The sequence below is a fragment of the Pseudorca crassidens genome, chromosome 14 (assembly GCF_039906515.1).
Source record: "Pseudorca crassidens isolate mPseCra1 chromosome 14, mPseCra1.hap1, whole genome shotgun sequence".
In the NCBI taxonomy this organism is placed as follows: domain Eukaryota; kingdom Metazoa; phylum Chordata; class Mammalia; order Artiodactyla; family Delphinidae; genus Pseudorca; species Pseudorca crassidens.
This window is the reverse complement of record NC_090309.1, coordinates 83,510,934-83,746,473: the sequence shown is the minus strand read 5'-3', so window position 1 is coordinate 83,746,473 and position 235,540 is coordinate 83,510,934. Positions and strand designations below refer to the sequence as shown.

At 48.4% G+C, this 235,540-nt stretch overlaps 2 protein-coding genes, 2 long non-coding RNA genes, 1 other non-coding gene and 1 pseudogene across 9 annotated transcripts; 1 reads left to right on the top strand and 5 right to left on the bottom strand.

Moving 5' to 3' along the window:
- Positions 1-8,284: 8,284 nt before the first annotated feature.
- Positions 8,285-17,021, bottom strand: NTSR2 (neurotensin receptor 2). The gene is given in 5 exon segments (XM_067703679.1): positions 8,285-8,639; positions 8,641-8,815; positions 9,797-9,887; positions 11,473-11,722; positions 16,369-17,021. Coding segments are annotated over 5 exon segments (1,284 nt in total). The 5' UTR covers positions 16,993-17,021; the 3' UTR covers positions 8,285-8,495.
- LOC137205773 (cyclin-dependent kinase 8 pseudogene) lies at positions 14,946-16,195 on the bottom strand (annotated as a pseudogene).
- A 5,685-nt stretch (positions 17,022-22,706) lies between the features above and the next one.
- LOC137205455 (uncharacterized) lies at positions 22,707-27,771 on the bottom strand. The gene is made up of 3 exons (XR_010934150.1): positions 26,592-27,771; positions 24,670-26,368; positions 22,707-23,088 (listed from the first exon to the last, which is right to left on the bottom strand). It is a non-coding gene; the product is annotated as an uncharacterized lncRNA (long non-coding RNA).
- On the top strand, positions 25,390-148,602 carry LPIN1 (lipin 1). 5 transcript variants are annotated; one of them, XM_067703675.1, is made up of 22 exons: positions 25,390-25,511; positions 56,597-56,653; positions 95,317-95,517; positions 96,246-96,341; positions 99,617-99,915; positions 102,518-102,643; positions 104,812-104,916; positions 108,337-108,466; positions 109,810-110,125; positions 111,212-111,305; positions 111,967-112,157; positions 113,214-113,307; positions 114,066-114,135; positions 117,221-117,313; positions 120,366-120,445; positions 126,292-126,418; positions 127,674-127,822; positions 128,183-128,269; positions 135,808-135,960; positions 141,253-141,367; positions 142,822-142,925; positions 146,023-148,602. In XM_067703675.1, exons 1-22 carry the CDS (start codon positions 25,431-25,433, stop codon positions 146,180-146,182), a joined length of 2,928 nt encoding a protein of 975 aa, XP_067559776.1. In that variant the 5' UTR covers positions 25,390-25,430; the 3' UTR covers positions 146,183-148,602. The 5 variants fall into 5 exon arrangements, with proteins under 5 accessions (XP_067559776.1, XP_067559775.1, XP_067559777.1 ...); XM_067703674.1 differs by having other exon boundaries at positions 104,809-104,916; XM_067703676.1 differs by lacking the exon at positions 104,812-104,916.
- Positions 70,654-79,780, bottom strand: LOC137205454 (uncharacterized). The gene is made up of 3 exons (XR_010934149.1): positions 78,566-79,780; positions 77,146-77,196; positions 70,654-74,411 (listed from the first exon to the last, which is right to left on the bottom strand). It is a non-coding gene; the product is annotated as an uncharacterized lncRNA (long non-coding RNA).
- Positions 148,603-209,033: 60,431 nt separating the features above from the next.
- On the bottom strand, positions 209,034-209,140 carry LOC137206269 (U6 spliceosomal RNA). Its single transcript, XR_010934584.1, has one exon. It is a non-coding gene; the product is annotated as a U6 spliceosomal RNA (small nuclear RNA).
- Positions 209,141-235,540: the final 26,400 nt, after the last annotated feature.

The following is a 235,540-nucleotide window of genomic DNA, read 5'->3' as shown; positions in this document are numbered from 1 at the left end:
AGGATGGTTTCCTCCTGTGCCCTGAGCTTCTGAGTGACTAAAGAAGCAGGCGGGGGCCTGGGCGTTTGGCAGGGTCGTTCCCAGGGGAAGTCGCTCGGAGCAGCCATGCTCTTTGGCGCCTCGCAGCCCTCCCTGCCGCGCTCTGCACCCCGCAACCAACCTGAGCGGAACAGCTGATTGGGTTGAGGCTCAGGCCCGGAGTGTGGAGCCCCAAGCAGGGGGGCGGGTCCCCAGGCCTTTGCGAAGACAAGCTGTCGGCACCCCGTCGCCACCGCAGTGTCCTCTGCCCACAGTCACTTGCGGCAGTAGATAGCAAACAGGAGCGCCCTAGTAGGGAAATAAACGCACAGCTAAAACTCATAACAAAATACAGGAAATGTTATAGAGGGAGAGGTGATAAGCTCCCTGAAGAGTCAATACAGCAGACGGAATCCCATCAACAAAGTATAGTTAAGTTCAGGGAAAAAGAATATACCGCATCCAGAACAAAAAAAGATCAGGTACAGATCTCGGAAATTCAAACCTCTGTAGGCGGATGAAATAGACCAGCTCAAGAGTGAAAGAGACATGGGCTTCCCTGGTGGCGCAGTGGTTGAGAGTCCGACTGCCGATGCAGGGCACACGGGTTCGTGCCCCGGTCCGGGAGGATCCCGCATGCCGCGGAGTGGCTGGGCCCGTGAGCCATGGCCACCGGGTCTGTGCGTCCGGAGCCTGTGCTCCACAACGGGAGAGGCCCGCGTACAGCAAAAAAAAAAGAGTGAAAGAGACAGCTGGAAGGTGCAGTTGAGAAAGTCTCTAAGAAGGCAGTACAAAGGGATGTTCCTGATCTCTGCTGACCCTTAACTTCTCCCTTTGCTTACTGCGTGTCAGCTGCCTGGCCCTCCTGGACCACCTTGGCCACTGCCAGGCCAGCACCCGCCTCTGCCCGGAGTGCTTCTCCCTCCCCTCACATCCGCTTGGGTCCCTCCCTCGTTTGCACTAAGTCCTTACTACTCAAAGGCCACCTCCTCAATGAGGTCATCCCTGATTGAGAGTACCTACTAACAGAACACAGTTTGTTTAGCCGTCTTTTGTGTTTTGGGTCTTTCCCCACAAGAGCAGGAATTTTATGAGACAGTTCCACTGCTCTGTTCCCAGAGCCTTGATTATGCCCAGCGAATTGTAGGGACCGCGAGATGCCCATTGAATGAACGAATGAATCTCTTCTATCTTAGCTGGTCCCAACATGGGAGCTGGGGGTGGGAGTGGTCGGTGATGGGGGAACTGATAAAATGAGTGAAATTGAGCAAAAATTCTTGGTTTAATGGGGCAGAAGTGATTAACATGTTAATGGAAAAGGAATATTTAAATATAAGTGTTAAAAACTTTTAGAGAAGCTGCTAGAAGGAAAAAACAGGGTGTCCAATATCTAAAACATTAAAGGGAAAGGTAGCACTGACAAAATCAGTGTATGAGGTAAGAGCAGGCTGGGGAGGGGATAAACAGCAAGAAAACTTGGTAAATAGAATACACATCCAAACCTATCAGTAAGCAAAATAACTATAAATGAATTAAAGTCACCTAACAACAGATTGAGGTTCTCAGATTGGGTCAAGACGAGATATTTTAAGTTAAAATTCAGAGTTCTACCCAGAGGGATGAGACTGTCCCGACACGTTGTAGATACGCCAACATTGCTATGAAATATAAAGAATTGTGAGAAATACGAGAAGATGGGTAAATGGTGTAATCATAAATGGAGTCTAGTATGTCTCCTGCAGAAGCAGACAAAGAAGACCCACAGAAATGAGAGTTGGTTGACACAGTTATATGTTTGGTCTAAAGTAATTAACCTTCAAAGAGGAGAGAATTCGTGTGTAATAAGAATTCCAGAAGATGTCCTGGAACTAGATAGCGGTGAGGGTCGCATAACATAGTGAATGTGCTAAACGTCACTAATGGCCAATTTTATGTATATTTTGCCGCCATAAAATAAAAACTCACCCAGAACATTGGGAAATACGGAATCCTGTACTTCTGAAACGCCAGATATAACAGTCACCCCAAAACCAGATAAGAATAATAAGTACACACCAAAAAACTGATTCTTTGTTTCCTGAAAACTTTCAGCAATTTACGACTCTTGCAATAAAGGAGGAGAAACCATGCTACAAGAGCAACATTTATATGGATGTCAGAGTTCTTGACGCAGGATGTGGCGGTGCAGAGGGCACGGAATCTGACATCGGGAGACTCGGGTTCATGCCTTGGCTCCTTTGCCAAGTCACCCAGCTCCCTGGAGACTGTGTTAGCTATGAAATCAGCAACAGTGAGTAGCAAACTTTCTTGAGCATCTACTATGGTTAGTCATTTTACTAGATGGCTAATTGTCCATTATTTCATTTAGTCATCACAATCACACTTGAAGTAGATATCATTGGTATCATTTTACGGAGTAAGAAACTAGGGCTCAGAGAGGCTGAGTGACGTGTCTGAGATCACACACCTCTCAAGTGCCAGAACAAATGTAGATTCATGCCTGCAGGTGTGAGGATAGTTTCACTAACATCACAGCTGCGTGCTATCTTGAGTTATTTACTTCCCCCAAATGCTGTATATTGGAAGGCACTATGGCTCCTAAGACTCTGTGTGCAATAGAAATACTGATCCAGAATTTTCTCACTGGGTTGCCTGTTGCACGTGGTGCTGGATTCAAGCATGTGCCAAATGCAGCACATTATGTGCCGTCTAGAGTCTAGGCAATCCCAGCATTAAGGTTTAGAAACCACTTTCAATAAAGAAGTTTGCATGAAACCTCCCGCATCTGGCTTCAGCTTCTGCAGACAGCTCTTGAAGGGAAAACCATGCACCAAGGGCAAGTCCGGTGTCCACGGCTGCTGTTTCTTTTTCAGTCTACTTGCTTAGGCAGACTTCCTGCTCAGAAGGAATTAGCATTTTAATTAGCAAAACAGTTGGGAAGGCCAGTGCAGAGTTTTCAAGCCCTTCAGGTCTAGAGAAGAAACAGAAATTCTAAGACTGCATTTGTCATTCACTGAATAGACTGTCCCAGTTTCCTTTTGCCTTTCTTCTAAAACTCGGGCGAGCACCAATTTTTCTCTCTTAGGATCTTTTGCTCTATGAAAGGGTGTTTCCTAGGGGTGGCAGTCCGCCCTACCAAGAAGGGTGGGCTTTGGGTGGTGGTGTGAGTTGAATTGTGTCCCCCAATGAGATATATTGAAGTTGTAACCCCCAGTCGTTCAGAATGTGAGTTTAATTGGAAATAGGATTGTTGTGATGTAATTAGTTGAGATGAGGTCATATTGGAGTAAAGTGGGGCCCTAATCCAGTGTGACTGGTGTCTTTATAAGAAGACAAAGAGAAACAGAGGGAGAACACCATGGGCTGTGGAGACAGAGACTGGAGTGATCAATCTACAAACTAAAGAATTCCAGGGATTGCTGGGAACCAACAGAAGCTGGGAGACAAGGAAGGATTCTTCACTAGAGCCTTAGGAGGGCATAGCCGGCTGACACCTTGATTTTGAGCTTGTAGCTTCCAGAACTGTGAGAGGATAAATTTCTGTTGTTTTAAGCCCACTACCTTGTGGCACTTTGTTACATGCAAGCCCTAGGGAATCAACACAGGTGGGCGATGCATACTTCATCTGGCAAAGTTTGGCAAAGTTTGGCAAAGTTTGGCAAAGGCTTCCTAGGATCCTGGTATGAGGTAGTTGTGTCTACAAGACTAAGACTTAGGAAAGGAACACTTTTGGGGTCTCTTGATCTTGGCCAAGCAGGCAAACGAGTAAACCAAACAACCACACAAATAGATATAGCTTATTTTTTTAAAACACAGAATTTAGGACTTCCCTGGTTGGGGGCGCAGTGGTTAAGAACCCGCCTGCCAAGGCAGGGGACACAGGTTCAATCCCTCATCCGGGGAGATCCCACATGCCGCGGAGCAACTAAGCCCATGCGCCACAACTACTGAGCCTGCGCTCTAGAGCCTGCGAGCCACAACTACTGAGCCTGCGTGCTGCAACTACTGAAGCCCACGCGCCTAGAGCCCACGCTCCACAACAAGAGAAGCCCGCGCACCGCAACGAAGAGTAGCCTCCCTCACCACAACTAGAGAAAGCCCGCGTGCAGCAACGAAGACCCAACGCAGCCAAAAATAAATAAGTAAAATAAATAAATTAAAAAATACAGAATTGTAAAGATCGGCTGCATTCAGGAGCCAAGAGCTTCCCTTTATATTAATAACGGCTACTACCCATTGAGCTCCTTGAGTGCTACATACACACTTTTCCAAGCATTTTTTCATATGTATGATGTCATTTACTACTTAACATCCAGAGGGTGGTGGTTATCATATCTGTTTCACAGGTGTGGACAGGAGGCCCGAGCAGGTGAAGGAATTTGCTGGTAAGTGGCAGAGGCAGGATCCATCTTCAGGCCCGTCTGAGCCTGGTCTGCAGGGGCTTGAGCCAACGCCCAGTGCTTCTACCTGGGGCCCCAGCAAGGGGAATTTGATTTCTATTTGAAATTTGTTATTTAGATATTATACAAACAACATTATGCCAGCCAATTAGGGAAAAAAAAAAGGTTTCACAGTCCTTTTTCTACCAGACGTTTACTAAACTCAGATCCTGGGATGAAGGTGGCAGAAACCGCCCTTATTCTTAGGTCACTCGTGCCTCCATGGAAAACCCACCATCTTCTAAGTGCCTCATTCTAGACCTTTTCTCTGAACCGGAATGACTTGTGCATACTATAATTTTGCATTCTGTTTCCCTGTTTAGTTAATAGTAAGACCACAGTATGTTTATACTGCTAAGTAAGTCTTATTATTTGTTTATGGTGGCCTAACACATAGGATTTGTTTGAATAAATGATCATGAATCGTTCGGTTCCTTAAGGCGGAGCCTTTAGTTTCTTATCATCTTTTGTCATCAGACTCTTGGGAAGCGGTGTGATGCAAGTAATGGGACAAGACTTGTCTTCACCTCTCTTTGCTTCCATTTCCCCACATGTTAAATGACAAAAGTAATAACAGTGTTTCCAGGCAGGATGTAAGGGGCAGGCATCATGAGTGATTAACCTGCTTGGTCCAGAGCCTGCTGGTAAATGTCCCATGAAGAGCCTGGCAACACACCTGTGTGCCCACAGAGAGGCTTTTCTTCCTTGGCAAACTGCCTTAAAGGAAAGTTCCAGCGGGTGAGACATAGGCTCTAAGTTTTTGAACATTTCTCTAGCTTCCAAATTTCTTGTCTATTTCCTTTCTAGGAGGGCACTCTGATTTTCCCTCCCTCCACTGTCTGAGCACATCGGTCACACCTGGCTTCTGGTGGCAATATGGGCTCTTGTCACTGACGTTTTGAAATGAATGTATTCGCCGCAAAATGCTGCATCACTATTGTTTCGATCGTTGTTTCTTTAGGAACTTTTGAGGCTGAACGTATTTCCTCTGGTGTGTTTCTTGGCCTTTGAGGTCCTGGTGTTTTCCTTAATGATTTGCGTGACATCTTTGGATAACATGTAAAGTAACTCCTTACGTATCGTTCGTGTTTTCTTAAATTGTCTTCTCAATATGTTTTTCTTTAAATTTTGGTCCTGCTGTTCTTTGCTATTCACAGGGCCTCCTGTAAGGGTTTACCCAGTTACCAGGTTTTACCCGGTTTGAGGTCTAGAGTGATGACAATGGCAATAGTGACGACTACTATTTATTGGGCATTTACTGTATGCCAGGCACTGTGATAGGAACTTTTCATTCTTTCTCATTTCATCATTACAAATTGATTATTAGGTACTATACATGCATAATCTCTTACCTGAAACCCTTGGGATCAGGTGTATCGATATTTTGCAATTCAGAGTATTTGACTTTCTGAAAAGTAGCGTGGTTCATATCCCACTTACCACAGCAACCCTAACAGGGTGTTACGGACTCAATGTTGGCATCCCTCAAAATTCATACGTTGAAGGCATAACCCCCACTGTGGCTGTATCTGGACATGGGGCTCTAAGGAAGTAATTCAGGTTAATTACTGATGAAGTAAGTTCATCATAATGAGGTCATAAGGATGGGGCCCTGATCCAGCAGGATTAATGTCCTTGTAAGAAGAGACGCCCGAGGGCTCTCTCCCTCCCCCGACACAGGCACAAAGGTCATGTGGACACACAGCGAGATGGCCGCTGCCCACTAGCCAGGAGAAGCCTCAGAATGAAATATAAACTCGTCGGCACCTTGCTCTTTGCAGCCTCCAAAGCTGGAGACAATAAACGTCTGTTGTTTAAGCCCCCCAGTCTGTGTTGTTTGGTGATGGCAGCCCGAGCTGACACGCAGGAACTTGGAGCATTCACGTTTCTGCAGCAAAATGTACATATACTTCTATGAAGAAGGATAGCTAAGGGCTGTACATGGCTTCAAATCCAAGTCAGTTTTTGCTGATCTACATTATTTTTAAAAACTGGATTTAAGGACTTTTGCTCCATCCGTTTTCTAGATGAAAAAACAGGCTCAAGGAAATTCCTTCGCCCAGGGTGGGCTCGTCCAAGTGATGAGGCCAGGCCCCAAACTGGGTCTGCCCGAGACCAGGGCCTGAGTCCTGGGCCGGCTGGACCCCGCTGGTTCAATTGCGTCTGTGCCCCTAACGGAGCTGCACCAGAGTTTGTATTTTGAGCTGCTTCTTGCTCTTTCCTACTTCACGGTGCTCTGTGAGCTTTCGCTAGAATGAAGGGGGGTGCCCTCCCCCGCCTTCACTAAGGAGCTCCAGAGATGGACCTTTAAGATCAGCCCACAGGGATCCTCAGCCAGTGCGGCGGAGCCCAGGCACACGGGGCAGAGAGGGGGCGCCCACCCTCCACGTGTTGGTCTGGAGTCCGTCCTGTTCCATCCCCCGGGCGATCTCGTGCCCGACCCTCGGAGCCACCTGACAAGAGGTTCCCAAGACCAGCCCCGTGTGGCTCCTTCTTTCCAGGTGGCCCTTCCCCTCCCTGACAAGGAGGGTGGTGGGCTCTGTGTAGGCTCTCTCTGAAGTGTGTTGTCATCGCCTCTGGCCTTTTCTCAAGGGCTTAGGGGCTGGGGGCCGGAACGGTCACCTCCCACTCATGCAGTGGCCACTGCACAGCACCCCAGGCCGTGTGCCCTTCCTCCTGGCCACCTTTCCTGTCTTCCTTTGCCTGTTCTAGCTTCTCACCTCCAACAGGGTACGCGTCCAGGCGCGTGTGCGTGTCGTGTGTGGCGTGATACGTGTGCATGAATGTGTGTACATGTGATGTGTGTGATGTGTCTGTGTGACTGTTTGCCCATGATGTGTGGGCACAGGTGCTGGTTCCAGGACTGGGGACCAGGGTGAGTGATGGATGGAGTTCAGGGAAACATCAACACAGTTAATCAGAGAGAACCTTTTTTCTTTTTAAATTTTATTTATTTATTTATTTTTGGCTGCGTTGGGTCTTTGTTGCTGCGCGCGGGCTTTCTCTAGTTGTGGCGAGTGGGGGCTACTCTTGGTCGCTGTGCGCGGGCCTCTCATCGCGGTGGCTTCTGTTGTTGCGGAGCACGGGCTCTAGGCGCGTGGGCTTCAGTAGGTGTGGCGCAAGGGCTTAGCTCCTCCGCGGCATGTGGGATCTTCCTGGACCAGGGCTCAACCCGTGTCCCCTGCATTGGCAGGCAGATTCTTAACCACTGCGCCACCGGGGAAGCCCCAGAAACCTTTTCTTGGTCCGTCTGCTCTGCGCTTCACTTTTCTCTTCCTACCCCTTTGCAGATCTGTGGCTTCAATGGCGACAGACAGGAAAGCCACCCTTTCTCTCTGGGCTCAGGCCTCACAAGCCTTCAGGAGCAAGGCTGGCCGCGTCAAGCAGGACTTGGCCCTGTGCAGGCAGGAGAGGGGCTGAGGCCTGCGGGGAAATGGAGGGAGCCTGCTCTGACAAAAAGAATGGAAATGCAGCCTTTCTGAACACTGCTGGCCAGAGCACGTCTGTGGGGCTGTTCTCCAGAGGAGGCAGCCCTGCCGTCATCCCACGGCTGCACCGGCCGCCTCACGTCAGGCAGACACGCAGGTCCGAGGCCAGAGAGGGCAGCTGGTGACTCCAGGCTCTCTAGAGCCCACAGAACGCTCCTGCTGGGGTGGACGGCTGCTCCCTTACTTGGAGTGACTGGACGATTTTACTACAGCTCATGTGATCTAACAAGCAGTCAGCTCTGGGCACTGTTGGTTTGTCATTTGCAGAAATTCAGGATAGCAGAGAAACAGCAATAACAATAATAATAATAATAGTAATAACAATAGCAACAAAAATAATGCCAGCGAAAATACATTCTTTATTATGCACCAGGCACTGTGCTAAGCGTTTAATCTTCAGACAACAGGAAAGATGGGTATTATTCATCTCCATCGTACAGACGAGGGGACTGAGGCTAAGAGGGGTAAGTGACTCGCCTGCAGGTACACAGCTGGTGAGTGGCAGAGCTGGGGGTCCCTGTAGGTCCGCCTGACTGCATGGCTTGAGTTATTAGTGATGCAATTGCTCATCTGACTGCTGGATGGCTGTGCAGTCAGTGTTACTCTTCTCATTCTTCGATTTCATCCAGGCCAGGATTCCTGGGGGAGCCCCAGGGCCGGATGCTGTATCCACTAGGACGGGGCTCCGGGGCCCCTGGGGGGAATGGCTCCGTGGGGTGGTGCTCTCGACACAGGGAGCTGAGGGCTTCTAGGAAGAGTTTTCTGAAGGAGGAGGACACAGCATTGTACAGCACAGGGGTCACCGCCGAGCTGACGTAGAAAAGCGTGTTTGTCACCATGTAGAAGTAGTGATAGAAATCGTAGAGCTTGCTGGAGAAGAAACCGGAAGGCAGGTTAGAGGGCCTGCCACCTGCCCGTGGCATCCTCCCCTTGCTGCTGGGAGTGTCTCCCCTTCCACACGGCTGCGTGAGGAAGGCCTGCTTATTGCTATCGGGAAGCTCAGTGTGAATTCAAGAGACGTTCCGTCACACCAGCTGCCCTTGGCTCACCTGCACCACCCAGCCTTTGAGTCCCTGTGCCTGGTTGCCCGGCTCGGTCACCTGCACAGTGAAGGGCGCACCTGCTGGTGGACGGGGGCCACTGGCCAGCCCGCTGAGACATGGGGAGCCTCGTGGTGCTGGGCGTGGTCAAGGAGATGTGGCTTCGCTAAGAGGAGAAAGTCCTTCTGAGAAGCTGCGCCCCTTGTCGCTGTGGGAAGGGCTGTGTGTGTGCATGTGTGTGCACGTGGGGGTCGGAGGGGGGGGGCGCTAGCAGCTCTCCAGAAGGAGCCATCTGTTGACACAGCTATTTCCTTGGAGGCCACGTGGGATCTCTCTCCTCTCAGATGTTTGACTTTCCCCTATGATCGAGGAATAGTGATTTCCAAAAGGAAGATAAGGGATTCTCTGCTTTGCTTTTCTCCAATTGTGTCACAAAAAGGGTGTGCATGGTCTGGTCTCTAAGGGGCCTCTGTTAACTCATGGAATCACAGCTCTGAGGCTTCTTCCCTCTCTCCTTGTAAGAACATGGCCTTTTCCCCGCTCCCTGCCTGTAGGCCGCTCTCCGTCCTGAAGCCAGGATGCCCTGACTACCACTCACATGGCCTGATCAGTTCAGAGAGGTTTCTGGATAATGCTCTGTTCCCCACCCTGAGCTGGGAGCTTCTGGGATAACAGACTGGGCAGGACCATATAGAATGGAGGCCAGAGTTCTGAGGAACCCAGCAACTGGGGGTCCCTCTGGAGAGCAGAGGCAGCCCTGGCCCCGCCCGGCGGCCCCTCCCTGTGTGCTGGGGCTCCTCCCCTCACTCACTCGGTCCACCTGTTGTCAGGGACGTAGCAGTACATGAGCCTGCGGGCGTGGTACGGCATCCAGCAGACGACATACACAGCCACGATGGCTCCTGCAGGACCGGGGAGAGACAGACAGACAGGAAACACGTAACAGTTACACCATCTCTGGGGAAGAAGCTGCCCAAGGTGACAAGAGCATTTCCCTTGAAATTGCTCCTGGAGTCTAGGGGTTGGAAGGGGACTTTGAGGTTATCTGACACACCCTTACCTGGATCTGTTCCCAAACCTGGTGTTACCCTGTCCTCTGAGTGAACGTCCACTTTAATCCTGACCTGTCCACTGACATGCTTCTAGAAACTGCTACAATATCTATAAGCTCCTGGTCACTAGAAAATACTCCCAACTCAGGGCTAGATATTCCCACTTTGTCTGACTGCAGAGACAACAGAACTCAAATGTCCTTCTGCCTTGTAAGGCCTCTCCCTCTTCTGTCCCTTTTTCTGATTGATTGGTGGTACCACCATCCATGTGGTACTCACATCATAAGCCACAGAGTCTTCTTTTTCCATTACCCCCGAGATCCAATCTATTACAAAGCATCCCCCTCTCCATTCCTTCCTCACTTCCACTGTGCCCACCCTAGGGGCCCATATCTTCCCTCCACCGGATTATGACGGCAGTCTCGTAGGTGGCTCCATTGTCCCTAACCTTCTACCTCTTCCCTTCCTTTCTTCTACTCCTGCCCTGGGTGGCAAACCCATTCTCCAATCCACTGTGGCCCCTGCACCAGCAGCGTCCACCTCAGCTGGGAGCTTGTGAGAAATATAAAATCTCAGGCACATCCCAGGCCGGCTGAATCGGAATCTCTGGGTTGGGGGCCAGTGGTCTGCGTCTTACAACTGTCCACATCATTCTTGTGCACAAAGCACAAACTTCTCAAACTTGGAGAGCCTGTCCTCTAAGACTGCTGAGCACATATATCTCAAGAGCAGCTCTGGACACCAGCTCTTGCCATGACAGCCTGTTGTCTATGGAAGGAAATCCAGGCCTTTCATGTGCTGCCTTTGTTACTTGTCACATCACATTGCACTTGGCTCCTATATTTTGGTCCTGCCCACAAGACCGTGGCACTGATGATGGAGGAGACCCTCTCCCTTACTCCATCCTCCCAGACCGTCGTGAGTTCCTGGATCACAGCAGGTGCTTGGAAAGACCTCTGTTTTCCTGTACCTTTAAAGTTGCCCTTACAAAGCCAAGTTTGCCCAGATACGTAGAAAAGCAAACACACTGATCGATGTCACATTAGGAACGGTAGAGAGTTAGTGGAGAGCTGGATTTGGGGACCCAGCTGGTCTGAGTCCACTGTTCCTGGTCTGGGGATCCTTAACTACCTCTGCTCCTTGCGTCCGTCTGTACGGCCAGACTCCCTGAGAAGCAGCCAGACACCTGCTTGTCTTTGGGCACCACTCCCTGGATCAGACTGGGGGGTTCACGTGCACAGTTCCCATTCTTTCCTTTAATTCTACTGCTGCACCTTACAGAAGCCTATTGGTGATTATATAACTCCCCGGGGCAAAGAGAAAAATGAGGGCTGGAGGGAGGCAGCAACTTGCTCAAGGTCACGTGGCCAGGTATTGGCGGAGGCAGGCCTGGATCCGGCCCTTCACCTCTGGGCGGTGTTACCGGGCACTTAACTGAGAACTTGGATACTGCGCTGGAGGCCACGGATCCGGCGGGAGTCCTTGTGTCTCACCAGGGTGGCCTGGCCTCCCAGGGCCAGTGTCCTCCTCTCCTCGCTCATTAGCTTCAGGTGGCTGGGGGCGGAGCTGCCTGTGGCAGAAGGGGATGGCCCCTGGGAGCAGAGGGCCTCCAGGTGGCTCACGGTGACCCCGCTGAGGAAAGCAGTTAGTGCCAAGGGGAGCACAAAGGACGCCAGCACATTCACCTGGAAAAGGTAATTCCAGAGGTTACGGAGGTATCACCAGGGCTCAGTGATACTCTGGTCATCAGGCCGGGCCCAAGGGCCCAGGAATCTGTAGCAGCAGGAGTGGGGGCTGGCAGGCGCGTGGTGACAGCAGGCTTACAAGAGTAAGTCGAGAAAATCCTCAGAAAGTAAGGAGAGAGCGATGAAAATGGAAGAGAAAAGATAAGAAAATTTGGGACGTTTAGGATGCTCACCATCTAAATAACAGCTGTTCCAGAAAGAAAAAGAATAGAGAAAACAGAGGGGAGGAAATTATAACAACATCGAAACACACAACCAAAACCACGTTTAAGGAAGATTTCCCCAAATGGAGGAATATGAGCTTCTAGACTGAAAAGCCTTTGACTACTCAGAACAATGAATGAAAATAAATCCATGTCAGGGCGTGTTCTTAGGAATTTTAGCGCCTGGAGATAAAGTCTTGAAAGCTTCCGAAGGGATAAAATGGCACATACAAAGGATGGGGTACCAGAATGGCATTATACTCACTCAGAGCAACAGTGGAAGAAGCTAGAAAATAAGAGTGATGCGTCACAATCTGTGAGGAAAACGATTTCCATCTTATAACTTTCTGCCCAGCCATATTATGAGAAACGCAAGGATAAAATGAAACATTTTCAGACATGGAAATTCTTAAAAATTTGTTTACCTTCTACGAACTTTCTCTCAGGTCGCAGGAGGTTACAAGAGCATATGTTCCATCAAAATAAGGTTCTGAACAAATACAGAGGGAGACCTGGGATCCCCAAATCAGTGTCCCACAGAGGAGCAGAGAGATGGGGTGGCATTGGCAAGGTGCCAGCTGTGCGCCCAGTGAGGCTGGAGCAGAGGAAAGGGCACCAGGGATGATTGAAGAAGACAAGGTGAAGCTGGTAGATCACCTCATGGGTCTGAACATATTGAAATGGTATTTATACTTCTGGTAGAGAAGGAAAAATGAGTTAGAAATAGATGGGAAACTAAACAAATGAGAGGGAAAAAAAGGCTGTTCATTATTAACTGCAAGGAAAACAAATACTGGAGATAATATTGTAATATTGGAAAGGACAAAAACCAAAAATATACAACCTGGCTCATCAGTGAAGAATTTTACATAGTCACAATAAAATAAATATTGACCATGAATCTAACCAAATACCATGACATAATTATACTGAAAGGATGGTGAGAGGAAGTGTGTGTGAACGTGGGGTGTGGAGGGCAGGGATGGGAGTGTAAAAGAATGACATATTCATCTTCTACAGGTAGAAGTCAGTGGATAAATTTAAGGCTGATGGATAAAGCAGGCGTATTCTTTGGAAAATGTAGGCAAAATGTAGCGGGAGTTACGTAAGAGTGGATGGTGGTTGCCTTCAGATCAGAGACTAGAAATCAGAGCATGGAGGAGCAGAAAGGGGGCAGCTGTTTTCCATTATAAGTCTTGTGTTATTATTTGATGTTTTTTGATTTATGAAAAACAAGTTTATATACCTTGTGTTTTAAATGTTTAATTTTTCAAATTCAAAATACATGTGTTATAGGGTTTTCTCCTCCTCAGTTCTTTCCCTCTGCAAACATTGGGGAAAAAAATGAAAGATTTTAATAGCACTTTAAAATCAGTGCAGAAAAAATGGGGACTCCCCTGGCAGTCCAGTGGTTAGGACTCTGCACTTCCACCGCAGGGGGCATGGGTTCCGTCCCGATCAGGGAACGAAGATCCCGCAAGCGTGCGGCCAGAACAACAACAAAAAGCATCACAGAACGTCTCAATTGGGTGCTGGACCTTTTTAAGGAGTTATCATTCAGGCTTTTTTCACCTTAATGCATGCTTACAAGTCAGCAACACCTAGAGAAAAATAAAACACTGTACATGACAATCATTTTAAGTTTGTTGTGGAACCAAACAGGTTTTTATTGACAATATACTTACTATCAAACTGTAACTTTAGTACCAGTCAAGACAGAAATTGAAGGTAAAACATATATTCATAAGTTAGTGATTAATCTTTGGCACCTTTGAGATCTTTCTAGAAGAACTATCAAGGCATACCTGGAGATATTGTGGGTTTGGTTCCAGACCACTGCAATAAAGTGAATATTGCAATAAATTCAAGTCACACGAATTTTTTTGTTTCCCAGTGCATATAAAAGTTATGTTTACCCTACACTGTAGTCTATTAAGTATGGAATAGCATTATGTCTAAAAAAAACAATGTACATACATTAATGTAAAAACACTCTATTGCTAAAATTTGCTAACCATCACCTGAGCCTTCAGTGTGTCATAAACTTTATTGCTGTCATAATCTTTATTTGAAATATTGCGAGAATTACCAAAATATGACACAGACATGAAATGAGCAAACGCTACTGGAAAAATGGTGCTGATAGACTTGCTCAACTCAGGGTTGCCACAAACCTTCAATTTGTAAAAAACACAGTAAAGCCAAGAGCAATAAAACAAGGTATGCCCTTGCAGCTTTTTCTACTTTCAAAAACTCTGAGCAGTTTCCTTGGTCAAAAAGCATTGACTCATGTGGGTAATGAATCAACTCACTGATAAGACACTAAAAAGAAAGATGGGCCAAAATAATTTGAGTCTGGTGGTTTTGTTGTGTTAACACAGGCTGTACATCTCAAGTGAAACATTTTTGACATACACCATTTGTCAGACAACACTGGTTCACTGAAAGAATTCACTACATATAATGTCAAAAGCTTGGCCCGCGAACACTTCATGGCTTTCATTGCATTGGTTGGTCCGTACCAGTAAAGCAAACGTTGAGAGTAGCATATCTGCAGCACAAACATTGCTTGACACTTTTTTTTTTTTTTTTTTTTTTTTGCGGTACGCGGGCCTCTCACTGTGTGGCCTCTCCCATTGCGGAGCACAGGCTCCGGACGCGCAGGCTCAGCGGCCATGGCTCACAGGCCCAGCCGCTCCACGTTATGCGGGATCTTCCCGGACTGGGGCACGAACCCGTGTCCCCTGCATCGGCAGGCGGACTCTCAACCACTGCGCCACCAGGGAAGCCCCTGCTTGACACTTTTTTCTCTCTCAGGCCTATCTCCTGTATAAGTACAGCCTGGAAGCCACTACCCCAGTCTGTGAAGCGTGGTAGAGCTTGACAACCAGGTCTTTTGAGCCTGGGGTTGTTAGTCCATTGCCGGGGGACCACACGAGTGTGCAGCGGGAACCAGGCAGTCAGGCCTTGGGCAGAAGCAGCAGTGCATTGACTGTTCTGCTGACTGATTCCCTGCAGCTCACAGTCTGGAGGCAGCTGGGACGCTGGGAGGTAGATGAGGCTCCCGTGCTGCCCTGTGGCCGGGATGTGCTTGGGCCAGGGCTGGGGCAGGCAGCAAGCCTGTGGGCAGACCGCTGAGGTCTGAGGTCACAATTAGTCCACCTGATGCAGTGCTAGGAGGAGCCACTCCCACTGTTGTCAGTGGCCTCCCTTATTCTGACTGCTGTCTTGATTCCCTGCAGGACCAGTTCCATTAGTACGGTTACTGTTGGTGGGTTTTGGTGTTTGTTGTTTTGGTCTCCTTTATCATCAGGTCCAGACTGGGGTAAGGAATTTGACAACTTGCAAAAATGTCTGATATAGGAAGTGGATTTTTTAAAAATTAGGGATCCTGCCTAGCCGGCTTTGAGTAATTCTCCTTATAGGAACCATAGTAAGCCACTTTGAAAGCAAGTGGAATGTTTTCTTATCGGGTTTAACTTCACATTTTTCCATATTCTCAGTAAGGCTGCAGTGGATATGTGTATTTCTTTTGAAACGCTTCATTAATGTTGAATGTTCAGGCCTCTTTTTATATCTGCACAACGTCCCAGTAAACTAGTTGTTCTTTCATGTTCTTGTCTTGGGGCTAAAGATGACTAGTTTTGGTGATAATCCAAAAGCAGAAGCCTAGGGGGGGTCATGAAATCTATATTTTTACCTGCTCTCAGGGTAATTCTTATACCCCGTCACATTTGCTCACCACTCCTGCAAGAGTGGGAAGACTCAGAGTTAATTTGGAATTCAAATCTGGACTTCTCTTTCTTTATTATTTTTTTTTATTGAGGTATAGTTGATTTACAATACTGTGTTAGTTTGAGGTATACAGCAAAGTGATTCAGTTATACATACATACATATTTTGTTTTATTTTCCATATAGGTTATTACAAGATGTTGATTATTGTTCCCTGTGCTATACAGCAAATCCTTGTTGCTTACCTATTTTATATAGAGTAGTTTTTATCTGTTAATTGCATACTCCTAATTTATCCCTCTCCCCTCCCTTTCCCCTTTGGTAACCATAAATTTGTTTTCTATGTCTGAGAGTCTGTTTCTGTTTTGCATATATATTCATTTGTATTATGTTTTAGATTCCACATATACGCGATATCATATAATATGTGTCTTTCTCTGACTTACTTCATTTAGTATGATAATCTCTAGGTCCATCCTTGTTGCTGCAAATGGCAATATTTCATTCTTGTTTGGACTTCTCTTAGTGTTTCACTTTAGCCAAGTCTCTCCACATGTCCTTTGTAAAATGGGGCAATGAGACCCAAGTTTCCGACTGGTCTCCAGTATGAGAGATGAAAACAGGCTGTAGGGTCGCCCCTCCCGCTTACCTGGATGAAGACCTGCAGCGTGGTACGGCTCACCAGCACGGTGCACACGCGCGAGGCGGGCTCCGGCTGCCCGCCGGCCGTCTCCAGCTCGTGCTTCTGCCCCATGACGATTGCCATGGGCAGAGCCAGGCCGAGCGAGGCGGCCCAGACGAGGGACAGCAGGCGGCGGGTCCTGCGCGGTGTCAACAGGCTTCGGGCGCGCAGGGGCTGGCAGACGGCCAGGCAGCGCTCGGCGCTCAGGCTGGCCACGCTGAGCACCGTGGCGTAGGCGCACAGCTCGCGCACGAAATAGTAGGCGCGGCAGCCCAGGTCGCCGAAGACCCAGGGGTAGTGGAACCACACAAAGTTGTAGAGCTCCATGGGCACGCCGACCAGCAGCAGCAGCAGGGCGGAGAGCGCCAGGCTGAGCACGTGGCAGCGCAGGCGCCCGGGGGGCCCGGCCCGCGCCTTCAGCACCACGTGCGCGGACAGCGCATTGCCCGCAGTGCCCAGCGCGAAGATGAGCGAGTAGAGCGCGGTGAAGAGCACCTTGGCCCAGAGGCGCGTGTCCACGCCCAGCCGGGCGTCCAGGCCCAGCGCGGGGCCGGGGCTGGGTCCCGGGGGCCGCGGGCTGCTGGTCTCCATCCCGCTCCCGCGGCTGCACTCCCTCCCTCTCCCTGCCCGGAGACTGGGCGAGCTGCCCCGTCAGCCGGCGCCTCCTCCTCTCTGGGAACCTCCAGAACAGGAGGACACGCCCCGCAAATGGTGCCCCCGAGCCAGCGCAGGACCGCGAGAGGAGGCCCGCTAGCCGCGCTCACATTTTTCAGTTCGGCTCCACGCAGGAAACACGTGCTTGGTGGACGGTGGGCTCCTTTTGGGACCTGAGAGACATGCTTTGGGCCAGACGCCTGCACGTACTAGCTGTGTGACCTTGGGCAAGTTATTTTTTAACCCTCTCTCAACGCATTTAAAAAATATTATTGCAGAATCTCTGTGAAGATGAAGTGGGTGAATCTGTGTGAAACTCTGCACTGCAGCATAAGTAGGCATCCCACACGCACTGCGTGCCCCTGTGCTGTGCTACTGTCTGTGTGTATAGTCCCAAGGACAACTGATCAAGAATTTGCCCGCAGTTCAGCATTTTGCAGCTGTCATCCTTCTTGCTAAAGCACTCTTTCATCTTCTGTTAAAGGTTGTTTCAGTGCCGCACTAATAACCTCAAGGACTCCTTTGTCACTGTCAGATGCCTCCTCATGATATCACGTTGCCCCAGTCCTTCAAGAACGTCATTCTCACGGAGCAGTGTCAGCAAGGGAAAAGAAGTATGTTTCGCATGTTTCAAAACCTTCCATTGGTGTCTTTCCTAAGCCCTTCTAGAACACCAGAATTTTACAACTGGAAGGCCCTTGTGGAGGGTTTCTTATCCCCCCCTTAGCTCCCCGGGCATTTAGGGCCAGAACCAGGTCTCCTGATTTTTTGTCTTCAGCAAAGTTGTTATGGCCCAGTGACATTTAATTCTTCCATTTGGATATATAACCTTACAGTCACTGTGGGGGCTAGGGCTTCAATATATATATATAGATAGATAGATAGTTTGAATTTTTTTAATATTTATTTATTTGGTTGCATGGGGTCTTAGTTGTGGCAGGCGGGCTCCTTAGTTGCAGCTCACCAGCTCCTTAATTGCAGCATGCGGCTCCTTAGTTGCGGTATGAGAACTCTTAGTTGCGACATGCATGTGCGATCTAGTTTCCTGAAGAGGGATCGAACCCAGGCCCCCTGCATTGGGAGCATGAGTCTTATCCACTGTGCCACCAGGGCAGTCCCAACATATATGTTTTGAGTGGACACAGTTCAGTCCATCACAAGGATTCCATACATATGAGTTTTAGACAAACTTTCTTTAAAGCAAATAACCAATATTAATAAATTTTTAACTTTTTATGGGTTTCACATAGCTCAATCAGGCCTGTAGGACCTGGAGAAGGGCAAGTTCCTGCTTCCCTTTGGACGAATTCTCCAAGGACTTATAGTCTCCCAAGGTCTAGACTGGAAGAGTGGAAAGACCCCCGGGGTGGAGTCGGAAGAGGTGGGTCCACGTCTCATCTCTGCTGTTCACTGGTTGTGTGTCTTGGACAAGCCTCCTGTCTCTCTTAGCCTAGTTTACTCTCTGAAAAGGAGGAATGAAAAATACTATGATCTGTTTTTCTTACCTCTTTGGGTTAGAGCACAGAGCAGATAGGAATCTTCCGGGCTGGAGTTCCCAGGCTGTCACTTCAAGGAGTTAAATTCTTAACTCTTTTGAGGTAAAGAAGCTCCAGGAAAAAGGGGGCAGTCTCTGGCTTTTCATTTGTGGTGCTATTGGGGGTGAGTCCGTTTTCCAGGACACACCCATCAAAGACATGAAGAGGTATTGTTACCTTTTAAGGACAGTTCTAGGCAAGCATCCTGTGTCACGGAGAAAGAGGAGAATTTCCTTCGTATCTTCTGTGGTTGGGCCTCTCCAGCCAGGTCAGAGGAGGACGGTGAAGTGCAGTTAACGAGTGAGTAGGAAGATTCAGCACCAGTGACGCACCCAGTGGGTTCCCCTTACAGATGTGTGCAGAGGGATTGCAGTTTCTCTCTTCACCCAGGGGGACAGAGGAGAATGACTGATGTGCCTTCTGGTTGTAGATCTCATGCATGGTCCCGCTAACCTGAAACTCTTCCTAGAGAGTGTATCTGTGTATAGATGCTTGGAGACTAGCGCTTGCTTCTTCAATACCCACGAGAACTTACTTTTGCCTCTGAATACAAACATCACTTGTGTCAAGATTGGTTTCAGCCTGTATTGGAAGACTCTGATCCTTGATATCCCCCACTGTCTATGTTAGAATCAAAATCTTGGGGCTTCCCTGGTGGCACAGTGGTTAAGAATCTGCCTGCCAGGGTGGGTGACACAGGTTCGAGCCCTGGTCCGGGAAGATCCCACATGCTGCGGAGCAACTAAGCCCGTGTGCCACAACTACTGAGCCTGTGCTCTAGAGTCTGTGAGCCACAACTACTGAGCCCACGAGCCACAACTTCTGAGCCCGTGAGCTACAACTACTGAAGCCCATGCGTCTAGAGCCCATGCTCTGCAACAAGAGAAGCCACTGCAATGAGAAGCCCGCGCACCGCAACAAAGAGCAGCCCCCGCTCGCCACAACTAGAGAAAGCCCGCGCGCAGCAATGAAGACCCAACGCAGCCAAAAATAAATAAATAAAAAATAAAAATAAATAAAAGAAAGCTGCCTGCTGACTTAAAAAGAAAAAAGAATCAAAATCTTGGCTTTCCTGTTTAGCCACAGACCAGGCTAAACTCCTCCCTCTCTAATTGTGCAGCAAATAATTCAGAACCACTCAGTGCTGGAGGGTGCTGCCAGGGGTGGGCAGTTATGGAAGGGCAGCAGTTCTGAGTCCAGGGATGCCAGAGGTGGAGTGTTGCTCTGCTTTGGGCTGTCCAGGCAGTAGTGTCAAGTATTGACAAGGCTTCCTGGCCAGGCAAGGGGGTCTCTGAGGCCAGGAGTCGGGGTTTCCTGCTTGCTTTGTGTGCTCAGGTTCCTGCCTTTCTTGCCTGTTGCTTGTAGGATCCCATCCCGGCGGCTTCTGCTGTGGATTGAACTGTGTCCCCCGCTCCCCAACTGTTGAAACCTTAGTGACTGTATGTGGAGTGAGGAAGTAATTAGGGTTAAACGAGGTCATAAGGGTGATTAGTGTCCGTATAAGAGGAGACATCAGAGAGCTGCCTCCCTCCCTCTCTCTCTGTCTCTTTCTGTCTTTCTGCCATATGAGGACACAGTGAGGAGGAGATGTTCTGCAAGCCAGGAAGAGAGCTCCCACCAGGAGCCAAATCTGTTTGGCACCTGAGTCTTGGACTTGCAGCCTCCAGTGCTGTGAGAAAATACATTTCTGCTGTTTAAGCCACCCAGCCTATGGTATGCTGTTCTGTAGCTGGAGCAGACTAAGACAATTTCCGATCCCTAATCAGCTTTTGGTCCTGATGCCGACAAATGACCCGGGGAGATTATTTGCTACTTGAACCTTGAAAAAACGACAGTTAGTTCCCTGTTTCCCTCACTCCAGGAGTGAGTTATGGTGGGGTTTTCTGACTCAGAGGAACAGAGTTTACTTTCATGAGAACAAGAGAGTCATTGTGTGTGTGTGTTTGTGTGTGTGATGAGAGAGAGCGACACAGAGAGACAGAGAGATACAGAGAGACAGAGAGAGGGAGGCAGAAGATGTAACATATCCTGTGTAGTGTGACATATCCGCAGATTCGGACCTGGACACTTTGGAGGCCGATATCCTGCCTCATACACCTCAGGTCACTGATTCCCCTCCTGAGGGGCCTGGCCTCAGCCCCTCCCCTGGCTGGCCTACGTCCTGCCACCACCCCCTGCCAGTCTTCTTCACCCCTCCCCATATCCTTGTAAACAGCTCCCTTGTCAGGCCGTGACCCAGCTCCAGTCTCCCATCTGTTCTCAGCTACGACCTTGACCAATCTAGTGTATGTGCACGATAGAAGACTGTTATCCAAAACATACACAGAATTCTTAACGTTCAGTTAGATGAAAAATGCGCCAAAGACCTCAACAGACACCTCACCAAAGAAGATATACAGACGGCAAATAAACGTAAGAAGTTGCTCCACATCATGTGTCATCAGGGAAACGCAAGTGAAAACAAACATGAACCACCATCAGACACCTACTAGAAAGGCCAAAATCTGGGACGCTGACAGCACCAAATGCTGGAGAGGACGTGGAGCAACAGGAACGCTCGTTCGTTGCTGGTGGGAAATGCACAATGGTGCAGCCACTTTGGAAGACAGTTTGGTGGCTTCTTACAAAACTAAACGTACTCCTACCGTACAAGCCAGCAACTGTGCTCCCTGGCATTTATCCAAAGGAGCTGAAAATTTGTGTCCACACAAAAGCCCTCACAGAGAGGTTTGTAGAAGTTTTATTTATAGTTGCAAAACTTAGAAGCAACCAAGATGACCTTCAGTAGGTGAGTGGATAAACGATGGTACATCCAGACACTGGAATATTATTCAGCACTAAAAAATGAGCTCTCAAGTCATGAAAAGACATGGAGGGAGGGAGAGGTGACAGGCTGAGGACAGAGGACATTCATGGCAGTGAAACTCCTCTGTATGATTCCAGTGGTGGTTACATGTCATTAGACATTTGTCAAAAGCATAGAATGTGAAATACCAGGAGTGAACCTTGATGTAACTTATGGACTTTGAGTGATAATGATCTGTCAGTACAGGTTCACTGATTGTAAAAAATATACCCCCCTGGTGTGGGATTTTGATAGTGGGGAAGGTTGTACGTGTGTGGGAACAGGGACTCTATGGAAACTGTATTTTCAGCTCAATTTTGCTGTGAACCTAAACCGCTCTAAAAAATTGTTTATTAATTTTAAAAAAGCGGATGTGACCTTTTCACATGCTGTGTCACCCTCTACTGTGTGAGGTACTGTTGGAGCTAAAGATGAGTAAGGCCTGGACCCTGTGCCTACAGTGGTTGACATAATGAGACATAAACTCACAGGTAACTCTCCTGCCCCACCACACGCTAAGTGTTGGATAAGGGGAGTGGATGGTGAGGATTCTGAGCTCCACCTCTTCCTGGCCAGGGGAGCCCCTCCTGCCCCACCACACGCTAAGTGTTGGATAAGGGGAGTGGATGGTGAGGATTCTGAGCTCCACCTCTTCCTGGCCAGGGGAGCCCCTCTGAGTCTGTTTCATCCGGGAAATGACAACACCTAACCTTGGGACTTCGAGATGATATGTGTGAGAAAAGCACTTGGCTCATGGAAGATGATCAGAAATGTCAATCCCAACCTCGCATCCTTTTCCTCGAAGGTCAAAGCACGGAAACATCCTTATGGAGTGGAGAGATCAGGGAAGGCTCCATGGAGGAAGAATTCAGTTTGACCTGGGCCTAGAAAGTGGACACTTTTGGAAAGGCATTCCAGGAAGGGGTCATAGCATGAGCTAAGGTTCAGAAATGGGAACATCCAAGGTGCTCTTGTGGGGCCTCGCAGGAGACTCCCAGACCCTGGGCCTGGCCGTCTGGGAGAAAGGAGTGCCCTGTGCGTTCTTGCAGCCAAGAGCATGCAGGGGCAGTGTTTCAGGGGAAATGCCGCATGGTCCTGGCCGTGCTCCCTTGGGGCAGCGAGGGGGTCCTCAGAAGCTCCAGTGGAGGACAAGTTGGAGGGTGTGGCCAACAGAAGTACAAAATGAAACAGAGCCTCCACTGCTTTGCCTGTAAAATGGAGCTGTGAATACCCACCTCAAAGTTACCGTGAGGATTAAGAGTTGTTACGTCTTTTTTTTTTTTTTTTTAATTTATTTACTTTTGGCTGTGTTGGGTCTTCGTTTCTGTGCGAGGGCTTTCTCTAGTTGTGGCAAGCGGGGGCCACTCTTCATCGCGGTGCGCAGGCCTCTCACTGTCGTGGCCTCTCTTGTTGCGGAGCACAGGCTCCAGACGCGCAGGCTCAGTAGTTGTGGCTCACGGGCCCAGCCGCTCCGCAGCATGTGGGATTCTCCCGGACCAGGGCTCGAACCCGCGCCCCCTGCATTGGCAGGCGGACTCCCAACCACTGCGCCACCAGGGAAGCCCAGTTGTTACATCTTTTTGAGGGTTTGATGCACTCCAGGCATTGTGTCAAGGGCTCTCCGAGCCTGGCCTCAGTATCCCCACAACAGCCCTATGATGGAGAGACTATTTTTATCCCTGTGTTTCCCAGATAAGGAAACAAAGGTTATTAAAGGCCTGAGTCAGAACAGCTTCCAGGGGCCGAGTCAGCCCCAGGGCCCAGGTCTGCGTGACTCAGGTGACGAGGCTCAGTCATCACATGGAGCTTCCGGGAGCCAAGTCAACACTCACGTCCCCATCTCTAGGCACGCCAGTCAAGCCAGTGCTGGCTGTCAGCGGCCTGACGAGGCAGCAGGACACGCATCAGCCTGACCTCCCTGCCAGCCGGGTTGAGAAACCCGCCTGGGCCCAGAGCCCCGAGGACCACGCCTCCCCCGCTTGTTCCTCCTGAGGCTCCACGTGATAGCGCCTCAGGATGGATGCAGGGACACCGGTGTGCTGTGTGCAGGGTGACTGCTCCTGTGTGGCTCTGTGCATCTAGGCTAAATGGTCACCGTGACCAGGTATAATTACAGTCTTATCCCTCATCGGTCATGAGGTTCTCAAAATATCCCGACAGGATGAATTAAAACTAGTAAGAGGGGTGGGGACCCAGCTCAGTACAGATGTCTTAAAGTGTTATCGTCTCCCTTCCACTGAGGACATGTGGGAGCCATTCCAGGGGTGGGCTGGTGGGGGTCTCCCTACTTTTTCTGCTCTTCCCCAGTGGGAGGAAGGCCAGCAGAACAGTGTGACCGGGACCGCGGTGACCTGGGAATGCGGAAGCCGGGGGCTGAGGACCTCCCTGCTCCTTACTAGGTGCAGCGCCAGGGCAGCCACCGGCCCCAGCCTACAAAGGGAGGTCATTATACCCATCGTGTTAGATAGGACACGCCAGGCACCTTTCATGCGTTCGCCCACGCCGCTCTCAGCACAGCTCCGGATGGATTCCTTGTCAGGATCCCCTCCGGAGGGAAGGAGGAAGAAGAGTGAAGCGAGTGGAATGGGAGAAGGCCTGGCTGGGGTGGAGGGGAAGGACCAGAAAAGGTGCTTCTCGGCCCACGGAGCAGAGTTGGGAGACTGCAGGAGGTGGTTGGTCTTAGTGTCACAGGCTGTAGGGACAGCAGCTCTGGGGGACACGCGGGGCGAGGGGACCCTCTGTGCTAAGAGTCAGGGAAGTTGTCTCCCTCAGTCCCTGTCAAACTGGATCGGAGCCTCTGCATGCATGCATGCTTGCAGCGTGCCCTGGACCCCCTCCCCTCCCCTCCCCTCCCCCTCCCCTCCCCTCCCCTCCCCCTCCCCTCCCCCTCCCCTCCCCTCCCCTCCCCTCCCCTCCCACTCCCCTCCCCTCCCCTCCCACTCCCCTCCCCTCCCCTCCCACTCCCCTCCCCTCTCTCCCTCCCCTCCCCTCCCCTCTCTCCCTCCCCTCCCCTCCCCTCCCCCCACCCAGAAACACCTTCCCTCCTGCCCTGCGCTCCTCTGAGCCCAGCCCCATCAGCACAAACCCATGACTCCCGGCAGGATGAGAACCACATTTCAAGCACCACGTGTGGGATCAGGCTGACCCTGCTTTGTCACTTCCCGCTTTGTGACACAAGACCAGCTCTTCACGCTCCTTATTTTGCTTGCATAACCTTAGATGCAAAATACATACCAGAAAGCAGCTTCCTGGTGTGTGCAGGGCATTCAAATCCAGCGAATGGTCGCGATGCTGCCGCTGAGCATGATGGAGGTGACTGGGGCCCACTGGGGAAGGGAGGCCACCGACCCCAGCCTTCCTGACTCCCCGAGGGGTGCCCGGGCACGGAGAGAACGGATTCCCCGTAGCTTTTGTGGGACGCACAGGGAAGAAAGTGAATAGAAAGTGAAGAAATGATCTGCACAGCTTTTTTTGCAAGGTTCCCAGCATGTGAGGTGGTCCCTCCCTTAAATCCCCTCCTCCCCTCAAATTCCCTCTGGAGGCAGCACTCGTGGGTTTGAATCCCAGTTCTGTCCTCTGTTGCTGTGACCTTGGGGAAGTTAGTCAATCTCTGAGTCTCACTCCTGATTCCTCAGAGCTGGTGAGGAGAGAATGGCCAGTCGCCGGCCAGCAGGGGTCACGCCCCCTCACCGGGTGTCCTTCTCAAAAAGTCTAGAGAAACTGGCATCTGTGGGAAACGTCTGCATCCTTCAGGGAGCGGGAGGTGTCCCGGTGTTGTTTTCTTAGCCAGTCCCAGGTGGGAGAGGATTTGCAATTCAGCACCCTGCTCTTTTCCTGAACCTTGTGACTTGGCGAGGCTCCTGGGTGTAAAGAGAAGCCGCCTGCTCTGGGCTCAGTGTCGCCAGCCCAGCCTCCCAGCTCCTGAAATTAGCCGCTGCAGACACTGCTCTCCGGGCACTGGGTGAGGAGGCGGCTGGCATCCCTCGGGCCCGGCCATGGAGGAACAGGACCGCGCCTGCGGCTCCACCTGGGAGCCCTCACAGGGCAAGAGCCCCCCGGACTCACCTTGGTCATGGGTAAGGGCCAGGGCGTGGCCACTTGCAAACCACACCCCCTCCTCCCCCAGCTGAGGAGCGCTGATGGGACCTGCGGGTCTCACTGGGGATTTGTGCATTCCTACTTCTTCAAATGAGTGACAGGACCAGCTGCTGCCCACGGGCCCCTGCTATGGAGGCTGCATTTATAGACGAGGGTTTAGAACTTATTCAAGAAGTGAAGGCTTTTTTCTTTGCCTTGGATGGAGAGAAATAGTGATTGCTTTGAGCCTCAAGATGGGGCGTAATTTGAGGGCTCCCGCTCGCCAGGCACAGTGCTGGGACCTCTTGTTGTCGTCTGTGTCTGCATGCGGGAGAGGAGGGAGGCCCTGAGTGTTGAAGTTACTGGACCGACACAGTCATTTAAGCATAGTTGTCTCAGAGAGTGTGATGTGTGTGCTGTGAGTGCCCCTGGACTCCAAGGCTGGTGGCTGCACCGTCCTGCCTTTTCTGGATCTCATCCTAGATGCCAAGGCTTTGTTCAAAGGTAGTTATTTTCATTTAAAGCCCCAAAGCAAGAGCAGAGGGTGCTCAGATAACCCCAAGTGGAAGTGGGGACCGAGGACGGAGCCTGGGCTAGAGTCAGGCCTTGTCCTTTCTTCCGGGTGTTCAGATAACCCCAAGTGGAAGTGGGGACTGAGGACAGAGCCTGGGCTAGAGTCAGGCCTTGTCCTTTCTTCTGAAGGCTGGAGGTTTGGCTGCAGTGAAGACAGGGTGTTAATCTCCCACCCCGAACGGCATCTAGGACACCTGTGATGTTCCTCAGCTGCAGAGGCTGGGCCGGCACTGGAGGGTTCCACACGTCCTGCAGGCAGAGAGAGCCTGGGGCCTTCTGCTCCCTACGGAGAAGAGGGTGAGGGTGTGGCGTGCGCGGGGCCGACAGAGCCTCCCGGCTGCCGGTTCCCCAAAGCGCCTGTCGCTTGCACTTCAGGCACGTTCCCCCCGCAGCGCGGCTCCTTTCCCTGCGGGGGCGAGGGGCCTTGCTGTTGGTGCTCGGGTCAAAATGCCGGGGGCCGGGGGCGGGGGCCCGAGAGAGAAAGAGTGTCTGGATTCTGCTCTCACCATTTGCCGCTTGGCCCTTTGGGCCGGTGTTTCCTGGGTGGACAGATGCCTGCAGAGGAGACTGGTCAACAAGCCTCCCTCTGCAGGCTGAGGACAGGAATGGGGCCTCCCCCAGCAGCGCTGTGCAGATCAGTGGCGCCCACGCTCGGGCTAAAGGGACGGTTTTGTGGTTAGCTGGGGATTAAGATGGCTGTGTCTCATTTCCATTCCTGGAATATCTCTCTTGGACAGAGCAGCCCCGTGCTGCCTGAGAAGCGCCCCTACTTCTCCCGCGTGGGGAGCGCTCTCAGAAACCTCTCCCAGGCCCACTCTGGGACCGAGTCTCCCCGGCCCTGGGATGCAAGTTTTATTATCGTGGGTATCTCTCTTGTGCAGCCCAGGCCGACACTGTCATTCCCATTTGACAGCCGAGCACACTGAGGCTTTGAAGTTGGGACTTGCCCGCCGCAGCTTGGGGGCCAGCGGAGGCCGGAGACAGGACAGCAGCCCCGCCTGTCTGTCATCCCTGGTACCCAAGGCCGCTGTGATCCGAGGAAGCTCAGACGATATCTGCTTTCTGCTTGTGTCTTTGGATTATCAGTTATTTTTCCCGGTTATAAAAGTATGTTTATTACAGAAGATTTAGAATCTACAGCAAAGTGTAAATAAGCTAGTAAAATTCCAGTCATCTCACCCCTCGGGAGGTAGTCTGGGAACTTTGTAAACAGAGGTCGTGCTTCATTTCCCCGAAGGCTCATTATAGTTGAGTCGCAGAAAGGATTTCAAAGCCTCTGGTCCCTTTTTATTTCAACCTTTACACCGCCCTGTGTGCTTGATTCTAAAATCCTCAAAGGCCCCTTGGCTGTCGCACTGTGGCCTGGACCCCCGCTGCGTGGCGCCTGTGACTGTCCTCCCTGGGAGAGGCAGGCATCCGTGGCAGGAGCGGGGGAAGGGCGGGTGGGTTGCTGGACCCCGCTGGCTCCTGCGGGGTGTCCACCCCTGGGCGCGGGGTCTCAATGTGCCCGGGAACTTGGGCTTGGCTCGGGCCGATGCCCACGTCTGGGAGGTTCTGACCTGCTGTGCTGAAGGGTGTCTGCAGGGTGGGGATCCTGGGAGCCTAACTGGGCTCCAGTGAGAAAGCTGGCCTCCTTCCACTGCTGGGGGCTGGGTCCAGCCCTGGGAGGACAAAGGAGGGCCAGGTCCAGAGTCGGGCTTCAGCAAAGCAGAACTGGAACACAAAGGAAGAAATGAAGGCAGATGCCCAGATGGACAGACTGCCATGCAGGAACGCTTAGGAGGAGGCTGCAAGAGAGCTGGCCAAGCAGGGTGGGAGAGGCGGGAGCCACAGCTGCTGTGGCCAGGAGCCCGGGCTGGGCTGGCTGCTTGCGGGAAGGGGAAAAGTGGCTCGGCCACCCTGGGGCACCTTCATTCCTGGGGCTGGGAAAGGGCAGCTGGCAGCTGAGCCCTCGGAGGCACCTGTGAAGTTGGCACCAGCTACCTGAACATTGGCCACGACCCTTCCCAGACACTGTGGGCGTGATCTCCAGGCCCTGAGCGTGTGCAGAGCCCCAGGGGGCACAGAGATGGGTGAGACCTAGTCTCTACCCGCAAGAGGTCCGGGCGGAATTTGAGTGGGTGGGTCTGCACCGAGCCAGCTGCCAAGTTCATGGGGACACAGATCAGGAGGAATTCCTACTGGCAGGGCTGGAGAAGGCGTCTCTGAGAAGCTGACATTGGAACCAGGCCTTGGCGAAGAGTAGGATTTCAATAAACAGAGCACGCGGTGGGTGGAGTCTTCTGAGCCAAGGGTTCAGCCTGAGTGAAGGCTGGGCTTTGCGAGCACAGGGCGTTCCCCTAAAGCTAAGTCTGAAGGTTTTGTTCCTCAGGCCATTTGGGATTTTATTTCTCCTTAGCTGGGGCGTGCATGGTGACATTCGTCTTGGTCAGGCACCCAGCCTGTGAAAGAAAGCGCACAGTCACGGGCCAAATATGCGGGACCCAGCGTGAATCCGGGGGTGGGGGAGGCGGGAGCCATGGGGCTCGGGCGCTAGTTTTGCCACTTCCAAGTTTTGATTAACTGGAGCCTTAGTCTTCTCATCTGTAAAATGGGGCTTACGATACCTAATAATATAATAATCACAGGTATTGGGTAAATGGTAGCTATTATTCATAATAGCACCTAAACCCGAAAAAACGATAGCTTGTTACAGGTTGGACTGTGAATATCACAGTGAAGAGAAATCACATCCTTCACATTTGGCCCGTGGGTCTTAGCACTGTCAGGAGGAAATGCACAAATCCAGACCCCCGTGTCCACTGATGCAGAGAATTCTGAGGGAGTCTTTGTCCAGACATTTTGGCTCAGCATTCAAGGCCTCTCAAAAGCTGGCCTCACCTTCCTGCTCTTGGCTCTGTTTCTCCTACCGTGACCTTGTGCTGCACAGCGAGTGCCTTTCGTCAGAGGCGCTGAGCCAGTCGTGTTAGCTGGGTCTCCAGGGAGGTGGCCGTCAGGACCCCAGACCCATTCTGCCACCTCCAGCCCCTGAGACTTGGGCAGGGGCTGGAATTTGGGCCTCAACTGCTCAGAGCAAATGTTTGCTACCTAAATTCCTTTGGGAAAGCTGAGCGGAAGCCTAGACAGAAGCCAGATGATACCCTCCTGGACTCCTTTCTTCAGGGACCTCGGGGGCCTGCACCCCTGACTGTGGTGAGGGCATGGAAAGACAGACTCAGGGAAAGGGTCCACCTCTCCCTAGACCCGCAGCTGACTTGAAACACCTGTTTGCCCACCTGGTCCAGGGAGGCTCCCAAGAGGCTACTGTCTGGGATCAGCCTGGAACCGCCAGCCCCCTGGGTGTGTGTGCATGGGGAGGCGGAGACAGAAAAACTAGGAAGCCGTCCCCACGCGCCCTCGCTCTCCGGGAAGTAGAGCTTTGGCTTCTTTGCTCCTTCTCTCGGTGTCCTGGGCCCACCCGATCCCCCTTCAAGTGAAGTCACAGGGGAGGACTGGAGCGCCTCCTGGAGGCAGTACTCTGCCACTACACACAGGAGAACCACCACGGCCTCCTAACGCAACCATGAGGCAGATGGAACTTTAAGTAGGGTCAGAAACTTAGGATGAACATGGAAACTCAATGCAGCAAAATCAGTGATTACTGGGTCCAATTTGAATTCCTCGCCATTGCGTTTGTTTGTGATTTAACTCCTTGCGTCAAACTGCTTTATTTATTTGGCCGTGCCGTGGGGTTTGCGGGGTTTTGCTCCCCTGCCAAGGATTGAACCCAGCCCCTGGGGCAGTGAGAGTGCGGAGTCCTAACCACTGGACCTCCAGGGAGTTCCCAGCAGCAGACTGTTGTTGGAATACATTCTGCATCTTGCCCAGAGAGAGATGCGGTTCCTTCCTTCTCAACTGATCCCAGAGCTACTCATCCTTTAAGGCCCGGCTCCCATGCCACCATCTCTGTAACATTTCAGTTAGTGTTTAAGGTTGAGGGCCCCCTCCCTCGTGTCAAGTAACGCGTCAATTTTCTCGGCTTCATGTTCTGGATGTTTCTGATGGAAAGAGATTTTGTTTCCCTTTATGGAATTGGAGCGCAGGGGACCCTGCCTTTAAACTCGGACTCCAGCTGGCACCCCTCCCCCACCGCCTGTTCTGTTCTCATAGTATTTACAGCCTCTTCTCTCCCGTTGAGCGGTGAGCTCCAAGCGAAGTGAGGGTGTCTCCATCTTGGCATCGCCACCCCTCCTAACACGGCTGCCTCTGCCTGGGTCAGTCGAATTTACACCTATTGTCCTGATGTAATTACTTGTAGCCTTTGGCTCTGGAATGGGCTCATCTCTCTACCTGGCCCACACCTGTCAGTCCACACCTGTGCCTGGCTTTGGGGCCATCCGCTCACCCGCAGCTTGTTCCCAAAGGTCTTTTCTCACTGCCACTTAGGGGTCCTAGTCATCTCCCCCACCCCTCCGGTCAGGGCTAGAGCGGGTGGAGGGCTTTGTGCGGTAGCGCTGTGTTTCATGCAAAGATTAGGATGTAGCGTTAGTGCAAGGGACAGATATTGTGTGGGGTCCAGTTCCCTGCCGATGCTGACCCCTGCAGACACCATGCCTTGCCATGTTAGCAGAAAAAGTAAGGGAATAGATTAAATAGCTTCTCTGCTGGGGCTCAACGCCCAGCTCTCCGCCTTGCTAGCTGGTGACTGACCTTTCGTAGACGCCTTTCCTTGTGTGCAAAAAGGATTTTGTGAGAACTCAATGAGTTAAAAGCCATAAAGCACTTAGTATGCACGTAACGAGTGCTGGTTCTTATTAAATCCAGCACAGGCCCTGTTTCCCGCAGCCTTAAAGCAGATTTCCATTCCCTCTCTTAAGCCTTGCATGATTGGCCTTTTTGTCACCAGGTGACCTCTCTCCTGGAACGCTATACTCACGTGATGTGCGATGTTCGCCCCCTAAGATCCTCCTGGGAAGTGAGACAGTGAGGAAAGAGCAGATCTGCATCTTCTATCCCATTCCTCTCTGGAAAACAGCAAGAGAAATGGTCATGCACGGTTGAACATATTATTTTTTGTTCTCCCCCTCTCTATTTTGCCAAAGTATAATTAATTGAATGCATTTACATTAAAAGTATGAACATGATGAGGGCTCCTCTCTTTGCCAACACTAAGTTTTGTTGTACATGTATACGTGCTATTGAGAAGCAAAATGCCGAGGTGCCCTAGAGCTGTGGACCCAGCTTTCCAAATGACTAGTTATCTGACCTTGGACAAGGTCATGTCTCTGAGAGGCTCAGTTTCTCTGCCTGGTGCTGGGAGGCTCAGATGAGTTATGTGAGTTGAAGCACTTCGCAAACTGTAGTAGGGCTCCCTAGAGATGCAGTTGAACTCGTGGGTATCCGCTCTGCCTGCCCTAGACCCTGCGGGGCTGCAGAAGAAGGGCACGTGCTCTCGAACTGAAACGATAGCCAGCCAGATTATGTGGCAGAAAGCTGGCGAGTTATGCTTTGAACCGTGAGGTCTGGAGCCTGAGGACGCTCAGGTTCAGAGATGGAAACCCTTGGAGTGAGGCCACTCGGGAAGTCGGCTTTTTGTGGCAGGTGGACCTGGAGCTGAACCTGAGGGCTGGGAAGCGGGGCTGAGAAGGGAGAAAGAGAGAAAAGAGGCCTGGGGCAGCTTTTGATTTGGAGAGCTGCAGGTGCGCACTTCCTGGCCCCTGACCCTCACCCCCCCACCCCCCCCCACCCCCCCCCACCCCGCCCCCGGACTCCGCAGAGGAGAGAAGGCGGAGGCAGGGCCGCCCCTGCACCTGCAGTGCCTCCCCTTTTCCCGCCTCCGCCAACTTGCTCTTAGCCTCTCTGATGCTCCGGCTCTTCATCTTTACAACGGGGCTAATACACCGCCTTGGCTAGCTTACTGTGAAGGTAAATGGGGTGAGGTTTGTAGAGCCTTATTTTATTTTTCTCTTAGCAGCTGCATGAAAAATGCAGTAGAAGGAGCTGTGGGAAAAGTATAACTTCACTGAAAATTCAACGTGAACTGTAAAGTTCGTGAACCACAGGCTGGTGTCATGCTGGTTCTCTCTGATCCAGGGGGTGGCCCTGGATCTGGGCTGGCTTCTGGAGCTGGAAACCCACCCTTTTTCAGTGTCAGGAATGATCCCCACGTGAGCAGGCACGTCTGGGGAGCATGGGCCAGCCAGGGGCATGTGAACCTCTTGTCTTTTTTTCAAGGAAGAAGCACTGTGACCCAGAGCTGGAGGGTTGGGAGGTGTTGGAGATGAACGGCTGATGGTGCCAAAGGCTTCAGTGATTCACAGTGGAAATACAGACTAGGGCAATGTTGTGTGACGTATGCGTTGACGTGACCTTTTCTTGGGAAAGACTACTGTTTATCCTGAGAGAATGCACTTCCCACTTTGGGGAGGTTAAAGTATCTTTCCTTTATGAAATGATTATTATAGTAGATTCCTTCCTTCCTTCCTTCCTTCCTTCCTTCCTTCCTTCCTTCTTAAGATAAAGAGTTGACAGTTCTATGTCACTAATCACCCGTGCTCCTCCAAACAAAAGTAATAAAAGATTACTGTCTCTTTATTCATTTATTCATTCTAGTAATAAATACTCATTAAGTTTCTATTATGTGGCAGACATCTTTCTAGGCACTGGAGATGAAGCAGCAGATAAAAGGGCCGAATATCCCTGCCCCGCTAGAGCTTACATTCTAGGTGGAGGAGAAAAGAATGAGCAAATAAAAAGGAAACTATATGCCAGATGGAGAGCGGGGGTATAAAGTAAAGTAGGGAGCATAAGATGGGAGGATGACGAGCTCTCAGATGGAGAGGTCAGGGCAGATCTCCCTGAGAAGGTGAGAGTTGAGCACTCCCCTAGTAGAGAACCTGGGGGAGGGGTTGCCCCCGTCAGTCGTCCACTGATCCTTCAAGGCCTTGTCCAAGTGCAGCCTTTGCCTGGAAACCCCAGCTGCAAGTGATGTCTCCATCCTCAAGCCCCATCCTCTTTTTGGAACTTGGCACACACGGTCTTTCATTGTAGTTGTTCCAAGACTGGTCCCTGGCACACAGCAAGTGCTTGGCATTTGTTGAAGGAACAGGTGAATGAATGAAATGACAAAGTGAGAACCCCCAGGTCTTTATCACTTGATGGCGAGCTTTTGCCTGGTCTGGTCTTCATTTATGCACTGCTAGCACTTACTGTGTGATCACCCACAGCCCTGCCCTGGGTGGATGGGATGCACTTGGAGAGGAAGGAACCAGGGAGTAGGTGGGCCCTAGAAGCAATTGAGAGATGGCTCTGTAGGGACTTCCCTGGTGGTCCAGCGGTTCAGACTCTGTGCTTCCACTGCAGGGGGCGCGGGTTCGATCCCTGGTCAGGGAACAACGATCCCTGCGAGCCACGCGACACAGCCCCCCAAAAAAAGAAAAAACAAGGAATCTCCGAGGTTGCTCTGTAGTTAGGCCCAAGGGTGAAATGGGGGCAAAGACCAGAATGTCAGGAAGGAAAGACTCTGGGAAAGGAGACGGCTCATAGGAAAGGGTGGTACCCGAGGGTCTCGCCCAGGTGAGGTATTCTGGAATGTCTGAAGTTAGTGGATATTGGCTGCTGGACAGAGGCTGTGTGGTGTGTTTTGGGGGGTGAGCTGGCCTGGTTTAAAGGCACAGGACTGGGGTGGATGGCCACCAGCTGGGTGCCGTGAGCAGAGCGTATGCTCACCAGAAAGATCATACCCATCCCACGCGAGTGATCTAGAAGATGCCTGCTCTTGAGGCTCTGGTGGTCGGACGCTAGCTTCTGTTGTTATCTGTCCTGTGTGAGATGCCATAAATCCATTCCTTGCAGGGTGTATGGTTGGGTTGCAGTCTAACGGTGATGAATCGACATGAGTCCTTCTGTCAGACAAGAGCCCTGTTTCTCATCTTCCCCCTCCGCCCTGGATGCCCTGGGGGCTGAGCCTTTCTAAGTGCCCAGTTGCGGGATTGCTCTGAGACTAGATTCCAGGAATAATCTCTCCACTTCCTCCCCTAATTCTAAATCCTGCTCTATTGCGTGGCTTTTGACGGTAGTTTTCAACAGTTTGATTACTTGAGTTTTTTTCCCAAGCCGCTTAGATCCTTTTTGGATTTGTTAAAGGATATAAGCAAACAATAAGCAAAAGTTTGGAATAAAAATACCTAATGTCTTCTTAATTTATCAGGATTGACAGGAAGGCAGGACGTTCTGGGAATGTGACACTCCTAGTTGGTTGGTCTGTAGTCTGGGGGGAGGGGCTGAAGAATGTGACATCTCCTTCAGCGGGGACAGCACGGGGGCGGGGGGGGGCAAGAGGGGCGCCTCTGAACTTTTGAAGAGTTTATTGTCACCAGGATGAAGAGAATGAGAGTCTCTCTCAGTAGGAGGGGAACACAAAGAGTTTGAATGTCTGGAGGTCTAGGTTCTAAGCCACAGTGTGGCTTTGAGCAGGCCTGCTGTCACTTTGGAGCCTTGCCTCCGCCCCCATAGAGCCGTCTGCAGACCACAGGAGACCCTGTCTGTGTAGCTACAGGCACAGGAGTGCCCACTCTGCAGAGCTAAGCTCACTATTCCTCAAGCCTTATCAGCTGCCTTGTAGAATGAGGGTGCGGCAGGGCTGCCATGTAGGGTCCTGCAGTTGCGGTCCGCACAGAGTGCTGGCTCAAGGGCAACTGGGGGTGAAAAGCCAACCTGCACTCCGCTCACCAAGCCTGCTGGACTCTGGGACTGAGGGTGGCTGTGACAGTCGGGAGGAAGGGGCACCTTTTTGTAATCTGTTCAAACAAAGGGGTGCTCTTTCTGCACTCTGCGCTCCAGAGGGGCCCTGTGTGCCAGCTGTGGCCCGGGGAGTTGGGCCTGACCACGCTTTTCAGCACTTGCATTCCCCGATACGAAACCCTTGCTATCAATGAAAATATCTGCAGATCCCTCCCTGTAAATGAAGTAAAAACGGGGCAACTTGTGAAATGCCAAGATGGCAAGTTTGGTGCCCTCCCTTCTCAAGCGCCCACATCAGCCACCACCTTGTCCCCACCCTCGCTCTCTTCACCGTCACCCAGGGCTCCATGCAGCATACTCTGAAGCCCCTGGAGAGGGAGGTAACCTCCTGTGGTCCGTCCAAGTGGACCATCTTGGAATCACAGCCTAGAATTCTTCAGGGAGCAAAATGGAGTGACAGTCTCTGGACTTCAGATGGGTGCGCTGAGCCCTTCTGTGGAGCCATAGCTGGGGGACCCTGTTTCCATGTCCTGTTACATCCAGCGGGCCCTGCACGTTCCTCCTTTACTCCGTAAACGTGCAGCCCTTCGTAGGGAGCATCTAACTGCTGTCCTTCGGTGTCCTGGCCCAGAAATGCCCTCTAGAGGGCGCTGTGACACTGGGACCCAGGACAGGGCATACCTGGGGAGGGACCATGTCCCCTCTGCTCCATGCAAGTGCGGGACAAATGAAAACTGAATCAATATACAAAACATTTTGGCCAACAATTAGAGAGTTGTGTTGAAATTCTTGAGTGAATTATTTTTATCTAAGGTGATGTGAACTTCAAAGGAGTTCAAGATAAAGGAAATGGGGACTTGGGCTAGCTAGTGACTTCCCCTGATTTGACCCAGGCAGAAACTTAGTTTATTAATAGACATTTGGCGGACACTTCACGTTTAAAGGTGAAGCAAGATGGGCTCAAGTTTCTAGGTGTTGTCCAATTAGAAATGCCAAACAGGTAAGAGGTCACCAGATGGAAAGAGAAAGAACAGTAAGTCTTACAGGCTGAACACTGAGCGGCCACCTGGTAGAGTAGTGTTTTTGCAAACATATGAGTTATTCGCAATTTATGGATAATTTAAAGTGCTTTCAGATTGATACATGTCCAGGTTTATTATTGTTGTTGCTGTTTACTGAGTGCTTTCTGTATGCTAGGCACCCGATGAAGCATTTTTCTTTTTGTCTTATCAGTCTTCATAAGTACCATGTGAGTGGATTTTAGCCTCCTTTACACACAGAGGCGCTTAGAGAGATTACGTAAGTGGCCTGAGGTCTCACAACTAGCGGTGAAACCATTATTCCTGCTTCTAAAGACCTGCCCTCTCCACCGGAAATGCTGCCTTGCTGTTTTTCTCTGGAAGCTTTCGCAGGAGTGAGCTCTTTCACGGGAGCCAGTCTCCCAGCTTCACGTCTCTGCTCAGCCCTGTTGCTCAGGGTTAGAGATTTGACTCTCCAGCAGGGACCGTCTCACTTGAATGACGGTCATTTTTCAACTGGCCCCGTTGCTCCTTGCCTCTTCCTGGGGTGACCTGGCGGCGGAGCAGTGGAGGTGGGGTTAGCAGGAGAGACACTGTCCTCCGTGGCTCCCCCCCCGGGAGATTTTTTTGGTTGAGAGAGAACACTTCTTGGTATATGGGCTTCTCGAATGTTAGATGGGAAGGGAGGGGCCTTGCTGGCTGCCACCTAATCTAGTCTTACACTCACAGCTGACCTCATGGGACTCCTGTGGTCACTACCAGTCCTGGACATCAGACTCACGGGGTTTCCAAATAATACAGAATCAGAATCTGTGGGGTTTAGCTCCCCGTGTCTCTGTTTTCTTAGAAGTTCCCCGGTGATCCAGGCATAGAAACACAATTGTGGTCACGCTGAGCTCTCAAGTTTTCCCCAAATCCACCCCCTCCACGCTTCTGCCCCCTGTTCACGAAGTTCCCTCCCTCCCTCTTTGTTCAGCGAGCTCTTACTTGCCCTTCAAAACCCAATTCCTGGGTCACTTTCTTAGTGAATCTTCTTGTCTACTCTTGGAGAGCAAATGAATTCCACCTTCCTCTGGTGCTGGTTGTACTTCGTATCCATCAGTCTAGAGCTGACTTCATTGTATCAGTTAGTTCTGCAGCCTTGTTTCCCTACCGGATGGTGAGCTTCTTGAGGACAGAAACTCTGCTGTGTTTCTCTGGTTTCCCAGCACCTGACAGGATCTGGGGGAGAGAAGCAATTCCGAGAATGGAAGTGGGAGGTGGGGCAGCTTAACTGCAGGCCAGCATTTAGGAAACAACATTCACCTTTTTTTTTTTTTTTTTTTTTGTGGTACACGGGCCTCTCACTGTTGTGGCCTGTCCCGTTGCGGAGCACAGGCTCCGGACGAGCAGGCTCAGCAGCAATGACTCACGGGACCAGCCCCTCCGCGGCATGTGGGATCCTCCCGGACCGGGGCACGAACCCGTGTCCCCTGCATCGGCAGGCGGACTCTCAACCACTGTGCCACCAGGGAAGCCCAACATTCACCTTTTTGTAAGGTTAACCCTTGCCTCCAGCTGGACCTCCTGTGCTACCCAGAATCAGTCTTGTATGTATATTTAATAAATTGAATCTTATTATTAAAACATATATAGTTAACCCTTGAACAAGACAGGTTTGAACTCTGCGGGTCCACTTATGTGAGGGTTTTTTCAATAAATACATACTACGATGTGATCCTTGGTTGGCTGAATCTGCCCATGCAGAACCGCAGATGCAGAACCGCAGACGCAGAACCGCAGATGCAAAAGGCCAGCTGCAAAGTTCTATGCGAGTTTTCGGCAGCACGGGGGTCAGTGCCCCTAAGCCCTGCATTCTTCAAGGGCCAGCTGTATTGATAAAATCAATATAGTTAGCAAAGATAAATAAAAATATATTTAACAAAATATTAAATATATCTATATTTATTTAATTATAAATATATTTAAGATGTATTTGTGCATTAAATATATAGGTTTAAGTATAGTAAATATATGATATATATATAAAATATAAATATATGATGTATAATATTTTTATATATTATTTGTATTATATATAAATATATATTATTTATATATAATAATATATTAATAAATATAATTTTATGATAAATAAAATCTATAAATACATAATAAAAATATAATAAATTTTATGATAAATATGTGATAATATTTTTATATTATTTATATTATATATATATATATATTTTTTAGTGACTATGTCTTTTTTCCAAGGTATGTAGACAGCGTTCACAACGCTGCTTCATCTTTTCTTCTCCAGACTAGATATGCTCAGTTCCTTCCACTGGCTCTTTGTTGTGAGACATGATTTCTGATTCTGTCGACACCCACTTGGACTCTTTGGGAAGACCCTAGTTTGCTAGTGTCCTTCTTAAAGTTTTATCTGACCAGTGCAATGTACAGTGGCCCCCGCCTCCTTGTTCTAGATCTTATATATCTCTTACTGTTTTCTAAGATCAAAGCATTCAGAGCTAACTGCTGATGGCTAAGCCTTCCCTATCTTCTAGTTGCACAACTGACTTTTTGAGCCTTAGTTTATCTGTCTTAAACGTCATTTCATTGACTTTAGACCTGTCAGAGTCCTTTGGTGCTTTAATTGTTATCCAATGTACTGATTTTGTTACATCTGGAAATCTGACTTACTTGCTTTCCTTTTCACGTTCCTCAGGAATGTTAGTTTAACTAGCTGTACTTATTACTATATTACCTAACCCAAATTATCCAACCTATCTTTTAGGGGCATCATGAAAGATTTTATCAAATGCCTTGGTCAGACCTTTAATACCCTTGTGTGTGTGTGTGTGTGTGTGTGTGTGCGCGCGCGCGTGTATGATATTCTCCTGATCTGCCAACCTAAGTATTCTATGAAAAAGAAAGCATTTTCTTTGCCAGGCTTATTTTTTGTGGATTCTGGTGGCTGCCAGGCTGTCCACGCCCCTGGCTTTTTAACACTAAGAATGACTCACTTGGGGGCATGCAGGGTAAAGTCTGCATGGTGAACATGCCTTTGCTGGGAACATTGACTCACTATGTATCTTAAGGAAACACCGGCATATTCAAAGTAAAAAGTCATAGCCTATTACTCCTGCCAGGATTTTGAATGTTTCCGCTTCCTGTGAAAGTGCCGCCAGAAAGGTTGGTCCCACTTCCTTCTTGCTTTGCTCTGACGTTTACTGACCTTGTGACTTCAGAACGTCCCTCTGCGCTCTAGTGGCTTCATCTGTAAAATGGGTTGCTGTGAGGGTTAAACGATGTAATACATGCTTCCTAAATACCAGAATGACCTGGGAGCTTTGAGAAGGTCCTGGGTTCTCCCGCTAGAGATTTCGATTCAGCGGGTTAGAGTGGGCCTGGAAGAAGGACTGTTAGTGAATTTTCCAGTTGATTCTGCTGAGCAAGCAGGTTTAGATCCCAAGTCGTAGTGTTTGTAAAGTGCTTAGCAAACAGCCAGTGCCCTGCACAGGCCCTCACCCCCTTTCCTTCTCCCATATCCCCTCCTCTCCTTTCCTCCGAGACACCCAGGGCTCTGGTGTTGTCCACTTTGTGTCCCAGAGGAAAACCACAGGAGGAAACTCATTTAAATTGCTCTTCTCCAGATGTTTTCCTTTGATAAAAATAGAAGAAAGGGCAGTATTTAGTTCAAAGTTTTCATTTAAATTTTACTGCCACTTACTAGGTCCATCTTCTGTACCCTTGGGTAAGCCCCACGATACAGAGGTAAGTAGGATCCTGGCCCTGAGACCTTGGGATTATATTGCAGCCTGAGAAATTTAAGGCATCGAGACCAGCTAAAGTGGGGGAGACATCTTCTTTTGGGTCGCGGGCCAGGCTTCCTTATACAGATCATACCCCCTAGGCTTTCTCCGGCTCGAGTCCAGCTGTGAATGAAAGGAAGCTTTGAGGTCATTGTGACAGACAACATGGATCCAGCAGGTGGAGCTAGAGAGTCAGAGACATTGACGAGCCAGGGAGAGCTGGTCCTTGGGGTCTTGGGAAGGTGAGTTGGGACAGTCGTTTTTGGAAAAGACTGTGCACCAGAATCCCTGAGCAACTTGTGTGTGTGTGTGTGTGTGTGTGTGTGTGTGTGTATGTGTTTAAAGACTACAGAATCCTAAATGCCATCCCTATGGAATCAAATTGCTGGCATTAACAAGTTGCCCACGTGACTATGATGTGCTGACGGGTTTGGGAAGCACTGATCTAGAGATTCTAGGCTGATCTAAATGTGGTCCAGGCGCTCTGCTGAATGGTCCGGTCAGCAGTCTGAGAGCCCTGTGTTGGTCCTCAGACCAGCGGCAGCATCTGCATCACCTGAGCGCTAATCAGAAGTGCAGACTCCCAGACTCCACCCCAGGCCGGCAGGATCGTAAACTGCCTTCATAACTAGAGCTCTCGGGCTGGCTCAGAGGCGTATCAGAGCGTGAGAGGTCACCGAGAATGGCTTCTTGCTTACCTGGGCACCCAGCCCTGCAATGGGAGCTCCTGGAGGCCGGGTTTGTATTTTGTCCTTGGTGTCTCTCTGAGCCTCAGTTTCCTCATCTTCATTGTATCTTCTTCTCAAGGTTGTTAAGGGAACTGATGTCGGACTCCCATATTAGACTGTGAAGTCTTTGAGGCAAGAGCTATACCTTTAAAAAATTTCTGCCCGCTCAGTGCCTAGCATTGAGTGAATTGGTCATTTTGGCACACAGGATTATAGAATCCTCAAAACAGAAAAGACTTTGTGGGTTGTATAGAACAAGCGACCCTGCAAACGGATGCAAAAGTTATGGTGAGGTTGACAGATGTTTCTAAGGTCAGATGCTCTGTTATTGTCACATGAGCTTCCTGCGAGAGTGCACTGCTACAGCTCCTGTTCTCCATGAAGCCTTTCTCCTTCCCATGGCTCATCAGAGCTGACCTCAACTTCCCGTCTTTGGGAAGGTCTGGGCCCTGGGCCCTCTGAACTTCTGTGCCATTGAGTGTCAGTACCACTCGTCTGCCCATGAATCCTGGACTGTCTTCCTCGTATGTTCTGGAAGTTACTGTGTTGTCTCACTGTACGTGTCAAGGTCTTGGAGGGTAGGACCAGCGTTCTTCGTGCTCCCCACCTACTCCCCAGCCCAATACCTAGCATAGGACTGAGCCCATAGTAGTTAACGGCTAACTTGCTGAATATCTGTTATTTAAAAAAATATATGAAATCTTTCATAGATATAAAAGTTATGGAGAATAATATAATGAACATCTGTATCCCTACTACTCCTTTAAAAAATAAAAAAAGATTATTACAGTTGAAGTGCTCTAGGTACCACTCTCCCATCATGTTCTCACCATCTGTGAATCTCCATGACAGCCCATCATCTGTGACATCATATGGTTTATTTGTTTGATTTTGCTGCCCATCAAATAAGCATCTTAAAACCAAGGTTCAAGGCAGTCATGAGACTATAATTAATTCAATTCCATCACTCAAGAATAATTATTGAGAGCCTATTATACGCCAAGAACTCTGCTAGAAACTTGGGACGCATCAGTGAACAAATCTGACCAAAACCCAAACAAAACAACTAAAAAATAAAGCCTCGCTCTCATGGAGTTCACATCTGGACAATCCATAAACAGTAAGTATACTAAATATGTAAATTATCTAATGCACTAGAGGTTAGAAGTGCAATGGAGAAAAATGAAACAGTACAAGGATCCGAGATTCTGAGGTGGAAAGGCAGACTGTGGTCAAGCGTGGCTTGTAGAGAACGTGATGTCTCAGCAAAGACTTGAAGGAGATGAGGGAGTTGGTCATTTGATTTGGGGGAAAACGTGTTCCTGGTGGAGAGAATAACTAGCGCAAGGACCCTATGGTGGAACCTTTGGGGACCAGGAAGAGGCTGAAATGGAGTGCAAGGGGGGCGGGGCATCAGGAGATGGTCAAGGTTGGGGTGGGGCTGGAGTGGATGGGGGAGCTTTTAGGGTTTTCCAGGATGTTATGAGGACTTTGGCTTTTATTTTGGCCATTGCCGGGTCTGAGTTGAGCACAGCAGTGATGTCTTCTGACGTCTGGGCCTGCAGTGTAAAAAGTAGTTTGTAGGATCAGAGAAGCAGGAAGTCCAGCTAGGAGGCCACTGAGAAGACAGATAAGGGGGTTCCAACTAAGGTGAGAGCAGTGAAGGGGCTGAGAAGTGACCAGATCCCGGACACATCCCAAAGGCAGAGCCATCGGGATTTCCTGGTGAACTGGATATGGGTGCGAGAGAAGCAGAGAAGGTTGCCCAAGCCCCTGAAAGTCTATAGCTGTCATCACCCAAGATGGGGGCGAACCTACAGGCAGAGCGGGATGGGGGTCAGTGGAGGTCTGCACGTGCTGAGTTGGAGAATTCTGCTAGATTTCACAATTGGAGATAACGAGTAGGCAGCTGAGTATATGATTCTGGACTTTGGAGAGAAATTGGAGCTGGAGATACACAGTCAGGAGTCACGAGCCTTCTGTAGGTATTTAAAGCCCTGAGACACGATGAGGTCACCAAGAGAGTCAGTCAGCTCGAGAAGAGGGACAAGGTGGTCCCTGGAGGGCGGAGGAGAGACCTGCAGGAAACCTAGAGCTAACATCGGAGCAGGAAGAAAAGACAAGGGCCTTTGGTGTCCTGGAGGTCAGAGAAGGAAGTGTTTCAAGGAAGGGGGAGTGAGAAATTGTGTCAAACGTTGGGGGGTTTTTTGTTTTAATTAATTAATTTTATTTTTGGCTGCGTTGGATCTTCATTGCTGCATGCGGGCTTCTCATTGCGGTGGCTTCTCTTGTTACGGAGCACGGGCTCTAGGCGCGCGGGCTTCAGTAGTTGTGGCTCACGGGCTCAGTAGTTGTGGCTTGTGGGCTCAGGCTCAGTAGTTGTGGCGCACAGGCTCAGTTGCTCCGCGGCACATGGGATCTTCCCGGACCAGGGCTCGAGCCCGCGTCCCCTGCACTGGCAGGCGGAGTCTTAACCACTGCGCCACCAGGGAAGCCCTCAAACATTGCTGATGGATCAAAAACATGCTTAAGGACTGAGAATGTTGATGGGATTTAGCAGCCCCATGCCACTGGTGACCCTGACGAGGACAGTTCTGGTGACAGAGTGGGGGAGGCGGGGAGCCCCTGACGCGGGTTTAGGAGAGAACAAGAAGATGCACCTGAAGAACACAAGCACGAACGACTCTTCAGAGGCATTTGCTGGAAAGGGAAGCGGAAACGGGCAGCAGCCAGCAGGGGAATCAGGTGAAGAGAGGAGCTTTGATGGGCAATAAACAGGCAAAACAAAGGGAGAGCGTATTTCATGGTTGACTGGGTGGATCAGCGGGGGAGATGGGCAGGTTGGTGATGCGTTAAGAGGGGCTGCATTCCGTCCCTGGTGCGGGGCAGCCTGCTGAGTCCCTAAGGCCTGATGCACAGGCTGGGGCAGGCTGCGGGCCTTCCAGCCAGAGCAGGAGAGGCGGGCGCAAAGCAGCTTCATCCGCAGCAGCGCGGCCAGCTCGGCCTGGGCCCAGGGCGCCTCTTCCCGGCCCCGCATCAAGCCACAGGCCACCAGGAGCTGCTGCTCCGAGCTGTGACGCCCTTGTGCCCCTTCCCCCGCTGCGGGAATTCTTTCCCCCTTTTGGCCTTGAGACCCCCATCCACCTTCACAGCTGAGCTCGGCTGTCACTCCCCTGTGACTCTCCCTGTATTCCTGCCCCGTCATCATGCTCTCTTTTACCTGGTTCTCAAGTTAGCAGGCGTTGGTGGTGGGGGCCTGGGACCCCTCAGAACAGGGACCTCCACCCTGTCTCTGGGTACCCAGCCTCTGGCCCAGAGAAAGGTGTTTGTTCCCAAGAAGAGAGCTGCGTCCTAGCTCGAGTGTTTCCCTAGCTCGAGTCCCGAGAAGGTTGCACCCATTTCTGTGGAGCTCTGGCTTATTCCCTCTTTGTTTCTAAGTGAAGCCGTCATTCAAACAGGCAGTCCCCAAACCCGAGGCCCCCTGTGTGCCCCAAGGCCAGGCTCCTGCACGTTCCAGAAGCCTCGCCCAGCTCCTGTGTTTGTGGCAGCCCTGAGCTCTGACTGCCCTCCAGGCTAGAGCAGCAGCAGCTCCTGGGGGCCCGTGGCCGCTGCCGGGGTTGAGGGTCAGGAAGGGGCCCCTCCAGCCACTCTGGACCACACCAGGCTTTGGTTCCTACTTCTCCCTGCTTCAGCCTGAAAGCCCGGCCAGCCCGAGGAGCCTGTGCATCAAGACTGAGGGATTCAGCCTGCGCCCCAGCCCTGGGAAGCTTGCATTTGCGGAACCTTGGTGACCTGCTGGTTCCTTTCTTGCCTGTCATTGGTAGTGATGGTGCTTGGCCCAGGGACAGGGAAAGGCCCCCCTCACAGGCGAGCTGAAGGGAGGAGCTCTTGGATGGCCGTCAGCGGCTGAATACCTGACTCCCACCTGATTAGCCTCTTGGCTGTGGGCACCTGGCAGAGCCTGGTACCAAGCCCCTCCTGGGTCCCGCCCCATTTACATGCCCCTCCTCCCCATGTCCCCAGGCCACCGGCCACCATCAGAGGAAGGGTTGTCATGCTTCCCTCAGCTTTCGGTGACTTCCCAACCTGGAAACACCAGGCTTTGCCTGCAGTCCTGAGTCGGGCACAGGCGGCCGGATGGCCAAAGAATGTCACTGTGTCCAACGCTGACTGCGTTGTCAGTTTCTCCCGAGCAACAGACAATCTTTCCCTCCAGTGCCCCTCCCCACAGGTCCCAATTTCACAGGGATGTGGGTGTCTGTCATCTGGGTCAGCTCAACCCATGGTGCTCTGGGGTAAGGCTGGCCACGTAGGGGCACATCGTGTCCTGTCATGTTCTGATTCTCCTGCTGTCGCCTCCCTTGCCCCTTGCCCGCTCTCCAGCCTGGCGGGGGGCCAGCTTCACCGCAGCTGTCCTAGGAGACCAGATGCTTTCGTAGAAGGAGCTGGATGTACGCAAAGTCAGGAGGCTTTCTCCGAGTTCTTTATGTAAGAGTCCTCCCTGGAATCAGGGCTGCTGTAACTGGCTCTCTCCTCAACTGCCTCTTCTGAGAAATGCAAGAACAGTATTGCGTGAACCTGATGTCTTCAGGGGAAGCAATTTCTTCATCTTCTTGGTGGTTGTTTATACATAGAAACCCACCAACTTTTGAACTAATGGATCAGGGCCCGATTGTTTTTTTTTTTCCCAAACATGCCTTCCCCGCTTACTCTGTACCATTCCCACCCTTCCATCATAAACTCCTTTTCCTCAGAGCAACTGAATTTGCTGAGCGTATTTAATCTGTGGACACTGTAGGTAAAAAGCTTGCTCTGTTTGTTCTCTCCACAGGCTGTCTGTATCTTAAAAGATGAGCTTATTAATCCAGACAAATACTGAGTTGGTAGATGGCGTAGGAAAGCTATCTTTTAAAATTGAGATATAATTGACATGTAACATTGTATTAGTTTCAAGTGTACAGTATAATGATTTGATGCATGTATATATTATGAAATGATCACAGTAAGTCTAGTTAACAGCCAACACCATACATAATTAAACATTTTTTTTCTTGTGATGAGGACTTTTAAGATGTACTCTCTTAGCAGCTTTCAAATATACAGTACAGCATCGTGAACTGTAGTCACCATTGCATCCTCAGGACTTGTTTGATCACTGGAAGTTTGTCTCTTTTGACCCTCTTCATTCATTTCATCTAAAAGGAAACGAAACCGAATGCATAGACACGGAGAACAGGTTGCTGGTTGCCTGGGACTCATTTTTAAAAGCTGGGCTTTTAAACTCTGTGGCATGTGGGATCTTCCTGGACCAGGGCTCGAACCCACGTCCCCTGCACTGGCAGGTGGATTCTTAACCACTGCACCACCAGAGAAGCCCCTGTGCTAAGTGTTTTAAATTCATTCACGTTCAATCCTCATCATAACAATATAGTCGTATCCCCATTTTACAGGTGAAAAAGTTGAAGCACAGAAGAGTTAAGTGACTAGATCAAGATCACACGGATAGTTTGTGATGGGTCTGGGATTTGAGCTCAAGCTGGTCAGATTCTAGAATCTATGTTTTAGCCGTCCTGTAAAAAGCTACTTGAATTACTAATTGGTGTATCCAAGGCTGATGTGCCCTTTCTGGTTGGTTGGGTGTCTGTTTGGTTTGATCAGTGGCTGTACTAAAATTCTTAACTGTTTTGTATAATCCCCCTGGGTATATCGATACCTTGATGTTATCATGGCTGCTTCTGTCGAGTTCCACCTTCTGGGCTTGTGGCTCCAGGAAGCCAAGTGTTTTAAGTGTACGCAAGATTTGTTTTTTTCTGGTGCGGTAAGACATGTGGACACAGAAATGACTGCCATGAAGGAAGAAGTTTGTAATTCTCACAGATTCCTAGAAACAGGAAGCAGGCACTCTATGCAGGGTCACACGAGGAAGCACCAGGGTCAGTCAGGAGGTAGAAGGAGAGAGGGGAACATATGGGCAAGAGTCTTTATTGTGGTTTCGGGGGTAAGGAATGGACAGGCAGGGTCAGCAGGCTTCGGACTGGCTGGCGTGAATGATTGCAGCAGGCTCTGGGGGATGGAGCTGTCCCTGGTTGTCTGGGCCCTCTTCCTGGGGTGATTAGGACAAGTGGATAGTGGCCCAGAGTGTGAGCATTTGATCAGAGAGGTGGTTGAGTTAAGGGGTCTGGACTGGTTGCTTTGCATATGAAAGGCAGGCCCCTAAACGTCATCAAGCTGGGATCTGAAGGAGAAACCAGCCAGGGAAAGCTGGACTTCAACTGCATCACTTGTAAGAGTTTTTTTTCTTTTTTCTTTTTTTTTTTTTTGGCCACTCTGCTGCAAGGCTTGTGGGATCTTAGTTCCCCGACCAGGGATTGAAGCCGGGCCCTTGGCAGTGAGAGTGCAGAGTCCTAACCGCTGGACTCCAGGGAATTCCCATAAGAGGTTTTTATGCTTAAGAAAATAAAGAAGTAAATACTGCTGCCTTTTCTTTTGACTCACAAGACCAGGTGTTCAGTAGCAGAGAAACGGCACTAATTTCTCTTCTTGGCTACTCGGGGAGGGGTAGTCTCTCCAGGATCAGCAAAGCTCTAGATATTAAAGCATTAAATACAGAAAATAAAAAGACATGGTCAATACACCATGGAATGTGGGTGCTTGAGACAGACAAACCTTGGCTTACTTGGCGTGGGCTAGAGAAGATCTTAGTGAGAGCCCAGGGCTCTCTCTTTGATGAGACCTGCATGGAGAGTGTGTCAGGATGGTGGCAGAGAGGGCTTGGGCCAACCTCCCTTCCTCTGGCCTTGGTTCAGTCTTGTCCCTTATCCCCATGGCACAAACATCTCCTGTTTTCATTCATTTTTACTGCCCTCCCAACCCCTCAGCCCTCCCAGCCCTCCCAGCCCTCCCGTGTCTCCTTCCACTAGCCTCCCCATTCAGACTTGTCTTTTTTTTTTTTTTTAAGATTTTTGATGTGGACCATTTTTTAAAGTCTTTACTGAATTTTTATTACAATACTGTTTCCGTTTTACGTTTTGGTTTTTGGCCGCAAGGCATGTGGCATCTTAGCTCCCGGACCAGGGATGGAACCTGCAACCCCTTCATTGGAAGGCGAAGTCTTAGCCACTGGACTGCCAGGGAATTCCCCAGACTTGAATTTCTTTTATAAATTTCTTTCTTTCATTTATTTATTTTTGGCTGCATTGGGTCTTCGTTGCTGCGCGCTGGTTTTCTCTAGTTGCAGTGGGGGGGGGGCTACTCTGTTGCGGTGCGTGGGCTTCTCATTGCGGTGGCTTCTCTTGTTGCGGAGCACGGGCTCTAGGTGCGTGGGCTTCAGTAGTTGTGGCACACGGGCTCAGTAGTTGTGGCTCGCGGGCTCTAGAGTGCAGGCTCAGTAATTGTGGCACACGGGCTTAGTTGCTCCGCGGCATGCGGGATCTTCCTGAACCAGGTCTCGAACCCGTGTCCCCTGCATTGGCAGATGGATTCTTAACCACTGCACCACCAGGGAAGTCCCTGAATTTCTTAAAACTACTTACTACCTTACCTTCTCTGGGGCGGACGGTGGAGATGGGAGATGTGGATGACTGACCCCCAGGGTTGGAGACCACACCTGTTACTTCTGCATCAGAATGTCCCGTGAATGAGTTACCAGACACACAGAGACCACCATTTGCTCAGTGGAAAAGGGATTTCAAGATTGTGTGGTTTGAGGAAACCCTACGTTTTATATTCCCTTTAGGAGACTGACAGCATACAATGAGGTAGTAAGGAAAGAAGTTATGCAGGAAATAAATCTTTGTCTGTTTTATCTGGTGTTTCCAGAATTATCTACCCCACCACAGAACTGGTTTTTGCGTAAGACTTACTACCATCCCACGAGAAATCCTCGGGGAAGGCTGCCCTGCTTGTCGGGTGGGGTGGGGCGTGGCTTGGCTCTGAGCTACCCACTCAGGGGCTTGGACTGATGCTCTTACAGGGCTTCAGGTGCCCCAGGAGCCCGAGGTCACTGCCCCCAGAACTCTGGGCTCTCATCTTGGCCTGATCCTCCCCGGGTCCCCAGGCTCCCGGCAGCCCAGGGCATTGTACCAGGCCTCGCTTCTCTCTGGATTCCCAGATCCTGGCACAGTGCCTGGCAAACAGTGGGTGCTCAGTGGTTGCCTGTATTGAACGAATTCCCCAACAGAACCCACCAATTAGAGGCTATGTCCTTGTTTTCTAATCAGCCCTTATCCTTGTATACGCACACACACACGTGAATACACCTATGGTCTGTGTGGGTTCTTCTTAAAGATAGGCAAGGAGGCACGTTAGCCCTGGGATTGGATTTCACGGGGGAGAGTCGTCCTCATCATTTTGCCGTAAATACACACACACAGACACAGAGAAAATAAGAAGACACACAGATAAACACACAGAAGCACAGGCTGTGTAGATACAAGCAAACACATAGACACACTTGCACAACTAGGCACAATCACAGATGCGCAGATGTAATTTTACATGTAAACAAACAGAGAAATAGAAACCAGACGCCCTCCCCCAACACACATCCTCTGTTCTGGCTACTTGTTCCTCCAGAGCAAACTGCTTCACAAATTAGTGCACTTACACAACAACTATCTCATTATATCTCATGATATCGTGGGTCAGGATTTGGGCAGGACTTGGCTGGTGATGTTTCGCCTCCTCATGTGATGACTCAGTGAACCTGACTGCGAGACGGGCTGGTCTGGATGGACCACGCTGGCTTCCCTCACGTGGCTGGTGGCTTGGCGGCGGTGACTGGTAGGCCGGCCTCAGCCGGGACTGTTGCCGGGAGTGCCTGCAGGGCCTCTCAGACGTGACATCTCAGGGTAGTCAAGCCTCTTGTGTCGCAGCCGGCATCCCCCTTAAAGAGCATTGCAAAACGCGGAGGGGACGCTGGAAGGTTTCTAATGACCTCAGGAGTTGAAGAATGTCACTTGTCCTGCATATCACCGAGCAAGCAGGTCTGTTAGGTTTCCTCAGATTCAAGGGGAGTGTTAGACTTTATCTGTCAATGGCAGCAAAGAACTTGAGGCCATCTCTGATCTAACGCCACACACACACACACACACACTCACACACAACACTCTCACACACACTCACACACATTCTCACACACACACACACACACACACACAGGCTTCCGGCAGGGCTGGGAGGTGCTGCCTCTCTTCATTGTCCTTCCAGTGGCGGCACATGAAGTACGAGGCTTGGGTAAGAGCCTGTACTGGCGGGGGGGGTCACTCCTTTCAGGGGAGAGTTCTCTCCTGGAAGTTATATCTCAAGTACTTGCAGGGACTGACACCACCTTCATCTTTCCTTAGGAAAAGCACGAAAATCAGGCCATCCGCAGTCCCCTTCCTTTACCAGTTGCCTGCAATGCAGATGGAGTGACACTGTGGCTTAGAGGTCAGTCACACCTGGGTCAGATCCCAGCTCACGCACCCCCGCCTGCTAGCTGTGTGACCTTGGTCAAGTTCCTCGACCTTCTGAGCTCCAGTGTCCTCGTCTGTATGTTGAAAAAGTCACACTTCTATACTTCCATTCAACAAGTATTTATTGACTATCTTCCGGGGGTGCGATGGTGAGAACAATAGGCGCTGTCCCTGATGGAGGAAGCTGTCATTAGCTGAAGAGTTGTGCAAACAATTGTAACTTTGCCAACTGTGCTAAGTGCCAGCAAAGAGCAATAAGGTGCTATCGGAGGCTGCAGTCATGATGTGATCTCTGTCAAGGAGGCCAGGGACCACTTCTCTGAGGTGATACTTGGCCGTGATATGTGTCTTGGGCAGAGGAAGTAGCATGTGCAAAGGCCCTGTGGCTGGATGGAATAAATTGAATAGGAGGTGGTGAAAGGCCAGTGTGACTGGGTCAGAGAGATCAAAGGGTGCAGGTGGGAGATGAGACTGGACAGGTGGGTGGAAACTTTGTTCACCAAGTTAAGGAAGGGTTTAAAAAATTGTATACATTTTATATATTTATTTGAGTGGTTTTACTCATGGAGGTAAAACGACCAGATCGTGTTTCAGAAAGATGCCCTTGGCTGCAGCAAGGAGGATGAACTACAACGTGGCAAAAGGAGATGTGGGCGATCCCATGAGGAGGCTGTGCCAACAGAATACTGCCCCCTGAGATGCCCATGTCTTGATCCTCAGAACCCGTGAATGTGTTAATCACATGGCAAAAAAGAATTAAGGTTGCAGATGGAATTCAGATTACTCATCACCGACTTTAAAATAGGGAGATTATCCTGGATTACCCCGGTGGGCCGGACGTAATCCCATGAGTTCAGAGAATGGGTCAGAGACATGGGACGTCAGAGGCACTCAACCTGCCCTCGAGAGCTTTGAAGATGGAGCAAGTGCTATTAACCTCATTTTGTAGTTGAAGAAACTGAATTTCTAAGACATGAAGTGACCTACCCAAGGCCAAGCATTATTAAGTATTATAACCAGGGCTTAGATCCAGTTCTCTTGAGTACAGACTCTCTTTCCATTTCTACACTAGTCGAAGGGACCCTGGGGGACCCAGGTTAGAGTCTGACTGGGTCCAGTTCCAGCCCCACCTGTGGTGTCCTCCTCTTCACCCCGTCTCCTTCCAACCAGAGCAAACCCTTCCTTATCCTCATCCCTTACTTCAGATCGTATTGACAGAGGGTGCTGGGCTCAGAAGAGGGGGATCTTGGCATTGGAATCATGATGTAGGAGGGCACGTGCATTTAGGCTTATAGAAATTTGGAGATAAAGAGCACTTAGTGTAATTCTGTCCTTTGACAGAAGAAAAACTGAAACCCAGAGAAGGGAAGTACCTTGTCCAAGGCCCCCTCCAAGTTAGTAAGACAGTCAGGACTAAATCCTGAATTGCTTCCTCCCCAGACCAAGGCTCCTCCCACTGCACCCTGGGCTGTTCCCAGGTGTTCCTGGAATCCTCAGCTGGCGTTTGGATGCATTTTCCCATAAAAGGAGGCTGTATAAACCGTACTGCCAGCAGGTCCCTGGTTGTACAGCTCAGCCTTGCTTCAGTTCATCTAGGCCATGGCTTCCTCTGCCTTTCCTCCCCTGGAAAAACGAACTCACTTGGATGGAACACTTTCTATGCGAAAATGTTACTCTTTATTTAAAAAGAAGTTCAGATGAACAAATGAACCTTAGAATGTGTAAACTGGGACGCGCCTGGCCTATCACTGTGGACTTAAGGCCTGACGATCTGGAAGACTTTGTCTCCGAAGTCTCCCTCTTTCTCCTTCTGTGTGGTGGGAATTCTGTGGTCCAAATGCTTCTCCATCAGTGAAACGGCAGCAAGAGCTTTGGGGTCACGCCGACCTGAATTTGAATTTGGATTTAGGCCCATATATGTGACCTCCAGCAAATCACGGGCAAAGGCCCTACGAGGAACACAGGAGACTGTGTCCTGGACTTTGATCTTCATCAGGCAGCCATCGAGATTCAAATTCACCTTCATTGAGCACCTGCCATATGCTGGTCACTTTCAAGTACATCTCTCACTTAACTCCCCCAGCAGCCCCGAGGTGGGTAGTGTCATGTAGGTTCTTTAGAAGAGGAAACGGAAGCTCAGAGAGGGTGAGTCAGTGGTTCAGTATTATTCTACTTATAAGTGGCAGAGGCCCTGACCAGGACCAGTCTTTGTGGTTCTATTTCAACTGCCCTACACCCCATAATGATTAATATAGTCAAGTGAACAAGCAAATCCACACAGCATAAAGGAAAAGACAAGAGGAAAGTATCTATCTATCTCCTATCTATTATTCTATCTACACTTACTAGGTCCATTCTCCAATCATTTTTTCATTTCTCTATATCTGTCTGTCTATCATCTATCTGTGCGTTACTGTGTTTATCGAAGGACAAAAGATGGTTCAAAACATAACAGAATTTCTGTCTTGATCAGCTGAGGCTGTTATAACAAAAATACCACAGACTGGGTGGCTTAAACAACAGAAATTTATGTCTCATAGTTCTGGAGGCTAAAGAAGTTGTGGGTGCAAATACAGTTTAGTTCTGCTGGGAGCCCTCCCCCTGGCTTGTAGGTGATGTGTCACCTTCGTGATGTATCCTTACATGGCAGAGAGAGAGCTCATTTCTCTCCTATCTCTTCTTTTAAAGGCACTAATCCCATCACAAGGACTCCACCCTTATGACCTTATTACCTCTCAGAGACCCCACCTCCACGTACCATCACACTGGGGATTAGGGCTTCAAATATGAATTTGGGAGGGACACAAACATTCAGTTCATAGCAGTTACATATGTCTAAATTAAGTGAGGAATAAAAGAAAATAAGAGGTAGAGGCAGAAAATAGAGCCAAGAATGAGGCTAACACAAACATGTGTTTCATAGAGTCCGGCTCATTTATAAGGAGTAGAGCAGAAGTGTGGCTCTGGCCCCAATGTCTCAGGAAAGACCTGAGCAATTACACATTTCATGGTATAAATAAGGTGAAAGCAAACCAGCTGTTCAGAAGATGCTCACCTGTTCCTGACACTGAGACTTCCGTGCTATCATCATCCAGGATTAGCAATTAAAATTTGTGCACTGTTGTTTTACACAGTATTATATCTTTTCTTTCTTACATCAGCTCCAGAACTATTTTATTTTTCTCTTCCTTTTACAGATGAGAAGATAGAGGCTTAGGAAGGTTACATTCCTTGCTAAAGGCCATACAGCTCTTATTGGGAGAAGGGGGTTCAAACCCAAATTCATTTTTGGCTTCCCCCACGGTTGCTAACTGCTTGGTGCCCAGGGACCAAAGGTTGGGCTTCAAATTTTGCGTTAGAATTTTTTTTTTTTTTTTTTTTTTTTGCGGTACGCGGGCCCCTCGCTGTTGTGGCCTCTCGCGCCGCGGAGCACAGGCTCCGGATGCGCAGGCTCAGCGGCCACAGCTCACGGGCCCAGCCGCTCCGCGGCATGTGGGATCTTCCCGGACCAGGGCACGAACCCGCGTCCCCTGCATTGGCAGGTGGACTCCCAACCACTGCACCACCAGGGAAGCCCTGCGTTAGAATTTTGAATGACAACAGACAAATAGCTGTGGGGTGGAATGAGATTATTTTCTTCTTAGCTTTGAGAGAAATGACTGTTGAAATACACGGGTTCACCATTTCTGGTGTTCTTGTGTTTATTTTTAATCTCTGAAATCAAAGCAAATTTCTGGTGGGTCAGAGTCATTGCTCCCATGGCAGCAAAAAATATATTTGGTATTTGATTAGAAACTTCATTTTTAATTGGGACCAAATCCAAGCATTGTGAATTTGAACTGCTGCCAGTCTTCCTAGCCTACCTCGTGAGTGTGAAATCCGTGCAACTGTTGTACCAGCGCGTGCTGGCGGGCAGGGGACTATGTTTGTGTCCCATGAGGAATTCGAGGTGGGTGGTTCAGAACATCTGTACCCAAGTGGCATGATTGTTTGCAGAATGCTGGAATACTCTAGAGGAGCTAAAATGGAGGTAGTAACTGGACTTCCAGAAGTGTTTCAAATGCACTGATTGGTTGAAACCAGGACTGAAATAATTACTATATTAAGCAATTTATAGATGCAGAAACCAATCGCCTTGTCCGCTCTCCCTACCAGGATCTGGACTTGAATAGAATTCCTCAACTCACACCTACCTTCCTTCCTGGGTTCTGTCTTAGAGGAAAATCTATCCTTTTTATTACAGATCTTCCAGAATACTCTAAGAGTCCTCCCCAAATTTACCCTTTCAGTGTTCCTCATTGAGTGATGCTTAATGATACCATCATCTACCAAGTCACCCAGGCCAGAAACTTCAGTCATCCTCAAACTCTCCCTGTTCTTCACCCATCCCACCATCCGAGTCAATCACTAAGCCCGGGGGCCTCTCCCACTAGGCAGCGCTCACAGCCGCCCCTTCCTCTTCCCCCCCACTGTCACCACCTTCCTTCACACCCTGGCCACGCTTTGCTAGAATAGCCTTCAAAGAAAAAAGAAAGGGAATTCCACGGCCGTCCAGTGGTTAGGACTCCGCGCTTTCACTGCTGAGGGCTTGGGGGTTGAATCCCTGTTTCCGGAACTAAGATCCCACAAGCTATGCGGCTAAGGGAAAAAAAAGCCTTTAAATTTGCTTCTCTGCGTCCAAAACACAGATGTCAGAGTGATCCTGTAAAACACGGGCCTGACCATCCCGCCCCTCGGCAGCTCCCCACCGTGTACAGTCACCGTTCTCAAACTGTGCTCTCTGAAGCCAGGGCTCTGCACCCAAGCCTGGGGACGCCAGGCCTCTTCCCTGAAATGACCACAGCATTCCCCTTCTTTTTTTAAAAAAAATTATTTATTTTTATTTATGGCTGTGTTGGGTCTTCGTTTCTGTGCGAGGGCTTTCTCTAGTTGGCGACGAGTGGGGGTCACTCTTCATCGTGGTGCGCGGGCCTCTCATTGTTGCGGCCTCTCTTGTTGCGGAGCACGGGCTCCAGACGCACAGGATCAGTAGTTGTGGCTCACGGGCCCAGCCGCTCCGCGGCATGTGGGATCTTCCCGGACCGGGGCACGAACCCGTGTCCCCTGCATCGGCAGGCGGACTCTCAACCACTGCGCCACCAGGGAAGCCCCATTCCCCTTCTATTTACATACGGACTTCTGTAAAAGGTTTTGTTTAAGGAGGACATTTGTTAAAAAAAAAAGGAACTTTTTTTAAAAATGACCCCACTCTACGCATGTCTCCTGACTGCAGACCATCCCGGGCCTGCTCTGTATCGCTTGCACACGATGGGATATTCTCCAGTCCTGGGCGCTCCTGGCTGTTCCCCAAACATATGTGTGGTGCCTTTGTTTCTTTGAACACACCCTCTTCTCTGCTTGGAATGGAATTTCTCCTCCTCTCTCCTCAGAGAGCCCCACTTATCCTTCAGAAGCAGCTCAGATGTCACCTTCTGTGGATGGCGCAGAACCTTCCTTATATTCCCCGCAAGCAAACTATTGCCTCTCTCCCGGGCTCCCACCCGACCCTGGGCATGTCTTGGTGGTGGTCCTGGCCATGAAAACCTTTTCTACATGTCTTCCTGCCTGCCCCCCACTAGATCATGAGTGACTCAAGGACAGGATTTCTATTTTACTCATCTCCTTGTTCCCACAACCTAGCAAAGCACTTGGCCCCTGCGGGAAACTAAATGAACCATCAAGCAAAGCAACACCAGTAATTATCTGCCAATCAACAATATGGATTGGAAAAGCTAAATGCCGTAGATGAATAGCAGGTAGGGTGATGGGCAAGGGAATGAGAGGATGAGGGAAATAGGAGTAAGGGGCTTCAGGGGTTGTTGATTCTGGGCTGCTTTAGTTTCACTCAGAACATATATGGTTTTTTAAAATTTTACTTTATTTATTTATTTATTTGGTTGTGCTGGGTCTTAGTTGTGGCCCGTGGGCTCCTTAGTTGTGGCATGTGAACTCTTAGTTGCAGCACACATGTGGGATCTAGTTCCCTGACCAGGGATCAAACCCGGGCCCCGTGCATTGGAAGCACAGAGTCTTAACCACTGCGCCACCAGGGAAGTCCCAGAACATATGTGTTTCTGAGTATAACTTAAGTATAGTTTAAGGACTATGAAAACGTATCACATCCCTTAGGCTGGGAGCTCTAATGGGGGCCCCTGTTGGAAAAGCAGACTGTGCAGGTCCTACTTGCTTGGATAATTTCATACCAACAGTCTTCACAGCTCATCTGTGCAGGAGGCTTTGCCCTTTCACCGGAATAGTCTCAGTGAGCGCTCACTACACACCCATCCATTCCAGGGTTGTTGTTATGCCCATTTTACAGAGAAAACTAGCCCTGTGAAGTCGTACAGCCAAGAAACAGTAGAGGCAGCACGTGAAAGCATGTCTTCGGACTCCAAATCCCATCATTTTTCCACGTTGCCTTATCTCCTGACATTTCCCCAGTAGGTCCATGTGCTCTGGGAAGGAGGAGACCACAGAGAAGTAAAGGAGTGGGAGAGGGAGGTTTATGACCTCACGATGCGTCGTTTCTTGCCAAGACCTCACACTCTGAGTGTGTTCAGAAAAAACCTCACCAAATCCTTCTTCTTACTGCATTTCCTTTTTTTTATTGAGATATAATTCACACACCGTAAAATTCACCGTGTTAAAGTGTACAGTTCGGTGGTTTTTAGTGTATTCACAAGGTTGTGCAATCGCTACCACTAATTACAGAACATTCCCATTAAGTAATTTCTAATGTTTTTGTTTTCCAGATTCCAATAGTGAGAGACCCTGGATGGATTCGAAATGTATGGTCTTCAAACATTAATGTGAGTAGAGTTGCTATGAATGCCCTAATTATATCAATACTTTGACATTTCAAGATGAGAGAAAATACTCGTTGACAAACTGGTTTATTGACATGGATACATGCAGTCCCCAAACCAGGACTCTGCCATTCGACTGAAGCTTTCAGAGTTGGCCTGTCGCCCTTTCTAAAGGTTTGATGAGCCCCAGATGAAGCTAGGAACATTATGGCTAGTTTCTAACCTCTTCTCCCTGCGAGCCAACCTCTGCCACGCATAGATCTGATTTTGTCACCTCCCTGATTGAAAAGCATTCAATGGGGCTTCCCTGGTGGCGCAGTGGTTGAGAGTCCGCCTGCCGATGCAGGGGACACGGGTTCGTGCCCCGGTCCGGGAAGGTCCCACATGCCGCGGAGCGGCTGGGCCCGTGAGCCATGGCCGCTGAGCCTGCGCGTCCAGAGCCTGTGCTCTGCAACGGGAGAGGCCACAGCAGTGAGAGGCCCGCGTACCGCAAAAAAAAAAAAAAAAAAAAAAAAAAAGCATTCAATGGCTCCCTAATGCCAACAGGAAAATGTTCATATCAGGTTTATGCCATTTGTTTGCCCTTAACGGACTGTCACGTTTATTTAATAAGAGCCCTTGCGGCTGCCCCTGAACCCCTCAAAGCCCTCCTGAAGATTCTGCCTCTTCCTCCTGTACCCATTGGCCCCTTTTGGCACTGCCCTGTGCCTGGTCCCCAGGCCTCAGCTGGGCCCTGCAGGTTGTCTCTGTGACTGTACTTAGTTCTTTGCTCTCTGCTCTTTTGGGTCTCCCTAGACCCCGTGTTCAGCAGCCCGAGGGCCAGCACCACGCCGCCCCCACGCCCACGCCAGCTTCCAGGTTCTGCTCGTGAATCTGGCTCGCTGAGCCTCTGGAGTCCGGGGGGATAATTTGCTGAAGCATCCCTGGCAGTGGTCCACCTGCACCCTGGTTCTTTTCTCACAGGATGCTCGTCTCGCCCTCACCTTGCCTAAGTTGAGCGAGTTCATACAACTTGCTCTACCCCATAGATTTTAAGCCTGGGGTCCTTTCCTGTGGGGAAGAGGCTTGGAACAGCTCAAGGAAAGGCTTTTGGAATAATCCAGGGAGGAAGTGATAAAGCCTGAAGACTTATTTGTCCTGACTGTGGCCTGTCCTAAACCTTGGGGATGTAGAATGAGAGTAACACTTGGTGTCTCTCTCAAAGAGCTCAGTGCGGAGAGAGACTCTGGTCAGAGTGTGGACCGAGAGGCCTAGTGCAGGGCCAGGCAGAGGGAGAGATTCTTCCTCAGATGAATCCAGGGGCTCCAGCTGAGTGAATGAAGAAGGCTGCCGAGGAAGGCCTGGCCCCGGCGACGCTGGGAGGACCGCAAGTTCTATTGATACTTCCCAGTGGATTGGCAGAGACGGGGCCCAATCAGAGGCCAGGAATCTTAAGCAGGGCAGGCAGCTAGTGGCCTCTGAGCCTGGAGTGAGGGGAGCCGTCCTCTATGGAGGGGAGGAAGGGCAGGAGGTCCCGGTAAGTGAGCTGCTCCGCCTGTGGGTAGGCGGGCAGGCTGGCCATCACGAGGTGGTCTGAGGCTGCCATTCTCCGTGGCCAAGTCCCCTTCTGCAGACCTGGGGGCTGGAGCCCATGGCCACCGGGTTTCCAGGCCCAGCGTCCGGCCCAAGGTGCAGGGCAATGGCCATGGTTACAAGGGAGGCGGTCTAGGAAGGGCATCCGTTGAGCCTCTGCTGCCGGGCCCTGTACTGGGCCCGTCACAGAGCTCATGTGGTAACAAGACAGGAAGCGATGGACAGGGGATGTGAAATAGGAAGTTTCTGCTGCAAGGGCGAAATTACAGAAAATCTTACCATCTAAGCAGGGGACCTGGATGTGGAGTCCAAAGTTCTGGTCACATCTGCCACTTAGAGTACGTGTGACATCGAGCAGGTTCCCTAACTTCTCTGAGCTTTAGTTCCTCGGCTGTACGTTGGGAGTTCGTCCGATCGCGACCACAGAGTGCTTGCTGTTCACCACCAGGCATTGTGTAGAAGAGAAGAGGGCTTGGAACTCAGCTTGGAGGGGTGGGGTAGAGAGTTTAGAAGCAATTCAGAAAAATGCTTCTAAGAGAAAGTGAGTCTTATGCAGAGTCTTGAAAGAGGTGTAAGCTAGCCAGGCACGGAGGTGAGAACTGGGTGGTGGGATTGGAAGAAGGGAAGAGTGGGAGGTGACAGTGGAGGAGAAGGGAGCAGGGTGCTCATGACGGGGGGCCTCACTTGCTTTTCTAAAGACCTTGGACTTTATCCTACAAGTAATGATAATGGGGGGTGTTGGCATTGAGGGGCCTTAAGCAGGCAGTGCTATGTCACATCTGCAGCCCTGTTCCAGGGTAGTCATGGGATGGGGCTGGAGGCAGGGAGGCCATTTAGGAGGTCATCGTCAGCCTGGTTGAGCTGAAGTGCGTGGTGGACAGTCCAAATGGAGGTTTCCAGAAGGTAGCTGGACGTTCGGTCTGGAGCTGAGAGGCAAGGTCAGGACTGGAGATACCGATCTGTGGGTCAGCAGTATTGCTGAAGTCTCCAAGGGGGACAAAATCACCCAGGGAGTGTGTGTGGCCAGGGGTGGTGGGCGAGGTCACACAGGTGGGTTTCCAATCAGAACCTTTACTGTCACAGCTTTTGGTAATTTTTATGTTGTTATCCTTAGAAGATAGGTTCATAAATTCCAAAAATGCTTAGTGATGAGAGAACCCAAACGAAGGGAAAGTACAACAGGGCAAGAGAGTAGGACTCAAAATCTCTGTCTTTGCCTGTCTGTCTCTTTCTCTGTCCCTGTCCCTGTCTCTGTCTCCTACTTATTGTGCAAATAAATGTTCTAGGCACGAGGGTACACTGATGAGTGTGTCGTGGCTGGTCTTTTGCTTGAAGGGCTCACCAACCAGTAGAGCAGATAGGGGCATACGAAATGACGCAGCGACAAGGCTCTGTGAAACGTGCCGTGACGGAGTTCCATGTGGGCTGGTTAGTACAGAGAAGCCAGTGATGAATCCTTCATGGACCCGAGGAATGTCTGAGGGAAGGCTTTCCTGGAGGTCCAGCTCTCAGTTTGAAGAATCTTGGTCTGGCCGTGGGATGCAGAAACCCCCCAAATACACACCAGCATACCCATCCCTGTACACATGGAGGTTCATTCAAGGCAAAAGGCCCCCGAGTTCTGGAGGGAAAGTTGAGCAATGAGATGTTCACCCAAACTGCGTAACCCGTCTAACTCAGGCGAGGGAACATGGTACAGTTAGTCACGTGAAGCCTCCCTCTTGGCCAGCCTGTGCTTTGATTGCCCTATTTCTAACAAAAGCATCAATTCTCAGAATTCTAGATTATCCTGGCACAGTTACGTGGAACCATATTTTTCTTATTCCTTTTCTTTCTTATCTTTCAGTTTGAAAAAGGACAGGATTTAAAATGTCTTCTTGGATGGAGAGCACATTTTGTGCAGAGAGGAAGTGGCTTTTGGTTAGATTTAAATTAATTTTTGAATTTAAATTTTAAATTAAATTTGAATTTTAAATTAAAATTTGAAAAATTTTATCCAAGTGCTTCACGTGCCTATTTTCTAGAAAATCAACTAGGAGATGCTGACTCACGACTAAAGCCAACTACTTACGTATCTTCTTTGCACCTTATCCTATGGAGTTACTGATAAACTAGCTGATTCTCACAGAGCGTCATATGCTAATGCATCCTCCTTTTTCAGACTCTGCCATTTATGTATAATCTTATCCTGTTTTAGTTTGTTCTTTATTCAGACTCTGCCTTTCTTATATATAGAATTTTTCTTGGGGAGAGGTGTGTTTTTCCTGGAAGTTATGTTTGCCTTTCTTTTTCCTTGTTAGCAGGAAAAATTTGTGCTTCCCATTCCCTGCCCGTCCTTTCTCCCCTGCCGTCCGTTCCCACAACACACACACATAATGTCCTTAAGCTTTGACTTTAGTCTATCACTTGGAAACTATCACAGTCTTTATTTTTAAGCCCATTAACTTGTTTTAATTGGGATCTATTTATCTTATTTGGATGACCATGATTTTCATATAGCACTTCGGTTTTCTTATTTAACAAACCTTATACGGTGCTTACCAAGTGACAGGTTCTCTCCTAAGCGTATTACAAACTTAACTCATTCACTTCCTTATAGTAGTTCTATAAGTTGGTCTTATTATCTTCAGTTGAGAGATGAGAAAATGAGCACAGAGAGGTTGAGCCACTTGCTCAAGGTCACACAGCTGATAAATGGCAGGATTAGGATTCAGACCCACATCTTCTAGCTCCAGAGACTTTATTCCTAAGCACTGCAACATGCTGCCTCTATAAGAAGTTTTTCTCATTCAGTAGTTTCTTATTCTTTTCTTTTATTCCTTGCACTTAGTACTTTTATCACGTTCCCTAATTTTTCCAAACTCTCAGCTCTCTGTGCAGGAGTCGTTTTTTTCCTATGACCTCTCTCTGCAGGAAATCTCTCTTCCTGCTTGCTCTCAGTCTTCTGCCAGAGCTGTCATCTTGGGAGGCTCTCACTACATCCACCTTTACCCAGATCCTCGTTTTCTTCTTAGTTCACTCTTTAAAAATAAGCAAACTGGAGTTTTGTTTCCATGTAACCTCCCAGAAAAGGGAGATAGAAGATAAGTTTTCGAGCCCTTGCCTGTCTGAATCTCCTTTTTAACTTGACTTCACATTTGATAGTTTGGTTGGAATTAGCATTTGAGGTTGATATTAATTTTTCACAGAATTTGAATGCATTGTTTCACTGACTTCTAATAACCAATGTTACCTCTATGCCAGTCTGACCTTTGTTCCTTCCTGGGTGACCTACTATTACTATTTTCTACCTGTAAGTTTTTAGGGTCTTCAATTAATCCTCTGTGTCCTGAAGCTTCCCAGTGATGTGCCCAGCAGTGGATCATGTCTCATTCATTCTGCCTAGACCTTGGAGCACACGTCTGTACTGTCCTAGTGGACAACATACTTGTAAGCTAATGAATATCAGCAGATTAAATATGTCAGCAGACTAAAGGAAAATGGAAAACAGATAAAGGAGTGGTGACTGGAGACCCATGAAGTTCCCCTCTGTCTCTCTTATCTCGCATAGCCCAGCTTTTTGGTCTACAATTGGTATGTTTCATTCACTTAATCTTCTACTTTTGTTATGATTCTTTTTGGCATCAGATTTTTCCTTTAACAGATTCTTTTTTGTTCTCCAGTCTTTTTCTCTTTCACAGCATTCTCCTGTTTTTTGTTTTCTGAATGAAATAACTTCCCAGATCTCTCTGAGATTTGAATTTGGGAATTTCTTCCTATTAATTTCTCTTCTGTTCCCTTCATTATTTTTATTTCTTCTGGAGTCAGGTTTCCCCCTGTCTGTCATTCTCTCTCTTGCATGTTGCAGAGTTTCCTCAAATGTCTGGTGATTGGCAGTTGACTGTATGCCTGGGGTAGGAAGGTTGCCTGGAAACTCCCATGGCTGGGGTTCACTCTAACCAGTCAGGGAGCCGGTGGTTACCCAGGGAACAGTGTGGTTCTGGCTCCGGCACCTGTTTGAGGGTCTCCTGGGCAGGTAGCCCCTCCCTTGGCTGCAGCCCCCTTGCAGGTATTCCAGGTTGTAACTTGCTCCGTGTTATTTCTTTTTCTAAAATTTTATTTACTTTTTATTGAAGTATAGTTGATTTACAATGCTGTGCCAATCTCTGCTGTACAGCAAAGTGACTTGGTTCTATACATGTAGACATTCTTTTCTTAATATTTTTTCCATTATGATTTATCACAGGATATTGAATATAGTTCCCTGTGCTCTACAGTAGGACCTTGTTGTCTATCCATCCTATATATACTAGTTTGCATCTGATAATCCCAAACTCCCAGTCCATCCCTCCCCCCGCCCCCCCCAACTCTTGGCAACCACAAGTCTGTTCTCTGTGTCTGTGAGTCTGTTTCTGTTTTGTAGATAGGTTCATTTGTGTCATATTTTAGATTCCACATATAAGTGATATCATATGGTATTTGTCTTTCTCTTTCTGACTTACTTCACTTAGTATGATGATTTCTAGTTGCATCCATGTTGCTGCAAATGGTATTATTTCATTCTTTTTCATGGCTGAGTAGTATTCCATTGTATATCTGTACCACATCTTCTCTATCCATTCATCTGTCGATGGACATCCATGGTTGTTTCCATGACTTGGCTGTTGTGAATAGTGCTGCTATGAACATAGCGGTGCATGTATCCTTTTGAATTATAATTTTGTCTGGAGTGTGCCCAGGAGTGGGATTGCTGGATCATATGGTAATTCTATTTTTAGCTTTCTGAGGAACTTCCAGACTGTTTTCCATAGGGGCCGCACCAACTTACATCCCCACCAACAGTGTAGAAGGGTTCCCTTTTCTTTTTTTTTTATGTTTATTTATGTTTATTTATTATTTATTTTTGGCTGGGCTGGGTCTTCATAGCTGCGCTGTCTTTCTCTAGCTGTGGCGAGCGGGGGCTACTCTTCGTTGCGGTGAGCAGTCTTCTCATTGTGGCGGCTTCTCTTGTTGCAGAGCATATGCACACAGGCTTCAGTATTTATGGCTCGTGGGCTCTAGAACGCAGGCTCAGTAGTTGTGGCCCATGGGCTTAGTTGCTCCGTGGCATGTGGGATCTTCCCAGAACAGGGCTCAAACCTGTGTCCCCTGCCTTGGCAGACAGATTCTTAACCACTGCGCCACCAAGGAAGCCCTAGGGTTCCCTTTTCTCCACACCCTCTCCAGCATTTGTTATTTGTAGACTTTTTAATGATGGCCATCCTGACTGGTGTGAGGTGGTACCTCACGGTAGTTTTGATTGGCGTTTTTCTAATAATTAGTGATGTTGAGCATCTTTTCATGTGCCTACCGGCCATCTGTATTTCGTCTTTGCAGAAATGTCTATTAAAGTCTTCTGCCCAGTTTTCGATTGGGTTGTTTGTTTTTTTGTTATTGAGTTGTATGAGCTGTTTGTATATTTTGGAGATTAAGCCGTTGTGCTCTGCGTTCTTTCTTTACTCAACCTTTCCCTTTGCTTTCACCTTCCAAATTTGATTAGATGTCTTTTCCACAGAAGACAGTGAAGACAGACAGAGAACAGTGAAGAGTTCTCTCTCTTCACTGTTGTAAGTTTTTAAGTTCTGAAGTTGCCTTGAAATTTAATGAGATGCAGTGTCTGGAAGTAAAGGGAAAATAAACACACCCGTGTCTGTTCTGCTTCACCCGCTACCCTGCCCCAGGATTTTCCTCCTTGTTCAGCATTGTTAATGGAGCTATTCTGTGCGTGTCCGATGACATTCACTGTGTTCCTATCTAGAAATGCACTGCATATCTCTTACAGCCGATTGCGTTTCTTAGCCTGAATCACGATAGCCCCATTCTGCCGTACACGTCCCGGGTGGACTAGTGCCAAGCACCAGCACAGTCAAATCCAACAATAATGTATTTAATTAGAATCTTACAGAGAATGATTATTCCCTGTTCAGTGAATGCTTAGGTTTTATAGAGATGTCCCAGGGCTCCTTTCTCACTTGTGATAGATAGAAACGTTCTATGAACGTCTCATTTTAGTGTGTATTCCCAATCCTCCCTTTCACCAAATCCTTCTCCCACCCCAGCGGGCATCCTGTTCTGAATTGTTTGTGTTCGTTTTCTCTTGCTGGACACACCGTGTATCGACTTATCTTGAGCTCTTTGAGGACAGAGGCATCTCTTAATCGTTAACCCCCCACTGTACCTAGCACAGAGTAAGCACTCAGAAATGGCTGGTTCAGGACATGTCAAACCTGAGCTTTCCAGTACGGTATCCACCAGCCACGTGTGTCTCCCGAGCAGCTGAGATGTGGCTGGTCCAGACCTAAGTGTGTTACACGTATAAAATACATACTGGATTTCAAAGACAGTATAAAAGAAAAGAACGTAAAATATTTCACTAGTAATTCTAATATTGATCACCTGTTGTAATGGTAATATTTTAGATTTATCGACTTTAATAAAATATTTTATTGTAAAAAAGAGAAGTGGCTGGTTGCATAGATGGGTGCATCCTTTGTGGCTTCCCTCCTGCCTCATTCATGATAAGGGCACTGGTACCTGTAACACCAGTGCATCCCTAGTTAGTCTATTTTTATTAGGATGAATATATATATTTGCAACCAGGCATTATGACCCCTATATAATCATTATGCATACATTTCAAAATATTTATTGAGCACCTACTAAGTGCCAGAAACGGTGCTAGGTATTTAGACAGAAATGGTCTTTTCCTTCCTGCAGAGTCTGTCTGCTGGGGAGAGATTTTACAATAATTGCACACACAGATGGAGCATTTAAACTATGCTCAGTACATTGACTGGAAGATATGCAGAGCAGTGTGAGTGTCTAACAGGGAGAACTGACTTACATGGGGACGTTAGTGATGCTTGAACTAAGGTTGAAGAATGAGCAGTGGTTAACCAGGTGAAGAGGGGAGAGGATTCCATGCAGGGGGAACAGCAGGTGCAAAGGCCTGGTGGTAGAAGGCAACAGGACAAGCACAAAGACAGGAGAATGATCCAGCCCAGCTGGAGCTTAGACTGTGTGGAGAAATAGTGGAACCAGAGCAGCCGGGACAGCAGACACGCAGTCAGACGTTTGATGCTGGAGAAGCGGGCACGTGTGTGTGTCAGAGAACCGTTTCCCATTCAGATGCTCTCTAGCTGATCCATCTGTCTGTGAGTCTCCTGAGGACACTGCAGCTGAGCTGAGCATCAGGGGAGCCAGTCGTACCGCGGTGGGTTCGACGCTACAGAGCACAGAGTGACAGAAGAGAACTGAAACTGAGCAGTGTTGGGACCGGGATAAATCTTTGTCTGCCAGCCCCCAGTCCCTGCCTCCCACTGGAAATTCAAGAAACCCTCAACTGATTCTTTGTCTTGAGTATGCCCCACTCTGCTCAGGATTTCCTGTAATTAGGTTAGTGATGCCCAAACCTTCACTTACACATCCCCCGGGGAGGGAGACAGGAGAGGAGAATATTGGGTGCGGGTGTTATAGTTTAAAATTAAAGTGGAATCACATTAATTTCTTCTTCTGAAACTACCTCAATGTCCTCTGAAATGAACGGAGATGCCCTGGGGTGTCATGGGCCCAGGACTGACAGGTATCATCACACTGCATGTGTGTTTGGGGGCTTGGGCAGGGGTGACGATGCAGGACTGTCTGTACCTAGGAAGTCACAGCACAGATGTGTAGATGACAGGCCAGAGCTGACGGTCCTCTATTCCCACTTCCTCTCTTTCTGATGTGGAGGCTGAGGCGACATCTTTAGGGTCTTATAAGTGGCAGAACACAGACCAGAACCCAGGTCTCCAGTTCCCCAGAACCACACCCTGCCCAGGAAACCTCAGATTCCAGAAAGTTCTGTGGGATTTTATTACTGGGCCAATGTCCTTACTGTTTGGGGAGGAAAAAAATCACAGAGTGTGGCCAAGACCCAGGTCAAATTTATTGTTTTTAAGCTTTTTAACGAAATTAAAAAAAAATTTCTTTTTCTTGCTGCGTTGGGTCTTCATTGCTGTGTGTGGGCTTTCTCTAGCTGCGGTGAGCAGGGGCTTCTCTTGTTGTGGAGCACGGGCTCTAAGCTCGCGGGCTTCAGTAGTTGCGGTGAGTGGGCTCAGTAGTTGTGGCATGTGGGCTCAGTAGTTGTGTTGCAGGCTTTAGAGTGCAGGCTCAGTAGTTGTGGTGCACAGGGTTAGTTGTTCTGCGGCATGTGGGATCTTCCCGGACCAGGGCTTGAACCCATGTCACCTGCATTGGCAGGCAGATTCTTAACCACTGTGCCACCAGGGAAGTCCCCCAGATCAACTTTAGTGTGGAGCTTGGGGAGGGCCACTTTCCCTCTGGGGACATGGGTTACCTTACAGATGCAACCTGAGCGCTGGACCAGGTGCAGATCTAAAACTCAGAATTAGCTTTTGGAACCAGCTTGCTCTCAGAATCCCTTTAGACAGAGTGTCCCTGGCCCTTTTCTCCTCTTGGGGCAGAAGCCTCGTTCACCTCTGTTTTACCCAACATAGAGCTTCCCTAGAACCAGGTCATCCTCTTTGGGGGGCGGGGTGGAGGTGGAGAGCAGCTAATTCACTCCAGGAGCCGAAGAATCAGGTGGCAGCATTTTGAGCCCGACCTGCCCACCTCTACACAGACCACCATTCCTCTGCGGGCTGCTCGGGTGGGACACAGCGAGGCTAAGCCCAGAATTCTCAAACTGGTTATGCAAAAGATCCAGCAGTTCACTCTGGATCTGCCTCCCGTTCAGAACCCTCCACAGCCCTGCTCCAAGTGGGGATCCAGCTGGGAGCTCCCAGGCTCCAGACGCAGCCCAGATGGTCTCTGTACACGCCTTACCTGTCTCCTTCGGTCTTTTTATCACGATCACAAATCCACCTACTTTCATCCTTCAGATCCTTTGGAATCTGCAGGCAGATATGATCGTATCCTCGCATTAGGCCACCATTTTTCCATCTCCTGTTCCCCCCCAGTGGGTTTTCTTTTGTAGGTTGAACAGCTTTTGTTATTAGAGAGTGGTTTGACCTCACCTCTCAGGTTGTGGGTCGTTCCTTCCAGAGAGGCGTGCGCCATCCTTACGGAGCTCAAGTATGAAGGTGGCACCAAACGTGGTTTTGTGAGTGTGGCGTGACCTGCAGAGAAAGCCAGGAAAAATGACTTCCTTTGTTTCGGGCTAACAGTTGTCTATCTGTGCAGCCCAATACCACAGGTTTGGGGAAGTGTGAAGGTTCGGGATCTTCTTCTCCTGAGGCTGGCAGAGGGGCACAGAGGCTGGAATCTTGTGGCCATGCATATGCTGGCTTCATATCTCAGTAGAAAACTGTACACTTTAAAGATGAGAATCACAATTTAAGAAGCGAGTTAACGTTTTTTAGCCTCCAAACTTTGGTAAGGCTGGGTTGACATGATCTGGAGAAACTACAAGAAGAGCCTCATATTTGGTGGAAATGATTTGTAGGTAGCTTAGATACTGCTGCTTCCAATGGCATTCTCTCACACAGGACAGAATGTGCTAGATTGGCACGTGACTTCCTGAAACGTGCTGGGTTGCATGGTGACAAGTCAACAGAGCAATGTACAAATCCCACGCAGCTACTGGGACCTACTGCTCAGCCTTTTCACATTAGAACGTCCTTTTCAGGACTCTGCCTTAACCACAAATCTATCCAAGCTACCATGAGCTAGAGACGAAAGGAACAATTCTCTTCCTTGTTAAGAATTGGTCTTACAGACGCGACTTTTCCATTAAGATTCAAAAGCACCATCTGAAGAAGACATGGGAAGGGGTAAGTGGGTTGTGTAGATCTGGAAGACCAACTCTGGCTGTAACTCTGGATTTTCCCAAAGAATGAGAAGGCCCATGGTTTGTGAACCAGTATTTTCAAGTTTTACCTTCTACTCTGATGTTTAACATCTGGTGGTAGGCATTCTGGTCATGCCAAAAGAAATTGCTTGTGAGAAAACAATCCCACTGTAATCTTAAGCATCTATATAAAGACTGGGTGCAAGGTGGTCCTCGAGATTCAGCTAAAAGTTTGAGTTCACAGTGTCACACCTGAGCAAAGACGTCTAACGCTGTGTAGCAGTATTGTCATATTTCAAAGGATTCCAGTCTAACTGTATAATAACTTTCCAGTTGATCACCATTTAAAAATATTTTTAGTTGATGGATAATACTTAAACAACTGTATCCTGTAATTACTCATCATTTTTGTCCGTGACTTAGGCATTTCAAAGGGTTCCTATATAGTTTAAATTTCTTGGAATTGATGCTTTTTCTGCAAAAAGGTCTATTATATAAATATCTTACTAGTATACTTAGTAGATAACACCAAATTTTCGTGTTCTATAAAAAATGGATATGCTAATTCCTCTCTCAATGTTTTCTCACTTTGTTAGAGTGACAGAAAAGTCCCTTCTAGTTAGCTTTTTATAACTCAGAATTCAGCCAGGCAAAATCTGATTTCATGGAAGAATTTGGTCACATTGTGCTCCAAGCTTTTGATCAGCCCCAGCGTTGACTAGGTTCAGCTCCACGCAGCAGCCTTACTGAGCCCTCTCTCTCCTCCCCTGAGCATCACCAAATGCTGACATCATAACCCCAGTGGGGTCATCAGAATCCTGCCACCCAACAATGAGCTTTTCCCGGAGTCTTTGCAGAGGGCACGGGTGAAAGGACAGTGGAGAAGGAGAGAAAATGGCAGTGGACGAGGCAGGTTGAGGGGCAAGATCAAGGAGGAAAGAGAGAGGAGGGTAAGGCTGGGATGGGAGCCAGCCACGTGTGTCCTAACAACAGCCCGTAAGCAGTGGCCTGGGCTGAGGGGAACTAGAAAGCTAGGAGAAAGAGGAAAATCAACCAGGAGGCCAGTGTTCCCATGAGCAGCGACCTCCAGATGAAATTAATGGACGTTGAATGGGGTCCTGCCAACACGCCCTCCAAGTGGGGAAGGTGAGGATTTCTGCTGGCAGTGAAGGTAAACGGCTGGTTTGCGGGGGTGGACATAATGGGGCATCAATCCCCACACGACACGTCCAAACGTCCCCCGTGCTGGCTTCTCAGCCACTGAACCCACCGAAGAATGGCATCAGTGGCAGAAATCTGGGGACACGACACGTCCAAACGTCCCCTGTGCTGGCTTCTCAGCCACTGAACCCACAGAAGAATGGCATCAGTGGCTGAGATCTGGGGACACTAGAGCCCTATCACGAGACTCTTGGGGTCTCAATTCTACCTTCTGTGAATTGGTTTGCTCTGGGCTGTTACACGGGTTTCCTCATCTGTTCAGTGTCACGGATTGCCTTCTTGTTGGAGTTCTTTGAAGAATGGTAAACCATGGTGCATTATTTATACAAATATTTTCCAATATTTTATCTTAATGGGAAATGCAAAGGAAATGCCATTTAGATGTACGTGCAGGCATGTGCTACTGAGAGTATTTTCAGGGAGTCCTGCAAGTTGGTGCCTAATTCTCATTAGAAGGACGAAGCAATAGGGACAGGAGCTTCGATTCGCAGACCAGGACCCAAGCAGAGCCCACAGCACCCCTGTGAATAGGTGACTCTGCCTTTTCCCTCCACCCCCTCCTGGCTCCCTCCTCCTCCCCTTGGTATAGGCCCAGAGCAGCTAGTCATGAATATATCAGCACACAAGCATTTATAGGAGGTGCAGTTTCGTTGGGATTTAAGAGAGTGGTTTCTTTCTTTGTTTTGTTATGTTTCTGAGTTGGGATAGGGTGGTAGCCACAGACCTCTCCAAACAGCCAGCTTGTGTGGACAGACACCCACACCAGGGTCCCAGCTGGGAAACAGGCAAGCACAGCTCCCGAATCACTTTCTCTCCCTGGTCTCTTGCCCTTCTTTAATGGATGATGGCAGAAACAAATGAAAAATCCGGTTTTCTACATCCAAGAAGGATTTCAGTTCCAGGGAAGTTCTAAGGGCTCTCATTTCACAACGTGGGGCAGGACTTATCCCACCTGGAGCCAGTGTGGGGATTAGTGTTGTTACCTGAGAAAACCCGAGGAGTTTGGAAAGGTGCTGTCCCTTCATCCGTTCTCCGTGACAACTGATGCCTGATCATTGCTTGACCCCGGAACTGGATACCTAGACCATCGCAGAAGCCGCCTACCTCTACTGTCTTCTGCCGCCCAGCCTTCCCGCCATCCCGCATGGCCAGCCCACCCTGGCCAGATTCATTTCCATAAAATGGAGGTTTCATAACATTTCCCTCCCTGCTTATAAGCTTTTAGTGGTTCTCCAGGGCCTTCAGTTTAAAGCATCATTTGCAGTGCCATTCTTTTTGCAGTAGGCGAATGTTCACTTTAATTGTAATTCTAAATTACTTACTTTCGCGTTAACAGAGATATTTCATAAACCAAAAAGAACCAAGTATTATATATTTTTTAATGGTTAATGTGACTCAAAGAATTTTTATTAAAAAGGGATCAAGAGCTGGTTGAAATTCTCACCATAAATATAAAATATCTACTGCTATCTTTATTCACAGTGAATTCAGATCTAAGCTTCCCGAAGAGCTGTACTCTCTAATATAATAGGGATGACAAGTACTTGACAGCCACGCTCAAAGGACGGGCTTGACATAAAGCGAGGTGGTTAAAAACACCAACTATAATACGAGGCTGCACTTGAGGCCATGACGTGCTGGTCTCAGCCCACTTGCCCATATTAACTGCTCAACAAACCCACGAGGATATTCGCTCTTTGATAACCTGCACGGCAAATCCCCAACACGTTTCTGACTTGCCCACTGCCAAAACTTCGATAAACTTGTCTTTCCACATTTACCTGCAGCCCTTCCTCCCACCCCTGCAAAATCCCTTCTCTATTCATTTCCACTGCTTGTTATGCAATGATCCTTCAAGGTCTGGATCAGACCCCATCTGCTTAAGTAAATTAAGCACAGCCTGTAGCACCTTTTTCCACCCAGAACTCTCCCAGCACTCCTCCCTAACTCCTTGGGCCTTTGGGTCTTTGCCAATCATTTGGCAATACCGAACCAGTCATCTATTTTTTCTCAAGCTAAGCTGCAGAATTTATTCAAATGTCGCCAGTTTTTCTGCCAATTACTTTTTCTGTTCCAGGATCGAATCCAGGATCCTCAATGGCATTGAGTTGTCCTGCCTCCTCAGTCCCCTCCGGTCTGTGACAGTTCCTTGGTCTCGCCATGTCTTTCACTATCTTGACACTTTTGAAGGGTACTCATCAGTTACTTTGCTGGAAGTCCCCTCGACGTGGGTGTTTTTTCAGGATCAGATAAAGTTGTTCTACTGTTGGGAAGAAGGTTACAGAGGGGACACGCCTCCTCAGTGCATTCCATCAGGGGCACGTGGTGTCACTGTGCATCACCTAAGATGTTAACCTGCATCCCCTGGTTAAGGTCATGTCTGCCAGGATTCTCCACTGGCTCTCCTGCGTGGTTTCTGATGAGAAATACGCTGTAATTCATATCTTGTTCCTCTGTGTAATTTCTTTTCTCAGGCTGCCTTTGAGACTTTCTCTTTCCTTACTTTTCAGTGGTTCAATATGATATGCCTACGTTCATGCGTGTGTGTGTGTGTGTGTGTGTGTGTGTGTGTGTGTGTGTGTGTGTGTGTGAATATGGTTGCTTGGTGATCTTTGAGATTCTTGGATCTGTGGTTTGGTGTCTCTCACTCATTTTGGAAAATTCTAGGCCATAATTTCTTTAAAGATTTCTTCTGCCTAGCTATCTCACTCTCTTCTTCTGGCATTTGCTACATGAATGCTAGACAATGTTTGACATTGACCCACCACTGCAGATGTGTATTTCTTTCTTTTCTCCTCCCTTTTACTCTTTGTGTTTCAGTTTGGCTGTTTCTGGTCACCTTACTTCAGCTTCCCTGATTCTTTCCTCACTATGTTGAGTCTATTAACGAGCCCACTGAAGACAGTCTTCATCTTCATTACTGTATTTTCCATTTCTAGCATTTTCCTTAGATTCTTATAGTTTCCATCTCTCCAGTGAACTCATCTGATCTTGCATATTGTGTACCTTACACATTAGAGACTTTACCCTATACATCAAATTTAAAAAATGCAAGTCAGATAATTCCAACATCTGTGTCACATCTCATCTCTTATTGTTACTGTCTCTTGGAAGCGTGTTATCTCGCCTATTCATGTGTCTCCTCGTTTTTTCTTGAAAGCTGGACATCCTGGTAGAACTGTAGAAACTTAGACAAATTGCTTTTAATCTCTAGAAATGGACCCACTTTTCCTCCTGGCAGGCCCTTAGCGCGGGGGTGGGAGTTAACCTGGGTAGAAGTTGGGCTGGGCTTGAGGTTCCTTGTTGCTATGGTTACCCTCAGTGCACTGAACCCTTCAAATTCCTGTGGGAACACCTTGTGTTTCAGGGTGTGGTTTGCCCAAGAAATACTTGCTTGACTCTCAGCTTTAGACCTTCCCTTTGCACTGGGCCCCACAGAGGGTCCCTTTGCCTGTTATTCTTCCTCTCCCTGTGGGGTGTGGGGTGGCAGAGGGAGACGTTCTCTGTTGTTCTGACTAAGTCCCAATGGCTGCCTCCCGTCCTTGGTTCTCCGAGGTCTGGCTGCCTTGGTTCCCCTGTCCCTGAGCAGCAGATCGAATAACGACCAACATTTTTAAGTAGTAATGAGTGTCTAGGATATTTCTCAATGTCGTCAACAACTTTGTTGTGGTGTGAAAATATTTGTGATCTGTAGTTGGTGGCGTTGGTCTCAGGAACTGTTGCTACCACTGTGTGTTGTTGCCCTACGTTCATAATTGAAGGGAACGCTACTAAATGTGAGTTAGAAGTTAGTGAAATGAAGATTTAATTTTTTCCACATTGAACTCGTGAATGTGTGCTTTCTCTCCGTGGATCCTCTGGACTCCTAACATGCTTTGAGAGAGAACTTGCGGGATGAGGGATGGACGGCAGTAACCACATGACCTGTGACCAGAAGCAGCTTGTAGAGCTTCTCTCGTGAGTTAACCTTGGCTGCCGCACACCGCATGCTTCCCTGTGCTGCTCGGGGAACCAAGGGGCAGGAAGGCTATGTCCTGAGGACAGCCAGGCCGGTGCTGGGACACAATACACTACCAAACGTAAAATAGCTAGCTAGTGGGAAGCAGCCGCATAGCACAGGGAGATCAGCTCGGTGCTTTGTGACCACCTAGAGGGGTGGGATAGGGAGGGTGGGAGGGAGGGAGACGCAAGAAGGAGGAGATATGGGGACATATGTATATGTATAGCTGATTCACTTTGTTATACAGCAGAAACTAACACACCATTGTAAAGCAATTATACTCCAATAAAGATGTTAAAAAAAAAGAAAAAAGATCAAAATCTCCACCCAGCCCAGAAAACCTCCACAAAGGGAGATGACAAAGAAATGCGTTTAATTATCGAATAAGCATGAAACCAGGCCGTCCAATAAGAGACTGCAAAGACATGAAGGGATTTCACATGTTCATGTAGGCAGGCTGACATGTGTCCTCAGGTTAAACGACAACCAGTCCTCAGTAAGAGGACCTGACAGCACCATTTGTCACACACGGTTCACCTGGTAACGGGGTGGCCATCTGTGTTAGCTTATTGCCTTTATCCAAAGGAAAAACGAAACTTCTAGTTCCTTTGTGACAAGAGCTAGTTTTGCACCGTGGAGCGAGGCAGGACACCTGCCGAAGTTAGGCGCCTGCCCTCCCAGGGACACTGGGAAACGGGGGGCGGGGGGGGGCATCTTTCTGTTTACATTTCTGAGAGGTGGCTGCCAGGTGCTAGGAATATTTCTGAGTTGTACAGGTGCCCAGAGGCTTATTTAGCTTTTAGAAAGATTTACTTTTTAAGATTTACTCTCAAAGGGGCAGAGAAAGAATGTATAGTAAGTGTCCAGTAGTAAACGTGCTAAGGAGAGGGGGGAGGGGCAGGCAACCTCTTTCCCTTGTCGCACCAGGGAAGATGGAATCTTGTCTTGGTTTGTGCTGACCGTCACACCAGAAAGGAGCAGTTGAGTCACAGCTCCGTACTTCCTTCCTCAGAACGGAAGGGACGAAGGGTGGAGAGAGAGGCCAGAGGTTTACTGAGGCAGCGTTCCCATGGGTGCCAGAGGAGGCGATGTGGACGTTCCATCATCTTTGATGCTCCTCGTAGGTGCACGTCATTTTGCTCAGGTGTGATGTTAATGTTCTGCTTTGGGTTAAGGGAAAATTGAATTTAGTCCTCCTAAGCGCAAAGGAACGTGTGCTTTGAAATCCAGGAAATTGACTTTAAGTCTCCGGAGTGGTTAATCCCGCTCCCAGGCTAACTAAACCTAGCCGATCAATTCAGCAGTCATTCAGCGTCTCCTCTGAGACCTCCCTGGGGGCCCAGCATGCACTGGACACCATGGAAGAGAGACGGGTAGGAATTCATTCTTGCATTCAAACTGGGGAGTCCACGCCACATTTGAGCCACAGGGCACGAGCTCCCCACTTTCCCACATGCCTTCATGGGGCCTTTCCACGTGCTGGTCCTTCGGCCTGAAATATCTCCTCCCACTCACACTTCATCGGTCAGGAGTCTTCCCCAACCTGAAGGCCCAAAACGTGATACTGTGTTCCGTATCAGGCTTCTAAGTGTTCAAACTAAATAATAACAATAATAGTAGTAGTAATTATCATTACTATTATAAAACTCACCAGAGTGGGCCATGTATATCGTGCCAGGCATCGCACTAAGTACTTTAGATCATTTATCAAACAGCCCGTGAAACATATTTCACCCCAGTTCAGTAGAAAAGGAAACTGAGGGTCAGAGAGGTCAAGATCACATAACTAGCAAGAGGTGAAGCTGGGATCAGAGCCCAGCATGGAGCCCCTCGCCCTGGCGTCTCCCATCAGGCTTGTTCCGGTCTTCTCCGCTCTTCCATAGCACCTGCTTCTCTTCCTCCCTCAGTTCTCCCTGACATCAAGGCTCGGATGTTTGACAGACTTATGGAGGCCTTGAAGGAAGGTGCCACGTCTGGCTCAAGGCTCGCTCTCCTACAGTGTCGAACACTGTGTCTGGGGTACGCGAGGTGATGGAAAAGGGGATACGAGCAGAACTGGGGAGCACTGGGCCAGGGATGGACAAGCAAAGGTAGTCATTCCTATCATGTTAGTGACCTGCGACTTTGTACTGTAGGTTGGGAGATGACCCGAGTCAATACAATTTCTCCCTTGAAATTTTGGGGTTAGGGGAACTGAGGTAGGTGGTCATGTGAAGGAAAGAGCTACCTGGTGAGCTGTGTGTAGGAGGCAACCCTGGAGAGGAAGCAGAGGAAGCGGCTGGGAGAGGGGAAGGGGGCAGAGCTAAGCAAGTGGAAAGACAGTGAGGGACAGAGAGAAATCTGCCACAGTTCAAGGCCCATTGCTGGAATCCCTGGCCCCTTTCAATGTATCATGCTCCACACACACACACACACACACACACACTCACACTCACACTCACTCACTCTACTTGAGTTGTCTTGTATGGGTTCTGTTATAAGGACATTTAGAAGGAACATAAATGACATCTTGACCCTTGGCACAGGGTGCTGGGAGAGGAGATGGTGGGCTTTGAGAGAGGGAAGGCCAGCCGGCCAGGGTACAGGATGAAGGGAAGTGGACTCGGAGAACACTGGGTTGTAAACGTGACTGTGCACTTGAATCTCATGGGGAGTTCTGCAGTGTACCGATGCCTGGGTCCTGCCTCCAGAGACTGTGGTTAGTTGATGTGAATGCTGGTCTGGGCATCGAGAGTTTTAACAGTTACCCAGGTGATTCTAATATGTGAGAAGTTTTCGTGGCTGGTCTGGGCATCCAGAGTTTTAGCAGTTCCCCAGGTGATTCTAATATGTGAGAAGTTTTCGTGGTAAACACTGCTTTACCGTGTTAGGGGTGGGTGAGAATGTCCAATTCGGAATAATTTTACTTATTCTCAGAACAAGAGATGATGAGAGCGATGACTTGAAGTCCTTGAGTATAGAGTGACTTTCCTCAACCAACCCCAGGTTCTAGGTCAACGATTAAAGAAGTTGTGTTTAGTTAGGCTCCAGGCAACGAGCAGATGCCAATGTGCCTGGCTAGTGGCGAGTTTAAATGCTGCATGTTTACAGATATGAGAATTTGTTGGCAAATCCTGTCCCTTCTCCTTTTTTAATTGTTTGTTTAGAGATGACAAAGGATTATATCAGTTAGCATTGAAGATTTTATCTTAACTGGGTGCAAACAAAGGTCTATCAGCTGAAAATTCTAGTAGCTGAGCAATGACCTTGGGGCTGGCCCTGAGCCCACGGCCTGTAACGGGTTGCACAGTGTCTTCTTGCAGGAAGCTGATTTTATCCTGTAGCCAGCTTCCCTCAGTGAGGTCAGAGGCTGGACCACTATGTTTAGCTTTGGCGTCCAGGTTTCTGGTGGGGCTCCACCTTCATGATTCATCTACAAGCCTAATTCCCTCCCCATCCCAAATGCCATCACACTGGGAGTTAGGGCTTCAACATATAAATTTGGGGGGGATATAAACATTTAGTCCGTAGCAGATGCATTTCCCAGTTGAATTCCAAATATGTTTTCTTCTCAGGTAGATTCATCTAGTATGGCCTTGCCAATGATTAACATACCAGTCACCAGTCACTGTCCCAGGTTCCCTAAGTGGCCTCACTCCTGCCACCTCATCTCTCCTCTTCCCTTCACCTCCCAACCTTCTCCAGAATCCAGCAGGACCCTGCTCTGCCGTGCTACATGTCTGTTCTCATTGGCAAATGCCTGTCGCAGACCAAACAGAGTGACTGTCAGTCCCGGGCCTGGCAAAGGAGAGACACTTGTTCACTACAAGGCTGGGGTAAAAACAGGGAGGGAGGAAGGCTATAGAGCGAAACTCAGACATTTGGTGTGTGTGACGTATACACCAAAGGACATACCTTCCGAGGTGTGAGGGCTGCTTCATAGAGACCTGGGTCCTGCAGGCCTGGCTGTGGAGGAGGAAGAGAGAACGACGTAGTTTCTTAGCAAAAATGTATTTCTTGTCCTCACCTGACTCTTTAGGAATCTCCCCCATGCGGCCAGGGGAGAAAGGATGTCCCAGCCCCGCTTGATCACCGGGACGCAGGCGGGGAGCCACTGCCGGGGCGGTCAAGGGACTTGGCGTGCTCCCCCTCCCCCATCAGAGGCCAGCGGTGCAGGGCCGGGGCGGGGGGTGTCTTCCTTCAAGCCCCGCAGGTGCCAGGTCTGCTCCGGCACACCCGGCCTAGAGCAGTGCACGTTAGCGCCTGCCCCTCTTCCTCTGGGGCCGGGCAGGTCAAGTCCCGCAGCCATGTCCAACCGGTCAGTTCATGGTGGCACTGAATAGGGTCACAATTTTTATGTGTATCTGTGCCATCGACCGACATTACTGCCCCCAACCGAACACTCAACGGAGGACAGACGCCGCGACTGGCCTGGTCCCCGCTGGAGCCCCCAGCGCTCAGCATGGGCACAGGGCGGCACTCAACACATAAGTACTGAATGAAGGCGGGGAGACAGACGGGGCTGGGGCTTGCGGGGGTGGTGACTGCTCTCCATGCCAGGCAGTGTGGCCCGCCGGCCAGTGGGGGACCTGCGTCTCCCTCTGCCCTGAGGCTGGGGGCTCTCCTTGCTTCCCTGCTGCACGGTGTGCCTGAGTCCCATGAGTCTTGGACTCTGCCCAGCGCGTGGCCCAGGGGAGGGTGCACTGTGCTGTCTAATTAATGTATCTGTTAGGGTGAATTAGGGTGGTGTGGCCTTCAAGCTGTGGCCAATTGTCAGCCGCTCCCCTTAATCTCCCTGCGACTTCTTTTGCCCTCTTGGATGCCTCAGCCCTCATCTATGATCCTCCCCCTAATTTGGGGGTGGGCCCTCTGTGCTTTGGTTCCAAGCATTCCCTCCCCCTGGTGTACCCTCCCTCCTCCTCCTGTGGAACCCAGGACCTCTCATACCTGCCTCTTCCCCCAAGAAACTCGCTTTGGTTAGCCCGCCCACGGGCACCCCGCTGGATTGGGACCCACTCCACCTCTGGTGGATTTCCACACTGCTCTGTGCCCTGCCCTCCGAGGGGGCGGGCAGCACTGGGTGGTCCCTGGTTCCCATCTGATTCTTGAGGCCTCGAGCAAGGGAGTGCCTGTGCTGAAGGCCTCCAGCCAAACCCTGGCCTTGCATCCTACTGAGATTCCCTCCCTCCCTAGGAGACCAAGTCAGGCACCAGAGATAAAGTATAGCCCTCTGGGGGAAATTCATTGTTCTTTCTCTGGTATCCTTTCTGCCCTGGGCATTTACCTAACTAACCACTGTTGTCAATGTCAGGAGATGAGTCAATTGCACACCCACCTGTATTGTTTCATGAGACTCAGGTGAAGAGGGGCAAGAGGTCACCCTCCTGTCTCCCCTCCCCCTTGCAGAGCCCTTTCAATTGTGTAGGTAGTTAATCTGGAAAACTTCAGAATTCCCAGGATTGTTATTGTCACTGGATAGAAGGATGGAGATTTCCAGCTGGAATAGGGCGGCTTAGATCATTCTCGTCGCTTTTCTATGTAGAGAAGAGTTCTGACAATCGAGGAGTTGTAATTGTTTAGCCTTACACATCATCAGCCTTCTCTAGGTGTCCCTCCTAGGAGGAAGGTCAGCAGCCTGCAGGGTCTTGAGGCTGGGCAAGCCGGACAGTCTCTGTATCACAGCTGGGCTAAGCACTGAACAGATCCTGGGAATCACCACTCCTTAATGTATACGGTTCTAGAACTTCAAAATCTTTCAAGTTAGCAAAGTCCATGTATTTCACGTGATGGCCATTTCCATCCTCAAAGTGGATCTGTCTCCGATTTTCCAGATAGTGAAACCGAGTCTGAGTCTTTTTAGGATCGAGGGTGCTTGCATCGCTTTGCTCTGGCATCACTCCTCCCTCCTTCCTCCTCCAGAGGCTGGAGCAAGTTTACGCATCCCGGTGGTTTCCTTCTCCTCTTCCGAGTTGGGCTGAAAGTGGCAGGTCCAGGGATTGGCCCAGGGGATCACCTCAGCTGTCCTGGCTGAGTCACAGCTGGGTGACTGCTTGGTTGCAGACCGCACAGCAAGGGCCCTCCCAGGGGGACTCCAGCCAGGGCAGGATCAGCAGGGCAGAGGGCTTTCGTGAATCCAGCTCAGTTTATACTGAAACGTGATCTAGTGTCTTCTCCTCATTGCTTGTTGGAAACAAATTCTCCCTGCAGAGTCTGGACTTGTTTAGATGCAGTGGAAATAATGGGGATAGCAGAGAAAGATAGCAGATGACCCTAAACTTCTACCTAGAGCCAGCCGGCTTCTTCAACGAGCACCAGAAGCCTTCCCCTTCCCGACATGTCTGGGTTGGCTGGAAAAAATCCCAGTCTTAGAGTGGCCAGAAGTGCGCTCGCATTTCCTTCCGAGCCCGCATCTTCCGTCTTCCTTCTGCATCTCAGTAAAGAGCACTAAGGTAGGCGAGGAAGGAGGGGGCGGGCTGCCCCGGCACTTCCTGCGAGGGAGGCTCTGCCGCCTGGTGCCGGGCGGGCCTTGAAAGCAGCCGAGTGGCTCGAGTCTCGTGAGGCCCCTTGCGCCGCCCCGTTCGCCCCGCCCCCGGGGGCCGGGCCGCGCAGACCAGGAGCGCGAGGCGGGCTGGGTGTTTGCATACAAAGGCGGCCAAGCGTGCGGCGCCGCAAGGTGAGTACCAGCCTCCCCGCCGCCAGCCTGCCGTGTCGAGCCTCCGTGGAGCCCCGGCCAAACCCCGGCCGCCGCCGAGGTAGGGGCCACAGCCTCTGCGGGGCCAGGCTGGGCAGGGCGGGGCACCGCCCGGGGGCGGGGGGCGCGGTCGGGCCGCTGCCGGCCGGGGGATGCGGGACGACGTGATGCCCGGGGACCACACTCTGTCCCCGCGGCCCTTTCGGGGCAAGTGTTTCAGGGAGGGAGGCGGAGAACAGGCCCAGGGACCCGGCGGCCTCGTGAGCTTCCCTCGGGCCTTCTCCCAAAGGGCTGACCTTGATCGGCGTGGCGAACTCGAGGGGTGGCCGCGGGACTCCGTCCTGGCAGGACGTGTGGGTAGTACTTGGGCGGCAAGCAGCCCTTGCTTAGCGCCGGAGACTTTTATGAAACTGGTCGGGGAGGTGGGGGTGGGTTATTTGGGATTCCTGCTTTGCTGTTGGGGAAACAGGCTCGGGGAGGTTGACTTACGTGCCCAAGGTCACACAGCTGCGGGGCGGCAGGCTGAGCCCGGGTTGGAATCCTGGTTCTCGGATTACATACAGTCTGGTCCCTCCACTGCCAGCTTCTGTGCACCTTTCCTGCAGCCTGCTGGGTGCTAGGCCTTCCATCAGATGCCCCTGCGAATAATTTTATTTTGGGGAAGGTGGGGAAAATGTAGGATGAAAAGTAGTGTTTTGGAAATACCTTGAAGAGCCGCGGAGCAGGGGTGTGTATAGATGCCCGGCTGGTCATTTGCGTGCAGGGTAGTGGCTGGAGAACGCAGATGTCAACCCGGTTTTGACCAACAAACAGGAACTTGACTAAAACAACTGGCCGTGTTAATTCAGAGAATTTTTAGAGCCCAGTAGTTTGGAGGAGTTTTTTGGAGACATGAGCTTATCAACTGTTTTTATGGGAGGGGGCGGGTAATGGGGGAGTGCTTGTGAAATTTACTGTTTGTCCCTGTTCTATAATTCGGGTCTTATGAGTTAGTAAGCAATTGCGGAAAGTACAGCAACTGAGAAGTAAACACAGATACAAATACAGATACAAATCGAGATGCGTGTCTTCCCCCCCGAAATGGTGGACATCTAAGAGTTTGTCTTCCGGTTCTGTGTTTTGATAATGCTTCGTTCACATCTGCCGACATCTGTTTTATTATCGAGTGTTTTGTGTGTGGGTGTGTGGTTGGAGCTTTTATGCTTGCTTGTGTGGAGGGCCGTGTGGTGTGGAGCCAGGCCTGGACAGAGCCCTGGACCTGAACTTAGTGGGCCTGGAGGCCTGGGCTCTCATCTGGGTTCTGCGTTAGCTTGGCAGTGGGGCCCTGCCCAGGTGCCTTCACCATCCCGGGTCTCAGTTGCCCCAAATCTCAGCACTCTGGGAAAGAATGTCTGCAGAGGGCAAACCTGCTGAGTCTTGTTGCAAGGGAGAGAACTTGGGCACTCGGGTGGGGCACTGACGGATCTCCTGGTCTTGAGGGGACCTCGGAGAGTCTGGGAAGTCTGCCCTGGGAGGGGGCAGTGTGGCCAGCCCGGCCAGAAGGAAGTCTGTAAGCCTGCCCCCCACCCAGTCAGCTGTGTTCAGGGCCCTGAACCAGAGGGCGGGGTGGAGGGCAGGAGATGGAGAGAGATTTCAAAGGAAGGCCTGAGGCCTGTGGCGCGCACAGGCTGGTGCAAAGAACTTGGCTTTGTAGTTTTACCCACTTGTAACTTGGGCCAAAGACACATGCTCTCGAGTGTCTCTTGAGTGTTTCTTCTCCTAGGCAATGAAGAGAGACTCACACCCATTTGCAAGTTATGGTAAACGTGTTCACTGAGATACACAAGAGCCCCTGGGAAAGAATGCGGGGTCCCTGTGGTCACTGTTATTTTAAGGGAGGAACGCAGGGTGCCAGTGAGGAGGGCTAATTGTGGAGTTGGGACAGTCCTGCCTGACTCTGGCCTCTGGGCTGTGAATCAGCGCTGTGGGTCCCCCCTCACGCTGCGAGTTGGCCTCTGCTGGGTCCTTTCTCTTCTGGGTTCAAGGTCTAAAAGGTACCCAAATGTGATGAATTGATTTGGGCAGGGGTGCCGATGGGCATGGATGACACTGTAGGCAGCTCATTCCAGGGAAGGCCTGTTGACGGGAATGGCCTTTGGAGAATTTTGAAAAAGACCTAGGAGACGGTGGTCCCGTTGGGACACTGAGGCTGGTGGTTTGACCTGTTTGCACTTCAACTTCCTCAGCGTGACCGAGCCATGAGAACCGGGGGCTGTTGAGGTGACAAGGAACGTGCGAGGCCGCGACGTCTGGTCAGCGTTGGGGCGAGTGCCCTGGGGAGGGCGGGCGAAGTCCCACTTCTTAGGTTTCACTGAACCCTGGCCGAGTTTATTACGCCCGGAGCCCACTCACTTAGAATCGGAGTGGGGTTTGTGAAAAGAAGTCGAGCAAAGTCCGAGCAAAGCCCATCAGCGGGAGCTTTCTAAGCTGTGAGCAGAGGGTCTAGAAAGAGCAGGGGCCTGACACCTGCTTTCATTCCCGGCAGCAGGTCCAGCTCGGGGGATGCAATGTGCCGGGCTCGGGAGACCCTCCTGACAGTGGGGGGGGGGGGGCTGTCAGGGAGACTGTGACCTGTCCCCCTGTCCTGTGTCCTCCACACTTCCCTGTGTGCCCCTTCTCCTTCCTCTTCCCATGTCTCCCCCCTGACCCCGCCCCACCTTTTATTTAAGCAACAAGAAGTGAATACTGGCCCAGGCCAGTATTCTTCACAGTGCCGCCTGTCACCCTCTGGTCCTAAAATCAGTTTAGTAGGCCCATGGGCATTTTAGAAAAGGTGAAATAGAATAGAAGAGAAAATCCCAGACCCGGACATACTAATCTTAGGTGAGGTATTGTTTTGTGAAACTTGTTTAGCTGAGATGGCGTGTGTGTGTGCCCGTGTGCCCCCGCGTGCGAACTCTGGTGGAGGGAAGCGGGGTGTGTGAGACCCAGTGCCTGGTGTGCGGGGAGGGGCCCGCGTGTGTCAGGTGTTGGGCGAAGGGGCAGGGCTCCGTCTGGAGGGGATGCTTTTCCGCGCCGGTGATGGAAACCACATCTCTCAACATGCTGAGCAGGTTTGGGATTCTTGGAACAACCGTTTTTCCTGCTGCTGAATGCTGGCCTTTCGAGTAAAGAGCTACAGGTTGTTAGAGCAGAGCCATGGCTCTGCATCGACTGCCTGCCGACCACAGACCCTGCATTCGAGACACCCTGTGTGCCCAGTGCTCCTGGGACACCATCAGCACGCTTCTACCACGTGCCTCCTTCCCGGAAGGCCCGTTATCTCCTTGGACACATGTCTTCTCTCTTTTTGGTGAAATCTTCCTCTGCATTGATTGGTCTCTCTAGGCATCCACCTTTGGTTTACAGAAGATAGAGGCAGCGAGGGTCGTGGGATAACCGGGCACCCACAAGGCAGCTCCCCGCTTTGGCCAGAGAATTTCCTGCCGGTGGACTCTGCATCACTCCAGCCTGTGGCCCGGTCTTCGGGGTGCCTTTGGGCTCAGATTTTTGGATAAATTGGAAATGTATTCCCAGCCTATTGGAATCTAACCATACCCTTCTGATATTTCTGTATTAATTCCAACCAGTAGTGTTCTTTGGCCCTGTCTTTTTGGGAGGGTGCGATCTAAATAGTTGACGAATGCAAAGCGCTGTCAGGCTGCAGCCTTAACTCACAGTCCGGCCTTCGGTGCCGTGTGTGACCAGAGGGTTAGCACCTGGCTTTCGTTTGGCCGTGCACTTGGAAAAGAACTCCACGTTTACCCGTCCTATGAGGTGGGTGCTGTTAGGATCGTCCGTTTTATAGATACGAGACTGGGCGGCCGAGGGGTCGGTCAGTCGTTCATGGTCATGGCTTAGCAGGTGGTGGAGCTGGGAGGTGAAGGCCGGCTGTCTGCCTCTGCGGACTAAGCTTTTACCCCTGAGCTGTAGGCAGCACTCTTGAGCGTCCAGGCGATATTTGGGTGGAGGGAGCAGGGTTCACGCAGAAGTCACAGAAGCAGGGCTTTCTTTTTGGCCAAGACACAGACCTGGACAGAGGGCCCTTGCTGGGGTGGAAAGAGAGGCTGCAAGCCCTGTGCTCCATTCGTGAGTTGCGGGGTCAAGAGCTGGGGGATCGGGGTCTAAACCTGGGCCTGTTTTTCCAGCACATTGGCCACCGGGGTAGTTCAGCTGCCTCCACCCTCCACCACCCAGGCCTTTTGTGCTCCTTGGCAAGGACCTGAGAACACTCATCACACGGGATTGTAAGATCGGAGCATTGCACAATCCCAGCGCTGGAGGAGCGGTCACCCATCTGACCCTTCCGACCAAAGCAGGACCACCCCGCATCGCCCCCGCCTGTCCAGCAGTTTCAGTGCTGGGGAGACCCTGACACCGAGCAGACCAGAGTTTGCCATCCCTCCCCCAGTTCTCTGAGGTCATTAAAAATTAACGTTAAAGCAGTACATGCGCATGTAGAAAACAAAACCCAGGAACCAACGCCTTGGAAATATTTGTGATGAAAAGTGAAGGTCTCCTCCCCTTCCCCAGGCCTGTTCCCTAGGGTGAGCCTGTGAACCTTTTTGGTATGTACATCAGTCCATAATTTTTTTGTGCATATGAGAATATGTATAAATGTAATTCTTAGAAATGGGTTCATATTATAAATATTTTTGTACTTTTTTCACACAGTATATATACCTTTTCATGTTAGTATTTGGAGAACTACCTCTCCCTCCCTTTTTTTTTTTTTAACAGCCTCAAAATATTCAATTATATGGTGTGGGTGGTCTCTAATTTACTTAACTGAAGTCCTGTAGATATTTGCTTCTAATTTTCCTTATTATAATCAGTGCCCTGATTACTGTTTTGTACATAGCAGAAGAATTGCTGGAGTTTGCTGGTGTGTGCAAAAAATGACAGCTATTGCCACAATGCTTACCCCGTTTATTACCCCTCCGGCAGGGAGTGGTGAGTGTTCGTTTCCTCCTGTTCTCACCAACCCCTCAGGTTTTTACAAAATGTTTTGATTTTGGACCACCTGAAAGGCCTCCTTTGATTTGCATATCTTAAATTATGAATAGGATTGAGTATCTTCTCATACATCTTTGACCAAATGGACTTCTTTCTCTGTGAACTCTCTCTCTCTCTTTTGCTCATTTTTCTGTTGGGATGGTCTGAGGCCATCTTAATTGACATTAATATTTTAGAGGTGGATGGTATTAGCAGAGCCACGGGGTTACGAGAGCTATGGCTGGGGTATTGAATTTTGGCAGAAGTTCCAAGAAAGCAGTGTTTCTTGGCAATCTGTGAACCCTGGAGAAGGATTCTGCCAATTTTGGATGAAATGCTGACTCTTCTGGTGTCACAATGAGGAGAGAAGTCATGAGACCTCCCTCCCCTCATCTTGACAGGTGTTCGCAGCGCTGCCCCCTGGACCCATACGAGACTGGGGCAGCTGGCGCGTTTGTGCATCTGCTGTGTGCCCAGAGTGTGGGGCTCCTCCCCTGTGGGCGGCCTTGAAGGAGGAGAAAATCTCCTCGGCCTTCCCTTCCCTCTCTGTCTTTGCTGAGTGTCTGGAGTTATTGTGGACGCCCGCTTTCCTGACTGACTTTGCAGAGCGGCAGCCCCCTGCATCCTGGGCACACTCACGCCCCACGCCTCCTGCCGTGTACCCTGCGTCCTGCAGGATGGCCTGCAGCTGGCTCGCCCTTCCTCTGGGCCTGGAGCTGAGCTGTGGTGGGCAGGACCTGCTTAATTCAGAGAGGGCTTTGGCGCGGGGACCCCAGCGTGGGCTGGTTTTGCTTTTTGTCAGGAAGTATTGATATTAGTGTGACCTGCAAGCTTTTCAAAAGCATTGCAGGGTTTTCTGGTGACTTTTTCTTACTTTGGACCAGAGTGCCTCCTGAAGAACACTGGCGTGCCAATAAAGTCCCTGCATCCCCAGGGGTACTGACGGACACAGAAGTTTGCTCCCTTGCGTACGAAGTTTCTCTTAGTGCTCCGTTCAAGATGGTCGGACATGGGCTTCCCTGGTGGCGCAGTGGTTGAGAGTCCGCCTGCCGATGCAGGGGACACGGGTTTGTGCCCCGGTCCAGGAGGATCCCACATGCCGCGGAGCGGCTGGGCCCGTGAGCCATGGCCGCTGAGCCTGCGCGTCCAGAGCCTGTGCTCCTCAAGGGGAGAGGCCACAACCGTGAGAGGCCCGCGAACAGCCAAAAAAAAAAAAAAGATGGTCGGACTAATACATGGGGCAGCTGCTGCCAGACTCACCTGGTCCAGACTGGCCAGGGGGAGGGGACCTGACCCAGCGTGTGCTGTCAGCGCGGCAGGGGTGGGCGTGAAGCCCAGGCACCTGGACTTCCAGTCTGGCGTTGTTTACCCTGCGTCACGCTGCACCTAAGTCATACTTCCTCGTTGGTCTATATAATTTATCACACTTGCCAACTGATAAGTATCAGTGCGCAGTGCTCTGAAGAAAGACTTCCTCTTTGCCGTTACTGTAAATAGCACGAGGAAGATACGCTGTTTATAAACCAATTTCATTTCCATGTAAGTCTTACTAGTCATAATATCATTTTTGGAATTTCTTAGAAATTGCCTTTTTTTAATGCTTTGTATGAAAACCAGCGTTTGCCTCGTAACCTCCCAGGTGAATGTGATCTTGGCCAGTTCCAGAGCAGCACGATGTTTCTGTTGTTACTCAGAGCTGATCAGACCTCACATTTGGACCCCAGACGTGGAGACAGAGTCTGGAACGTGCTGAGCGGAGCTCAGCCAGGGGTGATGGGTGGAGGCCCCCCACCCATCCCTGTGAGGCCCGGCTAGAGTGCTGGGGCGCAAGGGGCAGTCACACAGCCGTCCTCAGATGAAGAGAGAGACGTGCCGGGGCTTCAGGGAGCTGTGGGGAGAACCCCAGAGAGGCAGCCTCTGTCGTGTCCTCGAGGAAGAATGGTCCTAGCTAATAAAAGCCAAATGGCTTAAATACGCCCATGGTAGATGCTCGCTCTCCCAGAGCAAATTCTTCAGTGTCCAGAAAGGTTATAGATGGACGTCCACGTTCAGTTGTTCAGTAACTGAGCCAGCTAAGATGTAAGACTTCCAGCTTCTCAGGACAGGAGTTAGCCTTGGCTGGTGTCAAGCCCCGTGCTGGGCACAGGTGAACTTTTGTGTCATCTGCTGGGTGCAGGGGGAGTGGACGTGTGTGGGAAGGGCTGGGATTGGCTAGTTACTCACCAGTCCTCAGAGGTGACTTTCAGATGCTTGAGGTAGATCAGGATAAAAAGGAGGAGGGGAAGGTTTTATCCATGGGCATTTAATTTAGATTTTAATGGTAAAATCTCTTTGCCCTTTTTCTTCGTTAACTCAAAAGTAATGAGACCCTTTCCAGAGCTGCAAGGTCCCTGGGGCACGGCCCTGACTATTAGCTGGTGGCAGGGCTCGGCCGAGCCTGTGCGCCTGCCCTGAGCACCTTCTGCTCACCTGCGTGTGCCACCTGGACACGTCAGAGGATGAGGCTAGTCTGCCGCTCCTGGACCAACCGGCAAGCACAGACATACCCCTGGAGCAAGCAGACCAGTTTCCAAGCCATCAGATACAGCTCTTAAAACGTACCGCGGTGGATAACTTTGCCTTCACCGTTGGAGAAGTGAATTTATTTTTAAATGCTGTGCGTTATATTTACCTTTCCGCAGGTGTAATTTAAAGTCTGCGCGCGCCGCCCCATAGGTAGGTCGGACCATCAAGTCATACGGGAGGCTGGCAGGATTGTCATAGTGTTGGATATAGACTGAACCTGGGTTGGATGTACTTCTACCCCTTACCCTGCCCAGGTTATATATAGACTCTCTGCAAACTGGGAAAATTATATCCCTTGCATCATGATGATAACTAAGCAAACTACTTAAACTCTTGATGATTATCCCATCTGGACAGCGGACCAGCCTTAATGGTATGTGAACACGGACAGCAGGTTTAAAGGTTTGTGTCGCGCCGGTTTGCTGCGTTATTGTCTTCGCCTAGCGTTGCCGGTAAGTATCCACTCAGTGGATATCGAGAAGTCCCTCGGATGCGCTCCTTTGACCAGAGTAGCTGGCAGGCCGGCCCGCCGGCCCCGGAGAGCAGCAGCTGGTTGGGTTTCTGGGGGTGTGATCCTGCTGCCGATCACAGGAGCACAGAGTCAGAGGCCTCGCCCTGCGTGATGTTGGGTTGGTTTTCCAACCAGGACACTCCCTGCATGTGCCTTAAACCCAGAGTCCACAGGAGTCCCTTAGGCACCTGCGGTGAGGGGAGAGGTGACAGAGCACACGGCTGTGTGCACAGGTGGGGGATTCCCGGCAGGCTCGCTCCAGGAAGCCAGGAGTCATCCCGAGGACAGAAGTGCCGAAGATGTCTTCAGATCCCAGACTGCATGAAGGAGGGTGTCTGACCTTTTAGACCCTGAGGACTGTGGGGGAAGGTTTTGGATTGACCTTCTGCAGCCCCGAGGAGGGGTAGCTGAGGAAGGTGTGAACGCTTGTGAGAATGTCGCACCCAGAGCCCACGACTGAGTCCCACTTATCGAGTCATTTGCTCAGGGAAGAAATGGCAGACGTTTGGCCTGTGCTTTCCAAGGGCAAAGACCTTTTCAAAGTCACCGTCTTGTACCTCGCTCTTGGTGACAGCGGCGAGGCCTCATCAGAGAGGCCGTGTGAAGACCCGGCCGCCGTGCACACAGCTCACAAGTGCCGGAGGAAGGCGAGCGCATCCAGGCCTTCGGAGCCCCATTGACTAAACACACATGCACACCTGAAAGCGGAGAGCTATGTTTATCTGTGACCTTGTTGAGGACTAGCAGCCTGGGTGCTCCAGAGAGGTAAGAGGGGAGCCAGCGGATAGAGGAATTCTTTTGCTGAAAACAAAAAATTTAGTTGAACATCAAAAGATTACTGCTGGGCTTCCCTGGTGGCGCAGTGGTTGAGAGTCCGCCTGCCGATGCAGGGGATGTGGGTTCGTGCCCCGGTCCGGGAGGATCCCACATGCCGCGGAGCGGCTGGGCCCGTGAGCCATGGCCGCTGAGCCTGCGCGTCCGGAGCCTGTGCTCCGCAACGGGAGAGGCCACAACAGTGAGAGGCCCGCGTACCGCAAAAAAAAAAAAAGAAAAAAAATTACTGCTAATGACAGAACCCCAGACATCTCAAGTTAGAGATTTGGGAAGATGCCAGAATCTGGGCTCATTGAAACGAATTCTTTGAAATAGATTTTAATTGTCTAGGGCGGGTATCCTGTTTTTCTCCATCCTGAGTGCCTTCAGGGTGCACCGTTGGGGTGGCTGCAGTGGCGGGTGGCTTGATGGTGCAGCGACATTCATTGTTTACCAGAATGGCAGGCAGCATTTATTTTTTTGTCCTCACCCCCAATTTTATGCAGTTTCTGTTTTTCCTACTTATCCTTTATCTTTCATGGCCTGTTTGTTGTCAAGAAACGTGTTATGAGCTTGTTGCCTAAACTGCGTTTGTAGTGAATTTAGTTGGGGGCATTGTCTTCGTGAGTTTTATGTTCCTGGGAGAGAACAATTCCCGTTTTCTTAATTTCTTCTAATTTTTGAATTTTAGCACTGTTCCCCTCATACCCAGACTTGCTAAGCTACTTTGAGGCGGTGTGTGCACATCTGGAATTTTTTATGATGGGACAAAAAAAAATTCCCAGACAAATCCCTCTCCCCTACATCCCCGCTCTATCCCTCCCCTGGCCAAAAAACAAAAAACAAAAAAAACCCCCCAATAACCCTAAAACAAAAAAACAACTCCAAACCCCTGGTTTCTTGCTTGGGATGAAAACTTGCTTTTATGATGTTGTTATGACCAGGTCACAGAATCGTCAGCTTAGAGCCCCAGTTTTGAATTTCCTTTACAACCTCTTTGTTGGATCGTGCCTGAGATTCTTTGAATACTCCCACTGATGCTGAGCTCACTCCCTCTAACGAGTCAGTTCTCGTAGAACTGACTGTTCTAGATTGTGCTTTCCACCCTGGCTCTGGGATGGCCTCTCTCTGATTCCAACTTTAATTACAATCTCTGATCACTGGGGTAGCACTGGATACCCTGTAAACGTGTGCCGAACGTTACCGACCTTTAGAACTAGATGACTGCCTTCTGTTCCGCTAAAGCCACACGACTGGTCTTTCTTTAACTGGGCCTCACCCATTGATACCAGTTCTGTCCAGCAAGAACGGGAGGCAACGCTACGCACAGCAGGACAGGGAGGGCCAGGGGTTCAACCTGGGCTCCTGTCCTCACTGCCCCTTACTGGCTGTGCTGCCCTGAACACCACGCAAACCTGGTGCCCCAGTTCCTTGTCGGAAATGGAGTGATGATGTCGGTCCTGAGTACTCAACCTAGGCAAAGGAGTTTCATAGATTTGCATCAGATGAGCTGCCCTGGGCAAAGGAGTTTCTTGTGTCGTGAAGTGCTGAGCAAATGTCGTGTGGAGGCTTGCGTGGCCTTTCACCTGGGATTCGGGAAAAGGTGATTATTAGTGATTAGTGGCCTGCTGAGGATTTGCGGCACCCACGGGGTGGGCGTTAGGTCTGATGGCTTTGGAGTATTCCTTGTTCTCCAGAGTCAGTAGGCACCCGTCGTGGTTTTCCAAGCCCATTTAAATCTTTCTCCAAACCATCATTTTATCTTCTTGTCTCCACTTATTCTCCCTGGAGTTCCTGGTTGTTGCGTCAGGTAAGAAGCACGTGTGTTCAGACTGCACCTGCAGCTCCCCGGAGAGCCTCACGGAAACAAGAATCGGTCTGGGGGCGGGGGGGGGCTGGGTTGACCGATAAAAAGTTAACATCATACGGCAGTAGAATTTGTTTTCTCAGAGAGCCTGAAATTCTGTTTCATTCTGTATGTCCTTTCAGAGATGATCCACAGGTTAGCCTTTGCTGAAATTCTAGTAGAGTTGGGGAATTTGTTTTCAGTAGTTCTCTTTCATTAGCTTCTGGTACGTTTCCTCTTTTCTCTTTATGTGATGACCTGTCTCCTCGTTCCTCATTAAAGCACTAGAATATTGTGCCCACCCGTGTGGCCATGTCTGCCCTGGGGGCCCCCTCTGTGACATAGCTTCGCATCCCCCTGCCTGCCACCGCCCCAGTCCTGTTGTGCCACGATGGTCACCAGGGAGAAATAGGCTTCTCCTGCACTCTGGTCCGTCACTCTGGGACGTGCGTTTGTTTCAAAGTGATAAGAGTAGGACCGGGGCAGCTTTGATTGTGCGTCCTCTGTTTCCATCGAACCAATGCAAAAGCGTTCCCAACCAATGAAGCATTTTCACTTTTTGGAAGACAGTCACCATATAGATTTAATTCAATCACGTCATTCCACACGTACCTATCTTAATAGACAAATACAAGAGATTAGGCTCCTGGCAAATGCTGAAGAATGTAGTCAAAGGTAGCCTGGGAAGTTAAAGGAAACGTGGTCGTGTGTGGCCGCAACATTTCCTGGGTGCCCAGAGATGAGCAGGCCCCCTCCCCGTCCTCAAGGGGGGCAGACAGCTTGCTGGATGGGGTCTCTCCAGCAGCTTGACAAATGACAGCCTGCGTTTATCAAGCAACTTTCCAGGATGGGAGGGGTTGGTGTTAACTGAACAGGAGGGCCAGTGGAAGGTTCAGTTTGCAAAACGATGAGTGATTTTGGGCGCGTAGATGAACAAGGTATCCTGATATGCAGATGAGGACGTTGGAGACGCGATGGGAAATACAGGTTAAGGGGTGATTGTAGAACTCTTGCGGGACTTAAAGAGATGAAGGTAGAAGGAAATGATGAAGGTGAGGAAGGTTTAACAAACATGGGGATTCTGAGAATTGTGTTTATTGAGACAGTTTTGCACTCTTTTTGACCTTTGCTAAGGTGAGGTTTCTCAGCCCCGCGCCCTGATCCACCAGCCTTCCTGGAGAGGAGTAGCTCCGACTTGGGTGTCGCCTGTCCTGTCGTAGCATCACTGTGTCACGGCCGGGAAGCACAGCCACAGTATGAAAATGGAGACACTGTTATTTCCTAGATAACATGCCTTCGATAATAGTCTCCTTGACAGACCCGGGAAGGGAATTAAAATCACTTTTATCCACTTGCATAATAAATGAGTGGGGATGATTCCTGAATTGATGATTAAAGGGACTGGCCTAAAATAATTCAAAGCCCCGTATTTAGGTTCTTTTTTTTTTAAATTAATTAATTTATTTTTGGCTGCGTTGGGTCTTTGTTGCTGCGCAGGGGCTTTCTCTAGTTACGGCGAGCGGAGACTGCTCTTCGTTGCGGTGCGCGGGCTTCTCATTGCGGTGGCTTCTCTTGTTGCGGAGCACGGGCTCTAGGCGCACGGGCCTCAGTAGTTGTGGCTCGCGGGCTCTAGAGCGCAGGCTCAGCAGTAGTGGCACACGAGCTTAGTTGCTCCGCGGCATGTGGGATCTTCCTGGACCAGGGCTCAAACCTGTGTCCCCTGCATTGGCAGGTGGATTCTTAACCACTGCGCCACCAGGGAAGTCCCTAGTTTTAATAATTGATGCTCTTCAAGCTGAAGACGCTGTTGATTATGAATGTTGTAGATAGAATCCCCAGTGGGAATATGCTTTTGGAGTTTTGTGCTCCATGGTGTATTATCTATTTGGGTCTAACACCACTACTGCAGTGGTTTCTAACTTAGGGAAGAGTATCCAGAAAGACGCTGTTCCAACGGCATGGAAGAATCTTAGAAAATTAGTAGTATTCCAGGAGGTCAAGCTGGAAGATGTCATGTTGAGAAAAATATATTTACCTGTTTCCTAACCTCAGAGTTAAGCACAGCTTAGAGAGCCCCAGTCTGGCCAGAGGGTTTTTTTTGGAGGTTTGGTTCAGCTTTCCTTGAAAAACTTTGGAACGAGGGCTGTGGAATCCCGTTTCACGTGGTCAGTGAAGCCTCGTCAGGTGAAGCAGGCGTTTCCTGCCAAATCCTGAGATTAAAAGCAAGAGATTGAAAAGTAACTTGGAACGGGGTGAGTGGAGAGCAGGTGTCTCAACGCCGTTCAGCGGAAGTTGCAGCGTTTGTTTTGTGCACATCTTTGGCTTCTCTTGAGGTCCTGAGGCACTTTCTTCTTCGGGGCAAACGTTCCCCTCAACGCCTGCTGGTGTGTCTCCGCGGACACCGTGGCGGGAGGGAGGTGAAGGGCGGCAGGGAGGGGGACTCGGGCTGGCCTGGCTTATTCACTGACATCAACTTAGCTTCTTCCTTGAGCCTTTTACTTCAAACAGAACTGACGGAAGTGAAACTTGGGAACCGGCGCCCAGCCGGTTTATTCTTGTATTCGGTACCTATTCGCCAGCCCGTATTTGCAAGAGACCCTGGACGAAGGGAAGGTCAAGGAGAGTGTGGTTGCCTTCACGCCCCTCGGCCAGGCAGGCACTGGAGGTGACGTGGGCCCAAGCTGTCACTCAGAGAAGCTTTTTAACCAAATAATGGTTCCTCTTCCTGAAATGAGTTTTGGTTAATGCAGTATTCTCCTTTACCCTCCTTGTAAAGAAATTTAAAAATGGTGGTAAAATGCACGTGACATAGAATTTATTCTTTGAACCACTTTTGAGTGAACAGTTCAGTAGACTTAATGCAATACACGCACGTGGTTGTGCGTTCACACGGTGGACGGTCACCATCCAGCTCCAGAACTTTCCTCATCTTGCACAACTGAAGCTCTGTCCCCGTTAGACGTGAACTTCCCCTGCCCTGTCCCTACCCCCTGGTAACCACCGTTCTGCCTTCTGTTTCTCTGGGTTTATCTGCTCTAGGTACCTCAGATAAGTAGGAGCATACAGTATTTGTCCTTTTGTAACCGGCTTGTGTCACTTAGCGTCATGCCCTCAAGGCTCATGCGTGTTGTAACGTGCCAGAGTTTCCTTCCTTTTTAAGGCTGAGTAGTATTCCATTGTGTCTGTAATACTGCATTCTGCTTATCCATTTATCCATCTGTGGCCTCTTGGGTTGTTCTCACCTTTTGGCTGTTGGGAGTAATGCGGCTGTGAACACGGGTGTGCAGGTTATCTCTTTGAGACCTAGCTTTCAGTTCTCTCGACTGTATACCCAGAGGTGGCATTGCTAGGTCATGTGGCAGCCCTGTCTTAAGTTTGTTGAGGGGTCACCACGCCGTCGCTGCACCTGGCTGGGCAGCCAGGCGGGTGTGGCTCACGCCGGGGTGGCCGTCAGAGCCCCAGCTGTGAGGAGGGCCAGGGCTCGGCGCCGGCGGGGCTCCCGTTGCCCTGTGCCCCAGCGTCTCCCGGATTGGCGCTCTGCCTCGTTTCTTCCGTCACTGCCGCCTTTCAGGCTGGCATCCTGTCTTGTCGGCACCATCACCAGAAGCCACAGGTTGGTCTTCCTGCCTTCAGTGTCTTTTCTTGGCCGCCTTCTCTACATTTTTACCACAGTGCTCTATCTAAATCACGGATCGCATCCCGATCTTGTGGTTCCCGAGTCCCCGACGGCTTCAGTTGCTACAAAGCATCTTCCGAGTCTCCTGGCAGGTGTCGTCTCTCGTCTTCCCCCTGCGTGTTCTCTGCCGCAGGCGCCACCCCCTCTGTGCCTGTGCACACACCTGTCTGTCTGTGGCGGCCTGTCCACCTTCCTCTCCCGGGGAGCATCCCAGCCCTGCTCCCCACCCATCGACTGTCGGCTCCTCTGGGATGGCTCTCCTCTTTCCCTGGATGTAAGTCCCTCAGCGTCTCCTTAAGTCCAAGCAGACACGACCACGCGGACGTGTGTTCTCCTTCTCTCTCCTTCACGAGCCCGAGTCCCTCCGGGGGACGGGGTCCACATCTTTTTAATCTGTGTTCCCGGCGCCAGGCCCCTCGTGGAGGGGAGGCCCTGGATGTTTGCTGAGTGGACTTCAGTTGATCTGCTGGGCAGACAGACCGAAGCCCAGCACAAGTGTCCCTCGAGATGTGAGAGCATCAGGTGGGCAGAGAAGGACCAGGGTGGAAACTGTTCAAAACAAAAGTCACTTATTTTTTCCTTCTCGAGTAAAAACAGTCATTTTTTTCTACCAGCGTTATTAAGCGCCTACTCTTTTTGGCGTGGTGGGGAGTATGAAGAGGTCTCAAATACAGTCTCTCTTCCCGAGAGTCTGAAGATTTGGTCTGTGAAACCTGCACATGATGAAAGAGCGAGCGCCACACGTACTGTGGACTCAGAGAGGCAGAGCCCGGTGACGACGGAGATCAGGCCTCCTGGGGTGGCCGGGGCTTGGGGTGGGGAGCGCTGGGTGGGGCCCATTCCAGGGCAGCCAGATGCCCTGAGCTGGGTGTCTTTGAAGTCGGGCGTGCGGCGCGGGCACGTTCACCTTGACTGGCTCTGGAGCCTGCCCCGAGTTAATCGTTTGTGCACCTTGTGTCTCTGTCTCCTAGGCTCAAACCATGAATTACGTCGGGCAGCTGGCAGGCCAGGTGTTTGTCACCGTGAAGGAGCTCTACAAGGGGCTGAACCCTGCCACCCTGTCCGGATGCATTGACATCATCGTGGTCCGCCAGCCCAACGGGAACCTGCAGTGCTCCCCCTTCCACGTCCGCTTTGGGAAGATGGGGGTCCTGCGTTCCCGAGAGAAGGTGGTACGTGACCTGGGGGACGGGTTCTCCTTAGAGAAAAATCCTCGCACTTCTGCGGCCTTACGTATCCGGAGCTCCTCGCGGACCCCGAGTTTTAGCTTTCCGTTGGAAAGGGCCGGTCCCTGAGTTGACAGTTACTCAGATTGTTCTGATCTCTATGCTTGTGTAAATTTCTCCAAGATTTAGTGGCATAAACCAACTGTTTATTAAGCTCCGGGGGTTCTGTGGGTCAGGAATTCACAGCAAGTGCCTCAGGCTGGCCCATCTCTGCTCTTTGCCGCCTGGGGCCTCAGCTGAAGACTCAGGGCTGGGGGCTGGGACCCTGGGTAGATGCACTTGCTCACTTGGCTGGTGGCCCTTGGCTGGACTGAGCCGAGGCTGTCACCCAGACGCCTCCGCGTGGGCTCCCCGTGTGGCCTGGGCTTCCTCACACCATGGCGGCTGGCTGCAAGGCGGGGAGCCGGGCGGACTCTGCCTTCTTTTTCTTGTCTAGCCTCGGAAGCCACGTGGCCTTACCTGTGTTGTGCTCTCTCACTGGGGCAATCACAAGCTTGCATGGACCCAGGATGGTGGTGGTGGGGGAGTAGACTCCGTTTCTTGACCGGAGTGACCAGCGGAGGTTTGGAACTGTGAGATATCTTGGGGACGTGTGTGACTGAAGTGTACGTAGAGACCTGGTCATTGCCCATGAGGTTTCCTGTTGTGATGAAGAACATATGTTTTTCCTTCAGGTTGACATAGAAATCAATGGGGAAGCAGTGGATTTGCACATGAAATTGGGAGATAATGGAGAAGCATTTTTTGTTCAAGAGACTGATAACGATCAGGTAAGGGAGCCTGGGTGGTGAAGCTGTCTCCCGCATTTTGAGCTTTGAGCAGGGCTCATCTGGGAGCGTGTGTGGAGAGGTGATGCTGGGGCCGGCTGTGTGGGTGACGGAAGAGGAGAAAAGTGGCTGTTTACCTGTCCTGGGGATTTGAGCCACAGGGTAAGTGTGTGCTATGTCTACCCAAGACTCAGCCTGATGCGTTCGCTCCCTGGTTCCAGGGAGACAGAGGAGTTGAATGACACTGGCCTGAAACCATCATCCAAAAGCATGCAAGTTATACTCGCGTGTCAAATCTCAGATGGCTAAAATGTTCTAATTTTTGTTTAGTGAGTGACTAAATCACATTACTTTTTTACTATGAAAAGATGTTTAACAGCTGTGGAGATATCATTCTCCCACCACGTGCTTCAGCCATCTCACGTGTACAGCTCTGTGGTTTTTAGTGTTTTCACGGATACATGCAAGTCATCCCCGCAGTCAGTTTTAGAACATCTTCGTCGCCTCAGAAATAGACTCTGTACCCTTTAGCTACCCCTCCCCTATCCCTAAAGCCCTAACTCGCCACCACCCCGAGCCCTGAGCAACCACTAATCAAACTTTCTGTCTCTATAGATTTCCCTAATCTGAACTTCCATCTGAATAGAATCACATTGTTTGTGGTCTTTTGTGCCTGACTTTCGTGTAGCGTAATGTTTTCAAGATTCATCCGTGTTCTGGCTGTGTCAGTACTTCATTCCATTGTATGGCCGAATGATAGTCCACTGTATCTGTTTACCACATTTCGTTTATCTTTTCACGTGTTGGTGGACCCTTGGGTTTGTTTTCCACCTTTTGGCTGTTGTGAATAACGCTGTGTACAAGTTTCCGTATAGACACATGCTTTCATCTTGAGGGGTATATACCTGGGAGTGGAATTGCCGGGTCATATGTAACACTGAATTTACCACTGAGGAACTGCCAGGCTGTTGTCCAAAGCTGCTGCCCCATTTTACATTCCCACCAGCAGTGCACGAGGGTTCCGATTTGTCTATACCCTCATCAGTACTTGCTCTTTGACTTGGTGATTCTAGCCATCCTGGTGGGTGTGAGGTGGTGTCCCATCATGGTATTGATTAGCGTTTCCCTAATGACTAATGATGTTGAGCATCTTTTCATGTGCTTATTGGCCATTTGTATGTATTCTTTGGAGAAGTGTCTATTCAGATCCTTTGATCGTTTTTTTATTGGGTTATTTGTCTTTTTATCCTTGAGTTATAAGAGTTCATTATATATTCTAGATACGAGTCCCTTATCAGGTAGACGATTTGTAAATATTTTCTTCCATTGTGTGAGTTGTGTTTTCACTTTCTTGATGTTGTCCTTTGAAACACACAAGTTTTAAATTTATCTGTTTTCTCTTTGTGGCTCGTGCTTTTGTTGTCACAGGTAAGAATCCTTGGCCGAGTTCCAAGTCATGAAGATTTACCCCCATGTTTTCTTCTAAGACAAACCGTTTGTTTTTACTCTTTCATTCACTGGGAAAGCCACTTTGAAGGGATCTGATGTAGAGATTCCTCAATAAAAACCGCTTGAGCTAGTTCCTTTATGAGAAGATAGCCTTTCTAGAGGAACGGCTGTAAATAGCTCCAGGCTCTAAAATGAATGCCCATAGTTTCAATTTCAGGACAAAAACATCCCAGGCTCTGCTTCCTTCTGGTCTTCCCAGAGGTGCCAGGGTCTCTCCCAGCCTCAGCCTTCCCGCTCACATGTGGATCTCATACGTGTAGCACATTGTCTGATGCTCTGTAACCCACTTTATTTATTTAATTATTTATCTTTTGGCCATGCCGCGGCCTGCGGGATTTAGTTCCCTGACCAGGGATCGAACCTGAGCCCCCTGCAGTGGAAGTGCGGAGTCTTAACCACTGGACCGCCAGGGAGGTCCCTCTCTAAGCTACTTTAAACGATCAGCAGCATGCTTGTTAATCCCCCCTCTCTTTTGTATATATTCTTTACTTCTTTTTTTCCCTAGATTTTCTTTCAAACTAGTTTATTTAGGGGTTCCATTGTCTCTCCTCAATACATTTTATGTATTTCTCATATGCTTCTTCACTCACTAGTTCACCTAGTTCCGGTTGTCATCTTGATCAGCCAACCATCTTCGTAACAAGATTTATTGACAAGTCCTGGATTTTCTGATAGAGCTTCATTAATTTCATTTACTTCTCCTGATAGAGGAGAATAGAGTTCACGAGCAGCTTTCACGCTTTCCAAAGCACCAAACTCCTCTTGTTTGTTCAGTTCTGTTGCAACTTCGGGCAGACGACAGTACACAACATCTCCCAAAGCTTCCTGGGTAAAACTGCTGATTCCCGCTGTTCCAATACCGTTTTCTGTTGTTATCCATTCATGTTTGTGAATTTTTGCATATGTGTCAGGCTGTATGTACAGTAGTTACGTTGTTCCCTTTTATCTGACGACGCCGTAAGGTCGGGATTATCACTTCCATTTTTCTGATGAGGGAAACAGACTCAGAAGTTAAGTGACTCTGCCCAAGATCACATAGCTCATCAGAGGTGGAACCCTATTTTTTACTACCTGTTACCAGGTTTCTGATAAGAAATGAGTCATATGATAATAAAATGATGGCTATCGTTTTTTAAAAAACTGGTGAATCATTATAAAACAACTATTAAATTGACAGGCGGTGGAGGTTTTTTTTTGGTTGTTGTTATTTTTGTTTTCTTGTAGAGAAGAGGGTCAGTACCTAATCACTTGACAGCCGCATACCTAGGTGTGCTCTGGTGCAGGTGGGCACTTGGGGCACGGTGTGGGGACACTGTCAGATGTTTTCTTTAAAAATTATTATTATCCTAATTCAGTGCATGTTAAAAACACACACACACATTCTCTCTTACACACACACACCCACACACACACGAGTGCAAAACGGAGTCCAGTTCCCAGGGTAATGTGAGACTCCAAGCCCATTTTTCCTCTTTACCCTGGAAATTTCAGACCAAGTGGAATTTTGGTAGCCTGAAATAACTGATAATTCCCTCGCTTTGTTATAATTACGAAAACGCAGGATTCAGTACAAAATGGCAGTGACTTGTCGACTTTATGACCAGCTGTCAAATTCGGCAGCCGCGTCTGCAGATCGCCGTGACGCCCTGTGCTCCCCACTGCCCCCCGCGCCTGGGCTCCGGAATGAGCACTGGTAGGTCGTCGGCACCACCGGCTCCTTAAACCCCAACTAACGACGCTCCTTCTCGGAAATGGGTTCTGTCTTTCAGGAGGTGATCCCCGTGCACCTGGCCACCTCCCCGATCCTGTCGGAAGGAGCCTCGAGGATGGAGTCCCAGCTGAGGAGGAGCTCCGTAGATTGGATGAGAAGCCTGGACCCCAACACGTCAGCCCAGGTCTTACCTCCCAGCGAGACCCCTTCAAGTGGCTCTTTAGTGAAGAAGCGAAGGAAGAGGAGGAGGAAGTTGCAGCTGGACAGCCTGAAGCGGGACGACAACACGAACACATCCGAGGATGAAGACATGTTCCCCATAGAGATGAGCTCGGACGAGCTGCAGGACAGCAGTAGGTACGTGTGGGTGAAAGGCAGGGCCTCAGCTAGAACTGGGTGAATTCATTGTTTAGGATGATCCTTTTATTTATTTATTTATTTTTAAATTGACGTATAGTTGATTTATAATGTTGCGTTAGTTTCAGGTGTACAGGAGTGAATCGGTTTTTTTAATATATACATATATATATATATATATATATATATATGTATATATCTGTTCTTTTTCAGGTTCTTTTCCCTTATAAGTTATTACAGAATATTGACTAGAGTTCCCTGTGCTCTACAGTAGGTCCTTGTGGTTTATCTATTTTGTATATACTAGTGTGTATCTGTTAATCCCAAACTGCTAATTTATCCCTCCCCCCTTTTCCCTTTGGTAACCGTAAGTTTGTTTTCTATGTCTGTGGGTCTATTTCATTTGTATCTCTTTTTTTTTCGATTGCACATATAAGTGATATGGTACGATATTTGTCTTTCTCTGTCTATCTTACTTCACTTAGTATGATGATCTCTAGGTGCATTCATGTTGCTGCAAATGGCATTGTTTCATTCTTTTTGATGGCTGAGTAATATTCCACTATGTATATATGTACCACATCTTCTTTATCCATTCATCGCTGATGGACACTTAGGTTGCTTCCATGTCTTGGCTGTTGTGAATAGTGCTGCTGTGAACATTGGGGTGCAGGTATCTTTACGAATTGTGGTTTTCTCCATATATTGGCCCAGCAGTGGGATTGCGGTAGGATTATTCTTATAAACTTTTTTTCCCCCAGAATTTCTTACTCTTCTGTTAATGCATTTGAGACTGAATTTTGGAATCCTGCAGGCCCAATTCTAGAGTAGCATAAAGATGGGATGTAGCTTGTGACAGAGAGACGATTGGTAACATCCTTGGTGATAACTCCAGCTTTCCAGATCAGAACCAAGAAACAGGAGCTCAGCAAATGAATACTTCATGCATGAAACCGTTGTTTCAGAACCCGCTTATTCCTATTTGAGCACCACCTGTGAGCCCGGTAGTTGGGCTGATGGATAGCTGGAGGCCAATCTGTTATAGACTTAGGGCCACAGGTGAACGTAGAACATGACCGGTTTCTCCACAAGCAGACTTTTCAATTTTGATGAGGCCCAAAGTTGAATGGACACCTGTTGTTCTTTTTTCTTTGCTTTTAATAGTGTGGCGGAATGCTGTTTCTGGGTATTACTATTTTGGTGAAAAATGCCATTTTTAAAAGCCAGTACATTTGTAAAGAATATTTGATGTTTCATATTTTTATGTAATTCAGTGTAATTTTTGCTCATTGTTTTTGTGTCTTGTTAACACAAAAGGGAGAAGGATGGGTAACTGAATCGCTTTGCTGTACACTTGAAGCTAACATAACCTTGTAAATTAACTATACTTCAATTAAAAAAAAAAGGGAGAAGGACCATCAGGATTAAGCTCTGCTTTGTTATTTAGAATAGAATTTTTTTTTTTTTTCCTGGCTGAAAATAAAGGCACATTGGCAACGTCGATTTTCCTAACTGTGGCCTCTCATCCACTGTGGGCTCAGAAGCTGGGTGGTTGGGTTCATTACAGTCGCCTTCCCTGCATGGCTTTTAGTTCCAGAACTTAGTGTTAGGTATTTCAGATACCATCCAAAAATAGAGACCAGTGGCCCCTGCGTGAGTGAAATAGTGAATCCTATTTCGTTGAGCATGCTGTACCTGAAACGAGGTAGATTTGCAACCATTTCATAATGATAAGACTACAATTGATTGTGACATTTATTTAATTCTACTGGACGAAACATTATCTGTGTACGGCCATACAGGGATTTGGTAGCTCACCCGTACATGGCAAGAGTTTTATTAGCCCTCTGGGTACGGTTTTGGGCCCCATCTACCTCTCAGGCTTTTGAGACGTGAAATGTGAAAGACAACTCCGTAGGCCCTACAGTGTAAGTAAGAAGCAGTGTGGTCATCGAGCCATGTCTAAATCCCAATTCTTGAACAAAATCACTTTACATTTATAATTCAGCCAAAGCATGAGCACACAAAACATTTCTCTGAGTCACTTTTTTCCTGTCCATTCCTGTCCTGGAATGTGCCTGGAATATGCCTGGGTAGTTTATTTATTTTATTTTTTAAAATCTTATTTATTTATTTATTTTTGGCTGCATTGGGTCTTCGTTGCTACATGCGGGCTTTCTCTAGTTGCGGCAAGTGGGGGCTACTCTTCGTTGCGGTGCATGGGCTTTTCATGGAGGTGGCTTTTCTTATTGCAGAGCACAGGCTCTAGGCGCATGGGCTTCAGTAGTTGTGGCACATGGACTCAGTAGTTATGGCTCGCAGGCTCTAGAGCGCAGGCTCAGTAGTTGTGGCGCGTGGGCTTAGTTGCTCCGCGACATGTGGGATCTTCCCGGACCAGGGCTCGAACCCATGTCCCCTGCATTGGCAGGCGGATTCTTAACCACTGCGCCACCAGGGATGTCCCGCCGGGGTAGTTTAAAAGGAGATCATGTTAATCTATGAAGTATTAGCGATAATCAAGGAAAAAATGGAAACTTGCCTTTATTATGAATCTATCACTAATAATTCTTTGACTTTAATTTTTTTTTTTTTTGGTCTCCAGAACTCTTTCTAATGATATACCTCCATTCCAAGGAGCTATCCCTAAGGAAAACCTTTCCCCAGTCATGACTTACCTTCAGTCAGCATCTTACCCGAATTCCGACAGAGAGTGGTCACCTAGTGCCAGGTGAGTGGCTGGTGTGTGTACGTGTGTGTTCACCTGTCCTGGTCCAGAGGATTCCAAGTCAGTTACAGGAAACATGTTTAATAAACTGGTGAAATCTAAGTAAAAAATGAAACAAAGTAGGACTGGAAAAAACACAGTTTAGAGTAAGAGGTACAGATCAGGATTAAAACCAGAGAATGTGCAGATCATAAACTTCTATCTAATAGCAAAATGGAACTACAGATATGGCTCTTAGCTTCCCCAGGAGACACTGAAAGGCCAACCACTTGTTAAGTTACATAAAGCTAATTGTCAACAGCAGCAGACAGGTGACAGAGCCTTTCTGGATACTGAGCCCTGAAGTGGGATTCAAGAGCAAAGAGATTGCTTCGGGGGCCCCTGCGGTCCTTCGGGGCTGTGAGAATGAGGCCTTCTTCCCTTGCTGCGTTTACGAATATTGATTTCCCTGAAATGAGCTCTCAAGGGGCCCTAGACTTCCTGTATCAACTTGGAGAACCAGAGCTGCTCGGTGTGCGGGGAAGACTCTAAAGCCTTGAAGGCTGTGAAACCTGTGAGGATATGTGAGCCCTTCTGAGCAGTTTTCAGGACTGGGGAGGGGACAGAACCGAAGCGTGCCTTCTCTGCAGGGATAATATCACCCCTGTCGGGACACAACTTGGTTCTGGGGTGGCAAAAAAATCTTAGATACTATAATAGTGGGTAGCCTCCAGAGGGCCACAGCACATAAGCAGATGCATGGTATATCCATGGCGTTACAGTTTCATGGTGGAGGGAGGGCTATCGGGAAAAAAAAGGCCCCGGAGGTGTGGCGAGAATAGAAAAGAGGTTGGGAAGCACTGATCTAAGTGACAGCGCCATCCTCAGGTTACTCGTGCCTCTAACGTGTTAGGTTTGCTTCTGGTCTAAAGGGGAGGTTTCGGAGCCCCTAAGCCCTGGCACTTGCTGCAGGGCTTCCCACCTGAAGCCAGGCTCACATAGACGCCCCTCCCGGTTCCAGTTTGACCCGCGTAATCTCATTGATGAGATGGCACGGTCAGCGCCGTGTGCTGAAGCTGAGGTTGGAGAAGAATGGATGCATCACATGCCTGGTTTCTAGCCGGGACTGTGACAGTGAATGTTCGTCAGCCGAGGTGGGGCTGGGGGCCTGTGGGGTCCCCTCATGGGGGTCTGTCTGTCCTCAGGCCAGCCCTGTCCAGTGGAAACATAATGCCAGCTACATACGTAATTGAAAATTTTCTAGTAACCATCCTTAAAAAATGAAAAGAAACTGATGAAATTAATTTTGATGATCTGTTTCAATGACCTGGTATATCCAAAATATTTTCATTTCAGGTAATCAGTTTTTTAAAACATTATTGAGCTGTTTCAATTCTCATTTTCATAAGCCTTGGAGTCGTGTGTCTCGTGTACAGAACATCTCAGTGTGGACCAGTCACATTTCAAATGCTCAGTAGCCACATGCAGCCCGTGGCTATCATATTGGACAGTGCAGGTGTAAGACCTTTCTAGAACCTTGTACATTCTTTCCCTAGGCCTGTGGAGTTAAACCCTGAGGGAAAAAACACAGTACTTTTAGGAAGAAAATGATGTGGAATATTTAGAAACCACTAATAGGTAGAAAAATCTGTTCAAACACTCTAATTTTAAGCATTTTAAACAAATATTTTAAACACAATCCTGAATATGTTTCTCTGTCTTTCGTGTTTGGCTCTGTGAATCTAGAAGAATGACCACGTCAGATTAAGTGATCTGGCCACTGTTAAATGCAATTACAAGTTAGGATAAATAGATACATTTCCATACTTGGGTTTATGTGTTTTCTTTTAAGAGACAGTTACCAGCCCAAATTATCCAGCCTTTTGGAGTAAGTCATTTGATTAGGCACTAAATTCTGACCCAAGAAAAGCAAGCGTTTATGGGCCTATGGTTGAAATAGAAAGTGAAATGGGTGTCTTGGCAGTGTCCTGCTTCTGTGGTTCAGAAGATTCATGTTGATTTCTTAGTAATTGCAACATGTGATCCTCTGCTATTGTTGGATGTCCAAGTACCTTCACTTTCTTAAAGATGTTAGCGTGGAGAGTAGTCAAATAATTGATAAGAAATTTTGTTTAATTGAATTGACCTGTGATTTCTCTCTCCTTTAATGTGGATCACGTGGCGTCCAGTAGCCTGACAGATTGCAGGGGGAGCCCCCCTCGTCTGGCAGTTGCGGCTGAGGGCGGTCTTTCTAGTTCTTGCCCTCCACAGTCTTCCCACTTCCACGCTTCGGAAAGGTAGATGGGTTATCTTCCCACCGTGGATGTCTTTGATAATAAAAACTTTGATCTAACTCTTAGAACTGTGTGTTGCCATTAACCAAATTACTTATGTGGAAAATACATATAGATTCTATGAAGTGAAAATGTAGATTTAACTCTTACCAATCTATTTTACCAACTAACCAAATCACTTATGAAGAAAATACGTATAGATTATTACTTTTCCTTTCATTTTAAGCCTTTGTCGATGGTTAGATTTTTTTTTTTTTAAGTACTAAATTTAACCCTCTGGAAATTAGGGTCACGCATATAATTCTTTCTAATTTTGGGAAGTGCTTTGAAAAATACAACAGTGCATTGAAAATTGGGAATATGATCTCTGTTTTGTGTCTGGGGTTGTTCAACAAATAAGTTTACGAGACTTTTTTAAGATGTTGCTTAAGCATAAGGAGAGTTATTATTATAACTCACTAAATAGCTTATGGACCTTCCGGGACGTCCCTGGCAGTCCAGTGGTTAAGACTTCACCTTCCAAGGCAGGGGGTGTGGGTTCAGTCCCTGGTCGGGGAGCTAAGATCCCACGCACTTCACGGCCAGAAAACCAAAACATAAAACAGAAGCAATATTGTGACAAATTCAGTAAAGACTTTAAAATGGTCTACATCAAAAAAAAAAAATTCCTAAAAAAAATAGCTTATAGACTTTCTGCGTAATATAATCAGATGTTTCCACAGCACTTGTAGCATAGAATTTTGGAGAATAGCATAGGATGGACTTGAAGGTTTGGGATCCTAGGTTAGAGTCTTCATCTGAGGCAGAGGGCTTAGATTCCTGCCTCCATTCCCTCAACGTTGCCCACGCTTTGACCTGCCTGCTTTATAGACTTACAGGGTTTTCTTTAGAAACCTGAACAGAGAAGCTGTGATTAGTTTCTACCTGGGAAACTGTTTTTCTTTTTGATTCAAGAACCCAATCTCAGGACGTACTTCACTCACAGCTTACTGTGCAGAAGAAAGGCCACTTTCAAATGAGGTCAGCTAAGTTGTGAGCAGTTATAACGGATGTCCCTGATTGGGATTTCAGGAAAAATGCTGAAAACTATTATGGCTAATAAATGCATTCGTTATGAAAATCAATCAGTGACCTTGAAGCTTACTTTTTTGAACAACCCTTATCTTAAAAGTTTAATATTTGGTACTCGTATTAGAAATTTTGGAACCATCTTGCTCATCAATCACAGTCAGCATTGGGAGTCTTTTTCCTCATTCATCTTCTGTCTATCTGAATCCTCTCAACAAGCGGCGCCGACCGTGCTCACGTATTTGGGTGCAGCATCCTTCCGAGAGGCTGGTGCAGCCTGGGGGCCAGCGTTTACTGTAGTGGCACAGTGAACGTGAGAGGTGGCACGTCTGGCTTATGGCTCACACAGGGCCGGGTCCTTTGTGAATATGAATTTGCCCACCTGCATGCCTCTATGGAAACCGTATGGCTTGTAACTTTTATCACAGGATCAGAATGTTAGGGATTCTGGAGTTGAGTGGGGTGACAGAGCGCCGTGTTCAGCGTGTGCATTCTTCTAGAGTGGGGTTTGGTAAACTACAGCCCGTGGCCCCAGTCCGGCCCACCCTCTGTTTCTGTAGTTTTATGGGGCACAGCCAGTTTGTCCATATATTGTCTGTGGCTGCCTTTGCACCACGCGGGCAGAATTGAGTAGTTGCTGCAAAGATCCCATAACCCACAAAGCTTGGAATCCTTGCTACCTGGCGTCTTAGAGAAAACGTTTGCCAACACCTGTCTCCAGAGCAGGCCCAGTCTAAAGGGCTTGACTTCATTTTGTGCCGTGGGTAAGACGATGTATTGTTCCAAAGAATTTATAACGAAATATAAATAAATTGTGTTCTTTTCAAACAAATGATTTGAGGTTTGGGTGTAGCGCCGATGAGCGTGGGAAGCCAGTTACGATGGATTTTCCCCCGTGATGCCTCTGGAGAAAGAATGACCCAGGTCACAGTTGTCGGCACAAAGTCCCCTTGCTGGAGGCCACAGCGCTCCATTTGCGCATGTCACTGATGCTGAACGTGTAATTCTGGACACTTCGGTGCCAGAAAAGCACGGACCCTTTGGAGAAAAGTAGACTTAGGAAACTAGAGGAAGCAAGACAGATCGGAGGTGATGAACGCTTCACCTCTCAGATGTCTGGAGGGCCCAGCGTTCCTTCTCCGGGGAATCCTTCCTTATGGGCACGAGTGCGTGTGTGTGTATATGTGTGTGTGCACGCACGCATGCACGCTCATGCGTGTAGAGGTGTCCCATCGTTTACACGCCCACGGTATGCTATCTCAGGGTCCTCCTCTCCGCAGACTGGCCAGGCGGAGCCCGGGGGCTGCCACGTGCCGTTGACATGGGTGGAGGGCAGCGGGCGCCCAGGGAGGAGGAACCAGCCAGCGTCCCCCTCAGTGTGAAACGATGGAGAGAAGCAGCATTTAGTCTGTTTGTCCGAATGGCTGGACTAAAGAGAGCCAGGAGCAGTTTAGCCATTCAGGGTCCCTGTTTGCCTGAAACATGGCTGTGTGTCTTCCACGGGCTCTCTTTGTCCTGGCAGGAAAGTTCTTTTCCCTTGGAGCTGACATCCAACTCGAACAGATAAATGAAACCAAGCACATGGATGAGAGGTGACTTAGGGGAGACTGTGTGAGGTCTGTGAGAGAAGGTGCAAAAGGAAAATTACAGGGGCTTTCTTTCTCACATCATTTAAAACTGTCATCTTAGAGGAAACGGTGCAGGAGACGGAAGACCAGAGGTAATTAAATGGGTCTTCCTTCTCCTCCGGTTGTTGCTTAGAAGGCTGTGAGAACTCTGTAGATAAGTTGATGGTTTCTGTGCTTGGACAGAGGTATGACGGCTCAGGGCTCAGGAATGAAAATGTAGAAAATGCAGAGAGGCAAACCCAAGTTACAGCCACTTAAAAGCTGGTCTGAGAATTAAGCATCATGATGTGTTGTTGCAGGAAGAGCTTAGCAAATAGGAATCTTTGAAGTATTCTTGGAAGAGATAATATTTTGCAAAATCTCAGCTTGGAGGTCCCTGCCACGTTAGTGAGTTATTTGTGGTAAAGTTGGCCCATGATCAGTCTCCCGTTCCATCTCTCTTTTTTCCAACTTGCCCTTTTAAATGCTCCTTCTTTTCATCTTTACTTACTTGGAATTTGGCGGCAGGTTGGGACAGGGCTATGCAACTTGGGAGCACCTTCCCCCTTGGCACGTGTTCTGTCGACCCCTGGTGGCCATAGAGGGGATAGTCATGAAGCCGTGGACATAAGGCAGTGGCGGGTTGGGTGCATTTTTCTGGGCTCTCCCGAACCCTAGAATTCTGGGCCAAAAACAAGTTTTAAAAGTTTCCCTTCCCACTTTAATCATGCATTTGTGTTTTCTTAAGTCCTTCAGTTTCCCGACCTTCAACACCTAAAAGTGATTCGGAATTGGTCAGCAAGTCTGTGGACAGGACAATGCAAAAGGATAATCTAGAAATGCTCTGGCTTTGGGGAGAATTGCCCCAAGCCGCAAAGGTAAGTTTCCCCCCCCCCCCGCCCGCCGCCCGCTCAATTCTGCTACGCACTGAAGGTAGTTTCGAAAAACATGTAATGGGCACAGTTCTTTCTTTCAAGAAATTTTATTTCATATTCCAATGTGTTACAAGAACCTTGAATTATATTATTATATCGCAAGCTGGGGCTTTTTTTTTTTTAAATAATAATATTGTAAGATCCTTGGAAGATGCTACGACCTCTTGTATCCCCAGTAAATCTTTGTGATATGAATAAATGAATGAGTGAGTGAGTGAAGATGGAAAGCATTCCTATTATGACTCAAGAAGGGCAGCTCTTTGGAGACTGGGTCTGTTGAGGCTGGAGTTGGGGGTTAATTCGCTTTCTAGGTTATTTAACTTCCACGGAAAATGATGACTTCTCTGCCCACAAGTGGTAGTGCTGACCCAGCCAACCATCTTTACAAATTCACGTCGTTTGTTGCTGGAGAAACGGCACGAAAGTGCAAACCCATCACTTCTTCTGGCAAAACAGTTCCGGCCACAGATCCGCTGTTGCATTGTTTCCATTTGTGTTCGAAGCTGTGGGATCAGATACAGAAATGCATACCCTTTCCCCACTTTCTGGCCCACAAATGGCATTTCGGTTTCTGTTTGGATAAATCTTTTCCATAACTGGAAACTCCTTGGAGAGATAGAGACAGAAATGCTAATTTCCCACTCATGTGAGCCAGCCACCAAGTCTGCCCTTGTTCATTCACGTTTTGGGGGGGTAGACTTTGTTGAAATATAACACACGGGCAGAGAAATACCCAGATCCTAAGTGCTGAGATCAGTAAATTTTCACACTGTGAACGTGGCCACGTGACTTGCACCCAGACCAGGAAGTGGGGCTAAATCAGAACTTGGAAACCCTCCAACCCTTTGCAGTTACTGTTCCAACTGACCGCCCGCCCCCCCCACAAACCCCCAGGATAAACCCAATCTTGACTCTAACAGCAGAGATTAGTTTTGCAAGATTCATCATGTTGTTGGGTGTAATCGTAATTCACTTGTTATTCTTATTACTGCAAACGCCCTGTGGTGTGAATACACTTCCCATTTGCCTGCTGGACGTTTGCGTTCCGTTGCTAATCTCACTCACTGCTCTTTGGTAGTTGATGTTTTCTGTGAAAGTTCATTCACTTTGGAAGTACTGTCCTTGGTTTCCAGACCTTTCGGCAGGTACGGAATCACCAGGTGGCTCCCGAGGCTTCACCGTGTCCTGCCAAGTGTGGGCTCTGGAGATCCTTGCCTGCCCGGTGGTTCTTTGGTGACTCAGTTTCTCTCTGACCTTCTCTCTCCCTCCCTGCCCCTTTGATCTAGTCATCTGCACACAAGATGAAAGAGTCCAGCCCGCTGAACAGTAGAAAAGTCTGTGATGAGATGCACTTTCAAGCCATCCACAGTGAATCTTCAGACGCGTTTAGTGACCAGTCACCGACACTGGCTGGGGCGTCTCCCGTGCAGCCGCTGTTGGAGCAGAACAATCCGCAGACGGAGATTCAGTTCGCGAACGAAGAAGATGTTGAGGCCTTAGGAGCTGCAGCGCCCCCGTTGCCTACGATTGAAGAGTCCAAAGCCCTCTCCGCCAGTGCTGCCCCCGCAGCCAGCAAGACGGATTCGCCTTCTAGGAAAAAGGGTGAGAATGCCGGCGCTTCCCAGCTCCCTCCTGCGAACTTGGGGCTCGGCAAACTACAGCTTCTTCCCCCCAAAGTTCGGGGTGCTTCAGAGTGGAAACAGGACATCTCTCCTGTTCGGTCCGTACCCTTTTGCTGAATATGTGAGTTCTCAGAATTTAGTCATAGAAAATCCGGCCTGAAGGAGGCCTCGGGGATGGTGTGGTGAGCCCCGCCCTGTGCAGGTCAGGGGTGCTGGGGTCCGGCACACGCTGGGACTGCACAAGACGTTGATGGCTAAGCTAATCTCTGCCCCCTCTCCCCTTGCCCCTAGTTTCTCTCTAGTGCATTATCCTGTTTTAATTTCTGCGTACTGTGTGTCACTATTTCAAATGATCATTTGTTTCTTTTTTTGCCTGACTTCCCTACTAGAACATATGTGCTCTACAAGGTCAAGAATCTTTTTGGTCTGTTTACCTGTTTCCGTGGTACTTAGAATAGTGGTTGGCACGTAGTGGGGGCTCCTTACATATAGCTGAATGGCCGCCTGGTTGCCTGTCTGGAGGAATGACGTTAAGCCTGTCTGTTAGCCGTGTGGCTTTGTGCAGTGTTCTAGGTTTGTATGAACCAGTGACGTAATTCTCCAGCAGAAGTAAACTGGAAGGCTGCAGTCATGGTGCCCAGGGGCCGATGGTACCCTCATTAGGGTACTGTGCTTCAGAGTCTTGATGGGGAAGTGCTTAACGAAAGCGTTATTGTTTAGTAATAATAATAACAACAAAAGCAATGCCATTAATACCAATAATAATAACAATAGTAATCGTGTCAGTATATCGAGTGCTTAGTACTCTTCAGGTCCTTCTCAGCTGGGGAGCTGAGGCTCAGCGAAGTTAGGCGACCGGCCCAGGCCACACGGCTGGCGAGGGTGGGAGCCGCATGCGAACCTGGGCCGTCGGCCTCGGTGGCGACGCTGTGCCGCTGGCTTCTAGCTCTTGGGTTTCTTGCAGCATCTGCACACTGTGCTCAAGTGCCCTTTCTGGAGACGCTCAGAAGTCCATGAGGTTGTCTCTGGAGAACAGTGCTCTGATCTGACCCCTTTGCTGTTTTAGACAAACGGAGCAGACACCTTGGTGCCGACGGCGTCTACCTGGATGACCTCACAGACATGGATCCTGAAGTCGCCGCCCTGTATTTTCCCAAAAAGTAACAACCTTTTTATTCTTCGTATCATTTTCTGTAATCTGAATATTAATCCGGGAGTCCGCTTTTTCCTTACATTTGATTAGAAAGTGAGTGAGCAAAGGCCGCGGGAGGCTCACGTTTTACTGTGAGAAGAAACCAATGAAAGCAGTGGACCCTCTGTGGAGATGAGAGTGGGTGGGCGTGTCCCCGGGTGGCATCTGAGCGGGAACGCAGGCACGAGGCCACCTCCCCGATGGCACCAGGGTGGTGTTGCAGGGGTCAGTGGCCCGCAGCCCGAATCAGTGGCCAAGAGCAGGCAGCTGTGTGGCCCTGTCCCTCCCCAGGGGAGAGTCCCCCGTGGCCATTGGGGGCCCATCTTCAGTTCTCCCGTGATTTGCAGGGAGGGCCAGATCCTCGGAGCATGTAACAGAGGACTGTGGCCTCTTAGGACAGCGTGCTTTCTCTTCCGTCGGTTTCAGTGTGTCTGGGAGAGGGTGCAGGGAGACGTAGAGGCCAAAAATGACCGTCTTCCCTCCTGAGGTCGTTCACTGAGCTTGTCTGTCTTTGTCATGGTGCCTGAATGAAAGTCTGTCCTGGGATGAAATCATTGGCTCCTCTGATTGCCAGAGCCCCTTGATATCCATGTGAGACCTCACAGCCCGTTCCACTTTTCTGCTTCCAGCGGAGACCCTTCTGGGCTCACAAAACACGCCAGCGACAACGGAGCCCGCTCAGCCAACCAGTCCCCGCAGTCCGTGGGCAGCTCTGGCGCTGACAGTGGCATGGAGAGCACCTCGGACAGCCTGAGGGACCTGCCGTCCATCGCCATCTCCCTGTGCGGCGGCCTCAGCGACAACAGGGAGATCACCAAAGGTACCGTCCGGGAGCCGGACTCAAGCCAAGAGCGCCCCCTGGTGGCCTCTTGTGGGAACGGCTCGAAGCCTGGGCTCCTAGAATGCGTTCAGGTCACGGGCGATGTTCTCTGGCCCGGTTAGTGGAGCACACGTGACCCACTGTTGCTCAGGACCCGAACGTTGCTGCCTGGCGGTTGGCTGACCTCAGGGTTCTGTGGGTCACACGTGGCTCCAGGCGACAGCAAAGCCACTGGGGTCACGGGTCGTCAAGTGTGCTCGCAGAGCACAGCGTGTGCCCGTCCTGCAGGGGTGTCCCAGGGCGGCAGGGTCAACACGGGGAAAACGCAGTACGTTGCAAGTGTGCAGAAGTGCCGGAGGAGGGAGGGATGTCTGAGCAAGTGCTGGGACACATCCCGGCTGCATCCGAAGGGGGCACCCACCCTACTTATAACAGTGGTGTCCCAGCGTCTTACGCCAGTTATGTGGTGAGGTGGCCCTGAGACCCCCAGTCGATGCAGTCAGCCATTCCAGCTGATGATTCCTGGCCCTGGTGGCCCTGGGTGTTTCCCACCTCCAACCTGCCTTAGGCAGGTCACCGCGCTTTCATTTGTGACTTTGTTCATCCTCACGACTACCGAGGGGGTAGGCGAGGTTCTCGTTCCCACGTTACACGTGAGGGAACTGAGGTTTGGGCAGGTGGATCACTTGCCAAGGTCACACCAGTGACTGTGACTTAAACCCGGGTGGCCGGACCTTGAGCCCTGCTCCCCCGTCGTCTGCTTCTGCGGACACGTGTGTTTACCGTAGTCCCACACGCCTGCTGCCGCGTAAGCGCGTGTGCACTGATTAAGGGTCAGCCTGCCCCCCATCCTCCGAACGCCCCACCTCCCTCCATTTATGTGCAGACACTGCCCCCAAACTAACGGAAGCCCCCTTTGCAAATAGATTTCATAGGATTGTCTGCACAGTTGGAATGTATAAACTCTCAAAATACCTGTGAACATGAGCGACTGAAAAACAGGCCTGGTTTTTGAACCAAATTTTCCTTACGTTTTCCCTATGCTTGCTTTCGCAGATGCGTTTTTGGAACAAGCTGTGTCATATCAGCAGTTTGTGGACAACCCTGCCCTCATTGACGACCCCAATCTTGTGGTGAAGATCGGGAATAAGTAAGTTGCTCCCGAAAGTCATTTCAGCTGTCGTGTGATAATGCTTCAGCTTCAGTTTCTCAACTCTAGAGACCTGGACGATAGCTCTTGGAAATATGTGAAATTAAGTCTCTGTTAAAAGTCTACTACTATCTCTTCACTCTTGGCAAAATGCTGCGTCACCATATAGCGAGAGCGTTGATGTAACTGGATCCCCGGGCATCTACACTCACCTGCATGAGATTTCATGATGGGAGGTGTGATGTCACAACCTTGGCCCGTGGGGCTCGGCCCGTATGATGCGCGGGTGTCGCACGATAGACAGTGCACACACCCTGTGAAAGCTTCGTTGTCTAGGGTCAAGGGGCGTGCACGTGTTTTTACAGACTGTTGGCAAACTTTTCTCTCCAAGAGGAAGCCATGGACGTTTACGCGTTAACTGAGGGTCCTAGTTTCCTTTTCCTTGAAAGGTGGCAAGAAACGCCCCAGCGCATTGGTGGTTGATGCGCTGCGGGGCGAGGGCTGCTCTCAGCTGGCCTCTTGGTCGCCCGCCACGCCGTGTGTGGTGCCAGACGGCCGTGGCCGCTGTGGGTTTGATGGAGGAGGGGCTCCTGCAAGGGCGGGGCACGTGGGGGGGCTGGGCCGGGGTGCTGGCCACAGTCGTGGGCTCTTTAAGGACCTAGCTGGGGTTCCAGAGCCTTCCACGACCGCTTCTCAGGACATGAGGTTTTCAGTCTGAGCCTTGGTCTTCTGACATCTTTTTTGTTGTTTCGTGTCAGGTACTATAACTGGACGACGGCGGCACCTCTGCTCCTGGCGATGCAGGCCTTCCAGAAACCTTTGCCAAAGGTGAGCTTTACCATGAGACAGAAAGGGACATGGAAAATGATGGCGAGATGAATGTGGGGGGTTGGAACTTAGCTTTTAATTTAGAAACCACGAGGTGAATTACACTGTGCTGTTTGGAAGTCCAAGGGTGTAAACGTCAGGGTCTCTCTTGCACCTTGACTGTCCTTCCCCCGTCCTCGCAATCAAGGCAGTGCCGGTCTGAGCCCTGCCCCCTCCAGTCCCCTGTCCCCGCACCCGCCGTGCCAGGGACACAGGTGGAGGCAGAGCAGACGGGCCGACGTCTGAGCCCAAGGGAGATGAGGGGAGAAAGGGTGGGAGCAGGCAGCAGTGTTGGGCGCAGGGAGGCGCTGTACCAGGTGCCAGGTGTCACCGTCAGCATGAGGCGTCCCTCAGCCAGGAAGCGGGTCTGGGGCCGATGGGCCGAGCAGGAGCAGGTGCGGGCTCCGGGCAGCTCGTAGCTGCACCTGAGCGCAGGTGAGCGGCTGCAGGGAAGAGGTAGGGCGAGGGGCAGACGCACCGCCGCGGCCCCGCTGTGCCCGCATCCTCCCCCTGCCGGCTCCCTGGGCCTCGCCTGGGATTGACCGTTTTCCGGCGTTGAGTCTTTCTACCAGATGCTACGTTCTTTTTGCTGCAGAGGCCACGTCTCACACTTGCCTCCCTCATGTGCTTAGCGAGCGCTTTGTGCTGCCGTGGATGTTGTGGTCTGTCGGAACTCTCATCTCTGAGGTTCCTGAAGGTCTAATCCGGCTTCGTGGAGCCCCTGCTCGCTCCTTTGTGGTTGTGTGTGTGCGTGCTTTGGGATTGTGACCTCGTCCTTAGTGGTGCTTTATCTGTGAGTATCCTTTGTTGGACGGGGCCGAGGGCATGTTCTCCAGAGCGGGTTTTGTTTTGTCCTCGGCAGCTTCTGCATAGCATCCGTGGCCCAGGACAGACTTTTATGTTACGTGTCTCAGCTCTGAACAGCTCAAAAAGAAGAAAGAACGATGCACTAGATATTTAGTGATAAAGTTCACAGAAAAAGAAATGCCTCCTGAACTTAAAGAAATTAGTCTTTGTGGTAGGCGTTCTCAATCTTCCTACAGGTTGTCAGTAATTTTTTGCATTCTGTTTTCGGTGTTTATCTAATACAGAATTTATCTTTATATGTAGAATTTTTCACCGTTTTCTTTTGTGGCTGCTGGGTTTTGTATCACACTTGGATATTTTGAGAGTCATGAATGAGGTGTCAGGACCCAAATCAGTTTTTTTTTTTTTTTTTCTCTTCAGCTGGTTATTGAATTAGGATATGCTTTGGTTGCAAGAAACAGAGTGACTACAAGTGCCTAAAATAATAGGGGTTTATTATCTGCCATAGTAAGAATGTTAGAGGTTGGTAGTTTCAGGCTTGATGAGTCTGGGTGAGCTGCTTTGATTTCCTTGGCTTCCCCTTTACGATCCCAAGATGACTGTTTTACCCATCATCTCGCATCCAAAATAGGAAGGATAGAGGCAGGCTTCTCACATTTCATTGGCCACAACTTGGTCACATGACCACCTCCAAGCCAGTTGTTGGCAACACGGTGGAAGGGCCAGTCAAAGTGGTGCTGACCCATCGAAGTTCCTCCCCTGGAGGTGAGCCTGCCTTCCCAGAACATCCTGTACAGTGTAGTCTGGTTCTCGAGCAAAGTGTTGGCTATGTTGGCAAGAAAGAAAGGGGATGATTCACCCAGGGAAGAACCGAGAGGGTCTGTCAAAGCTACCTAATTATCCCGATACCTTTCATTAGATAACTCTTTCTCCCCCTGATAGGCAGTTGCAACTCTATCATATGACTACTTCCTCCGTGAATTTAGATTTATCTCTGGACTTTGTCTTCTGTTGCATCAACATGTTTACTCATGTCCCAACACTGCGTTCTTTTAAATACTATGGTTTTTAAATGTATTTTAATAAAATAAATTTTATTAAGGCTCATGCCTACTTATTATTCTGTCTGAGTTTTCTTGGTGAGTTTTGTTTGTTTGTTTTATAATTGAACTTTAGAATCAGTTTGTCTAGGTTTGGAAAGAATCCTGTTAGTTTTTTTTACTTGGAGTTTTGTTATATTTATGGATGGAATAGGGTAATTGACATCTTCATGAATTGTCCTATTCGTGAATTGGGTATGCGTGGTTTGCTTTTTGGTGTATTTTGTGGTTTTCTTTTGTGTCAGGTAGGGATTTTTAAATGATAGAGAGAAGCACACGTCAGGCTAAATATGTGAATTATTTCTCTTTCCACTTACCTGAAACTCGTTCAGTTGAAAGACTTAAATCTTCCTTTCATTACCAGCTGAGGTATCAGCTACCTGATAGTTCTGTAAACCAAGGAAAGGAAATTAGATAACATTTACCTTGGTCCTGGAATTAGCCTCAAGATGGCTATTTTGTTCTTTGGAAATATGTGGAAAATTATAATTATTTTAAAAAAATTTATTTTATTAAAGTACAGTTGGTTTATAAAGAAAATTATTAATTAACATTTAATCTCCTCCTATTCCATTGGCATTTATTTAGGGCAAGAGTATGAATTTTCTTTCTAATCCTTGAGCTTTTAAATCAGATGCATCTATTAATACTCAGTGTGCCACAATTTGGAAACTTACATTTGCTAAAAAGATCCTGTGCGTTTTACCTTTCGTGGAAGACTGTTTACCCTATACCTCATGTTAATCATTTCATTTTTTATTTTACAATCATCTTATTGAGAATAACAATATCTTAATCAGTAAACCACTTTAATTTGAAAACCTCTGGTCTGACTAATCACTAATGATTTTCAATGCTTTCTTTTTCTGTTGTTGTTGTGTTGTATTTTATTTGTTGTTTGTTGATTCCTTTAACATCTTCTTAAGTCTTCATGCTTAAGTTATCTTAATGTAATTTTGGACTCCATTAGGTTTTGCTTCTCAAAAATTTTTAATTCACAAATAGTATGTTGTGTTTTCTCTGATTTTTTTTTTTTTTTAAATCTTACTTTAATTTGCATGTGTGTGTCTTTTGGTTTGAATGTGCTAAGTTGATCTTTTTTTGGTTCCATTATTTATGTTACCATCCATTTAAAACAGGCCACGGTGGAATCTATCATGAGGGATAAGATGCCCAGAAAGGGAGGAAGATGGTGGTTTTCATGGAGGGGAAGAAACAGCACAATCAAAGAGGTGAGTCTGAAAAACAAGAGTGTTCCTGCTTAGCTCAGCAAATTTTGGGTTTGGGTAGTAGGGTTTGTCTCCATGCGCGTGTCAGTGAAAGAACCCATCACACTGAGTGTGCAAGAGTCAGTCCTGCCACAGGGTACGCAAAGGCAGCACAGAATGAGGGGAGGTGGAGAAGGGCCCGGAGCGGTGAGCAGAGTTGCCGTCACCTCCTGGCTCTGTTACCTCTCAGCCTGGGGACCGTGGTCGGGTCACTCCTGCTCTGAAATGTGTCTTCATCTGTAAAAAGAAGAGATTCAACGTGATGTTTAATTTTTTTTTTTTAAGTTAAATATCTTCCTGTTGCTTGTGAGAACAGTTTTAACGAGGTAGACTTACAGCCTAGACTAATTCCCATTAGTCGTTCCACTTCGGTGGCTTTGGTTTCCATTTCTATAAATGCCTATAATTTGTTTCAGATCTTTGCCAACCTCTCAGCCTATTTCTGGAAGCAGTTTCTTTGCTTGGCTTCTGTGCCAGTGTGTCTGCCTGGTCTTCCCCCCCGCCTCGGGGGCTGTTCCTCCCCTGGCTCAGCCCCTTTGTAAGTGGGTCCTCGAGGGTTGTCTTAGAGCCTTCTCTCCTGCTTCGACTGCCTGTTTTTCCCTAGGCAGCCTCATTCACGCCCATGTGATGACTCCATTTTTATTAACAAGGAGGGCGTTTTGTACTCCATGTCCGTTTATCAGATAGCCAGCTAGGCAGATACCTCCACGTGGATGCTTCAGGTACTTCAAACTTGTCATTTCTGAAATCGATCTGATGGTTTTCTCTAGAGTTCTTCCTTTGTTGGACCACCGTCAGCAAACGGCACACTGTCCACCCACAGGCTAGCACTTCCTTCTTCCCTCACCCCTCCTGTCAGTTTACCATCCTAAATATCGCTCAGGCTTTCCATTTCTCTCTAGCTCCACACCCCACAACTCAAGGCTGCCACCTTCCCTCCGAGGATTGCTTCCAAACGGTCTTTCTGTATCCATTCTTGCCCTTTCTTCCTCATTCTCTGCAGTTGACATTGGTCTATGTAGTATAATGGCCCCATTTATATTTCTCCCTGCTTAAAAGCTTTCCGTGGTTTCCCAGCACTCTTGTAATTAAGACCAGTATCCCTAGCATGGTCTGCAGGGCTTGTGTATCCTGGCCCCTGCCTCTGTAGAGCCTCACCCTTTGCCATTCTCCCCCTGCCCTCTGTGCTTTGGTGGCCCTGGCTGAAAGTACCTTCTACCCCAGGACTCTTGCATGTGTTATTTCTCTGCCTAGTGTTCTTAGGACCCCTGTCGCCCTTCTTCACTTAATTAACTAGCATCTCAAATGGCCCTTTCAGGGCAGGTTAGTCTAGTCTGCTGTTCTCTGCTCTCCTAACCCTGCCTGTGAACTTGTCCTTCGCAGGTTTTCTCATCGTTTATAATTATACACCGATTAGTACGACTATTTGATTAACATCCCTGTGTCCCCTCCAGACCCCAAACTCCATGAAGGCAGAGACCACACGTGCTCGTGGCTTGGATCCCTGGGGTCTCCCGAGCACCCGTTTTGGGACCCAGAGCAGGGGTTCGGCAGGTATTTGAGGGAATGCTGATAGTACTTTTGGAATCTAGTGTGAAGAAACCCCAAGGTCAGCGGTCAAGTTGGTTATTATAAGAGTAAAAGAAATCCCAGGAGCTCAGTTTGTTTATTTCATTAGTTCAAAGGGAAAGAGTCTGTTGGGAGGGTTTCATCAAGATAAAACTGTTCTTGGGCATTTTCTGTTGGCATACCTGAGCTTTACTGACTGTCCCATTATCTCCAAGGGGTATAGACACGTTAGAGCAAGCACGCGCTTTACTTTAGGAGACTTAAGGTGTAAGGGGCCTTTCTGATTCTCTTACTGGAGAGCAGAATGTTCGAGAATTTAAGAAGAAGGCTACTTCAGAGACCTATTTTTGCAGAGTGTCCAGAGTTTCATTGGTTGGAACTGAGAATACGGCATGCAATAAGGAAGAGTTATGAAATCTCTTAAAAACCTGAAATATATTTCAGATAGATACACATTTTTGTGCTGGTCTAATAAAGAATTGTTAATAGTGGCGGCTAAGTTACCTGCCTCAACAGATAAATTAAACATTACTGGGCCTGTTCTCACATCAATTATTTGCATGCTTATAAAAAGCTAAAGAATATTTGAAAATAGCTTGTCCCCATCAAATGTTAAGCTCATCACCCTGTTACACAGTTTCTATCACTCATTTTCTTTATTCATATTGAAAACATCAATCTCTACCCCCTGACCAAATGACCACAGATCGTGAAATTTGTAAATTCTGTGGCCTTTGACACACGTGTCTCGCCTGTGATGACTTCCTGTGACGTCTGTGGGGCTCGTGGATGTTCTCCTCCTCCCTTGCCTGCTGTGGGCCAGGCTCTGTGTTTATTTGCAGCATCTCTGTGGTCCCCATGGCAGCACTAGGAGAGGCATGTCATCATCCCTGTGTTGCTGGTGAGGAAACGAGGCTCCAGAAGGTTGCATGACTTGCCCGAGGTTCCTAAGCCAGGGAAGCAGGACTGAGCCCAGAGCTCTTAGAATTCCAAAGCTCTTTCCAGTACATCAAAGGAGCATCTTCTATTAAGAGCATGCGGTATTGAGAAAGAGAATGCGCCCATGTTTTTCTCAGGCAAAATATGGTGTGAAAATATTTTCAGGCATTTCTATCAGCAATTATAAGAAAATATTTTGAAAGCCCTCGCGTATCCAAGCAGCCCTTGATAGAGCATTTGCATAAGCTACAGTGATTATGAAGTTTGGTTTGGTGCCAAGAATACTTATGGAAAACAGACTTATTTTTGTCAAAAATACTTCTCAGCTTAATTGTAGACGGCTAAGCAAAGGAGTAACTAGGGCCCACCATCCCTGTGGGGGCGTTGCCGTTGGGGAGGGCACTGGGACCCTGCTCTGGACTTTGAGGAGCCCGTCACAGAGCGCCAGTGGTTGTGTAGGTGGTTTCCCTTTGGTGTGTTCATGATTCTTTGTCTTCTTCTTCTCCAGGAAAGTAAGCCAGAGCAGTGCCTAGCAGGAAAGAGCCACAGCACTGGGGAGCAGCCGTCACAGCTGGGCATAGCCACCAGGTACAGTGCCAAGTCACCTTGGGGCGTTGCGGCTCCTTTCCGTGTCTACGGTCAAGGCACAGATGCTGATAGCGTTCACCGAATAGCCCGGGCCTTGGACCCGGACAGACCTGGGTTGCAGACCTGGCTCTGTCCTTTACTCCATGACCTGGAGCAATTTACTCAAATGGTTGTTCCCAAGAATCAGATGGAAGCGCTTGCTCCTCAGATACCGAATTTCCAAAGTAAACGTGAGGCGTGCGTGAGATGATGTAACGAGCACCCCTCGTGCTCTTGGCATGTGCTAGCCCTCCGTTTACAGAAGGTGGGAGCAGTGCTGGTAAATAATGATGATGAGGTTGAACAGCGGCGTTAACGGGCATGAAAACAAGTTGCCCTTCTGAAGGAACTTGCCTTTCTCTAGAGTTGAAACACTTACCAGGACCTACATTGATACTTTCCTAAGTATTGGTAGGGATTCATGTTAACTTGGTACAGGAGCCCTTAGATTTTGATAATACGGACCGTATGCGTCGTGTTGTGTCTTCAGGGTAACCTACGTGTACGGGATTTGAGGGTAACTACAGTGAGGGCCATGCCGTCGCCCTCTAATTCGACGGTGTTTCTGCATATTGACGCTGAGTGATCCGAGCTTGTATAACACCTTTTACATATGACCTCACCCTTCTGGTATTCCTGTGCTTGAGAAACCCAGGGTTGCGTTTCTTATTTAGCAGGCAGAAGATGCTAACATGTTCATTGAGGGCAAGATGCATATCTCTATCCTTTTTTTTTTTTTTTTTTAAATTTTATTTATTTATTTACTTATGGCTGTGTTGGGTCTTCGTTCTGTGCGAGGGCTTTCTCTAGTTGCAGCGAGCGGGGCCCACTCTTCATCGCGGTGCGCGGGCCTCTCACTGTCGCGGCCTCTCTTGTTGCGGAGCACAGGCTCCAGACGTGCAGGCTCAGCAGTTGTGGCTCATGGGCCTAGTTGCTCCACGGCATGTGGGTTCCTCCCAGACCGGGGCTCGAACCCGTGTCCCCTGCACTGGCAGGCAGATTCTCAACACTGCACCACCAGGGAAGCCCTCTATCCTCTTTATAGCTTAGAGGCCAAGCCAGCGGCTGACCCAGAGCAGGCATGTCTTCAATGTGCTATTACTGAACTGATGAGATTTTTCCAGTATATTGTTGTTTCCTAGGGGAGGCGGGCTTAGATTTCAAGTCCTTGGATTCCTGGCCAGAGCTCTGTATCTTAAACTATTTTATTTCTAGAACTCATTGTTGGAAATAGAAACTCATGTAGGTGTCACGTAGGAAACAGTCTGATTTCTTTCTTGTCCTCTGTGGAGAAGAGTGTGCAGGACCTGATAAAACTGCATGACAGGACCGGCTCTCGGCTGGGATGCTATCACAGGACACCCTTTCTGTTCCCTCTGCTGGTGCCCTGGCGCTGTTCCTTCCCACCTGACCCCCTGCCGGTCTGCCCTGGACAAGGGAGCAGGGTTGAAGAGCTTGTGTGTTTCTTTTCCAATCTTCACCCTCCATCTCTGGCTCATTCTCTGGGGAGGGGCTTTCCGGCACGGTTATCTGGATACCTTCCCGACCTGGAATTTTGAGTGTACCTTGAGTGAGCTTGGAGGGGGGAAGGCAGGTGGAGCCCGGGCTAGAAATGTGCGGTCCTGAGGGGGTGTAGGAGGCCGCTAGGATAGAAGGCGGTGGGTTTTCGGTAAGTAGGTGTTTGAAGCAGCAGGATGTACACGGCAGACTTTGGAGTCAGGCAGATCCGGCTTGGAGTCCTGGCTTTGGGTAAACTCCTTTCCGTATCTGAGGGAAGGAACTAGCGTGCTGTCCGTTCCCAGAGCAACCAGGGAGGGAGACACAAGCAAAGATGCCACCCTTCTGTCCTGAGCAGTTGAAACCAGCAGTTTGGCTGCACTGGAAATACCCTGCTCTCCTGGGGCTCTTTTTGAGACCCTCTGTGTCCTGCAGTAATTTCCAAGCAGAAGAGGCAGCATGAGCTGGGACTTTGTCACTTTTCTCTATGATCTTTGGCGAATTCATCAGCCCCTCGGTGTTTCCTCCTTCATCTGTGAAATGGGCACAAGACTGACACCCACACTGCAGGTGTTGGCTCATCTAATCCTCACGGCAGCCTCATGAGAAAGGAGGTGCAGAACGTGAAACCCAACAAGGCCACATGGGCTGTGCCTGTGGTCAGGAGGGTGGGTGGCTCTGTGGTGGCCTGGAAGACACAGGCTCATCTTTTTTTTTTTTTTTTTTTTTTTTGCGGTACGCGGGCCTCTCACTGTTGTGGCCTCTCCCGTTGCGGAGCACAGGCTCCGGACACGCAGGCTCAGCAGCCATGGCTCACGGGCGCAGCTGCTCCGCGGCATGTGGGATCTTCCCGGACCAGGGCACGAACCCGTGTCCCCTGCATCGGCAGGCGGACTCTCAACCACTGCGCCACGAGGGAAGCCCAGGCTCATCTTAACCATGCAGTTGCAAGTGTTTAAAATTATACTCCACAATATGGGCCAAACGCAGGATGTCCGCCAAATCCGGCCTGTGATATGCCAGTCTGAGACCTGGGGAAGGCTGGCCAGGGGCTCAGAGAGGTTTAAAAGGGACAGAACACGACGGTGGCTGGTACGGGCTGTGTGTTCTTCTCCTTTCCAGCCGCGTGACCGCTCCCGGAGGCCGCCCGGTGGGCCGAGGGTGGAGGAGGCAGCAGGGCGCTCCTGCAGCTCTTCCTGAGCTGGAACATCGGCTGACACAGTCCATCTGAAGCGCTTCGGATTTTCTTAGTATCTGATATGATCCTATTCAGATGTTGACAGAAATGCTCTGCCCTCTTAGATAGAGTTTGGCTGTTGGCCACTCTGAGTTAGTTAGTCAGGCTACATTTTTTTTACGAAACCTGAAACACGAAGAATTGACTGTTGCGAAAAGGATTTGAGGCTCTGAAAAGTCTTCGTGTAAAGTCTCCTGAGCAGTGTACATCTTTTCATTTTTACTGGCATCCTAGTCCCCTAATTAGATTCATGCAGTTGACTGAAAAAAAGTGTCGGAGTGCTTTCCTAATTGACAGACTTGTGATTGACAGAACAGTCCCTGAAGTCTCATAATTGAGCAAACAGCTTGTCACCATGCAAGTCATTAAAATACCATCAAAAACTGCACACTGACAAGTGCGAACTTCAGTGTTGTTCACAGCTCCTTGGCGGAAGACAGACACTCGAGTGAGATGAGCCCTTTTGTTTCGTTCTGTCGCTCCTTGCAGACGCCGCGAAGCCAGTGACGTTAAGGACTGTTGCAGGACTGGGGAAGGGGGTGGCCAGGTCCACAGATGACCGTGCCCTCGCCCTAAGCGGGCACCGCCAGCTGAGGTGTACAGCTCCCACGGCAGTTTCTGTATCTGTGTTTTCCTTCCCGCGCTCCCTCAAACGTGGCATGCCGCACCGATCTAGGCGTTTCGGGTTTTGTTTTAAAGCAGCAGATGGAGATAAGAGCTCTTCTGCCTTGCTTCCGCATCCCACCAGCAGAGGCTCACATCAATCTGTTGCCACTGAGAGCTTCAGTTCACATTTGGATCTCATTTCCCACCAAACTGTTTGTGTGGAACGTAAACATTTTCCAATTCAATGAGGGGCCTGTAGCTTCATCTCCTGGGTTCCCACCCAGGCACTGGTCAGGCCGCTTGGTGCCAGGACCACGTGTACCCGTCTGTCTGAAAACCAGCCTCTAGGTCGTTGGTTGAAAAGGATCAGCGTTGTTTGTAGGATCGGCAGAGGTCGGAAGGGGAAGGGACTTCTGTGTCGTTTTACAGATGAGCCACTGAGGCCCAGAGAGGAATCCTGAGGTTGTGAGGCCTTTCCTGGGACGCCTGTTTCCCGGTCCACTTCTTTCTGTCTCGTACCTGCCAAGCTCCGGGATCTCTTGGTCGGTGGGATGCCGTTTGCTCCCCTGCACTTTAAGATGAGGAGATCTAGTCTGAAAGAAAATAGTCTGAGCAGGATAACACAGCCTGAAGTTCCTGGGGTTCAAACCCGGGCTTCTCAGGTCTCCACTCTACCTAGAACCGGCCCCCAGCGTCACAGGTGTAGACTCATTCATCCAGTTGTAGCTTAACCCTGCCATGGACCAACCGGGATTCTAGGCTACGTGCTCCTTCTCCGTGGACATAGTCACCTGTCCCCACGGCTCATTCACCCGGGCTGTGTCCCCCTGATGGGCAAGTCTGTGACTCCAGCCCAGCTTGTTCTGTGTAGCTCTTGGACCCCTCGTCCGGCTGCTCTCAGATGTCCTCTGCCTTCTTAGTGTAGCACTTGTCCAGCTCTGTTGTGGTTGTTCAGACAGAAAGCCCCGGGGAGCGCAGGGGCCAGGCCGCTTGCTGTATCCTCCACGCCTGGCGTGGTGCCTAGAGGCGTCGGTGGCATGAGCTCCAGTCCACCAGCCCGCAGCCCACAGGCCGCCCCTCGTAGGGCCCCGGGAGCAGGGGCCTGGGGAGGGGCGGCTCATTCTGGACATGGAAGGAGCCAGTAGAAAGAACACAGAAGCGGGGTGCCGTGTAATGGGGTCTTCCCTCTTGTCTGTCCTAGTGCGGGGCAGTATCGGATTGTAGGAGCTGCTTCTGGAACGAGCACATGGGGCAAGAAAGCAACAGGCTGCAGAGGAAATACCCAGTCATTTCCTGGTAGAAGGGAAGGGAGGGCGAGGGGGCAGGAGTTCACTGAGATGCAAAGCTAAGATGGAGCCCCGTGTGCCTGTCTTGCATAAAGGGATGCGCTGAGCCAGAAGCTTGGCGGCGGGGCGGGGGGCCGGGGGGAGGCGTGCATCCCGGGAGTCGGGCGGGGCCTGCTCTGGGGCTGCCTAGCTTTCTCCATTTAGCCTAACAAACGTCTACGGAGCACTTTGTAGGGCGTTAACGGCATTTTCAAAGAAAATGGTCCCGGGAAGCAGGTCTAGTACTGCTGGGTTGGGGACTATGCCATAGCAGGATTTGAATCCAGGGGACAGCTAATTGCTGACATGCCTTATCTGAGCTATTTAAAGAAAATGAGCCTGCTTCCCACCCGCACCTCCCAGCCCCGACCACGTGGAGAAGTCCAGAAGCGCTCGGGGCGCTGGATCCTGTGCAGGTGAATAAGGTACGGCTCTGGCTCCTGGGGAGCCTGCTTAGGAGTCCAGGGGAGCATCGGGGGGCCTTTCTTGGCTCCCCCGGCACCTGTTCGTGAGGCCTAGAGTGTCCTCGTTACCTGGGATTGCGCGTTTAGAGCGGTGTGTACTGGGAACTGGTCAGCTTGGACGTGCAGGAAATTTGGGCTCCTGTGCTTGGCCAGCAGCCTGGGACATGGCAAGAGAGGGAATGTGAGCATCCTCCAAGGCCAGGAGGGAGCTTGAGCCCGCTGATCAGGACGGGAGCCTCCTGGTTTAAAGTAGAGTGATGATGACAGGGTGAATGAGGAGAGGCAGTCCCAGATGAATAATGCAGGAGCCGCATGGATGGCGTTAGTGATGGCATCTGGTCAGTGACCACCCAGAGACGGCACCGGGAGACACCCGATGGGCTCCGTCATCGAGTCTGGCCTGATGCTTTTTTTTTTTTTTTTTTTTTTTTGCGGTACGCGGGCCTCTCACTGCTGTAGCCCCTCCCGTCGCGGAGCACAGACTCAGCGGCCATGGCTCACGGGCTCAGCCGCTCCGCGGCATGTGGGATCCTCCCGGACCGGGGCACGAACCCGTGTCCCCTGCATCGGCAGGCGGACTCTCAACCACTGCGCCACCAGGGAAGCCTGGCCTGATGCATTTTTAATGGCTACCCAGATGTACTTCCTAATTGGCAGTTACATCACTGTGTGTTCCAGAATAAAGCATGAGTCATCCTCCAGTGAGGAGGAGCACGCGTCCGCCAGGCTGCCCAGCACGAGCCGCCCCCCCCTGCTGTCCAGCGTTGGCTACAAGAAGACCCTGCGCCTCACGTCAGAGCAGCTGGTGAGTGTCCTGTCCTCCCCCTCCACCACGCTGCGGGCACTGGCCCAGCCACGGCCACCTGGACTCGGTGGGTTCAATGATCCAGGCGTCCCTCCCGTGCTCTGGCTCCGGCTTCAGCTCTGGCACCTTCTCTATCCAACTGCCTGCCGCCCCCCCGCGACCTCACATCCCCCTTTTGGTGCCTCCAGTTCGCGCCCCACGTCAGCTCCTGTCCAGGCTGGCTCCAAGGCATCACTTCCCCTGTGCCGGCCCTGCCGCTGCCCGGGAGGCTCCTGTCCGCAAGTGTTGGCGGAGGGCGGCCTGAAGGCGTGAATTTATCCTGAGCTGTGAATGCCTGAGAGCCCAGATCTCGCAGGGCTGTTTCCACTTTTCCAGAGATGTTTGTTAAGTCAACCGCATCTCCTGAATTGGGGGAAAAGGAGGACTTGTGATGGGATTCAGAGAGCTTCCGGTAGCAGGGGGCCATCCTGGTCACAGCGTCCTCTGCTCTGTGGCCGTGCCACCGGTTTTAATCCCTGGACCCTGTTTCCCAGGAGCAGACAGCGAGCAGGTATCTGCGCTCTGCTGCTCTCCTAGGAGTGCGTGGGGGCCAGGCTTAGTTGTGATGCTGTCTGATGGGAAAAGAGAACGGTCAGGCCTGACACCCTGCGCCGCTGGGGGTGACCTGGACTCCTGCCCCCAGCTGGCTTGCACTCGAGGGCCCCGGTGCCGAGGTTCAGAACCGCTGAGAGAGGATTCTGCCTTCGGAATCCGGCGTGATTTCACGGGGTCTAGCTTCTGGGCTTCTGGATATGAGATGTACCTGATAACTGAGACGACTGCTTTCTTCCAGTTTGTGTCCGTGTATTAACTAGTACTCGTGGCTGGTTCGGGGAACGTATTTTCACCCTTGACTTAGATTCGTCTCCCTGGCCATGGCCCTTCGTACTCAGCCGTGACCTAGTAAACGCATCCCAGTCTGAAGTTGTGATTTCCTGCGGCGACCCTCAGAGCCCGTCACTTACAAACCCCAGGGGACGTGGGTGAGGGTGAGCTGCGCCATGCTGGGGCCTGCGAGGGGGCCTGGGGTTCAGGTTGCCCAAGTCCTGGAAAGACCAGTCCTCCTCGAGAGCAAGACAGGAAAAGAACTGTATGGTGGCCTAGGGTGGTGCTTTGAAAAAAATAAAATCCGGATCCGGTTTCTCGTGGAACAGAAACCAAATATCCCTCTCTCTGAGCCTCGTCCTCCAGCAGACACAGAGTGCGTATCTTTCAGAAAAGCCTGAAGTTGAAGAACGGACCCAACGACGTGGTCTTCAGCGTCACCACGCAGTACCAGGGCACGTGCCGCTGCGAAGGCACCATCTACTTGTGGAACTGGGACGATAAGGTTATCATCTCTGACATCGACGGAACCATCACTAGGTGGGTCCCGCCGACTCGGGGCCGTGGGACCCCAGGGCCTGGAGCCAGCGTGTCAGTTCGTCTTTCCGGGGTGTCGTGCAGCTCATGCAGCTCAGTTTCTGGGGCGATCGGTGCCGCCCGCGGAGCCATAGCTCCTTGATTTAAACAGCTGCAGTTGGGGATTGGGGGTCGCTTCCCTCTGGGGCGGTGGCTCCCTGGCTTTGTTGCTCAGTTTCGGGGTTTCTGTCCAGAGAGCAAGTCATGCATCCCATTTGCATTTTTTAATGAGGCATTTGGTGCAATGAGTCAGAATGACTTTTTTTTCCCCCCCTTTCACGATGCCCTTTTAACTTTATTTTTCCTGTCTCTGTTTTTATTTAGATCAGATACTCTTGGCCACATTTTGCCCACCCTTGGGAAGGATTGGACCCACCAGGGCATCGCCAAGTTGTACCATAAAGTGAGCCAGTAAGTACCCAGCGAAGTACTTGTGGCAAATCCGCACACGGAACCTTTGCCGACGGGCTGACTTACAGACGGGTGCCCCTTGGCCAGGGAGGGTGAGCGCGTGGTGACTCCCGCCAACTGCAGATCTGAATTCAGTACCAAAAGGCAAGAGAGGAAGTGGCCGGGGAATTGCAAACTGACAGAGGAGGAAGGCTGTGGCAGCCTTAGGGGAGGGCTTGAGGTTCAGTTCATACTGAGGAATGGCACAGATAGTCGGGTGAGGACATGGTAGTCTCTGATGTAGACCAAGGGAGTTATTTTAGGCTGAAAAGGTCCAGATTCCAAGCAGGTTTTGTGGGCCAGCCAGCAGTGCACACCTTGCCCACCTGGTCCGGGGAGCACTCTGCCGAGGGGCTGTACCTCGGACGTCAGTGTGGGAGGGAAGATCCTGAGTTGCTCTCGTGTGTCGGGTACATCTGTCACTTCACTTAACTCTTACAGTAGTTCCGAGAAGCAAATAATATCATTTCTAGGTTTAGAGGGTTAAAACAATTTGTCCAAATTCCCGTAGCTGCTAAGAGGCAGAACTCACTGAAACCCTGGTCGACCTATAGCTCCAAGTGCAGTACTTCTGCTCTGGTTCGTCTCCAGGGTTCAGAGCCCTTGGGGTCCCCATCCCTGCACCACCACCAGCAGGTGCTTGGTCCCACTGTCTCCATCTCTCTGTGGACTAGAGTCTCCCACGTAAGTGAAACCTCTCTGTCCTCCAGTTAGTTACAGCCGGGAGGTGCAGACATGGTCTCTGGCCTGCTGGACCTCACGCTTCGGGTTGGTGGGGCACGAGGTGCCTGGGAGGACCTTTCCTCCTGGTGGATTCAAAGCTTCTCACTTCTTAGGTGCCCAGCTCATTGATTTGACTTTCCTTTTCTGGATGTCTTCCTTAAGAAATGTTAAAAGTAATACACGCTTCTTCGAAAAAAATAAATAAGAAAAACGAGAGAAATATAAAAGTACAAAGGTCACATCTCTCTCCCGCCTTACCGGTAAGCTGTAAGTTATCGGCTACGAGTATTATACGTTCTCTACCAGCGGAACCACCGTGACCGGTTTGGTTCCGTGTATGCTGAAAATTCATTTACATGCTCCCCCGCCCCACGTGCACATTATTTAATGAAAGATCCTTCTGTTTCATTATGTGTGAGGTTTACCTCGTTCTTCTTAACTGCAGTACAAAATTCCATGCTGTGGATAAACCATCCTGCATTTAACTAGTCCTGTTGGTGAACACGATAGGGCGTTTCCGGTTTTTCACTCTTTCCAATAGTGATGCAATAAGCATTTACAGAAAGTCCTTATTATGTACGACGAGCGTACAGATAAGTAGTGTACGACGAGCGTACAGATAAGTAGAGAAGGTACGACGCTTACACGAGGGCCGCTGTAAGGTGGATTCTCAGAAGCAGAATTGCCGGTGGAAGGCTGAGCACACGGAAAGGTTTGGTCGATATTCCCGAGCTGCCCCCCGAGAGGTTCTCCTGGCCTCCCTCCTGTAGGCGGTGTGTTCAGGGCCTTCCCCGCCACCTCCGCACGGCTGACTCTTTGCCTCGAAGGATTGATCCACTGATGAGCTGCCTTGACTGGCCTCACACTGAAAACTGTCTCTATTTTTAGTCGAAAGAAACCCCTGTGGGTCAGGATACAGAGTAGTTCACAGCCTCATTCATTTTGGGTTTTGGAACATAAAGCTATTCCTGTTCTTACTGTAAGGTTAAAAAAAAAAAGGCACTGTGTTTTGCCGGTTTTTTTTTTTTTTTGGTTTTGATTTGTGTCTCTCTTGGGTTTTCCTAGAAAAGGTATCTTCTTGAAAAATAAAGTTGCGTAGCTTACCAAGGAATGCCTGGTGGTTGTTTTGGTTCGGTTGATTGATTTAGGATGAGTCCGGTCTGTGGGTGAGGACCTGAGGATCACAGAGTGCTTGTTGTGTTTTCATTCTGGTTGAGAGGAAGCAGCTTGACACTTAACTTGTTCACTGAGTTTGACGTGTGTCCTCAGTGGCACCCGGACGGTTAGACCAGTGATGTCCTGGCCGTCCCCCAGCTCGGCCGTCGCCTTCAGGGGCTCTGTACAGGAGCACGGGCAGCCTCCTCAGCATGGCTCTCAAACCCTGCCGTTTCGGGTCAGCTTCCGCTAGTTCCTGATCTGCTGCTGCTTCTCCGCAGACCTTCCTGCTCGAATCCAGTCTGACTGTTCCCCACCCCGTATCCATCGTTTTCCCATCTTCCCACCTTTGCTCACACGGTGCCTTCTGCTTGGCCTGCCTTTACCTCTGATTTTTGCCTCCCCCAGTTTTTCAGCCTGTCATGCCCGGCTCAGACCCCGTGGTCCCCACCAAGCCCCTCCAGGCCAGAATCGGTGCCCCGGGCAGCCCTACGTCCTCCTCCTCTAGGCTTCCTGATACCCAAGGGCTCGGCCTGGCTTGGTGGCCTTGGTACCATCCCAGAGTTCCAGCCCAGGCTGGACGTGGTGTCGGCTTTCGTAGCTGGTTAGAGCGAATGCCCGTCCAGCCAGCGTCTCAGCTGCTACCTCCTCCAAGTCTGTGGCAGCCCCGGCTGGGAGAAGGGCAGGGACGGACTGAGAACTGGCAAAGGCTGGGTGGCCGTTTCTGCGGGTGTCATGTTTGTGATCACCCAGAGACGTATTTAGAGAAATGTTTCGCATGAAAGAGTACCAGGAGGAAGGGCCGTTTAATGAGTTTTGGACTGATCGCTCTTCCCTGCTGCTTCTTTCCTTGCATTTGGGTACCCCTCAAATTTTATGCCCTGCAGTATTTTTCTAACGGAAAAACCAGTCTTGCAGATGACCACTTGCCTGGAAACAACAGAAAGTGAGGACCATTGTATTTATTTTTCGCCAAATGTAATTACTCGTTTGAATAAGTCAGCCCGTGAGAAATTACCTGCCAGGTTGATTATCACCTTGTTCGTAGGGAGGATATAAAGCTCGCCTGGTTACTGATTTTAAAAAGCGGGCTTGGTCATTGATTAAAAGGAGCTATAGCAGATACAAATAGAAGAGATGTGAAACTCCTGCGAATTCAAATATACGTGTCCAATAAGTAGAAGGAAAATAAAGCAGGACCGTTTCCTAAAATATGTAGATCATTGAGCCAGTGGAGATTTGCGGGGGGCTAAGTATGGACAAAAACTGCTCTAATTTCCTACCTTCCTGGATAAATATTTTTATATTCACGTAACCGGAAATCAGCGGCTCCATGACTTAGTGAGAGGAACGCTTCCTGGGTTTCCATGGATAAGTTAGTTCATCTGCGGAACGTATCGTCTGAAGCCGAGATGCTGAAGACGGGGACCGATCGTTAGCAGACTCATTAGCATCTTTCTTCTTCTCCTGCCACAGCGCTTCTTTCTTCCCCTCACCTCAGGTCTTCCTAAGTTATCACGTCATCGCTGTCTGCCAGGAAGGGAGAGTGTGGTGTGGCGAATGGGAGGGAGTCGGGGACCTGGGCTCTAGGGGCCGTAGCCGTCGGGCCACCACAGACCTTCCGACCCGTCCCCTGCTCGCGGCTTTGGCTTCCTCATCCCCGAAGGGCGGAGTTGGATCCCACCATCCCTTCGGTCGGTCCCTGCTAGGCTGGCAGCACTGCGCCGCTAGGTCGGGTGGTTCCAGTCAGTCCCGAGCCCGCGTGCGCTCCGTGAGAGCCCTGAGGATGCGCGGAGCCCGACCCCAAACCCGCTGTGCACCGGGCGCTGTTCTGGGTGCGCTACGGGGTGCTGCCAGCCCCTCCCGTCGGGCACCCTGTGACCCCCAAGAAGGACCCCTACGGCGCGCCCCGTAACGAGGCACTGGGGCGGGGTGTAGTGAGAGAGGCAGATTTTACAGACGTCAGTGAAGGAGAAATGAATTCTGATTGGAAGGGCGAGGAACCAAAGAAGGCTTCAGCGAGAAGGTGGCACCTGAGCTGAGCCTTACTGGGTGAGCAGAGTTTTGAAAGAGAGGAAGGCTCATCACAGGTGGAGGCAGCAGTGGGAAGAGGGGCTGAGAGATGGGCAGGTTCGTGGGGGTGAGGAGTGCTCACAGAAAGGAGGTCCCGGTGCAGGGGGCCTGCGGTGCAGGGGGCCGGCGGTGCAGGGGCTCGGCAGTGCAGGGGGCCTGCGGTGCAGGGGGCCCGTGGTGCAGGGGCCCTGCGGTGCAGGGGGCCGGCGGTGCAGGGGCTCGGCAGTGCAGGGGGCCTGCGGTGCAGGGGGCCGGCGGTGCAGGGGGCCCGCGGTGCAGGGGGCCGGCGGTGCAGGGGGTCGGCGGTGCAGGGGGCCCGCGGTGCAGGGGGTCAGCGGCCTATGAGACTTGGAAGTTGGCTGGCACCAGACAGCAGGGCCTGTGGAGGCGGGGCTGAGAACCAGCCTGCGTTTGGCCCTGAGCTTTCCTTTCTTAAGGTGGCAGGCGAGTACCCTTCCTCTAGGGCTGCAGACAGGGCTACCGAGTTCCCTTTCCTCTACATCACTGCCGTTCAGTGGGGATTTTGCCCCCCGTGGTGTGTGGCAATGTCTGGAGACATCTTTGATTGTCATGACTGGGGCGTGTCACTGGCAACTAGTAATCGAGAAACTCCAATATAGAAGCTTATCTTGGAAAATTAAGTAGAAGAGGTAGAAGGTTACCCAAAGGGAATCTTTCCAGTCTATTTCAGTATCTCTCCAGGCCTCTAAGAGGGATGTAGAGATTGGGACAAAAGGAGAAAATCATTTGTACCAAGCCTGGCCGTGGAATGATGCCTTCTTTTTGTCTCTGGCGTTTCCCCAGAGCCCTGTTCTAGTTGCTGAGATGTCGGAGGGTAAGTGTGACCCACGTTTGTGTGTTGCACCTCTGTTCACTGGTACCTCTTCAGGCAGGGCTGTCCTTCCTGCCCTGGGGTCCCTCGTGGCCACCTTGCTCCATCCCGTGTCCTGTTTCCGTTATAGTTGGTCCCGCGGTACACTCTACTGCAGGGAAGGGCTGTGCTGGGCCCTGAGCACGCCCAGCCCAGCCTGGCTCGGGAGTGTCCGGTGGGTATGCCTGCTGTATCCTGCTACTGGCTGCCCTTCTGAGCGAGGGTCTTATCCACGAGGGGTACCGTTGAGAGTAATCTTTCTGGTGACTCTCTGCCACCTGAGTGACTGATGGGAACACCTGGCGTTTCACAGCTTTCACCGGGATGAAGGCTCTGGAGAGGTGATCCCTGCTGCCACCAACAGGCATTTCTGCCGTTAGGACGTCCTCGAGCTGCTTTTCCAGCTACGTTTAGTAACGGCCTTTGAAGCAGAACACTGTGTGGTGAGGAGAGCCAGTGGCAGGCTCAAGCCGTGAAGCGTATTTGCAAACCAAGCCTTAAATAAAATTAGCGTCTCAGACCCCTGCAGGTGGCAGCTTTTAGGACTTTGACGTGAAGAGCTATATACAGAAATAGTGATTTTTTAAAAAAAGATTGCATTAATTAGACGGCTCAGATACAAAGATGTTTCATTAAAGTGCTTGCTTGATTTTCAGATACATCCCTGTATTCCAAACAACCTGATATTTCTAGATTCTCTTCGTCCCAGCACGTTCCTGTTTCTTGGTTTTAAAGAACATATTATTAGGCAAATCTCAAGACAAGTCCTTTGGCCAGCACTGAGTATTCATGGTGGAGCAGTAAGTCGGATAGGAAGCGGGTAGTTTGTATTTACCCATCAGCAAAGATGTACAGAGTGTCTGCTACTTGCCAAGCACTGTTTTTGGCGCTGGAGTTAACAGCAAGGAATGAGACAAGGTCCCCACCCTCAGGGAGCTCATGAATTAATGAGACACAGTCAAACAATATTAATGACAATATTAATGTAATATTAGTGACCGGTGGTACATGAGGAAAAAAGCAGAGCGAGGGCTTAGTGCCTGGGGTGAGGGTGAGGGAGGGTGTGTTTTATTAGCTAGGCGGACGAGGGAGGGCCCGCCGAGGAGGTACTGTCTGAGCAGGTCTCGACGAGGTGAGGGGGCAGGCAAGCCCAGAGGTCTAGGGGAACAGTGTGCAGGCAGCAGGAACGGCAGGTGCAGGAAGGGGTGTGGTGAGTGCGAGGATCGGTGAGGACACCTGGTGTCCAGCCCGGTGCCAGGGAGCAGATGGGGCTGGAGAGAAAGGCAGGGACCAGGTCTCAGTGGCCTTGCGGGTCCCGGCGAGGAATTTGGATTATATCTGAGAGAACTGGCAAGGCTTTGGAGAGCTGAGTATTAAGTTTTCTTTCTCTGTGGAGGCTCGGCGGGGGGCAGGGAGATGATTGATGCTGTTGCAGGAATAGAGGTCAGAGGTCCCGCTGGCGGGGGCAGGGGGACTGAGGGGCGGCACGGGGTTCACGGTGTTACGGGTGGGACTGAGCGGGCTTGCCGATGGGTTGCAGTGGGGATAGAAACCCAGGGGGTCCCCTGAGATGTGGGCCCTACCCCTGGGCTTCCAGGGGTGCCTGGAAGTGTTTGAGGTACTACTCGTGGGTATCTGATGGGTAATGTGGGGTGTGCCGCTGAGTCTATTGCTCTGGAGCTGAAGAGAGGGGTCTGGGCTACGAATGTAAAGTTGAGAGATATCCGTGTACAGATGGGGGTAAACATTTTTTGTCATGTATTTAATCCAGTATATTAAAATACTACCATTTAATCATGTACTCGATATCAAAACTGAATGGGTGGTATCTCATATTCTGTCTTTATAGTAAGGCCTTGAAATCTGGCCTATATTTTATATTTGTAGCACAACATCTCATTTCGGACTCCTAAGTTTTTAGCGGTTCAAAAACAGGGACATGTAGTTCTCCTAAAGTGATAAAGTTGTGTTTAACAGAAGAACCCTCCTGTGATCTGTTTCTTCACTCGCGACACTTCCGACACCAGATGTGTGGGGGTTTCACACGTTTCACAATTCCCAAGTTCTCTTCAGACACCAACTGGGTGTCCATTAGTTTAATTCTGACACTAACTACCTAGTTAGTGCAGACCCCACGGGTTAGGGGCTCATTCCTGCAAGGCCTCCCCAAATTCAGACACCAGTCGTAAGTAGTAGGTCCTCAGCTTACCCACACTTCTGCCTGACTTGGCTACAAAGTGAGGGTTCCCACATGCCCTCCCCAGGTTTGATGACGGCTCATAGGACTTGGGGAAACGCATTCACCGGTCTACGTTATCAGGGTATTATAAAGGATACAGCTGAGCAGCCAGATGGAGATGTATGAATGGTCCGGGTGCAGCTAAGTTGGACAGTTTGATGCCTCCGGCCTCAGTTTCCCTAACTGTAAAGCGAGAGGAAGACACCTACCGAACAAGGTTCCCTTGAGGATTAAACCGAGTGAGGCCGTGAGGGTCCTTTAGCAGACGGCAGGGAAAGGTGTTCAGGCTTCTTTCGCCATTAAGGTTTTATAGAATGCGGCCTTTTGCTTGGGAACTAGAGCCGCGCCCGTCCTCCGGAAACAGGTACAGATGAGGGTTTGTGCGCGAGAGGCTCCATCGTGTGATGCCGTTAAGCGGGAATGTTTCATCTTTTTCAGAAACGGGTACAAGTTCCTCTACTGCTCCGCACGGGCCATTGGGATGGCGGACATGACGCGGGGCTACCTGCACTGGGTCAACGAGCGGGGCACGGTGCTGCCCCAGGGGCCGCTGCTCCTCAGCCCCAGTAGCCTCTTCTCCGCCTTGCACAGGTGAGGGCTCAACCTGCCCGCCCCCCACCCCGCACCGCTGGGCCGGCTCGGGACCCCTCTCCCGCTCACCGGAGGTTTTGCCAGAATAGCTGCTTTACTCGTCCTCCCAGCCGACACCCCCGCTCCGTGCTGGGCCCCGGAGATGCAGCCTCAAGTGCGGGTCTGGCCTCGTCACCCATCAGCATCCTTCGCTGGCTCGTCACGGCCCTCGGGAGAAAGCCCGAGGCCACGAGCTCGGCGTCACAGGCTCTTCACCACCCGCCTTGTCCTTCTCGCCCATCTCATTCTCTCCGGGTTCTGGGATGCAGTCGTGCTGAGCTGTCTCCGTTGTCCAGAAAGACGGTCTCTGCTCTGAGCCTTAGCACGTGCTGCCCTCCTTCGTGGGGAGCTGCCCCTCTCCCTGCGTCGCTGGCCTGAGTCTTAGTGACTCTGAGAATCTATCTATGTGCTTTCCGTCGAATCAGGGACCTCGGCTGGGTCCAGTGGCCCCTCTACCAGCCACCATCACCACCTGCCTGACCTGAGACCTCCCGTAATGAGGAGTCCAGGTCACACCGTTTATTTTTATAGACCACCAGCCCAGTTCTTTTCTTTCATTGGTTATTTTTAAAAATATTTTTTTTTTTTTTTTTTTTTTTTTGTGGTACGCGGGCCTCTCACTGTTGTGGCCTCTCCCGTTGCGGAGCACAGGCTCCGGACGCACAGGCTCAGCGGCCATGGCTCACGGGCCCAGCCGCTCCGCGGCATGTGGGATCCTCCCGGACCGGGGCACGAACTCTTGTCCCCTGCATCGGCAGGCGGACTCTCAACCACTGCGCCACCAGGGAAGCCCTAAAAATATTTATTTATTTTTAACATCTTTATGGGAGTATAATTGCTTTACAATGGTGTGTTAGTTTCTGCTGTATAACAAAGTGAATCAGCTATACGTATACATACATCCCCATATCCCCTCCTTCTTGCGTCTCCCTCCCTCCCACCCTCCCTATCCCACCCCTCTAGGTGGTCACAGAGCACTGAGCTTATCTCCCCTTGTGATGCAGCTGCTTCCCACTAGCTGTCTATTTTACATTTGGTAGTGTACATATGTCCGTGCTACGCTCTTACTTAGTCGCAGCTTACCCTTCCCCGTCCCCGTGTCCTTGAGTCCATTCTCTACATTTGCGTCTTTATTCCTGTCCTGACCTTAGGTTCATCAGAAGCTTTTTTTTTTTTTTTTTTATTCCATACATATGTGTTAGCACACATCATCTGTCGATGGACACTTAGGTTGCTTCCATGTCCTGGCTATTGTAAATAGTGCTGCAGTGAACATTGTGGTACATGACTCTTCTTGAATTATGGTTTTCTCAGGGTATACGCCCAGTAGTAGGATTGCTGGGTCGTATGGTAGTTCTATTTTTAGTTCTTTAAGGAACCTCCATACTGTTTTCCACAGTGACTGTATCAATTTGCATTCCCACCAACAGTGCAAGAGGGTTCTCTTTTCTCCACATCCTCTCCAGCATTTATTGTTTGTAGATTTTTTGATGATGGCCATCCTGACCGGTGTGAGGTAATACCTCATTGTAGTTTGGATTTGCATTTCTCTAATGATTAGTGATGCTGAGCATCCTTTCATGTGTTTGTTGGCAATCTGTATATCTTCTTTGGAGAAATGTTTGTTTAGGTCTTCTGGTTGTTTGTTTTTATGGTATTGAGCTGCATGAGCCGCTCGTATATTTTGGAGATTAATCCTTTGTCAGTTGCTTCATTTGCAAATATTTTCTCCCATTCTGAGGGTTGTCTTTTTGTCTTGTTTATGGTTTCCTTTGCTGTGCAAAAGCTTTTAAATTTCATTAGGTCCCATTTGTTTGTTTTTGTTTTTATTTCCCTTTCTCCAGGAGGTGGGTCAAAAAGGATCTTGCTGTGATTTATGTCATAGAGTGTTCTTTCTGCCTATGTTTTCCTCTAAAAGTTTGATAGTGTCTGGCCTTACATTTAGGTCTTTAATCCATTTTGAGCTTATTTTTGTGTATGATGTTAGGGAGTGTTCTCATTTCATTCTTTTACATGTAGCTGTCCAGTTTTCCCAGAGCCACTTATTGAAGAGGCTGTCTTTTCTCCATTGTATATTCTTGCCTCCTTTATCAAAGATAAGGTGACCGTATGTGTGTGGGTCTATCTCTGGGCTTTCCATCCTGTTCCATTGATCTATATTTCTGTTTTTTGTGCCAGTACCATGCTGTCTTGATTACTGTAGCTTTGTAGTATAGTCTGAATTCCGGGAGCCTAATTCCTCCAGCTCTGTTTTTCTTTCTCAAGATTGCTTTGGCTCTTTGGGGTCTTTTGTGTTTCCATACACATTGTGAAATTTTTTGTTCCAGTTCTGTAAAAATGCCATTGGTGGTTTGATAGGGATTGCATTGCATCTGTAGATTGCTTTGGGTAGTATAGTCATTTTGTCAAGGTTGATTCCTCCAATCCAAGAACATGGTTTATCTCTCCATCTGTTTGTATCATCTTTAATTTCTTTCATCACTGTCTTCTAGTTTCCTGCATACAGGTCTTCTGTCTCCTTGGGTAGGTTTATTCCTAGGTATTTTAGTCTTTTTGTTTCAGTGGTAAATGGGAGTGTTTCCTTAATTTCCCTTTCAGATTTTTCATCATTAGTGTCTAGGAATGCAAGAGATTTCTGTGCGTTAATTTTGTATCCTGATACTTTACCGAATTCATTGATTAGCTCTAGTAGTTTCCTGGTAGCATCTTTAGAATTCTCTATGTATAATATCATGTCATCTGCAAACAGTGACAGCTTTACTTCTTCTTTTCCGATTTGAATTCCTTTTATTTCTTTTTATTCTCTGATTGCTGTAGCTAAAACTTTGTTGAATAACCGTGGTGAGAGTGGGCATCCTTGTCTTGTTCCTGATTTTAGAGGAAATGGTTTCAGTTTTTCACCATTGAGAACGCTGTTGGCTGTGGGTTTGTCATATGTGGCCTTTATTATGTTGAGGTAAGCTCCCTCTATGCCTACTTTCTGGAGAGTTTTTATCATAAATGGGTGTTGAACACCAGCCCATTTCTGATGACCCTCTCCCCTTCCCTTCATGCCCGCATTCAGGACAGCCCAACCAAACTAAGTCTGGCCTCCTAGTGGGGGGCAGGAAAGCAGCAGCCTCCCTGGAGCTGGGGGCCCAGGGCAGTGTCCTGAGCTGCTCTCAAAGCAGTGGATTGAAGTTTGAGACTTATAATCATACATTCACTCATGTGTCTCTGTATAAGAGTCCTGAGATGTAGACTGTAAGGCCCTTTTAGTGCTAAGGAGGGTTCTGGAGTCCATAGAAGTCCATGCAGAGCCAGGACCAGCCCCTGGGCCTTCTGACACTGAGTTTGGGGCTCATCAGCGTCATCTAAATTACGTTCTGTTGAGGCGCCAAAGAATAGTTCAAAAAATACATGCAAGGCATCTGTCGATAGATAGATAGATAGATATGCAGTATCTCTGTAATATACGCAAGCTGAAAGGGACCCTTGAGATCATCCAATAATCAGACAGTGAACACCAGCCTGCCCACGACCGAGATAAAGCGAGAGGATGTGCTCTCACTCCACCCTCGGAGCCGTAATAGTGGCTGCTATCCCTGGTTTTGCGTTAGTCATTCCCTGCTCCTCTAAATAGTTAGCACGTGTATGTGTGATCCTAACCAGTATGCTGAATTGTGCCCATTTGTGAACTTTATGGAAATGAGTCATATGTTCTTCCGGAGCTCACTTCTACTGCTCAACGTGACGTTCCCAGGATCGTTGAGAGTCGCTGTAACTGGCTCGTCTTTGCTTCTGTGTGGGTCCCGTTGTTAGACTCCACCACAGCCCGCTTATCTTTTCTGCTGTTGGTGGGTGCTTGAGCCACTTGTGGTTTTCTGCTCTCGGGCGCGGTGCTGCCTGTGTGTGTCCTCTGGGGGCACCTGTGCAGTGTGCTCCGGGGTACACCCCCAGGAGCAGGATTGCTGGGCCACAGAGCATGCACATGTGTGGTCTTCTTTGGCCATTGCAAACTGTTGTCCAAAGTAGTTGAACCAGTTCGTACACCAGAAGCAAACAGTGCGAAGTGGTCCTTCCATCGGCTTTACTTTCTTACCTACATGTTGTCAGCCGTTTACATGTTTGCTACTCTGGTGGATAAGAAATGTCTCTTTCCACACGTTTATTGGCCATGTGGGCTTCATCTTCTGTGATGTGCCTGTTCACGTCTGTCCCTTATTTTCCTTTTGATTTGTAACAGTGTTAGAGATTGTGCACACGTAGCCTTTGGTACGAGCGCTACAAATATCTTTCTCCAGTTTATGGCTTTTGATGGACATAAATCTGAGTTGCCTTTAGTTGAACAGATCATTTCCCCTGTCGTTTTGTTCTTTCTGTGTGTTGACAAAGCCTTCCCTGACTGTGGGCCTGAGGAAAGTCTCCTGTATTTTACCTAAAGGTGTCGCCTTTCGCATTGAAGTCTGTAATTCACCAGGAATTGCTTTTTGTATATCGAGTGCACTAGGGGTCCATTTTCTTTTTCTTTATACCTGTATGGATATTCAGTTGTCTCAGCACCATTTGCTGCAATGAGTGCCCTTCTCCTCTGCTTTGACTTGTCGTCGTGGTCGTAAATGGAAGGCCCGGAAATGTGTGCCTCCATTTCTGGCCTTCGTTCGTCTCTGTAGCGATTTGAGTCACATTCCATAAAAACGTGCAGACAACAACCTGGTGAGAGTTTAACTGAAATGACAGTGAATCTGTAGACCAATGGAGAATTAATATCTCATTATAATATTGAATATTCCAATTCAATTGTATGGTATATTTCTTCATTTATTTAGGTCTTCGCTAGTATATTGCAATAAAGTTTTTAACTCATTTAGAATTTTTGCACTGGCGTTGCCGAGTGAGATCGGCCCACACTTTCCCCATACTTTCCTACCTCTTTCGGTTTAGTTTTCGAGGTCATGCTGGCCTCGTGAAGTGAGTCAGGAGAGGTTTTCTCTTCCTCTGTGCCCTGGAATTCTTTGTTCCTTGGATGACTGGTGGAAGTCTCTGTCGAAATCACTTGTCTGCGGTGTTTTCCTTGTGGGAAGACTTGAAAGTACGGATTCACTTTCTGTCCAGCGCTTCTCTGGGATGGCTTGACCGACTTGCGCATATTTAACTTCTGAAGATACAAAAGAAAGCGTTCTTAGTATCCCAGCACCTCTGACGGTTAAAAGTAGTTTGTTGCTAATGAAGCTGATGCTCTCGTGCTGACCCGTTATTTATTTGTTTTAACAGAGAAGTGATCGAAAAGAAGCCAGAGAAGTTTAAAGTCCAGTGTTTGACAGACATCAAAAACTTGTTTTCTCCAAATACAGAACCCTTTTATGCTGCTTTTGGAAACCGACCAGCTGTAAGTAGTAGTCGGGTATATACGAGTTCTTGAAATTACTGTCTGTTCAGATAGCCGTCATCTGAAAGGCCGGCCTAGACTCCCATGTGAAGCCAGATTCTCCTACTACTAGAAATAACTGCTAAGGAGCCGCTTGCCTACATCTAAAGGCAAGGAGATCGTCATTATTTCGTGGCCTCTAGTTTTCTTTGAAGGTGGGCTTGTGGGTTTCAGTTTGAAACTAGAAACTTTAAGTTCCAAATTCCTTGCTAAATTAGTAAAACAAGAACATTAAATGGGACTAGATGCTTTCTGCCGGAATGGGACCACAGAGCACAAAGGTGAGTTCAGTGTCTCAAGTTTTAAGAGTGTTATTTCCTATAGTAAAAGTAGTACTTTGATATTTTGTGCATACTTCCCAAATTTGCTAGAAGGGTCAGCGTTCTGGAGAAGGTAGTTGGGTACTTACTTCCCAGTCAGAAAATTCTCCTGCTTTTGAAACTCATGCCCAAGAAAATGGGTCACGGAGTAACCTTAAGGAATGTTAGAATTGCAGGGGATGTCGTAGGTGGTTTACATTTTAACTCAGTTCTTGAATAGAGGGGTGAACTGAGGCCCAGAGAGGACAACTTACTTACTAGTTTCACATCCAGAGACTTTCTTTCTCTACACTACTTGGAGGTATTATTCGAGTTTAATGAAAGTTTTATAACGCAGGCAGACCTCGTTTTATTGCGCTTCGATTTGTGACACTCTGCCAATGTTGCTTTTTTTTTTTTTTAACAAATTAAAAGTTTGTGGCATCGAGCAAGTCTGTCAGCACCATTCTTCCAACGGCATTTGCTCACTTCCTGTTTCTGTGTCACGTTTTGGTAATTCTTGCGATATTTCAAGCTTTTTCATGATTTTATACATTACGGTGATCTGGGATCAGAGATCTTTGATGTGACTGCTAGGACTCGCTGAAGACTCAGATAAGGGTTAGCATTTTCAGCAATAAAGTGTTCTTTTAAACTTTTTTTTTTTTTTTTTTTTTTTTGCGGTACACGGGCCTCTCACCATCGTGGCCTCTCCCGTTGCGGAGCAGAGGCTCCGGACGCGCAGGCTCAGCGGCCATGGCTCACGGGCCCAGCCGCTCCGCGGCACGTGGGATCCTCCCGGACCGGGGCACGAACCCGCGTCCCCTGCATCGGCAGGCGGACTCTCAACCACTGCGCCACCAGGGACTCCCTGAAGTGTCTTTTGTATGCACTTTTTCTAGACATAAAGCTGTCGCACGCTTAGTAGAGTGCAGTGTAGTGTAAACATGACTCTTATATACACCGGCAGACCAAAATGTTCGTGTGCTTGGCTTTGTCGTGGTGTCTGGAACCGAACCCGCAGTAACTCTGTGGTCTGCCTGTGTTTGTATCAAATCTGAAATATTTGTATTTACGATGAACTCTCTTCTTTCATTAACACTTTACCAAATATAGGATGTGTACTCGTACAAGCAAGTGGGCGTGTCTCTGAACCGGATATTCACCGTCAATCCCAAAGGAGAGCTGGTGCAGGAACACGCGAAGACCAACGTCTCCTCGTGAGTATTGTGGCCCCTCGCTGTCATCGCTGTGTCATTGCCTGTTGTCGTCATCTTGACCTTGGAGTGGTGTTTCACAGTCAACAGTATTATACCTTTTTAATCCTTCGGTGCCTATATTTTAATCTTTAATTCCTACAAGGGAAACATACGTTAACGTGTCGGATTTTGTCCAGAACCTAACTTTTGGACAGCCTGCATTATTAAATCAGATCCCCACCAGGTCGAAAATTTAAACGAGTGGTTAGATGCTGCTGCAGAGTGGAATGGCATGAATTTGAAAACCACTGGCTTACATTTGCCGAATTCGTTTTGAAAGCCTAGAATGCGAATTAGAAATATAGCCAGATTAAAATATCATGAGAAGATATATTTACAGATGAAGAACCTATGTAGCCCTTCACATTACTGACCAGTAATAACATTCTCACCAGAAACATGGCTATGTGACGGTAAGAATTCTCGTAGTTTTGGCCGAAGCGCATTCTCCCCAAGGCCGTGGGCTGAACTGGGTTACTGTTTGCAGTGACGCCCCCTGGCTGGCCGGGAATCTCCCTTGACTGGGATATGTCTCTCTTTGGGTTCCTGACTTCTTAGAGTGGAGAGCGTTTCCTCAGCTTTGCCCACTGGGTGATGTCGGGCAGACAGGTGTCGTCCTGCCTTGTCCGTTTCAGAGGCCGTACCCCTGTTGGCCTGATCCCTGCAGACCTGGAAAACAGCTTCTGGCCTGAGCGACCCCAGGGGGCCTGCTGGGGCCCTCCTTATGTGGAGGAGTTGGACCGGGGGAGTTCGGGTCTAGCGGCTTCCCAGGGATTGGTTTTTTTGTTTGATAGAGATCTACGTTCCCCTAGGGCAGATTTTCACTTTCAAGATGATCCTTTTACCCGTTGGGAGTCTAATCCAGGGTAAAGAGGATAGTTCCAGGCTAGAGGGCGCCCTGGGGTCTGCCTCCCTCCCCCATAGCCAGGCCAGGGCCTAAGTAAGCAGTTCCCAGGGTATGTGGGGCGAGAGGGGAGTGGGGGAGCCAGGACCCGCCTCCATCCTTCACAAGGGGAGGCCGTGCAGGTGCTGCCTGATGGGCAGAACGACAGCAGGGACTCTTTCTTCCACACCCCTTTCCTTACGGTTTCTCCCTCTCCTGAGTTCTGAGCGGCCGCCCTGATAACGTCTCAGTTCCCTCTTCTCCGTCGTTCCCCACGTGAAAGTCTCTCCTCGATCTCGAGGGGAGAGCGGATTTCCATTTAGGGTTGAAAGAACTGTCAGCTGAAGGCACACTGCCCTGAAGTGGCAAAGGTTTCTGCCCAGGCAGCAGCCCAGTGGCATGTCTTGTCCTAAGAGGTGTTGAAAGGGGGATGCCAGCCAGCATCTCCGAAGGTCTGCCCAGGAGGCCTCTGAGGTTATCCCGTTCGCTGAGACGCTGGGGTAAAAATGCACGCTTTGCCCACGCCTTGGGGGAGGAAACTTTATTTATCGCCAAGGAATGGTGTCTTCTTCCACCTAGACCGGGAGATGTGATTCTCCCTGTGGGAGAGAGACTCTCCTGCCCCAGTTTAAGCACACACTTTTCTCTGGTGGTACCAAACTCGGTACCACCATTTCAGAGCCAAGTGGGTGCTTGCCCCTTGGAAGCTGGGACATTGTCTCGGAGAAGTCAGGGGCCCACGCCGATGGGGGGCTTCAGTGCTTTCCTTCTTGGCATTTATGGCCAGCAGTGTGTGAGCTCTGCCTGCTCTGAAGGAGCCCCGTGCGTGGAGGGTTGGTCCGAGAGGCACAGACGGAGCTGATGATGAGCCGTGAACTGCCCCCTGCAGGGAGGGGCCACCTTCCAGAGCCACAAAACTCAAACAGACAGGTCTCCAAGCGAGAGGGTATTTTAAAATTTTGTTTTAATCCCTAGGAAAGACGATCCTTGCTTATTAAGAGAGATTTTCCCCATTTTGTGCAAGCACAATGTTTCTCATAAGTCTTTGGAGGTCCTTTATTAAATACACACACACACACTCATCCTTATTTAAAAGTTATTTTATGCCTCAGAACATGCTAACTCCTTGAGTTTGGATTTCAAAAGCCTTTTTGGTTCTTAGCAAATTAGAGCTGGAGAGGGACCGGCGGCTGTCAGGGAGGACTCCGAGGATATGCAGGGAGGCCTGGGCTTGTCACAGTTTCTGGTTGGAGGTGCCCGGAGGTCTGAGAATGCATATTCAGTAGAGCAACTTTCTTTTGGTAGTTCTAGGCCACAGAAACTAATACGCAACATCTTCTTGGGAATACACAGAAAACAGAGTGAGAGAGTCTTGCAGGGAGCGTTGAGAAACACTGATCAGGTCCAAGTCCATATTCATAAGGACCTGAGGCCCAGAGAGGGCAAGACACCTGCCCAGGGTTCCACAGCAGTAAGGTGGGGGTCTTGACCCAGGTCTCTTGACCCTCATGCCAACTATGGCTTTTTTTCCTGAGGCTGACAGTTAGCCAGGGCGAATTATTTTGTAGTGTTCATGGTTTATTGTTGAATAAATTTATGGAACATCGGCTCACGTTATTTTCCCGTGGCATACGTTATCTGATTTAATTCTCACGTGAGCACTGTGCACAGTTTCTCCCTTTACGGCTGAGGGAATCGTGGCTTAGAGGGATGAAGCCACTTGTCAGAGGTGGCACAGCCCATAAATGGCAGAGCTGAAGGTCAGATTGGAGTCTCCTAACCCCGGGGCCCAGTGCCCTTTCATTGCACAGTGAGGCAGCCTCTGGGTGACGCTCCGAAGATGTGCCTTCTCTGCGATTCTTGTCTCCACTGCCCCCAGGGCGGGCGGCTGTACGTCTGTCATGCTGTCTTGCTTCTGCTCCTTTGAGTGAAGTCAGGTCACACTCGCCTTGCCCACGAGGCCATCTCCGACTCCCCTCCTTGGCAGACTCTCTGATTTCCTGTTAATTAGTGAGGGATTATTCTAGAACAGCCTCCCTCGTGTTAAGCACATGGTCCATTCTTGGGGGTCCTGGATCCCTCCTGACTCCCGGGCACCGCTCGGGGGATACGTGCTGGTGTCCTGCGTGGCCGAATGTCCCTCCCAGGCGGTGACGTTGTCCATCTTCCTCCCAGGTATGTGAGACTCTGCGAGGTGGTCGACCACGTTTTCCCCTTGCTGAAAAGGAGCCATTCTTCAGACTTTCCCTGTTCAGATACATTCAGTAACTTCACCTTTTGGAGAGAACCACCGCCACCCTTTGAAAACCAGGACGTTCATTCTGCATCAGCATAGTACGTTCCGGGCCACTTCCTGGCATCCTGTGGAGATCAGGCGCCCCCATTAAAGGATAGGTTTGGGAACCTGCAGTCATTTGCTTAAGAGCAGAGGAGCATTTCTCTCCCGGTGCCCCTGGCCGGGGTTGACATTTCTAAGCGATGTGTACGTCCTAGACAGGGCGTCGGGTGCGTCCCTGGTGGGGAGGCCATGCCCGGTTGAGGCTTCGAGCCTGTGGCAGCGCTGCCCTCCCCAGCCTGCTGCAGGTGGGAGCGGTTAGTGTGCAAGATGGGCTGTGAAGCGGGGGTCCCTGTGATGATGGGATCCAAGGAGGGGCACCAGGTGTGCACGACTTCTGGGAGAGTGGGGGACACATCTGTGCCACGTGGAGGGCTGTGCAGGGTCCCGTGACCTGAATCTGAGATCTCGGAAGGGACTCCAAACCCCACCGTTCTGGGCCTTGACCTTGCGGATGTCCCCTTGTGGTGTTTGCCGACCGGTCTGATGGTTTTAATTCCTCTGGTTAAAGCTAACCTATGTAACTGGCATATTTTCCCCTACTTTTGTGGCACAAGGCTGGAATATTTATGCCTTAACGCACCCGTGGCAGATGTTTTATTTAGAATGTGCTTTTTCCAGCTTCCTGTACCTCTGCGATGCCTTAAGTTCAGATTATAGGAAATATTATTAGGGCAGTATTTCGAATCAGTTCGACACTCTGCCAGCAACCTGTCTGGCAACGCGCCGCTGAAAACGTGGGCTCGCGCAGAGCTTATGCCAAGCGGTGACGGTGTCAGTTTCTTTTGGGAGCTCTCGACAGAAACTGGTTGGTTTTAAGAAAATAGTTTGAAGAAGTTAAATTATATTCTTTGTAGATAGTATTATTTATTACCTTACTCTGATTGGGTTACTGCTATAAGCATTTTAGCCATGTTCTTTCTATTATAACTGTCAGTAATACATTAAAAAGATATACGTGTTAGACCATCCAAAGAGCCTTATTCTGTAATTCTCACAGCACTGACCTTCTTTTGGAATTTATGAGTCATACTTTTTATTTCCCTTAGCTTTTCCCATTCAGATTTAAGGGCAAGTGGATAAGTAGTCATTTGAGTGACATTCGTCAAGCCGGTAGAAGATGATTCTTTTACTTGTTTGTTAAATTGGCCTGTGGAGAAGAGAATAATTTGAAAAGTGAAAGAATTATTTTGGTAAAAGACTTCGCTTTTCGAGCTCTTATTTTGTTAAAGAGCGTTTTACTCCGGTGGTTGAGATGCTCTCGTATTTAAATCGCATGGTTAGAGTCCTGGAGGCACACAGTGAAACAGTTGAATGCAGTTTTACTCTTTCTGTGAAAGAAAACCCAGAGGCGTTGCCTCCCCTGTCGCCGGTGGGCTCTGCTGGCAGCGGACGCCTTTCCCGAGCGGTTCGCGCGGCCACCCAGAGAAACGCAAACACCTGTGCGTAGCTGGTCGCAGATTCGCGGAGCAGCACACGCCTCATGTGCAGATGCCCTTTTGGAGGCATTAAAAATGATTTAAAATAGTCCTGCCTTAACCTGGGCTAGCCACTAGTGACCTTCAGAGGCTACCTTCATTCTTTCTGTCACGAGGGTATTTTGCGGTGAACTTTAACTGCTGTGAACTAAGTAGAAGGCGACCAGCTGTAGTCCTCTCGCAAGAGCATGCAACTTTGGAACCCCCAATTTTGATGCACCCTAAGCTTCCACGCCACTGCCCTCTGAAACAGAGCACGCCTTCCAGAAAGTCGCACTCGGGTCTGTGTCAGGTTCAGAGTGTGACCCCTGGAGAGGCAGTGACATTCACACCTGCCTCGTGGCTTCGGAAAGCGGGATTTGTGCCCGGGCCGTGCTCACGCATGTGCGAGCTTGTTTATCTGTGTTCACACAACCGTAACTCAGTGACCCCAAAGCCACGTGCTAGGATGCTGTGTTTGGGCCACACATTTCAGAGTTGCCCGATGGAAACGAATCCCTCCATCGCGACAAGTCATCAAACATTCATCACACGTGATGAAGAAAAGTATATGTCCCTGGTACATTGGAGAAAATGATGACACCTTTAAAGAGGAGTCCCTTTTCCATTTTAGGTTTGGATCGCCACTTTAAATATATTTTATTTACAATGCTTGGTCTGTATTTGTGTATGCTGGTACGATGATAAAAATCACTGTAATACTTCATTGCATTGTGTTGGATGCAAAGCTAGGATGTATTGTAACAAATGAGACGAATGACAGACTTCCCTGAAAATCAGGTGTGTGAATTTTAAATAGTTTTTGGTAAGTTATTAAGATGCTGATTTCCTACTGTGTGATATCAAGCATGTTATTTTCTACTCAGTAAACAAAAAAACGAAACCCTTAATGCTGTGAACTGTTCATTCAATATTTGGAATAAAAGAGCCCGTCTCTTCTGATGCCTTCGGTGAAATACTGACCCTCTGTGTGCACTCGGCGGGGGGCGGGTGGGGGGTGGGGGAAGGAGGGGTGAAGACAGAGAGGAGAGGAGAGGGCTGCCCCCCTGGGCTTGTCCCACCTTGATGGGAGTGACTCTGGAGCAGGGAGGGTTCCGTTAAACGCTGTACCTGAGGTGCCTCCCAGGACCTGGCCTGTAATCGGTGTTTAACACGTGGCTCTTACACGGGTGGGCTCCGTTCCCTGTTCTTGAATGGGATGTCAGTCAGGTGGCAGCCACAAGAGAAAACACAGGAGAGGCTCAGGAAAACCAAGCTTATTATACTAGCGGCTTCTCAGAATGGGAGGCAGCTCGCCAGCAGGGCCACGTGGGGAAGCACCAGGGTGGTCAGGAGGCAAAAGACAAGTGATGGGGGGGGCGGGACTGAGGCCACGGCCTTTGCTGGGATTTCTGCAGGAAAGGCAGGGCAAGGTGAACAGCTTAGGACTGCCTAGTGCAAATCATTTCAGTGGCCTCTGAGCTATAGGGGTGGCCCTTGGTTGCCTGATTAAGGCAGAGGACTAGTGCCTCCTGGGGGTGCACAGGCCAGACAGGAGGCCTGGCTCTGGATCAGCTAGTTGGCACATCACAGGCGTGCTTCAGCTGGGCCCTTTGCTATCCCTAAAACATGGCCAGCCCGTCTTTCCCAGCCAGCAAGTTTTTTAAGATCCCAAAACACTATAATATACGTAAAATAAAAGACACGATACAGGTTCCCTTGCGTCATGTCCACTGTCCTCATTTTTTGGACACTTTCTGTGGTATACCCGATTTGTCTCTCATTTTGAACAAATCAGTCAAAACCCTTGGCGAGTTTACCCAGATCACCTGAACGCTGTCGTAACTCCTATCGATGTTGTGCATCGTCGACACAATAGGATGCCTGAGGCATCCTGTTACTTACCTGTGTGCATCAGCCTGAGTGTTTCGGGAATAAGTGTAAGAATACTGGTCCCTCTTTGAAATGCTTCAAAGATGTCTCTGGTACTCTGGTACAGGGTGCCGGGCTGAGCTCCTCCTGAAGCCCAGATCCAAACAGTTCATCTCTTCACGCCTCTGTATCTTAAAAACAAAACAAACTCTCATTTAGCTGAACATCACAGATTTATTCCAACCCTGATTTCAAGTTGTAGGTGCTTTTATCTGGAAAGCAAAAATCAGTATAAACTGCATCTTGGGCCCGGCGATCCCCACCTGCTCTCCCATCACCACTTTGTCTCCGTGGAGCCAGTAGGCTCTGCTGTTTCCATTCGGTTGTGCAAGCAGCCTTCACACATGCGCCGGGGAAACCAGTTCGGTAGCTTGCATTTCCCCGATGTCTCAGCTGTAATCACCTGAATATTCAAAATAATTCCTGTCCTTGTTTTCAAACCCTGATACACCCCACCAGGTTTGCCAGTGCTGTCATGGGACCTCAAGGAACATTGCCGATGGGTCAGTGACCGCCGGCTTTGGACCTCAGAGTGACCTTTCCTATAAAAGGTAACACAGGCAGCCCTGGTACACACCTGGGACAGGAGAACAGGAGTGGAGGAAAGTTACACAAGCCCCATTTAAAAAAATGAAACTCTGGAATCTGACTTCCTTGTTCCAGCAGGAGAGTTGTCCTAACCAGCTGTTCCAGGGAGCTTTGTGACATCACCCATCATTTCCTACTTATCTGCCTCCCCTTGAAAGTGTCTGTACAAAGCACTGTGCCCTGCTTCTACGGGTCTGCAGTGGTGAAGGGTGGCGGGGTATCCCGTCTCTGTGCTAGGCAAAGATAAGGTGGTTAAAAGCGCCACTAGAGGGCTTCCCTGGTGGTGCAGTGGTTAAGAATCTGCCTGCCAGTGCAGGGGACATGGGTTCGAGACCTGGTCCGGGAAGATCCCACATGCCGTGGAGCAACTAAGCCCGTGCACCACAACTACTGAGCCTGCGCTCTAGAGCCCGCGAGCCACAGCTACTGAGCCCACGTGCCACAACTGCTGAAGCCCGTGCTCCTAGAGCCTGTGCTCTGCCACCGCAATGAGAAGCCCGGGCACTGCCCCGCTCGCCGCAACTAGAGAAAGCCCGCGCGCAGCAACGAAGACCACGCGCAGCAACGAAGACCCAACGCAGCCAAAGATAAAATAAATAAAATAATTAAAAAAAAAAAACCAACCCAACCAAAAAAAAAATGCCACTAGAGTCTCCTTCCTGTTTCTGACCCCTTTTTCAACTCCTGCTGCAGTGGAAGGTGGAGGTGGGTGTCACCACCACCGCGATAGGTCTTGGTGTCTGCAGAAAACCAGAATTTGAGCAGACAGAAGCTGGCCCTGGAAGTCATTGGCCCCCAGATGGCCACCGGGGGGCGCAATCTGTTTTGGTTGGCAGTTCAACCTTTAAACACATTGTCCTGGCTTGACAAAGGCCCCTCCCTGTAGTGCTTGCCTTGGAGGCCAGCCAGGTGTGTTGTGAGCTTATGGGGAGAGAAAGGAGGGACCATTCTGGTACCAAAGTGCCTTCAGTTGGCATGGCCCCAGGTCAAACGTCATGAACCAGCCTCGAGGACGGAGCAGTTTGTGGCAGCTCGTCATTCAGGTCTAAGACCCATTTAGATTCGTGGTTCTCAAAAGTATATGGTCTCAGGGCCTGTAGCGGCAGCATCAGAGCTTGCTAGAAATGCACGTTCCTGGGCTCTTCCCTGGGCCTCCTGAATCAAACCCTGGGCATGGGGCCCACAGTCTGTGCTAATGAATCCTCCCCAGGATTCTGATGCACGCTCAAGTTCCAGAGGACACACCTGAGGCCGGATCCTGTTCCCAGGGAGCCGCTTCTGTATTATAGCCGCTGACATCTACCTTTGGCCTGGTCAGGGCCACAGAAAGCTGCTGAAGGTTGGGGGCCCCTGGAAACCCAATACAGCGCCTCGACCGAGTCCAGGGTGTCCCGAGCCTTTGAGGCTCAGCTGCCAGCCGGAACCACCTTCCTGGGCATCTCGGGCCGCTGGTCCCGGCTGGGAGGAGATGGGAGTGCGTGTGAACCCGCAGACCTGGGCTCGGCCCGGATTTCTGACGGCTCCCTTCCTCCCCCAGATTGCTGGAGCCTTGAGCTGCTGTCCTGATGCCAGCGATCCTTTCACTGGTGCAGGAAGTCCATTCAGCCTTGCATTGCTTTTAATGAGTTTTGCAAGCAAGTAGCCTCTTCCGGTGACTCATTCTGCCTTTTGTGAACCGGAGATGGTGGTTTTAGGTTTCACTTTGGAAAGTAACCACGACTTCTCTGCTGCTGGAATCCGAACAAGTTACATTCATTTTGCAACAAAGAAATGTAAGTGTAGGAGCGCCAGTCATATTTCTGCTCTGATTGTAAAAACATCCTTTTCCGAGATGCACGACAGAGCCAAGCTAGGAAGAAATGGTTTATATTTTCAAGGAACACATTCATTTGGGAACTTTATATTTTTCCTTCCAGAGTGGCCTGATAGTTTCGCTTTTATTCTTTTGTCTTTTTGATTCATATTTCAGGGATATTCTAAAAATAAACAGTGCCTGTTGACTGAGTGAAGCAGTTAACCTCTGTTTTATTGAGGGAGATCTAGTTCTGGACAAAAGTTCGTGTTCTTGTCTTCATGCAGCACACAAAGGATGATAATGGAAATAATTTCTTACGCAGTAAAATTGTTTTCGTCTGGACCTTCCGCAGAAATAAGTTTACGGTACCCGAATAGGCGAACCTCTTAGGACTGGAGAGCGTGTGTTAAGTGGACAAATGCTACGTAGCGTCTTTTCTCCAATTCAAACAATACAGGGATCTTCAAAGTGTTGCGGTGTTGAACTAAATCATTTTTATATAGTTGTATTAAGTACGCATAAACAGAAAGCAAGAGCCCTTATACAATAATAAAAACAAAATGCCTTCAAAATTAAGAGCAGATAAAACTAAAGCACCAATGAAATTCAAATGAACCTGAATGTTATGTGGTAGAAAATGGTGTATTAAGGCTGGCGAGATGGTGCTGGGTTTGGGTTTATAATAGACGTATCCGTGTTTTATGTTTCATTTGTCAGCCTGATCCTTTTGGTTTTTTGAGCATGGTGGGTCATCGTTTAAATCATTATTAACACTGACTTCTGCAAAACACAGTAATGAAGAAGTTCTTATTTCCCATTTCCAGCAACACTGACGGCTAATGAGCGGTTGCAGATTCTTCCAACAGGATGGAGGTCCCCTCAGTAAATTGTCTGATGGGATAAGCGTGGCACTGATTTGGAAATGGGGACTTTGGTATTTAGCCAGGGCTCGCACTACCATTCCATCGTCCTAATCTTCTCTGTTTGAAGTGCCCTAAAACTATCGTTTGGACATCGTGCGACATCATTCGGTACTTAACGCATCAGCACACTTGGAGGCTGGGTCTGGGGTGCCCATTGCCCTTCTCTCCTCCAGGATTCTGGTTGATGGAGCACAAGTGAAGAAAATGGGCACTCACGGGTCAGCTTTTTTCCCCAAAATGACAGAAGTTATGGAAGTTGCCTGAAGTTTCATTGGAGCGTTTAAATATCTCTTTTCACCCCCCACACTAGAAAATTCCTCCCGTCTTTGGCTCCGTGGAGAAGGGAGCGTGCCTGCCGCTTTTGGGCCCAGCTGGCCTGCACCCGCATCGTGCAGCAGAAGCTCAGCGCCCCCACCCGCCAGAGGGAACAGCGAGGATGAGGCCTGCTTGGCAGCCCCTCACACAGGGCGGGGACCGTCCCTCCAACGATGTGGAGGGTCTGATGGGCTAAATGCACATCTGCATGCATTAGGGGAGGCAGGTGGGCAATTCTGTTTCCAGGGAACCAAAGCGATTTTGAAACTTCTAAGGGTGGTTTTGCTTGCTTTGGGAGAAAGTTGGCGAGTGGTCAGGTAAGAACCTTTGCATGAATTTGGGGGGCCCTGGAATGGCTTTCCCAGGGACTGGGGAACCAGGCCTGGCACCTCTCCTGCCCATGAATGACAATGAACTTGACTTGGGCCTCAGAGAAGGCGTGGCTTTTTCTTTCCGCAGAATGGCAGTACCTGGCAATGAGCATCCTTTTACAACAGTGTAAAATCATCAGCTAAAGTACAGAAATTGAAATTCAGATACAAGAAATAATTTAGGGCTGTCGATGTACAACGTATGAAAACGAGAGCTTATGAAAAGGGCAGACATTAAAACTGAGCGTGTCCTGCATGTCTGTGGGAAGGTCTCACCCATGCCTGTGGATAAAACATGGCTTTTCTGAGGCCGTTTGTTTTCGGTACAGTTGATATGCCTGTTCATATTGATAAAAGAAATGCTCACATATTGAGTTCCGGGGAAGTCATTCTGGCTTATACATGCGCTAACTCGAATTTTATGCTAATTAGAACAGCTTTCTTTGTGACCTACCAAGCACACCTTGTACATCTGCTTTAATTATTAACGAAAAGGGCGCAGTGACCAGAGCTAAAGAATGTCCATTTAAAAAATAAAGATGAAACGCCTCCGTTCCTGGGACACCAGTGCTGGGACTCCTTTGACGGTAGGACTCCCTTCCCAGGTGCCGAGGCCATACTGACTCGCTGTGCACATGCTGGTCTGTTTTTTTTTTTTTTTTTTTAAGGTTGAAGAAATATATCCCTGACTTCTTCCATGTCCTTTGTTCTGATAACATATAAAACTGTGCTGAAAACCGTGCTTCTCTGGAGCACTTTCTCAGAGTAATCTGGGAAGGTGGCTTCTGGGCTGTAGGTCCTCAGTGTGGCTCAAATAAAACGCTTTTTTATTCTTATTAGAGATCGTTTATTGATTGTTTTCTTTGACAATATGTTCACTGAAACAAGTCCTCTAAGGACATCTCTCAACTCGCGTGCCGATGGGCCGCACTTACAGTAGTGCCCCTCTGAGCATCTCTTTCCAGTGTACGGAGTGCTTGCACATTCCTGAGCTCACTGGCTTGGTCCCTGCCGCCCCCCCCCCCCCGCCCCCTTCCGCAGGCGCGCCTCAAGCATCTCTCAAGGCCTGGTGTAAGCCTCACCTTCCTGTGGTCTCCGTGAAGCTCTCTGGACGGCTGCCGCACGCCAGTCATTCAGTTCATCCTGACTTGCTGAGCAAGACGGAGCCGGGCCAGGAGCAGGGAAGTCTCCCTTTCCCTGTGTCATCCCACTTCAACTCTGAGCCCCGTAGAAGGACAAGCTCTTATATTTCTTTTCCAAAGCAGTGATTGCACTGCCTGGCGCCCCATTTATGTCCAGAAAGGTTGATTTGTAACCCTAGTCGGTCTTGCAGTCTTTCCTCATGGGCACCAGCATCCTACCTGGGCATGAGTTTCCTCATCTGTGAAGTGGGAGAGCATCGTTATCCCTGCTGGCTCCACACGGTTGCCATGCAGCAAATAATGGCGCAAAATTATGGGCATGTCTGTGCTTTGGACATGGCACTATCCTAAGCTTTATTGTCATTGCTGTTTCAGATCACTTTTTACATTCGCTCTGTTTTACTGAGGAGAAAATTGACGTTCAGAGAGACTGTGATTGGTCGAAGGTCCTCTGATAAGTAAAAGGCAGAGCAGGAACCGGGGTCTCCAAATCTAGCATGATCTCAAGTGTTAACAGGCCCTGTCCCACTGCACCCACCGAGAGTGGCAGACGTATGCGTGGCCACTGGGGCGATGGAGGTGAAGTGAGCTAAGATCAGAGCAGCCCCACGGTGTGCCCAGAACTCTGCACACAAGAGAGGCACCAACACGTGTCCTGGCTGAGCTGATGGAGACAAGAGGACACAGAGCAGGGATTAGGCCGTGAGAAAGACCTGAAGCATCTTCCACAGATTACTCAGGGTTGAATCATTGTGTGTACCGCAGTGCCTTTTCGAACTAACACATTTTGAAAAAGGGGGTAAGCGCTTCCTGTTTCGACCAGAAACGAATGCAAACCAGGCCCTGTTCCTCTCACCAAGCAGAGCTTGACCTTTCAATTCAGAAGTATCTGCAAGGACCCAATTCTGCTTGGGTGGGCGAATGGAGCACGTGTCACTGAAACTCCTGCCAAAGACACCGACTCTGGGCTGCACTGGAGGACTCGCCAGGCACCATGAAACCTACCGATTGGACGCACCAGAGTGTGAACTGAGGAAATAGCGTCTGGGGCGCGGGAGTGAGTGAATGGTACTCGTCTTCGGCCTTCTGCTCTTTGTTTGCCACAGATGTGTTACAGCAGCCTAGGAACACAAAGGAATGACACTCATGTTCAGTTGCTGAATTCCTGCTGTATAATATCCTGGTGGAAATGTTAATTGGTTTTGGACTTCCTGTGAAAATGGGGCAGGGCATTTGGAGATCCTGAGCTTTAGGAGGTAGAGCAGAGGTGGTTAGCTGTCCTCTGAAGAGTCCTGCTGTCCTGGAGAGTCGTTGCTGAAAAACAGCTTCCGCCCAGGGACTAAGTTCCCTAGACCCCAGCCTCCAGCCCCACATCTAGGTGGGGCTGTGCCACCCCCATCTTGGCAATGGAATTATAAGCAGCAGTGATCTGACCACCTCTGGGCCAAAGCGGTTGAAAACCAGGTGTGCCTTTTTCACATTCCCTGTCTCTCTGCATCACTGGAAGCGAAGGTCTCCAGGGCAGAGCCACAGGATGGAAGGAACCTGGATCCCCGACTCACTCTGTAGTGGGCCGCCTGCCAAATACGCAGATGAACTTTGCAGAGGTAGAAATAAGTTTCCATGGTGATAACCTCTGAGATTCAGAGGTTTATTTGCGACAGCAGCTGGTGCCACCTAACTGATCCACAGAACGAGAGAACAGATGAGGGAAGGGATTCTGGTTGGAGAGAAGCACGATGACAGAGCAGTCCTGGGGAGGGAGGTGGCCCAGGCCTCCTGTGACAGCGAGGTCACTGTGCTTTAGGAGAAGTGGTGTTTCATCCTGAGTTCTGTGTTTTCTTTTCCTGTTTGTTAAAGAAGGAGAAAAAAGGAGGGAGGTATTTGACAATGTGAAAAATGCTACTGAGAAGCTTTCTTCTCCCATAAGATGTTTTTTTGGAGAAGGGAGGAATTAGAACTACATTGAAAGAATGATAAGCAATAACAAAGGAGCAACTCTCCGCCCCAGGAAAAGTAAAAAGTTATAGAAATACAAAATATCATGGCGTTTATACTAGGAGGTTTGGGGATGGGAAAAGAGGGCATATGAAAGATAAAATCTTCATCTGTCATAGTAAGTCAGTAAGTAGTATCTCAATTTGGTTAATGCAAATATTATAGTACGTTCATGTTATTTAGAAATAGAAAAAATGAAATACCAGAATCAACAGCTGAAAGAGTTGGAAAGGCCCGTCTCCAAGGAGCAGAATGGGTATGTGTGTGGTGGCCAGGCCAGGCTAGAGTTTGGTTCTGTGTCTTCTAGTAACACTCTTTGACTTTTAGGACTATGTGAATATATTATTATGGTTTCAATAAAACAGATGAAAATTATCAAAGGATGCCAGCAAAATAAAGTGAGAAAGAAACAAAAAGAACAACACAGCAGGAGCAGGAAAGAAGCAGGAAGAAGAGAGAGAAACGACCTGCGGAGACTAGACCCAGCACCCGCCTCCCGTCGCCTCCATGCTTCCACTGTTCCTAAGGGACAAGGCTTCTTCACTCATCAGACTCTTCAAGGACAGTCCTTTTTATTCCATCCAGTGGCCAGATCTCAAGAGCGCCAATCCATTTATTTATAAGCTGCTTTTTGCCTAGAGTGAGTGTTTATGGGACAATGAGTGGTGTCTGGTACCTTAGAGCTAGTACTTGACAATAAAGCCAGCCTCTGAGGGAGTAAAGTACATTGCAGACCCACTATACGCCTGAAGAAATGCTAGCTGCTAGGGGCTCCGAGGAGCCCGTGCTCAGGAGGAGATAGACGTTTAAGAAATGGTGTGCTGAGGTGGGGCAGGTGCAGCGATAGAAACGTCCAGGGTCCTAGGCGGGGGTGGCAGCGTGGAGGGAAGGGTAAGTTTATCTGGGGGCGGGGACGGTGGGTGTTAGGGAGGTGCCTGGACTGAGTCTCACTTCTGGCTGAACAAGTCTCAGGCCCTCTCAGAGCCCCCCGGAGCCCAGCTCCGAAAACGTGTGAGCAGGGGGGACCCACCTTCTGCTCGCTCCCCTCTCGACCTCCGAGCCCAAGGCTGGCCGGGTGGGCTCCCAGCATCTTCACACCTGAGGAGAGGGAGGCGGAGCCTCATCTGGGCTCAGGTCCAGGTCATCTCCATCCCAGCTCTTCTCCTGTTCTTCCAGGAGAGAGGGGGCTGTGGACACCTTGTCCAGGTTAAAAAAAAAAAAAAACCTGATATTTGGTTCCTGCAGGCCTGTTAGTTCCTGGTGCAGAATGGAGGAGGAGTCGCTGATAGATCTCGGTGCGTTCCGGCTGGGAATCTCTGAGCATAAAGTTTGCGAGTTTTACATGAAGAGAAGCAGATTCTTGGTGGGGAGGCAGAGTGTTTACAGACCCTGTGGGCCTCCGTTGTCCTTGGGGAGGCTGCAGCTCTGTGCCCCCATCAGCATTACAGCTGTGACTGATGCTGGTTTAGAACAGAGAACCTTCGAGTTCCTACCATCAGAGATCCTCAACCTTGATTGGATTTTAGAATTAATGGGAGGGGGGTGGTATTTTAAACATCACTGATGTGAAAGTCCCGCCCCAGACCAACTGGATCTGAGTCTCTGGATCTCCATCCTCCAGGGAGGTGGGGCTCGGCTTGCTCGTCAGTGCTCACGTCGTAAACTCTGATTATTAGGGATTTGAAAGACCCAGACAGTGGGTTCAACCACAGCAGCGTGATGGTGGATTTTATCTACAAAAGGATAAAGACCTTTGTGAGCCGGGGGAAGGAGTTGTTTTATGAGGGTTATTCCATCTTCTTGAGTAACGCAGAGAGAAAAAAACCAAAACGGAATTGTCAGGAAACAAAACGCTACACATAAATGTGGTTTGCTCTGCTGAGGGCGCAGAGATTGATGGGATACACGGTTAGGCACTGGGGGTGCCAGGAACGCCTGGGGAAACAAACGAAGAGACTTTAAGAGGCAGAAGGGAGCCTGTAATAAATACGGAGACTTCAAATTTCTCAAGTTTTCAGGAAGACGGCAGTGTCTCAAATGTCACTTTCTGAAGAGCCATCTATTTGCAGCCATCACCCCGAACCTCCTCCAAGGGAAGGCTTCCTGCTGAATTTGTGCTTCTGGAAAAAAAAACGCAACCAAAAAATGGCCAGACTCACTGGGCTTCTGCTGCAGCTGAAACCAAGCAGACTGAACTTTTCCCGTGTATTTTCCATTTCTTGTCCTCTCACAGGAATTTCTGAAATCTGTAGCGGTGGGCTGGGTGCTGAACTGTGCAGTGAACTGGTCTCGCCACCCTAATTTTCACAGAGCGAGGGATTTGCTAGGGTTTTGTAACATGTGTGGGTGGTGGTGGTGGTGCTGAGGTAATCTTGTGGTTCTTCATGGATCTTTGGAAAAATGAGGCATACGAGAGACTTGGCATTGGATTTCTGCCCCTTTGCGAGTGTTAAAAAAAAAAATCACATCCCTTCCATTGGAAGGAGCTCAGGAAGCAGCCGCTTTGGAACAAATCCGTCCAGAATCTACTTTCATCAGGACCTCTTTCTCTAATTCTGAGTAGAATGAGACATTTGAAAGGGGAATTATTTTAGATGCGATTTCTTTGGCCTTTAATTCCTATGTGGAAATTTAAAAATGGGAAACAATTTAGTGTCCATATTTCAGAGCATTCTTTAGTATATATTTGGGCTCCGTGTACAATCTCTCCAGGGCTGTATTAGACTATATGGCTGAACTTAACATACAAAGCGGAACAGAATAAAGGGGAATTTTCAGAAGAGGGGAAATGTGGCCTTGGAGTTAATTATTGTCTTGTTTTTTCCCATCAGAGCTTTTGGTGATACACATGGAATAGTGATAGGAATTGAGGGAGTGGGTTCACACCTTGGGGAGTGTGGACCCCCAAGGTTCACACCTTGTGAGGGACACCTCGGGGAGTCCCCATCAGGAGGACAGCTGCACTCATAGACACGCATGGAATTCGATGTGAATGCAGAGTCTGGTGGCAGCAGCCACCCTGTTGGTTTCAGTCTGCATTTGATCAGATGGAATAGCCTGGGGGACTATGGGTGCCGTAAAACATTCCAAACACGATCCCAACAGCCTACTCGCTCACTGACCTTTCTGCGGTTGGTAAAGTGGTCCTCAGAAGAGATCACATTTTAGAATCATCTTTCAGTTTTCAGTTGTGCAACATTTCAGGTGGATTATGGGTTTGCTACCACCTCATCTCAGGCAAATATCCGCTCTCCGGTTGCATTAAGTTTTCTGTTTATTTAACCAAAGGTGCAGACACCTATTGGAAGTGAGGTGGTCACACAGCGCGGAGAGCAGAGGATTCACTGTGATGCATTAGAGTTTCCTCTGGCCCTTCGTTTATCTGCAGGACAATAGCCAAGTAGGATAGTCTCTCACTGGGTCTATGAAAGTAAATTTTTTATTGTTCTGTAATATCCAAGACAGCCCAGTCCTGCAAGTTCACCCCTGGACTGTCATTTAATATTTTTTTATTTAGAGAGAGAAAGAGGGTGAGGGAGAGGGAGAGAGAGAGAGAAGAATTGGTTCACAGAGTTGTGGGTGCTGCAAGTCTGAAATTTGCAGGGCAGGCTGGCAGCCTGGAGACCCAGGGAAGAGGTGATGTAACTCAAGTCCAAAGGGAGTCTGGAGGCAGAAGTCTTTCTTCCTCAGGGGACCTCAGTCTTTTCCTCCGAAGGTCTTCAATTGATTGGATGAAACCAATCACATCATGGCGGGTCCTCTGCTTAACTCAAAGTCTACTGATTTAAGTGTTAATCCCACCTAAAAAAATACCTTCACAGCAACATCTGGACTAGTGTTTGACCAAACATCCGGGCACCAGGCATAGTCTAGCCAAGTTGATGCAGAAAAATTAACCATCACAGATGATAAAGCTGAAACTCAGAGAAACATGGGCTGGTGTACCTAGGACTTGAGTCAGGAGCTGACTCCAGAATTTGTTCCATCAAAGCCACACCGTCTCATTTAGCGCGTGTATGGATGGGTAGGGGCACCGGACCTGTTAACCCCGGGGTCTGCTGATGGCAGCAGGCATTTTTCCTGCCTTGATAACCTTCTGGTCACCTTCCTGGGAGAAAAATCTGGGATTCCCCCGGGCTTCTCAGGATAGCATCTCTGGAAGACAGTTCTCGAAGACCTGGCTTTGTGGGAAGGTAAGGATTCCTGGGTAGATGCTGGAGGCTGGCCCAGTTCAGTTCAGTTCGATTGATTCCAGCCTGAATTCTTTTGCCCTGACCGTGTGTTGGTTTGCTGTGGGCTACAGTGTAGGGTAGGAGAAACAGAAGAAAATACGTGGCTCGTGCCCTGTGGCTTTGGTGGAGAGGGAGGCAGGCAAGCACAGAAACAAAGACTGCACAGAATAGAGAGGACTGGGGTACATATTATAGTGGGAACCCAGGGCTGCCCCCGGGGATGACCTGCTGCATTACTCAAATCAAACCTTTCTAATTCAGTCCTTAATAGACAATACTGAAAAACACAATTTTTAAAAGGCCTATTTAAATATGTGTTGCTTTGACATTTTAGCCAAGCTTATTTTGCCTTTGACAGAGAGCTTTATGATAAAGAACTTGTGATCAGCGGTGACGTGAGTATGTGTATGTGTGTGTATAATTTATCAGAAAGAACCAACAAACATGGATTTGAATCCTAATTGCTGCTGAAATTAAAATAAAGGTAAAATCGAGACTCTCATGGAAATACATAATGAATACATGCCAAGAATTTTATTTAACTCATTAATTAATGAGGAAACCAGTAAAATGTACAGGCAGGTTCAATGGAGAATTCAAAGAACACACAAACACAGGCAGTCAGGAATTGGGAAATGAATTTGCAAATAGATGCAAAACAATTCAGTGTCCACAGGGCAATAATCAGCTGTGTCTCCGAGGACCAAAATTCACTTGCATTTCCGTGGACAAGAATTGTTTGCATTACTGTCAGTTTTCTACAGTTTACAGAGTAGTAAATAGCACAGAAGTTTTAGATATCTTGAAAGGATGCTCTAGAAAAAACACCTAGTAATCTGTTTTATTCCCATTTCAGAGACTTTCACAATTTTTTCTCTGACCCGGGAGAACGCTGGGATAGTGGCTTTGGGCGTGTTATTTAACCCCTTCATTCCTCATCTGTAAAATCAAGCTGATATTTCTTCACCGTCTTGTTTTGCAGATGAAAAATAACAACATACATATAAAGTTTCTGACATAGAGGATTTTTCCAATCAATATTAGATCTTCTTCTTGCACTGTATTTTTTTTCAAACGGATACGCGAATTTGCTCTCCCATAATCACCCGTGCATTTGTCCCTTCCACTTTTGCTGTAGGCCCATGACACCAGGCACGTGCCAGGCTCTCACGCACAGCTAACGATCACACGATGAGCAAATCGAAGGCTAGGAGGAGCTTTAGACCGGAGGCAGGGGGTGTTGAAGAGACAGACCCACAAGTACATCAGTAATTATGATTTCCTGTGACACGCACAGGGATAACTGGAATCCTGGGAGGGTAGCCCAGGGCGTGTAAGTAGTGGCTCAAAGCAATGACTCGGGAGCCACACAGCCTGGGCTAATGAACTGTGTCCACGGGCAAGTTACTTACCCTCTCTGTGCCTCAGCGTCTTCGCCTTTAAAATGGGGAGGATACCTGTAGCTTGTGCAGGTTGAATAAATGAATTAATGTTTGTGAACATTTGAAGCAGCTCCTGGTGCCTATTCAGTGCATTCTAAGTATTAGCTATTACTATTTAATGAATTAATATACGTAGATTGAACAAAAAGTAGTTTCTCCATAAAAACCCAAGTCAGGGAAGGACAAAAATCACAGGACAACATTCATATCTCCTGTTGCTAGACTGCGCTGATACACCACACTCAGGCAATCACTTGATGTTACCGTGTTCTGTTTTCTCCCGCAAGTCGTTTCTTCCCCAGGCTGAGCTGGTACGGAATTAAATCTTATGGACCCCGCTCGGGCCCTAGCCCGGCCAAGGCTCTCTGTGTTGGTGGGAAGGGTTCTTTTTCCGTTCGGGTAGGAGCAGCGGGAATAATGAAACTGAAGCTGAGATCAAAGCTGCACAGGCTTTATTCAGTGGCCAAAAGATGGAGAAGCGGGAACTAAGTTCACAGAGCAATTTCTTGCCCACGTGGCAAGAGGAATTTAATTTAAAGAGTAAAGACAAAGGGAGGAGGAGTGAGGCTAATGACGGGGGGCATATGCATTAGTCTATGGGGAAGGGGTGGGACTTTTCGAGGGAGAGGGGTGCCACCCCCTCTTTATCCTTTTTTGGTCCTTAATGTCTGGCCCTGGTCGTTGGTAGGTAGGCGTGTCATTTAATATGCTGATGTCGTCAAATCAGCATATAATGAGACGGGATCTGTTGGAGGTCAGATTGGTCACCACCTTGGTCCCAGCTGGTTCCGTCTGTTTTTGTTTGTTTGTTTCTTGGGGGCTTCCTTTCTTGTCTCTGGACTCTTTAGCTTAAAGATGTATGTTTCACTCCTGCTAAAGACTGGTTGGGCTGGTCTTTTGGCCTCAGTGGCTGCCGGTCCTGAATGCAGGGGACACGTGAAGGAGGTTGAAAACAGACTAGATTTAAAAAGCTCTTGCAAACCCTTAACGACCCCCAGAAAGGGTGAAGATGCTGACGCTATGGGCCTTTTCTCCTACCCAAATGGACCAGCTCCTGTCAGCTCTGCGGAACAGCCTCCGAAGGCATTTTTCACAGTTTCCACCTCGTCAGAGAAGGCATCTCTGATTCTCTGCTGTTTTTTTCTGTGTGTGGCACAGTCTTCAGTGCATATAGAAATCTGATGAGTCACCGTTTGGCCCAGGGTCAGAACTACAAGGGGTGAAGTGATGACTTGAGCACGTGTTATGTACCAGGCATCGTGAGGGGAGCTTCGGACTATTATCAACCTCATGCTCAAGACCACCCTCAAGGTGAGGGCAGTGAAGGCCGTGTGTATAATGGACGTAGACTCGAACCCAAAGCCGGTGTCAAAGCGGCTGAGTTCCTCTGCACGGAGATGGTGAAGACCTGGCTCTTCACTGGCTATGACTTGCTGTTGGGCAAGCTTCCCTGAGCCATGCTGCTCGGTGGTAAATGGAGGGACAGGTGAGCAGAGAAGGGGGTATGGACAGGGAATCTCTCACAAGGCTTGGGGCCCGGCCGGGTGGGCTGCGGGGCTGGGCTGGACTGGAATGGATCTCACCGGCCACGCCTTCCCGGCCCACTGCCCCCAGCCCAGCCACACTGAGCCACCAGCCCTCCCCATCGCCCCAGCTCTTTCCTCCCCTGAGAAATCTGGGGACCATTTTCTGAAAACGTTGGACAGACCCCAGGCAATCCCTACGCTAACTTCTGTTAGTAGTTCCCAGTCGTAGAGACAAGAGCGTCACCGCAAAAGCAAGCTCGAAGGGCCCTGGGCGGGCGGGCTAAGACTGCCTTGCCTGTCAGGAGCCCCCCTCCTCACTCCTGGTGTCACCCCCGGAGAGTCCCTTCCCCTCTCCGGGCTCCTGTTTCTCCACCGTGAAGTTAACTGATGGGGCTGGACCACAGTTCTCCAAGTGCGGGCTCTGGGCTGGCGGCCTCAGCACCCCCTGGGAACTCATTAGAAATGTGTGTTCTCAGGCCGCACCCCAGACCTCTGGAATCAGGCGTTCAGGGCTCAGAGTGCAGCAGTCTGTTTCCCCAGGCCCTTCGGAAGGGGGTGGTTCTAGTATAACCTAAAGTTTGAGAACCACTGGTTAGGTGAATTTTAAGTTTCCTTCTGGCTCAAAGAGTCTACGATTCTCTCCTCTAATCTACGAAGAGGACAGAGTATACCTATTACCAGTACCACCTGGGATGATGACCGGCAGGAGAGTGGCCTCACACGATGAAAATGGAGCTAAAATAGGTGGCTCTGGAAGTTCCTTTCAAGGCATCGCCTATTATCGCTATTACCTAAATGCCATTTGCTAGTTTATTGAAGCAAAAAGCAGACCCGTGGGAAGGTCCTGACAGCCTGCAGTGAACGCATTAGGAACAGCTCTGTTGTCCCTGGAAAGGTGCCCTGTGGGCAGCACCTGAAGAGGGAGGCTGACAGCACCATTGTGCATCTCAGAGCGGACACTGTTTCTCCTACTGGTTGCTGACACAATCGGGCAAGTGTGCACTGGCCCGGCCGGCCTCCAGCTGCAGCTGTGTGCCCCGCGCTCCCTGGAAGGGCGCCTGGCAGTCCGAGAAGGGGCGATCTGTTTCCCCGGGAGGATCCCCAGCTCCTGTGGACAGGTTTGTCGTTCACAAAACTTCTGCTTTCCGGAGCTAGCCTGGGACGGAGCCAGGAAACAGTTATCTCAGAGCCTAGCACGTAGTAGGTGGGATGAACATCACACATCATCATCACTGCTAAGAGTTGCTTCAGGGCTCAAGCGGAATCCCAGAATCAAATTTGGGCAGCTCCTTGGCTCCTGGTGTTGCAGGGAGGGACACATGATCTCAGCTTCCTGCTTTCCCCAGCTCCTGTCTAACGGATAAGCCGTGGAACGAAATTACATTTTGCCACGTGGCAGGCTTGATGGTTTCACGTCTACGGTATCGCATTACACTCACCATGGCATTGCTGGGTGGAAGTTGTTTCTAATTTCCAGATGAAAACTCTAAGGTGCAGAAAATAAAGATCGTGACCAAAGTCACACAAAAAGTGAGTCTAGAGTCAAGATACTAAATTTAATTTCATTTATTGAGTACTTATTATGCAGACAAATAATGTACTCATTATAGAATGGGTTTCTGTTTCTAATTATCCTATGTATTTAGTTATTATATCTACTTCTTTTTATTGATTTTATTTAATATATCTATTTAATTATTCTAATCATCCCAGTAATGCTTTAAATAGGTGTTATTGTCACCATTTTACAGATGAGTAAACTGAGGCTTAAAGGGATAAATTAACCTACCTTTGGTCACAGAGCTAGGAAGTGGCTGGGCTTGAACTGTACCCCAGTAGGTATTTGGATGGATGGAAAACGTCATAGTCTGTTCTCAGCCGTGTTCCTCTGCGGTGTGGATTTGAGTGCATCCTGGAAGAACCTTGCTTCCTATCCGTGGTTGCAGTGTCTGAATTTTCACCAGCTTAGAATACTTAGGCTTCTAATCTCCTTTAGCCCCCTTTAGCAAGTGATTCATTTTCTCAGTGAGTGTGGTTAGTCCTGGACAGGTGAGCCATCAGATAAGTCACATGAACTGTACCTGATGAGACATTCGGTGAGGCGTTGATGTCACAAGCTCACACACTGAGCACGTAGTTCATCTACAGGCTTTCCTTTGGGCAGAGGCACCTCGAGGGGTATGGGAACCCCTGGAGCTTGGGCAGGAGGTGGGGCACCTGTCCAGAGGAGAATTCCGAAAGGAAAGGGATGGATGAAGAAGAGGGAAGGAAAGGAGAGGGATGAAGAAAACCTTCACTACATTTGCCTCTTGGGGCCATGTGCTCTCCATCTTTCAGATGAAGAAGTGGGCCTAGAGATGTTGGAAGACAGGTTCCAACTGGAGTCACTCAGTCAGCAAATCATTGACGCCCACGACAAACTTATTCTGAGCACCTCTCTGTGCCAAGGAAGGGGAAGACAGACAGAAGACACCATCCCCACCTGCAAGAAACCCACCATCGCATGGCAGATAGAAACCCACCATCGAGTGCAGATAGATAGGCTATCCTAAGGGATCACACAACAGGACACGGTCTGTAATTTTTGTCAAATAACCTAAATTTCACAGATACGAGAACAGTGGAGAAAACGCCCTTCCTGACTTCCAAGTAACAACGATGAGCGTGGGGTCTGCAGGTCACAGAGCACATTCACACGTCAGCCAGAGGATTGAACGCATGGCTGGTGAGGGAATAAATACCACCCCACGTAGACATGTTTTGCTGAGTCTAAGATCACACGACCTGTGAGGGGCAGAGCTGCAACTTAAACCTGTGTCTGAGGTTTGAAATCTCATGTGGTTGCCAGCATCAGGGTAGGTGGGCAGGGGCAGGGCTGGGACAGTGAAGTCTATGGATGGGAATAAGCTGGGGAAGGCTGGGGTGACATCACCAAAGTGTATCCCTCAGACCTGAGAGATTCAGGTCAGAGCCGAGAGCAGGAGATAGAGGCAGAGAGGTCACAGAATGGCAGCGTGCCTCACGGCAGAGTCCTGGGGAGGCCAGGGAGGGGAGGGAGGAGGGACGAGCAATTACTGACTCTGATCGGGGGTTCATGATCTTGCTTAGGGATGAAGGGAAGTGGCTTGCTCAAGTCTGCCTTGTTAAGCAGTGTCAGAGGTGGGTTTTGAACGCTGCTCCCTGCCTGACTCCAAGTCCACTTCTATTCCTACACTGGCCGGCATCCCCATACTGGGTTCCACCCCATCCTGTAAGATCTTTACTGTGGCATCCGTCTCAGCTGTCCTGCCCCAGCCGTGTTTCCTGTGGTGACTCGTGGTGGATCATACTCTAGTAACAATTTTAGTTTGGTGTTAGGGTCTTACAACCATCTCGTGGAGTAAACTGGTAGCCATCGATCCAAGAGACTTGCTGTAAGAGGCTCAAATGGGAAATATCAATATACTGGTGTGGGACTAACTCGGAAGAAGTGCTTCATTCTAGAGAGATGGAGAGAAAGGAAGCGAGCAATCCAGGCTCAGGGAACAAGTGTAAGCAAAAGCTTAGCTGGGCATGCAGAAGTCTTGGAGTTTATATGCCTGGAGTGCAGGCCCTCTGAGCTGGTGGTGGGAGATGAGGCCAGAGTGGGCAATCTGGGCTGAATACAATGGCTTGGAGTGCCTGTAGGTGATAAGGAGCTAATGGAGGGTCTTAGGGAGAAACGCAACACCAAACAATGGAGAAAATTCTTGTCCTGTCAGTTGGGGCCAGGGAGCAGGGACTCCTGCAAAGATAAAGGTTTTTGATTGAGTGGGTCTTTCCCAAGTGCTGAGAGGGAAATGCATCTCAGGTGGCCAGGACTAGAGTCCCCCTCAGACACCTCCTCTGAATGGCCTGAGTCACTGGAGGCTAGAACATTCTGAGGGCCGGCCACGTGCGTCTGTCCAGGATGACGCCGTGTGAGCGCTTAGATCCCAGTGCTTCTGTTCATGTCTCCGCTGATGCCTCTGCTCAGCTGGGGCTCCTTCTTCTATCCGCACTGGTCCAGTGACAGGAGTCAAGGTCCCTGCTGCCTTGGCATTGCCCTTGTAGTTGAAGTACAGACAGTAACCGTGTAATCAAGAGGCTGCTCTGAAAGGTGCCACCTGGAGGTGAGGCAGCATTATTGCAGGGGCCGGGTGGGGGGAGTGGTTGCTCTGGGGAGGTGACTGGCTAAGGTCTGTGCTGAAGTTGAGCATTGAGGGTGAGAACAAGTCATCCATGAGATGGGCTGGGGAGAGGGCTTTCCAGGCAGAGGGAACAGTAAGTACAGAGACCTGGGGCTGGAGAGAGCCAGGTGTGCTCAGAGCAGTGAAAGAAGGCCAGTGTGACAGCAGGGGAGGGAAGGGACATGACAGGAGCTGAGAGAAAATGGCAGGTGGCTCATTGCTCAGGGCCTTCCTGAGCCATGGGGAGGAGGTGGAGTTTTAAGAGCACGGGGAAGTCACTGAGGTATTTTAAGGAGGTGGGGGGAAGTGGTGGGAAGGATGAGTAACAGCAACAGTGAACGTGAGGGTCAGGTGGAGGCTAGCCCCAAGGAAGGGGTGGTGGGGGCAGTGAACAGCAGGTGGATTTAGGAAATTCTGGAGGTAGAGCCAGAGGGATTTTGGTTGTTTAGATGGGAGGCTTAAAGGAAAAGGAGAAATCAAGGGTGTTTCTTGTGTTTGGGGTTAATCTAGCAAGACGGTGGTAGCAGATAAAGTGAATTAGGAAAGGCAAAGGGAGAAGCCCACTTAACTCCATGCTGGACACGTTAAATTTAGGAGACCCGTTGGGTGGTTGGATACACGGGTCCGTTGGACTTGGCACCATGGAAGGCTTTAGAATCCTAAGAAGAACATTTTCAGAAGAATGGATATGAAGACATGGAAGCAATGAATTTGGATGACCGCTTTGAGGTGTTCTGCTCTGAAGGGGTCAAGGGGAACTTTTTTTTTTTTAGACAATTTAAATTTCTTTCTTTTTTTAATTGAAGTATAGTGATTTACAATATCACGTTAGGTTCACGTGTATAGCACAGTGATTCAGTTCTACATATATATTTTTTTCAGATTATTTTCCATTATAGGTTAATACAAGATACTGAATATTGTTCCCTGAGTTATATGGTAAATCCTTGTTGCTTATCTATTTCATATATATAGTAGTGTGTATGTGTTAATTCCATATTCCTAATTTACCCCTCCTCCGCTCCATATCCCCTTTGGTAATCATTAGTTTGTTTTCTGTGAGTCTGTTTCAGTTTTGTAAATAGATTCATTTGCATTATTTTTTAGATTCCACGTATAAGTGATATCATATAATATTTGTCTTTCTCTGTCTGACTTACTTCACTTAGTATGGTAATCTCTAGGTCTATCCATGTGGCTGTCAATGGCAACATTTCATTCTTTTTTGTGGCTGAGTAATATTCCAGTGTGTGTGTGTGTGTGTGTGTGTGTGTGTGTACACACACACACATATATACACACACACCACCTCTTCTTCTTTATCCATGGGAAATCATTTCTTGATAAGCTAGGGGTTATGTGCTGAATGGTATCCCCTCAAGTTCATATGCTGAAGTCCCAACCCCAGTGCTTCAGAATATGACTGCATTTGGAGATGGGGCATTTAAAGAGGTGATTAAGTCAAAATGAAGTCTTTAGAGTGATCCCTAATCCAGTATGACTGAGGTTCTTATAAGAAGAGGAAATCTGAACGTGTAGAGGCACCAGGGATGTGTGGGTACAGAGGAAAGACCATGTGAGGACACAGTGAGATGGTGGCCATCTACAAGCAAGAAGAGAAGCCTCAAAAAACCCAACCTGCTGACACCTTGATGTTGAACTTCCAGCCTCCAGAACTGGGAGAAAATTAATTTCTGTTGTTTGAGGCCCCAGTCTATGGTGTTTTGTTACAGCAGCCTGAGCTGACTGATACGTTCAGCTAGTCAACACCCCTAAGGACATTTGTCTGCCTGTGCACTTGGGCCTTTGACTGTCGGCTGAAATGCCCACCCTCCCTGCCCCCGGTCTGCTGGTCAATATTGCTCAAAGGTCACCCCCTCTGGGAAGCCTTCCTTTATCCATCCTTTTCTAGAAGCTCCTTAGGGGAGTGGCACTGTGGGAGCTGGTGCCCTGCACTGTGCGGCCTGCACTTCTCATTCCCCTGCCTTCTTCATTGTATCTTTTCTGTAGCGTGCATCACCTTCTTACGTTGCCTGTGCTTTGCAAGCTTGCCTTGTCTGTCTGTCTTCCTCCACTGGGATGTAAGCTGCATTCAGACGGGCAATTTTGTCCATCTTGTCGCTGCGGCATCTCCAGGGCCTGGGACAGTGCCTGGGACCTGGTAATCACCCAATGCACTTTTGTTAATGAATAAATAAGGGAGAAATAATGGTGCAAATCTCTCTGCCACTGCTAGGCATCTTGCTGTCCCCGAGGGAAGGTCCTGCCGTTTTGATGAGCCATTTGTTTTTGCCGTAAGGATCATAACTCGGTGTTTTTTTTGCCTTTGTGTTCCAAAAAAATGAGGCCGTGTTTGGCTTATACAGTGAGTGTTTCTGACATGCACCATAGCGATACTGTTAAGGAAGGCTGATCAAGGGTTTGCTAGCCTGAAACTTAGTTTCACATCCTGTAATATATGATCTTCTCACTTCTCCGCCTTTGCCAAGCTTTGGTAAAAAAGTGGAAGTGCACCTATTCGCAGCCCTGAACCAGGCTTATAGTCCCAAGGCCTGCGGGACTGCCCCACAGTCAAGGTGTGGGCAGTGCGCGTTCTGTCGCTGTGCCGTGAAGGGGAGGGCCAGGCACACCTGGTCCGCAAAGGAGACCATCCAAAGGAGAGCAAAGGCTTCAGCTTCTGTCTTCCTCTCTGCAGTTTTCCTTGCGTAGATGGAGTTTTCCCTCAAACCCTTTGTAGAGTCCTTCCCACGTGGGATACAGAGTTGAAAAGGGGTCATTTAGAGGACAAACAGCAAAGGAAGCCAGCTGACTCTGCTACCTGCTCCCCAGCCCCCAGTGTGCGCGGGAGGCTGTCTTTGCAGTGCAGTGGGTGAGGTGCTGGAGCCAGCCCCTCGAGTGAGGCCGGCTGCCCCGCTTGACAAGCTGGGCGCCCTGGGCAAGTTCCTCTGCTTCTCTGAGCCTCTGTCCTCATCTGGCAGAAGAGCCTGATTACATCTGCCTCGAAGCCGTTTGTGCAGGTCAAGCAGCTGGTGCACAGTGGATGGTCACTAACTGTTGGCGCTCTTCTCCCTTCCTGGGCGGGATCATTGTAATCTAGGACTCAGGACCTTGGGACAGGGATGAAGATCTCAGATGAGCAGATTTACCACTGGTTTTGGTCATTTTTGTCCTCTTATTTTTAAACCGTTCATTTAGAAATGAGGGAACGGTGCTGCTTCCTAGCTTGGGCACTCGGGAAATCCCATTTTCTAGGTAAATATAAAGAGAGATCAGAGCCTGAGCACAATAACTGAGTGCCCAGTGCTGGACCACGTTTGTACAGGAGCCGAGCTGGATGCAGAAGCTTCTAGATCTCAGTACTTCTGACATGCTGCTGACATGAGGGTCATTTTTCTCTCTGACTGGCTGTGCATTGTTCCTCCGCAAGTTAGGAGCCTCCCACTTCCCCCCCCCACCCCCTCCAGAAAGTCAGCTTCCCTTGCCGAGCGGCTCCAGACCAAGGGTTGAGAGCTGCCTGGTCCTGAAGCTGGGATCTAGTGGCTGATGGTGTGCGGGTTCCTTCCCGCTTTGACTCTTTTTCTTTTTCTCAGAGGGTTTATAAGCAGCTTGTGCTCATTCTTTCCTGTACGCATTCAGTGAACGCTTACCAAGTATCTACTTCTATCTAGGACATGCACAGATGAAGATAGTGCTTTATGTATGGTAGTAAAGTATGAACAAAGTCTCTGGGTATTCAGATAAGGGAACAACTCAATAGTGAATGGGGTCGTGGGGGGAAGTTTCACAAAGGGGTGATATTGGAGATGGGTCTTGAAGGTTGAATAGGAGTTTGCCTGAGAAGGAGAGTCATCCCAACCAGAGAGAAGTACTACAAAGATTCAAAGATGTGACAGATCCCAGCGTGTTTGGGGATATTGAGGTTTCTTTGCCGGAGTCCATGACTGGTGCAATTTTTGCCTGTGTATAGGAGTATGGATAGTAGGTATGCTTCTGTGTTTATAGGAAGGTTGTGTGTGTGTGTGTGGGGGGTGATGGGGGGGGAATGAATGGAACGGTTGGTAGGGCCCAGCATGAAGAGACTTGATGAGCCTGAATATCACCAGACATTGGAGAGGAAGAAGGGTCCTAGTCTGGGACAGGAAACAAAGGGGATAAAGCTGTCACAATAGTGAATGTTTTTTCAGAACCCTCAGTGGTGGCTGCCACCGGCCACCTAGGACTGGTTCGAGTTCCTTTAATTCGGCGCCTGCCTGTGCAGCTTGATCTCCTTCCTAATGTGGCCCCTCCGGAGCAGCTCAGGGCTAGGAAGAGGTCCAAAAGGAATCAAGCCCCTCCCAGGCTTTGAAGTAGTTTGTAACCTTGGAGGATGATAAAGCCCCGGGCATTTCCTGAGCGCCACTGACAAACACAGCTGCTGTTCTAATTTTTGCATTTAGTTTTTCCTATTCTGTTGGATTTATACAGACAGATTACAAAAAGATCCAGTTACTGAAGCCTGGTCCAGTCATTCACGCAGAGAACGTTTATGCTTCAGGAACTATTCCAGGCTGTATGAGCTCAGAAAGAGGATGGATTTTTCAATGACAGCAAATTCATCGTCTTGCCCTCTGTGAAATTAATTATCTCCCTGAACCTCAGTTTCCCATCTGTGAAACTGGCAGAGCAGTTCTCACCTAACAAGAACGTAACATTCAAGGTACATGGAAGCATCTGGCTCATCAGAGGCAGATTTTTATTGCTCTCCTCTGACATGTACCTTCTCTCTGAAACATTGTTTTTACTTTGTTTGGGCAGGGAGATGGGTGTGGTTCCCCAGGACACCAGCAGATGGCGCCCAACAACGCACCGTGCTGGGAACGAGGTTTCCCCCGGTCCCCAGCCCTCCCCTTACCCCTGTCTCCCCCACCCACTCCAGCCCCTTCCTTGCCTTCCTCCCCTTCTCAGTCATTCCAGGACCCAGGCAGAAAGTCACACAAAACACTTTGTGTTTGTCAGCAGATTCCTGGAAGGTCAAGCTGAAGGATGAATGCTCCCGGGTAGGACTGGAAGGTTCTTTTTTCTTATTTATTTTTTTTCTTTTCTCTCTCTCTTTTTTTTTTTTTTTTTTTGTCTCCCATGAGTTGCATCACTGGGCAGCCTCTTGGCTTTATTCATCAGACTCCTATGGTTTTTAGACCTTTCCCAATTGTTCTGTGTCTACTTCCTTTCCAGGTCCCTTCTGACCAAGGCAGGATATGCAGTGTTGGCTGTGGCCAGGGAGCTGGTCCTTGTCCAGAGTTTTCTGTGGTCCCTCCTTCTGCCCACCCATCGTATCTCCCACTTCCAGAGCCCAAACAGATGTGGTCCTGGGGACAGAGACCTGACATTGCTGTGATCCCAGGTGACTGTCTCTCAGCCCCAAGTCCCACATAGGGGAATCTTGTCTGGCAGGGAAATGGGTTTCATCTTCAAAGTCTGATTTTTTACCTTGGAAACCCTGGCCTTTTCCCTCCCTCTCCCTCTTCCCAACCACACGTGTGCTGCTGCTGGTATTTTTAATTTTGCGAGGTCTTCAAGGAGCTATCCCAAATTGGGTAGCCATTTGTTTTGCAGGTATCCTGGGATGGTCCTAATGTACCATTCTGACCCATTGTCCCTGTGTCAGGTTTTAGGACCAGAGAATTGATATTTTGTTGGAGGAAGGGAGACTGGCCATCCAGAGGCATGCGGTATGCAGTGTAAGAAAGTGCTTCTTTGCTCATCACCCTCACTGTATGCTGGGCACTGTGAGTTATGGCAATGAAAATAGACCCGGCCCCCAAGGAGCCCTTGGACAAGGGGGCATTAGAAGACAGACACAAATATAGTCCCTGGAGTGAGACATGCTGTGGAATAGGTAGATCACACGGGTCCAGGAGCTAAGAGATGGGAGCAGGAGTGGCTCTGCTCACCATCGCCCCCTAATGACCCACTTGGGGAATTTATGTTTCCTGTCACTTCTGCAACTTTGGGCTCTGAGGGTCTAGAGGTCTTGGGTCCCAGAGTGGCAATGTCATCACCAAGGAATACAACAAGAACCCATAGACTTAAAGCTACAGCATCTGCTGGCCATTTTGGGCTCTTTGTGCCAATAATCATCAGGCAAAGAAAGGAGTTCCTCTACTGGTAGAGGTAATTGGCCGTGCTCATCATGAGGAAGTGGGGCTGCTGCTTTATAACGAGGGCAGGGGAAATATGTTTGGCGTTGAGTTGGTCCCCTGGGCATCTCTTGGCACTCCCACACTCGATTTTGACAGTAAATGGGCAAGTTCCACAGCTATGGCTTAATAGGGGCTCAGGCCCCCTTAGGGGATGGTCGGGTCTCCCTCTGCCTCGGGAAAATCCACATAGGTCAGCAGTGCTAGCTAACATGGTGGGAAACAGTGCGGGTGGTGGAGGAAGGAGATGATGAACGTCAGATACGACCTTGGGAACAACGCAACAGCCCCTCTCTTGTAAGTTTCCCCAGGAAGTATGCCCAGTCAGAATCCCAAAGAAGCTGTGCCTTAATAGAGTGAACTTAATATGAGAGGCAAGGGATGTGAGTGGTGAAGCGTTGGACCGCATTGCTGATGCCCATGTAGACCCCTTCTACCTGATAGTTCCTTCTCTTGAGAATTGCCTTGGATAGTGGGTGCAGCCCTGGAAATGCTTGCAAGGTTACATTCTCCCCCAGAGGATGGGTTCCAGCCAAAGGTTAACTCGGGATACAGAAGACTAGACTGACCCCTTGCCTCAAGGTAGGACAATGCTAGGGTTTCTTTTATGGTCCGCATAGGCTTCAGCTGAGCCCAGATTTTTGCTTAGCTCTCTCCACTGCCCCATCTGCTTCCCTCTCCTCTGTAAGGATCTTACTGAGAGCCCTCCCTTAATGGTTTACTTGCACAAGGATCCCTGACTTAGTTCTAGAGAGCGTGACTGAAAATCAGTAGCTGTTGGAACAGAAGAGAAGGAGATACGTTTGTCTGGGAGCTCAGAGGAGTCTTCCTTCGGGTAGGTCTCGAAGGATGCATGCGAATTTGATGATAGGAAAAGACATTCCAAGCAGAGGAACAGCATAAGAAAGGTACAATAGTCATGTGCTGTGTCTCGAGAATATCGGGATGTTTTATTTGGCTGAAGTGCTAAGCTTATGGGGTAGGAAGGGCTGTGAATGGCAGAAGCAGTTTGAAACTAATTTGTAAAAGTCCAGGTAAGAAGATGGACTTCAGGCTTTACATCCGAAATAACCCTGGCTGGAGCTCTTCCCTGGCTCTGTTGCAATTGGCTCGGACCTGAGGGACCACCACTTAGGAGTTAATGGCTATATCAAAAAAGCATCCTATGTCACATTCCAAGTCAGTGGGAGAGTTAGGGTGTAAAACTCATGCTCCCAATTTCCAGCCCAAGGCTTTATCCTTTGCTCATAATACTGAAATCCTTTGACTCCTAAAATAATATTTTTAGCCCACTCCTGCACTGTGGAGATAGATGTGTCCCGATTCATCTAGTCCTAACGTTCTTAACTTTCTTTTTTCTTAACAATTCCTAACAATAGTAGTTCAGATTCATTAGCCTCACTCTACGTCAGATGCTTTCATGTACATTAACTCATTTGATTCTCACAACTGCCCAGTGAAGCACGTAGTGTTATTCTCATGTTAGAGATTAAAAAATAGAGTCACTGGGAGGTCAAATAAAGTATCTAATGGAGAAACCCAAGATTTCGCCACTTTACTACTAGAGTATGTTTTCTTCTATGTCATTTATCTTTTGTTGCATAACAAACCACCCCAAATGTTAGTGGATTAAAACAACAACTCATTTATTTGATGACTCCCTGGGTTGGCGATTTGGACTGGAATCAGCTGGGTGGCTTTTCTGCCTCAGTGGTGAGCTGCTGCTGGCTAGACACCTCTGTTTCTCGAGATTAGCTGGCTTATGGCTGGGGCACTGGGACAGTTTGTCTCTCATCACGCCACAGACAAGCCCAGGCTCTGTCGCACGGTAGTTGTCTTAGGATCCAAGAGCAACCAGGTTAGACAAGCTCCAGCGTGTGAACGCCTTTTAGCCTCTGTTTGTGTCACAACCGCTAACATCCCGCTGACCAAGTTACCTGGCTCAGAATCTGTGTGGTGGTCGCTGCCCAAGGGCATGGATGCAGGGAGGGAATAATTTGTGGCACTGTTGTCCATCTATCACATTCTGTTTTCAAAACACTTCTTTTAGATTATAAAAATGAATGTATGTATGATATATTTATATCTTATACATGTATTATACGTATATTGTGTTCGTTTGGAAAATTGGGGAGATACGGAAAAATCTAAAGAAGGACAAAAATCATCTATAACGCGCCACTCAGAGATGATCATTGTCAGTATTTTAGTGTTTCCTCCTGTCTTACGAGCATGTGAGTGAATTGATGACTGTGCGTGTATATACGTTTGTGTAATATTTTCTTCTAAAAGAATATCAGAGCCTGCCTTTTAAATTGACATTATATTATGAACATTTCCCCATGTCACCAAATAATTCTTGCAAATATGATACCTTTCAATATTCTATCGTATCTCTCCACCGTATTTATCCTTACCCTGTCTTTAATTTATTAATTTTTTTTCTGCGTTTAGGTTGCTTGTATTTCTTTTTGTTTGTTCGTTTTTAGGTATTATAAACGACAGTATATTGAAGACTCTGGAATATAAATCTTTATCCACATTTCTGGTGATTTTCCTAGGACAGATCCCCAGAAGTGAATGACTAGATCAAAGAAGATAACATTGCTAGGGCTTTTGATACATTTGGCTAAACTGCTTTCCTGGAATTTACTCTCTCACAGCCTGCATTGTGGCACTCTCAAGAGTGCTGAGTATTCTCTTGAAAAGAGAAAAATGATCACTTTTGCCAATTAGGCAAAAAAAGGTACCTTATTTTAATTTGCATTCCTGGTAAGCAGTAAGGATAAACATTTTAGAAATGCTTATTGACCATTTATAGTTCTTCTGTGAATGTCTTTTTCTTTAAAAAAATGTTGTCCATTTTACATCAATTTGTATGAATTGCCCTGTATTCATGTTTGCTAAATTACAAATATTTTCCTACTTAGGTTGTCATTTGCCTTTTAATTTTGTTTGGGGAATTGTTTTTTATTTTTATATTTTTTTAATTTTTGCGGTACACGGGCCTCTCACTGTTGTGGCCTCTCCTGTTGCGGAGCACAGGCTCCGGACGCGCAGGCACAGTGGCCATGGCTCACGGGCCTATAGCCGCTCCGCGGCATGTGGGATCTTCCCGGACCGGGGCACGAACCCGTGTCCCCTGCATCGGCAGGCGGACTCTCAACCACTGCGCCACCAGGGAAGCCCTGGGGAATTGTTTTTGACATGTGGGGTTTATCGTGTTTTGTTGTTGAATCTATTTTTCTTTCTTTTTTGATAACAGCCATTGCTTTCATGTTTAGAACATCTTTTTTGACCTATCTCTTAAAAAATGTAAGATGTAGTGGCTTTGCCACTTAGCAGAACAATGTTCAGAAAGGCTGTCTCTGGAACCAGAACTGACAGGTAGAGCTGATGTGCTGTGTGACATTTCCCCTCCAGCTAAGCTTGTGTCCACTGCCTCCAGGGTCCATGGTTAACTGACACAAGGATGCTTGGCAAAGGCCTTTGGGGCCTCGTGGTGATGCTGTGAGCCCATCAGGAAGCCTGCGCCTCGCTCACACCCGCTGCTTTTCCTCTTACCATTGGCCCCAGCCTCCCATCATCCTACCTGGGAAGCGGGGGCCACACTCTTCTTTGTGTCTTTCATAATCCTGGCTGGACTCATCACCAGATACTCTGAGGTGCACGCTGCGTGGTAGTCTGTCGTCTTCCCCATGGTGTGAACTTGAATCCCAGTGGCCGTGAGGCTGGTGTGTGACGGTGTTGCTTAGCAGAGTGATGAGCAGAGCCATCCCTGTCCATCCCTGTATTTCAAAGTAGCTTTTTAGTGCCACCTGTGGAGTAATCGAGTGGTTCTTTCTTCATGTGCGCTGAAGATGCAAGGAAATAACATTGGTGTTGCAGATTCTCATTTGTACTGATGGGGATCTGAGGTTGATTTCCTAGCGGCAACTGGGAGGGAACATGGTTGTTGTGGAAAAAGGTGAGGGATACAGAGCCATTCAGAACGGGGTTCCCGTTCCTTTCAGCCTCTTATTATGTTGCTCTGACCAATCACTGACCTTCCTGAGCCTCTACCTCTGATCATTAGTAGAAACTGCCTTTCTCAGAGAACTGTTACGAGTATGGAATGAGGTGATGCAGATCATGTATGGAATGAGATAATGAGATCATGGTTGACACATAATAGGTTCTCAGTAAACGGTCAATAGTATTTTTTTTTTTCTTTTTGGCGATACCGCACGTCATGCGGGATCTTAGTTCCCTGACCAGGGATCGAACCTGTGCCCCCTGCAGTGGAAGCGTGGAGTCCTAACCACTGGACTGCCAGGGAAGTCCCGGTCAATAGTATTTTTATCCAGAAAAAAAAAGCGATCGAAGTAAAAAAAATTAAATGATGGTTTACAGATGTTGGCAATTTGTGAAAATTTCAAGAATAATTTTTTGGAATGTCAGGGATCTGTCACTATGCTTTCCCAGAAACATGAGGTGAGATGGGTTAGGTGTAATGCAAAAACACAGCACTGCCCACCTTCTGTAAGCATCGATTTTGATATTAAAACACACAGTTATATGTAATGGAGTTGGATGCAAAATTCACATGAACTTCTAGGAAGAAACATAAGGCTTCAAGGAAATTGCTCACCAGGGCAATTTGAGGGAGCAGTTTCCTCCCAGCCTCCTGGAAGAGAACCTCCCAGGAAGGTTCCCTCCTCTTGGGCACGCGCAGTATCTTTATACACTCCTTGTGGGGACATTGGAGCTGTGGAGAGACTATATCTTGTTCTTCCGGCACTCCCCTGGCCCCTTGACATTTGGTGTAACTGTGGGACTTGTCATAGACAACGAAACGTGGGCAGAAGTGATATTTGTCATGGGAGCAGAAGCTCATGAGCCAGCATCTGGTTCGCCCTTTTGCTCTGTCCAGTCTCAGCCATCGTGGAAATGGGACGAGCTTCACTGAGCCTGGGTCTCTGGCAGGGTCTCCCAGTAGGTCACAGTGACATGTATTGGGTGGGCCAGAAGGTTCGTTCGGTTTTTGCCGTAAGATGGCTCTCGTAGCACTTAGTTGCCTTTAACTTCATTAGAAACAATTTTGTTAGATTGTATGTGACAGCTGTCATATCAGCGTGCATTTAAAAAGTGACTTATCAAAATTGGTGAATTTTTGTGTAGCCATTTTAATATTGAAGATGGAAGAAAAAAAGCAACATTTTCGGCATATTATGCTTTATTGTTTCAAGAAAGGTAAAAACGCAACTGAAACGCAAAAAAAGGTGTGTGCAATGTACGGGGAAGGTGCTGTGACTGATCAAACGTGTCAACAGTGGTTTGCGATGTTTCGTGCTGGAGGTTTCTCGCTGGACGATGCTCCACGATCCGGTAGACCAGCTGAAGTTGATAGCGATCAAATAGAGACACTAATTGAGAACGATCAATGTTACACCACGCAGGAGATAGCTGACATACTCAAAATATCCAAATCAAGTGTTAGTCATTTGCACCAGCTTGGTTATGTGATTCCCTTTGATGTTTGGGTTCCACATAAGTTAAGTGAGAAGAACCTTCTTGACCATATTTTCTCATGCCATTTTCTACTGCAATGTATTGAAAAAGTTCTGTTTTTAAAACAAACTGTGACGGGCGATGAAAAGTGGATACTGTACAATAATGTGGAATGGAAGAGATCGTGGGGCAAGCGAAATGAACCACCACCAACCACGCCAAAAGCCGGTCTTCATCCAAAGAAGGTGATGTTGTGTATATGGTGGGATTGGAAGGAAGTCCTCTATTATGAGCTCCTTCCGGAAAACCAAACGATTAATTCCAACAAGGACTGCTCCCAGTTAGACCAACTGAAAGCGGCACTCTATGAAAAGCGTCCAGAATTAGTCAACAGAAAACATAATCTTCCATCAGGATAACGTGAGACCACATGTTTCTTTGATGACCAGGCAAAAGCTGTCACAGCTTGGCTGGGAGGTTCTGATTCATCCTCCATATTCACCAGGCATTGTACCTTGGGATTTCCATTTATTTCCGTCTTTACAAAATTCTCTTAATGGAAAAAATTTCAATACCCTGGAAGACTGTAAAAGGCACCTGGAACAGTTCTTTGCTCAAAAAGATAAAAAAATTTGGGGAAGATGGAATTATGAAGTTGCCAGAAAAATGGCAGAAGGTAGTGGAACAAAAGGGTGATACGTTGTTCAATGAAGTTCTTGGTGTAAATGAAAAATGTGTCTTTTATTTTTACTTAAAAGACCAAAAGCACTTTTTGGCCAACCCAATAACACAAGCGAGAAATCAGCCTCTGTTGTTTTAAGTCTCTGGGCATTTGGGATTATTTCTTTCTGTAATTGCAGCAGAACCGAGCTTATCCTGACTGATACACTACTTGGGGGCAGAGGTGGAAATGCAGGTGGCTTCACTTTGCCCATATGGCCTTCACAGTGCTGCATTCACAGCTGACACTCAGATGTGTTTTATTTCAGACACTAATGGAACAGGTCTGGGCCTCGCCGAGAAGATTTGGGTGTGAGGGTGACTGAGCTGGAACATTCCATTGACACCTGCCCCCGCTGGTACCAGGGCCCCAGCACTGGTTTGGCTCATGAGGCTCATGAGGAGAAATAAGGGCAAAAGGACAGACCCTTGTTCAGCATCTACTGGGTAGCAAGGCCTGAACCAGATGCTTCCTCTATATTCTGAAGATCATAGCAGCCTAGGGAGTTATTATTATTACTTCCCTTTTATAGATGGGAATGTGGTATCTCAAGGAAGTAACTTATTCAAAGCCCCAAAGCTGGTAATGGTCCAGGCTGAGATGCAAACTCAGGCTGAGGAAATGAACTATGAAGGGAGAATCTGTGTCCTTCTCATCCATTATTTATATTTCTCTGAAGTGCTGATTCTCATCAAATTAGAGCCAGGAAGCATTTTCTGACCACTCAGTCTAAAAACGATCTTGTCCCCTGCCTCTGCATCATCGTTTTTTTCTTACCGTGTGTTTTCCTCCATAGCTCTTAATTGTTTACTATCTGCCCCTCGCATCATGCTATAAACGCTAGCACAGAAAGGATCACATCCTCTCACTACCTCTGGGGTGCCCAGGACCTGTTCCCTGATGGCACATAGGAGGCATTTAGTAAATGGTTGCTTTATTCAATAAATGAAGATCCCATATGTTGATGGAGGGTAATGTAGAGGTTAAAAGCACAGGCTCTGGAGCCATACTACCTGGTGTTGAATCTCAACTTTGCTAATTCCTGGCTGTGCAACCTTGGGAAAGTTACTTAACCCCTCTGTGCCTCATGTTTCTCATCTGTTGAATGAGGATAATACTAATAACTTTCCTCATGATAGTTGTAAGGATTGAAAGGTGTGTAAAACAACTTGTAAAGCATTTAGAACAGTGCCTGGCACACAGGAAGTGCTCAGTGAGTAACAGCCATTTGTATGTGTGAGTCCACTGGACAGTGTCCAGAATATGTTTCTCATACTATCGCTGGTAGAGCCCATGAGAAAATGGTTGATGCTGCAGTGCTTGAAATCATTTGCTACAGTAGAAGGATCATGGAACTTGCAGTCAGACTGACCTGGAATGCTCTCAATACCTAAGTTCTGTGACCATTCACCAGGTTTGATAAACTGAATGTTTGTGTCCCCCCAAAATTCATGTGATGAAACTTAACCCCCAATGTGATGGTATGAGGAGGTGGGGTCTTTGGGAGGTGATCAGGTCATGAGGGTGGAGCCCTATTGATGGAATTAGTGCCCTTATCAAAGAGACTCCAGAGAACTCCCTCCTCCCTTCCACGTGAGGACACAGCAAAAAGACTATATACCAGGAAGCAGGCCCTCACCTGACATCGGATCTGCCATCATCTTCATCTTGGACCTCCAGCCTCCACAACTGTGAGAAATAAATATCTGCTGTTCATAAGCCACCCAGTCTCTGGTGTTTTTGTTACAGTAGCCTGAGTGCATGAAGGCACTAGGTGATTTGGGCAAGCCCATTGCCCACGTGAATTTGTTTCCCCATCTGTGAGTTGTGCTGTGTTAGCAAGCACATAGACCAACATTGCTGGGAGGGAGTGATACACACAATAATGATGAGAACAGCAATGACATATATGCATGGCAGACTTAGTATGTGGATAAGATGAAACTTGGTCTGTGAAGACCTCCTGCTCAGTGTAGGCGAAGAGCCTGTGAGTGTCTGTAACAAACGTGAACAAATGTATGGATGAAGGTGGATTTTGCTGAATGAATGCAAAGAAGAGACAGCATTGCTTTTTTGGTTTAGGACTTAAAAATGTCGTACTGTGTGGGTAGAAGAGATTATGTAGGCAACAAGAATTTCTCGGGGATTAGGTGAAATTCTGGCATCGAGAATCGCATTTTGAAGATTTTGCCAGGCACAACGTTCCTCTCGCCCTCCTCGTGGGGCGGCCTGTGTGGGAACGGCTCTCTACTAATCTGTCGTGACACGGCCTGAGCTCATGATCACGTCTTCCACTTACTACTGACTATGTGGGAACAAAGAAATCAAAACCATGGTTCCTAAAAGATTCCCTAATGGCTGCAATATTTTGGCTTCCTGAGCATAACTGAATTAATTCATGGTTTTTGTAGACTAGTAATGGAATCCATCGACCTGTGGCTCTGTCATGCTTGTTTGGGAGATATGCCAATTGGTTCCATTAATTCTGGGAGAAAACAGTCGTCAGCCAGTTTTTCTTTGCACCTCACCTGCACAGTGAAACATTGGGTGGTCTTTTTCTCCAGTTGAATAGATTAATCTGTTCCTTGTATAAAAGGAATCCTGAGCTGAAACATTACATCAAACTGCTAGCCTGCACCCTACACTATGGAATATCAGTTTTATTAGTTCCATTCTTCAAGACATTGCGAAATAATGGGAAGCACATTGTGTAACGGAGGTACACATCATCTGTATGGCAGATTTCAGTGCACACAATTCCAAATGACCTTCTTGGTTTTCTAACTAAGTGTAAATTACTTAGTAACAATGGAGTTAACGAAACTACTATTCACTCAAAACAACATTGCTATTATTCATTTAATACAAAGCCCACGTGAGATGCCTCTAGTATATGAAATACATTATGGGTAATTATGCAGTTGTTAAAGTCTTCTAAAGCATTTGTTTGAAAATTCAGGAAATGGAAACATCAGTAAATCCAGATGTTAATTAACCTTGACAGTGATCACAGTGTAACTCTTTTGGTAAATAAGGCTGGGAAACATACTGTTATTGTTATTTGCTAAACAAGAGGGAAAACGAATCTAGAGGTTAATAAAGTTGGCAAATCACTTCTCAGCTACTCCCTCATTTGTAACTTTCGACTCCATTTTAGAGAGACTCTGGGGAAGTTATGGCTGAACGTTCTGTGAGGAAATGTGACACCTCTTGAGATGATGAAGAAAGTGGTCTTCTGATGTTGTTTGGTTTGGACAAAAACATTCCCTTTCCTTGTCAAGGTCATCCTATTTTCACAACACACAAGCAAGAGGTTTGTTTAAAAAACTCAAAGGACTTCAAAATTGTACCTAATCAGAACTTGAACTCTGGTGCCCTCCTTAGTCACTAAGCATCTTTTATTATCTTCCAGGCACAGTGAAGGCAGGTACTTAATTGGGGAGAAGATGGAGGGGGAAGATTGGGAGAACGTCTAGATTGATTTAAAAACACCAAACATCCTACTATTATTTTACTTTTTATCCTTTTTTATGTATAAAATGTTGAAATATCAGGGTTAGAGGAAACTTTACAAGTTATTTAATCCGGTTGACCACTGAATTTCCTCTAGAGAATTTGTGTCACTGGTCTTCTAACTTCGACTTGAAGTTGGGCGGTGGGAAGCTCAGCAGGAACGAGCAGTCTTCCTAGCTCAGCTGTCTTTCACTAGATTTTGTAAACAATTGAAGTGTCGTTGATTTACAATGTCATGCTAGTTTCAGGTGTACAGCACAGTGATTCAGAGATATATACATACATATTTATAGATAGATAGATAGATATGGCCATTCTTTTACAGATTCTTTTCCCTCATAGTTTATTACAAAATATTGAGTAGAGTTCCCTGTACTATACATTAGGTCCTTGTTGGTTATCTCTTTTATATATGGTGGTGTGTATCTGTTAATCCCAACCTCCTAATTTATACCTCCCTCTTTTTGACTATTAATTTCTTCCTTACTTATTTTAAAATTTAGCTAAAATTCATTTCCTTATAAAGTCTCTTGGTCCTAATTCCTTCTCCACCTGCCTCCACCCTCGCTTTCCCCTTATGGTCTCACACCTACGTCTAATTCTTCTACAAGACCAGCTGTGTCTGATAACATCCCTCTGGCCCTCCAGACCCTCTCTTCACCTCGTCCCTCTGCTCCCTGCCCTGGGACGCTGACCTGTATGGAATTCAAGGGGCTTCATCCGTGGGGTCCTGTGTGCTCTGACTTCTGGTTGGCTTTGGCCATAGGAGACTGAAAGGAGAGAGGAGAGTGGGTTCGGATGTCTGTATTACCTAGGCGCCTACCTGTGGGGTTCTCTCTGGTGGGGTTTGTTCTTACTGATTGTCACTGATTTTTTTTCAAGGAGACCTTCTCTCTACATGACTTTCTTCAGGTTTCAGGAACTACTTCCTCCCTACGTACTCTGTGTCTTGGGGGGACAGCTTCTCTGCTTCTAGCCTTCTTCTTTTTTTCCTTTCATACCTATTCCACTGCAAATAGTCCCTTCGCAGACAAATCTTCCTCGAATTAACCCAATTGGATAAAGCCATCTGCTTCCAGTTGGGACTCCGGCTGATACAAGAGCCCTTCAGATAATTCTAATACACTGCATATCCACTATGTCTTCTCCACTCGAATGCCCCAAGATCCCTCAACTGTGACTAACATTGCATGGCTTTAGGAATTCTACCTATTCTCTGCAATGTTCCAATGGGGCAGTTTCCCTGATGACGTGTGGGACCTAGAGTGAAAGCAGTGGTCCCGGGCTGATCAGAACATGGCAGGGGGGCTTACTGGTGGTGCAGTGGTTAAGAATCTGCCTGTCAATGCAGGGGACAGGGGTTCGAGCCCTGGTCTGGGAAGATCCCACATACCGCGGAGCAACTGAGCCCTTGCGCCACAACTACTGAGCCTGTGCTCTAGAGCCTGCGAGCCACAACTACCAAGCCCATGTGCTGCAACTACTGAAGCCCGCACGCCTAGAGCCCGTGCTCCGCAACAAGAGAAGCCACCGCAATGAGAAGCCTGTGCACCGCCACGAAGAGTAGCCCACGCTCGCTGCAACTAGAGAAAGCCCGCGCGCAGCAACGAAGACCCAACGCAGCCAAAAAAAAAACAAAAGAACACAGCAGGGTTCCCTCTCATTGCCTCTGGAGACCACGTTAGCCACTGACATAGCTGAGGGCATGCGTGCAGACCGCCTTTGGACACCACATCGTGTGGTGGCAGCAGGCCGAGCTTGTAGTTGTGCTGTGTGATGTGAGGCTTGCTGTCGGTCAGACCTCAGGGTGAGTCCCGGCTCCACCACTTACCAGACGTGTGAGCGACTCTGAGTCCATAAGGTGGGCTAAAGTGCCGCTCCCTGCCTCCCGGCTGTGTCCTGAAATGAGCCAGTGTATGGGGAACTGCTCTGTGAACGGTAAAGCTATGACTACTACTATTCATCAGGTGGTGTTACCTCTGCTCGTCTCCCTTCCCCTACCTCTCCATCTCCCTCCCTCTCCTCTCCAGCAGCTGCAGGGGTGTCACCTTTGACAGAAATGTCTCTCAACACTTCATCTCCAGATCCATCAACGTTCTAGGCATTTCTCAAAGGCCAGCTCACGACGGCCGCCTTCCCAGCACTCTCCCCGATCAACCCTATGACAACCACTCTTCTCATTTTCTGCTAGAACCTTTGTATTTCTCCTGGAACGTTTTGCTATTCCTAACTCTTAGAAAGCTAGAGACAGAAGGAATCTTAGTTATCCTCTGGTGCTACCTTTTTGTTTTAGAAAAATGAGTGAGTTGAAATTTAGGAAGGGGAGCAACTTGTCCAAATTTATGGGGTAAATGAGGGATGCAGTCAGAACCCAAAGGCAGGACTCAAGCCTCTGGGCCCAGAGCTGCTCCCAGGACACCCTGCACCTTGAGGACTGTCTGCCCTGCCCCATGGTGGATGGTGTGTCCACTATTCAGCTGTGATCTCTTGGAGGGCAGAGGCTGTGACTCGTTCTTCTAAGTTCTCACCTGTCGTGACATTTACGTGTAGCCTGGCCAGTCTATTCAAGGCACAGATGACTGCTGTACTGAGGCTGGAATGGAGAACAAGACTGAAAAACTGGGATGGTCTTAAGTCAACGGCTGACTGAAAGCGTCTTCATCTTCTGCCTCCTTTCTCACCCCAGATGATATACCCACTGTTTAAAATCCAAGGCCAAGATGGGATTATCCCTTTCCCCATTAATTTTGAGCGAACATTTTTGAGATTCCTGGATCTCACTGCTGAGCCCTGCTGAACAGAGGTTTTGGAGCACTGTCAAATGAAAAAGGCTCAGGACTACGTGAAAATGGAAAATTCAGTTGCGAGGAAGTGACTTCCTTGGCTTATTGCAGTGAGAAAAGTTAGCTGACGAGAGTGAATCTTCAAAGAATTAATTCACAGAATTATGTGCTTAACATTGCAGCCTCAGCTGAAAGAGCCAGAGAGTCGGAACAAGTGCGTGTGTGGGGAAGGTTACTGACGGCCTTGGTACTTTGTGAGGTAGGCAAGCCAAGTCAGCATCCCAGAGCGGGGAGGATGGCCCTGGGGGCCGAATCTTCCCAATGAGGTACACTCTGCAAGGTGGCGTCTTGCCTGCTTGAGGTCCCTCCAGTAGAGCTTTCCAATGGAGTGGCCAGAGTCCTGGAGCTTCCTTTCGAGAGCCACAGAGAGCTGAGAAGCCAGGCTGCTTCTTAGCATGCCATCAAGTTCATGTTTCTCAAGGAGTGTGGTAGCCCATCGAAGCAAGACTTGTTGTGATAGCTACATGCAGGAGAGCATTTTTTTTTTAAACCATGCGAGCAGGGGCGGCTCTAACACCTGTTCCTCTGCTTCCTAACGTGGTATATCCTGTGCTCAGGTGCAAGGTTGGTATGGCGGCATGCAGGAAGTCTTAGGGAGAGAGTGGGGTATCCTGGAGACAGCACCAGCGTTGGAAGAAAACAGAACTGGGCTTGAGGCTGAGTTCTTCCTTTAACTTGCTAGGTGATAATAATTTACCTCTTTGAGGCTCAGTTTTCTCACTTGGGAAATGATGACAGAGAAACGTACCTTGACAGCTCTTGTATTGAATGGCAATCAGTATCTCCAATTATAGCTTATACTGGTACCCAGCACGTAGTAGGTGTTGCTACTGATAACGGCGCCGCTGTTAGTGATGACAGTGATGGTGGTGGTCATCATGGTGCTGGCGGCTTAGTAGCAATGGGGCTTTTTCTTCCCATTCAGTATTTTGAAGTACATGATTCTTCTTTGTGATTAGGAAGTAGCACCCAAATACAATAGAATAATGGGATTCCCTGGCTGGAGGGGATCATAGAGACCTTTTCCTCTAACCTCCTACATGTGATGCCTAAATACATTTAAATTAGTATTTCATCCTCTGTTTCAATATCCTCCTGATGGGGCATTCAGTAACTCACTACCCTGATGTCGATCAAATGGTTTCTTTCTGAGCAGTAGTTTCCTAACCTGGATAATAGTGTTGATAATGCCCAGGTATCAAGATTGTTTCAGGGGTCAGAGGTCATGCATGTCAAAGGTCAAGACAGGAGTGCAATAACTGTTTTCCTCTCTCCCTTCTCTTTCCCTTCCCTGGAAGCTGCTTGTTTCATCTTTGGATGGCTCTATTTTTTTTTAAATCAATTTCTGACTCCCCGGGCTTTCGCTCATCAGTCTCAGTTTCCCTCTCTGTGGCCACCAGTCAGTCTTCCCTAAGCCAGCCCTGCAGACATCACTCTTGTCCCTCAGTGTCTCATCTCTATCCCTGGTTCCTTTGGTCACTCCTTGTCGTCACGTGGTTTCCAGGCCTCTTGCCTTATTTAATCTTCTCTGAGTGTGTGCCTACTTCCTACTCAAACCATGGTACCTCTCAGAGCCAAGGGAGAGAGGGTGTTTAGAGAGCATCTCACTTGTAGTTTTGTATCTGGGGAAACAGACGCCCAACATGAGGAGTATTAGCACAGCAAGTTCTGTCGTGGTCGGCGACATATCCTAGTAGGTGTTTGCTGATTTATCTGTTTACAGCTGTGATGCCATTGTGGCAGCAACTTTTATACTTTCATTGCAGTGTTTCTTTACTCTTTTGAGAATGGGCTCCAGATACAGCAAAAGGGTTCTCTTGGTGGTAAGAGTATCTGGATTCGTTTTTTTTTAAATAAATGTATTTATTTATTCATTTATTTTTGGCTGCGGTGAGTCTTCGTTGCTGCGCACGGGCTTTCTCTAGTTGCGGCAAGCGGGGGCTACTCTTTGTTGCGGTGCATGGGCTTCTCATTGCGGTGGCTTCTCTTGTTGCGGAGCACGGGCTCTAGGCGCGTGGGCTTCAGTACTTGTGGCGCACGGGCCCAGTAGTTGTGGCTTGAGGGCTCTTCCCGGATCAGGGCTCGAACCCGTGTCCCCTGCACTGGCAGGTTTATTCTTAACCACTGCGCCCCCAGGGAAGCCCTGAATTTTTTAAGAACATTTTACATGCAACAGCAATTGGTGTTCCTTAGCACAACAACTTGAAATTTGGATGAGCATCCACTCTTTGAAGCTGGTGCAGCTGTACGGCAGAGGCGTGGAGCTGGTTATTTTTATTCCACATGGCAACAGGGTGGAGAAGAAGAAGGCAAGCTTCCCTGTGAGATGGGGCTGAAGTACTTCCTCCAGTTACATCTAGTAGTTCAAGTGCAGGTGCATCATCCTATCTCTCTAGACCTCAGTTTCTTCTTAAAAGGAGGGTTATGACCTGTTCATTGCCTAACGCTAAGGGTTGTGGGAAGATTATGTGAAAATAATGTATCAAAGGATTTTTTAGAACTATAAAGCATGATGCATAAACACATTTTCTTGCAATCTAGGCTGAGTAAATTTTCTACTGCCCAGTTATCTTCCGTGAATTCACAGCCATCTTGGTCACCTGAGGCAGGTTGCCAAGTATGAAGTACACTCAAGTTCACTGTTCTGGATTTTTCTTTTCTCAAGCTCAAGTTCAAGACTCCAGTTTTCCTGAATGTCTTCTTGGACGACATCAGCCATGGTGAGTTTTCTGTCATCTGAGCCTAGTCCTACCTGTTGTGATTTTTATTTCGGGCACAGTTATATTATTCTACTTCATGTCTGTCTCCCCTTTAGCCAGTTTCCAGCAAGTTCTGCCAACTTCACGTCTTACAAGACTGTCCAGTTAAATCCTTTTACATATCACAAATGCATAAAAATAGAGCTTCTGAAGCAAGAGATAAAAGTTGAGAACATGTTAAGAGTTACCTTCCATTTATAATGATTTGATTATAATCAATGATTTGATTATAGTGAGTTTACTGTTTCTCTTAAGTTTTGGGCCATACATATTTCTTTTTTCCTCCCTCCTTCCTTCCTCCCTCCCTCTCTCCCTCTCTCCCTCCCTCCTTCCCTCCCTCCCTTCCTTCCTTCTGTTACTGGACTAAACTTGGGTCCGCTTGCCCGCGCACAGTAAAGCCAATCTACTGACACCAGGCTTTGGTGAAGGAAAATGAAGCGTTTATTCGGGGCGACAAGCAAGGAATCCAGATAGCTAGTGCTTAAAAGATCAGAACTCCCCAAAGGCTTTCAGGGAAAGGTTTATAAAGACAGGGTGACGGAGGGGCATTGTGGGGTGTGTGATCAGCTCGTGGACATTCTTCTGATTGGTTGCTGGTGAGGTCATCAGGAGTCAACATCATCAACCTTCTGGTTCCAACTGATCTGGGGTCTATGTCATTGTGGGCAGCATACAGTTCACTTCTTCCACCTGGTGGGAGTTTCAGTATCTGCAAAACAGCTCAAAGGACATGGTTCCAAATATTATCTACAGCCCTTGAGGAGGAACTAAATGTCCTTGACTTTGCTTAATGGCCAAACTAATATTAGTTTGTCTTGCTTGACTGTTTTCCTTTCTTTCTGCATTTTCTCACTTCTCTGATTAAATTTATTCTTTGACTAAAGTTTTTGTACAGACAAAAGGCAAGCAGAGGGCATGGGGGAAGCCCTGTTCTGGGAAGCCCTGTTCTGGGAAGACCCCACAGTCTCCTGCTCAGTTACACTTCCCTCCTTCCACCCTCTTTCTCTCTCTTTCTTCTTTTCTTTCCTTTTAAAAACAATTCTCATTTGTATCTTTTCCCATTACCTTCAATGTTTATTTTTCTAAATTTGTTAGATTTTGCTCTATGTTTTTATCTTTGTTGATATACTTCAAACGTCTTCTTATATATGAAGATTATGCAAATATTGATCAATTTTATCTAAGTATTCTTATGTATTAAAAAATGAAATCTTTAATTCATTTAGAACTTAGATTATAAAATATAAGTCAGGGCTCTAGTATGGTATTTTTTCCCTAAGTGGTTAGCTAGGAGTTTCATTGCCTTTGCCAAGTAGAATCCTTTTTCTTTCCAGCTGAAACAAAATTATACCATTCCATTTATTTGCCTACCTATATTGGCAAGAGGCTATGATTCTTTCTGTTTTTGTTATTTTAGTTTTAAAGTTCATTTTAATATATTTTATTGCATGGACCCCCCTCCTTTTATTTCTACTCTTCCCCATTCCCTCCCTCATAATGTCCCATTTAGTTTTATAGATTTTTTTCCTATAGATAATCTTTAGGATGTCAAGTCTCCCAAGATATTCCACTGTATTTTGATTGAAATTGCATTACCACGATTGGATAAAACAGACTCCAGAAAATAAAGTAAAACAAATAATAGCAGAGTAGAAATTCAGTGTTGTACAAAAATAATAACAGAGCACCAAATCAAAGTGAAATTTGGATGGAGAGAAAAATGACAGATGTAAAAAGTCAGAAAAAAGATGATGTAAATAAACATGGACTAGAAAAAAGAATAACTGCTAGGCCTGAAGAACAAATCAGAAAAAAATATTCAAAGTAATACAGAATAAAATGTTTCTAAAACCAAATAAGTTGTGAACCTGTCAGGTGAACTTTATCCACTTTATCCAGAAGATTTAATTAAATCTGACAAACATTTTTACATATCCTGGTGAAAATATTGAATTCCATGGACAACCAAAGAATCCTAAAAAACTTGACAGAAAAAAAAAAAAAAGTACAGTGGGAAAAAGTCAAGGAGTCCTCAGACTTCTGTCTACAACACTGGATAAAGGCAGTCAGTGGAATAGCATCTATAAAGTTTGGGAGGATTATGACTCAAAAATTCTATACCCAGCCAAATGGTCCTTTGTAATTTCAACAATTAACAGGCATTTTCTTATTATAGAAGAAAAAATATGTTCATGATAGAAAATAAAGACTTACTATTAAAATTTAAAACAGCTTAAAAACTTAGAACCACATGGAATCCATATTTTTAAAAAAATTCTAGTTTCTCCACTGCTTCCTTTTTCCTGCAGCTGCGTGCGGTGGGGCTTAGGGACTTTGTGGACATAACTTGTTTACATTCATTCTGCTCCCACAGTCCTCACAGTGATGACTGGAATTTGGCTCCATATTTGTACTACCTACCAGGCAGAAACATTTGATTTTGATTTTGGTTAAAGCAGACTTTAGAAACAAGTTAGGAATGAACACATAGCATGGAAATGAATGGACTTATGTGCCTGTAGATTCGAGATTGAAATGTCCTCCTAAGTTTGAATGAAAACCAGGCAAAGCCATTGGAATAAATTCTCAGTCATTTGAAGCTTCATAATCCAGAATTGTCAAGGGGTTCATTTGGAGGAAAGGTCATTGCCGTGGGCGGAATTGGGCAGACACAAATTTGTGTATGCAGTGCTTTATTTAACTTGTGTAACTTTGGCTTCTTAGATCACAGAGCCTATATATATATATTATTTTTAGCACATATAAAATGATAATTACGTCCATCTTACGTAGTTGTTATGAGGGTTAAATGAAATGATATGTATAATCAGCCCAGCAAGACACTGAGTATTAACTCATTAATAAATGATGACTGTTTGTTAAACTAATAATTTAGTAAACATAATAATTGTTAGCTTCATTTCAATGCTGGATAAAATCAGTGGATACTTGAAACCAAGAGATCAAGAAATGAAACATTCCTTCAATATCTGGGCCAAGTAATTAGCTCTCATATTCATAAACCTTGGTGATACATTATCAAGTAATATAGGCCTCTTGTGAATGATAACTTTTTAATGAATTCACCTCAGGGGTACTGATTAGTACTAATTTATAGCTTAGTTTGCATATACTTGAAAGAGGTAAACCTGTGTGCCTTTTGTGTGCACGTACTTACGCGCTCCTCAGACTGTGCTCTAAGCCAGCCCAGTCCCTCCTCTCAGTCTGTCTTCCTCCTTGTGCATAAGATTTTCCTGCAGTTTTTAATAATCCTGGCCAAACAGGCAAACCATATAGTAATCTGTCCCATTTGCAGGCCTATAGAGATATCTTCCCTCTCTCCCTTTTTCCTTCCATCGGCTCCATTTTCTGCCACTGGCCCTCCTCATGGGATGGAAGCCAAATGCCATCATTGTGTCTTAGTGGAAAGATCTTTAGGTTTGGTGTCAGAAAACTTGGTTTAAGTCTTGGCACCATTAACTATTTACCATTTATGTCACAGAGGCTGTTATTTATCCTCTCTGACACTCAGTTTCCTCTTGGAGGAAGATAGCTTACAGAATATCTACTTTACCAGGTTGTGTAAGAATTGGAAAGATACACAGGTTAAATTGAGTTGCTCTGTTTATGGCTATTTCCAATGGGCGGGTGTTGCAATGTCAGAAACAATAAAGCCATTTCTCTGAAAGGAGAATTCCTCCCTGACTTCCTCCAACAAAGAGAGAAAGGGGGGCTGAGAGAGGCAGAAAGGACGCCACGCAGGGAGGTGGACGTTCTGGCTGGGTCGTCACCCTTTCCCTGAACCGGGCGGACGCTGGCAAGACAAGGGAGGGCTTGGACGTGGCTGGCCTTCTTTCATCCTGAGAAATGGTGAGTGGGGTTGAGGACAAGCCCCAGGGTTGGGGTGGGGGGGAGTGTCAAGAGCATGGCTCTGGGTCTGGCATTGCTGCTGTTTGCTGTGTGAGCTTGGAAAATCCACCTAACCTTTCTGAGCCTTATCTTCCTAGCTATTGAATTGAAAGCGATGATAACCATCTCCCTCCCTTACAAAATAGCTGCAGGGATTAGATAAGAAAATGAGTGTGAAAGTGATTTATCAAGTGTAAAGTACTTCGCACATGGTAGTTATTACTGTAGATGATCTCAATGATCCCTTTCAGTCCTAAAGATTTGTGATTCGAAACACAGTGGTCTGAGCAAGAGGCTTATTTTTTCTCAAGCAACTGTCGATATGATTTCCTCCGAGTTTCCAGTTCCTAATGCACAATCAAGGCCCCATCTCCTCCCTGGGAGGAAACATCCCTCCTTGGGGGCCATGCCTGCCACAGGGATATTGGGGTGACTCAAGGGACAGAGTTGAGCTGCGTTAACTTGAGGATGTAGAGTTGCAAAGTGTAATTGAAACTTTTGAGGTTTAAATTCAGTTTTCTTCAGTCAGATTCAGATTTTTCAAATCCCCTCCCTTTTTGTTTAAACTCAAAAGCTCCAGGAGAGCTTCGATGCCTTCTTGGACGTGAGATCTTCCTTCTGGGGAAGGGGTAGGAGGGACTTCTGATGAACAAAGCGTAAACGAATCTGAAACATATGGATTTGATTTGCCCCACGATTTGCACGTTTAAGTCTTGCATAGAAAAAGGCCTGGAAATGTGGATTTGGTGTTTCCCTCCTAAACTCTAAACATTTATAAATAGATCAAGATGCATGGGGTGGGGAGAACACATTCATTCTTACTGTGGCTGAGTGTCTGGCTTAGAGGAGCCCAACCAGACTGGAGCTGCCTTCAGGGGTCCCGATGAGCCCTTTCAAAGGCTCTCCTGGCCCTCTGCATTTGGACAAGCTTGTCTTATCGGCACGATCAGGTGCCTACATTGTAGGTCCAGTGAAAATGAAAACGCAGGTCTCCATGTTCAAAGGTGAAGAATTTCAAGATGGTGGCTGCAGAGGATTAGAACAAGTAGGGTCCCTGGGCGACGATGCAGGTGACGTGCCTGGGAAGCTGCCTCTGCTTATCCGCCCAGCACACAATTCCTCTCCTTCCCCTAAGTCACCTCCCAAGCTTAGATCTGCTGTTTCCTTCTTAGAGCTTTCCTTGACTCTCCAGGGGGCGAGGCACCCTCCACTGTGCTCCTAGAGCCTCTTCTTCTCACCTGGATCAGTGCACCCTTTAACCAGCATGGACCGTTTATGTATTCACTTACTCACTCAACAAACATCGACGGCACTGCCTGCTATGCACAGGGCACCGTGCCGAGCGCTGGCAAGCCCATTCCGGGAGCGTGGAGGAGGGGAAACTAACTCAGCCTGGGAGAGTCTAGAGAAGTTTTCTTTTGGAGAGGATGCTTCAATTGAGTCTTGAAGGATAATTAACTGTAAGAAGGGAATTGGAAGGATATGAATAAGACATGGGAGCAGGGAATACCTGGGTCGATGCGTTGCTGCTGGTGCGTGACGCTTGAGACAGAGGCTGAAGTTAAATGGGGCTGGAGAGGTAGGTGGGCATGAGTTTATCAAGGGCCCTGTAAGCCACACAACTTGCTCTGTCTCATCCAGGAAGCCACAGAAAGTTGTCAGCAAGGAGTAAGTAGTCAGATTTGCACTTTGAATGAATGACTCTGGTTGCAGTGGGGAGAGCAGGTCAATACGCGGGGAAGCAGGTAGATAAGTTGAGGTAATTCCAGGCAAGAAATAATGGTGACCTTGAATGAAATAGCAACCGTGGGGAATGAAGAGACATGTATGGATTCAGGAGACAGGGTGTAAGACTGGTGAGCTTGATGGGATATGGGTGACGGAAGGAGGGGCAAGAAATCGCAGATGAACCCTGGGTTAGGTGACTTGTTTTCTGGTTGTAATTCAAACTGAGATAAATTAGGAAAAGGGTTTTTTTTTTTTTTTTGCGGGGTGGGGGGGAATGGACATGACAATGGAAATGAGTTTTGTCTTGAACAACTTGAATTTGAGGCTCCAGTGGGGGCCTGTATGGAAACGTGCAGCCGGCAGTGGATGTGCACACGGGGAGAGGTCTGGCTGGAGCTGTAGGTTTCAGGTCGTGAGTATATGGGTGGCAGTCGAACCCCTCCCCTGCCCCATTCAGTAAACTCATCGAGTATCCGTAGTAAGATATGACTGGATGGTTTCCACTGCACTTGACAATGAGTTATTATAACTAATAAATTATGAAATCCACATCAGTAGGGATGGAACAGGAAGCAGTAGGTTGAAGAGTAAATGGAAGGTGAGGAAGTAGGAGAGAGGAGGTCAGACAATTAATTTTAGAAGCTTGTGTAAGAAGGAAAGGCGAGCTTGGATGGTGGGCTAAAGAGGGATTTGAATCAAGGGAGGTTATCTTTAAGATGTGTATTAGTTTCCTACGGCTGCTGTAACAAGTCAGCACCAGTTTAGTGGCTTAAAACAACACAGATTTATCCTCTTACAGTTTTGGAGATGACAAGTCCTAAAATCAAGGCATCTGCAGGTTGCATTCCTTATCAGGGAAGGGTCTGGTTCCTCACCTTTCGTAGCTTCTAGAGGTTGTCGGCATTTCTTAGCTCGTGGTCCCCTCTTTGCATCAGTCTGACCTCTGCAGCTGTCGTCACATCTTCTGACTCTGACCCTCCTGCCTCCAGCGTATCAGGACCCTTGTGATGACATTTTGGTCCACCTGAACTATCCAGGAAAATCTCTCCATCACAAGGTCCTTAATTTAATCAATCTGCAAAGTCCCTTTTGCTGTATAAAGTGATGTATTCACAGATTCTAGGTGGGGGCATTGTTCTGTCAATCACAGGATGGGAGGGAAGTGAGCACGTTTGACGTTTGAGGGAAAGGAGGCAGGAAAGAGAGAGAAGGGGGGAGGGGGGGTAGATAGATAGATAGATATTGCAGATAGAGGAGAGGAAATGATAGTAGTGAGCATCAAGTGCAGGTGGAGAAAAGTTTGGAAAATTGGGAAAAATAAAGTAGTTATGGGAGTGGGTACGTTGGGTTTACAATTTGGGAGGCATGAGGTAGTAGGGCCATGGGAGGGGTTTATAGGGAACTTGAGGGGAGTGGTAAATGAGTGGAATAATTACTGAAGGAACTTGGGTTGGAGGTGAGTCAGGATAAGCAGAGAGGTGTAAGGGAGGGGCTGAGGATCCAGCTGGCGTTGGAGAGATGACCTTGTAGCTGTTCCCACTCCAGGGTATGCAGTGTCCCCCAAGAGCACCGAGCCACTTGGGTGTAGAAATTCAGCTGCAGCTCGCCTGGCAGAGATGGCAGAAGCTATCGCTGGGATGGGCTGCTTTGTGTCAGCCTGGCCGGGCCTCGGGATTCCTCGGCATTTGGTCAAGCATTATTCCGGGGGCGTCTGTGAGGATGTTTCTGGATGAGGTTGACATTTGAATAGGTAGGCTGAGTAAAACACGTTGTCCTCCCCGATGTCACTGGGACCCAGCCAATCAGTTGAGGACCATTCTAGAACTAAAAGACTGAGGAAGAGGGAACTTCGCCTGCCTGACTGCCAGAGCTGAGATGTGAGTCCTCTCCTGCCTCAGACTAGAACTGTGCCGCTGGTTCTCCTGGGGCTCCAGCTTGCCCTGCAGACCTTGGGACTTGGCCTCCTTAATCACATGAGCTAATCTCTGATAATCAGTGTCTCTCTCTGTCTCTGCCTGTGTCTGTCTCTATATCATCTCTCTATCTCTGTCTCTATCTCTATATCCTCTTGGCTCTTTTTCTCTGAAGACCAGAGACTAATCCAGACTTCAGATTGGGAGAGAAAGGAGGAGAGACCAGGAGGGTGTGGGAAAATGGAGGGATCCAGGACCTGGAGGTCTCTTCAAGGTCAAAGACAGATGTCAAGAGAATGAAGGCAGGAAAGATACGGAAGAATTGGAGGTGGTGGTCAGAGGCAGGATAACGACGTTTAATATTTGTGAGATGCTGGGGCACCGCCTCCAGAGAGTCTAGTTAGGTCGGGCTTTCACAGATGGATGTGCAGAGCACCCAGGGTTGAGAACCTCCTTATCAGGAGTTACTGGTAACCAGTATGACGTGGTCTGAGAGGGCTGACTCCTCTGCCCATCATCTGTGATGCCCACCTGCTTCCACGGCGTCTTCCTGTACAGGAGCCCGTATCTGTCCTGTCTCTGCATGTACTTGCTCCATTTTCCTTTGTGCAGTCGCTTTCCCTGTAGCTCTGAGGAAGGTAGCTTCCTTCAACACTCTGCCGGAACTGTTGGCTGCCTGCTTCTTGTGAATACAGGCATGGCTTCCCTTCTGTTCTTAGTTTCCCACCTCTCCTCTTTCAGTGTTGAATTCCGCCGCTCTGTGGAGAAAGGAGGGGTGTTGTGAATGTCTTTTGGTAGCAAGACTCACTTCCTTATTGGAGTCTGAGCTGAAAACAGGGTCTGCCGTCAGGTAGAAATGTAGACACCATGCATCACACTATTAGAAATAAATCCGTGGTTGGAGGCTGGGGGGCAGTGCTCGTTAATCATTTCATGCCAAATACCACATGGGTTGCACCCACACACCCCAGTTTACAAGTCCTTGTAGAGTGATGAATGCACAATGGACCCTCAATAAATAGGTCTGTTCCTCCAACCAAGTGGACAATAAGAATACGAGTTCTAAAGGACCTATTGAACTGGACTTTGAAAAGCATTAAAAATGATGAAATGCTTACCAGGTGCCAAGGAGCAAAGCAGACCCTGTGTATACATGACATCACCTCATTCTTTCAATAATGATGAAACAGAAAACAAGGCAATGATTTGAGCTCTTCGAGTTTTGGACAACCCTCTCATACCTCTTAGTGCACGAAAACTGTTATTAGAGGCAACAGTCGGTGAGTTTTCATTAGGACTTAACTCTCCCTTTGTTACTTTTGACTTGATTTTTCTGTGTATGATGTTGGTTCGTCCTTTAATTGTCAATATAAGATTAGCACCACCCTGCTGCCTCTTTCTCTCTCTCGTCTTTCTTGTTAACTGTTTATACTCTGACTATGACCAATTCTAAGTATTCTTGGCTAAGGTATTTTTTAAAACAGTTTTTACTTTATTTAGGAGGATTTGAGAAGAAAGAGGGGATATTTTAAAAGTGTGGAGTGGCCGGAACTGGAAGCTGAATCTCATAATATCCTTAACGCTTTGGAATAGAGAATCTTCTCCATTCTAGACGTTACTCTATTGTGTAATACTGCATTCACAATCTAGAGGTAGTGCCCCTTTCACACATCTCCTATTCAAAGATGTTAATTTATCCTTTGTGAAACATTGTAAATATTCCAGACCCCTGAGAAGAGATCACTTTTCTAGCCGAGGGAAATTTATTCTGAGTTAAGAAGCGTTAAGCTTTTTTTTTCTTGGCATCTATCTGAATAAACAGTGTGGCTCTGTGGCATCTGAATTTTGCGTTCAGATCAGCATTCTTAAGGAAGCAAGACGACCTGATTTTTACTTTCCCTTGTAAGCACGTTGTGATGAAACCACAAAATACTTGCGCCCGTCCCCTGTGTCTGGTGGATAGCTTGCATGGTGGTGTTATTTCCAGCAGGGTGGTAATTTATGGGGAAGCATGGAAGGTTCGGGCAGGGAATAGATGGAATCAGAGAAAGCTTTAGGGAAAAAAATATCAGTGAGACTTAGAAGTAGCTGATTGGGGATGAGCCTCTAAGTCCATGATTTTCCTCTATTATACTCCAGAGTGAAAGAGGCAGAGGAGAAGTAATCAGAAGCACAGGGAAAAATGCCTCGGGTGTCCTGAGACTGGGGAATTTGTTGATGGTATGAACACATTGGCTGGAGGACAGGCCATTGAGTCGGACCTTCAGGAGGACAAGGGAACTTGCAGAGATGGGAGAAGCTAGATGGCAAGAGTTAGGCAGATGGGTAAGATTGAAACAGTGAAGAAAAGAGGGGATGGGGACCTGTACCTGACCCTGGGGAGGTAGAAGGGGATAGATTTAGGAATCCCAGGTACAACTTGGTACTATGATGCGGGGTCAAATTAGAAAAGAGGATGAGCAAGTTTAGGGATCAAGACCCAGACCTCAAAGCAGCTTTACCTCCATGAGCCTCAGCTTTCAAATATGTAAAATGGGCACAAACATAGCCCCTTCCTAGAGTTCTGAGAATTAAATGAAGTGATGATACTGCATAAAGGCTTAGTCCAGAGCCAGGGGCCTGGGACAGAACAGGATGGACATGCACACTGGTTCTGTCCTCTCCCCTTTCCTGGAGGAGGGGATTAACTTTGAAGCAAAGGAAGAGAGGAAGGGGGAAGGTCACAGAGGAGAAGGGTGGAGAAGAGGGGAATCAAGACAGCTCACGTCAGTGGCTCCTAAACTCAAGCCCATTTTCATCTTTTTTTTGCGGTACACGGGCCGCTCGCTGTTGTGGCCTCTCCCGCTGCGGAGCACAGGCTCCGGACGCGCAGGCTCAGCGGCCATGGCTCACGGGCCCAGCCCCTCCGTGGCATGTGGGATCTTCCCGGACTGGGGCACGAACCCGTGTCCCCTGCATCAGCAGGCGGACTCTCAACCACTGCGCCACCAGGGAAGCCCCCCATTTTGATCTTTAATCCTACTATTTTTATTTGAAAATGAGCACAGCACTTTTACAAATGGGGAGGGGAGGAATGTCAAGGTCACCTGGCCAGCACTCTACCTTCATCCAAGTGAGGTCGCTAAGCTGCATTTCATGAGGTGGGGCTTGTCCTGTGTCACACAGCCTGGGAGAGGAGAAGCCAGGCTGAGGCTGCCACCGCGAATTCTGAGTTCTTCCTATTGGTGTCTGGAGGAGGGGAGCCTCCTGGCTGGACCCCATCCGCCTGGCCCGGGACTCATGGCCTCCGGGTGGAGTCCAGCGAATCCACACAGGATTTGGAACCTTCCCCGTGCAACCACCCCATGACTTTTACGGCAAAATTTCTCCCTAAATCTGGCTAGAAGAGTGAGTCCCCGACGACCTTAATCTGAGCAGAAAAGCAAATGTGTTAAAGTGATTAGGGCTGTGGTTGGGAAGCACCGGACGCCGTTTCCCGCTCCGGTCCAGGGCAGGACGCCCTTAGGAAGGCGAGACCCACTTTTCTGGTGAGAACCGCTGATAGAAACAGCTCCCTTTTCACAGGTGACAGCATCCCAGGCTGTGCCAGGCCTGCAGCTTCTCCTGTGTGAATCTCGCTATGAGCCAAGTTTATGTTATACTGATTACACTGGAAAACGAAATATTTTGTGTGATACCAACAAAGGCCATGGATACTTAAAAAAAAATTCTTATTGGAGTATAGTTGATTTACAGTGTTGTATTAGTTTCTGCTGTACAGAAAAGTGGATCAGTTATACACATACATATAGCCACTCTTTTTAAAGAGTGGTCATCCCCATATAGGTCATTACAGAGTATTGAGTAGAGTTCCCTGTGGTATACAGTAGGTCCTTATTAGTTATCTATTTTATATATAGTAGTGTGTGTATGTCATTCCCAATCTCCCAATTTATCCCTCCCCTCCCTTACCCCCTGGTAACCATAAGTTTTTTTTCTACAACTGTAACTCTACTTTTGTTTTGTAGATAAGTTCATTTGTACCCTTTTTTTAGATTCCACATATAAGTGATATCATATGATATTTGTCTTTCTCTGTCTAACTTTACTCAGTATGACAATCTCTAGGTTCATCCACGTTGCTGCAAAAAAAACCATGGATAATTTTTTTCTTTTAATGAGCCTTGATTTAAAGAGAAGTCTGTGCTTAATCATAGCCCATGCGCATCAATTATGTTGTAAGCAGAAGGTACCAGGTAGTGTCTGGAGTCCCAGGTTCTGGTTCCGGCTGGGCTCTGTCCCCACGTGACTCTGGGTGGCTTCTTTCCCTTCCCTTCCCCTCAAGTTCCCTGTTCGTAAACCCAGACATTTGTTCTACCTCTCCAAGGCCCTTCCCAGCTCTGGGTCCTGCTGTGCGCCCCTGAGACTGTCAGCCGCCTCTTTCTCCAGGAGTTAGACACTCAGGAAAGCAAGCGGTGCTCATCGGGAACATCTTCATGCTGTAGCTTGTCTTCTTTCCCCTGCCCAGAGCAACCTTCACGCCCCTACTCGACCTGGAATCCTCTTTTTCGTTCTTTAAGACCTGGCTCAGGCCATCCTACCTTCTTAAGCCCTCTTTGACCCTGGTGTGAGAGGTCGGGCATTTAGTAGTTTGCTAGGGATGCTGTTACAAAGGACAGCGGTCCCTCAGTGTCTGTGGGGCATTGGTTCCAGGATCCCCCTGATACCAAAATCCACGGATGCTCAGGTCCTTATATAAAATGGTGTGGTATTTGCATATAACCGATGCACATCTTCCCGTATACTTTAAATCGTCTCTAGATTACTTATGATACCTAATATAATATAAATGCTATGTAAATGGTTGCCAGTGCTTGGCAAATTCAAGTTTTGCTTTCTGGAACTTTCTAGATTTTTTTTTTCCAAGTATTTTTGATATAGGGCTGGTTGAATCCAAGGATTCAGAACCTACGGATCTGGAGGGCCGACTATACCACAAACTAAGTGGCTTAAACAACAGAAATTTATTGCCTCGCAGCTCTGGAGGCCCAGACTCCAAGATTAAAGCATTGGCAGGCTTGGTTCCCTCTGTGATGGAGAATCTGTTCCGTGCTCGCTCCTAGTTTCTGCTGGGTGGCTGGCAATCTTTGGCATCCTTGGCTTGTACAAGCATCATCCCAATCTGTTTTCATCTTCACCTGGTGTCCTCCCCGTGGGTGTGTCTGTCGCCACATTTTCCCTTTTTATAAGGACACAAGTCACATTGGATGTGGGACACACCCTATTCCAATGTGACCTCACCTTAACAACTACCACTCTATTTTCAAATAAGGTCACATTTGGAGGATCTGAGGATTAGGCCTTCAACATATGAATTTGGGGGGATGCAATTCAACCCACAACAGGTACCCCTGTGCATGTTTCTGGACTCCCTTCTCTCCCAGCCCCATTAGACTGTGGACCCGTCTCTCCCAGAGTGGCCAGAGCAACAGACGTGATTCAGCCAGAACCATGCGTCTGGACTGTGGGTCTAAGAAACAGTGGCCAAAGGGAGCAACTATTGCAAAGCTCACATCTGCAACTGGTGGACCAGGAGAGCAGAGGGGCAGATCTTTGTGGGTGGGGCATCAGCTTGGAAGGTGGGAGGAGCTACAGAGGAGGAAGGTGTGGTCAGGGAAGAGAGGACCAGTCAAGACACAGGCAAGGTCACCTAGGTTAGTGCTGCATAATAAAGATGCTAATTGCTTCTGTCCTGGAGCCCTTTGCAGTTTCCACACACCTGCAGTTTGACAAGTTCTTTCACATTAAATCCCTGGATGCGTGGGAGATGTCTCTTGCCTGGTGACACTCTTCTAAATTTGTGTAAATGGGCCCTGAGAGGCCAGTCCTTTGTTCATCTGTTTGTCTTCCTGGCCCCCCTTCCTCAGCCGCCGGGTATCTAACTCCAGCCTCCAGCCTGGTCTCCCCTGAGGACTGGCCTGGCTGCCTTCCCTTTGTGTTGCCTCCTCTTTGTCTCTCTGATTTTATTTCAGAAAATTCCCATCGCACAGCCTAATGGCTGGGAGATTTTTCGGGGGCAGCTCCAGTGGTTGCCTCATGTGTGAAATTTCTTTGAAATCATGTTTTATTTTAAAAATTCATGTAGATTATTGAATTCTATTCCATTTTTCCAAATTTGTGCCAATGTGAAAATACTGTTTGAAACTACTGAGCTTTGCTCTTGCAAAGAGGTGGGCCTTGCTTCTCCTGTGGCTTGTTGTACACTTGCCCACCTGTTACATGCAGGTTGCCTGTGCATGCTGGGTCCTGCATTTTTGGCCTGTAGCTTCAGTTTTCTTCCCACTTCTGATCTGGCTGAGGACCCTCATAAGTAAAGTCCTCCCCAGATTTTGGGCCCAGGCTCTCAGTGCTGCTTCCCCTTGGTGGTCCCTGAGACCAGCCCCTCAGTTACACTGGTCCTGGACTCCAGGGCAGGGCCACACATGCCCTCCAGGGAGCACCCCGTCAGATGCCCCATCCTCATCCCTGGACTGGGCTGGGCCCCTGGGATGCTCCCCTCTGTCATGGGGGAGCCGTGAGCCACTTTTAAGCTGCAGTCCTCTGGTTCCTCCTTCCGCGCCCCCAACAGAGTGCCTCTCTTCTCTCAACCAAGAGGAAAAGGCAGAGTGGAAGCCCCCCTGCCACGTCTGCCCAGCCCAGGGCTTTCCACCTCCTCTGGGAGCCATAAAGAGTGTGGGCTTCGGTGTCTGAAGGACTTGGGTTCAAATCTCTCCTTTGTACGGGATCTTGGGCTAGTCTCTCAACTGTGAGGTTCCATTTCCTTCTTTGTAAAATGGGAATATTAATTTCAACTCCAGCTGAGAGAATTAAGGGGTGAAACGTGCAACAAGGCAGGTTAACAGGGTACCCGGCACCAAACGGGAACTCTGTGCATTTTCCTCCTAATCTCCTTTCCCTCCCAGTTGGTCTGTTTCTCCGCTGTCGGGACAGGTGATCCTTAGTCCCCTTTCCACAGTCTGCATGACCTCTCTCAAAGCCCCTCCCTTTGGAGGGGTGGGGCCACTGATGTCCCGTTTTGCAGATGGGGAGCCTGTGTCCAGAGGGGTGACTCTACCATGGCCAGCCCGGAGACCAGGCTTTCTCCACGTCTTCCTCTGACTTAGCCTGGCTGGGCCACGGCCACATCTGGGAGGTGTGCGTTGACTAGAGGATGACCAGGACCAGAGGGAAAATTAGATCTTGTTGTCTTGGCCAAATTGACGTCTAAGATATGTCTTCTCCATCTTGCTCACCTCTCATGGGGCATCTGCCTTCCCTCCCGCTGTGTTTTCCTGTACCCACACACACGTGCCTGACTCTCACCAGAATCTTCTAGTCATTTGTATCTTAAGATACTAATTTTTGTTTCATAAAAATACTAACTTGCTTATTTGTTATCTTACATGTGTCTCTCTTTGTTTCCTGTTTATGTCTGAAAACTTGCTTACAAGCTCCTTGGACTCAGGGACCACATCTTCTGCTTTTCTTGTGTTTCTTTTCTTAGTGTCTAGCATATTGCTGAGCTCCCGATAGGTCCTGGAAATATTTTGTGTCTGCTTTTCAGTCCACAAAAGCAATAGTAGCTAATATCTATAAATAAGTTAGATGGTTCACCAAACAAAGCTCTATTATATCGTTTTATCTTCTTACCTACCATGGAAGGTAGTTATTACGGTCATAGGAAAACTGAAGTTTGGAGATACTCAGTGACTTGCCCAGGGTTCCACAGCTAGTCATTTTGAAGCAGGGTATGTGGGACTGCAGGACATGGAATGAGCAAGGCTTTAGATGCACAGCACAGTGGAGCACATGCTTGGGTTCTTCAGAATTTAATCTCGCTGCTTGGAAAACTCATGGCTTGAGTTTGTCCTAGTCGAGGGACATAACTGGAGTGATAAATCTGATCTGTATCCTTAAGATGGTTGAGTCCGTCTTTGGTCTCAGACTGAAAGGCTCTTTAGGAAATCATTTCCTTATGTTAACTTTTTTTTAAACGGAGTTTTTGGACTAAATACATATTTTCCATTTTTTTATTGCAGAGCACAGTATTTATCTCATAGAGAATTATGATAAACCCCCTGAATGTTTCATGTTTTTCACGATTCATATGGAACAAATTAAAAATAACTTTCCATGGTACAGATTGCCCCAGAGAACGGCTCAAAGACTCTTCCTTCCGCCTGCTTCCTCCAGCTTTTCGTCCGCTTTGAATTTCAGCACCTACAATCTGAGAGAGGCTGGGGTGAAGAGGATCGCCGGGGAGCACCAGGCCCCTCATCCCGAGCAGAATGCATATCTGGAGACTTTGTTCGATGGGCCACCGGGTCCTGTGAAGGAGAGGTGTCTTTTAAGATGATTTGTTTATAGGCATACACAATTGGGGAGACTGCTGATTTTTATTACTTTGTTCAGATTTTAAATATACTTTGTCAGTCACTTCAGTAAGTATTTTAAAAAAGAAAAATGTAAGCCCCCAACACGAGCTTCCAGCAGATGCCCTCTGCTAGAACATGTTTGTAAAACACTTTTGTCTTTATTGAATCTGCGAGTTCCTAGGATTTGGATTGTCACTGTTACGCTCAACTCTACCGCAGTGTGCCCCAGTTACAGGGCTAAGAAGTGGTTGAATGTGGATTTAAATCCATGTCTATTGGACTAGGAAGGACTGTTTGATTTCCATTCCACCATGTTGCTTCAGAAAAACTGGCTCTGCGTGGTAGCCCTGCCATCTGTACTGGTGACCATAAGAAAATCACCGTCTTTTCAGTAGAGTGAGGCAATATAACCAGTTTCAGTGAGTTATTGTGAAGAGTAAATACACACGAAGCACCTAGTTATTCAGTACATTTTGGTGAGAAGCCAGAATATTGGGACAGTGAACCTGCTGGTCTTGCTCAGGGAAATCTGGGAGGGGTGGGATCAGAGCTGGCAACTTCCCTTGTTTCTTCACATCCTTTTCACTCCCGCCCCCTGCAACCTAAACATACTCAAAAGGAGTGGGTCTGAATTTCTCCAAAAGGGCAGTGGGCAGCATCAGCTCTGAGGACGTTTTTCCAACACTGAGCAGGGAGTTCAGAAGGAAGGCAATCCCTTTGCTAACCACGGAGAGCTGAGATGCCCCAGCCACTGGGTTTGTGGAGAAGACACTTAATTGAGGTCTCGGGGCTGGCTGTCCAGACATGGAGAGGGAACTGGGTCTTCTCTCTGTGATCCTTCTTGGCCTCAGTGGGCCAGAGAGATTAGAGGCAATGGCAGGAAGTGCCAGGTAGGTACCAGTGTCTGTTGGTCCATCCTTCCATCCATCCCTCCATCCATCCATCCACCCGTCTGTCCGTCCATCCATCCATTTATCCATCCATCCATCCACCACCCACCCACCCATCCGTCTGTCCATCCATCCATCCATCCATCCACCCACCCACCCATCCGTCCATACATCTGTCTGTCCGTCCGTCCATCCATCCATCCATCCATCCATCCATCCATCCATCCATCTGTTCATCCATCCATTCATGTTCCTTTCCACATATATTGAAACCTAATTCCATGTTAGCCAGTTGGGCTTAGGGCTGAGGATACAGATGTAAATCTCAAAGGTCACTGTCCTCTAAGACCGCTCTCAGCCTCTCTCTATCGAGTAATTCTGGTTAACTTTTTCATAGAATTTTTCATTATCTGAAATTATGTTAGGTATTTTTTTGCATGTCTCCTCTGCTGGACCATTAGCTCCATTAGAGCAGGAACCTTGTTTGTTTTGTTGACAGGTATGTTCTCAGTGCCTCCCATGGTGTCTGGCAAATAATGATTAAACAAGCTGACTTCAGAGGGATTAATGGTGCTGACCGAGCACAGGGAGTTCAGGAACCACAACAAAAAAGTTGTAGGTTCACCCTGGGGAGGAGGTAATTACACTGGTGGCAACTCAGAGGGAAGTTACTTGTTTTGTAACTGTGACGGATTTCTTTTTTAAGCAAAGTACAATTGACCAACAACACTATGTTAGTTCCTGGTGCACAGCGTAGTGATGTGATGTTCCTATACATTACAAAATTATCACTATGATAAGTCTAGTTACCATACATACCCATACAAAGTTATTACAATATTATTCACTATATTTCCCATGTTGCACATTTCATACCCGTGACTCATTTGTTTTGCAACTTGAAGTTTGCACCTCTTAATCTCCCTCACCTATTTCACTCATCCCCCCACTCCTCTCCCCTCTGGCAACCTCTGATTTGTTCTTTGTATCTATGACTCTGTTTCTGTTTTGTTATTCTTTTTCTTTTTTTTTTAGATTCCACATGCAAGTGAAATCATATGGTATTTGTTTTTCTCTGTGGGATTTATTTCACTTAGCATAATACCCTCTGGGCCCATCCATATTGCTACAAATGGCAAGATTTAATTCCTTTTTATGGCTGAGTAATATTCCATTGTGTATATGGAATATATATATCACATCTTTGTCCATTCATCAATCAATGGACACTTAGGTTGCTTCCATATCTTGGCTATTGTAAATATGCTGCAATGAACATAGGGGTACATGAATCTTTTCGAATTAGTGTTTTCATTTTCTTCAGAAAAATACCCCAAAGTGGAACTCCTGGATCATATGATAGTTCTGTTTTTAATTTTTTGAGGACCCTCCATACTGTTTTTCATTATGACTGCACCAATTTACATTCCCCCCAACAATGAATGAGGGTTCCCTTTTCTCCATATCCTCACCAACACTTGTTATTTGTTGTCTTTCTGATAACAGCCATTCTGACAGGTGTGAGGTGATATCTCATATGGTTTTTCATTTGCATTTCCCTGATGATTATTGGTCATCTGTATGTCTTCTTTGTAACAATGTCTATTCAGGTTCTCTGTCCATTTTTAAATTGGGTTGTTTACTTTGTCAAGGTTGAGTTGTATGGGTTCTTTGTATATTTTGGATATTAATCCCTGATCAGATATATTGTTTGCAAATATCTTCTCCCATTCAGTAGACTGCCTTTTCATTTTGTTGATCATTTCCTTTTTAGTTTAATGTAGTCCCATTTGTTTACTTTTGCTTTTGTTTCCCTTTCCTGAGCAGACAGATCCAAAAAAAAAAAAAAAAAAATTGCTAAGACCAGTGCCAAAGAGTATGCTGCCTATGTTTTCTTCTAGGAGTTTTATGGTTTCAGTTCTTACAACTGAGTCTTTAATCCATTTGAATTTATTTTTATATATGATGTGAGAAAGTAGTCCAGTTTGATTCTTTTGCATGTTGCTGCCCATTTATTGAAGAGGCTGTCTTTTCCCCATGGTATATTCTTGCCTTCTTTGTCATACACTAACTGACCACATAAGTGTGGATTCATTTCTGGGCTCTCTATTCTTTTCCATCAATCTATATGTCTTTTTGTGCCAGTACTATACTGTTTTGATGACTATAGCTTTGTAGTGTAGTTTGAAATCAAGGAGTGTGATTCTTCCATCTTTGTTCTTTCTCAAGATTGTTTTCGCTATTTGGGATCTTCCGTGTTTTCTTACAAATTTTAGATTTATTTGTTCTAGCTCTGTGAAAAACGCCATTGGTATTTTGATAGGGATTGCACTGAATCTGTAGATTGCCTTGGGTAGTATGGTCATTTTAACAATATTAATTTTCCCAATTCATGAGCATGCTGTATCTTTCTATTTGTGTCATCTTCAATTTCTTTCATCAGTGTCTGATAGTTTTCAGAGTACAGGTCTCTTATTGTCTTGGTTAGCTTTATTCCTAGGTATTTTATTCTTTTTGATGCAATTGTAAGTGGGATTGTTTTCTTAATTTTTCTTTCTGAGAGTTCACTGTTAGTGAATAGAAATGCAACAGATTTCTGTATATTAACAAAAATATGGAACACTTCACAAATTTGCATGTCATCCTTGCACAGGAGCCATGCTAATCTCCTCTGGATCATTCCAATTTTAGTATATGTGCTGCCAAGGTGAGCACTGTAATAGATTTTTTTTACCCTTCCTCATCCACAAACTTTTCCCTGTAACTGTGGAGGGCCCTCCCACCTGGCTTTTGGCTTGGCCATGTGATTTGCTTTGACCCCTGGGGTTTAGCAAATGAGATGCAGACTGAAGCTTCAAAAGCCCTCACTCAGGTGGGTTTACTGGTCTTGCCCTCCTGTCATCACCACAAGAACGTGCCTGGGCTAGTCTGCTTTGGGCTGAAAGATAAGCAGAGCAGAACACAGTTTCCTTGGAGATTCTAACCAAGGCCTTCCAGGACCAGCTGACATCTGGCCAACCCAGGCCATGTGAGTGAGGCCAGGTAACATAACTGAACACAGCTCATGCTCCCGAACCCCACAGACTGTGCACTGAATTTGTTGCTGCATGCCACTGCAGTTTTGTGGGTATAGTAAGTCCCCTACATATGAATGAGTTCTGTTCCCAGAGTGCGTTCATAAGTCCAGTTGGTTCATAAGTCCAACAAACTTAGCCTAGGTACCCAACTAACACAGTCGGCTACTGTACAGGTTTATAATACTTTTCACACAAATAATACATAAAAAACAAACAGAAAAAAATAAAGAATACATTTTTTTTTAAGAAGATGTTGGGGGTAGGAGTTTATTAATTAATTTATTTTTGCTGTGCTGCATCTTCGTTTCTGTGCGAGGGCTTTCTCTAGTTGTGGCAAGGGGGGCCACTCTTCATCGTGGTGAGCGGGCCTCTGACTATCGCGGCCTCTCCTGTTGTGGAGCACAAGCTTCAGACGCACAGGCTCAGTAGTTGTGGCTCACGGGCTTAGTTGCTCCACGGCATGTGGGATCCTCCCAGACCAGGGCTCGAACCTGTGTCCCCTGTATTAGCAGGCAGATTCTCAACCACTGCGCCACCAGGGAAGCCCAAGAATACATTTTTAATCTTACAGTTCAGTACCTTGAAAAGCACAGCACAGTACCAGCTGCATCACCGCTGCTTTTACGCTTACTTCTGGACATCCTGGGCTTGAAATGAAGATAATGTACTACTGTACCCTATATAGTACTGTACAGTAAACTACACAAAAGCGCAACGGCATGTAGAGGATACACACATGTGACAATGTACGCCAGTTACGTGAACTAACTTACATGATTGGATATGCGAACGCACGTTCGCATCTTTGAAAGTTTGAAACTTGAAGGTTCCTATGTAGGGGGCTTACTGGACTTGCTATATAGCATTATTGCAGCAATAGATAACATACAGGAACTTTATAAGGGGGTCAATAAGCACACTTTCCACTGGCCTTAGTTAGAATGGTGATGATTGTGATAGGAGTGCTAATTATTCATTACTAGGTTTTGGATACCTACAGACTTTTCTAGGAACGTTCTATGTTTTATTTCTAATTCTCACAATAAACTTACAAGGTTGGCAAAGCAATAAGACCATCGCCACTTCTGCTACTTACTGAGCTGTGCACACCAGTGACTGAGGCCATAGACAGTGGGCTCAGATGGCCTGGGTTCAAATTCCAGCTTCACCTCCCTTCTCGTGTTGTAACTTTGGGCAACAAAGAGGTTATACTTATCCCCTCTGTGCTTTTGTGTCCAAATACGGGGATCATAATAATATCTATCTCCTAGAACTGTTAGGAGGAATGAATAAGGTGACACACAAAGTGCTTAAAGCAATGCCCAGTGCACCATGATCGTGAACGTCCCTGTCATCGTTTTTATTAGATGACAGCCCTGGGCTGAGCATCTTATATAAATGCCCTCACTTATTCTCACAAAAACCCAGGAGAAAGGTCTTACGATCTCCATCTTATTGAAGAGGAAGCTGCAGGTAGAGGGGTTGGGACTCAGACCATCCAGCTGAGAGGTGCTGAGTAAACCGGGATCAAATCCAAAGGCCAAGCTGGTTCTCCAGGCTGCTGCCCCTCATTGGTCCCAGATGGTTTCTATTCCCTGTGCTTGGGAAGGACGGCCAAGTTGTCCCAGGAGCTGTCCTAGGCTGACGTGGGCTCCGTGAGGCTCTGCGGGGGCTGCTTTCTCCCATCTCCCTCTACAGGAGGCCCCAGCGAAGCATATGGGAGGTGTGGGATGCAGTGTAAACCTCTGTCCATGCCTGGACGAGAGACCCTCGCACGGCGCTCCTGTCCACCTCCGCCCGACTCATCATGAGACTGGATCCTCTGCTCCTTGTCTGTGTCCGTTTCCCCGTGCTCTGCAATGAACATCACTTCCGTCACTGCCTTCCCCCGAGGCAGCCCTGGGACTCAGAACAGTGTGGGAGTGATCTCCCTCGGGGCTCCAATGCGCTGTCCCGTCCTCTGCAGACTGAACCTCGCTGGTGCAGGGCACTGTCCAGACCTGGGGGGCCCAGAGGGAACCTGACGGGTGGGCTAGGTGACCCAGCCCTGCAGCAGCATCCCGCCACCCGCTTGGAGCATGTGTCTCCCCGCAGTGTCTCCCCCTGCTTCTGCTGCATCCTCAGGGCTCACCAGCTCTCCCCGATCCAGCACTGGTCACCTGGAAACGCCGCTGTGCACATCCCTCCAGACATGGGGCTGTGCAGCCTGCCAAGCGTGCTTCTAGTGCTCTCTGTTCTGTTTTCTTTTGTATAATCCCAGAACAATTTCTGAATAAATGTGTGCCAACAGTTTTACATTGAGGGATGGGATAAGTATGGGGGGCTTTTGACTTTTGACTTACACCTTTGTTTTCCAATCAGTTGTCTTCCTTATGGGAATGAGACCCCTGGAAGACAAGGACTAAATCTAATTGCTCTCTAGGTCCTCAGACCCGCCCCCGCATAGCGGAGCGGAGCGCTCAGAAATGTTTGCTGAATGAATGCGTGAATGAGAGAATGTCTGCAAACAGAGCTTTTCCTTTATTATCTGTGACCAAGACCCTCCTGGTGCTTCTTCTCCAGTGAACAAGTCTCTGAATTTTCCCCATGAGCTTGAGTCTCTGCCGAGGTAAGTTGTCTGGCAACATCTCACCCTGGATACGACTTTCCGCCACCAGAATTCCCTGTTCTGCTGCACATCCTGCTCTGTGAGCTCCTGGACCTCCATCCCTTGGCCTCACCATGTGGTACCAGTCTGGTCCTCCCTGGCAGGGCACAAGGAGGGCTGGTACACCCCTTCTAGGAAGAAGAACAAAGCAGCAGAGTTTTAGGGTATGCCCCGTGGCCTTCCATGACACCTGGCCTGCAACCATGAAAGCCATGAATTCTCAGAGTCCTACGTCTGTGACTCTCCCGTCCTGTCCCTTGCTGGCTGCAGCTCTAGGACCTTCCAGTGCGAAGGCCTGTAGGTGCATCTTCAGAGGCAACAGAGCAGAGTAACTGGGACCAACCTGACACCTGACAGCAGAGCAGGCCTGGAAGGAGACATCCCTCAGGCCACACTGTGGGAGGCGAAGCAGATTGAGGCCTCCCGGGGCCTGGGGCTGAGAAGAAACCAAGGGTGTGAGAACCAGCTTAGGCCCGAGAGAGCACCCTGGGGCTGGGCAGGGAGGGAGCCGTCTCAGCCACATTTCCTGGAATCAGAATGTACTCTCCTCACCCTCCCATCCTTACGCTTGTCTCTAGAAAGAAATCCAGAGGCACGGCCTAGATTCCATCCTCCCGCACATGAGCTGCTCCCCTCTCTCCAAGGTTTTCCTCAGGAAGATGACTGTTGTGCTGCAGTAGTGGCCCCTGGCAGCTCTCCAGCCTCTGGGAACTTTTGTTCCCTCAGCCATCCATCTGTGGGCTTGGTCTGGGCTGTGAGGAATGATATGTGCGGGGCCCACACAGTGGGGTTTAGGTCTTTGTTTCCAAGCAGGCCACAATCCCTGCAGAGCCATGGGCAATGAAGGCCATGAGAGAAGAGAGAATGGACTCCTGATGCTGTACAGATGTTCTCGGGGGAGACTTAAACTCACAGGAGATGTTGGAGGTTGGGCCACTATCCACAGCAGCAGTATTACCACTCTGATACGTGGTTGACCCTGGATGGTGGTGGTCCCTGGGGCAGCCCAGGTGGACTTGAGCACAGAAGATAGAGACACAGGTGGACGATCCTGCTCTTCTCAGTTGAGGTGGAGTCCAGAAAAGAGGAGGGACCTGGCAGCCCTCTGCCATGGGAGGATATAGAAGATAATTTCTGTCTGATACTTTGCCGACTCCAAATGCCCCTGGGAGTGCCTAGAAGAGCCATAATTGCCTGATGAATTAGCGCACCTCTTAGACCTGGAGGACGACGGGCTTCCCTCTATTAATGTTGCTTTGGAGCAGGGACTTTCTTTAAAGAGTTTAGAAAATTGCACCAATAGGTCTTTGCTTTCATGACCACTGTAAAACTACTCTGCGTAACCTGGTTTTATCTAGCCTAGGGTTTTAGAACTTTTTGAAATCACAGATTCTCTGTATAGTAAGTCCCCTACATGCGAACCTTCAAGTTGTGAGCTTTCAAAGATGTGAATGTGCGTTCCATCAACGTCAGGCGTGAGTGAGATTGCAGCTTGCCCTCCGTCTACCGTTGCTGACGATCCTTCAGCTCTACCATCTCCCACCTCCTCTCCCTCCTCCAGTCAGTGACTCTTCTTACCTGTTCACTTGATTCCAGCCCCTGTATGCCAGCTGTTGTACTGTATTACTGTACTTTTCAAGGTACTGTTCTGTAAGATTAAAAATGTTTTATTTTTTGTGTTTGGTTTTTATGTTTTACTTGTGTGAAAAGTATGATAAACCTATTACAGTACAGTACTATAAAGCCATTCGGGTACCTAGGCTAACTTTGTTGGACTTATGAACAAATTGGACTTCAGAACGTGCTCTCGGAATGGAACTCGTTCGTATGTAGGGGACTTACTGTAATTTAAAAAAGGAAGCGCAAAAATATTGATTCAGATGACCTTACGTTAATAAACAAAATTTGTGTGGTATTTGTGTAGGAACCAAGGTAGTTCTGGCATTTCAACTTCATTTTAGTATAGGCCAGCTTTAGTCCATGTTTCAGCCAACCAATGAACGGAACAAAGTCCTTTCTAGCCTTCCCAGACTACAACATTAAACCTGGAATCTCTGTGGGTAGTGGTTCCCTATCCACAATTCAGCCTGATCCAACTTTATGTTCTTTCCACCATTATCCCACTTTCTTCCTATGTGTTCCCATACCAACCCCCAAATTCTGTCTGGATACACTGGAAAAAATTATAATTACTAATGTAATAGATGGAGAAGGGTGTATATGAGGGCTCTAAGTCTTCTTTCCTTTCTATATTTCTTTATTTTGGTCATAGGAAAGCAAATTTAATAAACCATAGCTAGAGCTGCAGTTAAGTGCATGGCATAGCTGGTGTTTATTGTGTTTGGAAAAAAGTACTGATTTTGACTGGGGATCAGGGAACCACCTGGAGACGGAAGATGAAACTGGAACTCACTCCAGGGATAATATCTTCATGCAACCTTACTTCAAAAAATAATAATTTCACAACATATGCCTAAAACTGAACCTGCTTTGCAAAGGGGGAAACCATGTAGGGTAATGTTAAAGCATGAGTTTCCACAGCAAGTCCATGTTCAAATTCACGTATTAGTGGTAGGAAATCATCTGAAAATTGTGATTTTTGTAGTATATCTAAGTATTAGTTTGCTAGGGCAGCCCAAACAAAGTGCTACCAGCTGCCTTTGCCCCATGTCTTGTTCCCCGGTCATGGCTGGTATCTCCTTTCATCTTGAGGAATCCATAACTCCATTGCCGCGCTGGCTGCCTGATCTCGGCACCAGCAGTGGGCTTTCTCAGGTTGGCTGCGTGCTCAGCGTTTTGAAGTGGTTTCTGTGAGCTTTCATCAGAGCCCATCATAAAAATCGCTGCAACACCTTTTCTTGTAACATATGTTATTGGGATGTCAGAATGATCACACGTCTCACACTTGCTGTATTTTTTTTTTAAAAAAAACTTAAAAAAATAAATATTCATCCATTGTGAATAAAGAACGCCCGCCTCCCTTGCTTCCTTTCCAGCCTCACCTGCTCTGCCCTCGCGCAGCTTGGTCGTCTCTCTTCTGCTTTATGTCCAGAGCCTCCTCCTGGGTCTCCTCATCTCTCATCTATCTCCATCCTGTCCATTTTCCTCTCCACAGCCAGAATGACCTTTCCAGAACACAGATCCGTCTATGTCACCTTTCTACTTGAAATGGAATCCAATCCCCTCTGTCCCCAGGGACAGTTCTGAAATCCCTCACATGGTCTGCCAGGCTTTCATGCTTCCTCACTCAGCTGTCACTTGCCCCTTCTCCACTCTCTTTGTACATTCTAGCCTCACCAAGCAGTGAGCCGGCCACCCGACATCATGACCTTTCAGGATGCTTTTCTGTGCCTTCCCCCATGGTTGTTTTCTCGGCTTGATGGTTCTCAACTCCCACCCTGTCTCTTGTTCAGATTTTTCTCTCCTATATGAATTGGTTCTAATAGCACGTCTTCTGCTGAAGCTTTCCTTGATCTAGTAGATATAGTCAACCTTTCTTCCATGTAATTTTTGTGCGCACCTGCACTAGGGATGACCCTCTCTTTTACTGTTTACACATTTGTCTCTTTGAAGGCAGGGAACACTCTTCCTCTTTATAAGCCACCATGTCAAAGTTTGTATTTTGATGCACTGGTCGTTGTTTGTTAATTTCATTTGTATTTATTGTGTTTTGGCCACATCTACAGCACAGTACAAGCAACGCTCTCCAGTAGAACTTTCGGAGGGGATGGATATATTCTGTATTTGCTCTGTCCAATATGGTAGTGACGGGCTACACTTAAATGTGGCTATTTAAATTTAATTTTTAATTAATCAAAACCCAATCAAATTGACAATTCAATTCCTTAGTTGTACTAGCCACATTTCAGGCGACCATTGACCACCTGCCACTGGTAGCTACCATATTGCATAGAGCAAGTGCACTTAAGCAAGAAAGTGGGAGATTACTTAAAGTTTTCAAATTCTTCCTGGGATAGTATTACCCCTACTCGTTTGATTAACAAATATTTTATCTGTGAATACTGCAAAAGGGAGACTTTAATTTCTATCTCTTTTTTTTGTAAAGAAATATGTAATTAGTATGCATGGATTAATGTGGTTTAAGAGTGCTTAGATTTGAAGCAGGAGTCTTTAAAATTATTAAGTAAATATTCCTAGAGGCAGAAGGATGAGTTCCATCATGAATGGAACTCTTATATAAATCTGGACTCAGTGAGATCACCCAATTTTCAGAGTTTAACTTTCAAGGCCTGTTTATAGCTCACCAGTTCCGTGAAGCATGTTTCTGAAAAAGTGTGTTTACATGGAGACAGTCTTCCAATAAATATAACAAATTAACAGGCTCTGCACGTAGCTTGGCTGTAATTATTCGCCTTTTTGACGTCTTCCTTTATTTATGTAATATGTAATAAATCCGGAACATACTCATTGGATGGTACATTGTTTTATATCAAATGTAAATGTTAGGTTTTATGACCATTTACCATAGTTCCTGTTGAACATTACAATTTACTTACTTCATGATGTTTTGGTTTTCATCATCATTAATATTTCACTCATTTTCCATTTGCCATACATTTATTTAACACCCACTGAGGCCTTCTATCTTGTGGTGTGTGTGGGGAGAAAGATGAATCAGATACTGACTGGGTCGTCTAGGGTCCACAGGCTGGAGGGAGAAACAGACAGACAAACACAGGCCACACAATGTGGCTTCTCTGTGACTGAATTTGTATGGGAGCGTTGAGGAGGGAGCCATGTTTTTTCTTTGGAAGCTGGGGAAATTTTCATGAAGAAAATACCACTTGAAAAGACCGTGGGGCATTAGTTCACCAGCAGGGGTAGCACATTGCAAAATGAAGGGCCAACAGGAAAGAAATTGAGGCCTGAAAACGTGTGGTGTGTGGGAGAAGAGTGAGGATTTGGTGAGGCTGAGGCGTGGGTGCCAGAGCTTTGGGAATGGGTTGGTGGAAAAGAAGGGTGGAAAGTTACTGAGAGTCACATCTGAGGATGACTATTAGATATGTTTTGAAAATATTTTGACTTTTGGGTAAGAAATCCTTGCTATGAATTTTAAGAACATTTTAAAATAATTTTAAACAGTGTAACTGAAGGACCATAGACTTTAGTGTTGGCGAGACCTAGGGCTGAATCCATACTCAGCTGTTTAACTATGTAAAATTATGCTAGTTTCTTAACCTTCCCCAGCCTCAGTTTTCTCACATGTGAACTGTTGACTGTCTCCTCTATCTGGAATGCTTTTTCTCTACATAGCTACATGACTAATGCCTTCACCTCCTTAAATATTCCTTCTATGGTCTGAATGTTTGCGTCTCTGCAAAACTCATACATTGAAATCCTAACCCCCAAAGATGGTAGTATTAGGAGGTAGGGCTTTTGGGAGTTTCTATCCTCGTGTATGGGATTAGTATCTTTATAAAGGAAGCTCCAGAGAGATCCCTAGCCCCTTCTGCCATGGGAGGACGGAGCTAGGAAGAAGACCCTCACGAGAATGTGACCACACGGGTGCCTTGACATTGGAGTTCTAGCCTCCAGAACTGTGAGAAACAAATTTCTGTTGCATAAGCCACTGAGTCTGTGGTATTTTGTCATAGCAGCCAGAACAGACTAAGACCATTCTCAGCGAGCGCTACCCTCACTCCCCGTTTAGAAACGCAGCCTGCCCGTAGCAATCATTTTTGACCTCTCTAATCCTCCTCTGCCTTTCTTCTTTACTCCTCAGAGCACTTGATTACCTTTTAACGTACTGTACATTTGCTTATTTATCATGTCGATGGTTTATCATCTTCCCCAGCCCTGTTAGAATGTAGGCTCCATATTTTTCAAATATGGTGACAGCTAGGGACCTCCTTTTTAAAATCACCATTGATTGAGTAGTTAATAACACCCCCTCCCCATGTGCGTTCATCTTTCAAGCTTCTAGATACAGGCCTGTGTCTATGGTCTCCATTCCATTCCACTTGTCCATCTGTTCCAGCGCCTCCTAATTTAATTGGCATAGTTTTATAACGACCCTCAGTCTGGTAAGTGTAGTAACCCCCTACTCCCAAACTCATCGATTTTCTTCACAACGGGTTCAGCTATTCCCAGTGCTTTGCTCTTCGTGACAGGAGTTTCCAAGACCACCCTCAGGCTTGATGATTTGCTAGGAGGACTCACGGGACTCAGAAGGTTGCACTCAAAGCTACGGTTTATTGCAGCAAAAGGCTGCAGATCAAAATCGTCAGACAGAAAAGGGACATGGGGCAGAGTGTACGAGAAATGAGGTGCAAGCTTCCAGCGGAGTCACATGGGGACACAGAGTCCTCCCAGCAGCAATGTGTGACATCGCATGTATGTGTCACGACCTGGGGAGCACACCTGAATCTAGTGCAGGGCTTTTATTGGGGGGTCTGTCAGGTAGACACGCAGCAACCTGCATGACTGACCTCAGCTCCTCGGATTTCAGACCCTTCTGAGTAACCCCCTCTAGCTCTGAGAGAAAAAGTCGTCACCATAAATCACATTCTCAGGATGATTTTATCAGGCCAGAGTAGTACAGCACGACCCGTGGCCTCAAGCACACAAAAGCAGTCTAATCAGACGGAATATTCCGAGGACTCAGGGGTATTTCCCAGGAGCTGGCTAACCAGTCCAGAAGAGAAGCCTTTCTCTGGAATGTGCAGGGTTTGAGCAACCTAGGGCTGCTGCGTTAACCCTTTCCTGCCCACTCTTCCTTTTGGATTTTAGGGTTAGCTTATCAAGTTCTACAAAAACAAAACAAAATAAAACAAACCCCAGCCCCCACCAAAAAACCCCCCCCCAAAACCTTGTTGAAATTCATGTGTTAAATGTACAGATTAATTTGAGGAAAACGCCTTCTTTATGATGGTGATCTTTATAATAAGCATGGTAGAGATGACCATTTATAAAGGTCTTCTTTTATGTCCTTGCACATATTTTTACAATTTTTCTTAATAAAAATCCTGTACATCTTTTGCTGGATTTTTCTGAGCTCTTTTACAGTTTGTTACACTTGTTCATGCCTCCCTCTATCCCCACTTGAGATGGGGATAATGTCCCCATCTCAAACTTTTTTAATGAGTCACATTGACAAAGTCCCTTTTGCCATAAAAGGTAACATTCAGCTGTTCTGGGGAATAGGAAGTGGGCATCTTGGGGGGCGGCGTTTTTCAGCCTACTTCCCCAGACAATGGCATTGTTTGTAGATAGGTATAGGTTTTTTTTTGTTTTTTTCTTTTCTGCCACGCCAGGCAGCATGTGGGATTTTAATTCCCCAACCAGGGACTGAGCGCGCCCTGGCAGTGGAAGTGCAGAGTCTTAACCACTGGACCGCCAGGGGAGTCCCGGTATAGTTTTTTTGTTCTCTCCTTATTTTCAATTCTTATACCTTAGCTGTTTTTCTTTTCTTATTTTTGCCTGTTGGGTTATCTAGGACCTCTAACACGCTGTTGGAGGAGGCAACGATGGCAGGCAGTGCTCCTTCTGTGGTAGCAATGCCTCGGATACTTCCCCGTTATATTTATCTTTGCTGTGAGGGTTTGCCAGAAAGTCTGTCAGGTTATGAAGACTTTTATGTCTCCACCTATTTGGGTCCAACAGCTGCTTTCATCACGCACGTTTGCCGGTAAGCTCCGTCATGACTGCCTCTCAGATGCCTCGTGACTATGGACACACAGAGTAACCTAGCTCCTAAGCAGAAGGCTGCCGTCCACCTTATCGACTCACTGAGTTTGGGTTGTTAGCTATGGCAGGAAACCCTGAGACACGAATCTTCTCCCGAACAACCCCAAGCCCGTCTTCCAAACACGACGCGGTGGGCTTTAGCACTGCCTGTGCAGACTCCTTGCTACCAAGCTTTGGTGCACCCTCGCCTGGTCCCCTATCCCCTCATGCAGCTCCCATCTCCCCTCCTCCAAACAGACGCACATGCACTCCCATCATCTTTCCCGAAGCTACACCGCCTAAAACCATCCTGTAGTCAACCAGCTCTCCCCGCTCTCTCTCTCCCCTCCAGCTTCGCCCTTTGTAATTTTGAGCGTTCGTATTATAGATAAAGGGTATAAAGCGGAATGCTACAATATCCTTCATCCCCAAGTGTGGTTGGGTTTATGTGCTATTCAGGGAGCCCCGGGTACTTCAGTGATGAACAGAGCGGAGGACACTTACGAGCAACGGCAGAGTAGTTAAAATGACTGATGGAGAAATTGAGGTGGTGTTTCAGCCTCCGGTCAGGTGGCCGAGGAGAAAGGAAGGAGTAATTAAGATGGTTGGGTGATGCTTCTGGCAGAGAGCAAGGCTCTGCAGGCTGTAAGCAAGTCAGCAGGGATAGGGGTCAGCAAAGGGAACAGGGTGACGTGGAGACAGCTCATTCATGGAAATGAAGGAAGGGGTGAGACACTGAACATGACCAGGAGGAGGGAGCTGGTCAGGTGCTGCCACGGAGAAGGTTGCAGCCACGAGAGGGTCCTTTGCTCCAATATCGAGGAAGAAAGAGGAGGTGAGTCCCTTTTCTCCAGCCCCTCGTGTTGACTAATGACATTTTCTTTATCACAATTCTGCTGATGGAGGAGGGACAACGAACGTCAGTTCAATGCTGATTCTATCTCAAATTAGCCTTTGACTCATGGAACTGGTGAGAATTAGTTTTTTTCTTCCCCAAAGTTTCAAGCTAAGCCAACACTCCCTTGAGGAGCGACAAGGACCCTGTCTTCTGTCCCTGTTCCTGCCGACTTCTCCTCCTAGCTGGCTGAGTCAGAAAGAGCTGGGAGGCTGGAATGGCTTTGCCCCTGCCTGCCCATGACCATCCTCAGCGTCCAGCTTCTCTGGAGCTGACTGCACTGAAGCGTGGAGCAGGGTGAAGGGGGAATTCGCTCTCTTCTCAGCAGTGTATTGTCTAGCTTGCCAAGGAAATAGCCTCCGTTTGTGGGCCCCGAGACATCTGTGCTAGAATCGCCTGGGGTGTGTTCCTGAAAGCTCTTTTCTAAGCCCCATCCTACACCTTCTGCACCAAATCTTCCCGTTACAGCTTCGGAATCTGTATTTTCTAGCAAGCTTGGAAGCAATGCTTTTGCAAACTTCAAGTTTGAAAACCACTGCTCCGGGGCCATACCTTCTCACTGGATCTTCTCTCTCAGTTGTTTCCTTCTCCTCACTCGGATCTGGTCCGGATTCACTGAGCAGCTTTGCAGCACCACAGGGCAGGGCTCCCAGAGTCAGATCTTTGCCTGGATGGTCTGGCATCCCCACTCCCTTTTCTACCGCTGTGGAGGCCCTGCTTCTCATTCCCATCCTTGCTTGGGGAATAAAGTGACCAGCACTTCCTGATTGCTTGGGGAGGTGGGGTAGAAGTCTGGGGACACGGTCACCCCATGAACCGGACCTCAGACCCACCTAGGGACTTGACATGAGGTAATCGTGGAAATGGAGCTCCTGGGAGAAGTATGAACAGGCCAGTCTGCAGGGGCCGTATCTGTGTTCCTCTGCAGCTCACTTACCTGCCGAGGACCTCCCTACATCTGCCAGCAAACCCTCTGCCCCCACTGGACTGGCTGCTCTGTGAGGACAGAGGGGTGTTTGCTGGTGTATTAGTTAGGCTTCTCCAGAAAAACAGAACCAATAGGATTATTATCTACAGACAGTGCTATAGATATATAGACACATCTATCTATTTATGCACCTATGGTGTATCTATCATCTATCTTTATCTACCTATGCACATATTCATGCCATGCATGTCTTGTGTATGTATGTATCTATTGAGACTTTAAAGAATGGGTTCATGCGGTTGTGAGGGCTGTCAAGTCTCAAATCTGTAGGGCACACAGCAGGTCGGAGATTCAGGTAAAAGTCTTGAGTTTGAAGGCTGGAAACCAGGCAGAATTTTTTCGTTGTAGTCTGGAGGTGGAACTCCTTCTTCTTTGAGAAACCTCAGTCTTTGCCTTTCAAGATCTTTCACTGATACGATGAGGCCATCCACGTGATGAAGGGTGAGCTGCCTTACTCAAAGTTCACTGATTTAAATGTTAATCGCATCTAAACGTACTTCCACTGCAACATCTAGACCGGTGTTTGACCAAACTGGGCACCATAATCTAGCCAAGCTGACATATAAAATTAACCATCACAACTGGCTTGCTTTTAATCATTTCTTTTTTTTTTTTTTTTTATCCCCAGTACCTTCCAATCCCAGGATAGAACAAAAATGGCTGAATATGTAGAAAAGGGTTAAAAGTGAGATCTAAGCATGAAATCAATCTGCTGCCCACACTCTGGTCAGAGTAGGACAAAAGAACCAGTGAAGGCTGGCTGTCGTGTCTCCATAGGGCCCTGTTGGTTGGAATGTGGCATCGGCAGAAGGCCGGAGAGCACCGCGCCCTTTCTGCTCCAGAGCAGGCCAGTTTTCTTTCCTGTAGTGGCAGCAACACTGATGAGTACAGTCCTCCTAGGTGAGAAAGCGCAAGCCAGTTCGGCTGGCCGTTTGGAGGATCTGAAACTCTTCGCCCTGATATCTGTTTGCACTTAGTGTTGTGAGAGATTAGCGCTTCTGTTCCGAAAGTGGAGTGTAGTCCTGTGAATTCAATCAAGGTATATACTTTCGTGTGTGTGTGCTGCACAGAATTGCGCTTAGCAATTTGCCACCGTTTCTGATTAAATTCTTATCGCTTGGCAGGAAGGTGATGGAAGCAGGTCTTAGGATTGCAGGCAAGAACCCTGTGTTTTTTCTACTCTGAAATCATGTCTTATTGTCTGAGCTGCAGGTTTAGAGGCAAAATAAATCTGACTTTCTAAAAAGCCTTTTTTTTTTTTCTTGCTATAGGATAGCTGTGTATTTAGGGCAAAGCTGTTGGAGGATTTTACAAAAACACAAATGTGTGGTTTCATGCCATTGCAGATAGGAAACATGTGTGCTACTGCCGCTCTGAAGCCTCTGGGGCTATTTGCGAGACCATGAGCTTCTCATTTATCATTAATCCCTTTTCTGTTGGTGGACATTTCTTTGGACTTTTCTTTTCCTCCCTAAGGTAGTAGAGTGAGCAAAAGAAGGCAAATAAGAATTCATATTTCCTATTAAGTGCTATCAAGCATTTCACGATTACTATCTCCTTCGATCCTCACGACTGTGACACGGTGACTGGTGTGTACTAATGTCCCCATTTTACAGATGAGAAAACTGAGGATTGGGGAAGATAAATAACTTGCCTAAGGAGTCACTTATATGATCTTATATGTCTCAGAGGCTAATGCTGCGTTTGAGTTTCATTAAGAAAAAAATCGCACAGCCCAAGAAAAAGGTTTTGTCTTGGTTGACCACGCTGGACCACGGGTAAGGGTCTCAGTTAGCTAGAGCCTAATTTTGTGATGACCCCTGTCTTCCTGCTCAGGTATTGGGGTGCTCCTTGCTTGCATCATGCCATGGTTGCCGGGTGGGTGGTATTAGGACGAAGAATGGTCTGTCTTCTCTGGCTCACTCGAGCCCCTGACATTATTCCCTGAATGAAATGTGACACCAGATCACAAGAATTTATTTCGTTTGGCGTGCAAGGAAAAAGCCTAACGGTATTGCTCAAATCGGATCTTCAGCTAATGGCCACACTCGCTAAGAGGCCATTCCCCTGCAGAAACGGGCTTTACAAACATGACGTGCAGCACTAAAAATTTGGAAAGGATAAATAAAAAATAACATTGCCCATACTTACATCATTCAAACTACTGTCAACATCTTAAGGTTATGGCCAGTAGTGCTGTAACTGGCTGGGACCAGCTTGGGAAACCCAACTGGGTGCTTTTATTCCCCATTTCATGTTCAAAGACATAGCGACATCACATTGGCAGCTTGAACTAGGTCACGGTGGGAATATTTACATCACAGTAATCGGCACGTACTACAAACCAAAGCTTTTTAATTTTTTGCTTGTTAAACATTTGTCACTACTCACGCGGCTATTGTCTTCCGGTCGTTTTTTTAAAATATGTATTTTAAACATAGTGTCATTTATTTTTTTTTTCATTTAACATAACACAAGCATTTTCTCCTGGTATTAAGAAAAAACTTATAAGCATCATTTTTTAAAATAGAAGCAAGATTCTTTACCAAATAGATGTACTATGAATTATTTAATGGTTCAAATTCTTGGGCAGATATATTGCTTTCAGTGATTAAAAGTTGTGCTTTAGTGAGCGTATTTATGTATTACGTATCAGGTGCCAGAAATAGACTTACTGGGTAAACTGACATCAAACTCCTTGGCTCCTGGTGAGTGGTGCCTTGTGCAAATAGCTTAGCAGTCTGAGTTTCAGTTTTCTCTCTCGTCCTCTCTTCGCCATTAGCTCCTGAGTTCCCTAAAATCCGTGACTTGCATCTTACTTTGTATCCTTAGTACCCAGTGCAGTGCTTGGCTTATGGAAAATGCTCAGTAGTTATGAACCGAAATAATGCCTCATTTACGCCTAAAAGGGGTGTACTAATTTTCAATAGTGCCTGCAATTTCCCCCAAACCCTGGAGGACACTGAGACGATCGGTAAAGTCTACAAAAAAGGCAGCTTATGTTAGGGGGTGAAAAATGTTATCTTGATATTGTGCTAGTTTGTGAAATAGAAGTGCTGGAAGTAAAAGAAGATAAAACAGCCCCACGTGCTCTCTCGAATGCTTGGAGGAGGCTGGAGGTCTTGGAACACTGAAGGATGTGAGCTGGGACCCACCCCAGCTTCTTCGGGATGTTTTTCTTGAACATTCCAGGATTTGTAGGTCCCCGTTCCTCTGATCTTCAAAAGCATCCTTCCTGACCAGCTACTGTGGCTCTAAAGCTGTCTTCCCCACCCAAGTAACATGGGCCCAATGGCCAGGGGAGACACATCTCAGACACTTCAGGGCCATAGCTTAGCAGCACCCTCTCAGCTCTCATCTACCCTTGTTCGCAGTCTGTTAGACTCCCCCTCCAACTTGACAAGGTCTCCTCCACTAATCTTTGATATTTTCTCAGTGTAAGCCTCCTTGCTCTCTGTCACCATAGAGAGAACCCAAGAGATCAGAGTTTGACTCCCAGCTTTGCTGTTTACTAGTAGTTTGCCCTCTGTCAAGGGATTTCACTCTTTGGGTCTCAGTTTTATGGTCTGTAAAAATAGTTTCAGGATTATGAGAAAGTCCAGTGAACTCTCTGCGTGGACAAGGAAGTCAACGAAAGTTCTCACTGTTATTTTTGTCTAAGGAATTGGGGTCACCTTCTGATATTTTTCACTCTTGGCAACCTTGAGTAGAAACTTCCAAGCTGGCCCCCCTCTCTAGCTTCACCTCCAAGTCCAAACCTCACCTTCCTCCCCATCCAGCCTGCCTTTGTAGCATGCAGGTTTCAGCTTTCCTTTCCAGTTGTCACTCCCATGTGAGTTTAGCCTCCCAGTAAAGCCCGACGCATCTGAGACCAGGAGCTGGGTGTTCCTTCTACTCCCGGGGAGCCTGAGAATGCAGGATGTACTCACTGATTGACTGGGTTGAGTGGTCTTCTTTTTTAAAAGGAGGGGTGACACTCTCTCCTCTTAAACTCATTTCGTATTAACAAGCTGATTTCAGTTTCCTGGTCCCTTTGAACTCAGAATGAGGTTCTGGACCTGAGGCTTCCTGCAGTCATTAAGCTCAGTCAGCCTGGAACTCATTTTACCTTCACCGATGCTGCATGGCTGCCCTGCTTATTAGCACTGCTTCTGCCTCCTATTTCTGGGCAGGGATTTGTATTTTTCGTGCTGTTTAACTCAGTTTTCTCAATGACCTTGAAGATCAGTCCCATTCTACAGAGGAAGAACCTGAGCCTGGAGACATCTAAATGCTTGTACAAGCTTGCTCAGGAAGGAAGGGGGTGGGAATTAAAAGCCCCGTCTTTGTGGTTCCACAGCTTGTACTCTATCACGGGTCTTCCCTGAATCCCGATTTCATTATTTATAAAATGAGAATAAAATACTCTATTTATCACAGAAGACAGTTGTGCAGACCTAGCAAGAGGCAGTCTATGTGTGGTGAAGACACGTGCCCTTGATTCTAGTACTGGACAAAGTTGGGTCAGAGCAGTTGGGGTTAAGAAGTGGCCGGAACATAGACGTGTTGCTGTTTGCGATTCAGTCCTTCCTATGTGAATCCTGAGTGATCAGTATTTGAAGGTGACGCCACCAGGGTGGAGACCAGGTGGGAGGTGACCCCACTAGAACCAGGGATGATAAAAAAGTAAGTAAAAGTAAGTAAGTGCCTGCCGATGCAGGGGACACCGGTTCGTGCCCCGGTCCGGGAAGATCCCACGTGCCGCGGAGCGGCTGGGCCCGGGAGCCATGGCCGCTGAGCCTGCGCGTCCGGAGCCTGTGCTCCGCAACGGGAGAGGCCACAGCAGTGAGAGGCCCGCGTACCGCAAAAAAAAAAAAAAAAAGTAAGTGAGGAGAGTCAGTAGAAGACGGGCCACAGTCTGAGAGCCCCTGTTCTCTACTGGGGGGGTAGCTGGGGGTAACGAAAGAAACCTGCAGTGTATTGAATGATACGTGCATTGTCTACAGTTACGCTAAAATTAACTGTTCAGTAAATTTAACCAAGAGAATTACTGGCTGCGTTAACTTGGGGCAAGGTTTTAAACCTGTTTCTAGGGCTGAAAAAGGAGCTTCTTATGATGACGAAATCAAATAATACCTGTGAAGCATCCAGCTCCGTGCATGACTTGGAGTAACGTTTGTCTCCAGAGCAGCGCTTAACGGAGATTCTTAATGCATTAACATGTCAAGTCAATAACAGAACATAACAGAGCTTGTTAAAGGAGCAGATCGGGAGCCATTTGAGTGGAGAGGAGGACCTTGTTGAGATGCTGAAGGGTCTGGAGCGGTCCAGCAGCACTCTTTTCAGAACGGGGCTTGAACCACGCTTATATTTACTGGGGGGCACAGGTGAGGCTGGGGTGCTGCCAGAGAAACACTCCGAAAGTGGCAACCCCCCACCGGGTGGAGTTCCTGGAAATTTCAGAAGTCCTCACTTCTAGTTAAACTAATGAATTGCCAAGTCTGAGCACTGTGCGTCCCAAGAGTAAAATCTGTTCGCCTTCGGGCTTCTCTTCTAAATCTCCTTACTGTCTGGCCGACTCCTCCTGCTTTTGAAAAGGAGAGAAACATTTGCAGCCCAAGCCACCGCCGTGTTGAAACGTGCGTGTTAAAACGTTCCGGTCCCAGCAACAGTGCAAGAGGGCTCCTCTTCTCCACATCCTCTCCAACATTTATTGTTTGTAGATTCTTTGATGATGGCCATCCTGACCGGTGTGAGGTGATACCTCATTGTAGTTCGGATTTACATTTCTCTAATGATTAGCGATGTTGAGCATCCTTTCATGTGTTGGTTGGCAGTCTGTATATATTCTTTGGAGAAATGTCTATTTAGGTCTTCAGCCCATTTTTGGATTGGGTTGTTTGTTTTTATGATATTGAGCGGCATGTGCTGCTTGTATATTTTGGAGATTAATCCTTTGTCAGTTGCTTCATTTGCAAATGCTTTCTCCCATTCTGAGGGTTGTCTTTTCATCTTGTTTATGGTTTCCTTTGCTGTGCAAAAGCTTTGAAGTTTCGTTAGGTCCCATTTATTTTTGTTTTTATTTCCATTTCTCTAGGAGGTGGGTCAAAAAGGATCTTGCTGTGATTTATGTCACAGAGTGTTCTGCCTATGTTTTCCTCTAAGAGTTTGATAGTGTCTGGCCTTACTTTTAGGTCTTTTATGGAATCTAAAAAAATAAAGATTCTGAAGAACCTAGGGGCAGGACAGGAATAAAGATGCAGACGTACAGAATGGACTTGAGGACACAGGGAGGGGGAAGGGTAAGCTGGGACGAAATGAGAGAGTGGCATGGACATATACCCACTACCAAATGTAAAATAGATAGCTAGTGGGAAGCGGCCACATAGCACAGGGAGATCAGCTCGGTGCTTTGTGTCCACCTAGAGGGGAGGGATAGGGAGGGTGGGAGGGAGACGCAAGAGGGAGGAGATACGGGGATATATGTACACATGTAGCTGATTCACTTTGTTATAAAGCACAAACTAACACACCATTGTAAAGCAATTATACTCCAATAAAGTTGTTAAAAAAAATAAAAACATTCGGGTCTGGGTGAGGGTGCGGGGGTGAGGGTGGCCCTGTGTCACTGGCTGGGTGGACGTGCTCCTTCAGTCAGGGGCAGTGGCATTCTCATCCTGGGTGGGATTCCTGACAAAATAACCCATAACATAGCTGAGCCCCTCCCCCTGGGATGCTGGGCTGCACAATTTACCTTCGCGTCTGGTTAAGCATATTCTTATCACGTTCACAACAGGATTTGCAAGTGGAGGGCATAAGGCACTGGGGGAGGACACGGTCCTTTCCCCTCTCAGTGTGTGAAGTACCCGCAGTAGTTCCTGGGGCCGGGTGCAAAGCAGGAGAGGGCACGTGCGAGGTCCCTGGACCCAGCTGGGAGGTGCCCGGTAAAGGAGAGTGTCTGACGTCGGGCCTGGCGCGCAGGAGTCCCCCCGGGCGGCCTGTGCCCCCTGCTGGGCACGGGTGTAGCCCAGATGGCCTCTCCCCAGACTCACCGTGACCGTGAACAAAAGTGCGCCACAGGCGTCCGGCGTCGGCCTTGCTGCAACGTGAGAGAGGCTGTTGTGCGGTGATGTCTCCTCTCTTGTTTCCTGCTCTGAGGTGGGAGGGGGTGGGGGACCACCGGATGCTGAAGGGACAGTCAGGATCCCTTCCCACCTCCGTGCCCTTCCCCGGAGCCTGGCAGGTGGTGGGGAGACTCTTCCATGCGGTGACCTCCTCCAGGGCGGACACCAGGCTTCACCTCTATTTCCCCGCTTGGGGCACGTGACGGGCCCTTCGTTGGGGGCGGGGGGGGGGGAACGTCTGCCCACGTGGGCCGTGGCAGTGCTTCCTCCTGGGTACTGAGTGGAGAAGGAACAAGAACCCGCTGTCCGGGTCGGCCGGCAGGGCCTGACCTAGTGGGCACTGCCTGTAGGGGTGGGACCTGGGCTGCCAATCACTCCTCGTCTTAAACCAGATCTCCTTGGCGCGGATGGGAAGAATCGCGTGTACAGACTTCCAGGGTCGTAATAAAGACGAAAGGAGATAATCTTTGTTAGGTGCCCCGTACACACCTGGCACGGAAATAGGCTTCAGTCAAAGTTGGTGTGCTTCTTCCCTCTCTCTGCCTTCTAACGTTTCCAGGTTTTTCGAAGTCTCTGAGAGTTTTTGTACTGGGGAGGAGTCCCCACAGCACTGGGCCTTGAGACAGAGTATCTGGATGTTGGTGCAGGATTTGCCTCTTCCCAGCCTCCTCCTGGCCTTGAGAGAAGCACTCCTGAGAGGCGGCGCTGAGTTCTCATCCAGGGCTTAGTCCCTGGCCTCACGCTGCCTGTATTTTCAATCTGTCTCTCCACGGATGAGCCAGGCAAATGGCTTAACCTCTCTCTGTCTCAATCCCTATCTGTGAAAGGAGGATAATAGTGGTTCCTGCCTCCTTGGGCTGTGATGGGTATTAGGAGAGATTAACACACGTCAAATGCTTAGTGAGTGCTCTATAAGGTTTAGCTATTACTTACTCATCTGCCAAATAAAATGGGAATAACACTACCAACCTTGGTCACGTGGATGGATATAAGCAGATAGAATGGAGTGTGAAGACACCTTTGAAACCTGTCGAGTACCACACACACGTGAGTCTTGTTATGTCACCCCCTGAACCTTCCTAGTGGCCCTTCACTCATCACTTGCTCCTCCAGGGAAATGACCGTCACTGCCTTGTGCCCCCACTAACTTCTGTTATAGCACCTGTAACTCTTATTGGCCTTTTGTTTACCTGTCTCCCTCCCTCACTAGACTGTACCTTCCTTATGCTAAGAGAATGCATCCAATTTGGTCCCCTTCCTCCAGTGCCCAGCTGGGGCTGTGCAATAAATGTTTGTGGAATGGATGCAGAACTAACTTCAAAGGAGCCAGGAGTGGACTAGGAAACCCTTGCCCACAGCTCTGACCTTTTTGACGCACTGATGCTTCTCTCTCTTCTGGTAAGCAAAGAAAATCTGCTTGTCTCTAACACCTGTGTGGATATGTTTGTACTAATATAGTAACAAAGTTGAACATAGCTAGTCAGTGTGACAGTTAGGTGCTCAGATACAAAAAAAAATAAATAAATAAAAAATAAATGGGCCCAGGGAAACATTAAGCATACAGATCTTCCTGTAAATTAACCCCCCATTTGTAAGTCTTATTACTGTTGCTTAGAAAATAAAAAATCTCTTTTAATTACACCGTGCCAGTATGTATACTTTAGCAGGTTATTCTTCCAGGAGTTTTTGTACATATGTACATATTTATTTGCAAAGTGGGATCATATTATAGGTATTGCTTTGCAGTATGCTTTTATAATATTTAATGTACGAGGTAATAGTTTTCCAAATCATTACATTTTGGGGGGATGCTTTTTCACTAGTTGTATGGTATTTCGTCAAGTATGCATACCATAAATTGTTTAAACAGCATGTTATCGTTGGACAGAGTGCCTGGATGGAATTGTAGTCTATTTGAAGGCCATATCTTAAGCAAACAACCACATAAATAAATGCAAACTTACATCAGAGGTGAGTGCTATGAAGGAGTGGTCCATGGTGTCATCAGAGGGTGTGGCAGGGAGATTTTATTTGGTCAGAGAGAAAGTCGTGAGTGAGCCGTGAGCTGAGAGAATATGGGAATCAAATAGATACAACGAATATCCAGGAATAGTACAGGGAAAAGGGAAGAGGGCCAAGAAAAGACCTTGGGGAATGTCAAGAGTTAAACTTGGTATTAAAAGAGGGGTCCATGATGGAGACAAAGAAGGACAGACGGATAAAAGAGACAGGAAGAGACTCAGGGGAGATAGGCACTTCAGAAGCCAAAGGAGAAGGGTGCAGTGTTAAATGCTTCAGGGAGACCAAGTAAGACACAGGTGATGAAAATGTCCATTGGTGTAGAAAGTTCCATGTGACTAGTGACCTCCAAGGAAGCAGCTTCGTTGGAAGAGTTAGCTCAGAAGCCAGATTAATGGGAAGTGAATGGAGGGGTGGTTGGAGAAGAGGAAGTATACAGACTGGACTATAGTTTTTGGAGCATGTGGCTGTGCAAGTGACGAGGGAGCAGGTGATTGCTACCCCAGAACGTGGCGCGAGGCGTGGTTCTAGCGAGAGCTTTGCTGTCTCGTACCCACTGGGAAATCACCCAGACTTCCTGCGCCTGTGGCCCCCTGCCCTCACTCCCCTCGGGGCCCTGGCCCAACCAGAGGGTGGCATTTGTTTGCTTGTCTGTCTCTGTTTACTTTTGGTAAGAAATCTAAGGGTGAGACGTGAGTGTTAGGTTGCTAATACAGTGCCCTTCAGTAAGTACTGAATATTTGTCGAATGGGTTTTTTAAAATCCAACTTGGAACAGACGTGGGCTTTAAAAGACCAGCAGAGCAGAGGATAAGTATTCAGAAGAGAGAAGTGACACTCTCATGATGCAGGTGAAGGGCGTATCTGCAAGTAGACACAAGTAGAGGGGTGACACTCCTTCCTCTGAATCAGGAGAAAAGGCAGAGGGGTGGAAGGAAATACACAGATACAGTTTCAAAGACAGGGCAGGAATTGGAGGGAGCTCATTTCTGGTGGTCTCAATGTTTTCAGTGAAATATTTGAAAAGGATATCTGCTGTGTTAGGGTAGCAGGGAGAGGGGATCTGCTGTGATAGGGTAGCAGTGATAGTGGAAAGAGCTGGAAGAGGACAGAGGAGGTTTGTAACAACCAACAGAGGAATGAAATAGGGCTTTGGTGGGGTATATACTGGTGAAGGAAGCTCACAGTTTCCTGACTTGGCGCCCAGTGATCTGGACACACTTCAGTGTTATTGTAAATTGATGGCTTAAGTCAGGTTTTCCAAAGAAAACTCTGTCTGTTTTGGGGGATGTTTATAAACGGAAAAGACAACACAGGGTTTCATGAGTGGATCTTTTTGGGAAACACTGTTAAACATAATGAAATGGTTTTATTTACTGTGGGATCTTTAGAGCCTTTCACATGTTAATTTGCATCAAGACCCTGAGGAATGACCCTCAGGAAAGACACGTGAGACGCCACTTCTCCCTGTCTCTCTCTCTCTCTCTTTTCCTTTTTAGACCATAGCACTATTTTTCTAAGAAATTTTGAGGAACATTCTTAGGAAAACACTTTGGGAATTGCTGTCTCAAAGTGTTAGGCTATTTGGGTTTGAACAGAGAATCTGGAAACCAACAGTTTCCAAGGCCAGGATGGAGGGTTTCTAATGGCGGGAGTCCTGGCATCCGCTCAGGATGGTAACAGCGATATCTGAGCCGGGAAAGCGTTCAGAGCAGATGCCTTGGCAGCCACCTACTGGGCAGAACAGATCTGAGAACCTACTTTTCTGTTTCTTTTGTCAGCACGGGTGGGAAAGAGGCCATGGAGAAGAGAAAAAAAGTGTCCATTTGCCCCATTTGTCTGTTTCTCCTTTTGGAGTAGCTGGGTGAGTGGGTGTTGAGGGAGTCATCCCCCGACCAGGAGCCCAAGACCCTGGTTTTGTGGGTGGCAGAAGCCCTCTGAGAGTTTTCTAGGCCTTGTCCATCTTTTAAGCTGTTCATATAACCCTGAGGGATCCAAGCCACGGGGGGAGATTTCCAAAGGTTGCATGGAAGCTGAGAAGGATTGCACAAAAGATACCACGCACGGAATTGAACCCTCAAGAGAAAAATAACATTGTGATTAAGGCATGGAGCCCAGCTCAGCCTGCCCGTCTGCATCCGGGGCTGACATCAGAGGGGCGCACGTGTATGAGGCTGGGGTCCCCCTTACCCAGGCTGCTTCCTCTCTGGCTGTTTCCAAGCTGCCAGTGGTGCCGGAGTGGCTGTGATCTGGACCTTCTCTTGTCCCGAGCTCTGCACACGCCTCCTTCGGTCCCCAGCGCCTCGCATGCTGCTTTCATTCGGACCAGCTTTGTGAGGTTGTGGGGATGATCCCCGTGGTCCTGTGCGAGACGAGGGAGGCCCAGGAAGGTCTGGGTGGCTGAGAGTAAGAAAAAGGAAAAGGAAGCGAATTTGTGGAGGAACGGTTCTCAGAGTATTGCTGTTTTGTCAGGATCTTCTCAGAAAAGAAACGTGACAAAATTAAAAGAGGAAAGTGGTGTATCTTCTATGATGAATTCTTGACTAAATTCCAGAAAATATCATTCTCATCACTGATTACATATATATTTTTGCAGGGCCCATTGTGGAGACCCTGCTTCTCGGTAAATCTCAGAGTTGAGAGCGGGTCCAGGCGTTACTGTGGCGGCTCCAGGGGCTCCCCCTCAGCCTGGGGGCCGTCCCCTGAGTTCTAGACTCTTCCAAGCTCATCTCTCAGCTCTGCAGGTCCACTTGCTCCCCCTGTTAGCCGTTCACCACTTTTCACTTAACTGACAACTCTGTGTCTAGAATTTTCCCTGCTCCATTTTCTGGCGTGGCCTCTCACTTCTGTATGAACCCTGACTGATACAGGGCTGCAGACTTTGAAGTTTTATATACTCTTTTCATCCTTATTTCTGGAGATTTTTTTTTTTCCTTTATAGCCAGAGATACTTTGTTTTACACTTGTGAGTGAATCATCTTTCTTTTGGTTAGTGTTGGCATGAAAGTTTTCTTTCTTTCTTTTTACTCTCAACCTCTCTGTGCCCTTGTTTTTAAGGGTGTGTAGCAGACAGTTGGATTTTGTTCATTCTTGTCCCTGGGATGTTACCTTTCTGGGGGGTTGTTGTCAAAATCTCGGCTTCTCTGCGCACTGATGCCGAAGAGAAAGACGGAGACAGAGATTTTGGAGGCTAAGAGAGACGGCCTTATTCCTCTGCCAGGCAGAAGGGAAGACACAGCAGGCTAGCACCTCAAGAACTGTGCCCCTCACACGCGGGAGTCGGAGATCTTATGTGTGGGGCTTGCGGTCGCGGGTATGTGGTAAGGATCAAAGCAGTGAAGGTCTTGCATTCTACTTCTTCAGGAAGCCCGGGTGTCACCAGGCTTCTTCTCCTCGGGGCTGTCGAGATCTGCAGCTTTCCTCATCCCTAGCTTTCTGATCAAGCACAAAAACGTGCCAGAAGTTGGAATCACCTCTTTTGGTTTCCCTTCTTTTCAGGCTTTTAGCCCCTGAAATTCTTGCTCCTTTAGTCATCTTCTAATACCCTCAAATATATAAAAAGTTTTTTGGTCTAGCTTTTCTAGTCATCTTGGAAAGAGGATTGTTTTGAAACAAGTTAATCTACGGCTGGAGGTGGAAATCTGGAAATATTCAAGTAGGAAAAAAGAATCAGTCTCTTTAAGAAACTGGTAGACTTAAGCATCCAGCCCAAGCATGACAGCGCAAGAAAAACGCATACATCATACACACATAGCTCTTAAAGCCCAAGCTAGGAGCACAGAGCTCAGGAAATGAAGAGATGTCATGGCTAGTAAGAGCTGATAAAGGATGAATGTTAAATTCATGGGGTGGCCAGTACTGTGCCTTGTCTTGATTGAAATGAAGCGGGGATGGGGCAACGGGTCTTATTTCGTGGGAAGGGCACCAGGCTAATTGTCTTGCCACCGCTGTGTCAAGGCCTGGAAAAACTTATGGGATGCACAAGGGCCAGAAACCCTCTGACACTCGGACAAATGTGAGAGAACCCCTGCTAAGGAAACCTCATTAGACTTAGTCAATATTTAATAAAAATTTTTTTTAACTAGATGGCTACTTGTATCTAGGTGGTTGTATCTCTTTGCATACTGTTCTATAATATATTTTAAGTTTGTCGTAATTTACAGTTATTTTATTACAGGGCCTGACACATAGAAAACCTCGAGGGGTGCTCGTAGAAGGGACCCAGTGAGCATAACTGGTGGTTGGTGAGTTATCTCGGCAATTCAGTACTTTAAGCATGAGAAAACTGTAATCCATTGAGTCTTTCACCCTTGAGGAAGCATCATGTCTTAATGGAAGGTACTGGAAATGTGGCATAGCATTTTAGGGGAGGTTCGTCAGCTCTCTGGGTGGGGCCTTGCCCCTGATGACAAACTGTAAGGAGTGATGGAGTCAGGGGACCTGGGTTAGAACCCCGCTTGGCCACTAGCCAGCCGTGAGACTTGGAAGGGTGATTTAATCTCTCCGTGCCTCAGTTTCCTTACCTTACTGTCAACCTTACAGGCCCACTGTGAGGACTAGATGAGCCAATTTGTATAAAGTGCTCTTCACTGTGAAAACTCTTAATAAACGTTAATTCTCCACAGTTGCCCCTTTCCCTTGGAGGACGTAAATCGGCAACATCTGGTTGGAGTTCAGGAGGGCGCTGTTTTCCCACTGATG

Coding starts and splice junctions, on each gene's coding strand:
- LPIN1 (XM_067703674.1), top strand. CDS start 25,431: ATGGAGGAACAGGACCGCGCCTGCGGCTCCACCTGGGAGCCCTCACAG. Junction 117,314..120,365: donor GAAACAGCACAATCAAAGAG/GTGAGTCTGAAA, acceptor CTTCTTCTCCAG/GAAAGTAAGCCAGAGCAGTG. Junction 141,368..142,821: donor CTTTTGGAAACCGACCAGCT/GTAAGTAGTAGT, acceptor TACCAAATATAG/GATGTGTACTCGTACAAGCA.